At 38.3% G+C, this 218,546-nt stretch overlaps 8 protein-coding genes and 1 long non-coding RNA gene across 13 annotated transcripts; 3 read left to right on the top strand and 6 right to left on the bottom strand.

The window, feature by feature from the left end:
• The first annotated feature begins 15,244 nt into the window (after nucleotides 1–15,244).
• Nucleotides 15,245–44,684, top strand: LOC311068086 (brain-enriched guanylate kinase-associated protein). 2 transcript variants are annotated; one of them, XM_084090303.1, is made up of 7 exons: nucleotides 15,245–15,726; nucleotides 21,377–21,405; nucleotides 36,312–36,473; nucleotides 39,217–39,283; nucleotides 40,100–40,207; nucleotides 40,326–40,406; nucleotides 42,144–44,684. In XM_084090303.1, exons 1-7 carry the CDS (start codon nucleotides 15,448–15,450, stop codon nucleotides 43,527–43,529), a joined length of 2,112 nt encoding a protein of 703 aa, XP_083946429.1. In that variant the 5' UTR covers nucleotides 15,245–15,447; the 3' UTR covers nucleotides 43,530–44,684. The 2 variants fall into 2 exon arrangements, with proteins under 2 accessions (XP_083946429.1, XP_083946428.1); XM_084090302.1 differs by lacking the exon at nucleotides 15,245–15,726 and adding an exon at nucleotides 34,120–34,323 and having other exon boundaries at nucleotides 21,137–21,405.
• Nucleotides 44,685–44,865: 181 nt separating this feature from the next.
• Nucleotides 44,866–49,052, bottom strand: rdh14b (retinol dehydrogenase 14b). Its single transcript, XM_084090304.1, has 2 exons — nucleotides 48,636–49,052; nucleotides 44,866–46,303 (listed from the first exon to the last, which is right to left on the bottom strand). The coding sequence occupies exons 1-2, from the start codon at nucleotides 48,987–48,989 to the stop codon at nucleotides 45,692–45,694; spliced, it is 966 nt and encodes a 321-aa protein (XP_083946430.1). The 5' UTR covers nucleotides 48,990–49,052; the 3' UTR covers nucleotides 44,866–45,691.
• A 772-nt stretch (nucleotides 49,053–49,824) lies between these two features.
• crip2l (cysteine-rich protein 2-like) lies at nucleotides 49,825–72,793 on the bottom strand. Its single transcript, XM_084090306.1, has 8 exons — nucleotides 72,592–72,793; nucleotides 65,977–66,071; nucleotides 55,206–55,263; nucleotides 54,811–54,936; nucleotides 54,311–54,379; nucleotides 54,070–54,164; nucleotides 50,440–50,497; nucleotides 49,825–50,350 (listed from the first exon to the last, which is right to left on the bottom strand). The coding sequence occupies exons 1-8, from the start codon at nucleotides 72,632–72,634 to the stop codon at nucleotides 50,286–50,288; spliced, it is 609 nt and encodes a 202-aa protein (XP_083946432.1). The 5' UTR covers nucleotides 72,635–72,793; the 3' UTR covers nucleotides 49,825–50,285.
• Nucleotides 72,794–75,663: 2,870 nt separating this feature from the next.
• Nucleotides 75,664–131,258, top strand: rad51b (RAD51 paralog B). 2 transcript variants are annotated; one of them, XM_084091070.1, is made up of 11 exons: nucleotides 75,664–76,496; nucleotides 76,601–76,714; nucleotides 76,801–76,905; nucleotides 81,401–81,537; nucleotides 81,618–81,737; nucleotides 85,391–85,496; nucleotides 93,689–93,761; nucleotides 102,202–102,311; nucleotides 106,777–106,855; nucleotides 130,333–130,486; nucleotides 130,745–131,258. In XM_084091070.1, the coding sequence occupies exons 1-10, from the start codon at nucleotides 76,413–76,415 to the stop codon at nucleotides 130,446–130,448; spliced, it is 1,044 nt and encodes a 347-aa protein (XP_083947196.1). In that variant the 5' UTR covers nucleotides 75,664–76,412; the 3' UTR covers nucleotides 130,449–130,486; nucleotides 130,745–131,258. The 2 variants fall into 2 exon arrangements, with proteins under 2 accessions (XP_083947196.1, XP_083947195.1); XM_084091069.1 differs by having other exon boundaries at nucleotides 75,667–76,496; nucleotides 85,313–85,496.
• LOC311068559 (uncharacterized protein) lies at nucleotides 119,803–124,232 on the bottom strand. Its single transcript, XM_084091073.1, has 5 exons — nucleotides 124,128–124,232; nucleotides 123,401–123,576; nucleotides 122,989–123,152; nucleotides 120,737–120,826; nucleotides 119,803–120,597 (listed from the first exon to the last, which is right to left on the bottom strand). The coding sequence occupies exons 2-5, from the start codon at nucleotides 123,426–123,428 to the stop codon at nucleotides 120,283–120,285; spliced, it is 597 nt and encodes a 198-aa protein (XP_083947199.1). The 5' UTR covers nucleotides 123,429–123,576; nucleotides 124,128–124,232; the 3' UTR covers nucleotides 119,803–120,282.
• A 2,355-nt stretch (nucleotides 131,259–133,613) lies between the features above and the next one.
• zfp36l1b (zinc finger protein 36, C3H type-like 1b) lies at nucleotides 133,614–138,449 on the bottom strand. Its single transcript, XM_084091071.1, has 2 exons — nucleotides 138,234–138,449; nucleotides 133,614–136,440 (listed from the first exon to the last, which is right to left on the bottom strand). Exons 1-2 carry the CDS (start codon nucleotides 138,282–138,284, stop codon nucleotides 135,454–135,456), a joined length of 1,038 nt encoding a protein of 345 aa, XP_083947197.1. The 5' UTR covers nucleotides 138,285–138,449; the 3' UTR covers nucleotides 133,614–135,453.
• Nucleotides 138,450–168,424: 29,975 nt separating this feature from the next.
• Nucleotides 168,425–189,079, bottom strand: nid2b (nidogen 2b (osteonidogen); the record flags this gene model as incomplete). The annotated part of the gene is made up of 19 exons (XM_084092164.1): nucleotides 168,425–168,506; nucleotides 168,607–168,713; nucleotides 168,811–168,934; nucleotides 169,331–169,488; nucleotides 170,294–170,465; nucleotides 170,861–170,990; nucleotides 171,093–171,262; nucleotides 172,631–172,855; nucleotides 173,598–173,834; nucleotides 174,139–174,261; nucleotides 174,733–174,861; nucleotides 175,023–175,169; nucleotides 175,286–175,510; nucleotides 176,771–176,971; nucleotides 177,072–177,317; nucleotides 177,403–177,806; nucleotides 187,177–187,403; nucleotides 188,358–188,630; nucleotides 188,885–189,079. Coding segments are annotated over 19 exons (3,495 nt in total). The 3' UTR covers nucleotides 168,425–168,504.
• A 4,459-nt stretch (nucleotides 189,080–193,538) lies between these two features.
• Nucleotides 193,539–195,739, bottom strand: LOC311069035. Of its 3 annotated transcripts, none has more exons than XR_014603461.1 (4): nucleotides 195,034–195,739; nucleotides 194,691–194,769; nucleotides 194,346–194,425; nucleotides 193,539–193,776 (listed from the first exon to the last, which is right to left on the bottom strand). It is a non-coding gene; the product is annotated as an uncharacterized lncRNA (long non-coding RNA). The 3 variants fall into 3 exon arrangements; XR_014603462.1 differs by having other exon boundaries at nucleotides 194,346–194,769; nucleotides 195,034–195,091; nucleotides 195,192–195,739; XR_014603460.1 differs by having other exon boundaries at nucleotides 194,346–194,769.
• Nucleotides 195,740–214,380: 18,641 nt separating this feature from the next.
• Nucleotides 214,381–218,184, top strand: ptger2b (prostaglandin E receptor 2b (subtype EP2)). Its single transcript, XM_084091776.1, has 2 exons — nucleotides 214,381–216,008; nucleotides 217,413–218,184. The coding sequence occupies exons 1-2, from the start codon at nucleotides 215,211–215,213 to the stop codon at nucleotides 217,695–217,697; spliced, it is 1,083 nt and encodes a 360-aa protein (XP_083947902.1). The 5' UTR covers nucleotides 214,381–215,210; the 3' UTR covers nucleotides 217,698–218,184.
• Nucleotides 218,185–218,546: the final 362 nt, after the last annotated feature.

The following is a 218,546-nucleotide window of genomic DNA, read 5'->3' as shown; positions in this document are numbered from 1 at the left end:
CCACAATTAAAGCTCTGAATGCTTTCGAATCGCTCTTGCGGTACTTCGATGTGACACACCGATCGATCTGCACAGCGCCACTTCAAGGCAAACACACCAAAGCCACTTGACTGCAAGCCTGCAACCTTAACCGAAAAAATCTGCTAACTCTGCGATACGCAGGGAAGGAGACAATAGGCCGTTTTTAAAGGATGTCAATGGAGGAGAGGCTTCACTACGCTGAATAAACTGCTTTTGTGAGGGAAGAGCTTATAATTTCATGAGTCGATAGCCCATCGACTAATCTTCAACATGTTTGCTCTTAAACATTTAAAAACATTACGGAGTTTACACCGAAAAAAAAAAATGCTTTATAAGATAAAATGCTTTATAAGATGTTTTATAAGAGAAGTCATAGACAGTTGCGCGACAAGTTTAATTCAGTTTACGGAACTTCTCATTCATTTTAATGGTATTCGCTAACAGTGATTGACTGTCACACAACCCTGAATAAAAATGTGATTGGTTATCAAGGCACACGTAATCCAAGTAAGTTGTTACACTTTTTACAATGGTAGAGCCACACACACTCTTATATCCCAATAATGAGACCATCTCTGGAACACACCTTAAAGGGATAGTTCACCCAAAAATGTAATTCATCCCACCATTTACTCACCTTCAAGCCAGGTGTATATGACTTTCTTCTTTCAGCCAAACACAATCAGAGTTATATTAAACATATCTTGGCTCTTCCAAGCTTTGTAATATGAGTGAATGGTAACAGACAATTTGAAGATCCAAAAAAAGCACATCCATCCATCATTAAAGTAATCCATACGGCTCCAGGGAGTTAATAAAGGCCTGAAGCAAAGCAATGCATTTTTGTCAGAAGAATATCCATATTTATCACATTATAAACTATAATCACTGTCTGAAATTAAACCATAATATATATATATATATATATATATATATATATATATATACACACACACACACATATATATAAATTGGATTTTAAGATTTGATTAATATCTTTTATATATATATATATATATATATATATATATATATATATATATATATATAAAAGATATTAATCAAATCTTAAAATCCAATTTATTGTTACTACTGTAAATCTATATTCAATTATTATGGGATCTCCTTCAATGCTTTCAGAATCTTTACTTTTTACAATTATTTTGTTTCTGAAGGCTATTTTTAAAATATATTTTTATATTAACATATTTTAATGAGAGTATATTTATTGAACAAAAATTTATGATTTTATTTATTAAAATAAACCAAAAATAGTAGAAACTTTGCTAAAATGGTTGTTTTGAACAGATATAAACTTTAAACATGTTAAACATATTATTTTACCTAAAATACTTGTACCTAAATAACATGTGCCTTTTGCCCCATGCTGCGGGTCGGTGAGCCCTGTGTGAGGGGTAAAAGGCCCTTTTATAAACAACTTTTAGGATTTATTTTCATTTCACTTTTTTATTTATTTAAAATCTGCTGCTCCAGAAATGTTCAATACAAACATACATATATTTTTTCTGCAATCATGCACTAATAAAAATTTTAAGGGCATTACATTTTGTTGTCCACAGAAGTGAGTAAATACTGACAGAACATTAAAAGACAAACCCTTTAAATCATAATTTCTTTAATAAAAATCCCTTTACTAATCAGAAGAGGGCACTATGAGACTAAAGTATGTTTGTGCCATTAATCCAAAAGCCTTGATATCGCCATAGACCACTCCAATTTTTTAAATTTTTTTTCAAAAAGAGTACATTTAATGCAAAATCCTTTGTATTTACTGAATAACTTTTAATGATATTCCAAAGAGTGAATAGAACCAAAACTGAAGCACAAGGGGGCCAACGTCCCTTCCCAGCCCCTTGAAACATTTGTCCGTTCTCTTTTCTGTTGGGCAACAGACTGCCTCTCTTTATGAGCTCTGCCTGTCCTCCAGTTTCCATGGATACTTCAGCACTGACTCCAGGAGAAGTGAGTGGGCTCAGTATGTTTGAGACATAATTAATGACAATGGATTACAGTCAGTGAGCGCCCTGAGCTCCTGCAAAAGAAGCTTAACCTCACATACCTATAATTAGTGTTCATGAAAGAGGACTAAACATAAAAACACAGACTCAGAGTCCTGGCTGAATTGCACTATCCTTTCAGTCAGAGGTGATATTTCTGCGGCTGAGGTGATGTGCGTATGTGCCAGTTTGCACGTTCTGGGTATGGGGAGAAAGTGTGGCTGCGACACGCGTGGGTGTAATAGCATTAGAAAGTCATGCTTGGGAGCTTGGATTTATCAGAGTGTAACTGAGACTGAATGTGAAACATGAATTTTAGTTTGGTGTTGTTGGTGATGTTGATACAGCGTACGTTGCGTTCAAAATGGTCACCATTTCATATTGTGATTATAAACTCAGTGTAGTCGTTAATATAAAACATATTTGCAAAACTGATTCAAGTGATCCAGTTCACAAAATGCTTTGAATCTGAACGCCAAGTGGTTTAAACAAAAAAGATACTGAGGAAACATCTTGAAACAGATCTGAAATACTATTTCAGTGAGCCCTTGAATGTTGAGTATGTTTACACTGTAAGCCAAACCCACAGACTGGTGTTTTCCCCTCAGATTTTCTGTAATGTAACATAATGAAATGCATTCAGGTCAGACCAACCCTCGTCTTGCCTGTGGGACTCCCAGAGCACAATGGTTTCCAGGTCAACAGGAACCAGAACCAGTAGTCGGTAAAACACCATGACAGCATGTCTTTCACAGTGAAGCATTTAAAGGATTCATAAAAGTATGATTTACAGCTCTAGTTTCCACCGCCCTGTGAGTTCTCCTGAATTATATTTAAATCTGTCCCAGTGCGACACATCGACTATGCTGCTTCATGACTTCTACAAAAACATCATGCCTGGTCCAATAAGGCCACCATTCCCCTGTGATCCGAAGCTCCAAGCCCCACCCATCTGGGAAAGCCTGGCTTCTGTCTGTTATTTCCCACACATTTTCATTTGCCTGTGCAACATTTTCTAGGTAAAGGCAATGCTGAAAGGTATAGAGCTCCTGTGGGGTGTATTGATTTACTGTTTTAATTCTCTCTCCATCACTGGTTCCCACAACGTTACTTATTCAGCCTGCTGGTTTTTTCAGATCTTTAGATTTTCCGTTTCTGAATCACACACATGATGAGAGATAAGCAATGCACTAACAGAATAACTTCAGGAAGCACTATGGAAGCTTGTTTACACCACAGAATAAAATAAATAAATGCAAAAGGAAATAGAGTGCGTTAGTGCCCGCCCCATTTATTAGTAGCGCTGGTTCCGGAAGTATTTTTTCCATTAATTTTTCCAGAACGCCCTCCATGTGAGAAGGTATCTTGAAAAACTATCCAATCACGGCAATCGATATTGACCGGCGACAGCCTATGACGTCACTACTAGTGCGACCCCGGAAGTATAAAATGGGAGCCTGGAGAACATGTCATCCTCTTTTCGTCTTTAGGGACTGTTTTGTCTGATTTGCAATCACCTGAAAAAGGTAAGAACAATTGACCCTTCGCTAAGCCACGCCCGAAAACCGCCACAGGCCAATCGTGGCTTAGCAACCGTAACTAGGCGCGGGAGGTCTGGCAAGCTTTTGAGCGAGGGAAACATGCCGAAGCGTTGTGCGTATGGATTGTGCAAATCTGATACCCGGTATCCTAAAAGTTTGGACGGGGTGGTGGATTTTGTTCCCTTCCCGAAACCTAAAACCCAAGGGGAGAAATGCCAGGCGTCATCTTCATTTATATAGCGCTTTTAACAATGTAGATTGTTCCAAAGCAGCTTTACATTGATAATAGGAAATTAAAAGTAAAGTGTTTTGGCTTTATAGCAGCTCTAGAATTAAGTTATTGTCCAGCTCGTGGATCAAGCAGTGTGATTAAAGGCAAGACGGAGGCTCACTGACATAATTTAACGGTACTTAAAAATATATTTAAACATTTTGTTAATCGACGGCCAAACCGTTACCCCAATCCGATCGCGACTCTCCCGGTGTTCTAGTAAAAGTAAAAGGTAGTTAGTAAAAGGAGGGAACATCACGGGGCTTGCCGGAGATCTCCAAGGAAAAGGTTGGTATGCAAACTTAATCAGTTCATAACAGTAAGTTAGTCCGACGTGTGAGCAGTAACGTTAGCCTGGCGCACTAAAAATATAAGCGGGAGAATGGTATCATTGCAAAGTGGTCAGGCTAATGTCTTGTGTTTATTCCACAATACATATGGATAAGCTGTTTGTTTTATAAATATTAGAATATTTTCAAATTTCACTTACCCTGCTGGGCATGCACAAAGCTGTTCCTCAAATTTGTGTGTTTCCCATTTGAATGGTCAGCATATGAGGCAGTTGCTGCTTGCGCTGGGACCTAACGTTATGCTTTAACTTCAATTTTGATGAAATTATTCTCTAATCGTTTGCATATTATGTCGTGGATATAGCCCTCGAATGCATACTGCAGTATTGCACTCTCATATTTTCACCTGTTTCCCAAAAATGACTAATTATCTCCTTGGGAATGTCTGAAACCAGTGCATACATACTGTAATAGACGTGCCAGGCGCAAAAGCTTGACAGGCGTAGCAACAGTAACTAAGGAGGGCGGGGCTTAGCGAAGGGTCAATTATGGCAAGTGATAAGCGTTTCAAGAAGTGTGTGGATCCGTGACTCAGGTTTCTGACACCAGATGACACACAAAACTTGTGCGTTTACTGTTTGGACTCAGAGCACGCACAATCAGCTCTTGAGGGATCTGATTGTGCATAATGTGAGAGTTTTCCTCTAAAAAAACTCCGCTCTCGTCTGATACAGCCAAGCAATTCAGGTCCTGCTCGCGCTGAGGTAGAGCAGAGACTAGAATCGTGGGGTTTCAGAGGGAGCTTGCCGAGGAGTTTGAGAGAGTTGTTTATCTCTCACACCCCTCGGAGGCTCGCGAGTTTGAGCTGCCGGATGAGGATGTGTTGTCACTAACATCCTCTGATCTGACAGCGAGTGCTCTGCTGGCAGCCCAAGAAAGCAGGAGATGACTGATGAGGGTGAAGAGGATTTACAACGCGAACCCTCACAGCTACCCTGCCCCGCGTATGATGAGTTGTGAGTGTTATGGAACGTGCTCAGCGAGGCTTTGCTGCCGTAGGAGCGAGTGAGGGAAGAGACCGCTCGTGGCAGACGAACACGGGTATGTGTCGATGCCTCAATTGACGATAGGTTCGCGAACTATCTCACGGTTGGAGAGGCATCGACACTAAGTGCTCTGGCCCTGTTTTTTAAACAAACATCGCGCTTAAAATACAGGGCATACGCGATGGCGGGTCTGGCTGGTGATGCCTTCCACACATTGGCTGTGTTGCAAGTATACCACGCTGATCTGCTGAAAGATTTGGACCAAGATTGGGGTCTTTCCCCTGACGCAGTGAAAACGAGCTGCGCCGCACTACAGATTATCTCTCTGGGCCACCATACAAACAGCCGCCGCGATCGAACAAACTCGATTGCGGCGATGGTGGCCAAGGAAAGGCATCTGTGGTTGAACTTGGATGACATTGGGGAGAAAGAAAGCTTTTCTTCTCGATGTACCAGTGTCGCCTTCTGAACTTTTCAGCACCTCCGTTGAGACGGTGATGTAACATTCAGAGAGGTGAAGGCGTGCTTGGCTGCATTAAATATTGCATAACACTGCGGTCCGAATCTGCACACTTCCTACATCCCAGGCACTTCTTGCATCAGCTCTGAGGCTGGACCTGAGATGAGTGATTCCTTCAATTTGGAACCCTTCTGTAGGTCTGGCGTCGGGTTTGGTAGTAACTTAAGTGCACTCTTTCGAGCTCTTTATGGTGATAGGCCTCCATTTTGTGAATGTTGTTTACGCCAGTGCTCTACGGGCAGCAGGTTGAGCTCTGTAGGTCTCCTCCCTTTACAGAGTTTTTTTTAGTAAGGTTGTACAGTAGACCTCGATTCCCTGTTAGAAAGTATTAAGGGGTGTGTTAGGTAGGGTTTTATAGGAGTAGAAATAGGGCCCTAAAGTTCCCATATATAGGTAGGCTATGCATACCCTTCCCATAGACCTCCTCTGATTAGAGTCATCAGGCTTATAAAGTGGGTAGTGCCAATCTGTGGTAGTGAACAGGTTTGCTGCATTATACAACAAAAATTCTAGTCAGGCCACCGTTCATCCGAGCATCAAACAGACATTTCTGCGTGAGATGAGTCTTTCTACTGAGGCCACTGCTCTGTTAAGCTCCAGATAAAACTACAGAATCAAGCGTTGGTCCTCGTCAGGCCACCTTGATAGCCACCTTATACAAAAGCAGTAGTTCTCCTCTCACTTTTGAGAGTCGTTTTGAGATTATAGCTCTGAACCTCAGACATATATATTTGTGTGTCGTCCCTCATGGGGCCGCCTTGATATCTGGCTTAGGCTTAGTATTTAGGATTTTTGGTGGCGGTCTGCTAAGCATTCCTCATATATACCTCTCAGTATCTGAGTGTAGGTTCCTTATACCATCAGGAGATTTTATTCCTGTAAATCTAGTTTTTCCTAGTGCTAGCCTCCTCTTACTCAAGAGTCGTCTGCCAAGGTCCACCTTTTGCATTAGGTGTAAATGCTAGTGGTGTAATAGGGTAGATAGCAGCATAGGTAGCAGGCTACCTTCAAAAAGCCTATGGGCATTGTCAGGTCTTTCTCTCTTGAGAGTAAGAAGCAGTGTGCTCAGGCCTCCGCCCTTTACTGCATCTAGTGTGGTAGCTGGCAGCAAGGCCTCAAGTTAAAAAAGTTTTCTTCTGAGAACCTTGAATATAAGTATTCAAGTCATAATGTCGAATGTTGTTGGCCACTTACTGAGGCCTCCATTCCCTTGGGTTTAGTAGAGAAAAATAATATCTGTCTTGTAAAATTACAAGATACTAGGCCTTGACCCTGATACATCCTTCAGGGTCATGCTGATATTGCTCCCCTTGTTAGGGTCATTAATTAGAGTACTTTGCTACCCCTAGCTCGTATGTTATCACCCTTCACCACCCTGGCTCAGGTAGAGACAGATTAGTGACTCCCTCCCACTTGGGATGGTTGAGTATGCTCCTTTAGAGCCAAAGCACTGCCCGGGCTGACGCCCGTGACTGTCGAAGCTGTAGGCCTTACAGTAGGCCTTGTCGATACTCCAATAGTGTAAGATTGTACTCTCCTTGCTTTAAAGGATTGATAGCACTTCTGTTGAGTACACTGCCTGTTGGCAATGTTAAATAAGTATAACCAGGTCTATAGAAATGTCTGTGAGAGCACCTAGGCTTCTGATGGCTCTGCATACATCCTCGCTATCAAGTAGTTAGGCCTTAACAGGCCTCCTTGAAGGCAGCTCCCCATACGAGTTGGATGCTTAGCATTGCAAAGGCATTAAATATCATGTTGCAGGCCCCATGGAGCCTCCCTGATTTTAGCCCAGAGCCTGGTCAGTACTTATCAGGTTGAGCATAGTGTTCCAGAATCTATCTGAGGATTGCTCTGTTTGAATACTTAACTCCCTAAGTCTGGTCGGAAGGTCGAAGGACTGTCACGAAGCCTCCCTGTTAGATCAGCCCAAGAGCTGGAGGCACCCCCCTTATTAGGGTCCCTTTAGAGTGCCCAGCCTCCACAGGGCTTTGAAGCACTGTGTAGATCCAGGATCGAGTAGAGTTAATCCCCTCGTTTGCAAGGGTTAACAAGCACTATGCTGACTTCTACTCTCCAGGATGCCCATTTCTATGATCCTGTTTGTGAGTGAACTACTGCCATTATTTGCAGTTTTTCCCTATTTGATTTTGTGAGAGACTCTGTTCAGGAAACAGACAGGTTGTTGGCCAGACTAGGTCAGTAAATTTGACCAGGTCAGCCTCCTGGTGGCATGTGGGGTTGACTTTAGAAAGTGACCTCAGAAAGTGACTGGACGGGACTTATTTCAGACCCCCTGGCCATATTCCCTTAAAGGAACCCTTTCTATGGAAGCTGTTGGTTCCAAGCCTGTGAGCAGCCTTGGTAGGCCTTCCGTTGTTCGGTGGCCACTTTGAGGCTTATAGCTTGGGCAACGACCGTAGGGAATAATGTCACAGACAGCCTGTATGTGACCCGAAGGGGGAGTGTGTTCTTGGCATTTCAGGTTGAAACTGCCAGTTCTGACGTTTTTGTCACGAGCCATAATTGGCATACATTCCCCTCAGCATAGTGGGATTATACACTGTTCTCAAATAGCGTCATCGACACAGTGCGAGTTACCTTTCAAAATGGAACATCTAGGTTACGACTGTAACCGCTGTTCCCTGAGAACAGGGAACGAGACACTGTGTCGTTAGCCATGCCTCAGGGATGCCTGCTGAACAGTCCCTTCAGATGAAAGTGGATGACATGTTCTCTAGGCGCCCCTTTTATACTTCCGGGTCGCACTAGTAGTGACGTCATAAGCTGTCGCCAGTCAATATTGATTGCTGTGATTGGTAGTTGGGGGCCTTAAGCACATTTTTGCTCAAATTCATCTAAAAGCGCCAAATTTGGCACAGATGTAGCTCAGGTCATACTGAAATGATTTAGCTAGGGCGCCGGAGCCAGCGACCCTTGGGGCCAGGATGTCGGCCAAATCCAATATGGCCGCTGCCCGAAAAGGGTTCCGGCTATAACTTTTGAACCACATGAGTTACAAATACAAACTTGTTGTCTATTTTACCCTTTTTGACCATGGGAAACCCATCGGAATACTTACATTTATGATTGGGTATATCAGGACCCCCCAAATTCCCTAAATTCAATATGGCCGCTGTCCGAAAAAGGGTTTTGGCTACAAATTTTGAACCAAATGCGCTACAAATGAGGATGTGGTGTCTATTTGATGTTTATTGACCACAAGAAGTCCATTGGCATATTTATATTTATGCTTGTGTAAGTCTGGAACCTGTATTCTTTTCAAGACTGTGGTTGAAAATCCTTTTTTTACCACAACTTTGAAGGTTATTCTCAATGTTGATTCATTTCCTTATAAAAGTGAAATGCATTCAGTGTACCACAGATGAATACATTTCAAAGTGTAATCATATAATAAAGAATAAGACACAATTATTATTGCAAGGCAATATTTATATTATGTCAAATTGTTAAAATAATAATATAGTCAATTTGTCCAAAACTCTTAAAGGTTTGCTTAGCATAACAAAAAAACCCCAGCAATAACATAAAAAACAACAGTGAATTCTCATGGTCTCTCTCGTGAATTCTCATTCTCATGGTCTCTCTCACATGAATTATCATTATCACTCACAATCACCGGATCACTCATCGTCTCCACCATCATTGTTTGTACAAGCACCCTCACATGCACATATAGAAGTGCAACGAACTCCGGCTTTACAGCACTTGCAGTGCCCTCTACATGCCGTAACCTCTAACGTTAGCTTGTTGTGACAGCTTGCTAGCTTGTTGTGAGGGACACAAAGCAGGATATTTTTTCTATTTTGCAATTGTAGTCATATTAAGAACAGAACACTTGTAGTAAAAAGTACACTTGGTTACTTACATGAGGAAGGAAGTTGGTAGGAAAGGAAGTAGTTGGCTAAACACTGTTGTTGGTCATCTTCATCTTTCACCGTTGTTGTCCATCTTGCTCACAAGCATGGAGTAGCACTAAACAGCTGCTCCACAACAGTCCATACAGTCAACTAGTATTCTCAATTTTCAATCTACATTCTCAAATAGAAAATTGGTGGGAATATTTGGAAAGTATGAATTATCAGGTAGTTGCTTTCTTGTAAATGCAAATGTGGGGTCTAAACATAGGAAATCACAAATGTAAGCATTCCCGTGTGTTTGTCATGGTAAAAAAATTAAATAGACATTAAGTTTGCATCTGTAGCTTATTTGGTTCAAAAGTTGTAGTCAAAATCCTTTTACGGACAGCCAGATTGGATTTGGGGACTTTGAGGGTCCACATATACCCAATCATAAATATAAATATTTTTTTGTGTTTCCCATAGCCAGAAAAGGTGAATTATATATCAACTTTACATGTGTATCTCATCTGGTTCAAAATATGCAGCCGAATCCCTTTTCAGGTGGCGGCCATATTGGATTTGGCAGCCATCTTGGTCTCAGGGATCACTGGCTCGGGCGCCCTTGCTAAATCATTTCAGTATGACCTGAGCTACATCTGTGCAAAATTTGGCACTTTTAGATGAATTTGCACGAAATGACCTATTTATGTGCTTAAGGCCCCCAACTATTGGATAGTTTTTCAGACATCGGTTCATGTGGAGGGCGTTCCCCAGAAGCGTCATCGACGCAGTGTCTCATTCCCTGTTCTCAGGGAACAGAGGTTACAGTCGTAACCTAGACATTTTTTTATTGACAAAACTTTATGTCCTTGTATAATGCAGGACAAGGCAAGATGTTTTTCATTGACAAATCAGCATTTTTTCAGTAAAAAATGTTAATGAAAATATTTCCAATTTTCTTCTTTAATGTCTTCTGTAACAATGGAGTTCAGTCATAATTATGTCAGTGTTTTTCAGACATTTCCATGTTTTCCATTACATGAAGCTGGCATTTTTTCTTCTTCAAAAGAACAGCATTTATTTGAAATAGATTAATTGAAACAATGTAAATGTCTGAATCAAAAAGTCAAAATTGACTAATTTTGTTCATTTTAATGTATCTTTGCATAAAAGTATTAATTTCTTTCAAAAACATACTTTTCTGCTTTCACAACCCCAGAACATCATTTTTAAAAGGCAATTAAATATAACTTAATAAAAGACAGGTCTAAGATACTGTAATTTCAGAGAAAAACAAATGTTTTCTCTGAAGAACAAATGGAACTGCTGGGCCCCTGAAAGATAGGATCTTTCCAGATGAACCAAAGGTAAAACTCCAAAGGGTAGTGCAGTTTGTCAGATGAAGAAAATGTGCAATTAGCTTTGAGTAAATAAAGGTGATGTTATGGTTACTGCAACAAGTGAAGAATATTCAGTCATTTTTAGAAGTTGGGAACTGACTCCCAGTCTAGGATCCTAGACTTGCCTGTTTCAGCGTATGTCCAATCAAGGATTCCTGATGGTGAACGATGGGACTGTCTATTAGAGTAAACAGAGAGCATATTTTTGCCGAGCCATCACCAATTATCCCCGCTTGTGCTGATGTAACAGGAATCAATTTCACAGCTACGATCTCCCAAGGGTCCCATCACCTCATCGTCTTCCCGTCAGAGGATGTGGGGCTAAATTTGCCTCTGGCACCATCGGAATATCGAGAGATTATTAAAGGCATTCATCATAGGAGAATCAAAAACTGTCCACTTATTATGAAGTACAGTTCATATAATAGAGATCTGCAGCACTTGTGGGATAAATATCCCCTTTGCTTGGGCTCTTCCCACACTTGGCAGCGAGAAGGAGCCCAGAAGGAGTTGTTTGCCTGAACGTGTGCATAAGGCTGGGCTTGTAGCACAGCACCAGGGGGAAATCAAGAAAATGCCCTCAAGCCAAGGCTATATTTAGTAACGTCCACAGCATAGCACCATGGGCTTGGGGTAGTTCTGGGTAACCATGGTAAGTCATGATGACCCAACCATTAGGGCTACATCCTGCAACTAAATAGCTACATTTTGTGACCATGTTTGCTACCAATGCAACATTGTTCTTTTGAGGTCCAACGACAAAAACGCCCAAGTCAGTGCTGGATATATCAGTTATTTGCAGGGTCAGTTTACTAGCCACTGACAACATTGACTGGCTGCATTCATCATAAAAATGGTACACATTCCCAAAACCTTCTCAACTCAAACAGTAGAGCATGGAGCTAACAATGCTAAGGTCATGGGTTCGATTCCCAGGGAACGCAAGAACTGATAAAAAATTAACATGTGCACCTTGAATGCAATGTAAGTCTCTTTGGATACATGCATTAAAAACAATGAGAATAGGTTTCTGTGAAGCCCATGAGGGGAAAAGGTGTTGGAACAAAATATAAAATGGGTGGAAAAATCAGCACAATCTAATGGCAATTTGTAACTATTTTGAACATTGCCGAAATGGTGGCTAATTAGTATGAATTCGTACAAACTCATTTGTACATTTTCGTATGATCTGTTTACACCCCAGTGATGGTACAGTTAGGAGTGGGGTTACGGGTGGTCCTTCATGATTACTTTTTTCTAAAAATCTTTTTCTTTTCTTTTTTACGATTTACATTGTACGAATTTACACAAAATCGCCACCTTGTAAAATATTTGAGATCAGGTTGAAAAATTCACTAAAGAAATTTGCATTTGCACACAGAGCTAAAAACTTTTGCGGGTGCTCACAAAGAGCGCAAACAGTTTACAATAAATAGTTTAAGGATGTAAGAGAGAACGCAAAAGCATTGAGAAATTTGGCGACAATATAAACAATCAATCAGTTGAGATTCATGATATGTAAGAAGTTGAAATTGGATGCATGTAAACTTGACATTTTAAGTTAGTAATTCGGTTTTGCTGTGTTATTGAGAATTATGAAATCTATAAGGTTTTGGTTTCAATATATATCATTTAAGAGCTAGCTAAACATTTTTTGTGTAGCTTCCCCAACAATGGATATAGTAATGATGCAGGGTGTAGAAAGAGTCAGCAGTGATTTTTACTGTTCTATCTTCTCTCTCTTCTGTAACTGTTCAACTTCTGCTCAATAAAAACAAATTACTCATGAACAGACCCTGGTTTAGCACCATTATTTTCCTTACTCCCTTCTTGTTTCCGAACCTCCTCTAGTCCTCTGCCCCTCTCATTTAGATAAATATTTACTATCACTATGAAGCTTAAAGTCTGTGTTAAGACACATGGCAGTAAAAGTAATTTGCGTGGTGGTTTAGATAAAATGTACCGAAGGCATATGAGGCACAGCTGAGCTGGTGGTTTGTTCAGGCTGTATCTGGGGTGTTTTTGCATGAGACACTTCACAGATGTAACATCACAGAGGAACATCTTTCATTGGGTTGGACTTTTGGCACACTTATTAGCCACACAAGCAACCTAATTAAAACTATAGTAATCAGTGACTCATCACTTCACCCTCAAACAGTGGAGGGAGGAACGGTCAATAATGTGTAATGGTGACATCTGAAAATAATGAATTTCTATTTACACACCTAAATGATAGAACAATCTCATTCTTGTGTGACAGGTGACTTTATATTTGATGAGCGTTAAACTCTCAGCTATAAAAATGGGTCTCTGTGTGGTTATCTGGTTATCTGTGATCAATGAGCAGTAAGCATTGACCTGGAAGAAAGACGTTCGAGAGAGAGAGAAAAAACACCCAGTCTGTTGTGCTATCAATAGATGTCCTAATTAAGGACAAACACCTAAAGCATGACTGGCTTTCGTATATTTTTTGAATACAGAGTTCTCAAAATGCACGTCATACAGTACATCTTTGAATACATTTATTCTATGATGACAATGTTTTTAATTTCTAAATTAAAATTTGGATATACGTACATCAGGAATGTCAGAGGGATTTAACAGTCATGATTTAAGTACAAAAAGTGTCAAGAAAAGTACCCGGATGACCTACCACTTCTGGGGTGATTCTGAAGTGCGCATTCGATGGACACTTTACTATCCCATGACCACAGGTGAGGATTTATGAAGCGGTGTGACACAACTGACGCTGGTAGGTCACGTGACAGTAACAACATGGTAGATGTAGCACATAAGAATTGCATTCATATCACTCATATTCATATTAACCATATAAAACATTATTTTTTAACAGCTGCAACGTAAATTGTGTACTCAGAGAGTATGCGATTTTGGAAGCAGCAACTGAAACAAGGGGAGCAGAAAACACACTTTAAAATAAAAGTCCTACAACACAAAACCAGGGAAACAAGACACGAATGTAACACAAAGCCTCATCCAAATTTTTCCTTTCAAAAATGTAATTCAAATATAAGCAGTAGGAGCAGGTTTGTTAAAATAATGTTAATATTTAAAAAAAAAACAAAAAACAAAAACTTTTGTACTCAGATCAAAGTAAATAAAAAAATAAATCCAGGAAATGATATCACAGAGAAGACCCATACAGACCCTCATGACTATATGTTAATACGTATTATAAGATTATTTCAACTTTTTATAATATCTGAAAAAAAGACTAATTGAATGATATGAATTAATCATTTATAATATTTGTCAAAAATACTAAATAAAAAATTAATAATACTGCTTTCATTTTATTGACAGTTGTAGCATTTGACATTTGTAGAATCATTAAAATTAAACCTTTCTTGGAAATGGTATAATTTTTCAAATCAAATATAAAACAGCATGACGAGTACACATCTAAGAACATTTCAACTACTTTTTTATTTTTATTTTTCTTTGCCGTGGACCAAAATTCTATATTAATAAGAGTGTGTATGATAGTGTCTTCATTTTTGTTAGTTAAATAAAATCTGGATGGTAAACTCACACTTCTATATTCATTGCAGCCAGGGCACTGAATGATTATCTGGCCTAAATATTGAGTTTTTCCCAGCCACTAATGCAGACGGTGGGCAGTGATTGGGGCTAAACGCTTTAAAAACTGGGTTTCGTGCTCATTTATTGTCTAGGCATCAGATCCAGTGGACATTTCCTACCTCCTGCTTAGGCCAACGTTATTACTGAGTTTCATGGGATGATGGATCCTGCTTGCAACATGCACCACCAGCTCCAGTTAAGGAGAAGATCATGCAGTTCCACGACCTCCTCTAACTCGTCCACCTCCCCTCAGCTATTTTATTCGTCTCGAGGACGTGTAGGTTGGTATCTTGCAGCCGGACAAACCAGCTGGAAATCATGCAGCCTCACCTCCAGTCCCAGTGGAAGGAGTACCAGCACCAGCAGCCGTCCACGGGCCTCTAGCTGGGATAGTATGAGCTCGGAGGCAACCACCTGCCTGAAGCTCAACACTGACAGATCCCATGAAGCAGAGCAGCGTTGTGACCAACCAAGAGGCCGCAGCCCCCTTAGAGAACTCAGGTTCAAAGCAGGGAGCTGCCAGCAGGGGGCAGTATTGACCAGTGGGGAGGTAGGGTGGGACTCCAGTAGGGGTGTCAGTGTGACCTCTGATCCGGCCGTGTCGCATCCGGCTGTGTTACAGCATCAGCTGGAACAAATAATCGAAGCCAAATTGAAGTTCTCGCAGTTCTTGGATGAAGTGAGCAGCCGAGTTCTTCGTCCTACCAACACGTTTGTGTTTTCCAAGCAGACGGAGTCCTCTAGGTCTAGCTCTTCTATCTCCATTCATAGTAATAGTAAGTCCAGGACACCAGACCCCCAACAGCAGCCAGGGGACGTGGATTTTTCTCAAAGCCCAGTTCAGCCTCAGGACATCCCATCAGTGGACGGGATGCAGGAAGAACAAGGTGCACCAGAGACTGTAGGAAAAGCCTACCTCGAGACGGACATCGACTGTGTGCGAAGGGAGGATGAGATAAAGGAAGTTAAGACCAAGAAAGAGACGGCCATTACATTTGAGAGCAATGAGAGAAGAGAAGTTAAGACTCCTCCAGAATGTCATTCACACCGCATCCTGAGAATCAGACCTTCGAGCCCGCTGCTCTATAGAGAGGAAACCCTCTCTAGAAACCCCTACCGATCTGTTTCCCTTCCCAGGGACATCAACATGGTAAGTTATTCCTGTCCTGTTTTTTTTTTGTCCAATTTTTCCAATGCATTTTGATCAGTACATACACATAGGAAAGGGTGTGGAATCACAAATCTCATCCCTTTAATATATCACTTGCTTCTCCTTGACATCAATAATGTTAAAAAGAGAGAAATATATATGGACACCGTGATTTCGCCAAGTAAGACATGTTCCTGGGTCGACACATTTTGTTGATCCTGGAACAACATTACTGTCCGAAAATTTTGTGCTAACCCTATCACTGTAAAAAAATGTTTTTGCCTTACATTTTTAAGTACAGTCAACTTGGATGTTTAAGTCATTTCAGTTAAATTTTGTATAACTTGAGTTAAAGCAATGTAAAAACATGTTGTTATAACTTATTGATCATATCATTTTATACAGTGTACCCCTAAACCTAACACTACCCATAACTTACCTCTAAAGACAGAGGCAAATGATAGGTTAATAACACTGATGTAGAAGCACCTAACTCTGGTTTTAAGCCTAAACTTGACATAAACTGTAAACTTGTCCCTCAAATCTGATTGGTTGATTGGTGACCTGTTGCACTTGACACTTGACATCATTGACATGTTGCACTTGGTGAAATCACGTTCACCTATATACTTGTTATTGTTATAATTATTATTTTGCGAAAACATTCTCTCAAGACCAAATTATCACAGCCAGAGTTTCACAAAAAAATGGTTCTAGATTTTATTTCGCCTTCAGAATTTTGGCAAAAAATAAATTAAAAAAAATAAATATATATATATGTGTGTATATATATGTATATATATGCATATATATATATATATATATATATATATTGGCAAAAGTTTTTTCAACAAATAAAACAATTAAGTCCATAAAGTCTCCTGAGAACCTTTCCTTTAGGTATTGGTGCCATCCCAAAAAAAAAAAAAAAAGCTTTTTAACAACTATCTCAGCAGATTTTTGGAGATATATAAAGGCCGGGCTGTGTAGGATGCGTTATCATACAAACCGTAGTAAACAATGCAGTCTGTCCCTGACTCATAAATATATCAGAAGGCATTGCTATTGAATCAAGCTTTTAGTCAAGCTGAGCTCTGAAAGGATAAGAGTGCCAGAACTCACACAGAATTGAGCCATGGCACTTTACTATCCATATTAAACTAAAACACAGTGTGTGTACACTTGTGATGTGAGCTAATACTCTGTTCCTCTGCATGTGAGTTAATAGTCGATATCCATATTTTAAAGAGATAGAAGAGATGCAGAGTTCATCCCATTCTGTTCTGGTGTGATTTCAGCAGAAGAAACCGTATGTGTGAAGGATAATCAGATCAATAACTAATCCGGCACTAAGGGAAATGGGTTTCTCATTAGTTTGTGGATCACTTATTGTATCTGCCAACTAATTGGATCGATGTAGCTTTACATAACTGTAGTGTAGATAAACATGTGTCGTGTCATACTGAATTGGTGTGATCATACACTTTTCAAGTGCAAAATACCCATTATTTATTAGGCTTCATTATTCTGGATGTTTACCTGTTAAATTCACAAAGCATTCATTTGTAGAACACACACAAAAAAAAATCGTTGCCTTAATTTATTATCTTATTAAAATGCAGTCTTTGCCGTCACCTTAGCAACTGCTTGAAAAAAGGTGGGCGGTGAGGGGGCAGAGAGACAAGTCTGTGTGTGCCTGAGAAGAGAGAGAGAGAGAGAGAGAGAGAGAGAGAGAGAGAGAGAGAGAGAGAGAGAAGAGAAGAGAGAGAGAGAGAGAGAGAGAGAGAGAGGGCCTGACAAATGAAACTTGCAGTGCTCCCTTGCCATTTGATGGAAAGTGAGATCTCAAGTCGTTGCCAGAAACAACCTTCATTTGAAAGAAGATGCTGATCTTTATATTAGAAGATTGAGTCAGTTTCCTGATTTAATCAACTCTGCAGTTAATAAGTGTGAACCTTCGTGTCATCAACTACAGTAGTACCGAATTTGCACATAAACGTGAAGTTCGTCAGAACTACAAAGATAAAAAATATGGATCTTGATCAGAAATGTAAGGGTGGTGCTTTTTTTTTTTTTTTCAATGGGAAAATTGGTTGCAGTTTATTTTACAGTAGAGCACTTATGTGTACTTACAGTGTACTTAAGTACTGGGTAATATAAGGGTTTAGGGTTAGGTTCAGGGTTAGTACCTAGTTATTACCACATTATTGTAAATACGGTCACACTTTAGATTAGGGTCCAATTCTCACTATTAACTAACTATTAACTATGAATTTTGGCTCAATAAACTCCTAATTACTGTTATTAATAGTAAGGTAGTTGTTAAGTTTAGGTGGGTAGGATTAAGGGATGTACAGAATGGTCATGCAGAATAAGGAATTAATATGTGCTTTATAAGTACTAACAGCCGATATCCTATATGCATGCTAATAAGCAACTAGTTCATAGTGAGAATTGGACCCTAAACTAAAGTGTTACCGTAATTACTATAACAAGTACATAATATGTATATGCAGAACCGGAGTGTAAAATAAAGTGCTACTGAATTTTTTTTATCACAGCATTATACTGATTTTATGAATGACTGTAAGTGTAAACACTGTGGTTTTGTGGTTTTGTTATTCTATCAAAATATTACTGTTTATTGTGGTGGTACAACATGGCAACATTGGCTTAAGCAGGGGTGTGAGTTGTTTGTGCAAACCAAGGGCTCAGGGTTTGGCCGATGCTGTAACTCGGGCACTTTTATTTGATTTGATTTTCTCATTTTTGTATTATTTTATTATGAAAAATATTATAACATGTTGATATGATGTAATATGTTGATATAACATGTTGAACATGTTGAATAGTTGACTCTATTCATCTTGGTGAGATGAATAGAGTGAAGCAAATCATTTCAATATTTATTGTGTACAAATTAAATCTGTAAAATTGTTCCAAAATTACGACCCACTATGAATTACGTATATTTGTGGCATCATTTCCACCGTGACCAACATTTTTGGTAATTTTTTTTATTTTTTTTTTTAACTTTGTGTACTTGTTACCAAGTCAACAGTGATAACAATCAACAATCAAGCGGTCAAATTATTAAAAAAAGAAAGAAAAAAAAATTTATTTAATTGTGTGTATTTAAGATACATGTTAGGTATGAAATTACCCTTACCAAGACAAATGATTTGCCATTTCATTCAAGAATCAAATATAATACAGTACATCATTTATGTGGTGGAAATGTTCATGACTAAAATTTTTAAATGTTACAAAATTCTCCTGGTAAGTACGTTCAATGTTAGACATTGTTGGTAAGAAAAGTAATTAAACCACTGAGTGTATGAAAAGTGTTTCATGAGAGTTTTTTAAAAACATTTTTAAAGGGCCTAAAGTGCTATGTTGAAGAAACGCCCATCTGCATCATCTTTATTCATTCATACAAACTGGGCGCGAACTACAGCTTCATCTTTACTGTCGGCTTTATTATTATGTTGCCTCTTAAAATTGAGCTTGTGCTGCTTTTAGTTCTGTTTTGTCCTTAAACTTGAATTTATTTCTTAATTTAGTAGAACAGTGCAAGGAGCCAGATGGTGGGCTTTGCATAACTATCCCCATAGATATGAAAAAAAGCAGGCATGTTTTCTGTCATTTGTTTTGTAATAAATATATAAATGACAAAAATTATATTATATATTATATTAGAGGAGATGTGTAACATTTTTGAAGAGTTCAAAAATCCGTGGACCATCTATGGCCCATTCATGGCATTTAAAGTCCAGGTGATTATTAGCTAAAAAATATATTTCTGATTCTTAGTGTTAAAGGTGCAGTATGTAATATTGACAGCTATTCAAAATATTGGAGAGGGTTGTTTCCCCCACAGCCTCCTCCTCAGACGCGACGCTCACGCGGGTTGCCAGATTGAGGACACGCAACAGGAGCGAGCGCAATAACAATGGAAGGCAGGAAGACTAATGCCTGCTACAGATTTGCAATTTCTGCAATCCTATAAGATCAATACAAATCACACTGTACCACATGGATCTAATAAACTTGGGTACAACATGTATAGACTGTACAATGATGACACCTCTTGAATCGTAGGCTACGACACAAGTTAGTATAAAGAACGTCATCAGCATGTGCTAGTGGTAAACAAATAGAGCAAGATGAATCACACTTTTGTAACTGTGGTTTTTAATATTTTAATATTTTTAATATTTTTAATATTTTAATATTTTTAACATTTTAATATACCTATGAACATAGAGCTTTTTAGGATGCCAAGGCTTTTTAGAATCTGCGATCTCTGACCCAGTTTGTTTGCTGGCATCCTTGGCTGTAATACGCTGTGTTTTCCACCAACTGGCAACCCGGGGTGTCAAAATACTATTGTCTAAATTGGCAGTGGGCGGGATCACACAGACCAAAACAAAAATAGACATTCTGAAACGGAACGTACATTTCAAAGCTGAATAGCATTGTTTTTCAGAGAAACGATTATGTGAACTTAATTATACGTATGTGAGCATGTTTCCTTAAATATCTGCAAACATATTATGGTATTTTTAACTGACATAAAGCACCTTTAAAGAGGCAAAGATCTTCTGGGGTTGCCTGCATCAGCCGATCAACTGTCTTTGAATGGGAATGCTGGGTATATTTTTTTACATGTCTCGTTTGGTGCTACAAGTGTTGTAGAAATTACATAATTCATAGTTAAATATTTATATGACAAATCTAATAATTCCCTGCACACAACTTTCTTTTGTGTAATTACAAATACAACAGCGGTGTTAGACATCCATGTGAAATTCTTTATTTATCTATAAAGAGATTTTTGGTCTGTAAAACGAATATATTGACTATGTATGCAACACAAAAAAAAAATTAGCGTAACATTAGCATAATGTACAAACATAGCATAATGGCTTTATAATTTTTTTATATTGGCATGTACATTATTAAACTAACTTGAATGTCTTATACTACACTGGATCACACACTTCTTGCCTGGTGTTGAATTATTAGGACTGCTGGAACGGTCCTTGGTCACTGCTGCACACTAAACCTGAATGAGAATGTGAATTCCTCTGACATAATCTCACTCTTGCATTATTCATGGGGCGGCAGAGAGACAGACCGAGCAAGAGAGAAAGCTGTAACACGCAGTGGATGTGAGAACCAGAGAGCCTCCCCATCCCCATCAACAGATGAGCCCACCTGTTTCCCTCCTAAACCTCTCTCTCCCTCTCACACTCTTTTTCTCACCTTCTCCCTCTCTCTGTTCTGCTGTCTGTCCTCACATCCTTTGGTCTTCGTGAAGCCTATGAGTGAGTTTCTCTCGGGGAGGGGGCGGCGTGCATGATGTTGTGTATCTGCATTCTGGCTGCAACTGTGCCTTCCATTCGCACTTAATCTGTCAAGATTTTCCCCCTCCTCACACATGAGATCGGTGCAGAAGTATACTGGCACTGGGAGAGAGAGCGAGAGAAAAGAGAGAGACAGAAGGAGAGAGAGTGTGAGCGAGCGAGAGAGAGGGAGAGAGAGAGAGAGAGGCTGAGTGTGTCTCAGACTGCGCAGTGATGCCTTGGCAGCTTCGGGAACCAGGCACACGTTCGTTTCAGTAATATCCTCTTATTCCTTCTTCCAGGCTTCGGAAGAGGAGATGCAGACCATAAGGTAAGCGGCTTCACCTTTCTGTCATTTTCTATTCTTCTACCCCTCTTTTTCTCTTCCTTTTATTGACGACGCTCTTTAAATGCCTTTTAAAGCAGTTTAAAGCAGGACTGCAGCAGGAATTCACCCTCGTGATGATGTAAGAAGCAGGAATAGCCCGCGTTCTCCACCACAAAATAGGGGTTTAGTTAGCTGAAAAATCTCCAGCTTCTTTTGAAAGCTCAGTTGTTTAGGTTGGTTATGTATCATAGACCACATCCATTTGACTATTTACATTTGCATTTCAGAATGTGCATGTTTCGTTTCCCTCTTTCCCAAGCATATAAATTGATCGGAGAAGACCTGTAGAGAGATAGCAAGGTGCATACTGGCCATTCCCAAACTGAACTGCGCCTTTCCATTGGCTGGAGAATATTCAAGCTGTGCATGTGCTGTCATCAGATCACTGTTCCCTAAGGCGACATGAGAGATGGGGCTCGGGAAATTATTTATGAGCATGCTAGGTGTTCACTGCTGCTGCTGTATATTATAGTATAGAAGTCATGTGGGGGGAAAAGGGATGACTCAAGCTCTGCTCGCCGGATTTATTGGGGGTTTCCCCTCCGCATGAATTATTAATAAATCACTGGGAGAAACAGAAATGTTTGGAGTCATGCTGATGGATTTTAGCTTACTTGTCTTCGTATTGCTACGAGAAATGAGAAACTGCAAAGTAAAGGTGCTTGCAAGGACTCGGCATCTATGACGAAGAGCACTTGTCACAGTGGATTCACTGCGATTGGCAGAGAAGATGCCAGTTTGCAGAACAGTAGTCCAACATTCATTGTCTAAACATTTATTTACAGATTAAATTTACTGCAATGAATACATTCAAATGCAATCAAACAATGAAGAGATAGAAGAAGAACATTGGTCGACTCAATCATCTATGTGCAATCACTGTAGGGGATGCAGTTCTCAGGTACTCTGTATAAAGTCTAGAACAATGCCGGGCAACTCTGGGCAAACACTCGAGTTCCGGTTTCCAGCAGAGTTCAGCTCCAACCATGATCAAACTCACCTGGCTGTAGCTTTCTAGTAATCCTGGAAAACTTGATTAGCTTGTTCAGGTGTATGGATTGGGGATTAGTTTTGGAACTAAACTCTGCAGGACAGTGGATCTTCAGGGCCAGAGTTGAGAACTCCTGCTCTAGTACTGGTTGCCATCCCTTGTGCTGGATGCACATTCTCTCTTATCTGACACACCCATCTGAGGTCTTTACTAACGAACTGATGAGTTGAATGAGGTGTGTTTGATTAGGGAGACATCTAAGGGCACGTTTACACGACAATGATGTCCTAAAATGGAAGAAAAAAGTCCAATGCATTTTCGGTGTACAGACGACAACATTGTCAAAAAGATCCCCGTTCACAGGGATCTGCAAAAACGACTAAAAACACTATATTATTCTGCCAGGCCAGTAGCTGGCGATGTTACTTTGTAAAGAAACGCTACGCACCTATAGACTGAAAACATAATACGCATGCACATGTCAAACCATTTTTTTTTGGGCGTTTTAAGGCCCCCAAAACGCTGTTGTTGTGTAAATGAACAGCCAAAACGCACAAAACTTTTTTACGTTTTTTGTTGAAAACAGTGTTGTGTTAACAGCCCCAAAATGTGCAGTGCTTGGAGAACTCCAGGATCACTGGTCTAGTATACGCAATGTTTTAAATTAACAGTGCACCAAATTATAATCTGTCAATTTTGATCCTGCCTGAGCTGGATTGAATAATGAACAATTTATTTTAATTGATTAGATGGGAAGCAGTTGTTGGATAACTTCCATTAAAATCTGCATAGATGAAGTTGCTGCATTGTGTGGAATAACCATATGCAAAGTATGCTGAGGTCTGGATCTTTAGGTCAGCAATGATTCTGCAAAGGTGATACATGAGTGGTGGTGGACAGAATATGCAAACATAAGGTGAAACACCAATTATCATCCCAATTTATTGCAAATGGCCAATGTGGCCTTGACCCCTCAGTGCAGCAAATCTGATGTAACACACTGAAATCGCTGCTTCTTGGTCTTTTTCTCCTCTTCTACACAGTAAAAAAGGACTTGCACCATTCATGTTTATTTCAGATATTACATTTCAAAGGACAGGAAGTAACATTTGTACAAGTCACAATATAAATAACCCTCATAATGTATTTGTGTGTGTGTATATATATATATATATATATATATATATATGTGTGTGTGTGTGTGTGTGTGTGTGTGTGTGCGCGTGCGTGTCTGTATATATATATATATATATATACTGTATATACATACATACATACAGTACATATACATACACATGAAATCTATCCAGTCTGGACACAATATTTCTTTATTATAAATTAGTATAGGTTAAAGAAAATACAACAAACCCTACCATGATGGCTTTTTTTATATTACATTAATGAGAATTAAAATATAAAATATGATTCAGACATGTTGTGAGATATATCTGTAAAATGGATGCATGCATGGTTAGCCTTTTCAAAATATGGTAATATTGTTGTTTTGCAATACAGTTTGCTATATATGAAATGTATAGAAATATATCACAAGGATGTGTATGAGACTATTGAAGTTAATTTCAATAACTTAAGTTAACAAAGACTAATCTAGCAGAAATTTGCATAATGTAATCAGGGGTTTAAAACACATTACGACAAGGGTTTTTGAAAAATATAATTATTTAGCAAAATTTTTAAATAATGCTACACCCCTGAATGTCATCAATAGTACTGAAAATTAATTACAGATAAGCATAGTTGGTCTACAAGACTGTCCAAAACAGTTGCATATGATCATTCTGTTGGTTTCAGTTGATGTTGTTTTGTGTATTTACTCCATCAGTTGAATGATATCTGCAATGACGTTGCTGAAAACAATCCATGTTTTGCAGCCTTGGGCTCTGATGTTCTCTGTCTGTTCTGAAGAATCGTTTATTAGTACATGTTTTAAATCAATCAGCGCTGCTATTTTTAACACATGTGAGCTTGTCGGTTTGCTCTTGTATGTGTTCAAATGCCCACATGTTCAGAATTTGTTCCGTACCGTTCAGCCTGCCAACATTAAGCCTTGTAGGCTTAATATTTTATATCAGATCCCTGCCTCTCAGAGGTATTGGTGGTGTGTGCATGTGTATTTTCATTTGTTTAAAAACACGAGGAATGTATACATCAATGAAATTGTTGAATCTCACGAAACTGTCAAGAACATGCACAATTATTTTTCACACCAGAAGTATATAATAATAATGAGAAAAATACATTTTGCTTAAAGAAAAGTACTCATTTTTTAGGACCATTAGGTTTTTTTTATTGTTATTGTAATTTTTTGTTTAGCTTGTTTTTCCCCCAAAAAAGAAGTGTTCATTAAAGTAATTTCATATGGTATTAATTAATTTATTTTGGTGTGAAATATGATCAAGAGATGTTCCTTATGAGTTGCTGATATAACCTGTCCAGTGTTTGGTGTAGCAAATTACTAAGTTATCAAATTACTGTAATTTAATTACTTTTCCTTGAAAAAGTAAAGTAAGGGATTACTCTTAATCTGTAATTTATTTACAGTTATTTCTGATGTAATTGCATCAAATATTGTATAGAACAATTCTACATAAAACAATTTTAAAAAATCTAATTTTAATATTTTTTCTAATTTTAATCTAATTTTAGTATTTATTTATTTATTTTTACTTTTCATGTAACCTTCTCCCTTTACACACTTTGGTCAGTTTAAGAATAATTTGGGCAATTGTATATTGTTTATTTGGAAGAATCAAAAGTGCAGTTTTGTGTCTATCCTTGTATTGTTCAACTGGTCGATGTTGATATGGGATTTAGAAAGTAATCCAATACTTTTTAGAGAGTAATTACATCATTACATTGTTGATGATGTAATTAGTAGCTAGTAGAGCTGCACGATTCTGGATAAATTGAGAATTTTAAATAGATGTCACGATTCTGAACAGACAACTAAACAAAATAACATGTAATTTACTAGAGGTTCTGACAAAATGATAATTGCTGCAGTCAATGTATGGATTCTAAAGATTTGGATTACATCAAGCTAATAAAATTGATGTCTTTTGTGAATTTATGTTGTGTTTTAGTGTATTATGGGTCTATAGGAGAAAACGCCTTTTGTGTCTCACGGTAAATAAACCAAATATTACAAAATGGTTAAACGATTAAAGAAGGTATTTTTAAGGTTTTAAAGTGTAACATTATTCTTGTTTAACACCATGTAGGCTAATCCTCCAAAACGAGTTTGCAGCAGAAGGCACGAACAGAGCAAAATGTTATTATTTATGAGTAGCCTAACGTTATTATATGAGTAACGTTAAACTGTATTAATAAATGCGACTGAAAATTTAATTGATAAGACAATTGAATGCAATAGAGTCAAAACATTAATGCCACGATTTGAATATGCATAAGTTAAATAGGAATACGTACAAATTTGTACGTCGGTAAAGTTGTTTAATACGTAAATAAATTACGTTTTTGTGCTGTCAATTACGTGCATTTTATACGTTTTAGTACTGTAAATACGTCAGTATTATTTAGCGTGTGTATAAAACGTAAATAAATGTACGTATAGTAGAACTACACTTTACGTAAAAATACACACGTATTCTCATGAGATCACGTTGCTCTGGATCAGCGGCAGCACCGATGCAGATTTGAATGTGAATAGATAAGCGAATCGTTGTCATTTAGGAATGAGATCGCATGGAAGTTTGAATTGAGATCTTGATCTTTTAACGATTAATCGTGCAGCTCAAGTAGCAAGTAATTAATCACTTTTTTAGAGTCACTTACCCAACTCTGGGTAACCTGTCCACCATCCTTTGCGTTTTTGAAAAGTTTTGCATACAGACGACAATGTAGTCAAAAAATTCTTCGTTCAAATGGATCCGCGAAAACAATAGAAAATTCTGTATTCTGCTGCCAGGCCAGTAGTTGGCGATGTCACTTTGTTAAGAAACACTATACGCCTACAGACTGAACAGGTAATACGCATGCGCATGACATCACCGGTTTCACAATTCGTTTTTGTAGTTTACATGGAGACGATAACGTTATCGTTTTCAAAAACGTGCACTTTGAAACACCTTTTCAAAAGTTTGCGTTTTCAGGCCCCCAAAATGCAGTTGTCATGTAAATGAACGGCCAGAACACAAAAAAAAGTTTTAAGTTTTTGTTGAAACCGGTGTTGCGTAAATGGCCCCCTCGTTTTGAAAGTACCAAATCGTAGGCATTAAGCATTAATGAAAAGCTTAACCCGACCAAAAAGTTCCTCTGGGATGACACATTCCATTCTCATTCGGTGTCAGGACATGATGGCATCCCAGCAAACTTTCCTATCCTAATTTTCCACAAAAATGTATCTCATCTCAGAGCAAAAATGACTCCCAGTTGATTTGCTGGGCACCATGACACATTTTAACATGGCCCTCGGCACAATGTGTTGTTGCTGCTTCCTGGAATCCCATTCCACCCATCAGATTTCCGTTGCTCATCCTCAATTCTGCCCGGATAGACTGTCCTGATTCATCTCCTTTTCGTTTATCTGCCATCTGCAGGCCGCATAATCCACTTAAACCATAATTATTCCCCACTGTTTGCAAGTGGGTGGCTGGTGGAAGGAGGGATGATGTGAGATTGAAAGTGAGAGTGAGAGATAGAGGCGAGAAAGACAGAGAGAGTAACAACAAATCAAGTCAGTGCAGATAAATGACTGGATTGTTCCAGTGTGCCTTGTGTGAGTTTTTGGCTTTTCTTTTTAAAATCAGAATGAAATGGCATTCACAAATCGTTGTACTTCCATAATATGAATATTCAGTGAGAAAAAAAATGTAGGGCAAAGCTTGATTGTAGCTATTGGGAATTGAGTGCATTGTAAAAAGTGGGCGTTTCATGCCAGAAAGGAGCCAGACCTGAATGCGAGTTTATAGTTGATTGTGGAGGAGTACTTCCGTCTTGATTTTTGAGGAGGATTTTTGGCCGGGAATGTGGAGAATGGAAGCTCTAAGTTGTGTTTGCTAAAACAGTATACTGAAATAATGCGTAAATACCTATTTATCTAGGCTGCTTCGGCTCTTGCTTAATGTTAATTGGTGATGTCTGGCCAAAGAAAATTGTTTCATAGTTTCATTTTGCACTTTTTCCTTCTTTGGAATGACATGAATAATGAGACCATAAATGTGAGAAATTAAAACAGGTCCCGACTGCGACTAAAATGGTCACAGATGCACAGTGCTGGGTAGTAACTGATTACATGTAATCTGGATTACATAATCAGATTCCAAAAAATCAATACTTGCAATTAGATTGTATTGCATTTTAAAATACTAATAATCAGATGACAGTTACTTTTTTATTGAGTCAAGTCACTTTTATTCATATAGCGCTTTTACAATACAGATTGTTTCAAAGCAGCTTTACAGCGATAACAGGTATATTATTCAATTATTGATTACATGATTAATTAATATTCACAAAATGGCAGTAGATTGATAATTTGTTTATCATTTTCTGTATCTTCATATTTTTTATCAATTTGGTACAATATTTTACTAGTAAAATTAATGTTATAAACAACTTAGGTCAAAATCTAAAAGTAATTTAAAAAGTAGTCATTACTAACTAATTTGACTGCAACAGTAAGATATTTTTGTTTTAAGAAATGAATACATTTATTTGGCAAGGACAAAATAAACTGATCAAAAGTGACAGTAAATACACAGGCTACTGTTACAAACAATTTCTATTTCAAATGCTGTTCTTTAAACTTTCCATTCATCAAAGAATCCTGTAAAACACGTATCACAGTTTCCACAAAAAATATTATGTAGGCTACTTCAACATTTACAATAATAAGAAATGTTTTTTTAAAAAAAAGGATAGTTCACCCCAAAATGGAAATTCTGCCATCATTTACTCTTGTTGTTCTAAACCTGCATTAAGCTCTTTCTTCTGTTGAACATACGGGAAGATATTTTGAAGAATGTTGGTATCCAAACTGTTTCTGGTCCCCATTGACATCCATAGTATTTAAAAAAAAATACTATGGAAATTTGTTGTTACTGATTAAAGATACATATTCAAAACAACAAAACTTTTTTTTTTTATATATTATTGGAGTAAATGTTGTACAAATCTCACATGAGATACAATTGTAAACTTGGCCAATTTGGTTGCCATGTTGACTTTGAACTCAGACAGTTTGACTTCTGTTTAGTTGATCCACGAGTGTTTGGTGCATCCTGGGGTCTATGTCTATGCAACAATGAGTGCGTTTGTGATGAGGGGTTTCCTGGGAGATAATCTCCCTGCGTTAAGAAGTGCAGAATACAAAGTGGAGGTGAGATGAGAGGCCGTTTCACACCTCTTGTTTTCTGTCGCTCTCATTTCTTTCTTCCATCTCACTCCTGCCCCTCTAATCTTCCAGCTCCACTTGTCTTTCATTCCCTCCCCTCGCGCCTCTAAAATGTCAGCTGCTCTTTCCGAAAGATCAAATGCAGCCAATGCGGTGGATGTAGCCCCTCGTGATATAAGACGCATTGACTTCCATGGCCTGCTGTGGGAGTATACTTGCCCCTCGTGATGTGGTAAATGTTCGTGGGCGAGGATTTAGGGAGATGTGTTATATTGACGCCCTGCAGTGATTCAGATGGGAGAGAGAGAGAAAAAAAGCGAGTGTGCGATGAGTCAGAGGTGGGGGAAACCAAAGAGAAATGTATAATCAGTTGTTGCAAAAATTCTCTCCATCCTCACCTGATGGACTAGATGGAAATAAGGACAGGAAAACAGGATAATGGATGTCTTTTATTGAGAGTATTTGTTCAAAAATAAAATCAGACAAGTAAAAAAATAAATCCAAAAAGGTACTTTCCATAAATAGGGTTAAATAGGGTTTTATGCTGGAAAATATCAAATCAAAGATGGATAAACGAGGTGTAGTTGGTGCTGTATTTTGGGGTATTTTTTTGCTTTCTATGCTATCTAATTTAAAATTTTCAATTGAGGCCATAATGTGGTTTAAATCATATTTATAAAATTGTAAGGGTTATAAACACAACATCAGAATATTTAGATTCTAATATTGGAGTCCCACAAGGATCTATCTTAGGCCCACTGTTTAGTATGTATGTAAATGATTTACCAAATGTCTGCCTGTCAAATGTATGCTAATGATGTTGTTTTGTACGTAAATGCAAAAAGTCAGCAACAGGCTGCTCAGAAATGGACTTTTACGATGGATCAGGTTTCACAATGGCTTACTAAATGTTGTTTATGTCTTATTGCCAAGAATACCATTTGTATGTGTTATTTTATTTTATTTTTTCTAAAAGTGCAAATTGTGATTCAAAAGCAGAAGTGTTTGTCCAGGGATAGAAACTTGAGGTCATACATGAAATTAAATATTTAGAAATAATAACAGATTCTCAGAAGGAAAAAAAGTGAAGAGTGAAGAAAGTTAACACAGTGAAATTTAATTTAGCCAATTTTAGATTTTTTAGAAATAGTTTGGAAGGAAGCAACAGCTTTATGTATGAACTCCATGATTCTTACACACTGTATAACAACCTGGACACAAATTTGCAAGTCTTAAACCGGTTGAAAGTATTTATAAACAAGCTTTTAAGGTCATCATTGTATTGTTTTAGCTAAGCTTTATTTTTTGAGTTGGGAACATTTGAGATTAATATTCATAACATCAACCTGCCAAGGGATCACGGATGAAAATTAGCCAATTTGGTAAAATCTGGCGCATTTTATATATTGATGTATCATTAATGTATATTGTCCTTGATTAAATAAACAAATAAATAAAAAAATTGGTATCCCATTTGTGTGTAGATTAATCCAAAACAGAGCGTGACGCAGAAGGATCGTGATTCCACGGAGCAAACGCTACATATCCACATATATGTTGACGCAGAACTAATATATATATGTTATATGTTATGTTATTTATAACGCAGAACTAATGGCTGCATTCCAGACGAGGTTGGACGTGGGAATATCGCAAATTAAATGTCACACATCAGACCTCTGAGTTCCAGGCAATCAGACATGTTCACATGTTGACCCCATGATGTCGCCACGACACTGAATGCATATCATGTTTTTGTGTTAATTATGGCAAAAACAGAATAAAAACAACTTAAAATCGCTTTGAAATCAGCTGTTGAAGGTATTATTACATAAACTTAATGTCTAATGTTAAAGTTTGTTTCTAGATTTATGCTCATCGGAAGCAGGACTTTGTCAAATGAAGCATCTCACTGAGGTTGGGGTTGATCAGTGTATCTCGAGTTCACATGTCGAATGTCCGACTTTGAGTGGCGTTCCAGACGTTATTTCCAAGAACGAGGTGGAAAAAAGCTTGGAAAGTCCAAGCTGTCTGGAACGCAGCATAAGAAAACAGCTCAAATTGTTCATTAACAAGGAACAGGTGTGGAATTAATCAGAAACCATGGTAACAAATGAATGAATGAGAACTGAGGGGTCGTTTACACAACACCGTTTTCAACGGAAAACAGGTTATGGGTTTTGGCCGGTCATTTACATGACAATGGCATTTTGGGGGTCTGAAAACGGGTTTCAAAGTACACGTTTTTGAAAACGATAACGTAAACTAAACGGTGACGTCATGCTCATGCGTATTACGTGTTCAGTCTGTAGACGCGTAGTGTTTCTTTACAAAGTGACATCGCCAACTGATGGCCTGGCAGAATAATACAGCGTTTTAGTTGTTTTCGCAGATCTGTGCGAACGTTGTCGTCTTTACGTGAAAAACAAAAGAAAAAAGGAAAAACGTTTCCTTTTTTAGTACATCATTGTCGTGTAAACGTACCCCTAGACAGAACATGACTATTAAACTAAACAGGACATGATCGTGACACAAAAAACATGTTTTTTTTATTTTAATTTTAACCATATGTTAGATTATCTTATTAACTAACATTTTAGCATCTAAATAAATCTGTTAACTGCAAGAAGGGTTATTATTAAAATCATAATAAACGTTGCTATATGGCAATACTGTACCGCAATTGAAAATGGTCAAAAAAGTAGTTTTTCTATAGAATTATGATTTTCTTTTCTATTTAATTGCACATTTCTTTTAGAAACTGATAGATTTATATTGGAACCAAAAAATAAGTAGATCCCTGTCATTTAATCCCTATCATTCCCAATCATTTGGATAACTCATCCTCACTCTCATCACATGGAAGAGCTAACTCTGCACTCTTCCTATTGCCCTCTCCGTAAAATGTTGCTATATTCAAAATCCAATGAGGAAATACATTACTACAATTCGTACAGCGTTGCCATACAGCAACATACGTACCTATTTTTCAAAAGTGGTACAGCGTTGCCACATGGAAACATTGATATTTTCTCAATTTACAGTAAAACTATGTTAGACAAAGTTGATTTGTGAATGAAAATATCTAATTTACTTATCAAAGATGCTGCAAAAAAAAAAAACCCTTGAGAAGAGATGTTTAGAAATTAGGTTAATAGAGCAATTTCTGGAGCACTTCACCAGGTGTCTACCGTGTGAGGGTGACAGTGGGAAAGAGAGTTTTGGAGGGACGTGACTTAAAAACAGCACATCATTGGCTACTTTAAGGCGTGCCCTTTTAATTCCCATTGTGCAATATATTGTATTTTGTTCTGAATAACAAGAAAACGAGTAGAAATGAATTGTTGCCATATGGCAACACCGTACCAATAAAGGGTTAAGCTAGTTGCCAAGGAAACATTTCTCATTTTCATTTAATTTAAGTTGAAGTAATTACTAATAAACAACTAATAACATAGCATAACTAACATAAACAACTAATAAAAATTACAAAAACTTACTAATGCAGATAATCTAAAAATAAAATCCAATCCAAAATATTAACAAGAACTCTGATAGTATGTCAATGATACTGAAATAGCATTGACTATTAGATACTGCCTGTGAAATTAAACCACTTCAAATGTCTGCAAACGTCTCGTTGTATCTTGTTACATAACTACACAGAAATTCTCATATTTTTCTAAATTAACTTTAACCAAGGTGATCAAATGCATGAAATAAATATTAATTAATGATCCCTAAATTAGATTGTAGTAAATACTTTTCAAATGTATACATGTAATGTAGTAAAGCGCTCACAATCACAAAATCCTAATCCCCATTGTGCACCCCAAAATCATTTTGCCCCACCACTTTTGGAGTATGATGCAACATTTGGTATCCACCAATTAAAATCATACCACAATGCAGTAAATTTCACATATTCTGTTATGTAAGTTCTTTTAGTTAAAACTGAATTTAATTATTCACTCATTGTTAAAACGTAATATTTTGCTGTGTCTCACATTTTGCATGTCTCCCTATTCCAGAAAAATGTATTCTTCCTTTAAAATGTGACAACAAATAATTAACATCATTTGGACCCTTTCTATTATATGACGGAATAATCTCATTCAATTTTCTAAAATTTTGCAGATATAGTAACTGCATTCACACAAGCTCAAATATTCAGCCATGTTACTAAAGTTATTGTAAGAAAAATTATCAAACAATTATTTTCTCCAATATACAGTATAAGTTTTGGTCCCCAAAGTAACTAGCATCTAATGAGTCATAGTTAAATTTAGGCAAACCCTGTTAACTATTTCCTTCCACATATTTTTACGTGCATTTGGGAATACATTACATAAAAAATAAAAAATAAAAAAAAAACGCTTGATGGAAATGCCAAAATGAGCAAAATTTCTAAAAATGCGGATCAATTGAGGCGGATCATTTCTTGTCAGTTAAGAAAACACGCTCATAAATTTCAAATAAATTCCATTTTTACTACAGATATTTTATGCTAAATTCCCAGGAATAAATTATTTTGTTCTCTTGAACACATGGGATGGAAACGGTGCTTTATTCGCAAATGTTTTATTTTCCAATTTTGCGCATAAGTTAAATCCGCAACTTTGGATGGAAACATAGCTATTGTATACCTGTTTTGTTTTCCATTATATATGTGTATGTGTGTTTATCATATATTCATTTAATGTTTATTGCAATGTTTAGAACAAAAACACCTTAATCAGAGTATTAAACTGTATTCAGGCATGTTTTGTTCATTTTGGGAATGGTAACCCAACTTTGGTAACAGGGTTGCAAAAAATTCTCATATAAGACCTCATATAAGTCCTTTTCTGAAATTTCAGCACCTCCTTTCAAACTTTTGAAGAGTTTCAGGCCTTGTTTCGAACCCTATTAGTGGAAAGTGTGGTATAAATATTCCCCAAGCTGCAGGGCTCCATAGATGAACTAGGCGGATCTACGTTCACAGAAGGTTGTGCATGTGAATGTACTTTTGATGAAGTCGCAAGCTGTCTCATCGCGTTCCTACATTAATTCATCTCGTTGCTCAGGAACGCACCTGTGACCCCCAGTCACACGAAACATCAGCGCAGTGACATCGGCCCAAAGAGGTTAATTACGCCTGTCGCTGCATGCTCATTCTCGCCGTGACAGTTTCACGCATGAAGCTTCAAGATGAACGGCAAATTTGATGACACTTTCTTAATTGCTGTGGCTATTATTTTGTAATATGATTGCAAGCGCCACCCCGGCACTCTCTTTGCTCTGTTGGCAGGATCTCCAGCGGTCTGTCAGGACTGCATGGGAAAGCTAACCTCAGACCCGAGCAGGAATAAGCCGAATCCCTGATAGGGAGCGGAGAATTTATACACAGAATCCTCATGAGAGGTTGCCTACTGCGAAAAACCATGAAAAAGATATATATTGGGAAAACGGCCCTTAAAACCCCTCGAAATGGTTGTAAACATCAGAAAAAGAGGTAAGATGCTCTCTCAACCCCGTCGTCCGCCCACCACAGTCATCCCATCAGCCATGTGCATCCGTCGAGTGCCCAACTCATAGTGCTGTGACAGATTGGTTCCACCCTCACCATCATGAGTGCTGTTGCTACAAGTGTTGGCCAATGAATGTGCTATTGTACACACTACATACAGTGCGATAATCATGCTCTCCAATCCACTTGTGACTATGGAAGTGTTATTGGTTTGCTAAATAGGGCTGTTTAAAGGAATTAGTAAACCAATACACAAACCAACATTTGTCCATATGTAGTGGGTAACAACAAATCATGCAGTGTCATATACAGACCACTGTAGATCTACTTACCTCCATCTTGTCTCCTTCATATGACAAATTCATATGAAGTAGAGTTCGGCTAGTTGTCACACTCTATGTCAGTAACTGGTTTTGAGTAAAAAATACAATGGCATATTTAGAAAAGGGTAGATTAGGGCAAGTTGTCACGTTTTTTTTTTTTTTTTAAATCCCCCTGAAAAATATACACTGGAGAAAACATTTGACAACTAGCTTGGTCTGCCGTTAATCTGTCTTTCAGTTATTTTGAGATCCTGTAATAATTTGGACAGTTTCAATATCTTTGCTAAATTTATTTTATATCTGTCTTTTGTACCTCCACATGTTAATCATAAGCTGGCTGGCAGATTCACTGTATGATAATGAAAGCTGATTTTTGCTGGAATCAGATAAGATTGCGCAATTTGCATTCCCATTCTGATTGGTTTATTTTCAGTGGTTAATTCACACCTACCACAAAGAAAATTTCAAATAGAAATACATATTTATACATTAAATGAGACATTGTAGGCTTATGTGAATATTGTTCACTTAAATTAGAATAGGGGTTTAAATGTTAAACATAAATCAAAATTGTATATCGTATATTGTATTTATGTTGGTTCTACAGTAGGCCTGGGATCGCAAATGTTAATGTTGCATGTGATTATGTGCAATTATTTGTAGAAATGTATTATTTACAGTGTGATTAATTTGTGCATTTTCTAACCACTCAACAACCCTAGTTTTTAATTTTTAATTTTATGACTTTTTTGTTTATTGTTAATTCACCAGCTCACTTGCAAAAAAAAAAAAAAAAAATTGTGAATCCCCCTGCTAAATGTGAATTCGGATTGTGGTAATAATATATATTATTACCACAGTGTTCTTTGTATTATGAATAACATGATATGAATATTGTAATTATTCATCATAATATTTTCATAGGCTACCAGCTTACTACATTTTATAAAGGGAATTTTCATTTTTAGTCTGGCTTAAGGCTCCCTGTGCGGTGTGTGTGTTCCGCTGTACATGTGGCCTGCTGAGAATAAGTGTGTGTGGTCTTGCATGTGTGCTCGCTTCCAAATTCATGTGTGTATTGATTGTCAGTACATTTATCTCTCAGGCGTGTTACATTCACTGCTTCAGACACGTGTTGTCTGACCGCCTGATCAAGCTTGGTTTGTGGCACGCCAGAGAAGTCATTATCGTTCACCACACATCTGTCCATCAATACAAACCCATTAAAAGCTGTCAGTGGTTTTCTTACGTATCGTAAAAAGCTGTGTTTGGCTCCATCCATCTCTCTCACCCCATCCGCTTGTGTGTTTGATCTATAAATAGATGAACATGGCATTGGTCATGTGACTAAGGATCAATGTGAGAAATGGGGAAAAAAGAGTGTTGGGCATTAAAAAGGTCATCAAAACACTCCTGACACAAGTGTGTTTGAGTTCAACTAAATGTGATTAGTGGGTTATATGACAGTTATTGATCACGTCAGTGACAATGAAGCGAAATACATTCGTAAATCTTGCCCAAACTGAGGTTTTGCTTCTTTTTTACATTCCCATTATTGATCCTGAATCTCTGCCTGGTCCATGTAGAAAGGATTCAGGGAGTATTTTTATCAGATTTTGTGAATGTAATCACATGCGCACCTCTATGTAGCTCTCTGCAGGAACAGAAGGAAGACCTGCGGAAGCGTCTCTCTTACACCACTCATAAGCTGGAGCTTTTAGAGCGTGAGTTTGACTCCACGAGGCAGTACCTGGAGACAGAGCTGCGCCGAGCCCAGGAGGAGCTCGACAAGTTCACCGACAAATTACGCCGGTAAGGAAAGTGTACACAATAGCATCTGGCTTTAAAACAGTGGGGCTGTTACCATCCACATATTATGGTAACTAACTGAACATGTTTTTCAAACAGGACAATGGACTTTAAACTTGGAAATTGTCTTCATCCTAACTAGCCTACTTTGTACTTCGTTGGTGATGGAAAATAACATACTTTTTAGTGTGTAGCAAAAGAACATGGCAGTATGTTAGCATCTATTTAAAGGGTTAGTTCACCCCAAAAATTACAATTCTGTCAGTAATTACTCACCCTCATGTTGTTCCAACCCCGTAAGAGCTTCGTTCATCTTCGGAACACAAATTAAGATATTTTTGATGAAATCTGAGATTAATCTCACTCCTCCATAGGCTTCTATGTGATTGAAACTTGCTGGCCCAGAAAAGTTATTAAAGAGATCGTTAATATAGTCCAAGTGACCACAGTGGCTCAATCTTAAGTATATCAAGCGACGAGAATACTTTTTGTGCGCAAAAAAACAACAAAAATAACGACTTTATTCCACTATTCATTTCCTTCTCTCTGGGTCTCGAGCTGGTTCACGTAGTGTTTTTGCGCAGCGCGTCTGTGTTTCACGTCACCACGTAGGCTCACTATTGGCCGACGCTGGTCGTGTGTGATGCGTGGCACAGACGCGCTGCGCAAAAACACTACGAGGCCCAGAGAGAAGGAAATGAATAGTGGAATAAAGTCGTTATTTTTATTGCGCACAAATAGTATTCTCGTCGCTTGATATACTTAAGATTGAGCCACTGTAGTCACTTGGATTATATTAACGATCTATTTAATAACTTGTCTGGGCCAGGAAGTTTCAATCACATAGAAGCCTATGGAGGAGTGAGACAACTCTCAGATTTCATCAAAGTTATCTTAATTTGTGTTCCGAAGATGAACGAATGTCTTACGGGGTTGTAACAACATGAGGGTGAGTAATTACTGCCAGAATTTTCATTTTTGGGTGAACTAACCCTTTAAATTCATCACTATACAAATGACTCAACTTTAAGGTTAATACTGTGGCATGAACATGTTTTCGTCTTTTATTATAAGTTTCTCTCACAGTATGGATTTATATTAGTCAGAACACAAAGCATACACGGTGTCTGAATATGCTATACTAAATAAAAAAAAACTATGTGAAATTAATAGTATATTAATTCATAGTATTCATAAAACATATAAAACAGTAATGTAACTGACACTGTAGGTTACGTGATAAAGCGCAGATGTAGTATGTCCGAATTTAATTCATATTACACACATTCATACAATATAGAACATCATTTTTAATGGTCATGAAGTTTATTCCTATACTAATATGATTTTGGATGCACCTATATATTTAAAAATCATTGTTTGATTGTTTATTAATAGAAAAAGTCACCAAAAAGTGAACTGAAACTGCTGAAAAGAATTTTGTGGTCATATTCTGTAGATAAAAATCAAAACGGAACTTTTTGGAGGTTGAAAGTCTGCTTATTTGGTCCTAAATGAATACAGGATGCCGCTGTAACAATGTCATACTTACAGTGAAACATGATGGCAGCACTGTGATTGTACAGAGATATTTTGCAGCCGTTGACCTGGATAACATGCTATCATTGAAGAAAGTATCATTTCTGCGACATACCAGACCATTCCTAAAAAGAAAGTCTGACTATTTGTGTGTGAGCTGAATATAAATCGTAATTGGTACTGCAGCAGGAAAATAATTCACACAGAATCCAACACCAATGCAGAATCAGGTGCGCATCTGAATGGCTAAAAACAAAATTAAGGTTATGGATTGCCCTATAGTCAAAGCCCTGACTTTAATCCAATAGAGATTACTTTTCACAGGGGACTTTATGAGTGTATTATAAAGGTGCATTCAGTATTTTTTTTATATTTATTCTCATTAAAAAGAAATAATAAACACTACTTAAAAAAAAAAAAAAAAAAAATCAGTAACGTAAAATTTATAAAAGCTGTTTTATTTTACACAGAGCAGGTCAACTCATTGGGGCCGCCATATTGAGATCACATGACCTGTCAAATACTACCTACACTAACACAAATAAGCAATCATGGCTGACTGCCAATTGCTCATTTATGCAATGTAATCAGTAAATCAAAATGTAAATCAAAATATTCTCTTACACTCAATTTTCTGTGAAATAGTTGAGAATACCATTTATCTCCAAATAGTGAATAACAGAAAATATCACTGACTTCTTCAGACCATGTACTTTTAAAAATTGCTTTTGGCAGGGGTTAGTGGACAATATTATTCAAAAAGAAACTTGCACAGATGCACACTTCGAAAATCCACTGGAAAACTACATCATCCAGACACCTTTGCCTTAATATTTCAAACATACTATGATTTGGGATGCACTATTTCTTACCTAGCGTACTATTTCGGATGAGTAGTAAGTGAATTGGGAGACTAAATGAAATTGTTTCACTTATGTGCTGTGCTGGCCAGTGCCAAGTGTGTAGGAGTCAGTTGTACAGTTATGGCTTGGCAATGTGTAAAATAAATGTTGTGAATTGATATTGCAACAGATACCATAACATAATGCGGAAGATGAACAGGTGCGCTGATGAGAGTTTTGGCAACCGACTTAAAAAATAAATAAAACCTTTATGTAACAGATGTGTCTAAGGAAATAAGGAAGGCGTAAGACCTTCTTGCGTGCAGGATTTGAAGAAAGACGTTTTGTTCATGTGTTTCCCACAGAATACAGAGCAGTTACTCAGCACTGCAGAGGATCAACCAGGACTTAGAGGATAAAATACACCGAAATGTGAGTGCACACATTGGCCACACTCTAAAAAAAGCACAAATTATTCAAGAGGTGTCTGGGCGCACTGCTTTTTGTTTTAATGTGCGAATGTTTTTGTCCGCATATGTGTTTACAAGTACTCATCCCCCTCTTTAAGCGTTTTCCTGTTTAAATGGGTTTTTGGATGAAAGTGTTTACATCGCTGTCCGCACTTCTGTCGATGTGTGTACGTGTTTTGTGGTGTGACATATTAGTGAATGTGTTAAATGTACAATAGCGCTGAATGCACTAAGAGTCTATTTGAATATCAATACACTGCCACTGGTGCGCCTGACATTAATTACAGTCCATTACAACAACCTGTCCGCCTTCACATGACAGTGTGATAGTGAGTCTATTATGCTCGCTGAATCTGCATCACAGCCTGTTTGTTAATTTGAAGTTCGAAACAATTAAATTATAATTAGCCTGCCTGCCGCAGTACATCCTATGACCAGTACATGTCTGTATTAGGATCCACCCTCAGGGTTTACTCCAAGTTTGTAATAGTAAACACTTTTTTTTTTAGCAACATATTGCATCAATGATGACCCTGAAGGTTATGGGTCCAAGTATGAAAAGAAAATTATATGAAAGCATCTGATATCAGCCTTCTATTGATGTTCCTTAAAAGTACGCTGATTAATTCCCATCTGCTGCAGGGTGACTTAACATGTGCACTGACTTCTCACTGTGTGAACTTGTCAATATTCCTACTGGTGGTCCATTAGGGCCTTTATCATTGCAAATGCATATCATAGAGTTGTTTTTTTCTGAAAATGTGCTCCTTTCATCCAGTCACAGCACCACGATGATGAGAAACGGGCTCTCAGCCGAGAAATCATCGTCCTGAACAATCATCTCATGGAAGCTAAGATGACCATTGAGAAACTGAGAGAGGATAATGTAAGAGAAATAATGACAATCTGATTTCTTTTACTCACGGAGGCTTAATGGAAGCCTTTTGGAGGACTGTGTATTTGCTTTGGATTATCTAATGTTCCTTTTCTACCACTCTCAATAGGACTTATACAGGAAGGACTGTAACCTGGCTGCACAGCTCTTGCAGTGCAATAAGTCACACTACAGAGCCCAGTTATCTGAGGTAAGTCAGCATGCATGCAATTTTAACAAAGAACAGCAGTTCTGAAACTACCTATAAGTGAAATGGTTTAGGCGGCAAAGCATACATGTGCTACAGTAAAAATTGAATATCTTCTGAAATATAATCGAATATGTCCATAACAATGATGAATAACAATAGAATGCAGTCTGTCAAAGTGCTGGATAATTGTTATTTATAGCATAACCTATGGTCTCTTGAGCCTATTTGCACATCCTCCACACAATACCTATTCCAAAAGATATTTCATCTAAATAAACCCAACCATTTAGTGCCATATTGTTTAACCTCTAACTCTGTTAGCTAAATGTTTTTGGACTGATATGAATGTAGCAAATCAAGTAGCAGGATTCTTTTTATTTAGTGGGATATACTGGTATTTAGGTCAAACTATAGTAAATCAAGTCCTCGTTTAAAAAAATATTGAGGTTCTGTCCCAATTAAGAATGAGGGACTATTCTGGAAGGGCAAACGTGGGAGGAAGTTTAAATAATAATAGTGTGTGCCAATAAACTTGGCATTTTATTCATCGAATTTGCTCCATGCCTCATATGCCAGTCCCACGATGTCTAGAACAGAGACTTATGTTGGCATGCTGCCTGCTTTAAAAACCTGTTCATACTTGGCAGATGTACCTGAATGGAAACATCAATGTGTCTGTAACAACGTGTTCAGGGAATTCAGCCTTGAATATTGTTTTATATGAGAATGTCAAAGAATTGGCACTAAGCATTCGTTAAAATAGTCAGTTGGACATAGCTGAAGGTGTCACATGGTTATGAGAGTTTCTGTTTAACCACAGAGAAATTTCTTTAAAAGCTGCTCAAAAGCCTTAAAAGCAAGAATACTCAGAAGGTCAATACAGGTGAAACTCAAAAAATTAGAATATCGTGCAAAAGTTTGTGCATTTCAGTAATTCAAATTAAAAGGTGAAACTAATATATTTAGCATATATAACTATATACATATGCATAATTATACTTTTTAGAGGGCCGACATTTCTGTATTTAAAATCCTTTTTTTTTATTGATTTCATGTAATATTCTAATTTTCTGAGATTTTGATTTTGGGGTTTTCATAAGCTGTAAGCCATAATCATCAAAATTATAACTTTTGCACGATATTCTAATTTTTTGAGTTTCACCTGTAGATGTCGTATAATAAATCGGATTTGTTGAACCAAGACCAACCCTCTTGGTTTAAAAAGGACTCAAATTTTTGCTTTGTCTTGGCTCCTCTTATCATGCTTATATAATTAGCCATGTTCTGTTAGGTAATTAGCTGCAATTTACTTTCTTCTTGTTGCTATGGTGAATGAACTGAGGTAAGAAAAAAAAGAAAGAAAAAGAGTTGTGATATTGATGCCTCTGTGTGTAGTGTCAGTGGCAATGAAATCTGTGGTTCTTCCCCCTGGCCAATTTTTGCTAAATGAAAAACTAAAAACCATGCACTTACGTAGACCATTAGTACAGATTTGAAGTCTTAATATCTTTGGCTGTCTGCTTTGCAAATGTACTTCCATTTCCAGCTCCATTCACCAATCTTGTATGTTTCTTACATCCTCTTAAGGATATTGACCTGATCTGAGCTATTATTTCCCTTTTATCTCTGCTTGATAGGTTTCCATAACAGCCTACACTTTTCTCTTTGTATGTGAATCTCTCAACTCTTATTGTTCATTGGGTACATCTAATGGAAATCTGTTTCACTCTCTCTCAGTTGCCTGCAGAGTTTCAGGAGCGTGTGAGCTTGCACATGGAGGGTTCTTCCCTCTGCCACTCCCCATATGCCGACACAGTGCCTGCCTCTGTCATTGCTAAGGTCCTGGAGAAACCAGATGAGGTCTGCAGCAGTCAAGCCTCTCGCTCACCTAGCCCACAACCCCAGGAACGCCAGGGCTTCCTTGTGGGCACCAGCCTTGTGGGTAGCACTGAGCGCCTCGGCCTCCGAGCTACTTACAAGTCAGATCTGTACAGCAGTGATACAGCACTTTATTGCCCTGACGAACGGAGACGAGAGCGCAGACCCAGCATGGACCTCCATGGACAGCGGAAGGTTTATGAACCCCAGAACTCCACTGATAGCAACCCAGAAGATGGATCCATGGCCCTGCAGCCTGGCTTCTCGCAGGACCACTTCAGGAAGTTTACAACCTCTCTGGGAGGCGGCTCCAGCTCTTACTCCAGCTTTAGTGCAGGAGGGTCAGAAGACAAGGGTCAGGATCCTCCGAGCAGTGCTGCATCTTCTCCTCGCCACCCTGCCCTTTACATGGAATGGAGGGATGGGGCTGAATATGAGCACAAAAGCGACTCTTCCTGGGAGAGGGAGAGTCCAAGCGCCTTCACAAAGGCCCATGCTTTCCAACCACCTGAGGCAAGCCACCATCAGAATGGTAGCTCACCCATCTACAGCAGAACAATGTCCTCCTGTTACAGTGAACCTTACGAGCCCCTACCAACTTCCACCTCACCCAGCATCACCTATGGTGACAGTCGCCGTGGAAGTGCTTTTGCTCCTGAGGAAGAAGAGCTGATTGGTCGGTGGAGGCAACTGAGTGTGGAGGATCTGAGTGCCCACTCATACCGCAGTCCCGGGCGGGCCTCACCTTACAGCTTCTCTGAGCAGCACTTCTCTGTCCGGCCTGCAAAAATCCGCCTTGGCCCTCTCTACAGTAGCTTCCAGGAGGGTACTGATGTATATCACCATCATGCTGGGGTACTAGACCCCTTCTCCAGCCCCAGCCCTGACTGCAGCCCAGGCCTACGGCAGCAGCAAAGCCAGCCTCACCTGTACCACTCCAAGGAGGATAGCCAAGAGTCCGAGCAAAGCCTATACAGCCCCAAGGACGGTGTGGTGGCAGCTGGGGGACAGGCAACAGAGTACGTTGACGTAAGTCCCAACAGTTCAAATGAGTCACTGGACCATGGATCTCTGGAAATGGCTGCAGAGCTGCAGCATTATCAACCCGAGAGGCACAGCGTGTCCCCTCAGGGAACCACCCCACCACCTCCTCCACAACAACCGTACCAAAAATTTGGCACACTAGGGCTGTCACGCAAGGACAGTCTCACCAAGGCACAGCTCTATGGTACTCTACTAAACTAAGAGTAGGGTTTCCTGATTAATCCTCTTTTACAGCTCTGTGGGACTCTACTAAGAGCAGGGTTTCCTGGTTACCTGCTTTTGTCAGTAGGATTTGAATGTTAAGCTACAGTTTGAGCCAAACACATGATGGGATTTTCTGTTGAATATTTTCAGTCCATCTGCTCTCTTATCTTTTTTCTCTCTATTTCTGTATCTGTTACAGTGTTTTCTAAACATCGAACACAACCGGCTCATGTTTCTACAGTTGATATGAAGCTCTAACACTCAGCACTATTTGTATAGCCTATTTTGAAAGTTTATTAATGGTTCTGTGTGGTTTGTGAGAAAGTATTTAAGTGCATTAGGTGCATTATGGATTTTTGGAAACTTGTCTTCAGAGAGAGATTATCTTTGTTTTACCAAAAGCCTTCTGGGCTCAAAAAGGGTTTGTGAATGGATGGACAGCACATGCTTTGTAAAAAGAAATGCTAATTTTGACAAGAAATTCGATCTTTTATTATATAATTTATGAATAGCTGTATTTATTAAGTATGCTATATCTATAATTGTTTAATAAATGTAACACTATGGAGAGATTGAACAATCTATATAATTGTAAATTATTTTTATTGCTATAAATAAGGCAATCGGCACAATTATACACGCTGCAAACAATTAAAAATGCCTCAAACGAGTTAAGTCATAAAAACAATTTGAGAATTAACTGACTGATATTGACGGATCGTTTCAGATTTGTGAACAAGACTTTGTGAAAATAATTTTGAGAATAACTCAGCATGGAATCATAATACCCCTAAGTCAGCCCGTCAAGATTAAGTCTTAACCAAAGTGAATTTCTTTTCCAAATGGATCTGATACTACTCAAATCTATTGCTTCATCAAGTAAGTACAATATCTTGAAAGCACTGGGCATTTTTTTTAATTCCTGATGTGTTTTGTTGGGCAATGGAATTTCTGAGGTGATAGTTCTTTTTGATGTTTTCTCTCCTTTCTTCCTCAGTGCTGTAAGCCCCCTCCCTCAGGCCCTCTCTACCTCACGATTCAATCCCTCTCTTCTTTCTTAATCAGCTGGGATCCTGTGTCAGTTGACACAATGATGCATGACTCTGTTTCTTCTGTTTTGCTTTCTATATCTAATAAAGCACAATAGTTGCACCATGTCTGCCTCTTTAACTCCCTTTTGTTTCCTGCTCTGCTCCTGTCGGAGAGTGAGGCTGCTGCTGAGGTGTATTGGGGACTTAGAGTTCTGTTTCATACATGAAATGTTTCCTTGTACAGTGTGAATGACAGCATACAAAGGAAGGACCTTGGTCCTCCTCCACAAACGAGCAACTACTTTTGCAGCATTCAATTTATTCAGTCTTTACAGTATAACAGAAGCCCTGCATTTACACTCAAAACATTCATGTTAGTGTGTATGATTAAGGACTGTAGCCAGTAAAATCCCTACAGCTCCACGGTGAAAGAAATTTATCTAATAATGGCTAATGCACAGTAGTAAATAGAGGATGTAATGAAGTTTAAACAGCCATTACTCTGGTTCATTTTTTTTATTTGAGTAGTGACACCACCCTACAGTATCTGCAGAGCCACAGCCTACGCATTTCCTTTTTTATTCCGTTTGGACACTGGGATGTCACAAACATTTTCAAATACATCTTGAAATAAGTCACAGGGTGGGAGTTGCTGGGTATACTATACAGCATTATGAAAAGATTATATTCAGAGAGGCTAAAGTGTCGCTATTTCACTTCATAGACGAACAAGTCTGTAAAATTAATTGCAGAACAACATTCAAAAATCTTTAATCTATGTCGAGAGATATGCAATAAGTGTTCATGTTATTCTGTATTCATCTTAGCTCTGAGCCATATGTTTCTTGGGCACGTTGCTCCTGTCATTTGTATTCAAGGGATATGTTGGACTCAGTACTTTCAGGCTCTCATTCACAGAGAAGAGTGAGTCACAAGCCGGAGGCCATCTCTGAAAACACTGCAGCAAAGATATGGGGAACAGATGGACATTTTAATTTCCTGTCTCTTATCCAGTAAGTCCCTCAGGTACTTGGCCAAAAACACACACCAAAAAATCCATTGCACTAATGTTTCGAGGTTTGAAATTGCCACATTTATGAAAGGCAGTTCTGCTTCTTCCCTTCACCTTCAACGGCCCACCATGCTTTCACTCAGGTCCCAAAGCCGCTTGGCTGTATGGTCATCTGTGGCTTTGGAAAGCAATTGTTCTTCTTTGCAATTAGCAAAGCATTTTCCAGACACACCCTCAACTTCAGGCGAGCATGCCAGGTATAGTGGGGTCTGAGCACCCTCCAGTGGGCTTTTGAAGAACAACCAAGAGACCAGGAAGAAAAGAGGCTTAATCAGCAGGGGTATGTTGACGTGTCGGCCCAATCTGGTCCTTACGATACCCGGAGTGAGGGCATTTATGGTGACCCCAGTACCATCCAGCCTGCTGGCCAGCTCACGAGTGAAAAGTAGGTTGGCAAGCTTGCTCTGGCTGTAGCAAAAAGCCTTGTTGTAATTATCTTCACTGTTCAAGTCCTCAAAGTTGATGCTGCCATACTTGTAGAGTTTGGAGGAAACCACAACGATACGGCTGGGAGCCGACTGCTTCAGGAGGTCAAGCAGGAGATGTGTCAGAAGGAAGTGACCTAGGTGGTTCACTCCCAGCTGCATTTCATAACCCTCTTCTGTCCTACTGTAGGGGCACTGGTAGAGACCAGCGTTGTTGATAAGAACATCAATCCTTGGCTCCTCCTAATATTGTAACACAATCAGGTTTAGAAATTTTAGTTCATACACATCCAATCACACTTTATATAAATGCACTTTGTATAAATGCAATACAGAAAATAAACATATGAAAAATGATTAATACATACAGCTGTTTACCTTGGTTGAAATTTAAAAATACTGACAGATTGTGATACCCTTCAGTTTTCCGGCAGACTGTTTCTGAGGCAAGAATCAAGGATGGTGAAAACATTAACCTCAAGGAGGCTGTCTGAGGACTACAGGGATCAACTTGGCACATCTAAGGCACTGTTTACACCTGGTATCAAGATGCGTTTTGGTCGATCAGATCTCAAGTAGACGAGGGAGACACATACCCGTTTACACCTGGTGTTTTAATCTGTCTCTTTTGTCCACTTTCAACCACTTCTATCCTGATTACTTGGATGGGAGGGTCTATGAGCGGATAAATGTATGAACCTTTTTCAGATCTTTCGATCTAATGGACAAAATCAGGGCAATTTAGATATGAACACAACGGGAGAAGACAGAAAAACATACGGAGAGCAGTAGCTTTAGTTTCTGCTTTGACAGCCGCTAAGATGACGCCAAATGCTGTGAATGCGTGTTCATGCATTAGGTCAGTAGGCGGAGAGTAGGTGGACTTTTGCAGATGTTTTAACGTATTTGATCACATGAGCGTCTAGTACACAACGAAAGCAATCCGAAAGCATTGTGTTTTTGACTACCTCTGGAAGTGGTCGAAAGTGGACAAGCTCAAAACGCTTTAGACCCAGTTTACATTTGTATTTAGCGTCGTCCACTTGTGATCCGATCGACGAAAATGCATCTTAATACCAGTTGTAAACAGGGCCTAAGAGGGAAAATGCTATTCTATTTTCAGAATTTTGCGTGTCTAGGCATGTACGCACTGCAGAACATGGAATTAGAATGGCTTTATTTAAATATCTTAATAAATACACATGCTTTAAAGAGGTCATGAATTGAGAAATCAAACTTTCCTTGATCTTTTGACATATAAGAGGTTATTGTACTATAAAAATATCCTATAAGTTTCAAATCTCATAACTTCCTTGTTAGTCTAAAAACAGCTTTTATTGACACAAAGCTCCCAAAATGACTCGTTTTGTATTTTGTCTCAGTGTGATGAAAGACCGCCTCTGCAGAAGATCAACTCCTACTTCTAGCCAACATCTTTGCTTTTTTAGCCCCGCCCACCAATTCACGGATGTCATGTCAATTCACAGGATCGAGCAACAGAACGATAGAGATGCCTATGAGGATTACAAGACGTTTTGAAGGGCCTTCCTTGAAGTGCCTTTTAATATGCAAATCTGCTATCCAATCATATCAATGGGCATTTACTTCCAAGTCTTGAATGCAGCACGCCTATCAAATAGAGGGTCAAAAACAGGATAAAAAATAGCCTATTACTTCTAAATTAGGATGTTTTTAAGTCAAATTATAAGTGGACCTCAGAGAACATTTTAAAGAAAGAAAGAAAAAAAAAGATTCATGACCCCTTTAATAAACCTACATACACAGGACATCAGGGCTAGTTATTACATTAACTGTATCCTGTATGTCATCTAAAAGGTGTTGATCCAAAGTAAAACCATGCTGACATGCATTATATAAAATAGGTCACATATGTTTTAAATGTTGTAATTTCATGCAATTCATTAATTACAATTTCTTTTGGTCAAAATAATGGTTTGACAGTTTTATGCATTTCATGTTATTTTTGTTGTTGTTAAATTTCACTGAAAACTAATAAAACTTTAAATGGTCTAAACTGAAGCCCATTTAGTGTCAATAAAATGAAGAAAGATTTTTTTTTTTCATAGCCAATTATGGTGGATATATTCAACTAACCTAGGTGCCATTTATGAACACAATATGTATCAAGGTAACAGAATACCAGTTACTATGCTGCTGCTATTTTATCATAATAATATATGATATTAATAATAATAATAATAATAATAATATGCAGTCCCTTTAATATGTCCTTGTAAGAAGCAATGATGATAGTGGGATAATACCACAGTTTAATTGAGCTAATAATTGTAGAAACAATTGTAGTGATATATATCATATTTCAGGAGACTGGATAGCTAGGATTTCTACACACATGCTCTCTCTGCTTGACCTTTACTTACACAACATGTAAGCACTCCTCATGGCTGATATGGACTAATTCAGCCATTTTCTCAATATATTTTGCACGGTTTGTGCTATTTCTGCATTAATTAATACTTTATGGTGCAGTAGCCTAATGTAAATGCAACACAGTTTCAGGGACTGAAAGAGAAGGCGAAAAATGTAAACAAACCCTGATAACTTCCTCGCAGAAGCTGCGCACGGAATGGAGCGACGCGAGGTCCAAGTGTTTGATCACGATCTCTCCCTGATTCGGACCGGCCTGTTTCTTGATGTCCTGGGCCGCCTCCTCAGCCCTCTGCCTGTCCCGACAGGCCATGATCACACGGGCCTGCAGCTTCAGCAGCTCCGCTGCCGTCGCCTTCCCGATGCCGCAGTTCGCCCCAGTCACTATCACAGTCTTTCCGCGCATCAGAGCCGATGGGTAAGTCAGTAGTTTCAGCGCTTTCCGCCTGAAGAATATTCTCCGGGCAATGAAGAGAACTCCACCGCCAAGGACAGCGGCTAAAACGACCGCTGCCGACATCAGTGCAGTGCAGGAATACCAGTGTTGAATGACAGCGTGTACGCGTGATAGCCGTGCACCACATTACCCAGAATGCACTGCTTTGTTATGGTAAATATAGGCAAATATTTCCTATTTCTTTTTAGGTTTACAGTTCAAGCCTAGTTTATTACTCGGCATAGCCTACAGCATGCATATACCTACATTTATAATATTTTATGTATAATAATAATATAATCAATAATTTTATATTTTAGATCATTTATTTAAAAAAAGTTCCAAACAATTGTTTGTTTGAGTGTTTGCAGCGGTGAAAATTCATCTATCCACACTCCAAACCGCTTGTTTTTTTTATGTAGGGTCGCCGTCGCAGGGATTGATGTAAAAATATTCAAATTAAATTTGACAACATTCAACATACTGTAAAATAAATTAAAAATGTGTCTAGACCTGTAATATGCAAGCCCAAGTAAATTTTGGTTACGAATGTTGTGAGATTAAATGTTTTTGAGGTATCCATAGCACTCATTAATGGTTTGTTTTAGCCTTCAATGACTTGTGGCAGATCCTTGTAGGCTATTTTCTGTGCAAACAAACATATTAATTATTATATTAGACCTATAACAACATAATCATTATAACAGCATCTTTTCCCATCCATTTAACTTGCCACAAAATGGTGTAATTTCTACCCAGTTTTAAGAGTTGGTTTTTATTTTATTTTTTTGTTTTCAGTTTTAAAATAGTCTTTCTTTCTTTCTTTCTTTCTTTCTTTCTTTCTTTCTTTCTTTCTTTCTTTCTTTCTTTCTTTCTTTCTTTCTGCATCCCAAAAGTGAAATGAAACAAAACAACTCAATACACTTAACAATATTTTTTAATTACAAATACAAATATTTTTTAATACATGAACATATCTTAAGTGCAAAGTTTGTGTCAGTAATGTATAATAAATAAGTGTGCTAAAATGCTACACAACTAATCATATGTTAGAACTAATGACAAAAACGTTTTATTCTAAACTAACTAAAACTGTAATTTAACGTCACAGTCCAAAAAAAACAAAAACAATATCTTTATCTACTACATTCTTAAAATATATATATATAAAAAAACATACATAAATACAGCAAAAAGGCTAAACACATATTTCTGTTAGTAATTAGTAATACTAGCTCATTTTCAGTAGAATTAGTATGTAAGTGGCACTCTGTAGATTAACAAGATCAGTGCAGATTCAAGAAAGAGAGGAAGATTCAAAGGAAGCAGACAAAAGGCTCGAATCTAAGGTTGCTAATACTGCTGGTGTGCTCGTGGTTCTTAGGACTGGCTTTCAGTGTTTGGGTCCTCGTATATGTAACTGCCAACACCTCCGGTATTAACTCCTGAACAAAAACGAGGAGAAAACATCATGCTTGTATCATGATGAGCATAAATATATTATTTAATATATATATTAAATTGGAAAATGTACCTTTTGGCCCAAAAAGAACAGCATAACAGGGTTTATGGCAGTAGGGCTGGCCATCGTGCTGTAATTTAAAACGGAACCCATGTACACTATTAAATACTTGTTTTCACATTTCATTTCAGTTTAAATCTGAGCTGCAACTTTATGATATTACAAAGCACTGAAATAGGACATATACACTTCCACGCAACCCATACAGATTTTAATCTGACCAAATTAAATTTCAAATATATGCTAAATATAAAACATGGTGCAGGGAAATATGTTTTACAAATTGAAAATATATTCAAGTAAAACCTTCAAATGCTTATATACAGTGAGGAAAATAAGTATTTGAACACCCTGCTATTTTGCAAGTTCTCCCACTTGGAAATCATGGAGGTGTCTGAAATTGTCATCGTAGGTGCATGTCCACTGTGAGAGACATAATCTAAAAAAAAAAAAAAAACAGAAATCACAATATATGATTTTTTAACTATTTATTTGTATGATACAGCTGCAAATAAGTATTTGAACACCTGTCTATCAGCTAGAATTCTGACCCTCAAAGACCTGTTAGTCTGCCTTTAAAATGTCCACCTCCACTGCATTTATTATCCTAAATTAGATGCACCTGTTTGAGGTCGTTAGCTGCATAAAGACACCTGTCCACCCCATACAATCAGTAAGAATCCAACTACTAACATGGCCAAGACCAAAGAGCTGTCCAAAGACACTAGAGACAAAATTGTACACCTCCACAAGGCTGGAAAGGGCTACGGGGAAATTGCCAAGCAGCTTGGTGAAAAAAGGTCCACTGTTGGAACAATCATTAGAAAATGGAAGAAGCTAAACATGACTGTCAATTTCCCTCGGACTGGGGCTCCATGCAAGATCTCACCTCGTGGGGTCTCAATGATCCAAAGAAAGGTGAGAAATCAGCCCAGAACTACACGGGAGGAGCTGGTCAATGACCTGAAAAGAGCTGGGACCACCGTTTCCAAGGTTACTGTTGGTAATACACTAAGACGTCATGGTTTGAAATCATGCATGGCACGGAAGGTTCCCCTGCTTAAACCAGCACATGTCAAGGCCCGTCTTAAAGTTTGCCAATGACCATTTGGATGATCCAGAGGAGTCATGGGAGAAAGTCATGTGGTCAGATGAGACCAAAATATAATTTTTGGTCATAATTCCACTAAACGTGTTTGGAGGAAGAAGAATGATGAGTACCATCCCAAGAACACCATCCCTACTGTGAAGCATGGGGGTGGTAGCATCCGAGAAACACGGAGTTTGAGCTCCCTCCAAAGATTCTCTATTGGGTTTAGGTCTGGAGACTGGCTAGGCCACGCCAGAACCTTGATATGCTTCTTACAGAGCCACTCCTTGGTTATCCTGGCTGTGTGCTTCGGGTCATTGTCATGTTGAAAGACCCAGCCTCGACCCATCTTCAATGCTCTAACTGAGGGAAGGAGGTTGTTCCCCAAAATCTCGCAATACATGGCCCCGGTCATCCTCTCCTTAATACAGTGCAGTCGCCCTGTCCCATGTGCAGAAAAACACCCCCAAAGCATGATGCTACCACCCCCATGCTTCACAGTAGGGATGGTGTTCTTGGGATGGTACTCATCATTCTTCTTCCTCCAAACACGTTTAGTGGAATTATGACCAAAAAGTTCTATTTTGGTCTCATCTGACCACATGACTTTCTCCCATGACTCCTCTGGATCATCCAAATGGTCATTGGCAAACTTTAAGACGGGCCTTGACATGTGCTGGTTTAAGCAGGGGAACCTTCCGTGCCATGCATGATTTCAAACCATGACGTCTTAGTGTATTACCAACAGTAACCTTGGAAACGGTGGTCCCAGCTCTTTTCAGGTCATTGACCAGCTCCTCCCGTGTAGTTCTGGGCTGATTTCTCACCTTTCTTAGGATCATTGAGACCCCACGAGGTGAGATCTTGCATGGAGCCCCAGTCCGAGGGAGATTGACAGTCATGTTTAGCTTCTTCCATTTTCTAATGATTGCTCCAACAGTGGACCTTTTTTCACCAAGCTGCTTGGCAATTTCCCCGTAGCCCTTTCCAGCCTTGTGGAGGTGTACAATTTTGTCTCTAGTGTCTTTGGACAGCTCTTTGGTCTTGGCCATGTTAGTAGTTGGATTCTTACTGATTGTATGGGTTGGACAGGTGTCTTTATGCAGCTAACGACCTCAAACAGGTGCATCTAATTAAGGATAATAAATGGAGTGGAGGTGGACATTTTAAAGGCAGACTAACAGGTCTTTGAGGGTCAGAATTCTAGCTGATAGACAGGTGTTCAAATACTTATTTGCAGCTGTATCATACAAATAAATAGTTAAAAAATCATATATTGTGATTTCTGGATTTTTTTTTTTAGATTATGTCTCTCACAGTGGACATGCACCTAGACCCCTCCATGATTTCCAAGTGGGAGAACTTGCAAAATAGCAGGGTGTTCAAATACTTATTTTCCTCACTGTATATATATATATATATATATATATATATATATATATATATATATATATATATATATATATATATATATATATATATATTGCACAATATAAAATTATTTAAAATGAAAATATGAAAATGGCCAAAAATATATGAGGAAATATATTTTTTAAATACAATTTTGATCAAATAAAAATATAAAAACAATATAAATGAAATTATCATAATTCTTAAATTATCATAATGTTCCTCCACTCATTATTACATATTTGGGTCTTTAGCGACCCGGATCTATATCTAACTTGGATGAATCTCAATAACAATATTTTAAGAACAATTACAAAATAATAAAACAAAGGATATTTCATTATCTTTTGGAACGTGGAAGGGTTCAATTTGAGCAGATGCTTTTTTCCTTCATACTGCACCTGGCTCAAATTCACGATCTCAACCATATTCATAAAACTATCATTTTCAATGTCTTCAAAGTCAATATTTTGATCGCTGACAGTTTCTTCACCAGATTCACCATCAAGTGACAGTGACAGTAATATTTGATTGCGTTCAGTACTTGCTCTGCAGTAAATCACTGAGTCATTTTAAGTTTTGCTGATGATACTTCCTATTCTTTTGTTTTCTGCCTGCAGTAACAATGAGTGAAATGTCACTTCATCATTGTGTATTAGACATTGTCACTGTGTACAATAAAGGTAAATTGCACTTATTTAGTCATCAGGGATTAAATTATTGTTGCGCAGAAAAAATATATGCTTACACTATTACATACCTCGGGTCGATAGCGACCCTATACACTTTTTTTTACAAAAAATTATAAAAAATAGAAAACAGATGTTCTTTTATAATTGTATTTATTTTCTTTTTATTTAGATTGTTTATAATAGATTGTGGAATACTAAGAATGCTTATGTCCAACTTTAAAAAATGAATGACGGGGAGGGTAGTAAATGACATCCCGGGTCGATAAAGACCTGAAGTATACGTTTAAAGGGATAGTTCACCCAAAAATGAAAATTAGCCCATGATTTACTCACCCTCAAGTATATGACATTCTTCTTTCAGACGAATACAATCGGAGTTATATAAAAAAAACTATCCCTTTAAGGGTTAAAAGCACAGCAATAAAGCTGCAGTGTGTTTCTGTCACTCACCTCTGCATGGCTGCCAGGAGCCAGAGTCTTCTTGCACCTCTCACAGCGCAGACAGGGTCTGTGCCAGTCTTTACCCAGGGAACTGACCTTTTCAGCTGAAACACACAGGAAACACAGGCCCTTCTGTAAGCATCAGTCGACCACAACAAAATGCTAATGTATGTACTGGCACTGCTGAACACACATGTCCCTGCACAAATCCATTTTTGGTGAACTTTAATGTCTGAATGTCAGCGCTTACCAAAGTATACTGTTTTGTTGCACCTTGGGCAGATGTTCGGCTCACCAGAGAACGAACTGAAACTTGCAGCTGGAGGAAATTAGGTGAATAATTATTCTTATACATAGCATTAGTTTAAATAACAAACATTTGTTTCTTATAAATGTAAGACAATACAATACGGAATTCATTGTCACCACTGATATTGTTCTAAAGAAACACAGTAGAAGTAGATTTTCCCATGTAAATTGCTAGGTCATTATTGGGGAGTTCTTTAAGGCAAGACACTACAGGCAAAAACATTTAGAGATTTTGGGCTGTTTGGCTTTTCATAACATGCTGATTCGGACTAGTGGAAACATCTAAAAAAAAATACACTTTTAAAGGGATAGTTCACCCAAAAATGAAAATTCTGTCATTAATTACTTGATTAATGAAATGATTCACCATAAAAAACCTATGAACTTAAGTTTCTGTATTATGATCTACAGTAGTATAACCAGTATTTCAGACAAACTCACCCTTCACTGGACCCCTGGTAGCCTTTTTCTCTTCAGCCTTGGGTTTGGTTTCCATGGCAACAGGGGCAGCATCATCGTTGACAGGTGCTTCATAGACATATGATCCCGCCCCACCAATATTCACACCTACAGAAAGAAGACAGTTGCTTCTTTTCTGATTCTGTTATATGGGAGGTTTTTAAACATTTCAGTCTGTAAGAATTTAACATGGGCTTTAAATTCATGTAGCGTTAATCCATATCTCAAGATCGGAGATTTAAGAGATGAAACTGCTCCTGTGCAGGCTCTCTGTCTCATTAAGAAACTGTAGCATCAAAGGAGAGAGTGTCCTACTTGCTGCAAGCCCCACAAATTATGAATAGTTGGATCCAAGACACTAATTAGATGTACTGTACCTTTTGGTCCATAGAGGGCAGCATAGCATGGCTTGTGGCAGTATGGTTTCCCATCATGCTGTTAACAGTGGATAAAGCACATCACTGAGATTAATTAGGCATCCAGTTCCTGCCATCCTTGTCTGCCGTCATCAAAAATTAACACTCATGCTGTCCAAAGATTAGAGCATGACATATTCTCAACATCGAAAGAGCAAACAACTGTACCGGCCCTTGTGAAAAAGACATACTTATTACAGAAATAATATACTTTAAAAGAACATCCTTAAGTGCAAACTGAATGTTTTGGACATTTAACGGCATCTTATTTACAATTAAATGGATGTGTATAGTTTGAATTTATATTAAATGCAATTAGTTTAACTTAATAGTGCTTTTTTGACCCACATAAGTAGGACTTAAGTACATCTTGGCATTTTCTCCATGGAGGCATTGCCTCCTCAAAAAAATGTTATGAGAAAATAATCCATATTTCAAAAATAAAACGCAAATATTTCAAAATGTGACATTAAGAAGTGTATAAATCACTTGTTTTTTTTTGTTTTTTGTAACACTCTCCAACAGCGGGTAAAGTTACAGTGGGACACTGCGTGTGTCTTGCCTCCCCTGAGCCCATTGACTTTTAACAGAGCCTCTTACTGTCCTTTTACTGTCTAACCTGAACTCCGTACACTTCCGGCATCAGACTGCTACCCCGCCCACTTCCGGCATCAGACTGTTAGGCTGGCGCTGTCGTCCTCACACTGCTATGACGTATGGTTCTGCGGTTCTGCAGTCGGTTATTAGGCTTGTTTGAGATGCGCCTAGCCTCGCCTGAAATGTACGCGAGAGTAGGCTACTATGGCAAGCCATTTTAACATTTAAAAGCTAATTTTGACTATCCGGAATTAACATTGTAGATATCAACAATGTCTTTCTGACTAGTCGTAATTACATTTTGGATAGTTGGAATTATCATTCAAGATATCTGTAACGTAATTGTGACTAGTCGAAACGACAGATAGAGATATCTGTAATTCAGTTTTGACTAGGCAAAACTGAATTACAGATATCTGCAATGACGTCATTGAAAACGACATTCAACTCGTCACACATCTTAAATGACAATTGCAGATATCTGTAATTCAGTTTTGACTAGGCAGAATGAAAGTTAAAGATATCTCAAACGTCATTATGTCTAGTGCAAATTATTGTGCATGACGTTGCTCTATTTTAGATATCCATAAATAAGTAATTTCCCCTCCCCACCATAATCAAAGAAGAAGTGGGTTAATTTCCTTATTTCTATGAATGGAAGAAGAAAGAAGCAGTCATGGCGTTGGCTGTAATCGAAAAACACGCCAGAAAATGTTTTTTATATACAAATAAAAAAAAAATTATATACAATATTTTATATACAAAAAAAAAAATGTTGCAATGCTATGTTTATGATCATGCTTAAAATTACGTAGGTTATTGTTGCCGTAAGATTTATGAGTGAAAGAGATTCACACTAATTCACTTTAATAAAGATGCTGACATGCATGCTATTCTTGCCATGGAAGTACAATAACATTAACTTCCTTAGATGAGAAAAAAAGTTCTTAGTTCAGATTAGTTCTTATTTTTTATTTTATTTTTTCAGTTTGAAACAGTATCTAACAGCATTAAAAAGACTATTAAAAACTCTGGTTGCTGTGCTAATCAGTGCTAATTACAAGTTAACAGTTAACAGGTTCTATGTGATTTGATGATTTGAACAACACACTCTGCTCCCGCCTAAAGTGTGATGCGGGCCTAATTTACATACAGATATCTGCATCATTTGGCCTAGTCAAAACTCTAATTCAAGATATCTGTAATTACATTTTGACTAGGCAGAATGAAAGTTACAGATATCTCAAATTTCAGATATCTCTAATCAAAATTAATTTCAAGATATCTATAACTTGATAATAGATATCTACAATTAAATTATGACTATCCCTAACTCCAGTTTAAGATATCTACAACGTCATTTTGACTAGTCATAACTCCAGTTACAGATATCTACAACGTCATTTCGCCTAGTCAAAACTTAATTTAAGATATCTGAAAAGGAACATGTAGATATCTTGAATTGAGGTGAATTAAAGATATCTTGAACTGGAGTTATGACTAGTCAGAATCAAATTGAAGATATCTCAAACTAGAATTACAGATATCTACAATTCAGTTGCAGATATCCGTAATTCACATAGTGGATATCTGCAACTGAATTGTAGATATCTGTAATGATAAACCCCATACAAATGAATGGCAAAAGTGACGTCATTTGTCCTAGGAAGAATGTCTTTGTGGATATCTGAAATGACAATTATGGATAGGAAGAATGTAGTTGTGGATATCTGAAATGTTCTTTTTGACTAGGCAAAACTGAATTACAGATATCTGCAACACATATCCAGTCTAGCTTTTAAATGTTAAAATGGCTTGCCATATGCCTTGCGCTCGCGAGAGATTTTTGACATGACATCAGAGCAAGGCGGACCGCACTCGGACACATTTCTAACCGGCATGCATCTCGCGCTGATCACCGGTGATCGATTCTGCGCAGATTTCGTTCATCTCAAACAAGCCTATTATTTTCCGTTCCGTTCGCCTTACATACTTAATAATCGGGACGTAAACATTGCGTCCGCCAATAGCAGCGCTTAGTAATCGTGACGTACCGCCAATAGCAGCTGCAAAGCAGAAGCATTGTGGGAAATACCGACTGTTTTAACGAATAAACGTAGCATTTGTGTTTTTATCGTGTTTAACACATCTATATATTTGATCGCGCGAGTATATCCAGCGTGAAAAATCGCAGCTTGAATTTCCAGTTACCGTCGAAGAGAAAGACAGGTCGATTCTACCATATAAATAGCCGTCGCGCGCTCTCTACATTTGTCGTCGAGAGCGAGCGGGCTGGCGCCTCCCCATTGATCGCTAGATGGATCGGCTGATCTGGGCGGGTACGGTCCCGTCGTAGCTCGTTGATTTTTTTTTTTTTTTTTTTTTTTATATGTTACACAAAATATAAAAAACTGTTTTCAACATTGATAATAACAATGAATGCTCTTTGACCATTATTCATATATCATATTAGAATGATTTCTGAAGGATCATGTGACACTGAAGACTGGAGTAGCCTAATGATGCTGAAAATTCAGCTTTGATCACAGAAATAAATTAGAATTATATATTCCTATTGAAAATGAGAAAATAACTATTGGTAACATTTCATATAGCATTAAAACACAATAAAGCCGTTCAATAATTTAAACTATTTTGAAACTGCACGCATGTCGAGATGAGCTTCAGTTCAAGAGCTTCAGTTCGCAAGCAATGCAACCGCGCCGGCGCCTCCATGATCTGCTATATTTGCCTTCTAATTTATTAAATCCATGCAGGCAACTGGTTGATGAAACATTGATTAAAATTAAGATTACAATTTATACAAATGAAATTCACTTTAAAGAAAGGCTTTCTACAAAAAATAAAAAGATCTTTCTATTCATCAAAGAATCCTAAAACAAAATGTAAATAACTGTTTTCAACATTGATAATAACAATGAATGCTCTTTGACCATTATTCATATATCATATTAGAATGATTTCTGAAGGATCATGTGACACTGAAGACTGGAGTAATGATGCTGAAAATTCAGCTTTGATCACAGAAATAAATTAGAATTATATATTCGTATTGAACCGTTATTGGATTTCGGTTCGGTCCTGCCGACCAAAATTTAGATAGCAGTCGAACTAAACCTCAAATTAATTTGTCCGCAGATCTAATGGTAACAAAATAAAAACGAAACTCAGATTATGCCCTGTATATCATGAAGAAAAAATATGTTTATTTTGTGTAACATGATACCTATTGGTGTTGCCTATACCGTACCTCTATATGAACAGTGCTAATTCAGGTTAAGAATACACTGTGACAGAGGCAAAAAATAAAAATAAATAAATAAATAAATAAATAACAACAACAATAATGATTATGATGACGCATGCAAAACAGAGAGAAAAGACTAAACTCTATTAGAATAATTACACAATACCAGTTACCAGTCAAATTAAATCATTAAATGAAAATCCATCTTTGCGTGACACAGAAGTGGCATCAGATCTGGCATTAATATATTTTCACTGCATTTACAATTGCATAAATAAAGCTATGAGATCGTTAAAATTAGAAATCAGGAAAAAAATAGATATACTTTTAACATATGTCCAAATAAAAACTGTTATTTAAAATTGTAATAATATATATCACAATACTGCTGTTTATAGGCTAGGCTACTATATTTTAATCAAATAAATGCAGGCTGGGTGAGCACATGAGACCTATTTCAAGAACTTTTAAAAATCCAACTGACACACGCACGGCACAAGTTTCAAGTTTTGAAAAATACAACAACAAACAGCAGGCTAATATTGTAAAATATTGATATGTGTATATTATTCAGAGAAAACTCACAGCTGAGGTTATAACGCAGCTTTTCCTTTCACTGTATATGATGAAATGTCTCATATGAAATTAAATTGTATTATTTAGTCTTGACTAATCGAGCCACGAACGCCGTGCTACGTTAGATTTCACAAACGTAATTCCTATCGACGGCGTTCGTGACTCGATTAGTCGAGACTGTTTTCCAAGATGGCTCCTGCATGTCAACGCGTAATGTACTGTCTTTATAATGTATCTTCTTATTAAACTGTCTGTACACTTACAAAGTTCTCAATGCTTCGGTTTGTATGTAAGGACCCTCATTATGTTACCGTGTTAGTGTGAGGCTATTTTGAGCCTTGTTAGTGGTATTAACTAGCGATTTATTTTTACTTACTCTGTGCCCCATATACTACTGTTATGAGCTAATCTGTTTTTAAAGATAAAACTCTATACATTCGATTTTCATGAAAACGCATCGCAGGGAACGATCGACTCGGTAACCATGTGTTAATTACCCCTAGGTTCATTTTTCACTGGATTTGTCCTTTAAGTCCTTAGTTTCCTCAGTTCTGTGTTCCTTGTCGTCTTTGAATAATGTGGTTATGTTACTCTGTTCTCCTGCATGTTCTCTCTTAAATAGTATTATTAAAATACTGTACTCCTTTGTAATCTTCGTGCGCTCATTATAACCACCTAACGTGATACCAATAAGATAATCTGAAGAGTTTGGTTCCAAAACGCGATAAATCCATTTTGATTAATTTGAGTAAAAATGTGTTTTCTTTACCAAGAAAGTGGCAAGATGAAAAACACTATTTTCTGTTTCAAACTTTCACATAGCATCTTTAGGTTATAATAATATAAAAAAATTAAATCCAGATTTTGATTTTTAAAGATTTATTATAAAAATGTATTATTTTTCCCCCAAAATGCAATAAATTCATGACACTGTTTTTTCAAAATGCAATTAATCCATTGAATCAATATAAAAGTAATTTTTCATATTGAAACTGTTAAAAATACACAACAAAGTAAGTTGATCCACATATGACAGCCTCAGAACTCGGTCAATACTAATCTTATATGCAGGCACTGGACTAAAAATACATTCAGTCAGCCATCGCTTGGAAATACCTCCTGAACTTTTTTGACGGCGATCAGCTGTAAAATGGCTTGGTCCTGCTCGGTTTTCGTTGACTTTGAGTAACACAATTGAAAGTTTTTCAAAAGATCCCCTGGGGTCAACGTGTCAGCGTGACAGAAGTTTGATGCTGTCGTGTGAGAACAAGCAACAGCCGGCATTTTTCCTACTCCCGAGTGCCTCATCTTCTTGATCTCCTCACATAAATTATTAGATTTCGATGGCTTACGTTTCATCCCAACCGCAGAAACCACCACAGGTTCATCAATGCCGTCAAAATTTTTTTTTTTTTTGTTTGTTTGTTGATCAAAAAGTACAAAGTAGATAAGGAAAACTAGGATGCCAGGTGTATTCAAAGCGCCACCGTTATGATTTACAATGCGTGGAATGGTGCGCTGTGATTGGTTGAGCGGATTTATCGCATTCTGCAGAGAAGGGAGACTGGCGTTTGTCGCGGTTTGGAAAGAAAGGGAGAAAACATGACAGAATAACACGGCGGATATCGCATTTTACGTAAAATTAAAAATGTAATTTTCAGTACTGACCCTATCGTCGCTGTCCGATGAAAACCGCGTATGTCCATTTTGCCGATTTTGAGATTTTTCGACGGATAGAATGTCCAGGTTCATTTCCGTATACAGTATGCTTCACATATCTAAATGACCAATGAAAAGTTGTGAAATCATGTCATCTGATTTTCACGTAGGCCTATATCCATTTGGTGTCAAAGCTGTCAATCACGCCGCGTATCTCCCGCCCTGTGGAGGCATCTCGCCGGTCTAAGCGTCTCTGGTAGCTCAGCATTGGATAGCCGAATAACTCTGTGAGGTAAAGTATCAGCAAACGTTTGTTTTTGACAACTGTTCAAGTTACCGGTAAATAATAGTACATTATTTACCGGTAAATGGTCAAGACGAAGTAATTATCACTGTTTATTGTGGAGATGTTAACGCACGGGTCTGTTAACTTAAGCAATACTTTTAATGTAGGCTACGCTAGTCTAATATTTTTCTGACTAATAAATTACTGACACAGTAAAGGGTAGATTTAAATAAAGAATAACGAATTTTAAATAAAGAAAAAAAAAAAAAAAAAAAAAAAAAATGAATTTAAAAAAAAAAAGAAAAAATGAATTTTAAATAAAGAAAAACACTAAATTTAAATAAAGAAAAACGAAATTTAAATAAAGAAAAACGAAATTAAGTTAAATTAAAAACGAGATTAATTTAGATTGATAACGGGTAAAAAGGCTAATAGCCTACATGTTGGGTCCGTGTACTTTTTCGTTCATTCATTATTCTATTTCGGAATGAAAGATGAAATGTAAAAAAAAAGGGTGCAGCTTGTTTTTTTGTTTAAAAGAAAAAAACAGAAATGGCTATATTTTTTTTTGTACATAGCATAGCCTACTTTGTTATGATTTTAGTATCATAATGATTAATAAATGCACGCACAATTATCCGTGAACTTGATTTGAAGCCTTTCAACTTGTGTGTGCAAAATGCAGAATTAAATGAATGTGCAACAATTTGTACAAATAGAGTCTGTAGGTCTACTATACTGTTGAAAGTATGAAAAGTGAACAGCATGAGTAATAGGATGCACAATTTGAGACGGGTCAGACATGATTTTGACCACTTCATTAAGTTTTGTTTAGTAAAAAAACCTTTCTTTAAAGTGAATTTCGTTTTGTATAAATTGTATGTTAATTTTAATCAATTTTTCATCAACCAATTGCCTGGAGTGGATTTAATAAATAAGAAGCAAATATATAGCAGACAATATAATCATGGAGGCGCCCGCGCGGTCACTTGCATTACACGTTAACTGGAGCGCATCTCATCCTAACTCAGTGTATGCCTCACACAGACATAAAAGACATCAAATACACAAAGCTTGAAAAGTCTTTAAACGAAATAATTCAAAACGAAAAGAAAAAGGCTACTCTCTGATTATATATGATTATATGATCATAGAGCCTAGCCTATTTTGTGAATTGTTCATTCCCGGTTGGCACACATTTTGCTGCCCTTACAAAAGTGGCTCTAGGCAATTGCCTATTTCGCCTATATGGACGCGCCGGCCCTGGGGTCAGCAATGAGTGTATTGATTCATTGTCCCTTCATAGTTTGCAAGAGACATTTAATAAACTGAGACGTAGGCTATTTAATAAACTGAGCGTAGCCTATTCATCTGTCAATATGAAACGCGACTTGGCCATTCTAATTAATTATCGGAAGAACGCGTATCGACCACCGTTACTGTAAAATATGCACGTATGTCCATTTAAACTCGATTTTGGTCAAATGTGGATTATATCATTACACTGGCAAGAATATGGTTACATTTAAAGATGCCGTACCCAGGGCAGGACTTAGGCTGGTGGGGGCCCCTGGACTTGAGTCACTTTCGTGCCCTACCTTCTATACATTACTTTAAATAGAACAAAATGATACATACACAAGCTATATATTAGAGCTACACAATTCTGGATAAACTGAGAATAAAAATAGAGATCACGATTCTGAACAAACAACTAAACAAAATAACATAATTTATGTAAATTGCTGAAGTCTATTAAAAATGTTTAATTAATCTGAATTATTTTTTAAAAAACCTGGGTTTGAATGAATTATTCACTTCCTCAATCAAATACACTTGTTTTATAGATGAATCAGCATTTTTGAACGAATCTCCTGAATTAACGATTCAATGACAAATGTTTTTTTTAAAGTCATTTGTCGCCATCTGGTGGCGTAAGAATATAATCGATCCAATCGTTATTTGAAGTGCAAAGCTACTTTCAAAAGGTGACTGGTACCGTAGACAGTGTTACATGTTAATAATAATTTATTTATATGACCACTGATTGAAGCTTGAAAAAGTTTTTTCCAATAAATAAATGATTAAAAAAGTTCAAAGTGATCATGTTTATTGCAATGCACAAATGTCTTGGTCAGAATGAGAATAAAACACTTTATTTACCTGGAAAACATTATGTTTTGATTGTGCCATTTCTTTGAGATTTAGAATCCAGTATTCCTATAGGCTAATTATTGTTTCTTTAATGAATTTAATAAAGAACTCTGTCTCGTATTCTGTCCAAACGATCCATGTAGGCTACTTTTGTGTCCATTCGTTTTTCCTTTTTTAACCCGTAATTGAAAAATGAACGGTTGTTGTCTTTTTAAAACGCAAAGTTGAACAACATTTTAATTTGAACTGGCTACACCAACTGCTGCGCAAAAAAGTAAATATCGACGAATTTTCAGATTTTTGTTTGACTTTTTGCCCCTTTATTAAACATTTAAAATATTCACAAATCAATATGGAAAACATGTCGATTTTACTGGTTTTCTAAGGCCAAATTAGAACCTGGAATTGGTGTTTTCCCACAGTGCTGAATGAGAAGAGCCATTAATATTAGCCTATTAAAAAACTATTGTTTTGGCTAAAATCACATCTCCATCTCCGCTGTTAAGCAGATGCGCTTTTAGAGAGAAATGCACCTTTCATATGGATTAATCAGAAGGTATTAGCTTTCGGTTCGAATTAGTTCGTTTTAAAGTGGACATTTCAAGCTTTAGCCTACATAGGCTATATTTTGTTTCAGTTCTCGCGCTCCAGTTTACGGAGATCATGAAAGTGCGTCTGATTGTTTTCTTTTATTTTACAAAAGCACGTTTTCTTGTTATTGTGAGTTTACACAAATAAAAGAATAGAATAATGTATTATTATTTTCTGTATGACCAGAAATGATAGAGTATTTTAAGTTGTTTCCACTGTTGATAGGAAAATGCAAGTGTTCGCGCTTGCGCCTCCGTGTCATGCAGTGCGCGCTCCACACAGCTTTGTTCCTTTTTTGCATAAAAGCGTCTTCTAAATATAGCCTATTAAATATTATAATTAAATAATATACAATTATTATTATTTGCGTAGCTATACATGGACCTCAAACACCCCGCGTCTTAGTCAGGTGACTGTAAATGCGCAAAAACTGTTTCCATTGCAGTTTTGCGAAATATTCCTTTTTCGAATTGCCTGAAAAACCACCTCATGCGAGCGTAAAAACTTTTTTTGCGATAAACGGGAGTTTTTGCAAAATTGACGTGTTTCCATTGTGCTTATTTTCAATTCGCAATTTCAATTTGCGCAATTTGAAGGGTAATGGAAACGCGGCTACTGTCTAATGCAGACAGGTTTTTTCAACGGTTCAGCAGTAAACGAGGCACTACGTAACTGCCAATAACCAATCAGCAAACCTCAAGATGACTGACATTTAATTTAGCTAATTAAATTACATTTTTCATTGCAGGGCAGGGCCAGGTAACAATGCTAGACCAATCAACAAACTTTAAATGAAAAATTAAATGACTGACATATTATTGAAAAAAATCAAACGTAAACGGGCGGGGCCCATTGAGCCCAGTCAAGCCCAATGGTAAGTCCGGCCTTGGCCGTACCAAGTATGACAACGCTACGTTCAACTGCTTTTGAAATTACGGTGTTTTTTTCACTTCCTGAAAAGTAACCGTTTTGGATATACGTGAGTTTCATCTGGCAGCGACGCTATACAATACTGATTTTTGAGGGAACCCCATTTTTTTTTTAAATGGCGTTTATCGCGTTTTGGAACCAAACTCTTCATCTGCTACTGCTACATAAAACTTACGAACAGACTATTTTGCTAAGCAACAGTGAGGAAGAGAGAGGAGAGGAAGAGTCCAGAACCGGCTCTCTTGTCTCTTGAACGCTTGGTTTTGTGTGATTAACAGCATTGCTAATACACAAATCTGAATGGCTGTTTGAAAACATGTAAATACTGTTTGGCTTTTTTTCCCCGACAAGCAGGTTAGAAACAGAAAGTCGCACAGCACTGTTTTGTGGACCACAGCAACCGGGATGGCCTCTATATTTCTGCTTTTCTATAACAGCCACCTATACTGTCACAGAGAGTTTTCATGTTTTTGCATTGTTGTTATTGTGTTGATATTTGGAACAGCACTCTTGCTCATGCAATATTACTTAATTGTATACATTTTCCGACTGTAAACCAGTATTAATATACAGGAAGGAAAAGGGGGATGGGTTTATGTTTTTTTTTTAAATGGGGTTTTATCTTCTTCAGCACTTTCTTTTTCTCAGCTTTTTAGCTGCCTTACTCTCACCTCTGCATGTCCTCCTGGATTCAGGGTCTTGTTACAGCGTTCACACTTCAGACAGAATTTGTGCCAGTCTTTCCCCAGAGATGTCACTTTCTCAGCTACAAAACACAGAAAGATTTATCCCCTTTACAGATCATCATTCGTTTGAAGATGTACATTTAAATGATGGTTTAAGATAATGGCTCTTTGGATAAAAGTGTTAACTCTCTCCACTGAAGCAACTATATTAATTATAACAATTGAGTTGAAATTACTTTGTAGAGACTCTTACTGTAATGGTGCCTGGCAAAGATCAGAGCTTCTATGAAATGGTGGTTCGAGTCTTGTTTGAGACTGTGTCTCGTTAGAAAAACAAAAAAGGCTATGAACCACATACAGATTTATTTAGATAACACATAGTTATGTCGCACATATTAAAGTCACCATGAAATCAAAATTGACAATTCTTATTTTTTAAATGGAATATTGCAGTGTTTATTATAAATAATTTATCTGTGCACATATTTTTTCTTACATATCATGTGCACTTGTAATCTGTAATAGAAGTACCTTCCCCTCCTTCTTGTAGTGACATCTCTTCTCTTCTCTGATGTTTACTGGCGTGAGGGTGGGACAACCTGTCACTCACATGAGGTTGACCAATAGCAAAACACAACCGTACAATCAATTCCCCATGCATAAAATCATATCCCGACCTTTTTTTGTCTTGTTCGTGAATCCGTTTCACTCGAATATACGTCACAACATGGAAGAAACAACATTTCTTTTTCATGCCGACTTTAATGCGTGTCCAATAAGAAATAATATGAATATGCCTAATGTCCATCTGTTTACTGTCTCATAGATTACATCAGGGATATGTGGATGAGTGAAGGTCTTATCAAACCTGACCCCTTCATATCGAGGCCAGTATATTCCAGGCACATGCCTGAGGGAGCACAGAACACCCTCATGAGCCGTTCTTCACAGAGCAGACATCACATCACGTCAGTGTGAGTCAAGACTGAAGAACAGCACAATAACATTTTAGGTCAAACTTTGTGAAATCCATTCAGGGATGTTTGGGGAAGTATGTTTATTTTTATGTGTTCTATTGCAGGATGTTGCCTCAGGGTAACAAATCCATTTTCTTCACTTTGCAAGCACGAGATGCATATAACACAATAAAACAGCTATTAAAGAAGGGACGACTTTGGATAAACCAATAAAAAGGGTTTCTTTTCTTACACTATATTCTAGTGAATAATTGTCTTTAAAAAAAAAAAAATATATATATATATATATATATAAGTCAATATATATCTGGCATGGTACACCATGTGAAAGGCACTTTTTCAACGTTGATAATAATAAGAAATGTTTCTTGAGCATCAAGTCAGCATATCAGCATGATTTCTGAAGGATGCGACACTAAAGACTGGAGTAATGATGCTGAAAATTCAGCTTTGCCAACAGGAATAATGACATTTTAAAACATATTAAATTGGAAAACAGTTATTTTACATACTGTTTTGACACCTCTGCTGTTTTTACTGTATTTTTTGATCAATCATATGCAGGTTTGGTGAGCACAAGACCCTAAATGTGTAATGTGTACAGTATATAATTAAATGCATCAAATTGAATGGAATGCAGTGGATATGGACCCAGTCACTGCTACTTTCTGGCATGTAGCAGTTTGGCATCTTCCATTGGCATGTAGTGTTGTTTCTAGGCAACTAGCTAAAATGGAAATATATTTATTTATTATTATAATTTTTTTAATAACATTGTTTTTCAGCATTTATTTTTGCCTTTTGATCTCCATTTCATGCTAAATGCATGCAATTTCACATTCTGTCTTCAATCGTATCTGGTAAGAAATGAACAGGTTGAAAAACTAAACGTTTTGTGGTGCAGACAAATGTGCAGAGAGTTGGAACAGACAGTAGTCCTTGTCTCTAGATTTGCTGTTCTGCTTAATGGTTGCATGATGTCCACTTAACCTGAGTATCAAATTAGCTGTTTCCACAGTGAGGATATGCATGGCAAATTTCAGTCTGACAGAAAGTTGCAGAGGTCGCAAACACTTTAGAAACAAAACTGAAAAAGAGTTTTAGATAAACTAATAATCTAAATAATCTAATAACTTAAAAGTCGGCATGAAACAAGACACGATTGTATTTTCTTTCCTATTGTGACGTATATTCGAGTGAAACGAGTGAAATCAGTAAACACATCATCAGATAAGAGAAGAGGGAGGGGATGTTATTTTGATTAAATATTAGGAGAGTACATGAAAAAAAAAAAAAAAGATAATTTATGCGATAATCATGTGCATGGATAAATTATTTATAAATAAATACTGCATAAAAAAACAAGAATTGTCCATTTTGATTTCATGGTGTCTTTAAAGGGTTAGTTCACCCTAAATGAAAATGCTGTCATTAATTACTTACCCTCATGTTGTCCCAAACCTGTGAGACCTTCGTTCATCTTCGGAACACAAATGAAGATATTTTTTATGAAATCCGAGAGCTTTCTGACTCCCCTATAGACAGCAACGTCATAACCACTTTCAAGGCCCAGAAAGGAAGTAAAGACATCGTCAAAATCCATGTGACTACAGTGGTTCAACCTCAGCGTCAGAGACTGACAGGGAAGATAAGAAATTGTTGAATAAAGTCGTTTTCTTTTTTTGCACACAAAAAGTATTCTTGTTGCTTTATAACGTTAAGGTTGAACCACTTTAGTCACATGGACTATTTTAACGATGTCTTTACTACATTTCTGGGCCTTGAAAGTGGTTATGACGTTGTTGTCTATGGAGGGACAGAAAGCTCTCAGATTTCATCAAAAAGATCTTCATTTTGTGTTTCAAAGATGAACAAATCTCTCACAGGGTTAGTAATGAGATACATTTATTTTTTGGGTGGACTAACTCTTTAAGGAAAAAAAGGTTACTAAATACTGATTGAAGAGAGAAAGTCCTGCACACATCAGAGGATAAAGAAGTGGTTCGCTTCAGCAATAGCCTTATGGCATTAACAGCACAATTATGTGGGCATAAAGGGTGTTCCTCCACTGAAAGCCATTTAAAAGTAGCCGTGTGCCAGGTTGAGTACTTAAAGACTTTATGTGGTATTCAATTTAATAGGAATGCTTTTTCCAGGTCACACTACTCAGCTGTTCAAGTCTCATGAGAGCTAGTAGCAGCCAGAGACAAAGTAGATTCTCACTTGTTAATTATTAGGCTATAGTGCTCAGTGGGACGGAGTCAGCTCAGGCTCAGCATATGATATTAGCACGGACAATTTTTTGATATGAATTCAGTTCAATGATATTAAAGTCCTCCTGTGGTGAAAATCAAGTTTTTAATGTTGTTTATATGTCTATGTGGTGTGTTTAATAGAAACCATGTGCAAATTCATTAGTCAACACCATTGCTGAGTATTTTCTCCTTAAAACTGCAGTGAACCAAAGACAGTCTCAAAAACACGGTTTGAAATCGCTGGTGTTTCTGACGTCACAAACTAGTGTAACCAATCAGATCAACGTGTGATCGGCAACGAGTGGATCTCTGAGCTGGTGTGAGTGAGTGGAGGTGGGGCTAATTTGCATATTCATAGAACCGCATATACTAAATGAGGCAAGGGTGTAGTAGAGTTACATTCAAGCTCTTTTAAGGCAAGAAGAAATTAGTTTTCAAGGATTTTTTATTTATTTTATATGTCATTTTGGTGATCAAAGATGAGTTTTAAGGGATACAATTGACTACAGGGGGACTTTAAGATGCGTTTTGGTCGATCGGATCTCAACTAGACGAGGGAGACACATTCCTGTTTACACCTGGGGTCTCATTTATAAAACTGTGCGTAGGAACCTTACTAAAAGTGTACGTGCACCTGAAAGCCAAAAATGGCGTACGCAAAAAAATATTCAGACTTATAAAACCGTTCGTACGCCAGAACCTGCGCAGAATTCACTTTATAAATCCCAGTCAGCGGAAGATTGTGCGCACATGCGTCTCCACCCCGAAATAACCATATATGGAGTTTACAGTTTTACTATGCAGATCCTCATCTGCATATCATTTGCATATGATTATTCATCCACGTGATAACGTTTAACGGTACAAGACACATTACATTAATAAAAATCATGTAGTTGCCTACCCTTGCCTTGTTTTTGAATACATAAATCAAATAGTGTAAAATACATTTCAGAGAAAGTTTTTCTCAGTCTTTTCCACTGGCCGAATTGTATTTTTAATTGATTTATATTTTTAATGGAAACAGATAGGCCTTGGGCATTATTTGCACGAAACTATTTTCTCAGACAATCTATCAGGTATTATTATCATGATAAGCAATTATCTCTGTGGTTAAAACATTAAAACACAGCACGCCACAGGAAAAATGTTCAAAAACATTGCATCCACAACAAATATTTCTATTGATTGAATAGGCTATACAAAAATGTTGTAACTTCTCAGTAATGATTTCATGTTTAAGTGTTTAACTCCATTCATTTGAATGGCATATTTAATCTAAATGTTTATATCAGAAGTAAAACATAGTTTAAATCATTATTTTATTTATTTAAACTGTTATTTGCGTCAGTTTCACTAAACGGCCCAACGCGCTCGCTGGCGTGGACATTTAAGAAGGGATGGATATTTGCTTCAAGTGATAGGCTTGGTGAGTGAAATTATATTTTGTATTATCTTTCTGTATATGTCTTTAGATTTTCTGTCTAAAAGTGACCAAAAAGACATTAACTCCAGCTCACCATCGGTGTCGCCAAACTGCTCCATCTCCAAAACGTTCGTACGCATGGGTCAGAGTTTGCGTGCAGGTGCGCAAATTTTCCCGTCAAGTTTGTTTTTATAAATCACAACTTGTGCGTCGGAAGTGGCATACGCCTCTTTCAGGGCCTGTTTTGTGTGTAGCAACGGTTATAAATGAGGCCCCAGGTGTTTTAATCCGTCTCTTTTGTCCACTTTCAACCACTTCTGTCCTGATTTCTTTGAGGGGAGGGTCTATGGGCGGATAAATGTATGTTTTTTTCCAGATCTTTCAATCTAATGGACTAAATAAGGTTGCACAATTTACATATGAACACGAAGCAGAAAAACACAAGGAGAGCAGCAGTTTTAGTTTCTGCTCTGACAGCCGCTAAGACCACGCCGAACACTGTGAGTGTGTGTTAGAAATCAGGAATGGTGAGAGAACATTGGGCTTGGTACGTTTTTCGTCTTCCAACCAAACCGAAAAAGTTTAAGTCCCGTCTGGCTAGTACGCTTCCCGTAATGTTTATGCATTATCTCAGTAGGCAGAGAGTAGATGGTCTTTTGTGGCTGCTCGAACGCATTTGACCACAGGAGTGTCTACACTATGAAAGCAATCCGGTCGAATGTGGACGAAAGTGGACAAAAGAGATGGATTAAAACACCAGGTGTAAACAGGTTTGTGTCTCCCTCGTCTACTTGTGATCCGATCGACCAAAAGGCATCTTAATACCAAGTGTAAACAGGGCCATACATGTTGAGTGTCATGGTGTGTTGCTCAAAACTAATGCTGTTCATTTACAGTGAGAGTATGTCTTAGTATAAAAATTAAACCTTGTAGGGAGTTTTACAAAAAATGATTCTAGCCGACAGCTGTTAATGATAAATAATAAATGAATTTAATGACTAATTACACTGTAGGGACAAATGCCAAATGACACCTGCAGTTTAAAAGAAATGTCCATCAATTCAACCAGAGAAGATAAAGAGGAAGAAAAAAGCAGAGCACTGTTTAACATAGTCCAATAAATCAAAATGTGGCACACACTACATTCACAGGAGGCTTTTTGAGAATGAAAGGAAAGTAAAGGCCTATAAATAATAGACTGGACAGAAGAGTGTAGAAAGTGTTAACCGCATTAAATGGGTCAAACCAGATTAAAACTGAATGTTCAATCTAGTTATGCACTTCAATTTGTGGTGGTGTTGTATTGGCTGATGCTAATTATTTCACTCATAGCTGATCACATTTAAAAATGAAAAGGTATTCAGTCTACTACATAACGAATATGAACCTGAGTTTTATATTGAAAATCCACCTGATTATTATATTTACCTATTGTATAGTCACCCGTTTTAACTAAATAATATAAACTATGGGATTCTGAGCTCTAAGAGTCATGTAGCCTAATACACAGTTATATACTTTAATTCATCCCGATTCTGCATTTCATGCGTCATACATTATTAAATCAGTAATAACCAAAAGCTCTCTCCCTCTCGTTCATATTGGTGATTTCCATGGTATTTATTTCACTGCACCACTTCGATATTCATTGTATCTCAAATCTCAGCAGATAAAATAGTTGTGTTAGCTGCATCGTCTGTAATCAGGTGTACAAATCTTAATCATAAAACGTAATTAATTTAGTAAGAATATCGTGCACTCGTGATTAGACAGTTAATTATCAAGCCCATGTGGTTTGTAGACGTTAGATACAACGCATACCATGATAAATGAGAATGAAAGTAGGCTAAATTCACACTACATCATGACATCTACGTTGCAGACAGCGTGTGCATTGTTTAATTCATGAGATTTTGAAAAGGAAGCAAAATTGGCGACTTACCAAAATAAACAGTTTTGTCACATTTGGGACATTTTGATGCCATGTTCCGTGCAAAGCTAGGGTTTCCTTTTGATATGAGCAAGTTCTCTTTAATTTAGATCTGACACAGTAAATGCGACTCCTTCGTTCTTAGCGATGCTCGAAACGCGAGCGCATCCTCTATTTCAACATTGCCAGCGCGAGCGCGGATCCTCCCTCGATGACGTCAGGGGGCTAGTGAATGTGCTCACCCTTCATTTCATTAAACTACTGATGTCTGCTCTCTCCCCCTCTATCTGCAGAGCTATACAGCACAGACATAATGGAAATTATATAAAATATTATATAATGTAAATATTAATATACAAATTTTAGCCTAATATATAAAACACAACTGGATGAATACCTTTTCATTTTTTTTTTTTTATGTGAAAAGCTTTGAGTGAAAAGGCTATTGATCAACCAATACAACACCACCACAAATTTAAACTGTAAGTAAATACTGACCATCTCGTTTAAGATGATTACAATTTTGAAATTGAGATCTCATGCAGCTATGACTGAGATGTACTCAATTATTTAATATTTTTACTGAATAATTAAATGTCATTTAAACCCTTTTTCTCTGTCAATGTTCTTAAATCAATGCGCTGATTCCAAATCCAATATCAGGTAACACGGCTGCTTATCCTTTATTATATGGTGAGGTGTATTATTTTATGTATCAGTAATATATTTTAGACTTTTGCCTTACAGTGTCATCTTGAATATTTTTTTTTAATTTCCAAATATTAATATAGGGGTAGCAGGACACACTCTTATAAATAAAGGTTCCAAAAGAAGCATTTTGGGTTCCCCAAAAAACATTTCAGAGAACAGTTCTTAAAGTCCCCCTGCATTCAATAATTGCATCCCTTAAAACTCATCTTTTATAATCAAAATGAATTTTTTTTTTTTTCCATTCCCTATCCCCTAGTGCACTATTTGCCATTCACCATGAGAACAAGTGACCAGTTTTAGCCACAGCTTCAGTGTCTATTTGGGGACGGGGCTTTACATTCTAGAGAGCATTTGATTGGACAGAAAATCTGATAAGAAGCTGAAGTGCAGAGTGATGTCATCAAAATCATTGATCCATTTTGGCGGAAGTGAGAGACTATACGTTTTGAACGCTTATATCTTCTAAATGTGCAATTTTGTCATTGTTTTGGAGCACACTAGCTTATAGATATAAGGCTAACATATTCATACTAAAAGCCAAAAAACTTCAATATTGTCTTCATGGGGACTTAAAAGACTGAATGAATAAATCACTTTTGACCCGCTTATAAAAGAGAAAGCAAGAGAAAGAGTATGGCGTATGTGTGAGATACAAATGAAGAGAATGCCACTGACATTTTTCAAACTGTTTGCATGTATCCATTTTGACCCTTGTGTGCCATTACAGTGCTGTTTACAGAACTAGAATAACAAGTGAACAAATAAAGTAAATCAGTAAATGAAGGAACTGATAACAACGAACAAGGGCCATTTACTGTAGACAGAAACAGGTGGATCATGTTGTTGAGCACAAAAACCTTTAAACATCGGTTCGGAAGGATTGATTTAGTTGTGAATGTTTAAGCTTTATAAAAGTCCTGCATGTTTCTGTATTTCAAACAGTTTCCCCCACAGGGTATTTATATATAATTAACAATTGACAAAATTATGTTTTGAGTTCTGTTGCATTAAATATTTTACTTATAATATATTAAGTATTTTATATTATAATGATATATTATATATATTTATATCAGCCAGATTTATCTGCAGTAATTCCTCTCAGTCTATTTTAACCAGACCCTGCGGTGGATCTTTTGCCAAGTGTCATGGACAGACAGGCTGCTTATCTCTATCAGGTACAGAGATAGTGAAAGACAGGCTCGATACTTTGTCCATACATGGGTCTCCTGTGTGTCCCAGTCAAACTTCACACCGGCCGTCAGATGCCATATGAGAGCATTCTCAAATACTTGTGGCTCAAACGTCTGTGACGGGTCAGAGAGTTTCTCCAGGGCATGTCTTTCCATTTAAAAGGGTATTTGAGGCAGTTTGATTTGATTTTGCATGTTAAAAATATTCCTGGTGCTGACTTTTTCACAATGATCTCCTCAAAGACTTGGTCATCTGATTTGGAGACTATTATGCACTCTAAAAAAAAGAATCTTTATTTTCAAAAGCCATAATGACTCTAAACTATTTTTATGGATTGGTACTGTGATTCCCATACATTTATCATGTTAAAAAAATTGTGGGAAATGCTTTAAATTTGTCATCTCATCCCCTCACATTTTTGGAACTCTATTCTCTCTCTCTCTCTCTCTCTCTCTCTCTCTCTCTCTCTCTCTCAAAAAAAAAAAATAAAACTACTACTTTTGGTACCAATATACTTTGGGGTACTTTAGGTACACATACCGCCCGTGACAGCTTTTGTACCTTTTTTTCTGAGAGTTATGACAACATATGTAAAGCAATTTTCAACTTTTTATACAAGATTCAACTTTTTTTTAAAAAAAGTCAGTTTAATGTAGGCTAAATTAAGTTGATTGTACTTAAAACCTAAACTTTTAATATTTAGATCTTCTGACAGTTTTCTGTCTCTTCTCTTTGTGTAGACTCTGAAATTGGTTGAATCTTGTTACCACACCTTCTCCTCCATGCAGGTGTAAATTAAGTCTCTTCTCAAGAAAATTCCCAAGATTATTAAAATGAGGAAATCATAAAAAGACCTCCATCGTGCTGACGTCAAGAGGGCAGAGTTGACAGCGAGGCATGACAAAAATAACTTGGGAGGATCACCAAGGTTATCAAAACATTAAAGAGATTCAAGAGGAAAGCATTTAATAAAGCCAAAACAAACAATATGGTAAATATGATTATGATTTATTTTCAGCAGTTAACCATTACATTCTTTAGTTATAATACAACATCATCATTATTGCTCATGGCATCCCCTATCAATGTTTAATCAACATAATTCTTTCAGTGTCATGATCAATAATCAAATAATTGTGTTATTGTTCATAACAATACTTCATGTTCATTGCATTGCCCACTGAAAATTATTTGTGTCATCATAAATTTATGATATGATAAATATCACACATGTAAATGGAAGACATGTAAACCCTCATTTACCTTAGTTCTTCATTATTTTCTGAAAATATTTTGGAGTTTAAAATACCTTAACCCTTATGAAAATTAACCATGATTTTTACTACAAATAAAACCAACAAACTGTGGTTATTGTAGTTAAACCATGGTAACCACAAATTAACCACATTTTGCTACACTAACCATAGTTTAACCATGGTATTTGTAGTAAAACTGTGGTTATACAAATGGTAATCAATCCGCCAAAAAGCATGTTTACTACACTTTTTCTATGATAAAACCATGGTTAATTTTTGTTGAGGCAAAGTAGAAATAAGACAGCAAATGTATACTTCTCTACAGTATATGCCAGAATATTTACTATTTTAGTTTGTCCAGATTTACATTTTCGTTTATAAGCCCTTTCAATTTCAAATCTTGCTTCTTTTATCATATTACTAAGTTTTTCCATATTAGTATAATAAACTGCATTACCCACAATGCACATGCGCTGTGTTTTTCTGTTTGTTTCCGGGCGCGCTTTGCAAAACTTATAACGGTGTTTTTTATTTATTTATTGTTTTTTATTAAACCAAAACCTAAAGCTGTCTGTATCATGTGTGCAGTCGTTACCGAAGGTTGTAATTTAGCCTAGCATAGTTATATCACGATCGCATAACTCTTTTAAGGTTTTGTGTGTGTGTGTGTCAATGGCAAGTAAGAAGTTACGGAGGACGGGCGTCTCAGCTGTTCTCTGCGAGCGACTCAAGCGGCATCAGGTGGAAACTTGCCAGGTAAAAGAGTTCAACCATCCTGACCTGCTCTTTTATCATATTAATGGCAGCTGTTTGAGGAACCGTCGATCAGTGAAGACTTGTGTAACTCTGCCTTGTGTAAGGATGTTCTGTCCGTCACTCCCGTGGAGCTCATGCGGCTGGCCGGACTCAGCTATCCCGCTGCTCTGGAGCTCCTGCGTCTGGTCAGTAAAGCTTGTTCACCGACCGTGAGAACCGTAAGTCACTCACACACCCCATCAGGTCCTGTTGACTTATCGCGCGAAGCCTTTCATTAGTAATGTTGTTTTGTTTTTGATGGCAGGCACTGGATTTATGGAGGAAAAAGGGAGAGCTGTGTTTCTCCACATCACTTCCTGTCCTGGACAGGTTACTGCAGGGAGGTCTGCCACGGGGTGCTCTCACTGAGGTACAGTGGTCTGCTTTTGTAGCATTCTAAAATGACATTTTGCCATTTACTCCCCCTCATGCTGTTGAATCCTTTTTTTTTACCACATAAGGAAATGAAAATCTCTTGTAAATCATTATTATGAGATAAACAGTCGAAATTATGACATATGAAGCCGGGTGCACACTATGGGTTAAAACTGTTTGACTATTTTTCAAATAAAAGCTTTCCTGTTTAATAAATCGATTAACTTTTGCTTAATAACAATGAAAAAGGCCCTGATTCCTCTAAGTTTAAAAAAAGTCACCTCAGATAAACAATTGGAACAACCACATAACAAATGTTACTGCTTATAAGTAAGTAGCCCTTCCTAAAACTTCCTAGAACTGTTTAGAACAGGGATCTCCAACCTTTTTTCATTTTTCATTTCATTTCTTTTTAAAAATAAAAGTGGACGAGAGCTACTCATGTAATACAATACTTAAATCTCTTAAATAATGTCTCATAACTCTCATATTAACAACTATCCAAACTGTTTTAGACCTAAAATAGTTTTTGTAGGCCTATGTCACCCTTAAATGTCAGAAAAGAACAGAATAAGAGATTTAAAAAAAGTATAGAAAATTGTACTTTGCATATTATACTGTAAAAACACATAATTATAGTTGATTTTATAGTGCATGATAACTAGAGATGAAATGGCCTGAAAATTTCATTTCATGATTATAGTGACCAAAATGATCACGGTTATCACAGAATCCTGTTCAAAAAGTACTAATACTAATAAAATCAATTCACCAAGTTTTATGTCGAAAACCAGCAAATAACAAATAAACTTAGCATCAACATTAAAATAATAACATTAAAAATGATGGCCAGATTTTAAAGGAGTGTCTTGCAACATGTTATCTACTAACATGTACAAGTTCAAATAAAGTTTTGACAAAAAAAAGTTTTTATAAAAAGATAAACCTTGCATATTTCAGCCTTTAAATCATTTTTATAAAAATAATGAGTCAAAAAAGATAAATTACTGACATTTACAATGCACATTAGCTTATCTTTTATTATTAATAGTAAAATTCGGTCCAATTTTCCTGTGGCGTCTGTCGTTGCTATGCAAGGTTCCACACCGTGCGCTCTCCACAAAGAAGTTTTAATAGCTAATGGATTTCCACTACCGAAAAACGCTTGCTGTTGCTAAGCTCTGCCACCAGATTTATTTACGGAGAAGAAAAAAACACCTGCATCCTTCATGTTGACTGGCTGCGCCTGGAATTATTCAATTATTTGAAATAACGAACTTGAGCGCACAAAAGACACGATATGTGAACGGCCCTTGGCGAGCTACCTCCAATCAGACCACGAGCTACTGGTAGCTCGCAAGCGACGTGTTGGAGACCCCTGGTTTAGAACTTTCTGGAATTTTCTAGAACATTCAAAATCTCGGTATATAGGAGACAGGGACTGAGAGAGAGAGAGAGAGAGAGAGAGAGAGAGAGAGGGCAAACTCAACTTGATACTGTTTGATATTTGTTTCAATAGCTATATATAATGTTGCACAAGATAAGTGACACTACCTTACAAAAGAACAAGGTTATCTGGACCAATAATCTTGTGAGATCTCAGCAGTCACATAGAAGAAGAAGAAGTACCAGTTTCTTGGAGCAGAAAGGAAGCAAGGAGCGAATGGTGGTAATTTTAATAGAAGTTGCAGATTGCAAAATTATGGAAGAACAAATTGAATTTTCCAGTTAAATTTATTCTTCCATAATTTTCTGACTCTATGTAAATTTCCTCTTTCATTGTTTTTAAGCAAAAGTTCATCGATTTATGATACAGGAATGGTCAAAAAGTTATAATCCTAGTGTGCTCTGTGCGATTATGGCCATTATTTGGCCGTCTGAGACAAATTTTTTGGATCCTAAAAGATATCTTGCAGTCTTTGATCACTAGTTTGACATGTTCGCCGACAGCAGATTGATTAATGACCATTGCGATCAAATTTGACCTCAGACGAGACTCTGGCAGTGTCAGAAATTTTAAGGCACAGTCCTACAGTGTGGCTTCTCCTACAACCATCAAATAAAAAAACAACAGGAGCGCAGAACCTGAAGACGCGATTAGTGAGACAACAACAAACTGCCACTTGCTATACACACACATCTTAGTTTTTTCCCCCCAGTTTTCTTTTCAAGAAAAGCCATGATCAAAATGAACGCTGGAGATTGTTTTTGTTTTCTAGCTACCATTTCTATCCCACATGTAAATGCAGCTCAGAGTCACTGAACGTGTCACGGATTAATGATTTAAAACTCTGTATGGGTTTTCTTGCGTGCGTCCGTTTTTAATGCGTCTTGACTGCCGTACAGTCTGACATTTATTACATCTGTGATCCTACAGTGTGACATGGATTACAGTGGGGATCATGTTAGTACATTCATGTTAGTTTCTGACAATAAACAGTCATAAAGGACTTTTATAAATCGTACAGTGTGCATCCGGTTTAAGTCATAATCAGAAAAGTCGAAACTATGATGTAAAATGTTGAAATTATGACTTACTAGTACCCCGGAAATCTAGAGTTCTCACGAGAGCACAATTTGAATTTGCTCAGCGAGTCACTCTGGCATTGAGTTATGATGCTCATTAACTATGCTCTTGTAACTGAGCTGCACCAATCACATCGGTGTATCTGATATAGGCGGGCCAGAGGCGAACTAAAAAGATTGCCAACAGCGCTGCGACATCGAAGTCATTATTAAACATTGCAAGATGGCTATGGATGAACACCAGTTGTTTGACTATGGATGAACACCAGTTGTTTGAAACGGCTTTGGCCGCTGCAATGAATGAGTTAGACTTGGCTTTTTATCTAAAAGAGGAACAGAAGACGGCGCTCAAATCGTTCCTTTGCAAGAAGGACGTTTTTACTTTTTTGCCGACCGGATACGGCAAGAGTCTAATCTACCAGTTAGCTCCGCTGGTAGCTAAGCGTATGGGGCTCTGGATACATCACCCCGTGTATTGTTGTGATTGGTCATAGTGTTATCCAATTGCGTGCAGTGAGATTTTCAAATGCATGCTTGGTGCCGCCCCTCGAGTTTGCCGATTTTCATTACTCAATGCCAGACCCTTAATCTTTCGGATTTGGGTCTGGACTTCCAGGCTAACTTGCTAGTAGAAATAGTTGGGAAAAGTCATAACTAGAGATGCACCGATGTATCGGCCGCTGATATTTATCGGACGCTTTTAAACTATTTAAAACCATCTGAATAGCGGCTATAGCATGAAAAAGGCCTATATAACAAACTGATGGTTTATTAATTAACTGCGTGAAGGCACTGAGTTATATATATATGTGTATGTATGTATGTATGTATGTGTATGTGTATGTGTGTGTGTATATATATATATATATATATATATACACATACATACATGCATACATACATACATACATACATACATATATATATATATATATATATATATATATATATATATATATATATATATATATATATATATATATATATATATATATATATATATATAAATATATATACATACATACATACATACATACATACATACATACATACATACACACACACATATATTTTTGTACATTTAATCAATAAGTTTGTACATTTGATCAATTTCCATGACTGTTCCAGGTCTAAAAAATACCTCATATATATATATATATCCAGGTTTTCCAAGACTGGGTGAATTCTGGTTCTTAAATAAAAATGTTAGTTCAGTTCATTAGGGTACAGATTAAAATGCCAGTTCACATTTTGATTTTGACATGAAAGTGAGTACTATAAATAATGGTGATTGTCACTAGCCACGTTTCTATTACCCTTCAAATTGCGCAAATTGAAATTGCAAAATGAAAATACGCCCAATGGAAACACGTCACTTTCGCAAAAACATTCGCTCGCATGAGGTGGTTTTTCAGGCTAACAGTTTTTGCGCATTTACAGGTCACCTGACGTAGATGACGCGGTATGTTTGGACAGAATACGAGATAGAGTTCTTTATTAAATTCATAATAGACAGAAGAATTACAGGAACACTGGATTCTAAACTTCAAAGAAATGCCACAATCAAGACCTCGAAGCAGAAATGACATGAGTGAGAAACACCTAGAAACACCTCATATGTGCCGCTCTTAAGTATAGGCTAAGGGTCTTTCCTTGCCATTAATGACTGGATAACACACATAGGCCTACGTCTCCTTTGATTAATAATAATGGCCAGTGCGGTGGCTGAGATACATAAACCTACCAACGTTCGTTGCTATGATTTTTGGAATGACTTATTGCGAGAGGAAAAAATTAAGTTTTAGTCGCATAACATTGGTTAATGGAAACACCGTCATTTCGCAATAGTTTTCGTAAGAAAAAATTGGAAGAGTTTTGCGCAAATCTGTAATGGAAATGCGCCTACTGTCATTTTATTTGAGTAAACTGTCTCTTTTAAGTAATGACACCGTCTGTGATTTCAGGTGACCGGCCCGTCAGGCTGTGGAAAGACTCAGTTCTGTATTATGCTCAGCGTTTTGGCTACATTGCCGAAGAGCATGGGAGGTCTGGACAGTGGAGTCATCTACATCGACACAGAGTCGGCATTCTCAGCTGAAAGGTGTTTAAAAACGTTTGCACGCTCTCTCTGATCTGCACTTTTTTGTGTTTCCTCTTAAACTAACCATCTTCCTCTCTAAGACTGATAGAAATGGCACAGGCCAGATTCCCAGAATTCTTCTCGGTGAAGGAGCGTCTGCTGGAGATGGCATCTCGTGTTCATCTTTTCAGGGAATTGACCTGTCAGGATGTCCTGAATAGGTTAGAACACCTCCCAAACACATACTATTTAGTTCCAGTTACTGTACTTTTAAAATAATAGTTTTTAATTTAAAAATGACACTTGTCATTATTTCCTTTTATTCATGAGATTCACTCCAGCTCAATTTCTATGCAGTGCTTTTAGGTGTTTCCTGTAGCTCTTAATAGTAAAGCATGAAGCTTGCAATGTCAATGTCTTTGGTTCGATTCTAAGGGAATGCATGCCATGAAGTGATTAAATGTACACTACCAATCAAAATGAAATAATAGCTTTTTTTATGTTTTTGAAAGAAGTCTCTGATGTTCACCATTTAACTAAAAAAATACAGTAAAAACAGTAATATTGTCAAAAAATATTACAATTTAAAATAAGTATTTTTTTAATTAAAAATGACTTTTTTAGTACATATCTCGTTTTTGAAGTCATGGTTCTGCATGTTTTCAGGTACAGCAGTGGGAAAAACAAACCATTTTATAATTTTTTATTACTAAACAGTACTTTGTTGAATAAACTATTTCTGTCTTTAAATAAAAAAGTCAATTAAAGTCAATATTATTTTTTACACACTTTTTTCCACATATTTGAAATGCTTAAACAAAAAAAAAACAAAAAAAAAACAAAACAAACAAGCAAAATATTTTATAATAAGGTTAGAATTATTGCACAACCAGTCTTTGGCTACAGGATGATCTGGCTGTGGCAAAAGAAATTACATCAAAATTACATTTTAATATATAATAATCTATAAAAATAAATCCTACCTTGGTGAGCCTATATAGTCTATATAGTATATAGTAAGTAATATATATAAGTCTATATAGACTTCTTTCCAAAATATAAAATCGCAATTATTCCAAACCTTTCACCAGTAGTGTATAGAATAATAAATGCAACTGAATTCGCTTTGGATCAAAGCGTCTGCTAAATGCATGAATGTAGAAGTAAAATGTAAATGCAATGAATACAAATCCTGAATTTAAAATTGACTACAAGATAATGATGGTCTCTTATGCTAGGCCAGGCTGTATTTAAAGGCAGGGTAGGTAGGACTATAAAAAAAAAAAAAGATCCAAATTTGTTAAAACTTTCTATATATATCAATACATAATTAAAATGTAAGTACTCTGAAAAAAAGAGTATAAAAATCAAGTGACTCTAGACCGTTTAATCTGTATTAAACACAGCTCATTATTTCGATTCGGGACGAATCAAAGGATTGGCTTAGGCGACTGTCACTCTCTCTCGCAACCATGGCAACAACCCTTTTGCCACGGGATCTGCCCACTTGCGCGCGGACGCGCGCACGTTTGATTTGAGGAATTCGAGAGGCACTGAACCTAGGAATAGCAAAACAATGGCAGAGAAAGAGCAATCAAAATTCACATTACCGGCATGCAGTTAGTGAAGGCAAACAAGGCAAAAAAAAGAAGACAGTACAAGAAAAGGTAATGAACAAAAAGTCTTTGGATAAACAAAGAAATAAAACGCGTGTCAATATCGGCGTAGCTTTCCAGCGACCACCCCGTCCTCAGCCTCTACTTCCTCGGACCCTAGTTGCACGCCACGGCCTCTTGCACGACCTCCTCTGCTTCGCCCTAAAATTATTTTTATTTTACAAAAGGACATTTTACAAACCTACATTTTGCGCATGTGCTCCTGCATGCACTTTTCCAGTCACAACACAGCAATCAAAGGAGGACGCGCTGAAAACTGTAATGCTGTTCTCTTCCTTCGAATGTTTGAGTTGCAGAGGAATTTGTGACTGTTTCAGCTGTTCAACCACATCAAAGTTTCGTAATTAGTAAGTCCGTGCTTTTTCTCTTTTTGTTCTTATGTGCTGAAGGGCTGCTGTGCCTTGGTGAAACGGTGTTTGTACGTGAAGAGCTCTTTTCCAAAACGCCATAAACCTAAAAAGCTGCCTCAAAGAACCAGCAAAAGTAATGATTATGAATGTGTAAAATATTGCAATAAGACATTTTAATTGTTTATTAATTTCTGTGTCGGCTGCAAAGATGAAGTTGACGATATTTGACTCGCGATCTTCGCAGTAGGCTAGTGAACGCATGCACCGGAGAAATGCACATTTAGGCTACATAGTTTTATTTTGTTTTGGATGGTTTTGTTTAGAACCAGATTTCTGTAAATATATTCCACATTTTTTAGGCCTGTGAGGCGAGGCTACGGTTCGGTTCACGATGATATAATCTCCAGTTCAAGCACCTTATGTTGTGATTGATAGCCTATATTTACTTTATGTATTTAATGCAGGAATGAAAATATTAATGAATTAATGAAAAAAAAATATATTAAAATTAAGATACAATTAATACAAAACGAAATTCGTTTTAAAGAAAGGCTTTGTGCTTTCTGTTTTGAGGTCTCTGTTAAAGTTTGAAAGTCTCAGTGCAGCTTTCAGAGCGCTCGCGTCCATAATGGAGAACTGTCAAGTAATATTGTTTTTTCCTCATAAATGCAAACACGAAAAATAAAAGACAAAAACTTTTTTAAAAAGACAAACCATAAATTTAGAAAAAAAAAAAAAAAGATGGATTTATAGCGTTTTGGGGGAAAAATGAATGGATTTATACCGTTTTGAAAATGTTAATTTTTTTTTACTTTGAATTGATCATCAACAATATTGTTGTTTGATTTAATAATCACTGTTGCAAGAAGTGCCTAGTTAAGTTTTTTTTTTTTTTTTTTTTTTTTGTAAGTGGAAAAAGTAGGGGGTGCCACAGATTCTGTTTAGTTAGCTCCTTTATTGTTTTTTCTATAGCCTAGAATAATATAGGTCAAATGCAGCAAGTCAAAAGACCAACTGGACCTTCTTTGCCAGTTTGCTCACATTTCTTTGAAGGATGGCAAAAATATCGCCTGAATATCTATATCTAGATATTGGAAAAAAATATCGAGATATTCATTTTTGTCAATATCTCCCACCCCTACATGCAGAACACCATATATGTTATGAATCTTACACGAAATTCATCTTCATCACAATATAACTGATGGTAATGTAAAAAAGTGTATCAATGCAACCTGTTTTTAGCTTATATAACTAGCTCGTTAGCGAATCAAAAAATATATATTTTAAATTTACCAATATCAATATGCTAGCTTGATAGTGAGTACTAAAATACATCTTATTTGTTTATATTCATAAGCAATTAGCGTTAGATTTTTTTATTACATGTGATTCTGACATGATGTCACTACATGCACTGTGCTCCTTCCTCTCTGCTTGTCTCAGGTAAATAATGCGTCTTCAGCTCAGCGGTTGGAGTCGCGCGTTCATGTGTTTTGGGGGCGTGGCTTTGGAAGGAGCCCAGAAGGGAGGGGGTGGGAGTGAATGGAAATAATGAACTGTCTTTAAAACAGTCCTGAGAGGTCTACAGACACTCGATTTTTATACTTTCTTTTTCAGAGTACTTACATTTTAATTATGTATTGATATGTACATAAATTTTAAACAAATTTGAAAAAGAAGTTTTTTAGACCATTCCTACCTACCCTGCCTTTAATCTTGTGAACACACATTAGTGGGGCGTTTTATTGCTGCTCTGATGTTACACAGACTGGAGCGTCTGGAGGAGGACATAATTGCTTGTCGAGTGGGGCTCCTTATTTTGGATTCTGTGGCCTCTGTTGTAAGGAAGGAGTTTGACACGTCGCTGCCGGGTAATCTAATGCACAGGAGTAACTTACTGGGCCAGGAAGCTGCTGTACTGAAGTACCTCTCGCAGGAGTTCTGCATCCCAGTAAGATTATTTACATGGTTGTGTATGTCTGATTTTTTCAAATATCGCACACTTGTAGTGCATATGGTCAACCACAAGGTGTCGTTATACATTTACTTTTTTGCATTTCAGTGCTGTGTTATAGGTCACCTCTATATTTCAAACACCAGAGGGCGTTAGAAAGCCCAGATGAATTAGAAAAACACTCTAGGCCTGTTCACACAAAGCCTGCTCATTTTCCATGTTATTTGATCTTGGGAATTTCCACACTACTTTAAGATCTTCAAAGATACATACGTGAAGCCTTTACTCACCTCCTGCATCACCAACACATTTATCTAGAAGAGGAAAGATAGGATTGCACCGGAATATGGTTTTCTGCTTCCTACTCATGAAGAGTTTAACAGCTGGAGGGCTGTTCCAGGATCAGGTTGTGCTCTGTCTGTATTCTTCTTATCCACTAGTTTACAGCTGAATACATAAAGTGGGTTCGAAAGTCTGAGCAAATTATTTTTTGAATCATTTACATTTTTATGATTATTGTATAGAGAAAAGTACAGTATACAATAATAGGAAGTTAATGTAAGCTAATTGCTTCTGTAGTTCTATTTACTTTTGTTTCATTGAATACATATTTCCAGCAAATTATATTTTAAACATTTCAATTATTATTGTTAATATATTTATAGAGAAACATAAAATATTAAGAAATTCATGTTAATTAATGTTAATTGCTTTTGTATTTCTATTTATTTTTTGTTTTTATTTAATACATATTCTAGCAAATTATATATTAAACATTTAAATTATTATTATTATTATCGAAAAATTTGTTAATTTCACAGTTGAGCTGTATAGATAATCCAACAGACAATGCGTGACGCAGAACCAACAATCAGGAATAACTTTAATAAACACAGAACACAACTACCATAACTTTAACACGATGTTGAAGTGAGGAAAACTGAGGCCCCGCCCACAACATTTTTAGATCGGGAAAATCGGTCTGGAGTTGATCTGTTGTGGAGCAATTATGCTCGAACCAGAGCTGTTCGGACCAATCAAATTGTTAGGGCGGGCTTTATACGATGATGGACAGATGATCAACAGTAACGTAATCATCCACGTCACCAAAGAGCGCTTGGGTTGAATTTGTTTACAACAAAGATGACTGCCGCTGGAGAATTGAGATTTCACGAGTTCACACTTACAAATAAGTCAGATAGAATAAATGCATATTTGGCGTGCTGTCCGAGGAGAGGGCTCCGGGCTCGGTATTCGGCCCAAACCCAAAGTACTCCCCCCGTATTCCAGGTTGTGGATGAACAAGCCAAGAGTGAGTGGAGGATGCTGAAAACTGTCAAGGAATGTTAGGTGAGTTGACAGAGTGAATATTCACCTTATTTTTAACGGAAATACGGACGCAGCCAGTTGACGGTATTTTGTGCGAGACTTCCGGTCAGGCACTTCCGGTTACTGGCGAGCTCACCGTAGCGGTTAATCAAACAAGTATTCATAACAACTAACTCATCGTTATGGCTTCAAGGAAGACCGGGATTGTTTGTGCAGTTAGAGGTTGTCATAATAACTGGTACAAAAGAAAGATTTACTTGGCGTTTCTGTTGCGTGGCGTTTTCTATATCTCTGCACACCAAACGTGTCTGAAGCGGCGCTGCTGCTGCTTGGTGACATATGATAAGCCTCATTGGTGATATATTCGACATATGGGGAGAGAGTTGTGGAAGGCCTATGTTAAACATAAATATATAGCAGCAAAGACAACGTCGGCAGTATTGACGCAAAATAGGTTGTCCACTTAATTCACATATTTACATTTTATTAGTATGCTTTGCGTGGTTTCGCACCTTGGAATGCTTATTTGTGTGTGTGTGCAGTTTTAAGACAGTCCCTTAATTTGCTTGGCGAATGTCTAACGAATGTCCAACATAAAACCTACTTTACCCTTCGCCTGTGGTTAAAAGCTTTACATTTGAAGAAACCACCGAAACGACTGTATGTTTGTTCTTTTCATTTCGTGAACACAAGACCTACAGAAGACCACCCGATACCAGAAAAGTGGCTGGGCTATGAAGTCTCAATAAAAAACTCTAAGGAGAAACAAAATCATAGTAACCTCTGTATAAAATCTAGTCATCATGGCGTTTATTTTGTATGATTTACAATTATTTATAGACATCTACTTATTGCTGTCCTGTGCTTTGGTTGCATTCTGATGGCATTATTAATACATTCGACATGACAAAAATACCTCCATAGATATATTAGTCCAGCGCTGGCTCGGCCGTGTTTAGGGCGGTGCTGAAGGCGCCGGCGAAGTTGGCACTCTGCCAGCTAGATGCATGAGTGTTTTCAACCAGGTCCGGTACCCGAACTGGGTGAGGCGGGGCTTTAGATCTTTGTTGTATTCATCTGTTACGTTATGTGTAACATTTTTCTGTCAATTCTGCATTTAATCCTTTGCGATTGATATCGTTAGTTAGCCCAGGGAAGCGAGGAAACGGAAGTGCCGCACAAAAACCGGATACTGGACCCATGTTTACTTCCGCGTTCGAAAATAAGGTGAATATGCTTCCTCTCATGCTGATAGGGTAGACATGGTAATTGTTTGATGACAAGTTGATTGGATTGATTATTTGGACGTGCTCCTCCCGAACTTTGTTTATAAAACATCATGTGCAGATTCCGCCATGCATCGCGTCTTATAGAATATATTGACAGCGCATTAATTTTAAAAGAGGAACAGAGAACCGTGATCAAGGCATTTGTCGATTGGAAAGATGAATGAAGAACATACGTCACTTACTCCGTTGCTCTGATTGGTTGTAGGTCTATCCAATTGAGTGCAGAGGCATTTTCTTTCCTGGTTCGGTTGAAACACGCCCCTTAATCACAGCCCAATAGAGCAGTATCAAACTCATATTCTGACTAGAATCTGAGTATGACAACGTCAGGCTAGGCTTAAATATCAACAGAACAGGGAACAGGTGTGTACTAATAAGGAACTGTGACAACTAATGAATGAAAGATGAATCAGGCAAAACAATGACCATGACTAGAAACTAAATGGAATAAGACAATGAACCAGAACATGACTATGAACTAAAGACATGATCGTGACTTTACACCCCCAGGAAAGCACGTCCTCACGCTGTAAACATCCAGCAGAGGCAATAGGGGGTTCTGGTGGAAATGAGGACCTGGAGACAGACATGAACTTGAAGGGGCTGGAAGAAGATAATCCCAAGGGGGAGACAATGGTGGAAGGAGCCAGGGCAGAGATGGGAGGAACCAGAGCAGAGATTGGAGGAACCAGAGTAGAGATGGGAGGAGCCAGAGTATGACCCAGAGCCAAGACAGGTTGAAGGCCCACAGCAGAAATGATGGATGGAGGAGCCAGGCTGGAGTCAGGAGCCTGACCGAGTGAGGTGGAGACTTGACCAGAGGGAATCTAGGTGGAGCAGAGGAGACGTAAAACCAGGGTGACATCGAATGCCTGGAGGGCCATGGTGGAGCTGCAGGCCGGCGTGACCTAGGTGGAGGCGTGGACTTGGCAGACCGGGGGAGAGACGGTGGGAGTGAATACAAGAATGAAACCGGAGAGAAAGAGGAGCACGGTAGAGCCAGAGGGGTGGAGGGTTGAGGTGCATCTGATAACTCCAAGGCCAAGGCGACGATTGACCAAGGTAGAGCCAGAGGGATGAGGAAGCCCGGCGAAGCCTGAGGGATGACAGGCCAGGGTCAAGCCTAGGGAGAGCCAAGGTGGAGGCGATGGGTCGGAGGGCTGAGGTGGAGTCCGGGGTTGGAGGCTCGAGAGGGAGATGAGGGATCCACAGACCACGGCAGAGCTGATGACTGGGAAGCCCCAGGCAGATCCGTGCAGCCAGGCGGAACCACCGGAGGAGCTGAAGAGAAACAGTGGCAATGAGGCCGAGGAACTGGATGGCTATTGCAGAAGAGGAGGATTAGGGTGGGACCATCCAGGACGAAGGAGCTTTGGAGATGGGCAGAGGCAATGGCATTGAAGGAGACTTGGTGCAGGATGATGAATGAGACTTGGTGCTGGTTTGACTCAATGGCGACAAAGACGACTTGGAACTGGGCTTAACCAGCAATGACGAAGACAACATCGGACTGCATGGAACCAGCGGAAACTGTAGACCAGCAAATATTTCCTCATCCAGCTCATAAAATAATTCCTCAGTAATCTAGCTCATTTCACGCACCTCAGCAACGAGAGCGTGGGCGGAGCTCCAATCCATTCCAACGAACTCTACTAATATGCCCTCGACGACAGACGCTGATGCCGGCTCACACTCCTGGACAGATTCTGCGATGGGCTTGGGCTCAGGGCAATGTGGCCTCTGGCAATGGCCCTGGCTCTGTTTTCATGGTGGGCTCTGGCTTGTGATACGTTGCTGGCGTTGCCCTCATTCGCTTGGCAGATGGCAGATGGTAAATGGCAAGTGGCAAGTTTCACTGCACCAGCACCCACTCCACATACTTTGCAAAGCTCCCTCAAGCACCATCCATAGGTAGGCATGCCTTTGACCCCATTGAGGCTTGTTGAGGCTGGTGTTCAAGAATACGCAAAACAAGCTGTCAGGGTAGTGGGTAAGGCTTGCCAGATCTAGGAAGTCATGTGATCCTCGAGGAAGCTATTCCCCTGCTTCAGCAGTAGGAGACAAACAGCGGGGATATCCATAATTGTATTCCCCTTTTGTTGTTTTACCGGATGTATGCTTGTAGATACTAGCCCCACGATGTTCGAAGTCAAAGCTTAATGGTCCGATGCTTCTATAATAGTTAATGTTTGTTAATTGTTTCTGTTTTTCTGTTCGCTTTTGTCTTTGTTAAATACATATTTCTAGCAATTTATAATTAAAAATGTAAATTCTTCTTATTATTATCATTATAGAGAAATATATAAAATATACTTTTTTTAATACATATTTTGATATTATAATCACAGCAATTTAAATAAAGAAACTGAATTTTCATTTCAGTTATACTACAATTGGCTAAAAATACAAAATAGAAGCAATTAACACTAGATGTCTTAGTATTTTGTATTTCTTCCTTTTGCTTTACTTTTTTCTAGATTCAAATTTGATTTTGAATTCCAGATTTTCAGACTTAAGTTTGGACAGTGTATCTACAAACTATAATTTAAAATGGGTTGCATTACAAATGCAGTTACAGATCATGTTTATTGTTACTTGAGGCAAATTAGGATGGATCTATCATTTTATTGACTATTTTTGTGCTTTGTTGACATTAGGATCAGGTTTAAATGTAAGTGTGTTTCAACAAAATACTGGGCATTCCCTTATTTCAAAATGACTAGTCAACTATTCTCAGAGGACATCTCAGGCTGTAACCCCTAAACTCATCTGATCTCCAGTTATTTGCCTCTCATCCCCCTCCAGCCATGCTCATTTTAAAGATGGCTTTTGTGTTTTAAATCAGTGCAGTAAATGTCTGGCTTGACACTGCCAGTGGCCACAAGTGTGTTTTAATACTGCTTTCCACAGCAGTAGAAATGGGCCTCAACATGAAACCACATGGTAGATAACTCCTAGAGGTAGGTAACTATGTTATAGCCCCCCTCACACACATAAAAGCTCATAACCGTAAAATAGGTCAACCCATTAGGTTTCCAAAATAAAACCTTACACTTTAGCACCTAGAGCCAAACCGTAATGAGGTAATTAAGTTTGTTCTCCCAAGCTTTAGAAATATAAAGGAATGTTGAAATGTTTTAGGTTTTGGCTGATTGTTTTTATTTGTGTAGTTTTGATTAAGAGAGCCATGGAAGACATACACTAGTGCAGTGGTTCACTTTAGGCCGCTTTAAATACCACGTTTGATCAAATCAGAACATTGACCTAGTTCCAACAATGTTAGCTTTTTGTGTGCAAGCTCAAGTACTGTTAATGACATACTGCTATATTTTAATTAACACCAATATTCATGTACTTAAGATAGATCATTTTGTAAGGCTCTCATCAATCCCTTGTTTGACCCCTCTGCATTTTTCTGGAAGAGCCCTATCAGATAAGCCTCTAAAAACTCACACATTACACAATAACAAAATTTACTACAATGTAATTTCATGCGAATACATTTCATATAATATGTAATATAAAATAGGATACAATTTCATCTTGAAACTGTTACTGCAAAATTTATTTTAAATATAGTATTTATGTAAATGTTGTTGATTTTTTTTTTATTTATTTTTTTATTTTGTTTTTTATTTCAGAATTTATACAGTAGTGGCCATTGACATCTTTGACTATTGACAAAATTGCCATCACTTTTTTTCATTCGTGTGTGTGTGTATGTGTGTGTATATATATATATATATATATATATATATATATATATATATAATATAGTATCTCACAAAAGTGAGTACACCCCTCACATTTTTGCAAACATTTTAGTATCTACTCAAGGGACAATGCTATAGAAATGAAACTTGGATATATTTTAGAGTAGTCATTGTGCTGCTTGTCAACTCAACATACAGCCATTATTGTCAAAATAGCTGGCAACAAAAGTGAGTAATGATAATAATGAAGTGAGTGATAATAGCTGTTCGTCGTTTAACCATGCAAAGCCACATGTCCAATTCATCATGTTCATGTTTTTGTCTGCTTGACAGGACCATACAAATTGTTGTATCTTGTATTAGAGCAGTTAAAATTTGTGCTTTGAGTACAATTCTCTCATACTGACCACTGGATGTTCAACATGGCACCTCATGGCAAATAACTCTCTAAGGATTTGAGAATTAGAATTGTTGCTCTCCACAAAGATGGCATAGGCTATAAGAAGATTGGTAACACCCTGAAACTGAGTTACAGTACAGGCCAGGGTCATACAGAGGTTTTCCAAGACGGGTTCCACTCGTAACAGGCCTCGCAATGGTCAATCAAAGAAGTTGAGTCCTCGCGCTGTGCGTCAGGTGCAGAAGCTGGCTTCAAAAAACAGACGCATGAGTACCGCCAGCATTACTTTAGAGGTTGCAGAAGCGGGAGGTCAGCTTGTCAGTGCTCAGACCATACACTGCACACTGCAACAAGTCGGTTTGCATGGCAGTCGTCCCACAAGGAAGCCTCTTCTGAAGCTGGCTCACAAGTAAGCCCGTCCAAGAGCATGAATTACTGGAACCATGTCCTGTGGTCTGATGAGACTAAGATAAACTTGTGTGGCTCAGATGGTGTCCAGCATGTGTGGCGATGCCCGGGTGAGGAGTACCAAGAAAATTGTGTCTTGCCTACAGTCGAGTGTGGTGGTGGTAGCATCATAGTCTGGGGCTGCATGAGTGCTGTTGGTACTGGGGAGCTGCGCTTCATTGAGGAAAACATGGATTCCAACATGTACTGTGACATTCTGAAGCAGAACATGATGTCCTCCCTTCAGAAACTGGGCCGAACGGCATGATAACAACCCCAGACACACCGCCAAGATGACAACTGCCTTGCTGAGGAAGCTGAAGGTGATGGAGTTGCCAAGTATGTCTCCAGACCTGAACCCTATTGAGCACCTGTCGAGCGGAATGTGGAGAGGCGCCATGTGTCCAACAATCCAGCAGCTCTGAGATGTCTTTATGGAGGAGTTGAAGAGGATCCCAGCAACAACCTGTGCAGCTCTGGTGAACTCCATTGCCAGCAGGATTAAGGCAGTGCTAGATAACAATGGTGCTCACACAAAATACTGACAATTTGGACACAGTTTTGACATGTTCACTAGGATGTACTCACTTTTGTTGCCAGCTATTTTGACAATAATGGCTATATGTTGAGTTATTTTCAGAGGACAGTAAATACATACTGCTATACAAGCAGCACATTGACAACACTAAAATATATCCAAGTTTCATTTCTATAATATTGTCCCTTGAGAAGATATACTAAAATGTTTGCTGAAATGTGAGGGGTGTACTCACTTTTGTGAGATACTGTATTTAGGCCTATGCATTTTCCTGTTTAAAATTGACTTACCACATGGCCCAATAAATAGTATTATGTAATGAGTTATGTCAACATTTGTTAAGTAGCGTGATGATTGAATTCAATATCTGCTGAACTTGCATAGTGTCAGCAGACTGTTTATTCTCATCTTTCTGTGATCTAATCTAACTGGACTAAACTGCAGTACAGATGTTTCCCTTCTGTCTCCCTCAGGTGGTTTTAACTAACCAGATCACCACACATGTGGGCGAGAAGGTTCACTGTCCTCAGAGGAATCAGGCAGATGGTAAGAACAGCCTTCCATCGTCTGCTGGAGTCTAAACTTGATTTTTTGAGGAGAATGTTTTTGTTTAAAATGACCGTGTTTTGGGATTTGATGGTGGAAATTTAGACCAGAAATTCCTGTCAAGAGGCTCTTCTGTTTCATCCGTCCCTAATGAGCCGTTCTCTGATCTGGCTAATGGAAGTCATCGTTCCAAGCCATTCCGAGATGGTATGTGGGATAAATGAGCGTCAGATATGACCTTCCACACAAGCAGCTGTTGTAGGTTCTTCGGAAATACATCATTGACCCTGGAGAAGATGGTATTACTCTAACCAGGTGGCTGAAAACACGATCCACTCGCTCAACAAACATGTCTGGGCCTTATGCGAATCTCACGACATCTCTGATTCCATGGCTGTGCAGTGACCCGTGTCTTCTGTCACTGTATGTATGGAATAGTGCAAGTATACTCTGGCGTACATCCAGGTGTACAGTTGAAGAGGGTCTTGTTTTAGGGCAAAGCTTTGAGGAAAGAGAAACAGGCACCGTTCTCATGTTATCTAACAGACACGTTTCTGTCCTGTAACTTTACCCCCAGACATCGGTTTCTTAATATCTCACTGTTCCACTCGGCAAGGTGGAGTTACCAGGAACTCTTTCTCCCACTCATTTGCTCTGTATTTTTCTCTCACACATGCACACAAATGTTTTTCCATCTCTTGGGATTATGTAGGGAAAGAATGGCCCTTATACAGCCTCACCCTGTTTATCTCCATCCTTGGTCTTATCTGACCTCTCACTTAAAGGGATAGTTCACCCAGAAATGAAAACATTGTCAAACATTCCAAATGTATGAATGTATGAACACAAAGCAGAAGTTTGTTAGATTGTAAGTCATCTGTCTTCAAGTCAAGTCCCCCCCCCCCATAAAAGTACAGTTTATTCATGCTTGCGTTCAAATCAATGCATCTCAATTTGTCACAAGACACTAGAGAACTAGTATCGTTGTCCTGTACATCTTTGAGATGCCATGTTTGAATGTGCACAAGTGAGAATCTTCTGATCAAGTGGAAGATTTGTGCAATTTTTTTCACGAATAACTACTCAAATTTCTGTCTTTTCTGTCTGTGATATCTCACAAAGATATCATGGATTCAGAAGACTTTAAATAAAGTGGGCAATGTTAACAATATTATCATATCATCTATAGAAATTTAGAAAAGAAAAACGCCATAACTTATTCCAGTGCAATGATTTACTTTAACCCTTAAATGTACGAATGTTTCACCAATCATTATTACATATTCGTGTCTATATCTAACACGGATAGATCTCTACCTGTCGCAATAATATAAAACTCTCCTGATATTAGAGTAACAATTACAGAAGAATAAAATAAAGCGTATTTTGTTACCTTTTGGAGCTTGGAAGGGTCCAGTTTGAGCAGATGTTTAATATCATCATCACTGTCCTCGTCAGAGCTCATTTCCCAGTACATGCAGCATCTGGCTCATATTCGCCATCTCAAACATATTCTCAAAACTATAGTTTTCAACATCTTCAAAAGCAATATTTTGGATGCTGACAGCTTCTTCACCAGATCCACCATCAAGTGACAGTGACACTAATATTTGATTGCGTTCAGTACTTGATCTGCAGTAAATCATTGAACCATTTCAAGATTTGGTGATGATACTTCCTATTCTTTTGTTTTCTGCCTGCAGTAACTATGAGTGAAATGTCACTTCATCATTGCGTTTCAGACATTGCCATCTTTTGGAATAAAGGTGATTTGCACTTATTCAAAGTTCATCAAAGTTTCAGTTGTGCAGAAAAAATATACTTACGACTAAAATAGTATTACTGGCCAACTACTGGCCTGGCAGAATAAATTTGTGTTTCTGTAGTTTACACAGAGATAATAATGTTATCATTTTCAAAAACTTGCACTTTGAAACTCGTTTTCAAAACTTTGCGTTTTTAGGCCCCCAAAACCCTATTGTCGTGTTAATGAACGGCCAAAACGCATAAAATGTTTTTAATTTTTAGTTGAAAATGGTGTCGTGTAATTGGCCCCTAAAACTAGGGATATGTGCCATGACTAGTTTCATTGACATTCAATTGGAAATTTTGTTACCGTCTACAGTTAACAAACCCCCAGAGGACAGTTAAAAAAGTCTGTATAAGCAGTTCATTTAAAACAGCCTACTTAATATGAATTAAACAGTCCAATCTCATACAAAATACCACTGAAAAATATATGCAATATCAAAGTCTGAGGTAACACGAAATGATTTTGTTTTTCGCTCCAGATATACAATAACATAATGTGTTATATTAAAATGTAACATTAACGACAGTCATTTGAACATACCCTTAGTAAAATTAAAGAGCAACACATAAATGTGCAAAAAAGATTTAATAAAACAACTAGTATTTTCAGTGCTGACTAACAGCAGTATCGTTTAGTTGACTTGTCTCACTCATCCCTAATTAAGACAGCCAGTTCTTAATAAAATGTGTTTTCCTCTTGGCCTTGGTATTGGAAACTACTTTTGAGGTCTTTTGTTGAAGTTGTAGACAAAAGGCCACACCTGCAGTTTGTATCTGCTTCCATAGTTAATCTGAGATGTTGACTATTGTCCAGAATAGTAGTTGCTCTCGGCTACAACTGGCTGCTGCTTCAAGCTTGTGATGAGGCCAATACACATAAATCATAACAGACCTCAGCAGATTTACTCACCATTTCCGCTCTAGTCACCAGCCATTGGCTTCAAATTACTTTTGGGGTCCGATTTGATTCCAGTGCTTCTACTGTAAGGTCTGTGTGTAAAAGAGGCCACTGTGATTTAGTTCAGAGCTCCTCTGAACACTGATAAGAAGGCTATTTTGTGCAGTATGATAGGAAAAAGCATGACAGAGCAGGTTTCCTTTGTTTCATTTTCTCCTGCATTTCTGTAATTTTCTAGAGGATTTTAGCATGCTGATATTATGTTGTGAAATTTCCTACAAAAAAGGAGTTTTCTAGGAAATTTCACATTGTTATTTTTTAAGTATGAAGATGCTTTATGAAAACATCAAGCAAGCTCAGATCAGGGGTTTAAAAGCAGTGGTAGCTTTAGGTAAGATTTATTGTCCAGTAGCTACACTAAAGAAATCCTATTACATAAATCCTATTTTCCCATAAAAAATGGCAGCTGGGTTTGCAAGAAATTCACTGTTAAAAATACAGTGACAATATTATAGATATTACGAGAATTGTACATTTTACAACTTATATTTTATTAAAGTCCCCTTGTGTTGAAAATCAAGCTTTTAATGTTGTTTATATGTCTATGGTGTTTTTAATATGCTTTAAAAGCATAACCATGTGCAAATTCATAAGTCAACACCATTGCTGAGTATTTTCTCTTAAAAACTGCAGTGATCCAAAGAAAATCGCGGTTTAAAATCTCTGGTGTTTCTAACGTCACAAAGTAGTGTAACCAAGTGTGAGTGAGTGGAGGCGGGGCTAATCTGCATATCCATAGAACCGCGTATACTAAATGAGGCAAGGGTTTAGAGTTACATTCAAGCTATTTTAAGGCATGAATAATTTATTTCAAGGAAAAAACATTTAAATATGTAATTTTGATGATCAAAGATGAGTTTTGAGGCATACAATTATTGTCTACACGGGGACTTTAAGTAATATACCCGGTAATGTTAAAATACCAATCTACTTGAACTCCCAAAATCTACTTTTTATCTTAAAATGTATTGAAATAAAAAATGAAGACAAAATACTATCAGATGCTAAAAATACTCACATGACACTAAAATTAACTAAATAACAGAAAATGTAATACAAAACGTCTAATGTACGTTAACGACTTTTTTCTTGTTTAGAAAAAACAAACTTAAATATGTCATGTCATGAGACTTCTAGAAATTTCATTTTACCGTTTTTGATTGTAAATTATATAGAAATTCGTAGTTTTACCTTACAAAAAAATTATAAAATTGACAGTATTTTACATTCATATTACATATAATGCAATGTTAAACCAATCTGTATACAGTAAGGTAACTTAAAGTTAAAGCAGTTAACTGTTTTGTACTGTAGCATTTTTACAAATAGTCCTCTTACCATGAGGAACGGAACTAGATTATGCACGATGCAAGGGTTTTGATGTTTACTTTGCACGTAAATGTCTAAACGAAGACATTTTTTCTCTTATCCAAAGCAAATTGATAATTGTGCAATCAAAGTTTAAAGCAGCTTTAATTTAAACACAAAAATGCAATCACCTGTTGAGAAACAACTGATCAATTTGTGCTAGATCTGACCTCAAAACGATGTAATTAAATGGGCCTCCTTAAAACCAACTAGTCATTCAAACAACCCACCAATGAAAGCATATAGTTTTGCAGATATGCTTGTAGATGTACAACAAATCAGCAGATGAGCTTTATAAACATCAATGAAACATTCGCAAATGTTTTTTTCTCCAGTAGGAGGATAACATTAGAGAAAAGACTGTTGGAAAAATTGCACCTCTGCATGATTATTGGCACGATTCAGCTTTAAACCCAATATCAGCCCAGAGGACAAAAGAACTCTGCACATTTTTTAACCACATTATCTTTGAATCTACATCACCACATGAAAGCCATTCCCTTGTCTATGTCCAGCCCAAGTCAACAACTCTCCCATTCCCCTGTTTGACAATCCATCAATAAAAACATTTGGACGTGCTGAATTTGGTGCAAACGCAAATTGGATCCTATAATAACTGATTTGCAGGGTATTAAAAAGACAGCTGATTGAATTCTTTGAATAGCCCTGCTTTCACAGTGTGGGAAAGCAGCGCCCATGGCTTCTGTTGGGATCGGAGAGAGTAGGCGGATTATACTGGAACCCAGAGCATTGATTTAAGAAGCTGGGTCTTAACAGGGCGTCACATTTGTTTAGTCTGGCCCTTTCCAACCTTATTACCATGAACTCGCATTAAGTTGCATGGTCATTAGTCTGCGATTCTTTCAGACATTGTTAGGGGAATCCACTTAGAATGAGTTGTTCCTGTTGATAGCGCTGTATATTTGCACATGGTTTTAGTGCCTGAGTCACTATATATTAATTATGCAAATAAAGTAACCCACGAAATCTGTTGAACACAATTCACACAATGCAGTTCCCCATCTTGCAGGTCGGTTCTGTACTGTGGAGAATACAGCAGACTACCGTTTTTTGTTGTATTTTACTGGGACTCGTCTCTTTAAAATGTGCTCATTTAACACATCAAGTAAGTGTTTATTAGCAATAATAATTGTCTGACTGACTACATTATTTTACTTATTACTCTGATACTCACCAAATAAATATGTGGACATGAAGTATTGGTTTGAGTTTAAGTAGTAAGTACAAGTATATATTGTAAATATTGTAAATGAAAAAGATCAAGATGAACATTCCAACAATTTTAAAGTAATATTAATATTGAAGTCCACTTAGGTCTTTTTCACTACAGTCCTATAATCGATAACTGAGATGCAAGATGGGTTGCAGTTGCGTTTGTATTAAATGAGGAAGCGAGTCTGTGGTGTGATACTAGACACAATAATAGGTTTTACTCACCTTCATATCGTTCCAAACCCATAAGACTTTTGTTCATCTTCGAAACACAAATGAACATATTTTTCATGAAACCCGAACGATTTCTGTCCCTCCATTGAAAGTCCATGTTAGCAAAACTTTGATGTTTCAAAAAGTTCATAAAGACATTTAAAGTAATCCATATGAATAGAGTGGTTTAATCTATGTCAGGGTTTCGTAAACCCCTGGGGGTTCACGTGGGAAATGCATGGGGTTCATGAGTTTTTTGAAAAGCTAATAATTAACATAATAATAAATTAAATTAATAAACACTTAAAAAAAGATTAAATTGATGAAATATTTTATGTTTGCCTACATGTCATGTGACCAACATCAGAGAACTGTGAACATTGAAATTATTGAAATAAATCAAGTATTTCAAGTAAATGTTTTAGGTTAAAGTGGTTTGCTGTCAAAAAAATGCGTGAATCAACGCATACACATAGAACGAAACAAATATGGTAAACATACTTGCTTGACGCGCAGAACGAACCTAATTGGTTCTTGTGCGTCAAGCGAGCATGTTTGAGCTTCCGTTTACCATATTTTATGTGCTCTGTATGTTTGTTGATCAATGTTTATATGTGAATAAAAGACTAAATGAAATCTGAACATCATATAAAGCGATCGAGTCTTTTCAGAAGACTTGGATTAAACCGCTCTATTAATGTGGATTACGTTTTTGTGGAATAGACTTTCAATAGAGATACAGAAACAAGTTTTGTATTTTCATTTGTGTTTTATACCTGCATGAAAGTCATATGGGGCTTGGAATAACATAAGGGTGACCAAATTATGACTTTTTTTTGTTTTGTTTTGGGGTGAACTAACCATTTAAAGTAGTGGCGGTTTGAGTTACACCGAATGAAGCGGTCTCGTATGCGTTGATTTTAGTGAATTTTAGGAATGCCACAAAGTTTTCCAATGCTCTTCTTATTTAATGACTTATTGATCAATAGAAAATATACACAAACATAATGTTTAAGTGAAATTTAGCTTAGGTAAGCTTAATTTATGTAAATGTATTTTAAAATGAAATTTCAGTTGTTTGCTCCAAAAAGAATGACTGACTTTATTTAAAAAGTATTTCAGTCTATCTAGCCTAGCACCTGGTCCGACTGGATTGCGTGTGTTTAGTAAATAAAGCACAATTCGGTGGTAAAATTCTGTGTGAAAAGCGGCGCTGTTTAGTGAATTCGCCCTTTTTATCCGTTAATGTGAAACAGAGCTCAAAACCCATCTGGAGCTGTAAAGTGGTTGGCTGTTGTTTCCAAAAAAAAAAAAAAATTCTTCGGGGGGGTTATTGAGGATGTTGTTTTTTTCAGAGGAGGGGCCTTCCAGACATCCAGTTCACTGACATGCCGTGCCAGCCTTTTCAGGTTTCTCCCGCACTCGACTTTCCACAGGAAATGTTTTGAGGAAGTGAGAGTTGCTGATGTGACAGTTGTGAATAGTATTGTCAGATTACAGCATGGTGCTTAAAATGTTACACAGCACAGAATCATGAGAAAGACACTCAGACCGTGACCTCAGAGGCCCTGGCTGTTTCTGGTTGCGGCGCAGTGGGCGAACATAAACACACAGGTGTGTTTACATAGCAGTTCGAAGAAGACCCGGATGAGTGTTATGTCAATAGTAACATTGGTAACTTCCTCAGGTGTCTGACCCAAAGAAGCGTTTCCATTGTTCTTCGGGCTTATCATCTGTTCTACACTCAGTCCTTAAACCGCAATAATGACTCAATGGCTCCAAGTATTCAAGTGATTCACTGTAGATGAGTGAGTTATAGCAATTGGGAAATGGTGCAATATGGCTAAACAGCTTTATGCTGAGTCCAAAATGAACCTCCTAATGGTGGGTGAAATGAGAAAATGTAGTAGCAATAAATATTTGTTACTGACTATGAAACTGTATTTTTGCATTTTATATATACACTATCATTCAAAAGTTTGGGGTCAGACTGTCGGTCAGATATGACACTTTAAATTAATTAAAAGTGACAGGAAATACATTTATATTGTTACAAAAGATTTCTGTTTCAAATAAATGCAGTTCTTTTGAACGTTCTGTTTAGCAAGGAGCGCTGAATATCACAGTTTTCCACCAAAAGTTAAGAAGCACAACTGTTTTCAACATCGGTAATAATAATAAATGTTTCTTGAGCAACAAATCAGCATATTGGATGGATTTCTAAAGGATCACGTGACACTGAAGACTGAAATAATGATGCTCAAAATTTCAGCTTTGCATCACAGGAATAAATTACATTCAAATAGAAAACCGCTATTTTTTTTATTTTTTTTTTTTTTTTTTTTAACAGTATTACTGTTTTTACTATTTTTTTTATCAAATAAATGCAGCCTTGGTGAGCGCAAGAGTCTTTCAAAAAAAGATGAAGAAATCTTACCACAAACATTTGAACAATATAGCTAATTCACCTAAATGATGACATTAAATTTGCAACTTTGGATGAAAACAGCTAGTTTATGCGCATGTTTTCTCATCAGATAAAAATTTTATGACTAAAAAAATAAAAAAAATAAAATTGTGTAACAAAGAATATGACTTTTTAATCTAAATCATCATTTAAGAGAGGTTCAGGTGATCATTGTTACAATTTGGTTTAAACCATCTTACAACTCTTACTTTTGAACAGTTGTGTGTCATCTTACATTTTACAGTTCTAATAAAGCAACTTGTTAACTGTTGGCAAACTACAGTTTTATTTACTGACCAAAGCCAATTTTTACTCTAATTTGGCACTTGACAAATGTAAAGTTTGAACCCTGACTGTATGAAATCTGTTTTGTTTTTTTGGGCCTTCAGTATCTACTGAGGAGGACTCTGGGTTTGTGACAGCGGCGCTGGGAAACACATGGAGTCACTGTGTTAACACACGCCTCATTGTCCAGTATGAAGACACAGAACGGAGACAGGTACACACCCTTTTACTCCTCTGTGGGAATTAGTAAAATTTTGTTTGCCATAACGAACGAATTCAAAACCAACCAAAAGACACCTAACCAAGTGACCGAAATATTTAGTAGATATACGCATTCAAAATATACAGTTATTCTCTTGGGAAAAAATGGACCAAAGGTACTGATGACATCATTTTGAACCACACCGTTTTTTTTTTGTCCAGTTAGATTCTCTCTAGAATGATAATGTAATAGAGTGCAACAGTTGGGTTCTGGAAGTTAAAATTCTGTTCATTTTCTGTTTCTGTTCATAGGGAAATTTATTTTTAACAAAAACGTATAAACCTTTAAAGAGACACCTTTTGTGAGCTACGACGTTGCCATCCGTTCATTTTATTATAACTTATTTTTTTAAATAATAATGTTTAACAGCAGAATTTGTAGTAAAAAAAACACATCACCCATGATGCTGTACAGAAAATTCCACCAATCAGAGTCACGGCATTCAAATCATGCCAAAACGTGGTATGGACCACCCACTCTTATGAAGCACTGCAAATTATGTAATTGTCTCCCTATGCCCTCAAAATATTTGTATACACATGCGCATATTTTGCAATAAACTTAAAATATGTTGTTTCCATAGATAATCAACACATGTAAATTAATCAATTTATATTTAACCATTGTTTTTAATTTGAAAGTCATTCGCAATGCTTCATGGGATTGTTGTTCTTTCCCTCATTGAAATCAATAAAAGTCTTGTGCCTTTTGTCTTTTCATCCGATTTTCAAATACTTTTTTCTTTAAATAACAGTTTTTGATTTTGCGATTCACCCTCATAGCTGGTTCAAAAATAAATGGAAAGAGACTTCCAGAACCAATGCAACTTAAAAGTGGGCCACCTGCAAGTAGCGAATCATGATTCAGCAAAACATTTTTTTTAAAGGACACTGTCTTCAATTTGTCCCCCTAAACTTCCTGCTTCAACAGGAAATACGTCAACACAAGAAAATAAAACTGCACTCATCCAGCGATTTCATCTTTAAGACAAGCTTAAACGAAAGAAAACGTCTTACTCCACCACCCCTTTCATTGTCTCGGTCTGCCCTACTTGTTTTTGTCCTGTCAAATAATGGCATACCTTATTGCCCGTACACCCTTAGAGCCCTGAAGACTTTGTTTTTCTCTTTTCCGACTGAGCTCCCACCTAAAGAAAGGCACACTGATAGAGAGGCAGTGGTCCAAAACTGCTGGTACACAAGGAAGGCAATGGTGCCTGGCTCTTTTGTGCGGTTCAGTGGCTCTGGCAGGGCCACTTCAGTGAAAAAAACAAAAAAACCTCAGAAACTCCCTGATTTTCCGCCATTTACTGTGAAGGTTAGAGGTAGAGGTAAAGTCATGCTACTTCATATGTAAAAGATGTGCGTTTGGGTTAAAGTGAGGGGAACTGGGCTGGTTTGGGTGGCTGAAAAGCTTTGCATCTGTGTGTCACGGCGCATCAGTGGGGAATCGCATTCACACAAAGCAATTGGCAGCACGTTTCCTCATTTTTAACCACAAGTAACAAGATAAGACACCCCTGCAAAGGTGAAACTAAGGAAATGCACCAGTTTATTTTTATACAAATAAGCCTAGAGCAAGTCTTGCCGTCTGTGGACGGTTAACTTGAGACGGAAATGCCTTTCATTTCATGAGTACACAAGTTATAAGGCAGTCATATTAGGCAGAAGGCACAAAAGCTTCATTTGTTTACGTTGTTTTGAGGGGTCTGATTCATTTCCGATTTTTGTTTTTGTGCAACATTTACCAGACAGTTTCACCCTTCACTCTGTGCCTGTTTCCTCTTTTGAGTTTCGTTGAGTAGTTTTCACTAAGGTATCTCATTTTGATCAAGGCACACCCCTAGTGCAGGGTTTCAATATTAGAGGCTGATGACAAAAGGAGTAATGTAGATTCACCAGAATCTCTAATAGGCTTTGACGCAGGTTGCCGGCAGACACTGCTGAGTCTGGTAACCCAATGCTGCTGCTTCCCTACAGGCTGTTTTCCAGGATCCTATGCTTGCTTTTATGCCCATTGACGTAACAGCCAGATAGATGCCCTTTTTGTTGCAAAAGGGGAAGGAGTTCAGACATGTTTAATAATGAAGTCCAAGTAAGGTTATTAATTTAGTCTGATACATTTTGTAAAAACAAACAAAAAAGTGCTTTATTTTCTGAAGTACTTTTTTTTTTTTTTTTTTTGCTGTGGAGTAAAGATATAAAATAAAATAATATAATATAAATATAACCAAAATAAACAATACGTTATCTTCTAAAGCCATTTTTTAAATTCAGTGATTCACTTAAAAATTAGTACCACAATAATAATGTAATGCCTTTTAATGTTTTTTTGTTTTTTTTGTTTTTCATTTGGGGTCTTTTTTCCCATAAGTGTTTGTGTTTGTGTGTGTGTTCACTACCATTCAAAAGTTTTTATATGTATATTTTATATGCAATATATATACGTATGTATATATTATATGTGTATATATATATATATATATATATATATATATATATATGTATGTACAATTGTTTTCAACATATGATAATAATCAGAAATGTATCTTGAGCAGCAAATCAGCATATTAGAATGATTTCTGAAGGATCATGTGACAGACTGGAGTAATGATGCTGAAAAATCAGCTTTACCTTCACATGAATAAATTACATTTTAAAATACATTAAAATATATCTTAAAATTAGGGATGCGCCGAAACAAAAATTCTGGGCAGAAACCGAAACCAAAAATTCTCTATACACTTGGCCGAAAAACGAAGCCAAAAATTACCTTTTTTAATAATTACTGATTTATTTTACAATAATTGTTTTTGTATAATTGAATTAATAATAGACTTTTTAATTAAATTCAATAATTTTATTGAATCTGATTTTAACGCACCAAAATTGGATAAAAAATATATTTAAATATTAATATATTATTCTTCATTCAGTTTTATGCAACATAATTAGATTTAACAGATTTCATTTTTGACCAATTATCAGTCCTAGAAAACTATTATTATCAGAGCATGTGAGCAGATGGCAGAGAGCGGATCACAGAACGAGAGGGTAGCGTCATTTTACCAGCGTTGCCCAGCACGGCTTTACCACATCGTGTTACAGCACAGTATAGGGCTATTGCAAACAGAAACAAGACTACTACTACTACACAGAAATTTCATATCAGGACATTATTTCACTTTTCTGGTGAGCGTGAGTGGTACATAAATGGAGCGTTTGCTTGGGCCGTCAGCGACTGAGCAGAGAGCGACTCTGCTCTTGGGCCGTCAGCGACTGAGCAGAGAGCGCAAACACACGGAGCGGAACATTAAACAGAGCAAACTGGGTGCCGGTACAGATGTAACAGCTTAGCCAGAGTCGCTTCAAGTTCATCTCGCAAAGTTACAAAAAATGTTGCGCGGGGCCGCATATATTTTCGGCCTTTTTTCTCTTTCGGCCCAAATCCAAAAAATGCCATTTTCTGAACTTTTAGTGGATCCCTACTTAAAATAGAAATAGAATTGACAGTATTTTTGATCAAATTAACATAGCCTTGGTGAACATAAGAGATAAAAAAAAAAAAAAAAAAAAACATAAAAAAATTACTGACCCAAAACCTTTGAACAATTGTGTGTAATTATTAAAATATTTACACTTGTATATTTCTTGTTTTTATATTTTTATATTCATTTAAATATAAAGTTTAAATATATTTTAAACTTACATTTTAAATATAAGTTTTTATATTTATAATCTAATTTATAATCTAAAACAATATTTCTTGTTTTAGATTATCTAGTCCTAATTTGTAAGTCGCTTTGGATGAAAGCGTCTGCTAAATGACTAAATGTAAATGTAAAATAATCATTGTAATTAGTAATTACTTCGTTCTGGCATGAAACTAGATGGTGCAGGCTGATAGGTCTTTGACTCATTTTATAGCGATCACATCATTATCTACAAATCTACATCTGATTGGTTGCTGTTGCATCAGCGGCCAATGAGCTGCAGCTCAACATTCAAACAAACACCAGAAACTTTCAGAAACCCTCCACCTTCCCCAGCTCCACCTGTATAGATCTGCTACTGGCTTAATTCATGTATATTACATGTGCAGAAGCAGCATTTCTTACATGATAACAGCAGTGTGTATGTGAATGTATTGGCAGTAGCAAGTCTTGGTACTTGCTCTGCAGCAGCAGCATAGCAGATCTATTCCGCCAAGACCAAATTTTCACTACCATATCTTGCAATAGTTGTCATGACATAATTAATGATAAAACATGATTAATATATTAATTTAATGAATTAAGTCCATTGTTAGCCCTAATTATTAGCGATTACACTTTGGCCTTGTATTGATACCGTGGCCATGAAGTGACATTGAGCCCTTCTCTTACTACTTCTACATCTCTTCTTGTTTCTTGTTTTAGATTATCATTGCCAAGTCACCCGTGGCCCCTTTTGCCGTGCTGAGCTACACTGTTCAGAGGGAGGGCATCCGTCTTGAGGGTGAGTGTGCTTGAAGAACAGTGTACTGACAAAACTGAACCTTAAAAACATGACACCAGTGTGAGGCAGGTAAGGACATGTTATGAAGTGGAAATGCCAGTGGAAATGAAAATGATAGGAATTAATGTGGTGTTGCACTAAGAGCACAGGAACTCGTTTTAGGTGACATAAAATTGACATATTGAAATTGTTTATGAAATTAACTGGATCAGTTAATCAGTGTCACTGTTTCTGAACTCCCTGAAACGCCTCCATTGTAGTCTTGAGTTTTCTTCTGGTAACATACACATCATAATATTACTCATTTAAACAATTTCCGCTCAAATCATGCTAAAAAAGGGGGCGAGGCCTGGTTGAGTTTCATTAGTAGTGTGAAACTCGTGGTTATGGGAAGGGGTTGATTTCCCAAACACGCTCAAAGCAGTTGACCAATTACACAGCGTTACAGACAGACTAGGAAGAGAGGTGCTGCAACAATGTAAAATATTTGAAAAATAATGTGGTTTTTGAACATTCAAGCTCAAAAACGTATTATTCTAGTGGACCCCAAAAACAAAATCAAGACTTTGATAAAGGGCATAATATGTTGCCTTTAAGTTTTTGATTTGTTTTTGTCATGCAATGTGCATTTCAGTTGTGGTTGCGACTCTAGTTTTTAGTAACTGAAAGTCACACTGTTTATTTTAGTGTCATTAATCGGAATCATAAAAAAATACCATGGTTGGTTTTTCATAAAGCTAATAATACAAGTACACTCATTTGTGTGTGTGGTTTGTGTTGTTAAACCTTCTGGGTCAGAACTTCTGCCCACTGCATTTTAACTTCCAGGACCTCTGGCTGTCCTGTCAGGATCATTTGAATTCATCCGTGGGCTTCACGGTTTACCTCGGGGCGGTTTGTGTGGATTCCCAACACCACAAAACTTTAATGGGAAACAGGATATCAGAGGAAAAACACAGTGGGGCTGTTTTGGCTCTTCAGCAGAGGTTTATAGTGGTGTATATGGTGGACTTTTAACAGCACTTGGAGAAGAATTCAAAAGTAATTCACCTTGATGTACTCGAGTTCATTTTCGGGTTTGGAATGGAAGTAGTTTGCTTGTGCAGTTTTACTTAAAGCTATGATTGATATCAGCGGTTTCAGTTCAGCATAAATTAATAACAATGAATAATCGAACAGCTCACTTCCTGTTGATGCCTGTGCCACATGCTGATATGAGCTCACATTCAGGAGCTTGTTCTTGTTTTTGCTGGGTTTTATTAGAGGAAGCAAGTACTAAATTAGCACATTCGGTGCTTTTGTTTAGAGAGATGCTGTAGATTTTGTCTTGGCAATTAATGTAGCGAAAAACATTTAGGGCTGCAACAAACTACTATTCTGATTTTCTATTAATTTTATTTAGTTGATTAAAATTAAAGGTTATTCTACATGAAATGCCACATGTGAAAAGTTAGAGAATCTTCTGTTGCTGAAGAACCTGCCACATTTCCGTTAGAAATGGAAAATATACATTGGTCCTTTGTCATTGAAAGGTTTAGGGTTACAAGATTTGTAAAAAAAATAAAAATAAGTCCCTTATGCTCACCAAGACTGCATTTATTTGATAAAAAAATACAGTAAAAACAAAACATTTTGTGAAATATGATTACAATTTAAAATTCTATTTTAGAATTTAGATTTTTAGTTTTCTATTTTAATACATTTTAAAATGTAATTTATGTGATGGCAAAGCTGAATTTTCTTCAGTGTCACATGATCCTTCAGAAATCATTCTAATATGCTGATTTGCTGCTCAAGAAAAATTCTTAAATTTTTAAAAAAATATTTGTAGAAACTATGATACATTTTTCTTTGATGAACAGAAAGTTCAAAAGAACAGCATTTATTTGTAATACATTTTTTAAAGTCTTTACTATCACTTTTTATCAATTTAATTTGCCCTTGCTTAATAAAGTATTAATTCATTTCCCATATATATATATATATATATATATATATATGTAAAATTACACTGACCCCAAACTTTTGAACGGTAGTGTTTACTTGTGTTTGCATTTTATAGGCTACAAATGTGCTTAGGTTAGCCAAATGTCAATAATTTAAAATGCACAAATGCAATATTTAAAACATTTATTATCCTTTTTTAAAAAAAAATGTTGGAGCATATATGTTATGGTAGTAATGATGCCTGAAGGAAGAACCTGAGAAAACAGAAGTCTAAGTTAAAATATTTGGTAACACTTTATTTTAAGGTGACAAAGTTGCACATTATGGCATGTACTTACTGTAGTAATAACAGTAAATTATGCATAATTACAAGTAACTAACCCTAAACCAAACCCTAACCATAACTCTATAATAAGTACATGTAGTTAATTAATATTACTCAGTGCTTATTTGAGTAAGTACAATGTTACTATGTCACCTTAAAATAAAGCATAACCAAATATTTATTTAATATTTTCGTTTCAATTTTCACCCCAAATGTGTCGTGAATTTTTGGTTTCAGTCAAGAATTCGTTTTTCGTTGTATCACTACATCTAAGCAATTCCCTATTTTTGTACTTTGCTGACAAAGCTTCTCTATGAAGAGATTGTGTGGTTGTGCGTCTTTGTGTTGGGGTGAGAAAGTCTTGTGTGTGTCCAGTTCAATCCAGCTATTGAATAGTTTTGCTGTGGTCTGGCTCTCTGCATCAGTTGTGTTAATCAGTCTCTCTCTCAACAAGTGCATCTTTGATGTGTGGCTCGCAAAGCCTGCCAGCTTCAAATAAAGACCCTGTATGAGAAAGACCTTTGAAACACTCTTTACACACTTCTCTCTGAGCTTCTTACACGACGTCCTCAAGTCAATCGCACACGCATACACTAATGCTTCCTGCCAACATTTGATCTCAACACGCCTCTGTACTTCAGTTTAATCCAGAAATGATTATTGTTGGTTACTGGTGTGTGGATGATGCCAAAAATGCTAATGTAAATTACTGAAATAATAGAAACCTCAAGTTCCTCATCTGAAACAAACACCTCTTCCTCCAACTCCGTTTTAAAATATGATTTATTTCTGCCATTACATTCTTCAGTGTCACATGACTCTTCAGAAATCATTCTAATATGTGTTGCTGCTCAATAAACATTTCTTATCATTACCCCAATTGAAAACTGTGCTGCTTAGTATTTTTCTGGAAACCATGTTTTTTTTTTTTTTTTTTTTTAGATTATTTGATTAATAGAAAGATCAAAAACAGCATTTATTTGAAATATTTTTTATAGATATATATATATAGCATTCATGTTTGATCAATTTAATGCAACCTTGCTGAATAAAAGATTTTCGGTAACAGTTTATTTTAAGGTTACATAGTTACACGTAACATATACTTACTAGGGGTTGCACAGACCAGTCGACTAGTCGATTTTAATGGTCTGCCATGTCGCTTTAAGCTCGACGTCGACTAGTCGCTGATCATTCATGGCCTATAGATGGCGCAACAGGATAAGAAATCATTGAAGTCCACTTTTACGCTCCGTTTCCAACAGTTAAAATGACAAATAAATGCCATAGAGTCTCAGCTCGAGGTTTAGGCTTATTTGTCATCAGCGACTAGTCGATTAGATTTTAAACACATAAATGTTGACTTAAAAAAATCTGAAGTCGTAATATGAACTCTAAATTAAACTCCTAATACTTACTAGTAATAACAGTAAATCATGCATAATTACAAATAATTAACCCTAAACCAAGCCCTAACTCTAACCTTACAAATCATCAATGTATTCACTCATCCATAAATATTTTTAGATCCATCGGCATGACGACAAGTTCCATAATTCCGCTTATGCGTCATCAACCTACGCCTTTGTTATTGTAAGACGTTTTCCCCTAGCGGCGAAAAAAATTACATATTGTAGCTTTAAATTGAGCAAAAGTGACAGTAAAGACATGTTTTATGTTACTAAATGTTTCTTTTTCAAATAAAAGCTGTTGTTTAAACCATTTTAAACTATTTCCGTTTATCAAAGAATCCTGAAAGAAAAATCACTTTCCACAAAATTATTCAGCAGCACAACTATTTTCAACATTGATATGAAGAATTGTTTCTTGCATATTAGAACGATTTCTGAAGGATCATGGGAAAATTCAGCTTTGCCATCACAGGAATAAATTATATTTTAAAATGTATTCAAATAGGAAATCTACATGTAGTTACTGTAGTAATAACTATAACTTATTACTCAGTTCTTAAATGTATAATTATAGTGTAACACGGACACCTTAAAATAAAGTGTAACCTAATTTTCTAATTTTTTGGGGAAAGCCTTGTGAAAAAGTATGCTTAAATGTTGCATCAAAATACCAAAAATCAGTTGTAACCAATTGTGCGCATGAATTAAATTTGCAATTATTTGGGTTTGTTGCAAGGTCTTGACTGCGTGCAAATAAGCAATCATCAGTCACAAGTGATTTTGTGTAGTGTAATCAGTGTAGTTTTAAATGAGTCACTTGTGCAGGTCCACTAAAACATTAATAAACTGAGGAACACAATTATCATCTTGTTTTTCAGTTGTAGCCTAAATAAAGAAAAAAGGCATGCAGTTGATCCCTACAAAATAAGTATTTTTAAAGTAAATTATTTTTATCAAAATAATCTTGATCGCAATATATGTAGAGAAATAATTGATTGTGATTGCCATCATAATCATGCAGTCCTAATACAAGGCAGAATGGAGAGGAGAGAAAGCAACAAAAGAGATATTACCCAATATCTCGCATGTCTGGGATTTCACTTATGGATACAGGATTGCCTGCTGGGACTCACCATGGAGCACATATGGAACATGCTGTCACTGCAGAATAGAAGAGCTGGACGGCACTGTGTGTGTTTGTGTCTGCCTGTCTATCTGTCTGTCTATCTCCATATGGTCACCCTTTTTATCTCACCATGAGCAAGAAGTGACTTAAACTTGCTTTCATACGTTACAGTAAATGCCGTAGTGCCAGATGATATAAGCATGCTGACATTAATCATGAATTTCCCTCTCTCTCTTCTCAGTCTTATGTAGCACATGCTGATTCATTTGACTTAGCTTAGAGCTTCACGCCTAAACAAATATCAGGAGCCGTCATTTAATAACTCAGCAGATAATGAGCTCTAAAGACTATCACTACGAAAAATGATGGCCATAATACTGATGAGTAATATATATAAGGTCTATATTACCGTTTACCATCACAATCTCAAAATAACAAAAAGTAAGAACAAACTTATGCCTTATTGTCATGTCTTATTAACCTGCCACCATCCATCCATAATAGTAACAGATTCATGGATAATCACCTAAGCTTTGCCAGTTGCCACTTTGAGGACAAAATTATTGAGCTTTATGGTCTAAGGGTCTAACAGAGCGTAACTAGTCCTGGTTCTACCATTAAGGGCGACCTAGGACAATTTAGAACTTTGGTGTGTTGTGATTGGTCAACGTCTTTGAGCGTGTTTCGGAAATGCCACACCCTTTACCATTACTGTGTGTTTCAACACACAACTAACACAACTCAGCCAGACCATCTTGTGATGTGTATGTTACCGGAAGAAAACTCAAGACTACAATCAAGGTGTTTCAGGGAGTTCAGAAACAGTGCTTACTGATATAGAGAACAATTCTCTTTGGAGTGGATTGGTGCTTTGTAACTTTGCAGACCTTTTTCATGCTCAAACAGCAACATTACTCACTAAGGAAAGTTGAAAATGTTAAAAAGCATAACATGTCCTCTTTAAATTGCAATCATAAATTTGTAGAAAATATATATATTTTTACAGTATTGGACCAGTTAACACAGTCAAAAGTCAGATTTCTATCATCTGAGTCATTACTCAAACACAATGAGGTATTTCATTACCATTTCCCCTGTATGAATATCAGAATTTTTATCCAGTCAAAGGGATTGTAAAACATATTTTGGTAATATGAGTTCTTGGTTTTTAAAGTCTTTCGTTTCCTCTTTTGTTACTTGTGGTTTGCCATATTTTGCTTTTTATTAATGCTTCCAATGCAAGAACTAAGAATGCGCATAAGAAGCTCTAGGATTTTAAAGGAATTTTATATATTTGAATTCAAGTTTGCTTGCTTCCAGCCAAGGGCAAAGGCCAAGTCATTACAGAATGACTTGTGAATATTTGTTTGGTACTGTAATAGTTCTCTGGTAGAACCGCATCTTGGCAAAGAGAATGTAATGTGGTGTACCACTCATGACTTGCCGGGAAATTTGGAAAACCTGTTTCTTTACTGGTCATTTTTATATTTCGGTACAACATTCTGCTGGTGATGAAATGTTGTTCTACTTGATGAAGTTGATCTCTTCTTGAACGCTTATGAGAAATGCAGACCGCATCAAGTCCAACTTGGTCCCATTCTTATCGAATTGAAATAATTGGACTTGTCACACCTTAATTATTGGCAAAGGAAAATTTGCTCCAAACAGCAGACTGACTGTCTATAATAAACAGACAGCAGGCTACATGTCCAAACTTTCTGTGCTTGTGCCCCTATCTGGAAGAAATTCATGTGTTACTGTAGATCTAATGCAGACTCGTGCTAGGTTTCCTGAGAGTCTCGCGTAGCCAGACCTTCGGACTGATGGCAGAAGGTCTGGACTCCAGAGCAGATTTCATTGGCTAAGGATTGCCCAGGGGCCTTCTGACTGACATGTAAAGCAACCAATCACAGTTAGTTTTGTTCCGTGTAATGCTTGGGGCGTGAAAATGTAACGTCGATGTCCCTACAATAACAGACTGGTGTGTAAAACTCTTGGACGTATTTTAAAGAGTCTATGCCGCGAACTTAACATACTTTACATACTTTTGAAAATCCAGATAAGCACTCAGTCACAATTGTAAACACAAAGGGTTGCTTCTTCCACGAAGGGGTTTGGCGTCACTGCATCTTTGTTTCCAGGTGGATCGTTAAAGAACGTGACATACACATCTCCTGGACATTCTGTAGATTTCAACCAATAAGATGACTTTGAAAATCCTGAAGTGTTTCCAATTAAGTTTGCCATATGCATCAGACATTCATCCAGCGCTCCGTGGGCGTGACATCTGAGGCTGAGACTCGGTTTCCTGTATTTGCTTGGCCAGTGATATGACCCGGTCAATCCATGAGAAGGATATGAATGCAGCTTTTCTTTGTGGCACCACTACAGGGTATCATGTGACAATCCACCACCACAGAGATATATTCGGTTGACACTGGTACCCCTTTTAAATCCACGTGGATTGTCTTTACATGGCTTATTGATATTGGGTAGCACCACCAGAAAATTTAGGAATGGCTACTGTTTCAGTTTTTTCATGTCTGCTCATGTGCATACACAATGAGTAAAGTGCCAAAGATGGAGAAGATTGCAAGAATATACAGTAGGAGTGTCACCTAAGAGCTCCTTAAACTGAACCATTCACTGAAAATTGCTGCAAAGCAGTATTCAAGACTGGACTCAATCTCAAGTCCGAGACAAAGACCATATTTTTTAATGGTCTTGGTCAAATGAATTGGAGTTGGGAGCATGTGGACTCGATCTAGACGTGCTCTCGACCCTCTTCTTGTTTCGATTTTAACTCGAACTTAACTCTTTTTTGGTTTCAGTCTTAACTCAGATTCCAATGAGCCTGTCTCAACTACAACACTGACAGACATTGTTAATTTTCAATGAGAGTAGCCAATTTTTGGTGACAAGCAACAGAGACAGTTGTTGATGCCCCTAAGTTGAGAAGAGTAGCAAAACAATGTAGCAACAGGCCTGCAGATTTGGGGCATCTTGCATGCATCTCAACTCCTTTTCCTTAGCTAGACCACACATTAAAAAAACAAAAAAACAACTGAAATGCCCAATTGAGCTGGCCTCGACTGCAATACGGATGTGTTGTTGCTTTGCCCCCCAATTTGCAGGTGTATGAATGCCCCTTTATCCCTTAATTTCTTGGAGTGAAACTACCTTGCCATTCCTGGGGCGCTGCTTAGGCTACTGTCACTCAGGGTTGTGCCTTGTGCTTAGCCATCCTGGTCAACAACTTACTAATTTTACATTAATCATCAGGTATTCAAGAATATGCAAAGCTGGTCTTTTACACAGAGGATGCTCAAGTCTCGGATAGGGCTGAACGATTAATCAAATTCGAATAGCAATCGTGATTAGAAACGTTGCGATTAGCTAATCGCAAAAGGCTGTGATGTGGATGCGATATGAAAAATATGTCCCAGAGCAAAAGCATGACTGCCCTCTTTGTGTGGCAGTCTTAAGGCCTGTTCACACCGGGACGAATTTCGCGCGATATTCGCCGACGTTTAACGCCTTGTGACTAAACAAAGGGCGCCAATGTGAGTGTGCACACCGACGCGAAAAACGCCACACGTAAAAGCGTCATTTTTTAAAAACGCCTCGGGTTCGTTTTTTTGGTTTGGTGCGCCGCTTCAAAAACTATCCGACCAATGAGATTGGCGCTTTTGCTCACGTGTCTGGAGCTTCTGAAGTTACAGTAAAACACAACTTGGGGGCGCTCAAACACAAAACGGTCTTGCCGAGCACACATGTGTAATGGCGAAGAAGATATACGCCAAGTAGCGTCTACACTGGGAAGAAATAAGACGAGGAAGATGCAAGGCAAGATGAATGTAGAGCTGCTGGTCTCGTTGGTGTTGGAACATGAACTATATGACAAACGCGACAGCGACTACACAAATCTTGATAAAAAGTATTTCTGTTTTACATTAAGCGCCATCTAATGTCAGGGAATGAATTTGCATGTTCACTCGGCTCATTGTCAGCGAAAATCGCTTGGGTGTGAACACAAAAAACGCGTTAAAAAACGCTGGCGAATAACGCGCGCCGATATTCGTCCCGGTGTGTACGGCCCTTTACTAACCAACTGAGTGAGCGCACCTCCATTCTACCCCAAAGAAGCTTACCATCTACTGGATAGAAAGTAATGTTAATTTCGTATAGGCCTATACGTGATGAAAATGTTCGTTGACAACCTTTTTTTTCCATAAGACGAGACGAAGACGAGACAACACCAGCGTCATTAAACAACAACTGTGACTAAATAAAAATGCAATATCGTTGATGAAAAAAGAGCAAATGTAGTAAAAATAAATAAATAAATAAATAAACTTTACCAAAATCACTCTGTTTTTGTCAGGGGGAAAAAATGAGACGACAAAAAATTACAGACTGTTTTTAACAAGCTGCTATGAGCATTCATGCTTGCGGTTACCAGATTTCAACAATTTAAATCCCCCAATCAGAGCTTTTCTGTTAAAATAACACGTTTTCTACCCGGCGTTTACTTAATCTTTGCAATCTTGCAATCTTTGCAACCATGCGCACACGCTCTCTCTACACTGCTGAAGAAGCACGGATGATCTAAAAAAAAACACAGACCAACAAGTTACCTGTAGTTTTGCAATCTCTTTTTGAGATATGAGATTTTCTGCTTAAATGAAAGTGTCATTCAGTCAGTCTGTGTTCTGTCACAAGCTGCTTGCGCTGTTTGCTTCGACTAAATCTGCGATCAAACCTTCTCAGTGATGAACTGCAGTAAATCCAAACATGGATCTTGACTATAGCCTATTGATTGTGGTTGCTGAATAATTGCACTTACCGTATTTTCCGCACTATAAGGCGCACTTAAAAGCCTTTATTTTTTTCAAAAAACGACAGTGCGCCTTATAATCCGGAGCGCCTTATATATGGATCTGGCGCCTTATGTTAACGTCTGTTAAACAACCGCTGACTTAAACCTTGTTTATACTTTCGCCTGACACCGGAGCGCGAGCCTCCGCTGACTGCGCGCGCAACTCCCCAAACAGACGAGGCATTTATACTTGACGCAACTGTTTTGTTTTAGACTGAACACCAGACCATACAACTGATTTAGACGCGCAAACTGGGTGCCGGTGTGATGAGATGTACTACTAATATCCGTCTGCTCGGGCAGATTCGGCTCAAAGTCATGCATCTTCGGATTCAGAGGCGCGCGCGCTGTTAAGCCGAATCTGCCCGAGCAGACGGATATTATTTTTTTTATTAACTTCGCGCTCATGCGGACGCGTCGAGTATAAACAAGGTATCTTGGTTTACATTTGGACTTTGGATGTGATCTTAGGCTTGAAAAGGTTGGTGACCACTGCATAAAGCAAACCCAGTCAAACGTTTGACTGCAGTATCTTCTATTCTATGCGCCTTATAATCCGGTGCGCCCTATATATGAAAACAGTTATAAAATAGGCCATTCATTGAAGGTGCGCCTTATAGTGCGGAAAATACGGTATGCAGCTCTGTATGATGGTTTTACAGTCATTCATTGACTTTGCTTTGTGTTTTGCGGCGTCAGGCAGCCGCAAAACACCGGTTTTACCAGTAGGCCTATATGATAAATAGCCTATAAATCAGGAAACTAGATGAGGTAAAATAAACCATGTGTATAGGTTGACATTCTCTTGATTTGTGCTAATAGGTGAAAGTGCAATAATTCTGATCAAATACATTTCTCAAATGACAATAATTATTATGATTATAATTTTGAGCAAAATAATTGGGATTATCAATTTAACCATTATGCAGCTTGACAAAAACAAATACAGGACATACATGGATGACGAAGTATGATAACTAAAAAGTTCATTTGACACAGGACTAAGACTAAATAAAATAAAAAATAGCTGACAAAATGAACACTAATATAAAAGTATAGCCTACTGCATCTGCTAGACTACAAGGTAATGGAGGGGTCTAAAGTTAAAGGCGTGTTGTACTCCTTCAATTTAGAGTGTGTGCTTCACACTATTGAGAATATTAAGATGATATCGCAATCGCAATATCTGTCAGAAAAATCGCAATTAGATATTTTCCCCAAATCGCACAGCCCTAGTCTTGGGCATCAGAGGCTAGTCCTTACCTAAGACCTCAACAATACTTTGCACAGTTCACGCATCTTTCTTAAAAACTAAATCTTAAACATTACGTCCTTGAGGTTTAGTATTTGAAGTAGTATATGAATTCTATGCAGAAAGTAAAGCTCATTGACCTCAAATGTGTGATTCAAGGTAGGTTTGCAGTTCAAGTCTGAGATAACCTGGGGTAGTCATGGGGTTAGTCACACACCTCTCTGTACCTAAGAGATGAGTGTAGGTGTATATGCACTTTAATGATTAACCTTTACACCAGTGTTAGTGAGGTCACAGACGGCAGCTTCTGGTGTAGGTCAGAACACAACAGCTGCTTGTAGGGATTAGCTGTCTATTTCTCCCTTCTAGCTGTATATCCCCCCCACCCCCGCCCCTCTCTCTCTGGCTTTTAACACACGTCCTCTTTCAGATCAGTAAATTTGCCCAATAATTTGTTTCTTCAAGTTTCTAATTACCTCCTAATATACAGTATTGTTCATTTAAACGCTTTACGTACACCTCTCGCCCTTAATGCATTCAAAATGAATTGTATTATCACTGAGGCCCCATCCACACTACTGCGTTTTCGTTTGCACCTCCCGTCCAGACTAAAACGGCAAAAACGAAGACCTAAAACGTTTAAAATGTTGCCGACCCCGTTTTGCGTTTTGAATCTCCGGAGGGCGTTTTAGTGAAGACGGGTCAAAACGGAGGACTTTAGAAACGATGACGCAGAGGCTCACGCTCGGCTCTATGATTGGGTGTCATCAGTCATGGAGTATACACAGGTAATATTCAGTACCAGTAAACTCCATTCGCTGAAACAGTTTCTTACAGTAAGAAACTGCCGCGTCTCAGGCGCGGCTCGCGCGGAAAACGCGTGCATGCTAGAAATAGAACCGACGCCTATTTTTCATGCGACGCAAAATTTTCCAGGCAAAATAGAATAGGAAAAGATGTTTATATGTCATTTTGACACAAATGCATATTAAAAAATGACATTTTGATGTTTGAAAGTCTCTAGGTTTACACCGGCACGCGCATGCCCAGTGTTGGTGAATGGTCACGTGATCCGCGTTTTCAGTCGTTTTAATGTGGACGGAGATCCACATTAAATTCGTTTTAATTCACCGTTTCTAAACTAAAACGCAGTAGTGTGGATGGGGCCTGACACTGTACCAGATTTGCTGCCTTTTGCTCATGGCATGATGCTGCATTTGAATGTTGCACTCTTGCTGAACTCTTAGCAAGTAGCTGAACTGAAACATCTAAGCAGTACTTTTCATTGTATAATTGTTTCCCTTTCCCTTGACCTAATGCTCAGAGCAAGCTCAGGCTCAGCTGATGTGATGTAGCTCACTTACATCTTTGAATTTAATTAATTATTTTAAATTGTAATAAAATTATTAGAATTATTATTATTTATTCTGTTGTCTAAATAAAGAAAACCATTGAAAAACACTATTAATGCCTAATTAAGGGTAATCTGTATGTTAAAAAAATAATAATAATAATTGCTCACCAAGGCTGCATTTATTCCTGTGATGGCAAAGCTGAATTTTTAGCAGCCATTACTCCAGTCTTTAGTGGCACATAATCAGAAATCATTATACACTGTAAAAAATGATTTGTTGACACAACTTGACTTGGTCAAGTCATCTTATTGCATTGACTCAGTTAAGTTTAGCCAACATTAAGAGTTAAGTTAACTCAACTTATATGTATTTGTTGAAATAACTTGCAGTAAATTGGGCCAACGTACTGTATCAATTAATAAGCATTTAGATTTTTTTGTTAAGTCAACTTAAAAACATATTGGTTGAACTTAATTTTTCATGTTTTCACAACCATTAATCAAGTCTAATTGACATGAAATAGTAATTTTTCCTCAACATCACAACTTAACTTTGAGTTTACTAGACTTCATTGCTTGCTTTGACAAGAAGTTCTATCTACCTGGAACCAGATTTTTTTTATGAAATCAACACAACTGCAAAATTGAAACTCTCAGCATTTATTTTTTTAAACAGATGCACTGCACCCAAAACAGCCAAAAAGAATTAGCTTGCAAAGATATAAAAACATCACAAGAAAAACCCTCACATATAATCAGCTCACACAAGCACGTGCAAACTTCTTTATGCACAGACCCATTCTTAGAGAATAGTACAAATAACTCTCCTTGGCACTATCAGATATTTTCATTGCAGGAACAGGTGTACATGAAGAATTCACAACAACTTCAAATAAAACAGTGTCTTCAATTCCCAATCAAACATCAAACATGACAAGGAAAGAGGAAAGAGGAAAGAGGAAGCAGGGCAAGGTAACAAGAAAACAGTCTGTTTGAAAAAAATTCAAGAATACCAATGCAACTTAAACTTACACTTAAAACAATGAGATCTAAAATAACAATGGTCTTAAACTTTAAAACAGTGTAACAGTGTAAGTCTAATAGTAGCAAGAAGGAAAAAAAATAGTTTCTCTTATCTCAGCAAGTTGCTCTTCAAAGAGTGAACTCTTGCGGTGCAAGAGTCTGATCCAACTCCAATGAACAGGCGCTGTATTACTTCAAAAGTGAATTTTAATTCCTTTGGGTAGTCAAGGTTTAATGCGTACACCAGGCCCATCAGGTTCAGAAAAGCATTAGGTATGTCACTCAGGTGACGCATCACCACTTCTTCCTCAATCACCAGGGCAACGTCATTGTAGAATTCTGGAAGAGGTTCCATCACATTTTCCACAACCACTAGGATTCCGATCACCACACCCTTGATCACATCCTCTTCACGGTCACTGGGCTTTGTAGAATGAAAACAAAAATGAAGGTACTATTACTTAAAACCAATTTCACAACCAATTTAAAGTCCCCAGACCCCTGCAAATTAAGAAATCTAATGTTCAATTTTCCCTTGTTTTGCCTTAAAGGTTTCAGCTTACCTCGCATATCTTCATGAATTTAGGAGTCTTCTCTCGCATGTACCACGGCAGGCCAAGCAATGCTGCAGTCCTCATCCTTTGGTTTGTTGTCTGTAAAATATAGGATGGTTAAAGTACCTGCTTTATTGGTTCAATCCTTTGTTTTTCTTTTCATTTATCCTTTCAGCCCCTCCCACTGTCTTGAAAAATAAAAACATTAATTTCAAATATGTACACTTGTATATTTTGTTGTAAATAAATCCCCAGTGATGTGGTCCAACAACAGTTGTTTGTTACCTTTTTGTTCAGCACCAAAATAAGATTTAATAGTGGATGTAACCAGCTCATGTCACTTAACCAGGTGTCTAAGGGTGCTTTCACACTGGGCTCGTTTGCTGCGGTCTGGACTCCGAGCCCGAGCGCGATTGTTCCCGGCGACCCCCGCAGCGTTGGTCTGGTTTCACACTCAACTGGATTCTATCGAACCCTGGTGCGTTATTACGTCATCACAAACGTGCATGACGCATGATAGAAAACAGAACGCGGGTAAATATATAGGTTTTTTTAATTAATTCGGTGCTATTATGCGCAGCTGAGTGAACAACACAGGTTTACTGTGTGTGTATGTGTCGTATAATGTGGGCTTCTGCTGCTTGCAAACTAACTCTTTTGAGGAGACAGTGGATTTCAAAATATGTTGCCCTGATTCCACACGCTATGCGCGAACACACTAAAGGCTCACTCTCGCTCATATCCAAGGTAAATCATCAACACTATCATCCCTTACATGCGTTTTATTTAACTTAATACATCATAATAAGCTAAAACGCATGCGCAGGTCACATTACGTCCTGAACAAGTGTGCACCCAAGTCCGTGTTGCTTTCACATTCACCCTAACCGCAGCACGGTTCGAGTGCAACCGAACAAAGACCACTTCCTCCAGGTAGTCTTGGCTTCGGTACCCCAGTGCACACCCAAGTCCACAGGACGTAATGTGACCTGCGCATGCGTTTTAGCTTATTACGATGTATTAAGTTAAATAAAACACATGTCCGGGATGATGGTGTTGAAGATTTACCTTGGATACGAGCGAGAGTGAGCCTGCAGTGTATTCGCGCACAGCGCGTGGAATCAGGGCAACAAATTTGGAAATCCACTGTCTCCTCAAAAGAGTCCGTTTGCAAGCAGCAGAAGGTCACCTTATGCCACACACACACACACACACACACACACACACAGAGTAAACCTGTGTTGTTCACTCAGCTGCGCATAATAGCACCGAATTATATTGACCCACATTCTGTTTTCTATCATGCGTCGTGCACGTTTGCCATGATGTAATATGCACGCAAACGCACCAGGGTTCGATAGAATCAAGTTGAGTGTGAAACCAGGAACAATCGCGCTCGGGTTCGTACCGCAGCAAATGACCCCAGTGTGAAAGCAGTCTAAGTCTGCTCCTGGAGGGCCAATAATGTATTGCAGAGTTTAACTCCAACTTGGTTCAACACACCTGCCTGGAAGTTTGTAGTGATCCTGAACACCTTGATTAGCTGGTTCAGGTGTGTTTAATTGGGGTTGAAGCTAAACTCTGCAGGATCTTGGCTCCCCAGGAGCAGGATTGGGCACCCCTGCCTTAAATGAATTGGGGTTGTAACAACACTTTAAAGGATTTAAAAGGATAGGTTACCAAAGATGATAATTGTCATTTACTCACCAACATGCCACTCCAAACACATGCAAAAATATTCATAAATGAACAATGGCTAGACTGTTAAGCTCTATAAAGGACAAGTCAACACTATAAAAAATGCAGTTAAAAGTAGTGGATGAGTCATGTTGCCTATTTTAAAAGTTTTAAAACTTTGTGTAATGAACTGATCAGATCATATCAGTGTTAAGGTTACTACGACATACTACAACAACAACATCAAACCTCATTAGTTCTTGTGTCATGACATTTGATCAAAAGACTTGCAAGAACCAATGAGGCTTGATATTTATGTAGTAGCTAATACAATAAAACATCATTGTAAACAAAGACTGACATTTTTATGTTTTCATCCTACAAAGACATTGTATGATTTCAGAAGACTTTGAATATGACATGCAAATTGAATAGGTTACTTTTTAGATGCTTACTCTGAAGTCATTGTATGAAAAGATGTCACTATCAATAGGTTTATGATGTGAGTAGTGAGTAAGTGAGTAAATGATCACAGAATTGTCATTTTGGGGAGAGAAAGACTGCTTTAAAATAAATTGACTCACATTCTTATCAAGGCTCTCTAGTATTGAAGTCATTTCTGGAATGTCCTCATAACGCTTTGACCGGAATAACTGTATCAGCTTTGAGAGATGACCATCTATTCTAGGCCTTCCAAAAAGGACTTGCTCAGGTCCTTTGACACAAGCCTGGTGAATTCTTTGCTGATCTATAAAAACATAAATACATTTACAAATTGAACAAAGATGCCAGGGTCTCAGTGACAGTCTTAAAACATTAACAAGTAAAAAAAAAAAAAAAAAAAAAAAAAATTCACTCAACATGAAAGAACTGGTCATATAATCTTAGGATATTACAGTAAGTTTGCCCATATCTTATAATAAAACAGCACAACTTAAACAGCCCAAGATTTTCTGATTAATTCAAAGCACACAGAAATAAATAAACACAATTTACCTGTCTCTCTGTGAAAATGGCTGGCCATCGGAATTTCATTTGTGACACTGGTGGCTCCTCATCAACGACTTCTTGTCTAATCAAAGAATACAGCACACTGCTCATAGCAGCATCAACAAATGTGATGTCTGGAGTCCACTTCATCATCTCCACAGCCATTTGCTCTCTTTCCTTTTCTGTTCAATTGACATAAAAGTTTAATCATGTGATTATGAACTACAAAAAGTTGAATTTGTATTAATACAATATCATGGCAAGTTACCTATATAGGCCTACAGAAGACGCACCGTTTGCACGTGCTCAAAAACATTATGGTTGTCAAAATCATATGGTATTTTTATTCGTAATGGTAAAAACAAATATGGACTGGCGGCGGTGCTTCAGATATTAACGTTACTGGTCATTCTGTGTTTCTAACGATAAAGAGATCCGATCAAGAACACGCTAAAAAGTAACTTATATGTACTTTTTTTTTTTATCTATTTACCAACATTAATACTAGTCAAAGACGACTTCTCTTTCTGCTCACGTCTCGACAGCAGCTCGGTGTCTAACACACTGTAACGTTATAGCTAGCAAAAATATGCGTGCCAGTGCGTGTGGCTCCTGATTACTAATCAAGCGGTCTTAGTTTGTCAAAATAGCCTGTAATCAATACGCGGTCGGTGAGCGCAAACGAAACAAGCCTAATTTTTACATGAAAGAAAGAACAAATCAGTATACTTACTATAAAAATCCATCTGTAGTCGTTCAAATAAGAGCTCCTTCGTCTTTTTCCTCGCATCAGCAACTCGTGTCGTGATCTCGTCGTCTTCTCGTGCAGAAAATGGCGATGGCGCGTCTGGCTCAAATTGGTTAAAATAGTACGTCATCATGACGTAGAGTTTCTGGCACATGCGCATGAGGCAGAAAATTGAATGAACCTATGTTTTGTTGTTATATTAACACGTTATTTTAAGTTTTCAATTTCCCTTCAAGTTGAGGTTGTTATAACTCATCCTATTGTGTAGTGAGACACTGCAAGTTGACAGGACATGATTTTACTTGTCCACCTGACTAAAACTCAGAATCACTTTTTACAGTGTATGTTGATTTGCTGCTCGAGAAACATTTATTACTATTAACAATGTTGAAAACAGTTGTTGTGTATCTCCAATATTATACGATATTAATGAATCAAAAAATATTTAATACTAGCTGATAACTAGCATCTGAACTGAGACTTTGCCTCTCTGAAAATGATACATTTAAGTTTTCTAAGAAGCTGAACTTCAGATGTGCTGGCACAGCTAAAACAATGCGACTTTATAATTGTCTTAGCCCCACCTATGCACTATTAGATTATGTTGCAAAACTTTTATGTAATTCCTTTAAATGACAGTAGTGTTGGATAAGATTCTTTGGTCCAACCTCATAGGATTGTGGTTGGACTGACATAACTTTCTTTCTGTAGTGGGCAGGAATAAGCAGGTCTGGAATAATGCTGCCCCTGTTGCTACTCTACAGCTTAAGACTCTGCCTTTAATGAAAGGGGTAACAGGCCTAAATGGCTGGAGGCAAGGGGAAGCCTTTGGGAACGGCAATATCCTTTTGGAATTAAATTGCCAAGTTCAACTTTGATCCTTTGGAGAGGGGATTTTATTTAGGCCAGCATTGGTTTTGCTATATATTTGCCCACCCTACCTCTCTCTGAAAACTGCTTTTTTTTTATCCCCAGCAAATGGTTAGAGATCAGCACAGTTGTTGTAGAAAGGAGTGTAGAAGAGTAGTGAAAAGGCATTTTTAGTTTATGCAAGTTTTGTTGTTACAGTGTTTGGTAAGAAACATTTGCGATCATTTGTGTAAGTGTATTGCTCTACATTTGATAAGGTCCTTACACGGTGCTTCTTTCAAGTTACGTGCATTGGCATGCTTTGAGTCCATCCATCCATCCATCCATCCATCTTACCACTTATCCTCTCTAGAGTTGCGAGGCTAGATATGTTTTAATTTGTTCTAGCAAATTTCCTCAACAAATACTTATAGTTTCAGATAAAGCATGTGAAGTTTCACCTCAGATGTGCCTTTGTGTACGTAAAGAATATCAAGTGCTGGGAATCCCCAGTGTAATCGCTTCAGGCTGAATTAGCCTGGATTTAGGGCTGCCTGACGCCGCAAAACACAAAGCAAAGTCAATGAATGACTGTAAAGCAATCACCATGAACTACAGAGTCTGTAGTTGGGTCTTTTGGCAAGCTGTGTTAGGTCATAACACAACTGTTTTACTTGCATAATATTTACTTACTGGATAATTATAAAGGAAAAGATTTCAGGCTCAAGACCAGTTGATGAGATCCGCTGGACAGTGAAGGGTTAAGTGTGTTTCCTGCAGGAGAATAAATTAAATGTGGCCATAATCACATTGCAGGAATGCAGTCAGTGTACTCTTGTGAAACACCCCCTAAGCCCTGGCTCTGCTCCACTCTCTCAGCGCCTCACACAAAGATGGCTTTGTTCTCTCCCCCCTCTCCCCTCTCTCTCTCTCTCTCTCTCTCTCTCTCTCTCTCTCTCTCTCTCTCTCTCTCTCTCTCTCTCTCTCTCTCTCAACTTTTTATTTCTTTGACTCCTTCTAACTCTCATTTGCTTTGCTCTATCCCAGTTTTACTTTTTCTCTCTCTCAGCCACTTAGTCAATGTTCCTGTTTTCCACTTTTACTTTCTCTCTTTCATGGTTTCTGGATTTTTCCCCATACCTTCCCCTACTTTTATTTTGTTTGGAAGGTCATATTTCTGGACTGCTGTTTCATTTTGTTCATGTTGTGTTATTGCTTGTTTTCTCTAGAAGAAAAGCTGTATGATTTATAAAGAAAATAAGTTGCTGAAAGCAGCAGCACAAGAAAACAATCTTTTTTTCTTTTCTTTTTTTTTTTTACATTGCCCCACCAAACACTTTAATTATATTTGTGATTATCATATGGGATAATTAAAAATATCAATGACTATGTTATTTTCAAAAGATGCATTAATGCAAAATTTAGTTCTGCTTTGTCATTGATGATCAACTTAGTACTGACCAGTTTGCAAAATCTCAAATGGGACCTGACCAAATTGTCACAAAAACATAACTTGCTTGCTGCATTGGACTTCATGCTTTAGTTTTGTTGTAAGACACTTCCTCAAGTTCATATTAGAGAGACATTGAGAGAACTCCTGCTGAGAGGCAGTTCATTCTCGGTTACTGATTTACCCAGGTGTTGGGCAATTTTTGGTGAATTCTTTCCCTCCTGCCAGATCAATTGAATAAAAGACGTGCAAGAACTGGCGGGTTTTCTTCTAGGAACCGTCATCTGCTCACATCTCGGACTGCAGCTGCTGCTCTGTATTCCAGCCACACGTGCATCCATGTGAATATGGAAGCAACAAACGAAAGCCTCTGCATAAGCCATGTTTCTCTTAAGATTCATTCTGTTCACAGGTGCTGATTTACCAGCGCCCATTGAGACGTAGTGTATGTGTGTGCGTGCACATAAACACATGTGCAGATTTCTGTCTGTACTTATGTGAGTGTCATTGTTGAACAGAAACCCCCTTTCTATTTAAGTGCTAAACAGAATGACTCACCCTGTCACAGCTGCAAATGTCCGCACTCCCAGAACTGTGTTTCGCTTTCAGCAGAGGGCATTGCATACAGTACATGGGTACCAAAACCCAAACTCCTGAAAGTAAAGTGGGCTTTGCATTACACTCTCAGGCTCTGAGTCAGACCTGGACAGATGACTGTCAGTTGAATTCATACCTAAAAAGATGGAGGTTAAGTTGAGCTACATGAACTATCCTGACCCTACCTCACATAAAAAAAACAAGCCTGCAAACAATGGTGTTTACTGTCAAGGGTGGTTATCATCCAATTCATTAAATTTACATCGAGATTATGTAAGGGCAATTACACAACTGCAATTCCCCCTTCCTGTCCTTCATTTTGGCTCTCTTAAAAAGCCACAGTGTCCTCAAATCTCACAGAGCAAATGGAGCATTTCTGAATCAGAACATTTTTGCTGATGTCCCCAGCCTTGGCTCACAAAGGACAAAACGAGGCCCTTATTAAGCTGCCCCTTTGCCAGGCCACATGGAGGATTTGCGAGTTCAATGGGATCTGCAGGAACAACAAGGGAACAACGAAACTCTTCATCCTGTCAGGAAAGCATGGCAGAGGATCCTAAACCTACGGCCTATTTTTCTAGACAAACTAAGCAACTTATTTGAAGCCTGGGTAACATGAAGGTGCCATTTTATTTACCCAGCGTGTCTAAGCTGAAGCCTCACATTATCTTCACACAGATAAACTTGAAACAAAAGGCCTTGGCTGACTCAATGTTTCCAGCAGGGTGAGGAGTAGAGGGATTTTACAGAGCTGTACCATGTGTCTTGGCCAGTACCACACTGACTCATTATTAGCAATCAGTGTTGGATCTGGATGGCTTTAGCTGCTGTGGTTCTGCGGGGTAAAAGCTCCCATGATTGTGAGACGTTTTTCAAGCTGCTCATCTCTGTAATTTAGCGATTCGGTTTGATTATTGTGGGGGATTTTTTTCGACTGCACCCAGAATAGCTCAGGCCTATGAGAAAAGGGGGCTTACTAATGATTTCTGTTTCCTAAGACTTACAACATGCTACTCAAGTGCAAAAACACATTCTGGTGGGGCTGATCCACTAGAGTTCTCTCTGTGCCCAAGACGGTCTTTCTGATGTGTCCCCCTAAGGATAAGTTTTCTGGACTGCATTGCTCCAGGTGAAGGGGCCCTTTCTGTGTTATGTTATACTGCAGCAGGTTTCACTAAGGTGTTCATTTCCAGAAACCTTTTATCTCCTCCTCGCAGCTCTCCAGACTCCATCTGAGCTCCATAAATCAAAGTGGCAGAGTTGCGGGGGTCAATGCGAGAGCGCTCAAAAGGAGTCTTCTCTTGTTCACTCTGTGCTGGTCCTGGATCAGTGAGTTGGGCATTGTGAACCGGATCATTTATTTTACATATGTACTACTACATGTTCACTTGTGCTCGTTCTAAGTTCTCAAAGCTCTTGCATTCCATTTCCAAAAGGGCACAATGAAAAATGGTGAGTGATAGGCCATGTTCGCGCCTCTTGAAGCTACAGGTTTCTTTCCGCTATTTCCTGTCTCGCCAATCTTGCTAAGACTTGCCCCATGTGTTCTGCTTTATGGAGTAATAAAAAAAGCGTAATAGCTCTCATCTATTCTTATTAACAGCACAGTGTGTGCTTGTTTGAGTGTGACAAAGGGTGAGAGAAAGGCTGGATATTAAGGGAATTTGGAGCAGCCCCCTTAAAGGCATATGTAAACATTTACGGTTTGTCTCAAGCTGCTGGTGTGATTACAGAGGCCGTACTGTACAGAGGCAGTCGAATGGAAAATGCAGAGCACATGAGTATGAGTGGCCTACTTGCTGGAGAGCATTTCCCGACCACTCTGCTTCATGGTATTAGCAGGGCGCTGCCTCTCAAAACTAATGTGTTACGTCTCATATAGAGGCTTGTTAGGAGATCCAGTCAACATCCGTCTGCACTCTTGTTCAAGTATGTTTATGGGTTTGCTTATCTCCAGATTGAATAGATGTTTCGGCGGCGTAGAATGACGCAATGGAAACCGAACCAGATGAAGCGAATAATTATGTTTGTAAGCAGTATGTTCATGCTTATAGCTTTGGAATACCAGTCATGTGAAATCATCACTAGTCATAGTTTTGAAAGACTCATCCAGAACAAACCCTCTTGTTTTGATGTGTCATGTGTTTTGCTGATTGTTACTTCTATGGGGAATTGGAAAAATCACTCGTGCCTGTTATTACTCCAAGCATGGAAGTTGCCAGTGTGTGGGATGCTAATATCACTCTACAGAGGTTGTGCTAGCTTTAGTACACAAGTCTTACGTGTGTTTACACTGATGGTGATGTGCAGTGTCAAAGCGATGGACATCATTCGTTTTCAATAAGAGTTTGCAATTTAAAAAGATAAGCAATGCGGAGCCTACCAATATGAGTGCCCACAGTGATCTTCCACCCGATACAGACTTTTATCTCTGCTGATAGGAACTGCTTCACTGAGTGTTGAAGTTTGATGTTCATGTCTTTGCCTTCTATTTTAGGGCCCCATCATGAGGTTTTAACAGAAAATGAAACAAGACTAGCACCCAGCCTCATGGGAGGTGTTGTTCTCATGAAAAGCCAGAGCTTGGGAATAAAGAGGTTTCATAATAAGCATCACAGCCACAGGAATGACAGTGGCAAAACATAGCTGGATGTGTATTTAGCCATGTTCTACACTGTCTTCCCCCTCAAACCTGGCCACATAAAATGTGGCACTAATTTCCCTCAGCTGGTCACTAGGAGTATGTTTTCTTGGGTTTTATAGGAATACATATTGGTCATTTAACTGCTTCTGTTCTTTACCAAGACTTGAAGTATCGTAGATTGCTATGGAGTTTCAACCTAAAGGATCAGTGGAGCCTTTATTTCCTCCCACAAACTTTCACTCAAATTGATACTTGTTTGTATACTGTATATCTGTGTATAATACCACGATGTCAGCCTGTGCCAAAGCAAAACCAACCCCTATTTTTCTTGTCTAGTATTTTGTGGAGTCATTTTTTGAAGCAAACATGAGCCACTTGCATCCAATCAGGTAAACTAGGGAGACAGTGGACAAGACTAAAGGGTTGCTCATGGGTCAGTGCAAAATAAGAATGCCCAAGATAATGAAATGGGGAAATCTTTTAAAAATGTTTTTAGAAATTGATTATTTGTATTCATGTTGATTTCATACTCACAACAAAATTGACCTGAATTAACCTTACCTCCAAATATCTGATATTATAGTCATGGTGGTCAGGGGTCCTCGATGATATAAATTCCTGTTTTAATTTTATGCTTTTATGTTTTCCAGGGAATGAAAACCCAGAAAGTTCTTTAATCCATGGAACAGATCCAGGGCTTCAGCCAATCAGAGTGAGGACGGGGTTCATCTACAACCTCTCCCAGGCCACGCCTTCTTCTTGCTGAGACTTGGCTGCAGAACTTATTATTGTCCTATTTTTAAGGCCAGTAAACAAATGTGAAGTGACTAATGTTTTCTATGTCAGTTAAACACTCAATGCCGTCCATTATCTGAAGATAACGAAGTGTGATGATGCATTTGAGACATCAAGGTTATTTCGATGGCCATTTGATGACTATACTGACACTTCAGTTTGCATGAGGCTATTGAAATTGTAGAGGCACACATCATTTAATATTTATCATACCCCATAGATATTCCTAACAATTAAATAATATGATTGCTTTATGATTTCTTTCAGGTACAAGTCATGGTTAAACATTGCAGGAACATGTGGTGGATCAGCAGCTTCTTTATGGCAACAAAGAACGACAGACACAAAGCGGACAGAGCAAACTCCACAAGTCGATGGCCAAGACTCCCCTTCGTAGAACATTACCTCAGTTTTCATCTAGTTAGAAAACTGCAACATCAGTCAGCTATTGATTGACAGGCTTAATTTTCCTCTCGCTAGTCGTGTGATAAGACAGCAGTCTTGGCCAAACGCTTCTTGACCCTGACTGGCCGTTGCCATGGCTTCTGTTCCCATGACTCCTGTTCCCATGGTTCCTCTGCCTTAAAGGGAAGTTTGTCTGATTAGATGAACAATGGTGTTATTTTGGGTGGTTCCTCCTTTTTCAGCTTGTTTTGCTTTTGGTTGTATCTGCACATATAGCATCGACACATTATCTATGGTCTATTCCTTTCTAGTGAGTTAAGTGCAGAAAGTACAGCTTTTATACTTCTAACATTAATAAATCTAATTGATTTTCAAATTCAACGTCTTCAAATCTCTAATTATTTCAGCTTCATTAGCAGATTGTGCTGACAGCGCAAACGACGATCTTTAGCTCTCTCCGCCAGCAGATAAAGTCAGTTTTGACTACCCATTCCGCAATGCTGAGTAGGTGTTCTTTCTGTCTGTCTTTCTCTTTCATCCTCTTTCTGTATATCTCTCCTCCCTTCCCCCCATAAGCAGGCTGATAGGCTGAGAGTTCGCATGTTTTGACAGATCATTTAATGGTTGACCTGTGGCGATATCGCTGCCTGTGCCTGTGCCTGTGCCTGTACCGAGGGGAGGAAAACTCTCCTTCCTTCCAAAGAAACTCCTTTTTCCCCTGCAAACCAGAAGGCTCTGGAGAATGATACATTCACGGTGAATTTAAAAATCAGAGCAGAGAGTCATAAGATTCTGACGTGAGTCTAAAATCCACAGTGATCTGTACTCATCCCTCACATCAGGCTTTCTATGAATGCCACAATACAAACCAACCACAGCATGCACACACATTGCTTAGGGCTTTATTGTTCTGAGAGATAACACTGTTGAATGATTTATGTTTCGAATATCAGTATTCAAATTAGCCTTGATTCTTTCTTTTTTTTCTTTTTTTTTCTGCAGTGTTTGCTTTTGAATTGATAAAACTGGATACTCATGACCTGAAGTCAGTAGTTCAGTACACCTTTTGTTTTGTTCTTGGCTCATTTAGTCTTGAGGTTAAACCAACAACCACACATTCCCCTAGCTCAAAACTCCCCAAAATGCCCCTTTTATACACAAATTAGAATAAATCGTTTCAATTTTCTGACATTGTGAACTCTTCTTTGTTTACTCATTGCCCTCTGAAACACTCAGAGGAACAAAAAGAGCTGATAGAGGAATTACAAAGTCTATGGTGCGAGTATTGCTCAACTGCCACTTTGGCCTTATTCCTCTCGCCTGTTCTTAAAGGCCCAGTGACCCACAGCCCTGGTGTGCATAGACATTGACTGCCGTGTGCATTCTTAACAGAATACCTTTTTTAACAATAACAACACTTTTATCAACAGTGACAACCCTAAATACGGGATTGCTGTTATGCTTTGCTGCATAATTAGTTTTTTAATGGGTTGCTTCACCTAAAATCTCAGAAATAAAGTCTCTAAAGATGGGGTCCATCTAGTCCATCAATGTTTTGATCATCGTTCTGAATCTGATCCAGATGTATTCTTTGACAAAAAACGTGATTTTTTTTTTTTTAAAAAGAAGCTTTTTTCTTAAAATGTTGCTTTTTTTAAGAAACTTACCCACATTCAAGTGTTGATAAAAAAAAGAATGCATGAAGGGAGAATAAAGCAGGTTTTTTGTTTAAAAGCAGAGGGTCTGTTCTTTCTTTAGATATATTGCAATGTTCAGATATTCATACAACAAAATATTCTGGGGGCCATAAATCTTTTGTGAAAATGATCACAAAAACAAATGCTGGTGTTGGCTGGCAAAAAAAAAAAAAAAAACGCTGGCAGGGAAAGAGTTAAAATATAAAGGCAGCTACTGAATTAAATGTGTACTGAAATATCTACTTTTTATAAATGAAAAAAAAAAAAAAAGAAGTAAAATTTGGTTAGTAAATAACAACAGGATTTTCCAAGACCAAAAGCTAAAGCAGTGAAAATGCTAAACTTTGTACTACTCAGATGGCCATCTGGCTCCTATCTGCTTTGATTGTATTCATGATCACAGTTTTCCTCAGGAACTTAGCTTGGTATTCTCTCTCCAAGGGAAATTACTTAAATTTTAAACCCAGCAAGGACTGACTGCTCGCAGAGCATGGATGCTTGTTCAGTGACGTAGGGAGCAAACACATAGACCCCTCCTGACTGTTGCTAGAGTAACAAACTGTCTGTTCTCAAGAGGCCTGTTCTTTCTATCTAGTAGTCCAGTCTTTGCCAGTACTTTTGAAAGCAGCCCAGAGATTCCAAAAGCCATTGACATCAGTGCCAGGGAAAGACATAGTTTAGGGGCTTTCACATCCTTACTATTGGGCTGGGACAGAATTTTGATTTCCTGTGTATGAGCACTTTTCCAGGAAAGCAGTTCGAGCATTTTAGCTGGTTCATTAACATCCCCCCCAGCCCCCTAGCCCCCCGCCTGTATTGGGATCAGTGTGGAATGCAAGTTTGTGGCTTTTAGGAATACGATTTTTTTTCAGGGAGAATGTCAAAAATATGGCATGAAATAATAAGCACAGCTGCGTTAGAGTGTATTAGCCTCGCTTTGCCAAACTTACAAAAACAGTTCCGAGAGTCATTCTTGGTTCTTTTGTCACATTTATCGAGCTTGTCATTCGTGTGGAAATAAAACACAATGTCGGTTTGCTTATAAATAGGTATTTTATTGGTTTAAACTGCAATCTGTCGTTACAAAAGAAAACATATTGATGTGAACAGCAATAGCTGCTAACATAGGACACATTCAAATGTAGCTCTCTCAATGTCAATCCTGTTAACCTCGAATTTCCACTAAAATCTATATAATGAACTCTGGATTACAACCCTAAAAGGTACAAGACTCTTGGAATGTACTGTTAGGCACTTAGCAAGTAGAAGTGGTCCAAAATCTGTAAATAAATAAGAATTTTGAGTCATAACAAATCAAAACAACACATGCTTGCTGGTGTACGTAACATGGTTTCAAAATGGGCAAAATAAATACACAAATGCATATTTCACAATTCCCTTATTAACCGTCCATTTTAGACATGTCAGATCAGAGGTTTGGACCACCGCGGGGGTCATGAGATTGGTACTATAATGCATTTATTGTCTGTGATTTGTTCATACCAAAAGAAGTCTTAGTGAGAGGATCCCAGTCTAAACATCAGATTTATAAAATCACAGGCACAGGACTGTTATTGTCAAGAAAACTCAGTTTACATTCTAGACGGTCGGAGCCAAATAATAAAGGATTATAGAGGCATAAACATCTTGAAACTGCAGTCCAACATTAGGGAGAAAAATAATAAATAAATGCAAAACAATCCTCTTGCATTCTCATTTTAAATTAAGCTTCACTTTAAAAATAAATCAAAATGTAGTTACAAAATGTCATTGCAGTATAATATATTAACTGTTGAAACTTAACGAAAAAGGTCTTCACAATCTTACGATTAATACGGAAGATCATAATTTAACATAAAGGAAAATATATTCTATTGTTTCATTATCCAGATAAATACAAACAAAATAAAAAAAAATGCTTACAATCAGCAATAAATACATTTTGATAAGTTAAATAAGCACTGACAAGCAAAACTTTCAGTCTGAAAGTTCTCATTTCCAAACAGAAAATACCAACAATAATTGTAATGATGTAATAACAACTATATTATAACAATAATAGGGGAAATACAATATTGAATTAATGATATAACATTTCAACGATCTGTTTACAACGAAACAATTAGTGGCCACTGAAGTCACATCTTTAGTGGTAATATGAACAGAAGGAATAAAGGAAGGATGTCCTCTCTCACACATGTTCTCTCTTACATAATCCAACAACCAGCAGACACTATTTTAGCGTAAGGGATCACATGTTCTAGGGATAATTACCATTTAGCACCACTAGACGTACAAATATCTCTCAGAATGATTCATACAAATCTAAGATGGGTTTTCTACCCCAGATCTCCAAAAAATCGACGTGATTGGAAAAGTAGGGAAGTAATTGTTTGATAGGCACTTAAAGTCCAGACGATCTACCGGCGAGAGTTTTCTGCAAGAAAAGTGGCACTTTCAGGTCTGTAAAGTACATCGTTGCAATAATATTCAGTAGATTCTTTGAACAAGAACATCCTTGAACAATTTAGGAAAAACTATGCTCTTTAGTTTGAACAAAATGAACTAAATAGGGATTTGTTTAACATGTTCCACTGAGGATTCCGAGACACTCAACATTTGAGCGGGCCTAGAGGCGAACAGTTCTGGGGGGTTTTTACATTACATCAGACATGTTAAGACGTGGGTATATGCTCAAAGTTGACGCTACACGGTAATATGGTATCTGATTTGACTCAGTGGCTACGAGAACACTGTACTTTATTCCACTTCTCTGCTGTAAACAAACCGAGGACAGGAAGGGATTGCTAGGAGGAAAATTACTCTATCTTTGCTTTGTCCCTCTCAAGGCCTGAGATCTCTGAGGGGCAGGTTTTAATCATCAGAGATAGAGAGTCTGCTGAAGATGGGGAGGCGACGTGTCGCGTCCAGCACGGGTGACTCAGATCCGCTCTGGCTGCCCAGGCTGCTCTGGTAGCCCTCCTGGTCGGAGAGGGAGTCCGGAGGGCTTGGTGGAGACTCGGACATGGGCCTGAAGAAGGAGGGTGCGGGCAGATCAGGAACAGTGGTGCCACCTAAACTGGGCCCAAACAGGTTGGCGAGCTCTTGGCTCGAGTAAGTGAAGGGGTTGCTGGGCCACTCGTTGATGTCTTCGGTGGAAAATATGGGCGGAGGTGTGACAGAGGTTGGGCTGTCCTGGGAGCCACCTGAGCTTGGGAAACCGGCAAAACTGTAGCTGTGATGAAGGCGTGGGCGCTCCATCTTGTTGAAGGCAGAGAGCGGAGGGGGTCCGCGGCGCTCCTCTGCGTTGTGGATGAAGTGGCAACGCGGCCCATAAGGGCAGTAACCAATGCTGTGGAATGTGCGACAGAGCTCGGTCTTGTACTTGGGGTGGCGATTTAGACTACGAAGCTCGTGCATCCCGTGGGCAAACTGGCACTTGTCACCATATTTACAAGTGCCGTTCTCCTCGAAGGGTCTGCAGAGTTCGGTTTTATAGCGGCTTGAGTTGATCTGGCTGTTTCCGTTGGCACTAATGCACGTGATGTTGCTCGGCCTTAGACGCTCCCCAGTTTCAGAGAAGGACCGGTCACGAAAGCGGTTCTCCTTGTTGTTACTGCTCCCATTCATGGAAACCGAGCCTTCCATCTTGAGACTGTTAATATATTGGTTCTGCATTGATTTGGAGCTGGTAACGGACACAGAGTGGCGACGCTGGTAGAGTCCCATTGAAGGGGTACCCACCACCTTCCTGTCCAGCAGGGACCCGGTGGGGGTAAAGGGGGTATTGGCACCGGTGGAGGGGACAGACTGTATATGGGGACTGGAGAGGGGACTGTTGTAGGTCATCATCTTATTGTTCTGAAAATGAAGTAAACAGAACAATGTCTCAAAAATTTGGCATGATTATGACTCACTTTGCCCCAAATACCACCAGTGGGAGTTTATTACACGCTGATGGTATTTTCTGGCTTCAGGTCAGCTCTAAGGTCTGTTTTTAAGAGATAACAATAATGACCCAGCACTTTTAACCCACACAGCAATCTCTTTAAAAGTGAAAGGTTTATTAAGTCATAAAACTGAATGCGCAAGACTCATGTATCATCTGAAATGGTGCACATTAGCATGATGATTTATTACATAACCAACTACGAAACACTCTCATTAAGTTACAAAACCTCATAACTTTTTCTGGCTTTCTATAAGGTAAGAGAAAATATGCATTTTATTAAAATCTGTTTTATGTATTGGGGATGATAAAAATGACCACCCAGGCTATGTTTGAATTCTAGGTAGGTCACATGTGTCTGAGACAACTTTGGCCATTTCGTTGCATCTTTTTTTAATCTTGTTCACTGAGTGTCAGGTTTTTAAAAGTGGCGTGTCAAGTTTTATGCCAAAAATTGTGTCATTTACTTGCCCCATGAACTTCTATGCTGAATGGTGAGCAACACTTATTTTTTTGGTAAAATTACAGCACATGGTAAGAAATTAAAGTCGTAATTGACTGATAATATTCCCATCAGTAATAACTCTCAAACATAATTAGCAGTAGGTTCAATTAAAATATTATGTGACATTATAGGGTGGATATAGCCTTACTGATACTACCAAACACTACTGGCTCTCGGAAGTCACGTGATGGCAACACTATGTTTAAAATGAATGATGACTTCAGAAGAATCACAATATTGCTCACCAACTACTTTTGCTTAAACATAGGTGTTTAAAACAATTATCCATTTTGATTAAAGCGAAACGCCACCTAATGACATTAGCCTAACATCTCCTTTTGTGTTAGAGGGATAGTTCACCCAATAAAGAAAATTCTGTAATCATTTACACACTGTTATGTTGTTCCAAACCTGCATGAGTCTTCTGTTGAACTAAAAAGATTATATTTTGAAGAATACTGGTAACCAGACAGTTGACGGTAGCCATTGACTTCCATAGTAGGAAAAAAAATTAAAATGAAAAATACTATGAAAGTCAATGGCTACAATCAACTGTCTGGTTACCAATATTCTTAAAAATGTCTTAACGTATTTTGTGTTCAGCAGAAGATAGAAACTCGTACAGGTTTTGGAACAACTTGAGGGAGAGTAAAAGTAACAGTTACTAAAGTAATACGAAAAATCAATAAAATTGCCTTCATTGCTACCGTTTAAAAAAAAAGGTCAATAAAAGTAAATCCATTAGCCTAAGTCTAACCCATGCTTCCCATGTTAGAGAACTCGTTTTATTCCAAATCAAATCTAGATTTGTGGCCTTCCCTGTTGTGTATCATCGAACCGAGAGCAAATAATGCAAACCTTTATGCGAAGCATACGTTTAACTAATGACGCATAAACGCAGATGAATGTAACTAATCTAATCTATTAGCTTTCCTTAATCGATCAGCAATCGATGACTGCAGATCATGAGATGCACGAAACTAGATAAAGTTCACAAGCAAGATTCTCTCTCTCTCTCTCTCTCTCTCTCACTCACTCGCAGACACACACACACACACACACATAAGCCAGAAAAGTTTGACATCGGTGTAGAAAACAGCATCTCAAACTACTGCTGCATTTATATGAGATATTGATCTGTTTCGCATTCAAGTAAACTGATAAAATGCTTAAAACTACTTCCCCAAAAATATTAATTACCTTATTCGTCACTTCGTAATCGAAGAAAGAAGACACGACGGCTGCAGTCATTGTGGAATCGGGAGTTGTTGAAAATACTTAAAAGTTGACAAACAGATGGTTTGTTAAGGCACGGCGGGAGTATTCCTGTGTTTGAAGGGTCTTTGATATAGTTCTGCCCCGCAGAGAGCCCCCTCTGTCCTGCCAAAACTTGCGCGCATATCCTTTATAAAAACTTGCGCAGTCTTCCTGGCGGAGTGGGCGGGGCTTTTTCAGGCCACGCCCCTGTTCCGCACGTCTCTCTGGCGCTTTGACGTGATGTAGACTCAGCTGATTACGAAACTTCATTTCTACGAAACTTCATTACCATACATTCAATCACAGCCTGGAGTTCTTCCCGAGCGTTTTACTTAACCCATTCAGTGCATTCCAAATATAGCTGTTATATTTAAATCAAACAACACAAATATGAATTTGACTATTTAAAGTAAGAGGTGACAATAGTAGCCGAAGTCATAATATCATGAATGTTTTTATTTTTTATTTTTGGATTTCTGTTCTAATGGACAGTGGGTCTCAGTGTATAAGCAAATAAACTGTAGGCTATTGGACACTATATTAATATAAAATCCAGCTATTAGTTTAAATGTTTAATGTTTCCGTATATTTTTAATAAAATAGAAAATCACTTAGGCTACATTTGAATATACAATGATTTTGTATTAATTTATAATTTATTTAAAGGCTCCAAATAGAAGTATTATTTATGACGAGACACTGTCTTCAGGCAAAAACAGTGTTTTTTTTTTTTCATGAATATGTCAGTTTTGAGATTTGTCTCCTTTTTTTGGCTTTTTGAAAGTTTTTTTTTTTTTTTTTTTTTTTTTTGACTAGTGGAAGGAAACATCCAAAATACTCTTTTAAGTGTATCTTTTATAGCATTTTATCTATTTGTGTCTGAAGATTTCAATTACAGTCTCTCAAAAGGTTTCGTTTTTTTTTTTTTTTTTTTTTTTTGCAGAAATCTCCACTTCAGCAGCACTTACATACACCAGACAGTATTATTCCTATCTATATTCTGAAGGTTTTTACACAGGGGTTTGTACATATATAACTTGCATAATATTAGACAACATTTTATTCCTAAAATGACAGTATTTTCTGATTCATGTAGTGATAAAAAGAGATATCCAAAATCACTTCTTTGACTAATATTTAAAAAAATAAAAAAAAAATAAACAAGAATTTTGAACTTGGCTTTATCCAATGTTCAGATTTTTGTTCTAGAAATGTATGCAAATTAGTGCATATTTAATTATATAATGCATAATTTGCATATTTAATACTATATTATACTTTTTTGCAATTCCTGTAATCAATCAACTGGGGTGATATCTATTAGTTATTACTTTTTACCCTATTCACCTGGGGTGTCTTGCCTTAAAAATATGATCATAAAATAGGAAAGGAAGGAAAAAAAGAAGGAAAGCATGGTATTTATTTATTTATTTATGTATTGTTTGTTCCTTGATCTGAAAATTTTAAAGAATGAAGTGAAGGAAAGAATGCATAAGTGATGGAACGTGAAAGATGCATAAAATAATTTGGCTTGATTTAGTCATTTTTATTTAGTTTTTTTATTTAGCATGGAATTTAGTCATTTCCTTATCTCTGAAATATGCAGTAGTCAAAAGCTTGTTATGTACATAGATTGTTTTTTCCTTCATTTTCATTTTCCTTCAATGATTGAGTTTTTTTGTTTAAACAGGTTTGTTTTTTTGTTTTTTTTATGAGGCAAACTAACTCAAAGGTATTGATTGATGAAATGGACGCACATACAGTTCATGCTGGACAACAGAAGCCAGCATCCTTTACTGCTTCCAGGGTCTTGATCCTGTAAACCCAGGCATTGGTATGTTTAGCATGTCTCTGATATTTTCTGGTTTCCTTTGTGTTGTTTTCTCCAAACATTACCCAAAAATAATTTCTGCAGATTCAGCTGACCCATCAGGACCTCCTGTCCTCAATGCTTTGTCAACCGCAACGTCCCTCGCCAAAGACCCTGACCTTCGGTTTCAATTTTTATCAGAGCCTTAGAGCTGTATCCAAAGTATTCACAGAAGTGCTTTTCAAAGTCTATTTCAGTTTGTTTTCTGTAACTAGACTTTAGTAATCATGCTTAGATATTTTATTCATGGCAGAATGCTAATGAAATAAAAGTTACTTTAAAGCAGTAGTTCACTCACTCTCATGTTGTTCCAAACCGATGGCTTTCTTTCTAATGAGGAACACAGAAGATTATTTTTAAAAAATGTTTTGTTTTCAACAGGGTTCAGTTGTTTGGATCAACTGAATTTATTCATTTAGTTTCAAAGTATCAGGTTTGGAAAGACATAACAGTGAGTCAATGACATAATTAATCATTTGATGAACTACAAAAGTCAAAACATCAGCATATTTCTTTAGAATTAAAGGTACAGTAAGTTATTGCTGAGAAACGTTGCTGATATTTGTAATCAACTCAAACAAACACAGCCCCCTTCATTGCTCCGCCCCCAAAATGCACATAATGTAAGAGAGTATGTGTCTTTATCATAGCTGAAGTGAAGCAAAATAATGCTTCGCAAAAAATAAAGTCAGGATGACGAACAAACGATAAGGAAGAACAAAAAATGAACATACAGTGCACAAGATATACAAGCAAGAGTTGGTTGTTTGTCTCCAGCAGCACAGCAGCTCCAGATGAACAACACCACTCAAAACTGTCCTGTTACTAAGAGCTAACATTACAACAACAGCATCTTGGTCCTTTGAAACATTGCTCACCTATGGAGCAGAAACAACACAACCTCGCATCTGTTTTCAGGCCTTCCCGCTTCGGTCTCTCCAGCGCTGGAGAGCTTTTCTAATATTAACGTGGGTCCTAAAGCTGTTGCTTGATCATAACACTTCTTTTTCCAGTTATATTCCTCTTTTCTCTCAGTCATCTCTCTTTCTACAGTCTTTCTTCAAATCTCCCTCTTGCTCACTCTCTCTCCTCCCCGATCATGAGTGGACACGGACCCTACTGCTGATTGGCTCACACTCTCCTCCCCCATCATAAGTGAACACGCCCCCTACTGCTGATTGGCTCACACTCTCCTCCCCCATCATAAGTGAACACACCACCTACTGCTGATTGGCAACAAGCATGTTGTGCTGCTTGATCCGATCCACTTTCAACAGCGTTTCTCAGAAATTGCTTACTGCACCTTTAAGGGAATAATTCACCCAAAATTTTAAAATGTTTTCTCAAATGTTCACTCTGATGTTGTTCTAAACTCTTTTATTGGAAGTTTCAAACTGTTTTTTTTTTTTTTTTTTTTTTTTTATATATAACAAATGAGGATTTGAACTTTCAAACATTAAAAAGGATGTAAAAGCACCATTAAAGTATCATTGCAGTAGTCCATACCTCATAATCAAAACCAATTTGAAATGACACATAGGTTACTTTATTCATTTTGGGGTGAACGATTCCTTCAAGTCGTTGTGATTCTGTTAAATGATTTTTACTTCTGTAACCAGTCATACCCGACCCGCTCCAAGCGGGATTCAAACCGAGGCCTCCGGCATAGGAGGCAGGTTCATTAACAAGCACGCTAAAGACCGTAGCCACTAGCGTCAGTCGCTAGAGCGCCTCTTGAGATCAGGGGAGTGAGGTTTATATGCACAGCTCTTATTGGCCTACATAACACTCACCCCCCTAAACCTCACCCCTATCCGGGTTACGGCACCAAATGTAACCGGTCCTACTCAAACAACTCTGAGTGGGATTCAAACCGGGGTCTCCAGTGTGAGAGGCGGGCACACTAACAAGGACGCTAAAGACCGTACCACTACCGTCAGTTTTTTTCAACTGAAAAAAATAAAATAAAATTACAAGGTTATTTACATGCCACATTTTACTGTACCTGAACTCAGTATTGGAGGGAAATATTTAAAATAGCTTACCGTTTATCACACTCAAAGATTGCGTTAGAATTACGGAAGGACTTCAGATGGGAAGACATGTTTTTTCATGTTGTATCTGGTGGGAAGGTCTGTTTTCAGGTATTGTCCATTTTATTAGAGATTCATGAGGGATGAGTTTATTTTGGACTTCCAAAAGGTTGTTCCATGGAAAATTTGTTTTCCCTGAAACACTTGACAACCATAATCTCCGCTCAATTGAGTCCTTCCAATTACCCAACAGTCCATTTGTTGTTTTTGATGTATTTTCACATCAATAAAAGTATGTGTTCTGGATGTGACTGAATTTACAGAACAAAAGGTCACATTTGAGCAGGACTTCCAACAAACTCAGAACCTGAACCAGCACAAACAGCCAAGTCAAATTAAGTTTTGTTTGTCTTTTGGGTGGGTGACCGCAGGGACTAGTCCTGTTATAGTCCCCGCTCGTGACCATAGGTCATGTTTTGCTTCCTATTCCGTTTATGACATTAACTTTAGATTAATTGCTGAAATTATTCAGTGAAGTCAGCGGAATGTGAGTCAGATATGATTGTTCCTGTGAGAGTAGAACTCGCAATGGAAAATAAAACCAAAAGCAAGGTGGTGACATTCCATGGCTCCAAGTCTGGATGTGATTAGCCTGTAATGTGCAACATATGGGAGCAAGACAAGAAAAGAGATGGATAGTCCTTTGTACAGACGTTCTCTAATGTAAAGATGCACACGTTTCCTTCTCTCCTGTCTCCCAAGTGTAAAAAGTGTCAGAGGAAATGGAAAGTAACAGAACAACGGCTAGGTTTGTGGCGCCCGAGTGGCGTTCAGAAACTGTGGTTAGCTGTGTAGCTGTTTCAGGTTAGAGCCTATTTCAGAGCAGCATTGCTAATGTGAAACAGCTTTTAGATTCAAACCTGTGTGAAAGGACTTCCACTTATGTTCATGCATTGATATGAAACCGGAGAACGTGTCCCCAGGCAGCTGTCGCTTATAGCTTATGCTTATTATCATCTGCCGTGTCCTGATTTACCTCGGTATGGGCATCTGAGGCTGAGGCTGTGGCCTTGGAGATGGCCTGAAATCACACTTGCATGATACTGATGCTCTACAGGTCGCAGCAGGCCACGTTCGCGCATGACTCGTGTCTAAATCATCATGCCTGAAAATGTATAAGCACCAAAGCCATGCCTGTCTTTACTCATAGTGAGTCACCCGAAAACATTTTTTTGTCTTTCAAAAATAATCAGAACCAGTTTCCCTCAGCTTTTAATGAAGGCAGTACAATGAGTTCATTGTCAATGTCATAACAGCTCTATCCTGATGATGCACATGTTTTTTTTTTTTGCGTGTTAGTGATCTATTATGCACCAGGGATTTATCATTTGATGCTTATTCTTAACAGATTTCTCTGCTCCAATCATGGTGCCATTGGGTTCATTTTTGCAGTGAGTTTATTATAGTTAATTCCCAAAGCCATTTGAATTAACTGCTCATTTTTGGTTCAGACGGATTCAAATAACCAGCAGTTTGAGCTTCTTCTTTTCCATTCTGTAGGAAATGTTGCTGCCGTCCAAATGTTTTTCTTCTGTGATGTTATATGTGTGACCATTAGCTTTCCCTGCATGCCAATTGCTGTTCCTCATATCTTGCCTCTACTTTTTTTTTGTCTCTGTTTTTGCAAATTGGTAGCGAATTTGTATGAATTTGTTGGATTGTTTAAAAAAAAACTAAGCACAAAGTTTCACCTCTAACATCACCCCTTAACCTTAACCAGAATGGGGCGTAAGCAGGTCATCGGAAAACATGAATGAGATACGAATTCGCTACCAATTTAACATTTTGGTTTAACATTTAAACAACGCTCAATTGGTACCAAGGGGCCCAAAGTGTGCCAATAAAAAATTTCCCCTGCATTATTTACACCACAACCAGGACGGATCCATGCTTTCATGTTGTTCATGCCAAATTCTGACCCGACCATCTGAATGTCACAGCAGAAATCGAGACTCATCAGAGCAGGCAATGTTTTTCCAATCTTCTATTGTCCAATTTTGGTGATCCCGAGTGAATTGTAGCCTCAGTTTCTGTTGTTATCTGACAGGAGTGTCACTGGTGTGTCTTCTGCTGCTGTAGCTCTGCTTCAAGGATTGTCGTGTTGTTTGTTCAGAGATGCTCTTCTGCAGACCGAGTGGTTATTTGAGTTACTGTTTCCTCCTTTCCATCAGCTCAAACCAGTCTGGCCGTTCACCTCTGACCTCTGACATCAACAAGGCATTTTGACCAGCAGAACTGCTGCTCACTGGATATTTACACTTTTTCTGACCATTATTGTGCGAGTTGGTGCCATGTGATTGGATGATTACATATTTGCGTTAACGAGCAGTAGAACAGGCGCCGCGTACCTAATATTATTATTTATTTATTTGCAGATTTATGTAGCTAATGACAATTAGCCTATTACACATGCATGTTTCAGACAAAGACTTCAGGGTGATTAATTCAATTGGGTTTTTTTCAGTAACTGTCATATTTACATTTGGCAGAAGCTTTTATCAATTTGTACTCAAGAAATTTGACTGAACATCTGCATACAGAATCAATCCTGGGAATCAAACCTATGATTTTGGGGTTGTTTGCACCATGCTCTAATGTTTGTTAATGCAAATAAGTTGGGGGATAGTATTTGGGATAGGAAGTCCCCTAATTGAAGGGGTTAAAAAGTCCATTTCTTTTTGCACTCATTTTATTTCTTCATCAGTATTCAGTCATATGGACTTTTTGCCCTGTTGTACCCAGAGCCCAGAGACCTTGGCAGGAACTGTAGTTTTCCCCAGACTGATGATGTGTTTTGTTATTGAAAATGAGTTGGGTTAATTCTCAATAGTGTTTTTTATGCCAGAATGTTGCAACTTGTTGAATCTCATTGCTGATATTGTAGACATACCCATGTATGATAAAGAGGGAATGAGAGAAACAGCGAAAGAGAAAAAAAAAATCAAGGGGAAAAGGGAGTGCAGTGATTTATTTTAGTTCACACACTGTGGTATGTTATTTCACAAGAGGCCCTTGGCCAGATAAGGGCTTTGTGTTTTAAAATATGATTGATCGTGGAATTCTGCTCTATGGACTTATGACTATTACGCTCATATATTGTTTTATGTAACACAGAAAAGAGATAATCCAGGTCGCTGTCATACACAACATTTTTGTACAAAAAACATTGCCAAAACTGTTGTGTCTAGAGACCCCACAACATCTGGGAGGTTTAAGGAACTGGAACAGATAGACACATCTGGTGTGATTTGTGTAGGCCAGAAATGTTTGTTAAAGCTGCAAGAAATCAGGCATGTGTGATAAACAGAAAGGACACCGTATAGCGCAAATGGAGACATTTCGGGAGAGTTTTCAAAAATGTTGCAAACTTGGCTCTGATTTGTTGAGATACCAAAATGTGCTATCAAAAGTCATAGATCTGAACATAAAGGAACAGTTATGGAACAAATCTGTGATAATTTACTCACCCTCGTGTTGATCCAAACCTGCACTTCCTTTCTTCTGTGGAACATAAAAGAAGATTTTTTGAAGAATGTTTTAGGCCCAAAACCATTTGACCCCACTGACTTTCATTGTATGAACAAGCAAACATTGTTTGCTTTAACAAATTCAATAGTTCAATCAAACATACCGGAGATCTCAAATGTTTTTACAGCGCACATCCAAAGTCTCCTAAACTAAAAAAGGAAAATATGAGCTTCATTAAACATGCAAAGATGCTTTATATCACTAAACAAGAGTCTCAGACGAACTCACTGACACTCAGGCCAACTCACTGACACTCAGGCCAAAGCTTAAGGGTGTTTCTTTGCAAAGCTGTTTATCTGCATTGGATTATTCCTTTTAAACAAGTGTTAAGCACAAGGGAAGAATTAAATACAGCCCACGATATAGCTGGAAATGGATAAGGACCTTATTCACTGAGCCAGAAGACAGGAAAAGACAACAGTAGTTAATTTGAAAGGAATGAAAGTAAGAGTGAAGTGCAGAGAAAGAGAGGGAGTAGGAGGAGTGTGCATTGTCACGCTGCTGGAATGTTGTGCGGGCGTTTGTCGGTGTGACTAAAGCATTTCCCAGAGATGTAATCTGAGCAGGCCGTCTTCAGTGTTAGATTGGCGATGGAGGTCCAGGATGTGGGCGTTTTTTATATAGAGAGAGAACAGTAAACAAAGTAGTAGGCTACTATGCTACTATAACATTCATGGGTTATGAAATGTGGCCTGAAATTACCCTGTGCATTCTGTGGAGCTCAACACTGTGACAAATTTTGATTCATGCATCCATGAATCAATTCAAAGCATGAATTCAGATTTGTCATAGTTTGTTTTAAAGGCACAGTTAACTCCAAATTGAAAATGCTGTAATATTTACTAACCCTCATGTTGTTCTGATTCTAAACCCATATGAGTTTCTTTCATACTGTTTGTGGAACTCAAGAATGTCCTGGCAACTGTTTTCAATATAAAACTGGTCTGAAGGTCCACTAAAAACAGTCTTCACGCTATCTGATCATAGTTATGAGGATATGTTTGCACAAACTCTGCCCAATTTTGCACTGTAGTCAAGTCACGTTTATTTATATAGCATTTTATACAATAGATTACTTTAAAGCAAATATCTTTACAGTATTAAATGCGAACAAAACAAAACAGTGTCAGTATCACTTTCAGTTAAAATGACACCTTCAATTTCTATTTTAAAGTGGCTCTCCAGTGTGTTTTTACTCAGGCCTAACTGTGACGGACTGACCCGAAGAAGATTTCCATGTCAAAGTAGGCAGAGCCCTAGAGTCACATCTACATATGACATCATCGCCATGAAACCAATAGCAGTTTCGACTTTTCTGGAAAGTTCGCTTTGGTAAGCTGTTTCAATCTCCAAACGAACTACGTTTTGGCCTGATTTTGATCATAATGACGTCACACCAGTTCGTTCTATGATTTCGCTTCAAGTTTCGCTCCTACATTTAAGTCTTCTAAAGCCATACGATAGATGCTGTGATGAACAGAACAAACTATCATTAAAAGTCATTATTCACTGATAATCTTTCCCTCCAGTGAGCTAACATTGTGACTGAAGAATTGAATCAATAAGTTAAAGGAACATGCCAACTTTTTGGGACTTTAGCTTATTCATCGTATCCCCCAGAATAAGATAAGTCCATACATACCCTTCTCATCTCCGAGCGTGCCGTAACTCTGTCTGACGCACCCACCGCTAGCCTAGCTTAGCACAAAGACTATAGGTAAACGGCTCCAGCTAGCCTACTGCTCCCAATAAGTGGCAAAATGCAATAGTTGGCGCATAAAGATGCATTTGGGAAGCACCCACCAGATCTGTCAGTCAGATATTCCTAAATGAATCGGGTTTTGTGAAGTGGATCAAGGATTTATTGAAAAGATATGACTTAAGCCTGTTTTATGCTTCTGTGTCGAATCGACGGCGTACCCCCGCAGACCCCTCTGCGTCGCCGCGAACCCCTCTCCAACCCCTCCGCCGTAGCTCGACGTGCACCTCCAAAAAATTGTAACTACGCGTTGAGGCGACGCAGACCGCAAGGGCTGTGATTGGTCAGATTATACATCATTTCCGGAGTGTAGCTTTTCCGGTTTCCCCCTCCCGCTATACCGCCATTTTTAAATTCGCCAATCCTTTCCCTGTCTTCGTGCACTGGTCGTACAGACCACCTTCGCTGACGTCTTCTTTTTCTTCTGCGATTAAACATTTGCAATAAAATCATTTGTTGTTCAACGTCGATTAGCGCCAGCTGCAACAACACTCTCTCTCTTTCGCTCGCCATTGTCGGAAATGAAAAAGCGGAACCGGCGCACGGAACCAAAACAAACTAGCAAAGAGATTCGCGAACCACACCCCCCCCTAGCGTTCTGGCGGTGAAATGCACCGCGATGCAACGCAACCCGATGCAGAACCATAAAACGGCCACAATGCCGTAGGAGTGACGGCGTAGCTACGCCGTGGAGCTGATGCAGAAACATAATGAGGCCTTTACATGAAACATTCGGTCTTGAATCAAACATTGCTTCTCTCATGAACTTTCATGTCAAAAATGTCAGTGTATAATGACTTAAATTTAGATCTATTCATCTTTAGCTTCAAGACTTTAGAAAAATGAAAGCACTTTATTGACTATACATTTGAGTGGGCAGTGAATCCTTCAAAAATCCACCTTTTGTGTAGAAAGAAAGTCACACAGGTTGGAGGCCTGTTGCATGAAGCTAGTTGAACAAATTCTGAGTTTCAGAATACGTTTAGAGTTGTCAAAACCATACAAATCCAACCTTCAGCAGGCTCACAACGCTCGCACGTCCAGATTTTGCAGAGTTAGATGCATTACTGGGTCAACATATTTTGTTGATCCTGGATCAACATCCTGGTAAAAAAAAAAATTATCTGTCAACTCAGGGATTGATCCAGAGTTTGTGATTAACTCTGAAGCGTGACGTGCAGCTAACAGCCAATCACGTGGAACATTGACAAATAACTAGGAATAATAAAATAAATAGAAGGCAAGACAAGCAATTTTTTTCAGTATAAACAACTTTATTTTGGAGCAAGAGATACAGGGGGAGTGGCTTTATTGCATCAGATGTATGTCACTTTGCTCAAAGCTGATTGGTCACCATGTGTACCAGATGTGGGCCGGATCTGGGCCGACATTATGTTGCTGTGTGGGTCCAGTTTTGGTCTGCAATCTCTAACCCAGAATAAAACCTGCTCCAGAGCAGGTTAGCCTTGTAGTTTAAGTTCCCATGGCAGTGAACTATTTAAAAATCAATCCACGTTCTTGAGGCGAAAAAACAGAATTGTTTAATGTAATGAAGGATAGTCATGTGCAAATGAAAAAGCCATCTAACTCAGCCGAAAGGAGCCTTGGCGTGTCAAAAGCATTGTGTGAACAGCATCAAAAAAACACTCTTGTTAAATTGCAGAAATCCAGGGAAAAACAAAGGCAGATTTAGAGTATTACGAAATGTATTACATTCATCTGTTTTGCATTAAGCTATTAAGTGTTTTGGTGAGAAAATATCTGCCAGGTGAACATGCAAATACAGTAATCAGTCACGACAATCTCTGACTGCAAGTAATTCTGTGCCTAAACACTATGTTCTTGTTGATAATGACACATGGTACAAGAAAGAAGTACAAATTATTTTCACTAGTTTGCAGCATTGTTACTTTTGGACCATGATGTGTTCATTAAACGTAAGCTGAAAACATACTTTCATACCTTGAATGCAACAAATTTAAGGGAAGAGTTGTGCTTAATAAAGGTCATAAACAAAACCAATGACCACAAAATGTCCACTACATTAATACACAGAGATAACTGGTTGGCACCATTTGAAGACTTTACGGTAAATTAGAGCAGTCTGGGATATTACATGTTTTTCCACCATGGTTTGTAATATGAAAGGGATAGTTCACCCAAAAAAAATAAACTCCATCATCAAATAATCACCCTCATGTCGTTCCAAACCCATAAGACTTTCGTTCATCTTTGAACACAAATATATTTTTAAATGAAACCAAAGCGATTTCTGTCCCTTCATTGAAAACTTAAAAAATCATGAAGATATTTTATTGTATAAATATTGAGCAGTTTAATCCAAGACTTCTGAAGAGGCACGATCACCTTACATATAAACATTGAACAACGCACAATCAAATATGATAAACGGAAGCTTAACTGTACTTTCTTGACATGCGAGAACAAACCTCATCGGTTCTTGTATGTCACGTTTGAGCTTCCAGTTTAATCCAAGAAGCCTTTGATCAAACCACTCCATCCATATGGATTACTTTTACAACGTCATTTTGTTCTTTTTGAAGCATGCAGATTTTGGCTGCGTTGACTTTCAATGGATGGGCAAAAATTATGAGAGAAAATTTCTTCAATTGTGTTTCAAAGATGAAAAAAGTCTTGATGAGGGTGAATTAATTTTTATTTTTTGTGTGAACTAACCCTTTAACCGAATAAATATAATGAAATACAATACCCCATTTGTTGTGCATATGATAACGTTTATGAGGTATCAATCAATCAATCCTTTGGAAAAAAAAAAAAAAAAAAAAAAAAAAAATTATATATATATATATATATATATATAAAAACATACTATATAACATACTATATAACTACTCTAACAAGTTCTGTGAAAGTCTTTTAATCATTTTAATTTGACTTCCTTTAATTCAAATGTGAAATACAACTCTGCATCCTGTCTGTTACCTCAAATCAGTTCAAATTAGAGACTTGCACTCTTTTGACTTAGGTCATGTAAGCAACCACTCAGCAATCGCCCAGAACACCCTAGTGATTCTCTAAAAGACTACTCATAACACCATAAAACTACAACAATAGTTTAAAATATACTTTTACAATCGAACAATCTTTTAAAATGACTAAGTCATTTTCTGATCAAAGCAGTTTAGATGCATCTAACACACTGTCATCCTGATTTGTGAAGTTATATTTGGTCCTATCCTTAGGGCCTTTCCCACTGCAGTATCAGCTGACAGTACCTATGCATTTAGGTCACTAGCTCTTTCCAGGGGATGGTTTTTGTGGTATTTGCATTTGTGATATAACAATCCCCATTGTTCAATTGCAGCTCCCGTCACTGTCCAGAGGGGAAATCAACACGTGAGGTTGCGGATCATCTACGAGACTCTTCTGTTGTCGGGAGGGAATCTGCAGTGCCTCGGGCTTCAGCCGGACTCCAGGAGATCTAGTATTTCACCTCACATGAAAGAGAAGCCTCTCTTTTGTGGCTGGAAGATTATCCCTATTTATTCCCATTCCTGAAATCTAATCCTTACAGGACAAGAGCAGCAAGATAAAGCTAGACAATGAATGACGCAGATTTGTCCTTTCTCTTGGTTTTGATCTGCCCCCATCTGATTCTTTTAGAGTGTTTAAATTAGTAGATTTGATCTGTTTTCTTTTACAGTGACATTGTAGCTTAATAGGAAGATATAAACTTACAAAGTACAGTAAGTGTTAGCTAACTTAAAACCTAGTCAAACCTAGTTGTCTGGTTGAAACCTCATGAGTGACTCAACAGGATTGTTCTATGTAGACAACATCAATGACAATTGTTTAGCTCATGAACATCTTTTCAAAAACTTTTTTAGGGGAAGGTGAGTTCTTTGTAAAGGCGGTAAGTCTATCCCTGACTGCTTCATTTACATTCGCATATAATTCAATTTGGCATCCACCCTGACTAAGGACTATAGGGTTGATGTTACCATGTTGCTAAGCTAATGGTGTGATACCTTAATATATATATAAAAAAATAAATAAAAAAATTCATAGCTAACACACATTCGGTCAAATGGTCTAATTTTAATTAGCTTGAATTTCAGTATCTCTATTGAGAACTATAGAGAATTGTGCTTTTGGAACACTTAACTATTAGAAACATTTAATTTACACTAGATATAAGAACAATATCTAGTGTTTAATTATTAAGAGTTTGTTTGTTCATAAAGTTTTACATTTATCCCCAACAAAAACTATATTCTGGTTTAGAAAAGTAGAGTGTTTTATCACAGTAAACAATATATGTTTTGCTAACATTCCTATTAAGTTATTTCTGAATGTTTTTTAAACATTCTAAAAATGTTTTAGATGAACGTCCAACTAAACCATTCCAAAAAATATTTTCATGAACAATATATAAAAAACATTTTTGTGCTAGCATTTTGAGAACTTTTTTAAAGACCAGATAGCTTAGAACAAATGTTCTATTAATGTTACTGGAAGAAAGTTTGTTCATAACTTTGAGAGAACCTTGTCAGAACGTTAGCTAAAGTTCTGAGAACATTCCCTGAGCTGGGAATCTGCTAAATGCGTCAGGCATGAAGATTCTAAGAAATTTATAACATCATGATTTTCTGTAAAGCTGCTTTAAAACAATGTGTATTGTGAAAAGCTCTACACACACCTACACACACCTACACACACCTACACACACCTACACACACCTACACACACCTACACACACCTACACACACCCACACAAAATTGACTTAGACTTTGACAAATAACACTAAGGACGTTTTTCTAAAATTGTTCTCACAATGTTTTACGCAAACATTCCAAAAGCATTAAAATAAAAATAGCATTATAAGGATATTCTAAGAACGTTTTTTCCTCAACATTATGAGAACCTACAGTGTATTAACTATTAATAACTATGTGAACATTCCATAAAAAATTATCTTAATAACGTTTTGTCCTCTTAATTTACATAACTTTTAAAGAACATTAATGGAAGTTATGGGAACGTTCTTTACAAGCTCTACACCTGCTACTTCTATAGAATGAACAAAAAAAAAATGTGTTTGTGTTTGTGTGTGATGTATATATAAATCACACACACACATCATTTAACACTAGCCTTGGGGCAGTCCATAATGTGGAAGCTCAATCAACAACATTTGTGGCATAATGTTGAATACCACAAATAATTAGATTGATGCAGGGATGAGGTATTTTTGTAGGCCAAAGTTACGGACATTAGCATCATCTTGGTTTCCTTCGACAAATACCCAGGATTTTTCCATTAGCTTTTGGATTATTGCAGAAAGTGTATGGTCTATGACTAACAACAGCTTGTGGTTCTTACACATTTTGTTCATTGTGATAATCTTCAAATTAACATAACTGAATTGTATTGAATTTTGATACAATCGGCAGAAGTCAACAGTCCAACTGAGGAGGGAGGGTGGGGAGCAAAAGAAGGGAGGGTGGGCACCCTGGAGGCTGACAATGGGCAGTTTAGGGCAAATTGTCAGCCACCAGGGCAGAGCCGGCAGCTCAGGGGACCAGGGCGGAGCCGGCCCTTCAGGCGGCCATGGCGGAGACGGTAGCTCAGGGCTGAGCGTCTCGGGGACAGTCTCCATGGTCGGAACTCCTCTAGGTAGGATTCAATCTTACAGCTATTTTGATAAATGGAGTACAAGATCTCACCCGCTTCATCCATTTTGACAGGTGCTGTTGTTGGATCTGGGGATACTGTGACCACTGTAATTGGCAATACCTTGAGATCCATCTTTCAGTTTTGGTCCAGTCTTCTGTAACGATGCATGCAGGGAAGCTGAAGACCGAAGACTCAGGTTCTCACAAAACACTTATAAGTTTTATTCTTACTCAAAAAGCAAGAAAGCAAACATGCAGTGCAAACACATCTCAACATAACAGAGACTGGACCAAAAGTGAAGACAAGGGTGAGGCTTAAATAACAAACTGAAACGAGCTAATAAATGACACACAGCTGAAAACCAATGAACTAATAATGACGGTAACCATGGAAACTGAACAAAGGCAGGAAACTGAACAAAGGAACCTGTGAAACTCTGACATGAACAAAACAGGGAAACAGATCAAAAACAAACATAACCCTGACAATATGAACTGCACAACAGTCACATGACTTCAACGTCACCATCACTAGGGTATAAAAGCAGACTAGCGACTAGATGAGTTTACCTGTTCGGTTTGATGACATTATTGTACACGACAACCTCTGTAGTCACATTCAGCCACTTGTTAGCATCCGCCTTTTTCAAGAATAACAAAAGCTTTTAAAAAAATCACAAGGGGGTAGGCTATTACTAATGTAATTTATGTCATAGAAAATATCTTGAGCTTGTGTTCTTAGTTTTAGAGGATTTAAAAGCAGAAATGTAACGCTTATTTTAACAAAACACTTCCTCTGTTTTATTTGAGCTGTAAAGCTGTTTAAATCAGCATTTTTATTGTCATTCTTTAATGTTTATGACACTGCATTGTAAGGATGAGTGGAAATTAACTTTTGTGGTAATCAGCATTATGCTACGGTACAAATATTGTCGGTTGAGCTTAACGTGTACTAAGCCTGGTGTATTCCTTTAAATGCTTTCTATGTAGGCAGCGCTCTATTTTGGACAGAGCTAATGTGTGAAACAAATGAATTAACACTGATTGTTTTGACAAAGAAACCTTCTTCCCTAGAAGATCATAAGGGAATTTCCCATCATGCTTTTCTTACTTTTTGGCACCCTATATCGCTACTACCACACCACTTCAGAGCGAGACTGTGAACCTTGCACTGTTGAATGGCTGCCAAATTCAACAGCGTGTGGTTTCGCAACACCTCCGTCACCCTGATGAACCACACTTCGCTTTATATCTACACTTTAGCTTTTTTGACTTTTTAGTTATTTGTTTACTACTGTATATCAACCTCTACACCAGTTAACTAGCTATCGCTACATTTAACTTTAACTGCGCTGTACTGTCTGATGCAAATAACAAAAGAAGCTGTTTATCCTGGCCTGTATCCAAACGGCCATTCTGCAAGGTCATTGTCGTTGATGACCTAAGCTCAGTCTTCCTGTGGTTTACACATAGCCGAACCTGAGGCGAGATGATGTCACCGTCTATTTGAAGTGTCTGAGGCATGCCACAATATGCCACAATATTATATACGGTCACAGAAGTACTGGATGATTACTGAAGTATAGCATGGTAAATGATTGGAGTAAAGAAGTTAGGGGAATGTTCTGATAATGTTAACAAACTTTTAAACATGTTTTAAACATTAACTCTTTCCCCACCAACGCATACTTGTGCGCATCTTTATCAATGCATCTTTAGTGACCCGGGACGTCATTCACTACCCTTGTCCTCATTCATCTTTAGTATTCCTCAATCAAATCATTATAAATTATAAAATTATAAAAAAAAGGCCTGTTTTCCTAGCCTGATGTCGTCATACTCAGATTCTAGTCAGAATATGAGTCTGATACTGCTCCATTGGGCTGTGATTAAGTGGCGTGTTTCAACCAAACCATGAACCATGGAGTAAGTGACGTATGTTCTTCATTCATCTTTCCGTTCGACAAATGCCTTGATCGCGGTTCTCTGTTCCTCTTTTAAAATGAATGCGCTGTTGATATCTTCTATAACAGACGCGATGGCGGAATCTACACATCTCAATTCTCCAGCGGCAGTCATCTTTTTTGTAAACTAATTCAACCCAAGCGCTCTTTGGTGACGTGGATGATTACGTTACTGTTGATCATCTGTCCATCATCGTATAAAGCCCACCCTGACAATTTGATTGGTCCGAACAGATCTGGTTCGAGGATAGTTGCTCCACAACGGATCAAGTCCAGACCAAACTTTCCGACCTCAAATGTTGTGGGCGGGACTAAGTTCGGCTGGCATCCAGGCTACTGTTTTCCCATTAATTTTTTGTAAATATTGTAAAGGGTCGCTAACGACCCGAGGTGTGTAACAGTGTAAGTACTTTTTTCTGCACAACAATAATTGAATCTTTGATGACTGAATTGCAAATCACCTTTATTCCAGAAGGTGTCAATGTCTGATACACAATGATAAAGTGACGTTTTACTCATAGTTACTGCAGGCAGAAAACAAAAGAATAGGAAGTATCATCAGCAAAACTTGAAATGGCTCAGCGATTTACTGCAGATCAAGTACTGAACACAATCAAATATTACTGTCACTGTCACTTGATGGTGGATCTGATGAATATTGATTTTGAAGATGTTGAAAATTATAGTTTTGACAATATGAGCCAGATGCTGAATTTCCTGGGAAATGCGCTTTGATGAGTACAGTGATGATGGTATAACACATCTGCTCAAATTTAACCCTTCCAAGCTGCAAAAGGTAACAAAATATGCTTGGTTTTATTATTCTGTAATTGTTACTCTAATATCTGGAGAGTTTTATATTATCGGGACAGGTAGAGATCCATCTGTGGTAGATAGATACGGTTCGCTAAAGACCTGAATATGCAAAAATGAATGGCGAAACATTCATTAATTTAAGGGTTCAAAAAGTCTTCATTTGGGCCAGCATTTTTTATCATTTTCAAAATCTTTCGTGGCCCCCATAATATTTTTTAGTATGCATATCTGAACATACATACTGCTTTAAAAAAAAAAACATACACAGAAAATTGCATTTTTGTCAAAGACTTGCACAGTCCTGTACCTCTTCATGGGTTTGACATTTCATTCAGTTACATTGGCCAGTTTTGATTTAGGTTATGCGCTATATATTAAATGTTGATCGCTTTAGCTTACATGTGAGTAAGCAATGCTTCTATCACTTGTTTCTGCTTCTTTTTTGCTTGTTTTTGGATTCTGAGATTCTCGACTCTTTCAGAAGATGTGTAATAGCAGCCCGAACTGTATAACAGTTAAAACATGGATTGCTGGAAAATTCAGTCAATAGTGCGGAAACGTCGTGTCATAAATGACGAAAAATTCCGTCAATGGCGGAATTAATTTAGAATATTGCGTTCTGATAACTGTATCTTTCAGAACTAACCAACAAATTGTTAGCTGGTTAAGCAGCCATTCACACCAAAAGTGTTTTTATGTCTGCCCGCTGTGTTTTTCAATTGTTTTCCCAGACAGATGTCTCTGACCATTTTGTTGCTTTTTACAGTTTTTGGTTTTAATTAGTTTTTTTTAAATGTGTCGAGACTTTTTTTGTTATGTTCAGATGTTGTTCTCACTGATCGGTGGGTTCAAAGAGTCTCAAGTCTTAAAGTGTGCAATAATTACATGAATGCTTGACATTCTCAAGGAAATTAAAACTTTAAAAAAATCTTTGTGTCTGTGTGTACCATTGGATGAATTGCTACAGAAGCCAATGACACCTTCATATACTTCATATACTATAAGTCATTCTTGTGCAGTTTGAAGTTCTGTGCATGTTTTCTCATACTCAGTTCTTGCAGAGACACATGACACATAACCAGACGTGTTCATGAGCTGATAAGAGCACTAAAGCAATCCAGACTTTATGGTTATTACATCTATTCAAGATCAAACACTGAGCTTTGAGCAAGTCAGACGGTGGCTTTGGCATTAGGTCGGTCGCACACACAAAAAGCTGCACGTGGTTGCTGTGTGAAGCTACAGGGTGTGGGACAGGCGCGAAAGAACAGGGTCAGTTTATATCTGGGACTTTGTTGTTTCTCCAGCAAACAGAGCACCTGTCTTACCTGCCGAGCTGTTTTCTCATCTGAATTTCTTAGAAATGAAGGAAGCTTTCCCTCTGTTAGCACGTGCACACTCTATTTACACACTAGCCATGTCTCTTCTGTACCCTGGTCCATCTTATTTCCCACCGCTGTGTGTAGTTGAAATTGGATAACATATTTCTCTGTATCTCAGGGTATTTTGTGATTTTGTGATATCATGTGTGAGATAAGATGAAACTAATCGATGTATCCAAATAGAGGAGGGGAAGCGCTGGCCAATGCGAGCCACAGGTGAGGGCAAAGACAGACACTGCCCAGAGAGTCCACAGAGCAAACACATGTTAAGTGGACCAGGGTTCACGAGGGAAGAAGGAAAGCAGGACAAACAGTGATGTCTGCCATGCCAGTCATCAAGTACATTTATCAATGGTGCATAGAAACACATTCATACATCCGTATTAAACAAAGAGGGGAAGAAACACAAATAAAACAGATAAAAATAAGAAACAAATATTGTTGGCAATTTAATATATATAGTACAATATAAATATAATATATACAATATAGTTATTATTAATATAATAATTTATTAATTTATGACAAAAGGGAAGAAGAAAAACTAAGTATAAACTGTCGTCTTTGTTTTTGGAGCCGAACATATTTTGAACATTTCCAAACAAGGGTTAGTTCACACAAAAAGTACAAACCCACAAGACCGTCGTTTATCTTCAGAACACAAATTACGATTTTCTTTTTAATTAAATCTGATTAAATCGATTTCCGTCCCTTCATTTAACGTCTATTCACCCAGAACTCTGCCATGGTTTGATCCAAGTCTTTTGAAGAGACATGATTGCTTTATATGATGAGCAGATTTAATTTAGGCTTTTATTATCTGATCATTATATAAAGCAGCCGTAACTAATCCTTTAACTGACTTAAAGAATATATGAAAAAAATCACTAGCTTTTGGCCCAAAACATACTCTATACGCAAGTATGTGACTGCAAACACGGCTACTCAAGCATTCTATTTCAGGTCAACCACTGGCATGGCAGAGCAACAGTTTGAGGAAGTCTTTGAACTGGTTGAAGTTTGTTAAACTGCTAGCATGGACGTCTGTTTTAATGGTGGACATTTACAGGTAACTATATCGCCCCCTTGAGTTTGTAACTTCAACAGTACTACAAAAATATATCATTTACAGTAGGCCTATGTATTTACAATCAAATTGTGCACTTGCAATGTGTTGGCGAAGCATTTGCGTCTGAGATTGCGTACGTGCGTAGAATGTTTCTGACCTTCGGCAAACTTGCCGTCTGTGAAAGCTAGCCAGTGTTAATCAGTTACCCATGACTTGACCTCTGTACAGACCTCTCTCTTTAGAGCTTGACCTAGAAAAGACCTGCAACGAATAATACAAAGACACACCCTGCAAAGTCACCTTGGACAATTCTTGTTTTATATGGAATATTGCGTATATATTATAAATGATTTATCCACATGGAAAATTTTTTAACTCATGTGCCCTCATAATTTTTAACCAAAATAACGTTCCCCCTCTTCTCTTCTCTAATGACATGTTTTCTGTTTACCTGTCACTCAAATGAGATCCACCAATAGCAAACCACAACCATCCAATCAATTCCCCATGGACAAAATCAAGTCCCGCCATACATTTGTGCTTGTTCGTGAGCCGTTTCTCCTGGAAATACATCACAATAGGGAAGAAAAGACTATCGCAACTTCTGTTTCTTGTCGACTTTTGGCTACCATTACCACTTTTAGCTAATTTAAAATCTTTTGTTAGCCAACTTAATTTAATACATAATGAAACCTAGCTATCTACAGCCTACAACTTTATGAAATGCAACTTTGTGTGCACTACAAAAATAGCACTCCTCATGCAGGAGACTTGATTCCAATAGATTTAAATGTTAGCATGTTGGTAAACTAATGTGGAGCTTAATAAACAAAACACACTACCCACATCAATATTGCGTGAAATAGTCTACTTCTAATTTGACAATTGTTTTATTGATTATTATGTATTGTATTGAATGGAATATATCTACATCCCTTTTTGGATTAATGCTTTTAGAGTTTTTGCAATGCATTCTTGGATGTAATCAGACTTTGACCCAGAACAGACCTGCAAAGAACAAGACCCACCATTAGTCATGATCCCATTTATTTGTATCTTGTGTCCTCATACAGTATGTGGCTGTCGGTAAAAACAGCTGTTCTGTATACAAAATCACGTGTTGTTTACATCCGTACCGCTTCTTGACGCTGATGTAAAATCAGGCAATAGTTCTTTTATATTAATGTTTACGAGGCAAAGACAATAAATGTCATGGTGGTCTAAAAATTCACAATGTTTTCACCACCATTGCTTGCTTGGATGCCTAAACAACCATGAAGCCCTAAAGCAAAATATTAGTGTCTACAGGTCTATGGAAAGAGAAAAGATATGCTAGATATGCTAGCATGTTGCAATGACTTTTTTTATTTTTTATCTAGCACTAAACTTTTGTTTTTTGCTCAACATCCCTGAACACAGCAGTATTGTAAATTTGAGGGTTTGTCTTAGAAATTTATTTCATCTTTATCTACCTGCTGAACTGTCAAAAACATGCACTCTCTTGTAGGTTCGATATGACAGCATCTGCCAAAAACATCCATTTAAATGTAGACATGGGATTGGCTTCTTGGCAGTAGCAATGAGAAATGTCTTCGAAAATCAAGCTTAGAGGAGCAGGAATGCTTGCTTTGAGTATGTTACAGGATTCTGCCTGTCCACAAACCGCAGGATAAGGATTTATTGCCAAGTGCTCTCCCTGAAATTGTTGTTCAACCCACCGCATAGAATCACCCCAGAAATTATAATGAAATCACAGACATTAGCACCGTGACGGATTAGAATAGCAGCATGACTTTGGAAGTTTCTTTAGGACTTTTGGATAAGAACCAGTTAAGTGAAGATGGTCCAAGCACTTCAACAAACTTTTGGAAATTTGTTGTCGGCTTTTTTGGGAAAATGGAAAATTTGAATGCAGAATGCAGCTCTGTGCCATTTCATCCACCTTGTAACAATCAGCACAGGTAAACATAGTATTTAGAGAGAAATGAGATCCGGGGTGTAAGTAGGTAGTCATTTAGCAGGTACAAACATTCATCAGCACATGTCATTTCCGATAATCAAGTCTGAGTATGAATCAACCGACCGTTGACGGGGGGAATTTTCCCGTAACCTTAAGAACACTCAAAGCCAAGGCTTGCAGACAAACACTCAATCTCCAAACACAACTTTTCTCCCTGGCTCAACCCTGCTTCAGTCCAGATGCTGTATTCCCACCCCCACAGAGGAGAGGGGAGTTGTGTTTTCCGATGGCTTCCACATGTCGAGCGGAGACATGGCTGAGTGATTCGCCTCCATCCAGGGACTCATCAGAGAGCAATATTATGTGCCAGGGGTGACGGTTAACAAGTGGGAATTGATCTTTGTTCTACCAGACACCAAGCTGCAGTTTTCTCTCTCTCACCTCATTTCCCCTCACCAATAAGCTCTTGAAGATTGTTTATTGGTGCAAGTTGAAGTCGACGACAAAAGATCTATGGTCTTAGGGTTCTTGCACGCAACCCTAACATTCTTTTAACTTTTCTCATATTACATCTTAAGCCGGGTGCACACTGTGCGATTTACAATAGTCCTTTACGATTGTTGCTTGTCAGACTGTACGAATACGATCACCGCTGTTAGCTATGTCACATTGTAAGATCTCAGTCATCAATGTCAGACTGTATGCGTTAAAAACAGATCCATGCAAGAAAACTTGTCCTGAGTTTTCCATCATCAAGCAATGACACGTTCGGTGACAGTGAGCTGCACTACACACGGGATTGAAATGGTGGCTACAAAGAAATCTCTAACATTAATTTTGATCATGGCTTGTCTTGAAAAACGAAGACAATCTGACGGTCGTCATAGGAAAAGTCACACTGCAGGACTGTGAGTCAAAACTTCTGACGCTGCCAGAATTTTGTCCGAGGTTAAATTTGATCGCAACGGTCATCTGCTGTTGGTGAACATGTCAAACTAATGATCAAGTACTTCAGGTTTTAGCTTATGATCAGAGGAATCTTTTCGGATTTGCAAAATTTGTCTCTGACGGACAAATCGTGGCCAAAATCGCACAGTGTGTACCCGGGTTTAGTTCTTTCTTTGCAAATTTCGTCAACAGAGTAGTATGCGCGTACTATATGGCCAGGGACGGACTAAAGGGACGGAACAACCAAATTCCGGATGTTGCAACAACAACAGATGCCTTCACTGACAAGTGTTTGTGTGAGGGTTTAAGAGAAACCTGCAACTTTAGTTTAAAAGAGTACAAAGACATTTTTATTGGTCGTCGTGGATGAGTATGGAACTGTCCACCGAGAAGTGTCCAATTCCATCGCATGTCACCGCGAGTGATGGCCTCTCGGCTGGTTGAGGACCGAGGACCGAAAGGATAAAAGGAGGTGTGATGACAGTGAAGGATGAGAGAGGACCAGGCCTGGACTTTATGTTGTGGTTTATTATGTTTATATGCGCCAGTCGTCTGTGAGGTGCTACCGCTTTAGTTTCGATTTGTTGTTTATTTTTGGGATTAAAGTTTATGTTGAACGTTTGCCAGTTCCCGCCTCCTTCTTCCCTTATCAACGAACCTTGTTACAACAATAAGTTCAGCAGCAAAAATAGCTGTGTCTGTGCCTTTTTATTGCTAATTTTTCACTGCGTGTCTTTAGTAAATCCTGACAGTAGTTTTTTAATGCCAAAAAAGGGTTTGTGCTGGTGCAAGCTGTTAGTAAATCTGGCCCTTAGAGTCTTGGACAATGTAGAGTTTAAGCACAGACTGGTTTTAGTAACCTTCAATGGAAAAATCACACAATGTTTTTTGCTCACTGCCCAGGGACCTTATTCAATATGCTTCAGTAATTTTCCCGACACACAAACACAAGTTATAAACAACAAAAACATGCAAAAAATTCAGCCATCTCTTGTAAACAATTCTTTTTGGGCCTGGTTTCTTGGGAAGATTCCCACAATGCTCTTTGCTCCCTGTTCAGTCACCTGCAACCTTGTTAAAAATGCCTGAACATGAACATGTGCGAGCGCACACACACACACACACACACACACACACACACACACACACACACACACACACACACACACACACACACACACACACACACACACACTATGATAACATTCATGAAGTGATTCATCTGTTTTTAACCATTTTTGTTTAAAGAAATGACCACTAAATGCAATTACTTACTGTTAATCTTTTTCTGACACACTGTATATAATCTTAGAGATAAGAGTGTAGCACAGTACTCTACTGTACTGTAATCTTGTGTTTTACAGCAGAGAGGGTTTATGTAACTCATTTCACTCTCAGGGTTCAGCAGGACAAAGGATGAACAAATATGTCTTCCTGATAGAGGGTGCGGCCCACATGAATTCATTTAGTGTTTAAATGTTGGCTCCTATTATTAAATGGATAAAATTACAGAACATTACAGTTGATTAATAACATTTGTGTTTTAAACCATTTGGAAAAAGTCAACACATACAGCAATGCCTTACTGCTTACAGCTTGCCATTGCCAGACAAATACAAATCAGAAAAGATGCCAGAAAATGTTTTTTTTTTTCATAAGTTTTGGAAGCAATAAGTCACAAAAGTAGTAGTGGGAAGTTCGGATCATTTTACTGACTCGGATCTTTAAATCTCGTTCATCAGAATGAACAAATCTTTTTTCGAGTAATTTCGTTCATTTCAGCAGAATGTATTTAAAATGTTATATGTTAGCCAAATTCCCCAAACACATAAAATGTGAACTAATCATTTCTGTTAGTACAGAACCCAAAGGATGTTGCGCATGCGTGGTCAACACAAAATGAACAAATCACTCTCTGAGACAACTCGGTAGTCCGGAGTCATATTAAAGATTCGTTCAAAATGAACCCATCACTACACAAAAGGTTGTAGGTTACCAAAAAATGGAGGCCAGTAGAAAGGTCCTAATGTTGTTACTCTTTTATTGTCAAAATATACTATTATTTCTTTCTTTATTTATTGTAATAAAGGAAAACCACGAGGTAATAGGATTGCACACAAAGTTCATATTTAAAATAGTTTTACAATACCACAGTGAAGTGAACTACATAGTATGGAAGGTTGTTTCCGTCACGGAATAAAAATTTTTAAAAGATAATTGTGACTTTTTATCTCAAAATAACTTTTTTCAATTGCGAGTTATAATGTCAGAATTGCGAGATATAAACTCACAATTTCGAGAAATAAAATTAAAGATATTAAAGATTAAAGATATTAAAGACAGATTTAAAGATATTAGATATCAGACAGCAATTCTGACTTTTTTCTCGCAATTCTGACTTTTTGTCTCGCAATTGCGAGTTTACATCTCGCAATTCTGACTTCTTTTCTCAGAATTGTCAGAAGTCCAATTCTGTTGAAAAAAAGACTGATCTCAAATACAAGTTATAAAGAATTGCAGAATTGAAAAACTCATAATTCTGACTTTATAACACACAATTGCGACTTAATATCACGCAATTCTGAAAAAAGTCAGAATTGTGAAATAAAAAGTTGCAATTACCTTTTTATATTTTTTATTCAGTGGCTGAATCAAGCTTCCATAACATAGCAATATTACAGTAAATATCAATTAATCAGCAAATTGTGATATTGTTGATTTTCATTATTGGATACACATTCAAGAGGAGGGACAATCGCCAGTCATCATTCATTTTTTAATGCCTACTTTTTCATGCTTAATTATTGTTTTGTAGATAGTAGTTTATATAACATATTTAAAACCTAAAACATGAGATGTGCTTTTGAAAAAAAGTAATTGGACACCAATTTGTACCCTATTCATGGTGCCTAAATTAAACTGACGTTGTTTTGAATGCTCTTGCTGACTCATAATCAAAAGATTATTCTTTGATGTAACATACAACCTTAACCACAGAAGTGGCCCCACCCATTTCTCTCTCAATGTGTGTGTGTGTGTGTGTGTGTGTGTGATGAGAAAGGAGGAAGGCTTTGTGTTTGTATAGAGAGGATGAGAGGTGTGTGAACGTGGTTATACATTAAGGTTATATATTAGCCTCAAATGGGCTTCAAACAAGGGCTAGAACAAACCGTACTGTTATGTACAGTAACAACGTCCATAGGAGTATCTTGCACACAGAGCTCCTGGTACAAATCAAAATGCCATTCAATTTCCTGTCTCCCTCTGTTTCTATTCTTCTTTCTCTCACACACACACATGAATTTGAACTATGCATGTTGTTATTGCTTGTTAAAGTGCACCATTAAGACAAAGTTGGCATGATTTTCAAAGACCTTAAGGAATTATGATTTGCGTCACTGAACGCACGGCCCATACAAAAGATTTAGGGCAGAAGGGAAGAGTTGAGAAGCCTACTTAACTGGAAGTGAAGTTGGGACGGATGACAGAAAACCAAGACTACAGTACAAACTGTTGCTCTCATGCTAACTCTAATTGGACACCACAGTGATGTCTATAATCATGCCTATTTTCCAATCTTAAATCTACACGGGCATCTTTATGCACAGTCTACTTCAGACATCAGCACACAGCCTTCATGAATCAGAATATTTGCTTATTGAGTTTTGCGTGTGAAGAGGGCTGTTTAGCATTCACACTGCTGTTCCTCACTATCAAATTCACCATATGTTTAACCAACGAGCAGCTGGATGCTTCACCTGGCTTTGATGCCATGGGAACGTGTCTTGCATCACCTTTGTGGTTATTTGAGCGTAGGCCTACATTTTTGGATTTATTGGTAAAAAACTGCAAAGTTGGCCTTTTTGAAGATCAAGTTTTAGTCTTCACTTTTTGCAGAATAATACTAACACATTTTATTGTGCTCAATTGTGCGTTCTGTCCAAGGAAAACAATGGCAGCCGCTTGAAATTGTTAAACTAAATATCATAACTGCAAGCTTGCATTCAGATCTGCATCCATTTTTTATTGCAACGCTGAACGCACACTTAGGATATTAACTTAACTGTACGTAACTTAACAGGAACGTAACTGTAGCTTGAATGCTATCAGTTGTCTGTTATAGTGCGTTAGCAAATGTTTCACATTATATTATTTGCATGTTCTTAAAGTCAGCTAAAATTTAATTTAATTTAGACTTTAATTTAATTAAATTAAAATTGTGATAGTCTTTTCTTTCCTGTTGTGATGTATATTTGAGTGTAACGACTTCTCGAACAAGAACAAAAATAGGGCGGACTTGATTTTGTCCATGAGGAATCGATTGGATGGTTGTGGTTTGCTATTGGTCAATCTCTTGTGAGTGACAGATTGCCCCACCTTCGCGCCAGTATAAGAGAAGAGAGTAGATTTTGTTGTGAGAGGGAAAGATATTTTGATTAAGGATTACGAGGGCACATGAATTAAAAAAATAACAATAATGATAAATAATTTATCATAAACTGCAATATTCCATACAAACTTTAAACTGATTTCATGGTGACTTTAATATTCATTATTATTCATATTAGCTCAACAGAAACTGAGCTGCTGACCATATGCAACCTGAGAGAAGACGTGAGCAAGGGAAGTCGTATTTGAGCGTAAGTTAATATTGTTAATTTGACAAAAACATTAACTTTTAGCGTGTTCCTAATCTCAGACCTTGTTATTGTTAAGGGTTAGTTCGCCCAAAAATGAAAATTCTGTTATCATTTACTAACCCTCATGTTAGCAACTCAATCGCTTTATATGATGAACAGATTTATTTAGGCTTATATTCACATATAAACATTGATCAGCGAACATAAACAGAAGCTCAACTTAACATGCTTGACACATGAAATCAAACCTCATTGGTTCGTTTAAGCTCAAACGTGCTGCGTAACACGAGAATGAACCTCATTGGTTCTTGCTTAAGCTCAAACGTGCTGCGTAACAAGAATGAATCTCATTGGTTCTTGCTGAAGCTCAAACGTGCTGCGTAACATGAGAATGAACCTCATTGGTTCTTGCAGAAGCTCAAACGTGCTGCGTAACATGAGAATGAACCTCATTGGTTCTTGCAGAAGCTCAAACGTGCTGCGTAACATGAGAATGAACCTCATTGGTTCTTGCAGAAGCTCAAACGTGCTGCGTAACATGAGAATGAACATCATTGGTTCTTGCAGAAGCTCAAACGTGCTGTGTAACACGAGAATGAACCTCATTGGTTCTCGCACGTCAAGTGAACATACTTGAGCGTCAATGAATGTTTATATGTGAATAAAAGGCTAAATTAAATCTGTTCAACATGTAAAGTGATCAAGTGTCTTCAGAAAATTTGGACTAAACCGCTCAATTCATTTGGATTAGTTTTAGGATCTCTTCATGAATTGTTTTGAAGCCTCAAATTGGTAGTTGCATGGACTGTCAATGGAGGGACAGAAATCTCTCAGATTTCATTAAAATATCTTCTTTTGTGTTCTGAAGATGAATGAAAGTCTTATGGGTTTGGAGCGACATGAGGGTGAGTAAATGATGACAGAATTTTCATTTTTGGATGAAATAACCCTATAAAAAGCCAAATAGTTCCTACGCCCCAGTACAATAAACATTTAATCCAGAAGGAGTTAAGAGAATACCGTGTTAAATGTGAGAAATATGCACTCACTGCACCCAATGGGCTCAAACTGCTCCCTTGGGTGCCTGATGGCTTCTAAGACCAGGCCAAAGTTCACACCCCACCTCTGGGTATATGGCTACTCTGTTGAGTAAACTGTATTGAACCCTCTGACCTGCTGTGGGGTCTGAGGCTGAAGGATAGAAGCCAGTGTTGGCTGCCCTCCACAGGCTGGGAGGTCTGGCCTCTGCAGTGGTGAAGTCTTGCCGTCTGTTGGCGGTTCTTGTGCCTTGTGGGTAACCCATCCTGTTTGTTTAGCAATATCAAACCATGGGTTTACAGAAACCCCATGGCAATGCTCAAATATTATTCCACACCTTCCCACGGACGAGAGAATAAAGTGAAACTAGGCTATATTCTAACTAAGCAGAACAACATAGGTTTGGAATCATGCAAAGACAAGGGCGAGGGGTTGTGGGAGCAATCTTGCGGAAGAGATTCTCTCTGTTCATGGAACCCTTGTATTTTTGGCCTTACTGAGAATCAGACTGAAATGAACCATTATGTGTCAACATTATTTTAGACAGTGGGAATTTTCCATTGTGGTCGAGGGCCAAATTGCACTTCTCCCGTGAATTATGCTTGACGGGCATCGCATGACAGTAATGCATTGATATGAAAGACCTATTTATGAAAATTATAAAACTTAATTTTAATTTTATTTTGTTTCATATATGAAGGGTTCAGATGCAAAAGCCTCTAAGTGCCATCTGAAATTTTCTTCTAGAATGAGAATTTTTATAAAGCTTGTATATTTAAGTTAAGTATTTTCACTTAAATGACAATTAATAGGTAATTTGCATTGCCATTTAAGTGAAATTATTGAACTTAAATATGCAAGCTTGATAAAAGTGATCATTCTAGAAGAAAATTTCAGATGGCACTTAGAGGCTTTTGCATCTGAACCACAGCCTTAGTTTATCTGATAAAAAAAAAAAGAAAAAAAATCTTCATTTGCTTTGTCATCTTCATCTAGTTTAATTTATATACACACTTACACAGGACCATTTTGAACCATTCAGGCTTTATTAATGAACTATTATTTCAATTAGTTAGTTAGCGGCGCAACCTATTGGTGAAAATATTGAACTTCAACTTCAGGCAGTATTTTAGGTTGTTTAGGGTGGCATCATTATTATCAGTAACTAAAACTAATATATTAAATTAAATACAAAAAACAAAAACCTAGAAATATATATATATATATATATATATATATATATATATATATATATAAAAACTACAAAAAGAAATGACAAAAGCACATGGTCAAATTACTAAACTATGAAACTAATTCAAAATATTACTAAAAAACTATATAGATAATACTAAAATAACACTGGGTGGCATTTTCTTAAATGCCAAATCATTTTTCAGTCAATTTTGTTTAGTTTCGTTGTCATTTATTTATTTTCTGACATTTCTGTTACAGAACCAAAAATCCATATAGTCTACATAAGTCTGCAGGTCTCTATAAAAAAAACAAAACAGAAACAAAGTAATCAAGAATTCTGTACTGCTTTCATAATTATTTTTTTCCCCAAAAAAATATATGTTATTTGCATACTTACATAGACACTGTGATGGGATAACTGTAATCCCATACAAGTGTGACTGCTGAATAGGGACATAAGATGTGTTTTTCCTATTGATTTGATCTATCACCAGTATCCCATCTCTGTAAGGACATTCTCATCATGAATACACTGAGCCAGCCAGATCATGTTAATTCAAATCCATAGAGCTGCAAGGATAAGCATGTGTCAGAGACTCACCTCTCCCAGTCAGTGTAGTAAAAGTGGCTGTTATAGATGGCCAGGCTGAATGGATAGTCCAAAGCATCCTGGAACACACGTCTCTGAGTCCCATCTGGAGATATGCACTCCAGTTTCTTTGAGCCTGGGGATTTAGTTGACTTTTATCTTAGTATTGTACTGCATATGATTGTAACACTACAGTCATGTTCAGTGTTGGTTTTGTTTTCACTCTTCTGGATGCCTGAGTTCTTGACATTGTTTGTTTGTTACTATGGTTTCTAATTAGTTACACACCTGTTCTTTGTTTTGTTGATCATCATTTACTGTGTATATAAGCCCATAGTTTTCTCAGTTCTGGGTTCATCGTCGTCAATGTTAAATGTAAAGTTGCTTTATTCATTCTCCATGTTCATTAAAGTCTCTAGTTTCATGCTATTCCTGCATTTTGCTCTTATTTGGGTTTAACTACACATTACTCGTGACAATGCCTTATATATAGCTGATAAAGTCAGATATTATATTTTAAGAAGACTCGTACCTGCATCTGCCCAGCACAGGTGATTTGTGGTGAAGTCCAGTGTCAAGGCATTGGGCAACATGAGACCCACTTGCACCAGGACTTTCCTCGTATGTCCCTCCAATGTTGAGCTCTCAATTTTGGGAGCATCACGGTTCCAGTCGGTCCAATATAAGGTTCTGAATAACACATACAGTAGATTAACACTTTCAAACAAAACAGGTAAGTGAATATATTGATGTTTATTGCAGTAATACATAATGAAGATGTCAATGTAGGCTCATTATTATACAAAATAAATAACATACACTACCATTCAAAAATTTGGGCTCAGTAAGATTTAATTTGAAAGAAATTCAGCGAGGATGCATTAAATTGACCAAAAGTAACAGTAAAGAATTGGTTTATGTTACAAAAGATTTATATGTCAGATAAATACTGTTCCTTTGAACTTTCTATTCATTATAGTATCCTGAAAACAAATGTATTACTGTTTTATTATAATATTATGATATATTATGCAGCATAATTATTCCGTATTCAACATTGATGATGATGAGAAATGTTTCTTGAGCATCAATTAACCATAATAGAAGGATTTCTGATGGATAAGCACAAGAGACTTATTAAACTCTTTTTGACCCACAACTTTTGAATATATTTCTAGTTCAGCCATACAACTCTAGAGGGCGCAGGCTGATAGGTCCATCCCATTTAGTCAGGGAACAGACTCACATAGAGATGGTGAATACACAATTAAGTAGTTTATTTACAAGCTTTAGTGCACAAGGTGAGTATTTCAGAAAATATCAACTGATGAGAAGACGAGGAAGTCCAAGGCTGGGCTGCACCACACACACACACACACACACGTACCCGAATGTTGCAGATTATCAGCCTGTGCCATCTAGAGTTTCATGACAGAACTTTGTATATTAAAAAACATAGACAGCAAATTAAGGATTTTGATTTCATCTCACTGACCCACTCTTAGCATCCACAATGATGGCTCTGGGATTGACCAAATCAGAATCAATCAGCACTTTTCTGTTCCTGCCATCCAGACCAGATGTCTCAATCCTGTCTTTCCCACTGTCCACCCAGAACAGCTTCCTGTGCACAGTGTCCACTGCAATTCCCTCTGGCTGGACCAAGCCTGAAATTTCACATTGTATGATTATGGAATCTGGGAGTCAGTTGCATAAACTGCTGAGACTAGTTTTACAAGTTATTCATAAAGTTATTCATAAAGCAAATAATAAGAAAAAAAAGAAAAAAAGAAAGAAAGTAAATTGGTCTAATTTTTGAATTTCTGAATCCGAAAAGTTAGACTGATTACCCCTTGCTTATACTAGTTGGTCAGACTAATTTTTAAGACTCAGTCTTAACTTAGTGGCTATAGTCTCCATAATAGATGGATGGATGGGTGCATGGATGGATGGATGGATAGATAGATAGATAGATAGATAGATAGATAGATAGATAGATAGATAGATAGATAGATAGATAGATAGATAGATAGATAGATAGATAGATAGATAGATAGATCACCTTGGCTGATAATAGCCTCTGGCTGAGACCCAAATACTAAGACCACTCTGTTAATGGTATGTCGTCCAAAATCTGTCCAATATAACATGTTCTCCTGACAGTCATAGTCCATTCCAATCACAACGGAGTCCTGTAATGATATACAAGCATTATTTTTCACGATTAATTAGAACAAGACAGCAATAGGTTTTGAATTTGGATATAATCACGTATTGTGGTTAATAGGGTCTACCTTTAAGGCCAGTAAAACAGTGGATTTTTCTTGAACTGGGTCTGTTTCATCAAGAGGAATGACTACAATCTGTGAGGCTTGTGCATAAAGGATAGCAGGCCCTGAAGGGGAGGAGCTTATGACAGGATACGTCAATGCATTATTCAATGGGGGGGCATCACCTGAGATACCTGACAGGTAAAAAGAAGAGACATTATAATATGACAATCTAGGGCTACACGATTTGGGGAAAACAAAACATATGGTGACTGAGTGAGACCTGGACACACTGGTGAATGGTGAGATATTTTGCTAAATAAAATGATCCTGACAGAAGAATTGCGCGATAACTTTATTTTTTTTTTTTCGTCTGAATCATCTCAGTGAGCTTTTGTGAGGTTTTACACATGTGCAGTAAGGTGAATTTAGCGTTTTCCAAAAGTTTCTCATCCACACTGAAACGTTGGAAAACGCCTGAAAACGCTAGTGTGGACGGAGAGCACTTTTAAACGAAAACGCCGTTTTCAAATGTATCGGATTAATGTAGACGTAGCTTAAGTCGAGAAGTACTTCAAAAGTGTACAAAGTAACACTGTAAAAAGTGTTTTAACCCCAAAAAATTAATTGAAAAATATTATTAAAAAACACTCACATCAGTTACTTCCATATTTAAAATTGGCAAGGGTCACCCCCTCATGGGAGCAGCCATATTGAAATCCCATGAAACGAATACTGCTCACTTTATCTTAAGCCCTATTCGCACGGGATAAATATTACCTGGTGACCTCTAGTCATTTGTAATAATTGCGGAGGTTGTCTGTGATCTTAATCCCGCGCAAATGTCTGTAGGCCCGAGGCCATGTCTGTAATTTGTAAAGTAAAAATTCCCCCGAAATTGACCTACCATATTTCACCAAACACCAAGGTCCTGTGATAATATTAGTCCCGTGCGAATCGGCATCTCTGTGATTTGGTGGGGGCGTTTATAATAATTTTAAGGTTTTTGTTTCCTGTGCGCATCTTTCGCGAAGAATGGAGGCTGTGTTGGAGTGTTTTGATAGTATTTTGGGTGCTGAGTCATATCGCTATACCCTCACCATACAACTATACAATTTGCAGAAAGAGAAAGCTGAAAATCACCAGAAGAGCAAAAACAAAAATAATGATTAGATGGAGAATGACATGTATAGCAGCATGCGGTAAGGAACATTTTTCTGTTTATGATATATCATACAGCTAGACCTATAATAACAAGACATTTCCTAGCAATAGCCTATTGACATCATATCCGGGAGATAAGTCAGTAAATTCGAGTAAAATCATAGGCTTCGCTTATCCCGTGCGAATGCGCATAATTTCTAAATCACACGAGGTCCCAGATAATACTAATCCAGAGCAAATAGGGCTTTAGTATTCTGCCTGTTTTGTTGAAATTCAGGGCTGTCGCTAGAGGGGAGAAAGGTGGAGATGATTCTAGGGGCTGCCGTCATTTGGGGATCCCCTGCGATTTGGTTTCGCTATTTTTAGCGTAATCAGTCCAAAATAACTTAATTACTCACAGGGGGGCTTTACATCATTGTAGGACCGGGTTCCAATAATTTCCACGCCTTGGTGGTCCACACACCAGCAGAAACTGCTGTTGCCGTAACATTGCACAGGCAGGAAATTCCCGTGAGCGTCACACAGGGGCATGTAGTCCTGAGGGGACGGCTGACCATTATAGTGACTCATGAGTGAAAGCTTCCAGCGCTCGCACACAGTCTCCACACGGGGAACCAGGGCAGCTAAGAGTAAGAGACACAGTACACAGTGTCAGTTTTACTGAGTAATGTTTCTTTTGGAAAACACTGTGAAGACATTTTCCTGAAATTCTTTAATTTATGTGACCATTGACCGCATCCATATATCTTGCCTCAGTGAATGACTATGTGAGCGTTAATTACAGTTAGGCTGTCCCTTGATAATTATATCATATATAGTTGGAAGTGCATACTGCATACTTCTCCCACAACACACATGCAATTCGGCAGTGAGGAACAGGAAATGTGTCCTTGTGTCTTAAATGCCTCAGATTTTTTGGCAACATATTGCAACTTTTTTTTTAACAACCTCAATGTCAGTGAACTGGGATTAGAGCAGAATAAATATCTAAATTAAAAAAAATGCTAGACTCTGTTGAGATTCACCATATGTATGTGAAAAAATAATAATGTTAAAATATAATCTCAAGTTTCTCTGGGGAATGCAAAAGTTTTGCAAGAGTGCGCAAGCATTCAAATATGTTTTTCATAACCATGTCCCTTTAGGAGCTCTGTATCCAATAAATTTAATTCTTTAAAGAATAGAAAGTTAATTAGAACTAGATTTATTTGAAATAGAAACCTTTTTATATACATTAATACTTTTATTCTTGAAATCATGCACATAAACTTCTTTCAAAACGTTTTCCCAAACTTTTAAATATATATCCTAAAATATCAACCTCATCCTAACAGACCGTGAGGGGATGAAACTACAAATCCATACCTGGCTGATCACAGTTGGCATGTACTGTGCCAGGCATTGTCCTGGTACCCACTCTCTCCTGACCTCTACTGTCCACACACCAGCAGTGTCCAGTGGTGCCCAGGCACTGCAGGGGTTTGTACTGCCCTTTCTCATCACACTGAGGAATAAAGGCTTCCAGGCCACGGTACATGCGTAGACTCTCTTGCAGACTGTCTCTGTGTTGCTGGCACACAGTTAATGAGGGTTTGGGCTTCTCTAGTGTAGAAATAAACATAGGACCAAAGAACATGTATGGGAATTCAGTACATGCAATGATGTGATTAATCGAAGTCCTGGAACAAGATGTTGTTCCGGGAACATGTTCTATTTGTTTTCAACCACATCATGAATGATTAAACAACGCATTTGTTTTCGATTGGTTCATAAAGCGACAATGAACATAATATTTGACTTGATTTGTTTGCTGGACTTCTTCTGTGTTATAAGCAAAGAGAACAGTCTGTTACTGAGCTGACAGGGGAGGAAGCATTGTGTGTTTCTTGATAAATGTGTGGTTTACGTGGTGGCTGGCAGAGAAAGCCGTCGCCCTTGTATTCAGGCCAACACTGGCAGTGGAACGAGCCCTGGGTGTTGGAGCAGGAAGCAAACGGATGACAGAGCTGCAGAAAACACTCGTTGATATCTGCAAAAGAAGAGAATGATGGGCCTCGATGATTGCTGCTAATGATGATTAACTGCTGATTTTTGGAACAGCACCCTTTCTAGCATTTTTCTTAACCCATCATTGACAGAATTTTCCATTATAACACTTCTCCGGCAATATGCGATAGGGGTTGCATAAGAGTACAGGATCTCCAGATCAAAACACAGGTGTTTAAGGCTGTTTAGACAGCCAGCAAAAATCTTTTTTTTTAATATATATATACAGATTTTGTCCAGATGGGTTTTCAAAAGTCTGGACAGAAGAACAAAACAAAAAACAGCAACATAAATCAGATTTTTTTCCAAATCTGATTCAAACCACATTTGGAGGCGGTATGAATTATGATTGCAATCAGATTTTTACAGATGTGTCTCAGCCTGGATGATCTGGCCGCTCAAATGCGACACACAACACCGAAATTCTCATACTTACAAAACGCAGAACACTTACCCACACACACATGCAAATCGAGGTCAAACTCATAGCCAGGTTCACAGTGGCAGTGATGTCCACCCGGCATGTTCACACACTCAGAGTGAGGACCACAGGAACTGAGCCCATCAGCACACTCATCTACATCTGGATCACAGATTCAAAACCCAAGAGAGCCATTCAGCACTTTAACTAGGCAGTCATTTATTAAAGGCATCAGAAGATGACACAGTCTCTAAGGGAAATAGAGATTAAGCATTTGGCTCAATGTCAAAATATAACAAAGATGAACACTGAAATATCTGTACCATAGCAGTTGCGTCCATCCCCCTGAAAGCCCATGGCACACTGACAGTGGTACTGAATGCCGTCCCCTGGCAGACAGAGGGCCATGGGGTCACAATGGTGCTTCCCAGTTGAACAGGGGTTCAACTCCACAAGCCCAGGGAGCTCACCTGATAACATACAGATAAAGAAATCTTCAAAGTCCTCAACAAGATCCAAAATTATGTAAAAAAGAACTAAGAATGACCCACATTGTAGAATGGTTTGGTTAACAGTATGTTCTAACCTCCTACAGGTCCCACTTGGTTGATTATGGCATATCTAAGGGTGGTTCCTTCTGTGAACGTGACCATCAGATGCTCCACATTCACCTGCTGAAAATCCGGTATGGTCCATGGGCCATGCTCACAGTTACGGAAACTTACATTCTGGTGTAGCCGGTAAGAGAACGCCTCGGATCCACCATTTTCTGACACCACCATGTACTCTTGTAGTGATGATGATGTCACAACTGAGCCAGAAACAAAATACATATCCCATAATGCTCAAGAAAACATATTAAAACACTAACTTTAGACTTGAGTGGCTTATTGCTTTTAAAACATGCGACAGCTCTATGATAAAAGACACAAATGTCCAATAAAGAGTTACATTTGTTAATTATTAATCATTATTGGAATAAACAATTCTTCAGGTAATATAAGAGAATATCTGATGTATAAGAATTCAATAATTTGATGGGCCAAGGGGTGGTGTTGTTTAGTCCAAAAGAATTGACATTTCAATTATTTTGGACAAAAAATGACATTTTACTGTTTTGCTGTGTATCCGTCACAGTTTTGTTCAGTTAGTTCCATTTTCATTGACATTTAGTTTGTTTTTTCAGTCACATGTTCTCCTTTGTCTTAGTTTCCCGCCAATCATTAGTTTCACTGATTAATCATCACAGCTGCTTATCATTTAGTTCATTATCTGTCTATTTAAGTTCCTCTGTTTGTATCACTCATTGCATAACACGCTGTTTCGTATTGTTGGATCGTTGTTTGCTTTTCTATTCAGAGTTATTTAATCGAACTTAGACTTCCCATAAGTCATAACTGACTTTTCTCAATTAACATTATTTGTAATTATGTTTTTTTTTCTCGTAATTTCTACATTTATGTGATAATTAGGACTTTTTATCTCAAAATTATGACTTAATGTGTCATTATTTCGAATTTATGAGATAAAGTCATAATTATGACAGAAAATCTAAATTATGAGATAAATCATAACTAAATATAAACAAATATTTTATGTTATAATTATGACATCTCATAATTTTACCTTAATGTCATGGTTATTTATCATAATTTTGACTTTTTATCGCATAGTGACATTAGTCAGTATATCATAATTTCACATTTCAGTTTTCTGTTTGTGTAATAATTATGACTTTATATGTTATAATTATCACTTGCCAAATTATTATTTTTTCTTATGTGGCAGAAATGGGCTTCCATACTCCCTATTTCTGTTTTAAGTTCCAGATTGTCAGTCTGTGCGTTACTGTTGGGGATTTATTGGTTTTTAAGTGAACTTACAGGTTTGGAACTATTTTTTTTTGGTGGAGCACAAATAGACAAAGTGATCGGCGATATGGAGTTTAAAACGTATGTTAGTATAAACTTCTTGTTTATTGAACTGTTTTTTTAAAAACAATATCACACTTAAAATCATGTGGAATTACTGAACCCTAGTCATACCCTCCAAGATTGCTTACAGGAATTACCTGATTGGTTGTATTGGTAGGTCTCTTTATATGGCAGAATATGAACTTTAGCACCACTGGGAATGGTAGGTAAATCTCCATTGATCCTTATGTTAAACGTCAAGTGGTTGAATGAATCCAGTCCTTTAGCCTCTTGAATAATGGTAACACGCTGGCCTTGTGGGCTGAAAACCAGTTCGGCCCAATGAAAAAATTCAGCACCTGAAGAAAATATGTTTTTCTTCAGTAGTGTGACATGACAACTGTAAAAATATTATGTAATGGAGCTTCAGATTAGAAAAAAACAAACAAACAATAATACCAGTTATGCTGAAGCCATTTGGATGGTTTTGGAGCTCAAGAGCAAACAGCCAGCCAAATATGGAGACCAGCGGGCTCACAACCATCAGAGCCCAACCTGCCTGAGCTGGGACAGGACTAATGGAGATGTACACGCGTCCTTCTCCCACCACAGCAAAGCCATGGATGTCCACATTGTTTAGCTGAGCTTTAGTGTCTCCGACAGAAACACTTCCACTCAGCTTTCCACTTAAAGGCTGAGAAATACCTGTAAAAACAGTCGTATCTTCCACTTTTGTATAGATGGTATCATAGTCATAAGAAATTATATGAAAAGAACATACTAAACTCACCCATGGGTAAACATTGTCTGCCACTCCCATAGTAACCAGAACGACAATGACAGCATGGACCAGTTGCATAGTCTGTGCAGTAACCATCCTGGGAGCAGAATTTCAAGTGCATGCCACACATTTTGGTTCCATTATTTGAACTAGTGTGTAGTAGTTCTTGGTTTGGTTTTAATGGCTGTTGAACCAGTGAAGCTGAGGTGTCCATTTGGGCCTCAGAAGTAGATTTATCTGCAGCTGTGTTTGATTCTTCTGTAATGTAGAAATCTTCATCTGTGGTGTTGCGCAAGCTACCAAAACCCAGAGAATCAGACTTGGAGATTGAAGCAGGAACTACCTTCTGGAATGGGAAGCGGCTGGTTCCGATGTGGAAAATCCACAGTCCATTTAACCCGGTGTTCCCTGCCCTGAGAGTTGCATAGATAATTTACCATAAGGTTCAGTTTGTTAACACTGTTGCACCGTTAGCATGAGTTAACAATGAACAGTTCTCTTACAGCATGTATGGTAACACTTTACAGTAAGGTCTCATTTGTTAACAGCTAATGCATTAAAGGGGACCTATTATGCCCTTTTTCAAAGTCTTGATTTTGTTTTTGCTGTCTACTAGAATAGGTTTTCATGCCTGAATGTTAAAAAAAACGTCTCAGGTTACGACTGTAACCCAAGTTCCCTGAGAAGGGAACGAGACGCTGCGTCGAAGACGCCTTGGGAACGCCTCCACGTGATTAAATCTGAAGGACATATATCAACTAGTCCAATGGAAAGAATGAACGTCACAGGTGGGTGACGTCATGACCAGGAAAGGATAAAAGCACATCCTGTGCAACCGGCGTTAGCTTCGAGAGCCGAAGCAAAGTCAATCACAGGGATGCAGGAAGTATGGCAGGGCGACGTAGCTTCTCGTTCCCTTCTCAGGGAACCAGGGTTACAGTCGTAACCGGAGACATTCCCTTTCGAGGGAACTTGCGCTGCCTCTATAACGCCTTGGGAACGAGAATACTCAATACGCCATACTTACAATTGCCTGTATGTGAAACTGTCGGCAATCTAAGTATAAAGCACCTGAGACCCTGGGGCAGCGTCCAAGTTCAGGCTATAAAACCTCACAAATGTGAGCGGCGAGGACCACCCTGCCGCATCAAAAACCCCTGGCTTTAGAGGCCGCCATACTCCTAGTAGAATGAGCTCTGACCACCAAAGGGCACGGCTGGCCAGAGGACTCATAGGCAAGAGAGATAGTAGCAACTATCCACTTGCTGAATGTCTGCTTAGAGGCTGGAAGACCCGTCTTAGGTGATCCAAAGCAGACAAACAACTGATATGATTTTCTCCACGGGACACCCCTGTGGACATAAGTATCCAGTGCTCGCACTGGACACAAGATATTCAGTTTTTCCTGGTCCGAAGAAGCAAACGGAGGAGGACAGAAAGCCTGCAGCACCATAGGCCTCGGAATATTGGTCGGCACCTTAGGGATGTATCCCTGTTTAGGGTATAAGAATGCCTTGACCATCCCGGGTGCAAACTCAAAGCAGGTGGGAAAAACCGAAAGGGCCTGAAGGTCTCCGACTCTTTTGAGGGACGAAATAGCTAGAAGAAAGATGGTCTTGAATGTCAGAAATTTTTCTTAAACTGACTCTAGGGGCTCGAAAGGAGCACCTGACAGGCCTTCCAAAACTATCAAGGTGCCATGAAGGAAACTTATGATCAGGGTGTCTCGACCCAATGATGTACTACATCAGTGGTTCTCAACCTTTTTTGGGCCAGCGGCCCCTATCCAATATCCAAATCCCTGAACGCCCCCCACCCCCAAACTAATGAGCGACCAGGAACGAGTGAGAGTTAATAGATGAAATAAGTGCAAAATTGTCTTTTATTAATACAATTGAACTATACTCCACAGTGATTCATCCAAAAAACAAGTTATAAACTGATCTCATTAAAATACGTCTCTATAGCACGCATTGTGTTTATCGTGCAATTTATATGTGAAAATTATTTTTTACGTGCATATGATACGCAGGTTGCACATAGCAATACCAGTGTTTCTCAAAGGATTTTGGTAAATCTGTGTTGAGTGGACCTCGGGCCTTCTAGGGGGGTTCGGGGGCATGCCCCCCCGTAAGAAAATTTTGTGCATTTTCATGTTAAATTCATCAATCTGGTGCACTTTGAGAGTTCAAAATTAAAAGTGCCAACCCATATTCAATGTGCAAATTAAACAAAGAAAAATTCAAACCTCTTTTAGTTGTGTCTGTCTACATTACACTACTACATAATAATAGTTATAATATTAATCCTATGACAGTAATAGCCATATATTGTAAAACAAATGCACTGAAAAATAAAGGATGGTCATTAAAGCGGTAATGTTTGCACTTAGGTTTTATTACGCATTTAGGAGAGTATTGCAAAAAGCTGCTTACATTAACCTTACTTTCGAAAAATAAATAAATACAATCATGATTTTTCATGAAAAATTATGTTAGAATTGTAGGCCTAAAATATCTTGGTATCAGCTTGTTTTCATCAATGGTATAATTAATACAATTACAATTAATTTGGTTTGTTGTGATTCATTTGTTTTCATAATCAGTAAAAAAAAGAAATCTTCTAACAAGATTAAACACATATGAACAATTAAATTATTATTATATTATTAATTATTTTTATATCTTGAAACTACCCAAGCAGCGTTTCGTGCTCAGATGTGACGGCAGAATGAATACATTACCAAAATGTGATTGCAGAAATATATTTAAATTATCCATCAAATTGTCATTTTCTCCTTACTGTCTTGCCAGTTAACAATAATGCCTGACCAGTAAATTACTTGGTGAACAAAGAAAACATTATGGCATTAGGGATTTGAATTAGTTAATGCCTAAAAATGTAAAAGTTTTACCTTATAAATAGAATATTTTAATTAATTTTAAAATTCGTCGCCAGAGTGAATGGGAACATGATTTATTGAAAATATTTGAAAAAAATATAAGTGTTTCTTAAGTCAATACGTTTTAATGGCTTGTCAACTTTCCATTCCTCCGCTGCGTGATTCTCGGCACCACCGGATTGTTGTCAGCGCGAAACACATTTTTGAGCTCGTGAATGCTGATTCTTGTCAGCGCTGGATTCTAGCCAGTGCTTGAGCGCTGGTCTAAGACTGGAAAAATAATAGAGTCGTTGCAAAAGTAACGATAGGCTACATGTCGCTTTAAACTGGAAGATTTTAGAATGTTAGGCATTCTAAACTTTTGAATAAGAAATAATATCAAGTCGTCAAAATACAACTCGTCAAAACTCCGCGAATCACTACAAGCGCGCGCGGTGAGAACACTCATTTAAACAGCATATACACAACTTGACTGCACATTATATTTTTGACATTATTGATACTGCTTTCAATCATAATGCAATAGAAATGAACACAAAAAACCTGCCTAGTGCCTACCTACAACACTGACGGTGGACTTGCGGTCAGGAGTAGAGTGGCTGCACGAATGTTTTTTTTTTTGTTGTTGTTTTTGAGCGCTGCTGAGGTATTCTTTCACGCGCACCATAGATGCGCGTGCACACACAATATGATATCACACTCTGCGCATATGTTTTACAACATAATTTAACAAAAACATAGTCCTAACACTTTTTAAATAGCCCACTTAAAGTGTTTATTACAACTAAATTACTAAATGCTTAAAATGAATAAAAGTAAATGAACAAAAATTTGCGTTACATATTTAAACTCGTAAACGCCCCCCATTAAGACCTGAACGCCCCCCTTTCAAAAATCTTGCTTCCAACGCCCCCCGTTGTTCTCTGAACGCCCCCGTTGAGAACCACTATACTACATGTACCCACCGGGGCATGGAAAGCCGCAATGGCCGCTACGTAGACTTTTGAGGTGGATGGGCATAAACCTGATGCAAAGTGATCTTGTAGAAACTCGAGTACTGTACTACTGTAACTGAACAGTTAACTGGATCCCTCTGATGCTGGTGACACCAAGAAGTGAACACTCTCCACTTTAGTGCATATAATTTCCTCGTAGATGGAGCTCTGGAGCTTAGGATGGTCTCAACAATCTCAGTTAAGTGACCACTCTCTATGAGTTGGGCCCCCTCAGAGGCCAAACCCATAGTTTCCAAATCTATGGCCGGGGGTGAAATATTGTGCCCTCTGCCTGAGACAGAAGGTCTCTCCTGATCGGGATCTCCAAGGGAGGGCCATCGAGGAGATGAATTAGGTCCGCAAAACAAATTCGACTCGGCCAGCATGGTGCTACTAGCAGTAGACTGTCCTGGCTGACTCTCTACAGAACTCCTGGGAGCAGAGCAACAGGGGGAAATGCGTACAGACGTAGCCTCGGCCACGTCTGCACCATAGTGTCCAGCCCCCCATGAGTGAGGGAAAACCATAATGGACAGTGCGTTGTGTACTGAGACGCGAACAGATCCACTTCTGCTTGGCCGTAAGCTTCCCATATTTGCTCCACCACCTCGGGGTGGTCTCTCCAATCCCATGGCCTCAGCCCCTGCCTCGACAGGATGTCTGCTCCTATATTCTGCCCCCCTGGGATATACACTGCACTCAGAGAGAGTATTTTCCCTAGGGACCACAGGAGGATGCAGAGTGGACGCGAACACAGACCCCCCCTGACAATTTATGTAAGAGACCACCGATGTGTTGTCTGTACGGACAAGCATATGATGGCCCCTCAGGTCTGGGAGGAAATTTCTCAACGCCTTGAAGACATCTCCAGGCAGATTATGTGCCAAGAGAGATGATGACTCCTCCACAGACCCTGAGCTGAGCGGCACTTCCATTACCGCTCCCCAGCTGGTGAGGGAAGCATTTGTTGAGATAGCAACTCGATGACAAAGAGCTCCCAACACCAGACCCTGGGACAGGAACAAATGTTTCCTCCATATAACCAAGGCGCAGATACTCCGCCTCGTGATCTTGATCGTATGAAGTGGATTTCCCCTCGGGGAAAACCCTCTGGTCCTCAGCCACCACTGCAAGGGTCTCATGTACAGTAGGCCAAAGGGTATCATATTGGATGCTGCTGCCATTAGGCCTGTTTCACAGTGCGTGACGGGCCTAGCTTCAACTCTTTTGTGGCTGTGAGGATAGCAGCTACACAAACGGGCGATAGTGTGGCTCGCATCGTGACTGAATCCCATATCACACCAAGGAAAGTGGTTCTCTGTAGTAAAGAAAGCACACTCTTCTTGGCATTGAGTCTCAACCCCAATTTCTTCATGTGAGCGAGGATGACATCTCAATGCCGAACTGCTAACTGCTCTGATTCTGCCAGAATCAGCCAGTCGTCGATATAGTTTAGAATGCATATGCCCTGCAGCCTGAGCGGGGCCAGAGCTGCATCTACGCACTTCGTGAATGTGTGGGGTGATAGAGCTAGACCGAATGGAAGCACCCGATATTGATATTCTTTGCTCCCGAAAGAAAACCTCAGGAACCTCCTGTGTCGAGGGAGGATGGAGACATGGAAGTAAGTGTCCTTTAGATCTATCGTGACAAACCAGTCCTTGGATCTGATCTGAGTCACGATCTGTTTGAGTGTGAGCATCTTGAACTTGAGTTTCTTGACTGCACGATTCAACAGACGGCAATATAAAATGGGATGCAACCCTCCCATCCTTTTTTGGAACAATAAAGTAGAGGCTGCAAATCCCCGATTCTCTGTCGGACAAGTACACCTGCTCTATAGCTCCCTTCACTTATAGAGACTCTACTTCTTGCTCCATAACCAGAGCCTGCTCGGGATGTACTAACGTGAGTAGCACCCTGTTGTAATGAGGTGGAGGAGAACCAAACTGTATTCTGTAACCTTTCTCTATTATCTGCAGGACCCATGGAGATATATTCGGCAGATTCTTCCACTCTGTCAGAAAATCTACTAAGGGTATCAGTCTCTCGAGACTGGCCTCTGGTGTTACTGTAACAGCCACTTTGGTGACCTGAAGCATCCTGGCAGAAAACAACTGAACTGACTGTTTTTGAACCCCCCTCAGAGGGCGTGAGTCTGACGCAACGTCGAGTTGACACTGAGCCAAGAGCTCGCTGGAGACCGTTGCTCCCCGAGGTACCAAGGGTGGTGGGGTTGGCAGAACGGTCCCCTGAGGACCCCGAAGTGGAATGGCCACGTATGCTGAGGTGAACACCACTCCACTCCGGTTAGGGCCGTCCTCAACGGTCTGACGCATGTGTTGTCAGGACCGCTTATGAGCCGAAGCCTTCTTAGGCATAAGAACAGTCCTCAGATCCGGCTTTGGCTTAGAAGATTTCGGCTGAGAGTGTCGGCTCGGCCCCCATGACTTATTAGGAGGGGCACGAGATGCGACACTCTCTTTCCATTGTGTGTGAAATGAGGAGCTCGGCTGGGGATGCTCACGCCCAGCATCCCCAGGGGGCTGGACCCGGCGAGGGAGAAATTTCTTAAAAGCCTCTGATTGTTTTTTAGTTTCTTGAAATCTCTCGACAACTGAATTTACTGAGTCGCCAAAGAGACCAGTAGGAGATATTGGAGCATCAAACAGAAAAGCCCGATCTTTCTCTTTTATCCCTGCTAAATTCAACCAGAGGTGCCTCTCAGTAGCTATGAGGGCTGCCATAGACCACCCAATAGCACGAGCGGTCTCCTTCGTAGCCCTGAGAGTTTGATCTGTGGCCCGACGAAGTTCTCGAATTTCGCCGGGACCCACACCCTCACTTTTGTCCAGATCCCCCAACAGGTCTGCCTGATAGGCTTGAAGCACTGCCATAGTGTGAAGACAGGCTCCAGCTTCACCTGCTGCCGTATAAGCTTTGCCCACTAAATTAAATGTAAAGTTTAATGGGTAGCACGGGAGCCTTCAGGGACGATGCTGAACCGGGAGACAGATAGCTCGCGAGCGTTTGTTCAGCCCGGGGCATCGACCCATAACCATGTTCCTTCAGTCCCCTTATATCTAAAAATGTATGCACCTGGGGACTAAAGAGACGGGAAGAATAAGGTCTATTCCACGATCTACATAGCTCACTAAGTAGATCGGGAAAAAATGGAAGGCCCCGTGATGGAGATGATAAATTGGAAGTTAAAAAGTGCTCATCTAACTTGCTTTTGGGACGAGCACATTTTCTCTCGGCTGGCCACTAAATTTTTTATTTATCTACAGCATGAGTTATCACTTCCACAAGCTCCTCATATGCTGGGGAATTAGATGGTGAATCCTCTTCCCGTGTGTTTGTGTCACTTTCTCCAATGCTCAGTATATCTACATCCTCAGAGCTAGAGCACCGAAGCATTGGGCTCTCTCCCCGGGCGGAAGTAGCCGCAGGGCGGGCTTCCGACACTGGCAAGATAGCACTGCATCCCCCTGGTAAGGGAGGAGATAAGGCAGAGCCCATCTCCAACCCTGCCGAGAGATCCATTTGCGAACCCCAGGAATGCATTCTCCGTGCTGCCTCCGTGCCATGCTCCACTCCCAAACAGATTACACAAAGTTTGTGTGTATCCCAACCTGTCAGGAAACGAGGGCAGGGTGAAGCACACGACTTGAATAACTGTTTCGCCATAATGTTGTGACAGACAAACGATAAATACTACAGACAGGTTTGACACAGGTTTTGCTGAGGCACAAAAGCTAACGCCGGTTGCATCGGATGTGCTTTTATCCTTTCCTGGTCATGACGTCATCCACCCGTGACGTTCACTCTTTCCATTGGACTAGTTGACATACGTGCTTCAGACGTAATCACGCGGAGGCTTTCCCAAGGCCTTCATCGACGCAGTGCGAGTTATTTTTTTACGTTACATTGTTGCAGCACCTTTCTTCCCAGTCTTTCTCTGTTTAGTTCCTGTCTCTATGAAACCCCTTCCTCTGAAAAGCATAATGTGTTGTGATTAGTCAACTGTTTCACGCGTGTTTTGAAAATGTCACGCCCAGTGCTTGAAGTGGAAAAACTCTCTTGTGCACCAGCTGGCAGTAGTGGTTCTGGCTTATGTTGCGTTCATATGCATCGTAATTACCGTAGTCTCAAGATGACAACACATGGCGTTATATTCGGAGCTGTCCAATAAGATGGGTCCCCGAGTGCACAGGAAAGTTGGAGCATGCAACACAATTATCTGAGGGAAATCAGAGCCAATTCATAAGAAAACACTGTAAATTTGAGAGCGTGCGTCCAGTTTTTTTGTGAAAACTAACTTTGCCTTTAAGCTAAGAGATTCTCGTTTATGTATTATGGTGCATGCCCACTGGCGCAGAGCGAGCAGGGCAGAGCGAGTGTTTTCAATTCTTTCCTATGGAAGTTAAGCTTCACGCTCGTGCGGTGCATTGTGGGATTGACAGCGGACTTGAGAAAGTGTTGTGAGCAGCCAAGAGCATCAATTCTAGACTTTATGCAAATATCAAGCGAAAAATGCGGTTGCATGGCAAGCTGTCTTGAGAGTTTAAAAATGAGTGCGTTTAGAAAATATAACAGCTTTGCAGCTGTTATATATATATATACACACACAGTATATATATATATATATATATATATATATATATATATATATATATATATATACAGTATATATACACACACACACATATATGTATGTGTGTGTGTGTGTGTGTGTGTTAAATGTTCCAGTTTAGATGCTTTCATTGTGATTTTACTGGCTGGGTTTACAGAAGTTTATAAAATTGACAAGATGACTTTACTTGGGAACAAATCAAAGCTTGCTCATTTCCAAATGTAATTGCATGCATCTCTGATGATTATATTGCACATGTTGAAAAAACAAACATAGATTAAACACACTCGCTACAGACGCACCCCAAAGCGGAGGCGTTGTTGCCAGAGTTTTGTACGTTACGGGTAGAAAACTCAAGATTACAATGGAGGCAATGGAGGTTTCAGGGAGTTCAGAAACAGTGCACACTGATAGAGAACAACTCCCTTTGGAGTGGCTTTGTGCTTTGTAACTTTGCAGACCTTTTTCATTTTAATAATGTATTAGTAAATGTGGAAATGAACATTACATAAGATAAATAATGCTGCAGAAGTATTTTTCATTGTTAGTTCATGTTTAGCTCACTTTAACAGAGTTAACTTAGTTTAAACATTTTTTTTAAAGTAAAGCATTAAAGTAAAGTAAAGTAAAGTAAAGTAAAGTAAAGCAAAAAACTTAAAGTAAAGCATTTACAACATTTATCACTCTAGGTCAGGGATGGGCAACTTCGGTCCTGGAGGGCCACTGTCCTACAGAGTTTAGCTTCAACCCTAATCAAACACACCTGAACAAGCTAATCACTGTCCTACGAGCTAAACTCTGTAGGACAGTGGCCCTACAGCACCGAAGTTGCCCATCCCTGCTCTAGTTTAATGTTAATTACTACTATTTTTTTTTTTGTTTACATTTAGTGTAGTCAATAACATAGTGTCCATAATGAAGAAAAGTATACGTTTAAAATGACTGTGAAAAACTTTTAAAATATTTTAAAATATCATAAAGTTTGGGAGAATTGCACCACATGACATTTTACAACCTGAAGTAACCTTAATTGCCATGTTTAAATAATTTTACATCAGAAATGTTGTAACTGATTCATAAATTTTAGATGTTGTATCATGTTTTATACTTTAGTGTATTATCAGTTCAAATGAATTAACAATAAGCAAAAATAAATAAACATATAATGCAGCATTAAATATGTAATGTTAATGAATTGCAGAGATACTTGAAATGGATAAAATAATAAAAAAAAGGTTTCATGCACTCACTTTTGGAGGTTATTGGTTGTCTCATCAGAGCCAATCAGACTGTAGAACAGCTCTTCTGTGGTAGACCTATCACCTCTACTAAAACCAACTTGAAGTTTAGCATGTCCTTTTGACATGTTAGTATAATTGTGACTGATATTTAGCATCTGCTGCTCATCCTCAGGATACAGGAACAAGGCATATGTATCTGATTTATTACCAGCCAACACAACCTGGAAACTGGTTACCTGCATGCAGGTCAGAACAACATAGTTAATATTGATATTAATAGCATTACAAAATCAAAACATTACTTTCTTTGAAACATTTAGGTAAAAGGCGGTAACACTTTATTTTACTGTTTCCTTGTTACATGTATGTGGCGAGCAGGACGAGGACGAGGCCGAGGGCCGTGAGAGAGTGGCACGAGGCCGGTGGCGTGATTACTGATGAGCGACGCACCGATCTCGTATCTCTCACGGAGGAGCGGAAGCATAAAGGAGGAGCGACGACAGTGAAGACCGAGAGAGGACAGGCCTGGACTTTTGTTGTGGCTTTTATGTTTTATTATGTGAAAGCAGTTGTCCGTGAGGGGCTGCTGTCTTTTACTTTCGTTTTGTTGTTGATTTATTTTATGTCATTAAAGTCTTTAAATGTTCGCCGGTTCCCTCCTCCTTCTTCCCAGGTTTCGGCACCAGTGTAACGCAGTTCGTTGTTATGGGAAGAAGGAGGCAGGAACCGGCGAAGATTTAAAGTATAACTATAAATATAAATAACTATAAATGATGCATAATTACATGCAACTAACCCTAAATTAAACCCCAGATCCTAACCCTAACCCTATAGTAAGTACATGTAGTTAATTATTATTACACAGTACGTAAATGCATAAATACACTGTAACATGGACACATTAAAATAAAGGGTTACACTTTATTTTAAGGTGTCATTATTCCAGTGTAATTATATGTTTAAGTATTGAGTAATAATAATTAACTATAGGGTTAGGGTAGGATTAGGTTTTGGTTGAGGGTTAATTTAATCTAATTATGCATAATTTACTGTTATTATACGGTATAACATGTAACATATGTAACAAGAACACTGTATAATAAAGTGTTACCAAATAAAGTGTAACCAAAAAGGCATGATGAAGGAATACAAAAGAATGTTACACAATGTAAAAATGGTGACTGGAGTAGCCTGTCCTCTTCACATGCAACGTTGTCCCATGTGGCGATGACCGTGTGGCTGGACTTAAATGTAGAACCGAAACCACTCTGCACCATTTCAGAAGCCCAGTTTAATACATCCAATGATTCCTCCACACGGTAAAACACAGATCCTTTCCCATGTCCTGAACTAATGTCTGTCAGGAAAGGTGCTATGGCTGAGAAGCTCAGAGGAAACATGGTTCTTAAATACTGACTCTCTTCAGGAGGAAGCTGAAGGGACAAGAAGCCATTTGTGGCAACCTGAGGAATGGAGAAGATCCCTTTGTGACAACTCAAGACTTTTCATATTGTAATTTGGATGCATTTTAATATTTTTGCTCATGATTTTGTATGACAACAATAGCAATTCAATTAATTGTTAAACTTCAGACTCCACATGCTCAATATATCTGGTTGAATATGCAAAATTCATGCTAAAATAATGGGGAAATAAAACTTTTCTTTTTTTTTTTTTTAGAATGTAATGGCAATGAAAAAAAAATAGTGTGGCTTACATAAAGAACGTTGAACTGCACATTGTAGAGCTGTAATGGCTTTTTTAGCGTCAGGGCTTCAGACAGTTCATCATCACCTTCTTGAAGAACTGAATCGCCTTCAGATAATCCAAAAGGGAAAAGTGCGTCCTTTTGAATTGCATTCATGAAATAAACATTTGTAAAAAGTAAAGCAAATACCCAGCAGTTCTTCATTTCGAGACGAAGCAGCTTCGATCTGGAGCACTTGAATATAATTGTCCCAGAAGAAGTTCATGAGATGTGACCATGTGGTGATTTAAAATGAAAGGATGCCTCAACCACAAACCACATAGTTACCAAAATGTCTATGGGAGGGTTTTAGTAGGCGAGTACAAAGCATCATCCAATGCTCATATGTGGTTGAATAGAACAGAATGGATAAAATAATAAAGAGGTTTCTTGCACTTACTTATGGAGAATAGAAAATGATTTTTGCAAACAGACACCTGCTTCAAGAAATGTGTATTTTAAATATTAAATATAAAATATAGCTGCGAGCAGCGTTTGCGGGCCCAAGCCGGTGGCACCGCCACCCTGGTGCCTTTAGTTACACTAAAGTCCATATGTATATATGCCAGTTGGTGGCGCTATAACTTTGACTCACAATAGTTACATCCATCTGATCGGCCTCTTACCACGAACACACTGCTGAAGTTTCATCAAGATCAGTTAACGTATGCAGAAGTTATATTACGTGTTTCTCTTTTCTCGCCATTGTTTCCTCGCCACGGCCAAACCGTTCGAGATATCAAAAATCCGTCCGGAATTTATCATCCTCAATGTCTTGACTTCATGCTGACCGAGTTTGGAGGCGATTGGATGAATTCTCTAGGATGAGTACATCAAATTCCACAGCATGCGTTTTTCAAACAACCCATAATAGTTTGGGTTGTTTGACTTCCTGTTGGGCGGAGCTAATAACTTAGAGTGCGGAAGTTCGGCCCGATGAGATCTATATGTGTACCGAGTTTCATATTACAGTTTTTCTCGATTGTTTACACACATTTTCTGAAAGCATGCCTCATATTCTCAGAACTCTACTGTTACGGTTGTGATGCTTTTGTTGTTGTTCCTGCTGTCTCCTTCTCCTTAGGATTGGTCCTGGACTTAATGAGAAGCCGTTGGTGGTTGGACCAGAGAAAGAGGCTTGGACTATAAATCCCCTGGAATTCCTCTGGAGGGAGCTCTCTGCCTCTTTGACTGCACTTGTTGTTGTACTGTGTGTTAGCTGGTGAACATGTAGCACAATAGATTGTGATTGCTGTGCTCCTTTGTATGTTAACAGAGTGCTGTTAGTAGTGATGGCCAAATGAAGCGTTTCGAAGCATTATTGCTTTCTGATACAATTGTGTCGAAAATGGTTCATTACTCGAAGCTTCATTCAGATAGAAATTACAGCACCATCTCCTGGTGAAGTAAATGTAATGCAACAAAGCTGACAACCATAAAATGCAAGTAGGCTCATAGTTCGAATCATAGAGGCTTATATGTTAACGCCCCGTTTATGACGTGTTTACCGAGGCCATCAAAGCTGAAACAGTGTTAGTGCTGTGAAACTCATTTATGTAGGTGAATTTTACAGATACTGATGAATTTCATGTGTTCACCTTGATAATAAAACATTAAGCATGATGTGTATGTGTAATTATTTCTTTAGACAAGGACAGAAGATCAGACCAGCTTAAAAAAAGTTGGAAACCATCACAGAAATTCTAATGGTTTCTATTAAAATACCAGTAGGACCCATTGGCTTTTACCATTTAAACCACTAAAGAATTATTTTTTGGAGTGTATTTGGGATATATTCCATTAGGATTTAATGCCCCCACCAATACAACCCAAATCAGTAGAGACCCACAGAGACCACTATAAATCCCATTACAACCAATAAAATTCCCATGAAAACCATTAAATCCATTAGAATTTCTGTAATGGTTTCTATATATATATTTTTTTTTTTTTTTTTTTTTTTAGCAGGGTAGTATCATGTGTGAAAGCTTTATCTTGTTTAGCTGTGGGAAGCAGTACTCTATAACTTGTTAACTGGTGGGACTGATATTTTTATATGTTGAAAAGGATGTGCTTGTGTTGTACTTGTATAATGTAGCAGAGGGTTTTTGAAGTTTCTGTCTTTGATGCATGTTTTTATGTAACAATGTTCATATGTTCTCTAATTAATAATAATAAAAAAATGTGTCAGAGGCTGTGCTTTGGGTACATGCAGAAGGCTTAGACAAAGTGTTCATTAAATGGTATGGTTTTTATTCAGAAATATTATTTATTTTTATTTTCTTTCTCGCTGGCACAACACTGAAATAAACTCAATCCACTCTCCTCAACAATAACGCCAATCCAAACACCGACTACAACCCACGGTGTTGCCATGGTTTGGCTTCACTTTTATAAGAAATACATCCGCCAGGTTTCAAACCTGTCAACACTGGATTGGGCTGTCAAAGCAGTCAGGTGGTTCACTACAAGAATGAAGCAGTGTGTTTGCTTCAGAAGTCATTTTCACGTGACTAGTGACGTAATGATACAAGCTCCGAAGAAGTGGTTCATTGCAAGGACCGTTCGAGTTTGAAGCAAGCTTCGGAGCGTCGGTGTCAGGCGTAACATCACTAGCTGTTAGTCACTTGTGATTTGTTCCTAAAAACATCAAGGCCATAATGATTCCACCTGTAAAAGTGTACTTGTTGTGACCCAGCTAGAAATGTTACGTTCCCAGGACGTTCTCAGAACGTCCCCACTGGTGTCAAGGACGTCGCCTAGTAACGTTCCGGGAACGTTCTGAGACGGTCATGATGTGGAGTTCTTTAAAGGGTCGGAGGACGTTATTTTGCGGACCTTCACGGAACATTCGGGACGTTCTCGGGACGTTTAGGGGACCATGTTTTATTTGGAAATGTAATGTTTCCAGGACGTTCTCAGAACGTCCCCACTGGTGTCAAAGACGTCGCCTAGTAACGTTCCGGGAACGTTCGGAGACGGTCATGATGTGGAGTTCTTTAAAGGGTCGGGGGACGTTATTTTGCGGACCTCCACGGAACATTCGTGACGTTATCGGAACGTTTAGGGGACCATGTTTTATTTGGAAATGTGATGTTCCCAGAACGTTCTCAGAACGTCCCCACTGGTGTCAAAGACCTGTAGGGACCTATAGGGAACCAAACTAGAATACACTTGTTCTTGCAGAACCTTAATCAGGAATAAGCATGCACGTTTCACACATTCAAAGATAAAACACAAAGCAGGGATCCGTCATTTATTTATTTATTTTGTGTGAACAAAAACAGATAAATTATATATTATATATAATTATATATATATATATATATTTATTATTTAAATAATATATATATTTATAATTATAAATTAATATTAATGTGGTCATGCATAGGAAGCATATACACGGGTTTCTTGTATACAAACAATACCGGATGCGCGCGCATCCAGGAGGCAAAAAAACGCTATGTTATGCCGAGTTCTGTAATAAAAGAATAAAAGAACATTGTAATTAACGTAGATTTCGCATTGTTTGTAATTTTTTGTTGACTCAATAATAAACTGCAATTTCAGAGTTGGATCTGTTTGTTTGTGTTTCATATTAATATAACATTATGTAAAATGTCCAACTGTTTACGAATCAAAATCCGGACATACTGTGATGCATGTATGAATTATCATGTTAGACTAAGTTAGTAATGTAATAGTCAATGTTAGCAGTTCAGCATCTAGAGCCCGAATTTGCTTTTATATAAGTTAACCTTGTTTACGTTACTTTACGACCTGCAACATTTCATGACTGCACACATATAACGTTACTTTACTGTAAATCAAAGATTTGACGATGGATTATGTGCTGTCATGAGCACATACTAGAGTTTAACTGCTCAGCCAGTTATGAACTGTGAAAAAAATACGTTTATTTTTTCAAACAGCTATTTAGATCGCAAATTTGACATTTAGTATACCAAGTGTGTAGTATACTACAAGAAAACATTCAAATAAATGCTGTTCTTTTGAATTTTCTATTCATCAAAGAATCCTAAATAAAATATGTCACAAAAATAAGAAGCTGCATAACTGTTTTCAACATTGATAATTATCAGAAATGTTTCTTGAGCATCAAATCATCATATTAGAATGATTTCTGAAGGATCATGTGACACTGAAGACTGGAGTAATGATGCTGAAAATTAAGCTTTGATAAATTACACTTTTTCTTTTTGAATGCATTTTAAAATGTATGTTCCAATAATATTTCATAATATTCCTGCTTTACAGTATTTTTGAGCACAAGAGACTGCTTTCAAAAACAAAAAAATCTTACCAACCCCAAACTTTTGAACAGTAGGCTATACATGGATTTCGAATAAGATATTTATATATATCAGGCCATACAATTGCTGGCCACTTGTCATCCACAATCCAAAGATCGTCATGTATTGCGTAGGGATCCGGCAAGATCTCACCATTGCTGAGAGTAAGTTTTTTTAATATAATCGCCACGTTATATGTGTGTGTGCAGTCATGAAATGTTGCAGGTCGTAAAGTAACGTAAACAAGGTTAAATTATATAAAAGCAAATTCGGGCTCTATAGATGCTGCACTGCTAACATTGGCTGTTACATTACTAACTTAGTCTAACATGATAATTAGCATTTTGACTTAGCGACAACACCACCACTATGCTACTAGACTACCCTAAACCCTTTACTCTGGTACGAAGACCGCGGGTCTTTTCTGCCTCCTGGTTGCGTGCGCAAGCAGTGATGACGTCGCCGAGAAATCCATGTATAGGCCAGTAGGTTACAGTCCAGCTTTCGTTTGGTTCTGTCTTGACCATCACCCCAAAATGGACTCAGGAGCTGAAATTAGAAGAATACACACCACAAAGGGATATAACTCCAGACACTGAATTCAATCTTAAATGCATAAATAATAGTGGTAATAAATCGCGCGTATTCTGTGTATAGTGAGCAGTGGTGCTGAGCACATTCATACAAGAAGTGACGACACCCAACATCACTTAGAGCACCTTTAAAAGTATAACATTTAAAGCCCCTTAAATTAACGAAATGACTTGAAAAAAAGATTTGTTCATTTTGATGAACGAGAACAAACAAGAGAGTCAGTAAAATGATCCGGACTTCCCATCACTAAGACTAAGCTGCACAGGTTGTTGCTGGGATCCTCTTCCACTCCTCCATAATGACATCACAGATTTGCTGGCTGTTAGACACATGGCGCTTCTCCACCTTCTGCATCTGGAAGCCCCACAAGTTGCTCATTAGGGTTCAGATCTGGAGACATACTGGCCACTCCATCACCTACACCTTTATCAAGGCAGTTGTCATCTTGGCGGTGTGTTTGGTGTCGTTATCATGCCGTTAATACCAATACTGTATGTTTGACATTAGTTGAAAGTTTTACTTACAAGTCATAGGGTTCACAGCGCCATAGAGATGTTGATCTGCTCCAACTCTGCTACTGTGCAGGCCATCAGCATGGAAGGATCTAGGAACACAACAAACCGCTTGCCAGGTTTATTTAAAGGCAAGGAAAATAGAAAGAATAAATTAGCATAACAGAATTTATGTTTTTAGGTTTACTTATTCATATTGCTCCAACAGTGTCACTTACGTTTGGATGTCAAAACCTTCTCAAAATAAATTAAACAAATAAAATAAATAAGAAAACAGATGCATGGTGATATAACGTTAGGTGGAAAACATTGTGAGAAAATGGATTTAAAGTTATTTAATGGGCTTCCTCAGTTTACCTGTGTCTTTCTCTGGCAGCAGCTTTCTTCAGCAATGTTGCAATAGTAGAGCTTCCCCTCTGTTGTTATTTTGTTGCTGCTGAAATCACAGATCATTTGTTTATCAATATTTGTTTACCATTGAGCTAGTTTCAGCCAATTTTAGCGCTCCATGTAAGTGACGTCACCGATTAACAGCACATATGTTTCTGTTAAATAATACATACGTTTATGTTAAATAAATTAGCTCACTTCCAAGCAAAACCCTTAACAAAACTATTAAAAACATCTAATCTACATATAAGATGTGATTAAAACCCCAAACTTTCATAAACAAAAGCTCAAGCAAGTTAGCCTATGTTACCTTTTCTGAAAACGGTTGAGATGCTAACGGATTTTTTTTCCAAGACAATAAAGCATTTCTATAAGTAAAAATTCAACAGAAGCGTGTCAATTACAAATAAGATAAATGTCAAGCAAACTTGTGTGTATTATTCGTGTGATTTAAGAAACTAAACTCACCTGAAAGTAATAAAAACACCACGAGAGAGGGTTTAGCTGCTCGTCAGTTGCAGTGGTGGCCCGCCGTTTCCATGGCGACTCTGTGCCGCTCCAGTGTTTGAAAAAGCGTCTCGGACGTTCACGAGCACGCGCATTAAAACACATCAAAGTCACGCAGCATTTACAAACATAAACATCTAGAATTAGAACATTACATAAATACAATTCGTATAAAAAAAATTATTTAAAAAATATATATTATTATAAAAAAAAAAATGTAAGCGTAATTATAACAACATAAATTGATTTTGCACTAAATCCTAATTGTAATCGTATTGCCCATATAAAAGAGTTGTTTTTAATTTTCTATACTGATACTGCCTCGTTCAAACTCCTTTTTTGGTTCTGTTAACGTCCCCAATGTCCTCTTTGTAACGTTGTTGTGTGACCATATAATAACCAATATCGAACGTCCCCCTAAAGCAATAAAGGGAACGTTATTATATGACCAACAGAGGACCATACGAGAACGTTCTGTTAACGTCCCGAATGTCCTCTTTGTAACGTTGTTGTGTGACCATATAATAACCAATATCGAACGTCCCCCTAAAGTAATAACTGGAACGTTATTATATGACCAACTGAGAACCGTATGGGAACGTTCTGTTAACGTCCCGAATATACTCTTTGTAACGTTGTTGTGTGACCATATAATAACCAATATGGAACGTTCCCCTAAAGTCACATTGGGAACGTTATTATATGACCAACAGAGGACCATGCGAGAACGTTCTGTTAACGTCCCGAATGTCCTCTTTGTAACGTTTGTTATGTGACCATAAAATACCCCAAATAGAACGCCCCCCTAAAGTCATATAAGGAACCTTGAACTGCAGCACTTTCATAACCAAAAGAGGACGTTCTATGAACGTCCCTAATGTTCTGTAAAGGTTCGGAACTTTAGTTACCTTTAGACAACTTTTAGGGAACGTTCCACAAGGTCGCGAGAACGTCCCCTCCTACGTGGGGAGAAGCAGTAGGGGGTGAGTGCCTTGTTTTTCCATGTAGGCCAAAAGGCCGTTACTTTTTCTCCTGTTTTGGTTAGTTAAGGAGATAGGGTATGTTATTGTATGTTTTGTTTCTTTTATTTTATGATTCATAGGGAAGTTAGTTTTTTTGTGGGAGAGTTAGTTTCTGTTTGTTTATTGTTTTGGCATTAGCTCACCCCTGAATATTTTTTGCTTCTAATCTTTTCTTTGTTTGTTTGGTTTGTTTGATTCTCTCTTTTCAAGAGATTGTTTTGTAAAAATTTGAAGTACACCGCTCTGAAGGCAAACAAAAGAGCAAGAAAAGACAATAAACAAGTCTAACTAAAAAGTATTGTTTTGTTGTTTATGTTGCGTTCCTGACCTAGACCAGGGATCGTAACATAAATTGGGGGCTTGTCCATTGCATATCAATGAAGGTAGTTGGTATTGGTTACACATGCATTTGTTGCCTGGTCATTTTTCTTTGGTGCTTGACGAATTGGAGTATAAGCATGGAATTTGATTTAACGTCGTTTACATTGTCTCCTACCACGGAGGAATTTAATAAGTGTCGTAAAGCTGATTTGTTACAAATAGCAGATTTCTTTAATATTGTTGTTCACAGGGAGGCGCCAAAACGATGGGTTAAAGAAGAGTTGCATAGCAAACTGGTGGAGGCTAGAATTTTGGCAGATGAATCTGTGGAAGGAGTAACTGGGAAGGGTGCTGAGGCAGCAGTAGATGGAGATACCTTTCCTTTTTCTAGCATAGATCCTAGTCATTCTCGATTTGATCCTATGCTGGCTATTAAGTTGAAGGAGTTGGATCTGCAGTTAAAGAAACACGATTATGACGCGCAGCTTCTTCATTTTCGGACTCTTGAGTTAGAGGCTGATAATAAATTTAAATTACGCAGTTTGGAATTGCAAGCCAGATCGTCACCTAATGTGCCTGTGCCTGTGCCTAGATCTAGACCACCATCTCCTCGTTTGCCAGTGAATGTTCCAGTTTCACCTGCACAGAATCAAAGTCCACCCGCTACCTCTTCTGTTGGTGCGTCTGCGACCAGCTTTGATGTGAGTAAATACGTTACACTTGTTCCTCCTTTTAGAGAGACGGAGGTAGACTCTTATTTCGTCGCTTTCGAACGTATAGCAGCTACATTACGTTGGCCAAAAGAGTTGTGGTCGCTGCTATTGCAGTGTAAATTGGTGGGTAAAGCTCAGGAAGTGTGTACAGCTTTACCTATTGAGCAAAGTTTGAATTACGATACTGTTAAAGCTGCTGTTTTGAGAGCGTACGAATTAGTACCTGAAGCTTATCACCAGAAATTCAGGAACCATCAGAAAATTACCAGTCAAACATTCGGCGAGTTTGCTCGTGAGAAAACGGTGTTGTTTGATAAATGGTGTGCAGCAAGCAGAGTTACAACATTTGAGCAATTACGTGAACTCTTGTTGTTAGAGGATTTTAAAAGTTGTGTTTCGGAGAACATTGTTATATATCTGAATGAACAGAAGGTATTGTCTGTGACTAATGCAGCTGTTTTGGCAGATGAATTTGTGCTCACACACAAAACTGTTTTTACTCCGTCTGTGTGTAGAGAGAAACACGGTTCATCTGTTGAGTTTCCTGTGAGAAACAGCTCAAGGGGTTTTTTTAAGGGTAAAGGAAAAGGAGAGAATAGAGAAGCAGCTTCGAAGGTGTTTCGTAATACCAATGTGGCTCGTGAGGGAGAAAGGCGTGTTTGTTTTTTCTGTCGCGAGCCAGGACATTTGATTGCATATTGTAAGCGCTGGAATCAGAGTAAACCTCCTGAGAAACCAAAGGGAGTTGCTCTAGTTCATACTGATCCGTCTGTGTTTAATTCTATTAATCCGCATACAAATCTATACTGCCCATTTATTATGAATGGTTCAGTATCTCTCACAGGGGAGCAGGGAAATTTGAAGCCAATTACAATTTTGCGAGACACTGGTTCGGTTCAATCCTTTATTGTGGAAAGCGCACTAGACTTCTCAGAACAGTCGTCCTGCGGATCAAGCGTGTTAATCCGTGGTATTGAGCTCGGCTGTGTTAAAGTTCCTTTGCATTCCGTTTACCTTCAATCTGATTTGTTCACAGGAATTGTAAGTTTGGGAGTACGTGCTCAGCTTCCGATAGAAGGAGTAGGTCTGATATTAGGCAATGATATTGCTGGTGGTAAGGTGTTTCCTCAGCCCATTGTTGTGGATAAGCCAGATGTGTCTGGGTTTTGTGAACAGTTTGATGTAGGTCAACAGTTTCCTTCTGTTTTTACTGCCTGTGCGGTAACTCGTGCTCAGACTAGAAAGTTTGATGATGTTTTAGATGTGTCTGAAACATTTATGACTGATAAAGTTGACAGAAAGGAATGTATGCAGGATGTTTCTCCTAATGTGTGTGTTTTTGATCAGGATGTTTCAGTCCAGTTTGACTCTATGCTTGGAACCGGGAAAGAACAGCTGGCAGTTGCACAGAAAGCTGACCCGTCTCTTGTCAAGTGTCTCGTTGAGGCTGTACAAAAAGATGAAGTAGCAGATAAGGATGTGGCTTATGTTTGGGAGGATGGAGTGCTTATGCGTAAGTGGGCTCCATCAGAGAAGGATCTCAGCTGGAAGACTGTGTTTCAGGTAGTGGTCCCTCATAATTATCGTGAACAGATTTTGTGTTTAGCTCATGATCATGCTCTCTCTGGTCATCTGGGAGTAAATAAGACTTTTAGTCGCATCCTTCACTATTTTTACTGGCCTGGCTTGTAAAAAGCGGTTTCAGAGTACTGTCGTTCATGTCATATGTGCCAGCTAGCTGGTAAACCTAATCAGGGAATTCCTAGTGCTCCTCTTCACCCTATTCCAGTTGTGTCGGAGCCATTTGAGAGAATTATTATTGATTGCGTTGGTCCATTACCCAAGACTAAGTCTGGTTATCAGTATCTGCTGACTCTAATGTGTGCTACTACTCGGTACCCCGAGGCGATTCCTATGCGTACCATTAGAGCTAAGAATGTGACTAAAGAACTGGTCAAATTTTTCTCTACATTTGGTATTCCCAGAGTTATACAGTCAGATCAAGGTACAAATTTTACCTCCAAGCTGTTTTCTCAGGTTCTGGACTGTTTGTCTGTAAAGCATAAACTTTCTAGCGCCTATCACCCAGAGTCACAGGGAGCACTAGAACGCTTTCATCAGACCTTGAAAAGTATGTTGCGTACGTACTGTTTTGAAACGGGGAAAGATTGGGATGAGGGCGTTCCCTTGGTCATGTTCGCTGTACGAGAGACCGTTCAGGAATCCTTAGGTTTTAGTCCTGCCGAATTAGTGTTCGGGCACACTGTACGAGGCCCGTTAAAACTGTTTCGTGAACAGTTGCTGGCAGAGACAACCCCCCAAATGAGCGTACTTGAGTTTGTAAATTCCTTCAGAGAACGCTTACACCGAGCTCGTGAAGTGGCACTTTTGGAGTTGGGCCACACTCAAATTAAAATGAAGACCCGCTTTGATAAAAAGAGTGTTTATCGAAGTTTCCAGGAAGGTGATTTGGTGCTCGTCTTCCTTCCTCTTCCAGGGTCCCCATTGCAGGCAAAGTTCTCGGGTCCCTATACTATCAAGCAGAAATTAAGTGACACAGATTATGTCATTAATACTCCTGACAGAAAGCGAAAGACCAGAGTGTGTCACATTAATATGCTTAAAGCCTATGTAATGAGAGATGTAACTCCGAAGGATGTAGCTCAGTGTGCCAAAAGCCATTGATTCCATCTCTGCTGCTGTGGCAGCTGTGTATTGTCCTGAGGAGGATGGGCTTAGGATGCGAGATGTATCGTGTGCTCTGTTGGATAATTCAAAGCTTTTAGTGGATTTAAAGTCCCATCTGTGTTACTTGAGTGAAGCGTGTCAAAGTGATGTTGTTACCCTCATTAAAAAGTTTCCTGTTCTTTTTTCTGATGTGCCTAGTCAAACCACAGTGTTGGAACATGATATTGATGTGGGTGATTGCTCTCCTATCAAGCAAAATTCCTATCGTGTAAACCCCATCAAGAGAGAAATATTGCAAGAAGAGTCTGCATATTTGTTAGAACACGGTTTTGCTGTGCCAAGTTCCAGTCCATGGAGCTCACCCTGCCTGTTGGTGCCTAAATCAGATGGGAAATTTCGGTTTTGCACAGATTACCGCAAGGTAAATTCCATCACGAAGCCTGATTCCTATCCTTTACCAAGAATGGATGATTGTATTGATAGGGTTGGCGCTGCAAAGTTTGTGACCAAGCTTGACCTGTTAAAAGGTTACTGGCAGGTACCTTTGACCGCCAGGGCTTCAGAAATCTCTGCCTTTGTTACGCCTGATCATTTCCTGCAGTACAAGAGTGGCTTTCGGGATGCGAAACGCCCCTGCCACTTTCCAACGCCTAATGAGAATAGTGCTGGCTGGGTTAGAAAACTGTGAGGCATACCTGGATGACATTGTCGTTTATTCATCTGATTGGGAACAGCATCTAACAAGTCTATATGCAGTTTTTCATCGACTAAGTGATGCATCTCTTACATTGAATCTTGCCAAATGTGAGTTCGGTAAAGCGGTCGTGACATATCTTGGGAAATGTGTGGGTCAGGGACAGGTGCGTCCTGTCAATGTGAAAATTGAGTGCATAATTGACTTTCCAGCTCCCAAAACGAAACGAGAGTTGCGTCGTTTCTTGGGAATGATGGGATACTACCGTGCTTTTTGTAAGAATTTTGCTGAAGTTGCATCACCCCTTACTAACTTACTGAGTCAATCCAAAGTTTTTGAGTGGAGTTCAGAGTGTCAGTCAGCTTTTGATGCTGTTAAAACGTTGCTGTGTAGTGCCCCAGTTCTATCAGCTCCGAATTTTTCACGACCATTTAAATTGGAAGTGGATGCGAGTGAGGTGGGAGCAGGCGCAGTCCTTATTCAGGAGGATGTTACTGGAATTGATCACCCAGTATGCTATTTTTCAAGGAAGTTTACGAAATCGCAGTGACATTATAGTACAATCGAAAAAGAGGCTCTTGCGCTGTTGCTTGCACTTCAGCATTTCGAAATTTATCTTGATGCTTGTAATGTCCCTATCCTGGTGTATACTGACCATAATCCCCTGGTTTTTCTGTTCTGGATGTCGAATTCAAATCAAAGACTGATGCGTTGGTCTCTTTTGATACAAGGTTTTAATTTGGAAATTCGGCACAAGAAGGGATGTGAAAATGTGCTTGCCGATGCCTTGTCACGTGCACCATGTAACCTTGAGGATTAAGAATTGTTTTGTGATTACAAATAATTATTTGTAATTTTAAGGGTGGGGGTGTTACGGTTGTGATGCTTTTGTTGTTGTTCCTGCTGTCTCCTTCTCCTTAGGATTGGTCCTGGACTTAATGAGAAGCCGTTGGTGGTTGGACCAGAGAAAGAGGCTTGGACTATAAATCCCCTGGAATTCCTCTGGAGGGAGCTCTCTGCCTCTTTGACTGCACTTGTTGTTGTACTGTGTGTTAGCTGGTGAACATGTAGCACAATAGATTGTGATTGCTGTGCTCCTTTGTATGTTAACAGAGTGCTGTTAGCCACTTGTGATTTGTTCCTAAAAACATCATGGCCATAATGATTCCACCTGTAAAAGTGTACTTGTTGTGAGAAGCAGTAGGGGGTGAGTGCCTTGTTTTTCTTTGTAGGCCAAAAGGCCGTTACTTTTTCTCCTGTTTTGGTTAGTTAAGGAGATAGGGTATGTTATTGTATGTTTTGTTTCTTTTATTTTATGATTCATAGGGAAGTTAGTTTTTTTGTGGGAGAGTTAGTTTCTGTTTGTTTATTGTTTTGGCATTAGCTCACCCCTGAATATTTTTTGCTTCTAATCTTTTCTTTGTTTGTTTGGTTTGTTTGATTCTCTCTTTTCAAGAGATTGTTTTGTAAAAATTTGAAGTACACCGCTCTGAAGGCAAACAAAAGAGCAAGAAAAGACAATAAACAAGTCTAACTAAAAAGTATTGTTTTGTTGTTTGTTGCGTTCCTGACCTAGACCAGGGATCGTAACACTACACACAAATCAAAAAACACACACACAATGGGCAAAACCCCTCAATTCTCCTGCAAAATGAAACTTTACATTCAAAACAATGTTATTTCTTCTCAAAATGGTATTTTGTTTTCAAATGACACACACAATCCATCATATGAATAGACATTTATAAGAACCAGTTGAACACTGATGTGCTCAATGTAAAACACTATGATGAATGGAAAACACTTCTTCTCCATTCATCATAATGACTTAGGCCTTTTTTTTTGTTCAGTGTTACACTTTCTACAGACATAAGTGTGTTGTGAAATATTTGAGAATATTGTTTTTATACTCAGAACACACAAATACACGGTAACAAATATATTTTATTTTCCCCACAAAAAACAATGTACACAGTGTACATCCCAACCAACACAAAGTACATACAGTGGTCTACATACAAAACAACAGAAGAATTGACTGTATACAGTTACAGAAAAAAAATAATAATCCAATGTTGGCATCCATTGCTCCATTGAAGAGCTCACCTGTTGCCCTTTTATGCTAAAGCTCTGATTGCTAATTGTAAAACTGTGTGACGGGTGTTTGCCCATATGATGAGTCAGTGTGCATATTTGAATGGCAGTGTGTTCCTTGTGAAAACAAGAGATTTTCTGCATGAAAATTGTGCCAAAAGCAGAGAATTGTGTGTAGTGTTTTGAAAAAGGTGTGTTTTAGAACTGCAATTTGAGTGTAAAGCATGAATTGTGCTTGTAGTTTAGCAGAATTGGTTCAGGGGGTTGGTGAATGAGTTACATGTTGTGGTCATTGTGTCTCAAGTACCAGTATTTGTGTGTAAAGCATGCAAGCGTGTTTGATATATGGACCAAGTTTTCAGACCGTGTCCAAGGGGGCGCTGTTGAGCCCCCCTGCTACGCCCGGGTACCAGCTTCAGCCCGGCTCTGATGACCGTGGGTTCTGACCTGTGTGGAAAGTTTCAAGAGTTTTTGAGCACGTTAAGGGCCCCAAAAGCCCTGAAACCTTGAAAAACAAAGATTAAATGGAATAGACAAATCCCCCCCCAAAATTCTCCAGAAAATCCACATTCAAACCAAAATATCTGACTTCCTGTGGATCTGAGGTAATGACTGTAAATTAGAAAGTTGTCCTGCTTGATGAGAACAATACACCTACCAAGTTTTGTGATTCTAGGAAAAACTAAGCCCCCATTTTTGACTAAAGGTGGCGCTACTGAGCCATTCCACCACGCCCGTTTCTGAAACTTTGCACATGTCTACTGGATAATAAATGTGATGTGTCTGTCGAGTTTCATGCATTTTCAAGCATGTGAAGAGTCTCAAAAGCATCCGAAAAGAATATTAAAGTTTGATGCGTATCTAAGATATCAATAAGTATCTAAGATATCAATAATCCTTTCACATGTCTACATCTGCCATGTGTCTACATTATACACATAAAGTTTTAAGCAAATCGGGTAAAAATAAGAGAGTGATTTCAAAGCATTTTGAAAGTGACACACTTCCTGTTGCCAGTTGGTGGCGCTATAACTTTGACTCACAAAGGTCACATCCATGTGATCGGCCTCTTACAACGAATACACTGCTGAAGTTTCAGCAAGATCAGATAATGTATGCAGAAGTTATAACACACTTCCTGTGTCCCATTATTCGCCATAAATTTGTTTCCTCGCCATGGCCAAACCGTTCGAGATATCAAAAATCTGTTCGCAAGAATTCATCCTCTATGTCTTGACTTCATTCACACCGAGTTTGGCGGCGATCGGATGAATTCCCTAGGAGGAGTACTTCACATTCCATTGTATGCGTTTTCCAAACAACGTATAATAACCGACTTCCTGTTGGGCTTTTGTAAAACTTAGAGCACGAAAGTTGTTCGGCCCGATGAGATCTATATGTGTACTGAGTTTCATATTATTACATGCAAGCGTGTTTGATATATGGACCAAGATTTCGGACCCCATTCCAGGGGGCGCTGTTGAGCCCCCCTGCCACGCCCGGGTACCAGCTTAAGTCCGACCCTGTTGGCCGCAGGTTCTGACCTGTGTGCAAAGTTTCAAGAGTTTTTGAGCATGTTAAGGGCCCCAAAAGTGGCAAAAAGGCAAAAAAAAAAAAAAAATTCCTTACGAAAACAATAGGGCCTTCGCCCTTTCAGGGCTTGGGCCCTAAAAATTACTTTCATTTACAGAAATGAGGATAATTTTCAAAAACGTTATCTAATTCTTGGAACCCTTGGAATCCCCTAAAATATTTTATTGGCTTACAATAAGAGTTGGACAAAAAAAAACCCAAAAAACAACAACAACAAAGGAAGGCAATGGAAACTGAAACTGTTTGGTAACTGACATTCTTCAAAATATCTTCTTCAACAGAGGAAATAAATAGGTTTGGAAAGACATGAGGGTGAGTAAATGATGACTTTTTTTTTTTTTTGGTGAACTACCCTTTAAATGTACAAAGCTTTAAAACAATTACAGTTTCATTTAAATAATACAATAATGACACAGTTCCGGAAGTTCACTATAAAATGTCCTTTATTTACATAAATGAATAAATATAAATGTAATTGTTCTACCAATGTTCTGGATTTTCTGCAGGTGGAATCTGCATGTCTTGACTGTGGTATTTAAGGTGCAAACAACAGGTGGTTGTCAAGGCTCTTGGCTGTCTGAGTGGGTGAGATGGTTGAGTTTGTCTATTGAAATGACATGGTCTTGCCAATGGGTGGAACAGGATGCACAGCTGCTTTGTTTTCAGTCATTTTTGCTTCATTCATCTGGATAGTTTGTCAGAGGGTAGAAGTAGAGATTAAAACCAAGTATCATCTGCATGAGAATGATAAAGAAAGCCATTAGATTTGATAAATTTGCTTGTGATTCAATGTAAAGAGAGATTAAAAATGGTCCTAGTACTGATCAAGGTTATTATAGTTTTGCTTTTTTAAATTAGTTTTTATTTTAATATCGTTTTCAATTTTGCTTTAAATTTAAGTTTAGTTTTAGTTAGTTTCATTAATGGTTTTGTTAGTTTTAGTTTAGTTTTTATTTTGCAAACACATTTCTATTTAGTTTTTATTTTATTTAGTTTCAGTTTTAGTTTTAGTAATTATAGTTTAGCAGAGCAAACAGAACACTTCCAGGGTAGACCAAAGCGAGACGCACAATTTCAGCAAAGTTTAATTTTTGCCGAGATTACAGTTAACTCTTGTGCAGACATCTTAATAATAAAAATAAAAATAATGGTTTGAGATTGAACAAAGCACCAAATAAATGGAACTTAAAAGTATACAAGAAAAAAAAAAAACGATGAAAAATACAGAGAAACTACTTCATATTAAAGATGAAATCTTGTCAAACATAGTTTTCTTTTTTTCAGAGTGACACTGGTACATACAACAAAAAAACAGCTATCAGCTAAATTAATCTGACAACCTGCTGTGAAGCCAGTGTGATTAAATAATGAAGTATCTATGCAGTGTGTGAGTGTGTGTGAGTGTGTACATGTTTTTCTATCGTGGTGGGGACTTAAACCTGAATGCACACACACTCATGGGGACTTGTGTCACTGTGGGCCTAAATTAAATCACACAGAATGAGTTTTTTTTTTTTTAAATGTGTGTGATGGGTCGGTTTAGGGGTCGGTTAGTGTGTGTGTGTGTGTGTGTGTGTGTGTGATGGGTCGGTTTAGGGGTCTGGTTAGTGTGTGTGTGTGTGTGTGTGTGTGTGTGTGATGGGTCGGTTTAGGGGTCTGGTTAGTGTGTGTGTGTGATGGGTATGTTAGGGGTCGGGTTAGTGTGTGTGTGTGTGTGTGTGTGATGGGTCGGTTTAGGGGTCGGGTTAGTGTGTGTGTGTGTGATGGGTCGGTTTAGGGGTCGGGTTAGTGTGTGTGTGTGTGTGTGATGGGTCGGTTTAGGGGTCTGGTTAGTGTGTGTGTGTGTGTGTGATGGGTCGGTTTAGGGGTCTGGTTAGTGTGTGTGTGTGTGTGTGTGTGTGTGATGGGTCGGTTTAGGGGTCGGGTTAGTGTGTGTGTGTGTGTGTGTGTGTGTGATGGGTATGTTAGGGGTCGGGTTAGTGTTTGTGTGTGTGTGTGTGTGATGGGTCGGTTTAGGGGTCGGGTTAGTGTGTGTGTGTGTGTGTGTGTGATGGGTATGTTAGTATGTGTGTGTGATGGGTATGTTAGGGGTCGGGTTAGTGTGTGTGTGTGTGATGGGTCGGTTTAGGGGTCGGGTTAGTTAGTGTGTGTGTGTGTGTGTGTGTGTGTGTGATGGGTCGGTTTAGGGGTCAGGTTAGTGTGTGTGTGTGATGGGTCGGTTTAGGGGTCGGGTTAGTGTGTGTGTGTGTGTGATGGGTATGTTAGTATGTGTGTGTGATGGGTATGTTAGGGGTCGGGTTAATGTGTGTGTGTGTGTGTGTGATGGGTCGGTTTAGGGGTCGGGTTAGTTAGTGTGTGTGTGTGTGTGTGTGTGTGTGTGTGTGTGTGATGGGTCGGTTTAGGGGTCAGGTTAGTGTGTGTGTGTGTGTGATGGGTCGGTTTAGGGGTCGGGTTAGTGTGTGTGTGTGTGATGGGTATGTTAGGGGTCGGGTTAGTGTTTGTGTGTGTGTGTGTGTGTGATGGGTCGGTTTAGGGGTCAGGTTAGTGTGTGTGTGTGTGTGTGTGTGTGTGTGATGGGTCGTTTTAGAGGTCAGGTTAGTGTGTGTGTGCGTGTGTGTGTGTGTGTGATGGGTATGTTTAGGGGTCGGTTTAGTGTAAGGAGACAGAATATACAGTTTGTACAATATAAAAACCATTACGTCTATGGAAAGTCCCAACAAAGAGAGAGAGAGAGAGAGAGAGAATGAGTGTGTGTGTGTGTGTAGTGTGTAGTGTCCCGGGACATGTCTCCACATGGATAACAATATTATTATCAGAAAATCTTTTGTAAAAACAAAAATAACAACAGCACCTTTCAGCCTGTCAAGTTTCATGAAAGCATGACATCACCACATTAAAGGTATGTTTGTGCTTGACGGACTTGTTTTGCTGTTGCACCCTCGTCTTGCACGCAAATGAAAGGACATTCTAAAAACGCTTCGCTCAAGTTAAAAGAAGATCAACTTGCGTCTCATTACCTTGAGTTATTATTTCCCATTCCACTGCCACGGACGCATCCTTTATGAACAGCCGCTTAGCGATGTGTTCGCTGGTCCTTCATTGAGCGCGTCACAGGACAGCGGTTAATCGCCTCAGCAACTTCACGCGTGTGAAGCGCCATTTACAGGCATTTCCCTAAATAGCCACAGGTCAGACTTTCCACCAAAGTAAAGAGCTTATTAAATACGAAAACGATTATTTATTTTTGCTAATTATTATTTTATTTCAGTTAGTTTTTCAGTAACTGTTGTTAGTTTCGTTTCGTTTTAGTTTTTCATTTATTATGAATTTCTAATTTTATTTCAGTTTACGAAAATGTTTTTTGACCAATAGTTTTAGTCTTAGTTTCAGTTTTCGTTTACGAAAATAACCTTGGTACTGATCCCTGTGGAACTTCAGTTTCCATGTCAATATACCATGAGTGCTCTATGAGCACACTTTGCTCCATTAATGATGTCATAATGAAAGTTATATAGTGGTTGCCATTTCTAAAAAAAAAAAAAAAGAATATAAATAAATAAATAAATAAATTATTTGTATTTGTAAATTATTTATTATCTGTTATTATTATTTCCCAAACCATTCATCCAGTTCTCGAAGCAAAGACACGTTTCTCAAAACGTTTAACACATTTTACCTGTTTTCATGCACGTTCCAGTTTTCTCAATGTTTTCTGCAAAACTCTACACAAAAATGCCCTCACTTTGCACTTTGTTCTCATTCAGAGAACACAAACGCATAATATAATTACCTCAAGTGTCACACTGTGAACTCAAATAGCACACATTTATCCATGTGTAAACATTACAGTTTTTTTAAACTTGCTTACACACTAAAAATGGTACTTGAGGCCGACTCAATGAAACCATTCACTCATACAGGTATACCTGATCTTCAGACCAAGTCTGCAAAACTGCAAGCACATTATATGTGTTTTGTTGGAGTGTTTTAGTTATTCAACAAAAAGTTCAATTTCACACCAGACCTTGAAACGATAACCTCTTTACTCTTTTGTGTCACTCACACTCACAACGCATGTGCACACGGAACCCCTGTAACCTTGGTTACCCTGGAAACCTTGAATTAGAATACAGCATTCCCCTAACCTGACTACGTCAGACTTCGTACTTCCGCTCAATTTCAGTTCGCTTCTGTACTCAGTCTGAGATAGTGACCTATCTCCCAGTTTTCCTCCGGCCTCAAAACAGCCGGCCAATCAACGAACAGAGGGTGGGCTGAGAGCAGTGACGTAGACGCTGATTGTACTGTGGATGCGTAGATTTACTTCATATAATCTGCAAAAGTCGTTCACAGCCATGTTCACTCCGGTATTTCACTCGATGGTTTTGTTTTCGCATCATACATGTGTTTACAGTGGAATTTCGATGTGGCTGAGCCGGCACATAACACACGTCATAACCAAACGTTATGTGATTGGCTTACGGGTAACCAATGATTTTAAACTTCAGACAAGCACATTATCTTAATCTCCTTGACCTTGTTCCTCTTGTCGAAGCTGTCCTTCATTCGCCTCTGGTTTGAAATTACAGCTGCTTTGGCTGCTAACCACGTGCCATTCTCTGCTGCTGACAAGTCTCGTGCTCTGAGTCTGTCCAATGGCAAATCCATCTCCCGGCTGAGCATGAGCAGAGCAGGAGAGGCCTGGGTGGTGTTATGCTGGCTAGCTCTGTAATGCATCAAAGTTAGGTTGAGTGTTGTTTGGAATGTGTACCCCTGGACCAGATGTGCACGAATGCCGTTCTTTAGGCTCTGATTGAACCTTTCGACCCTGCCGTTCGCTTGGGGGTGGTAGAGTGCAGCCCGGATATGCTTAATTCCCTTATTGCAAAGGAAAGTGGAGAAGTCTGCAGGTCCATTGTCATTAGTGATGGTACGGGGCATGCCCCAACGAGCAAACAGGCTGTCCATTATCTGTGTGATGGTATGTGATGTGACTGTTCCGGCTGGTCTTACCTCAGGCCATTTAGAATGGAGATCGTACACGACCAACAGAAAGCGTTGATGATGAGGAACTCTATGGTCATGAATTTCCCCAAAAATGTCCAGTTGAAGGTGCTCCCATGGGCCATGGAACAGGTTGAAGAGGGGTTGGAGCTGGTAGTCCAATCTTCTCACTGAGGAGACAAGGTTCACAGTCCATGACCAGCCCTTCAATGTCGTGGTCAATGCCTAGCCACCAGACCAGATCCCGGCATCTTTGCTTGAGCTTAATGATGCCCAAGTGGCCCTCATGCGCCATTGATAGGACATGTGCACGCAGACTGCCCGGCACCACTGTACAGAGGCCCTTGGAGACAAACATCACCCCAGCAGGACAGTTCATTTTGCACTTTAGCAAAAGGTGTTAACTCCTCAGGCATCCGTGCTGGCCACCCCAAGCTTATATATGTGTGGAGTGTTGTCAGTGTGGGGTCACACTTTGACTCCCTCTGCATCTCCTCCAGAGAGACAGACGCTTTCAGAGGTGCATGGCCATGCAATCTGGATGAGTTCTGGCTCCATGTCATCACTCCCTGGCGAGGCTGTCGGTGTGGGCGCAATGGATCGAGATAGAAGATCAGCGACCACGTTGTCCCTCCCTGGTGTGAATTTAAGTTGGTAATCATACTGCCTTAGGCGCTCACCCCATCTTTGCAGATGTAAGGGTTTATGACCTGAGCTGGAGGCTGACAAGAGCGTGGTCAGAGCCCGATGGACTCGACGATGGAGGATGAAACGACGACCATAGAGGAAAAGGGGCCATCTTTCAGTTGCCCAGATACACGCGAGGGCCTCGCGTTCACAGACAGAGTAGCGCTGTTCCGTGGGGGTCAGAGCTCTGGAGGCGAATGCGACAGCGCTGTGACAGCACTGCTCCCAGGGCCTGTGTAGATGCATCACAGGTGACGATAGTCTGACTGTCAGGGTAAGGGTCGAAGTGGGCCAGGACAGGTGGTGCTGTAAGCTGGGACTTCAGTGTCCGGACGGCCTCAGAGCATGCCGCAGTCCAGTTCCATGTCTTCTCTTTTTTTAGTAACTGGCAAAGTGGTGCTGTGGTTCGGGAGTACTGAGGCAGGAAACTAAGGTAGTAGGTCGTCATGCCCAGAAACGAGGCTACCTGGGAGGCAGAAGAGGGCTCTGGAATTTTTTGAATCGCTTCGATATTTGACTGAAGAGGGACGATGCCCCTAGATGTGAGACAGAACCCTACAAAATCTATCGCTGAGGTTGCAAACGTGCATTTCTCTCCATTCAACGTAAGGTTATGTGCCATGAGAGCACTGACCACCCTACTGAGATGGTTGTTATGGGTCTGGACATCCGATGCATGAACAACTATGTCATCCAGGAAGACCACAACTCCAGGAATACCAACAAAGATGGTGGCCATCACCTTTTGAAAGCAGCTGGGGGTGAAGCTTAAGTCGAACAGCATACGAGTGTAACGAAATACCCCAGCATGTGTGACAAAAAATGTGAGGTCTCAAAAGCTGTGAGCTGGTAGGGTGTGAGGAAATAACAGGAGGATGCAAGATGCAAGTAAAACTCAGTTTATTTAGATGTGGTCAGATGTAAAGACACAGGTCGGGGAAAAACACTCAGGTGGCAAACGAAGCAGGGACGAGATGGCGATCCGGTGGTGGTGCGGTGGTCAGCGTGCTCGAGTGAAACCCAGGAACCGTGGAACATCCAGACGACACGAAGAAACTGACGAAATCCAGACGAAGAACTTTGCAGACGAGGCACGAGAACAGGACACACACCGAGGAACAACCACAACGATCTGACAACATGAGAGGGAAATTACTGGGCATATAAAGGGAACTGGGATTAATGACAGCTGGTGACACTAATCAACACAACGAGTAACCACACCCACACAATTACACTCACGCAGACACATCAGCATGAGACAGCCGATTCATGAACCGTGACATAGGGTGGAGAGGCACCTGCAGGTAACCCTGGCGCAAATCCAGCTTCACAAAGACTGTCGAACCATATAAGTGAGTGGTTAGCTCCTCAGGTGTGGGTAATGGGTACTTGTCAGGGATAACAGCCTTATTTACAGAGCGCAGGTCAACACAGACTCGTATTCCACCAGATTTTTTTGTTTGTTGCAATGACCAGGTCAGAAATCCAGGGGGCCTTATTGACTGGCTCAATCACTCCCATGTCCAACATTATTTGAAGCTCAGCAGTGACTTCCTCCCGCAGAGCTAGAGGCATCCTGTGCAGGGGCTGTATGACCGGCGATAACCCAGGGTCCATCAGAGGCTTGTGGGTGAAAGCTGTAAGGCAGCCCAGTCCGTCAAACAGCACTGGCCATCTCTGTTGCCAGGTGGAGGTGACATGGTGGATATCAGAGCCCTTATCGTCTCGCAGTGTGAACATGTGCTAACTAACCCCCCAACCCCCACCACCAAATCATTCTTGTTGGTTATTGGCTGGAACATTGTTTATGATGTTTCGTGGTGCAGGTTGGGCCAATTTGTTTTTCAATCATTTGTGGAGCCTGGGCTGTGTACAGAGACCACGTTTTTTTACAGTGTGTTCAGGGGACAGGCAGTTAGTGGATAGTGAGGAGATGTTTGCTTTATGTGACAAAACATGTTTCAGCCTAAAAAACGTGTGACATCGCTTAGAGCACCTTTAAAACTCATCATTACAATCTGTGAAAAAGGTCCAGTTTGCTCATTGTGAACAAGGTCAGACCCAATTAAGTAAAGAAGGTGCTTTTGTGCTCAGTCAAACTGCTTTAAGTAAAGTATCTAGTAAAATATACCATCAGATATTGTTCACTGAATGTCATTATAGGACAGAAGATTGGTGCAAATATCTAGAACTTGTGAATTGACTTGCTAGCTAAAGAGTGACATGCGCTGTCTAGTGAAGCGCGGATCGCAGTTATTTTTGCGGGCGGGGCGGCGGGTCAAGTAAAAAAAAACATTCTGATTAATAGCGGGTGGGTCACGGCGGATGATATAAATCATTAATGATGGTAATATTAAAACAACATGTAGGCCTACATGTGTATGTGATTGTGTTGCTGAAATCTGAGTAGTTAATGAACTGCTGTTTGGCGGGGAACTGCCAAGATACACACAAAACTATGTCAGAATGCCCCGCCTTGGAGAATATTCACGTGAACACAGTCGGTCGTGTCTTAAATCAATGTAAAGCCGTCTGTCCACAAAAGTGCACACAACATCAGCTTAAGTGAATTATTATTTAACCTTTACATTATTTGTTGAACCATGTTAATAAAAACTACACAATGGTAAGAGCTGAACTGTTGCTTCATTTATCCAATTTGGAAAAAGTGCTAATTTGGAATTCCACCATGGAAAAAGAGGGCCGGTCTTGGGCCTGAAACTCCCGGGCTGAAAAGTGGCCCCACTCCGGCCCTGCCTGCACCACATGCAAGTACTTTATTACTATGAACTTTCTCTGTGTGAAATTGTATTGTTTGACTGTGTACTTGTGTTTTTTAATCAGTTATTCTCTGAAAATCTTCCCTCATACTCTCAAATCTAATTCATGTACTCAGAAAAATAATATCACAGGTTTGGTTCACAAATAATGCTATGCATTTTTTATTATATCTTTATCATTTGCATTTGAATATAAGACATTTTAACTCAAGAATTATAACTTCAAGTTTAGTCTTTTTCGACAAAAAAAAAGAGGAAAAAGCTATTATATGGCTTCAGAAGACTTACAACACAACCCATAACACATGAGTTGTGAACTCATTGATTATTTTTAGGATCTTTTCTGGGACATTTTTGGAGCTTAACCATTTTTACATAAATTGTTGCATTGAATTGAACTAGACAAGTGTACATAAGAATGGTTTCATGAATGATTTACACAAATTTTTTCTGCTTGTTTCATGCAGTGATTGGTAAGCGATCGGTGACTGGGGCTGCATTATGCCTGAGATCTGCTTTTGGGTTCCACAGACAGAAAGTCAAACAGGTTTGGAACGTCACAAGGCTGAGGAAATTATTTAAATTTCACAACTATCACTTTAATAACCTTACTAATAGTAAATTTTGTACTTTTCAGGGATCTCGGTAAGCTGAAATGCAAGTTTGAACAAGAATAAAAATCCTCCTGTAGACCTGAAAATCACTGAAGTGCCTGGACCATCCACCAGAAAAGAGGAAAAACAAACAGAAAACGAATCTGCTGTACCTTTTCACTTTTCTAACTCTTTAAGTACCTCACACCAACTTGGTCCCATAGTGACATTTTTACAAACGAAATTGCTGATCGTGTGGATTCTTATTGAAATGACTGGAATCCACCAGTGAACATTCACAGAACAACAGATAATTTTACTGCACCTTAATACTGTTTCCGGGTCGGAGCCTCTACTTCCTCTATCTTGTTTCATGAGAATACTCAAAAACCATTTATGAACACTGTTGATTCAAGTCACACATTTAAGCTTTTCAAAAGCCAGTGTACATTACAGTCTCCAGTCTAACGGCATCCCAGACTTCAACATTTTATGATTCAAAATAGCTGAATATCTAACCATCAGAGATTTCGGTATAGAGATAAAGGTTAGGATCATAATTTTCAGGAATATTACAGCACAATGAGTGCATATTAGCACTGTTTGTTTGTTTTTGGCATCTGATAGAGCTTTTGGACTTGGAAACAATGATGTCAGACTTACCATCGGACTGAAACACAAATGTTTTAAAGTTAAGTGAAAATGGGCATTTTTAATTAGTCAAAATTATTATTTTTTACATTGATTTATTTCGTGGAACATATGTGTTTCCATGCATTTTGTTGAAATGTCATTTCTTGTATAGCCTATTGTATATGGTTGATTATGTTGCTTATGTATTATACTATTTTTTTGTGTATTCATTGATATTAATCTATAGTTAGCTTTTTTTCCCATGTGCATGGAAGTGTATGTATAAAAATGAATATAAAATATGTAATAAACAATTCTTATTTTGTATTTGGTTCAATTTGTTTATTATAATAGAAGTCAAATGTAACCATAGTTACAACATGAAACTAAATATTTAAAAAAATGAAATTTGGTTCCTGGAGGCACCCAGAGTGGTTCCACACAGTGCCTTATATAAGAGTTCCTCAGGAAACCTGTGTGGTTCTTCAGAGAACCGCCCCTTTTTAAAGGGTGCCTAGAGGATCTACAGACGGTTCCGACGGTGTGGCAAAGTGAAGAACCCCAAAAGGTTCCTCCAGGCACCTTTTATTTTTACAGTGTAGGGTGACCAGATGAGATTGGCTGAAATTTGGGACGGGGTGGGGGGTTTGGGGTAGGCCTGCTATGATATTAGACTATAGCCTATAAAAGATAATGAATTTCAAACCTGAACCAAACTATTTGATGTCATTTTCATTTAACTTACTGAATTATAATTATCTATAGAATGAACTTACACTTACACTTATGAAAACATTAAGCTTACTGCACTTCAGGAGGCTATAGCATAAAAAAATAATAAAAAAAAATAAAAAAATACAAATCATGTTTTAAATCATTTAATCGCATTTAAAATCTACCTGACTAATACTACGTTAGCTGTAGTGAGTCATGAGCTGTTGACAGAGCATGCTCTGCTGAAACTCCTCCTCACTCTCTGCTTACGCTCGTTGCTCCTCTCGTTTGAAAGTTATGGGCTGTGCCGTGCGTAAAACTTCGGCTCCGCTATAAGTATGGAGCCTAATTCTTCTCTGCTATGATACATCCTTTTACTAAAATACACTTCAACCAGCACACAATTACGCCAGGGTGGATATTACAGAAAAAGACGTCTTTATGGCACCATACTCGAAAAACGTCATTTGCCAGGAGCGCCTAGATGTCTCTGAAAAGAGAGATCCCACAACATCTGCGATCATGTTTTCCGCCGGTGTCCTTGGGAACGTGGTCGCAATAATTCTCTTGGAAATACGGCGGAGGAAACAAGCCGCATCTTTGTTCCAAGTCCTCGTCACATCTTTGGTCATCACAGATTTGCTGGGAACTTTCTCCGTCAGTCCTCTGGTTTTAACTGCGTACTTGAGGAATCAGTCTTTGCTCGGGATGAGTGAAAACCGCTTCGTTTGTGGGCACTTTGCATATGCGATGACATTTTTCAGTATGGTCACTCTCGCTATTCTTCTCTCCATGGCTGCGGAGCGCTGGCTCGCCTTAGGACATCCTTACTTTTACGAGAAGCGCTTGAGTAAACGCTGCGGGTACATCACCATAGCTCTCATTTACTTACTTTGCGCTCTTTTCTGTGTCACACCTTTCTTCGGTTTTGGGGAGTATATTCAGTACTGTCCGGGTACGTGGTGCTTCATTGACATGAACCCACCAGTGACCAAGCATAAAGTGTTCAATATCATCTACGCGACTTGCTTGCTCGTGATGATTGTGTGTACGGTTTTGTGCAACGTGTCCGTCATCTATCATCTTTCACTCATGTACCGAAGACGCAAGGCTCACCAGAGCTCTATCAAACGGCAGAAAGGTCACAAGAGGCATCGGTCCATCGCGAAGGAGGTAGAACATCTGGTGCTACTCGGGTTCATGACCATAGCATTCGTCATTTGCTCTCTTCCTCTTGTGGTAAGGCAGTTACAGACTTGTCAAACACTCAAGTTTCGCCTACACTCTCTTTTTTTATTTTTTTTTATGAGAATGGTGTTCAATGTCCAAATTGCAGGCTGTGTCCTACTTTTATGTTAATAGTATATACAATATGTTTACATTTTTCAATTATATTTATTAAGTTATCCAATGATGACTAGTATATTTTTTCCAATTACAAGTAGGCTACTGTATTTTCTCCAATATTCACTCTCATATGAAACATGTACTTATTCATTACATAGGCTATAAAACTTTATTTGCTTCTAGTCACTTTCGCTATAGTATGGTGGAAGCTTGTTTTCACCACAAAAATAAGGTAGGCTAATTGCGTTTTTTTATCTCACAATTGTGACTTTTTTATATCTCGCATTTTTTTTCCCTCAGAGTTCTGAGAAATAAAGTGGCAATTCTGAGAATTAAAGTCAGATTTGTCAGATATAAAATTGAAATTGGACTTTTTTCTCTCAATTGTGAGTTATAAAGTTATAAATAAGTCTCACAATTCTGACATCATAACTTGCAATATAGCCTATTGCTATAGCTTATCTAGCTTTTCCAGCTAATATATTAACTATATTATATTATTAGCTAATATATTAACTATATATTAGCTTATCTAGCTAATTCAATAGTTATTAGTCTATTCCAGTTTTCATATTAATAAAACTAGTGGGTATTGTAATTGTTACCAGTACCATTTTAACTAATATAGCCTTCTAACAATAGTCATTTAGAATAGTCATTACTAGACAAATAGCATGTAAAATAGTTGATGTCTCAACCATACCAATAGAATTCATTGGCAGATGTGTGCAATATGTTAACACAAATAGTTAGTTGTCTCTATTGAGTTAGTGACTAGTTGCAAAGACTATAATTAGCAGTATGAAGTTAATAAATACTAGTACTAGTGACTCAGTGAATACACACTAGTCACTATAGGAATATGAACTAGTATCTAATGAAAAGGTACTAGTGAATAAATAGTTTTTAAGAAACTAAAAAAGAAACTTGTAATTTGGAGTACTTAGTAGTAACTTAAAAGTAGGTAGCCTACTACTACATAAAATTTGAACTAGTTATAGTTTAAAGGAATAAATATTTGAACTGCTTGCCATATAAAGTGGCCCTATGTATTTAACTAAATATTGAAACGAGCTGTATTTGTTATCAAGACAGACGTGTCAGAATAATGTTTGTTATGTTTACCCATATGAAGTAATATAAACATTGTTCAAAATGTGTTCACCAAATTATTACATAGTAACATGAACATTGTAATGGAAAAGTGTGAGAATGTTTTTATGCTGATTCTTTTGCTGTTTTGTTTTACTGTTTATGCACAGCATATAGTTTCACATTATGTTCTTGTTTTCATAGATTATACTGTACTTCCCCAAACCAGAAGGTCAAGACAGGTATCTCATACCCCTTCTTTTAGTATCGGTCAACCCCATCATAGACCCCTGGGTCTTCATCATCCTCAGTCCCCCAGTGCCTCGCCTGCTCTGGGACAAGATGTGCAAGACCATAAAGTCCAAACCCACACAGGAGAAGGTCCACAGCATTCATCCAGTCCTGTATCAGAAAAGCCCTCCTGGAGATTCAGAAGGAGGCATTTCGCTGAAAGTTTACACGGGAGTTCCAGGAACTGCTGGCTCCTGATCTCTAAAACCTCTCTGTGTCCATGGGAATGACTATAGAGTGATTACTCACCCATGTTATGAAAATAACGGATGCAGACGTTTGGGGTTACTGGACACCTGAACAGCTGGATCTGAGACCTGAGGGTGAAAGAGCTGGGTGGTGTTGCACCTGTGATGTCATGGGGAATATAAAAGATTATAGTTTTTTTTAGCAAATTAAATGTATTTATTGTCTTTATTTATGGAGAGAAAAACATTTGTATTGACTTAAATGGAAAGTCATGCTTCCTGTTTCAACTGCATGCATGGGGAATGCGGTTCTCTTTCTTTGTTTGACTTCATGCTTCATCAGTTTTGTTTTCTACATTCCATTGCAAATACATGCAGGACTGAATCATGCACAGCAAGTCATTGCATTGTGAAAAAGTCCTGTGACTGATGACAGTCATTTGGAGGGGAGTTGAACCACTCTAAACTGAAGAAATAAAAGTTGATGCATCAAGGAACTGTTTTGGATCAGTCATGTTCAGAGGTATTCACTTATTTGTTTGAATCTCCTGGAACTCAAATGCTAATCTGTGTTAAATCGATAGTGTACCCCAAATGATAATTCTGTCATGATTTACTCACCCTCATGTTGTTCCAAAACGTCTATGTAACATAAGAAGATATTTTGAGAAATGTCTGTTTTTTTTGTTCATACAATGGAAGCCAATGTGCCTCAATGTTGTTCAACGTTCTTCAAATATTTTCTTTTGTATTCTGCAGAAGACAGGTTTGTAATGACGAGGTTGAGTAAATGATGACAGAATTTTCATTTTTAGATGGACCATCCCTTCAAGAGCGTCCTAGCGATCATCTTAAAGTG

Source organism: Abramis brama (genome assembly GCF_963993115.1).
Source record: "Abramis brama genome assembly, chromosome: 18".
Classification (NCBI taxonomy): domain Eukaryota; kingdom Metazoa; phylum Chordata; class Actinopteri; order Cypriniformes; family Leuciscidae; genus Abramis; species Abramis brama.
The sequence above is the reverse complement of the archived record's forward strand: the minus strand, read 5'-3'. Positions and strand labels throughout refer to the sequence as shown.

Coding starts and splice junctions, on each gene's coding strand:
- LOC311068086 (XM_084090303.1), top strand. CDS start 15,448: ATGCAGGAAGAACAAGGTGCACCAGAGACTGTAGGAAAAGCCTACCTC. Junction 21,406..36,311: donor GAGGAGATGCAGACCATAAG/GTAAGCGGCTTC, acceptor ACCTCTATGTAG/CTCTCTGCAGGAACAGAAGG. Junction 36,474..39,216: donor TTCACCGACAAATTACGCCG/GTAAGGAAAGTG, acceptor TGTTTCCCACAG/AATACAGAGCAGTTACTCAG.
- rdh14b (XM_084090304.1), bottom strand. CDS start 48,989: ATGTCGGCAGCGGTCGTTTTAGCCGCTGTCCTTGGCGGTGGAGTTCTC. Junction 46,304..48,635: donor TCTGCGAGGAAGTTATCAGG/GTTTGTTTACAT, acceptor TTACAATATTAG/GAGGAGCCAAGGATTGATGT.
- crip2l (XM_084090306.1), bottom strand. CDS start 72,634: ATGGCATCAAAATGTCCCAAATGTGACAAAACTGTTTATTTTG. Junction 66,072..72,591: donor TGACAAAACTGTTTATTTTG/GTAAGTCGCCAA, acceptor TGTGTTTTGTAG/CTGAGAAAGTGACATCTCTG. Junction 50,498..54,069: donor CTCCTGGCAGCCATGCAGAG/GTGAGTGACAGA, acceptor TTTAAATTACAG/CACGATGGCCAGCCCTACTG.
- rad51b (XM_084091069.1), top strand. CDS start 76,413: ATGGCAAGTAAGAAGTTACGGAGGACGGGCGTCTCAGCTGTTCTCTGC. Junction 85,497..93,688: donor CGCAGGAGTTCTGCATCCCA/GTAAGATTATTT, acceptor TGTCTCCCTCAG/GTGGTTTTAACTAACCAGAT. Junction 106,856..130,332: donor GGAGGGCATCCGTCTTGAGG/GTGAGTGTGCTT, acceptor TATGTTTTCCAG/GGAATGAAAACCCAGAAAGT.
- LOC311068559 (XM_084091073.1), bottom strand. CDS start 123,428: ATGGCCAGCCATTTTCACAGAGAGACAG. Junction 120,827..122,988: donor TAGAGAGCCTTGATAAGAAT/GTGAGTCAATTT, acceptor TATATTTTACAG/ACAACAAACCAAAGGATGAG. Junction 120,598..120,736: donor AATTCATGAAGATATGCGAG/GTAAGCTGAAAC, acceptor CATTCTACAAAG/CCCAGTGACCGTGAAGAGGA.
- zfp36l1b (XM_084091071.1), bottom strand. CDS start 138,284: ATGACTGCAGCCGTCGTGTCTTCTTTCTTCGATTACGAAGTGACGAAT. Junction 136,441..138,233: donor ATTACGAAGTGACGAATAAG/GTAATTAATATT, acceptor CTTCATTTTCAG/AACAATAAGATGATGACCTA.
- ptger2b (XM_084091776.1), top strand. CDS start 215,211: ATGGCACCATACTCGAAAAACGTCATTTGCCAGGAGCGCCTAGATGTC. Junction 216,009..217,412: donor TTTGCTCTCTTCCTCTTGTG/GTAAGGCAGTTA, acceptor TTGTTTTCATAG/ATTATACTGTACTTCCCCAA.